The 270,634-nt window shown below is 38.3% G+C and overlaps 1 long non-coding RNA gene, 2 other non-coding genes and 1 pseudogene across 7 annotated transcripts; 1 reads left to right on the top strand and 3 right to left on the bottom strand.

Annotated features, from left to right (window-relative positions):
- The first annotated feature begins 56,699 nt into the window (after positions 1-56,699).
- On the top strand, positions 56,700-263,286 carry LOC131273428 (uncharacterized). 5 transcript variants are annotated; one of them, XR_011645823.1, is made up of 4 exons: positions 56,700-56,726; positions 57,829-57,906; positions 170,157-170,269; positions 224,293-225,799. It is a non-coding gene; the product is annotated as an uncharacterized lncRNA (long non-coding RNA). The 5 variants fall into 5 exon arrangements; XR_011645824.1 differs by lacking the exons at positions 56,700-56,726; positions 224,293-225,799 and adding exons at positions 182,239-182,313; positions 262,812-263,286 and having other exon boundaries at positions 57,466-57,906; XR_011645822.1 differs by lacking the exon at positions 56,700-56,726 and adding an exon at positions 72,106-72,369 and having other exon boundaries at positions 57,466-57,906.
- On the bottom strand, positions 122,867-122,973 carry LOC111767221 (U6 spliceosomal RNA). Its single transcript, XR_002799100.1, has one exon. It is a non-coding gene; the product is annotated as a U6 spliceosomal RNA (small nuclear RNA).
- On the bottom strand, positions 149,700-149,803 carry LOC111767225 (U6 spliceosomal RNA). Its single transcript, XR_002799103.1, has one exon. It is a non-coding gene; the product is annotated as a U6 spliceosomal RNA (small nuclear RNA).
- LOC111767218 (U2 spliceosomal RNA) lies at positions 187,661-187,807 on the bottom strand (annotated as a pseudogene).
- Positions 263,287-270,634: the final 7,348 nt, after the last annotated feature.

Genomic DNA, 270,634 nt, shown 5'->3' with positions numbered 1-270,634 from the left:
AACTAATGATTAAAGAGCATTGTCAAAATGTTACTACTAACCAAAGTATTTTTCCCCAACCAACCCTATTAAACCCTATTATTATTGTCTTTATATAATTTATATATGAACATACATAAACACTTAAGTGTATAGTAAAAGGTGTGAACTTACAAAGCAAACAAGCATAGCATCATACAGGGGTCCCATACATGAACCCTCCACCAAAACCTTGCATTGTCTTTTACATTTGGTGTGTTTTTCACTCAAGCCACATTATTTTTTAAATATATTTTTTATGACAGAAGTTATAAACTTACAAAACAATTACGCACATGTGCAGAATTCGCAAATAACACCCCTCCATCAACACCCCACACTGTGGTGGAATATTTGTTACAGATAAGATAATATCATCTGATTATTATCATGTCCATAGTGTACATTTGACTCACATTTTCCATACTGCCTCATTATCAACAGGACATATTTTGCATAGATGCAAGAATATTATATTATTACTACTAACCACAGTTCATAGGTCACTCCAGATGTCTTTTTCCATGCTGCTTCACATTCCCAACATCCTGCAGTTGTGATAATACATTTGCTGTAGCTCACAAAGGACACTCTTGCCTCTGTACCATCAACCATAATTCTCATCCACCTCTTGGTTTACTGTGCTATTCAGTTCCTAGATTATTCTCTCGCATTCTGTGAATTGGCATTTAAATACCTAGACTACCATTTTCAGTCACATCCCCATTTATAAACTAGCTGTTACTCACTGTGTGTTATCCACTCTATACATTTCTACATTTTTACATTAAAGCTAAATAAAACTTCTACATACATTAAACATCAGTGATCCACTCAGTCCTCCTCTTAATCCCTTTAAGAATCCACCACCTACCACCAGGTCTTGAAGATATTTTCCCACAATTTCTTCTAGAAGTTTTAAGGTTCTTTTATTTTTAGGTTTTTGGTCCATTTTGAGTTAATTTTCAGATAAGGTGTGAGATAGGGGTCCTCTTCCCTTTTTTCAGCTATGGATATCCAGTTCTTTCAGCACCATTTGTTGAATGTATTGTTCTGCCCAAGTTGTGTGAGTTTGACAGGATAGTCAAAAATCACTTGACCATACATGTGAGGGTCTGTTTCTGAACCATAAATTTGCTTCCATTGGCCTAGTGTGTCTGTCTTTAGCTTAGTACGATGCTGCTTTTATCACTATAGCTAGGTAATATGATTTAAGGTCTGGAGATAAGGGTTTGCTTTTCCTTTTTATGATGTTTCTGGCTATTCAGGACCCCTTACCCTTCCAAATAAATTTGGGGATCATGTTTTCATTTTTTTCTTTAATGCTGGTGGAATTTTTATTGGGATTGCATTGAGTCTGTATATCAATTTGAGTAGAATTGACATCTTAATGATATTTAGTCTTCCAGTCCATCAGCATGGAATGTACTTGCAGTTTTTTAGGCTTTTTTAAAATTTCTTTTATTATTGAGTTGCAGTTTTCTGAGTACGAGTGCTTTACATTGTTGGTTAAGTTTCTTCCTATTTGAGTTTTATCTGTCAAATTTTATTTTCACTAGTCTTTTGACAGTTTGTTACTTTTATTGATATACTCTTCATTTCTAGACTCTCTTCCAGGCCTCTCTCTCCTGTCTTTTTTTTTTTTAATGGTCTTTTTTTTTTTTTTACAATATTTATTTATTTCTCTCCCCTTCCCCCCCACCCCGGTTGTTTGTTCTCTGTGTCTATTTGCTGCGTCGTCTTCTTTGTCCGCTTCTGTTGTTGTCAGCGGCACAGGAATCTGTGTTTCTTTTTGTTGTGTCATCTTGTTGTGTCAGCTCTCCGTGTGTGTGGCACCATTCCTGGGCAGGCTGCACTTTCCTTCCCACTGGGTGGTTCTCCTTATGGGGAGCACTCCTTGCGCGTGGGGCTCCCCTGCGTGGGGGACACCTCGCGTGGCACTTCACTCCTTGCGTGCATCAGCACCGCGCATGGGCCAGCTCCACACGGGTCAAGGAGGCCCGGCATTTGAACTCCGGGCCTCCCATGTAGTAGACGGACGCCCTAACCACTGGGCCAAGTCTGCTGCCTCTCCTGTCTTTTCTTTTCAGGCTCTAGCACACCTTTTAGTATCTCCTAAAAATCTGGCCTCTTACTTAGAAATTCTCTCAGTTTCTGTTTATCTGTGAATATTCTAATCTTGCCCTCATTTTTGAAAGACAGTCTTGCTGGAAATAAGATTCTTAGCTGAAAAATTTTCTCTTGTAGTATCTTAAATATATCAGACCACTGTTGTCTTGCCTCCATGGTTTCTGGTTAGAAATCAGCACTTAATCTTACTGGATGTCCCTTATATGTTAGGCATTGCTTTTCTCTTGCTGTTCTCAGAATGATCTCTTTGTCTTTGGCATGTGACACTCTGATGAGTATGTGTTTCAGAGTTGGTCTATTCAGATTTTTTTGGATGGGAGTACATTGTGCTTCTTGGACATGGATATCTATGTCTTTCAATAGGGTTGGGAAATTTTCTACCATTATTTCTTCAAATATTCTTTCTGCCCCTTTTCCCTTCTCTTCTCCTTCTGGGACACCCATAACGTGTGTTTGCATGCTTTTGCTGTTCATTTAGTTCCCTGAGACCTTGTTCATTTTTTTCCATTCTTTTCTTCATCTGTTCTTTTATATGTTCACTTTCAGAGGCCATTCCTTCAAGCTCACCAACTCTTTCTTCTGCCTTCTCAAATCTGCTATTACATGATTCCAGTGTTTTTAAAATTTCATTTATTGCAGTTTTCATTCCTTAAGATCTGCTATTTTCCTTTGTATGCTTTTGAATTCTTCTTTGTGCTCATCCAGTGTCTTCTTAATATTCTTAATTCCTTTAGCCATCTCATTGAATTTATTAAGGACATTTGTTTGAACATCTATGATTAGTTGTCTCAATTCCTTTATGTCATCTGGAGGCTTATCTTGTTCCTTTAACTGGTCCATAGCTTCCTGTTTCTTGGTGTGGATTGTACTTTTTTGTTGGTGTCTTTGCATCTGGCTTTTTAGAGTATTTATTCTGGGTGCAGTTTTTCTCTTTAGTTTAGGGCTTCCTGCCTTTTCTCCCTTGCTGGTTGTGCAGTAGGAGACAAGCATGGAGTTGGTGTTATAAGCTGTGGAGGCTCAAGCTGCCTTCATTGCGCCAGGGACCAATGAAGCTTCTTCCAACTTTCTCCTTTGCTGGGGGTAGGGACAGAGTCACAACTGTGTGGAATAATCCAAGTCATGTAGGCCTAGACTGTGGTTGCTCAGAGAGACTAATGAAGCTTTATGCCCCTTTTTACCATGCCTGGGGTAGGGATGGAGCTGCAGGTGTGGGCAGCAATCTGTGAGGTGCCGTCCAAGATGACTGCATTTCTACTGGTAGACTTCCGATTTTCAATCTGTGCCAGCCAAAGTTACCTGCAGTTACCTGGGTAGGCTAGTGCAGTACCCACCAATCTCTTCCCTGCCAGAAGCAGGGCTGAAGCCTAGGTTAGGGCTGCAGGGTGGTCTGGGTGAAAGACACTGATTCCTCCCTTCACTGTGATTTATGGTCAACCCGGCTTCCCCTCAGCTGTGGGTGGAACAAAAATGGCAGCCACTGGCCTCTTTCCAACTTGGACAGATTCACACCCCAGCTGTTCCCAGGTTATGTCTTAGGCAGCCAAGTCCACCAATCAGTAGCTGATATTGGCAGCCAACTGTCTCCCCCCCACCCCCCAATTTGTGGGAAATGGAGCTTCCAATTCCAGCCACAGAATAGCTCCTGGGAGCTGCCAGAGTAGGATAATCACCGGCCTCTGTGGCTTGGCCGGTAATTTCCCAGAGAGGCTGGCACAGGTCCCGGTAGCTTCCTCCCCCTGCTGGAGGTGGGGGTGGGGCCTAGGCTAGAGCTGCAATCTGATCTGGATGATAAGAAGCTAGTCCCCACCAGCACTGTGATTTTCAGTCAGCCCCACTTCCCCTCGTGCAGGTGCGGAGTTAAGATGGCAGCTACTGGCCTCTTTCTGACTTGGACAGGCCCAAACTTTAGCTGTTCTCAAGATTATACTTTAGGGAAGTGGACTTGGCCCAATGGGTAGGGCATCCGCCTACCACGTGGGAGGTCTGCGGTTCAAACCCCAGGCTTCCTTGACCCATGTGGAGCTGGCCCATGCACAGTGCTGATGCGCACAACGACTGCCCTGCCACTCGGGTGTCCCCCGCATAGGGGAGCCCCATGTGCAAGGAGTGCGCCCCTTAAGGAGAGCTGCCCAGTGGGAAAGAAAGTGCAGCCTACCCAGGAATGGTGCTGCACACATGGAGAGCTGATGCAGCAAGATGATACAACAAAAAGAAACACAGATTCCTGGTGCCACTGATAAGGATCGAAGGTATCACAGAAGAACATACAGCGAATGGACACAGGGAGCAGACAACTCGGGGGGTGGAGGGGCAGGGGAGAGAAATTTTTAAAAAATGTTTTAAAAAAAAGGATTTTCCTTTAGCCTACTGAATTTACTCATCAGTAACTGAAATTGGTGTCCAATTATCTCTTCCTCTCCCATTTTTGGGAAGTGGAGCTTTCAATTCCAGTCTCCAGTGGAGGATGGGCACTGGCCTTCGCAGTGTGGAGTGTTCTACTTATGAGTCTTTTCTGCAGATGGGCAGTCTCCTCCTTCCATTTCTTCTAGGATGTTGCAGGATGCTCTTCTGGCCTCCCGGAGACCCCAAACAGGTGCTTCAGCTAGCTCCAGAGAGCTCTAGGTGTTTACTAACTGCCCCGTAGCAGGAGCTGACTCTAGGAGCTCCTAACTCCACCGCCATCTTGCTGGTTCTCTCATTTCCCCTTAAAGCATTCAACTGATTGGATAAAGCATCACTCATTGCTGATGGCATTCTCCCTGACTGATGTAATTGTAATCAGCTATCTATGATTTACCACTGCAGTAAAGTCAGTGGTGACTGAAGTCCATAAATGCCTTTGTGTAATAGCCAAAGGGGTGCTGATGCAAAATACCAGAAATTGGTTGGTTTTTATAAAGGGTATTTATTTGGGGTAGGAGCTTACAGATACCAGTCCATAAAGCATAAATTACTTCCCTCACCAAAGTCTACTTTCACGTGTTGGAGCAAGGTGGCTGCTGACGTCTGTGAGGGATTAGGCTTTCTGGATTCCTCTGGGCTCAGTTCCTCTGTTTTCTCCACAAGGTCAGCTGTAGATTATCAGGTAAATCTCTCTGTCTCTCTTCCTGGGGTTTCTGCTGTGTCTAAGGAGCCATCTCTATTCCTCTGTGTTCTTCTCCTGACTTAGGTCCTCTCTTCCCAGGGCTTGCTTCTCTTTCCTCTGCATACTGACTTCCTGGGGCTCCAGCTTAAGACTTTAGCATCAAACCCCAACATCAAAACTCCAACATCAGAAACCCTCAACTTTGTTCTTTGCCATGCCTTTTATCTGTAAGTCCCCACCCACCAAGGAAGGGGTGGGAACTCAATGCCCTAATGAGGTGGCCCAGTCAAAGCCCTAATCATAAATTAATCCTGCCCAGGTACAGACCAGATTACAAACATAATCCAATATCTATTTTTGGAAATTCATAACCTTATCAAACTGCTATACCTTGTATTACAGTTAGCCCAGTGCTTGCTTGACCAAACAACTGGGCACAATTACCTGGTTGAGTTGACATATTAGCCTAACCATCACACTAATATATTGCCAAATTCAATTAGTAGGAAAATGAAATAGTAATGATAGGTTTAAAGATTAGAAATAGAATACATAATAATTTAGAATAACTAAAAGAATAAATTGAGGTATTTTTTTTTTCAAGTGATGGAATTTTTTTTTTATATTGACTTTGTAATAATATTACATGAAAAATATATATGTGAGGTCCCATTCAGCCCCACCCCCCACCCCCCCCCTCCCCCCCCCCCAACAACACTCGTTCCCATCATCATGACACATCCATTGGATTTGGTAAGTACATCTTTGGGTACCTCTGCACCTCATAGTCAATGGTCCACATCATGGCCCATACTCTCCTCCATTCCATCCAGTGGGCCCTGTGAGGATTTACAATGTCCGGTGATTACCTCTGAAGCACCATCCAGGGCAGCTCCATGTCCCAAAGACGCCTCCACCTCTCATCTCTTCCTGCCTTTCCCCATACCCATCGTCCACCATGTCCACTTTTCCCAATCCAATGCCACCTCTTCTGTGTGGACATTGGATTGGTTGTGTCCATTGCACCTCTATGTCAAGAGGAGGCTCAGATTCCACATGGATGCTGGATGCAATCCTCCCATTTTCAGTTGTAATCACTCTAGGCTCCATGGTGTGGTGGTTGTCCTTCTTCAACTCCATCTTAGCTGAGTGTGGTAAGTCCAATAGATCAGATTGTAGGTGCTGGAGTCTGTTGAGGCTCAGGACCTGGCTATCACATTGTCAGTCCAGAGATTCAAATCTAAATTGGGGTATTAATGAAAAATATAAACCTTTTTTTTTTGACATTTTGCCTTTCATCAGTGTAATAGGTGTTGTGCCATATATATGGTGGCAAGGCAATCTCTTCCATTTTTTCCTCAGTGAATACATAGTTTTTTAAAGAAATTTTTTTATTACGTCTTTAAAAAAGTTTTAGGTCACAGTAAAGTCACGTATAGAATATAGGGGACTCCCATATACCCAACATCAAACCCTTTTCCCCCTTCCCTCAGCAATGATCTTTTTACATGTGGATGTTACCTTTGCTACATCTGATGTACAGATATTGAAACATAGCTACTAACCATGGTTCCATTATAGTTTATATTTTAGACTGTACACTTTTATAAATTTTTGGTTACATTACAGTTTACATTATGATTTACATTTTAGACTATACACTTATCAATTTTTGGTGGAATTTAACATGGCCTGTATTCATCATTGCATGATCTTGCGGAACAATTCTTTTGCCTGCCAGTTACCTGCTCTTGCATCTATTTTATTTCTCTCACCCCCTCCCCTCAGGGCCCACAGTGACAACCAAGCTTCACTGCTTGAAGGACAAGATTCATAGATACTTGCAACAGTGCTGAGGACTTGACACAGTAGTCTGTCCTCCCCCATTGGGAGCCATCCATGCTCTCAAGAGGCACCCTCCCCTCTGTTTAAGAACATCAGGCCTCCCCAGGATGGGAACATAACACCTTCCTGCTCATTGTGTGGTTCTCCACCCACTGATATAACACACTATGACAAGATGAGCACTCACACATTCCCTAGAAGAGTACCCCAGATGCACCCTGTGCCAGATGCCCCCTGTCAAACACTGTAAACCAGTAAACCCTTCCTTATTATTTTTTTTCTAAAGAGTTAAACCTCTTCTTGGAGTCCTTTACAAAAGGGCTAAATACACAGAAGCAGAGAGAAACCCCCAGAAGCTGAGAAAGTGTGTCCCAGAAGTGAGAAGCCGAAAACAATGAGACTCAGAGGAGAAGGGAAAGACACGGTTGTGCTGTGCCACAGGACAGGAGTCCAGGAATGCCGGCATCAGGTCTTTGGGTAGAGAGCTTCACTTGATGCCTTGATTGGGACATTTTTCTCAGCCTTGGAAGAGTAAACCTGTAAATTAATAAATCCCCAGTGTAAAAGCCAACCCATTTCTGGTATATTGCTTTTGGTAGCTTTTAGCAAATTAAAACAATGATATATAATACTTTAAGAATTACTAGAAAGTTCAGCTATCAAACGTATTTTTTAAAATTTCATTTTAGTTTTTGTGTTAATTACACTTGATTTCTGAATATGGACATGCCGCTTTTGGTCCAATGTTAAAACTTCAGTTCCCTGCCCCCCCCACCCCCGAATCTATACAGTTCAAGTGTGCATGTTACTTAATCCCCTATACTTGTTATAATTCAATGGTATCCTTAACTCTTATCATCCAAGCAGGGGAATCAGGATATTATTTTCAAAACCTTAACATTCCTTTCCGGATTTATCAAATCCTGCATACTTCCCTTTGTTTCTTGCGAGCTTGACTAGAACAGTTGCTGCTGTGTTTTAAGGATAATTGGCCACCCTTGCACTCCACCTTAAAGACTGAAAATCAAAACTCTTGTTAGGGTGCCTAAACATTGTTTGAGTGAATAGCTTGGAAATAAAAGTAAAATTTTCTTTAACTGTTTCCATTGTATTTGAATATACTAGTTATGGTCAAGATGATCCATTTATATATATATATAAGTATACATAATACATACGTATGCTATTTTGAGGAGAGAATACATATTTCTATATTGTGTGGTCTGGAGAGATTTTCAGAAATGAAAAATTTTTTTTTTTTTTTTAAAGATTTATTTTTTTATTTATTTAATTCCCCTCCCCTCCCCCGGTTGTCTGTTTTCTGTGTCTTTTTGCTGCGTCTTGTTTCTTTGTCCGCTTCTGTTGTCGTCAGCGGCACGGGAAGTGTGGGCGGCGCCATTCCTCGGCAGGCTGCTCCCTCCTTCACGCTGGGCGGCTCTCCTTATGGGTACACTCCTTGCGCGTGGGGCTCCCCTACGCAGGGGACACCCCTGTGTAGCACGGCACTCCTTGCGCGCATCAGCACTGCGCATGGGCCAGCTCCACACGGGTCAAGGAGGCCCGGGGCTTGAACCGCGGACCTCCCATGTGGTAGACGGACGCCCTAACCACTGGGCCAAAGTCTGTTTCCCAGAAATGAAAAATTAAAAGACAAATTCCATTACACTCATTTAAAATGAAAATCTGTCTAATAGAGAAGAAATTCTAAACTCTAGCCTTTTATGTTGAGTCTATAAGATAGGTCCCATTTGGGGCATACCCTTCAAATTGCTCATAAGTTTTAACCTGTTAAAACAGTAATCACTAATATTTTCAGCAAAATCCTCATAACAAGAAAAGTAGGGTTCAAAAAATTCAATTGGAGAAAAATTCAGGATTCCTAAATTTAACATAATTTTTTTTCTATTGGTCTGTACTCTCACGTAAAGCACAAAAGTAATGGCAGAAGCTGAGGCTGTACTTAACTAGGGTGATGTTTGTTCTAAGTTTGCTTAGAAGAGTCCTGATTTATGCCTGTTTTCTGAGCCTAATTATTGTCTCCTCTTATTCTCAAAATTTTCCTACTTTGGAGGATAAATTGTATTTTCATCCTATACATAACTGCACACTGTACTGAGAAAGGACTGCTTTCACTTGCCATTTGAGAGAAGGAACCTTGGGCAAGAAGAGGGGCAAATTATTGTATTCTGATTGATAAAACTGAGATATATCCATTGGCCTATCAGACATAGTCTTTGATGTCCATGCCAAAGCTTAATTTATCACACAGATGCCAATTTAAGGAGAGTTACCCTGGTATCATGTTCAGGTTTTACACTGAAATTAATTCAGACACTTTGTTTTTCAAAAATTTACTTGCTTTCCCATTTTTAGGAAATTTCTTCATTTTCCTTGTGATTGGGAATAAAACTCCTAAAAACATATGTGGGAAGATGGCACCTAGAAAGACTTGGGACTCTTCTCTCCCAGAAAAATAACTATAGGACAGGCAGAAACAGTCTGGAAAAAAATCTTCTAGGGTTTAGGACACCAAGAGAAAGCTGAACACCTCCTACAGGAGAGAGGGGCAAAGGAAAAGCATTGCAACTGCAAAATAGTTAAAAGCTGGAGTTGCAAATGCTGCACCCTCTGCCAACTATATACTCTTTTTGAATTCTCAGGCATTGGGCTGGCAGTTACAGACAAAGGAGGTCCCAAGGATACCTCCCAGGGAAAGGGGAGAGGGGGACACAGCCTAAGGCTGACTCAGCTTTTGACCCACACATATGGTCTGCTGTGTCCCGTGAGCCCTTCCAGGCAGGGTGGGCTGCACCATTGTTAGCCTTGGGAGCCAGCAAGGGACTAAAGAGATCTGACCCTCTCAATCTCCCTCTGTACTGACCTGGACTGATTGTTGAGGATGCAGAAGGAAGTGGAATTACTTCCTATCTGGGAAAAGGGCGTGGGCTGCCAGCAAAGGTTGGAGAACTGCCTCCAGGAAGGAACCTCAGTCACACTGACCCAGTCTGTTTTTCAGCAAACACACTCTGACCAGAGGGCTGCCAAAGCATGTCTTCTGCTGGCAGGTCAAAGAAGGGCACATGAGGAAATTAAAACTAAATAAGTAAGAAAGGCTTTTTCCAAGCCTTACATCATCTCTCCATAAATCCCTAGGAAGTGGGTCTGCAACCTATTACTGGGTCCAGGGTTCAGATTTGAGCACCTAAGAGGGACAATCCTAAAGACCCAGAACAGGTTAAACCAAGAATCAAAGAACAGCAGTAACACAGCCTCCCAACACTAAAACCCTTCAAAGGAGAGAGAAATCGAGCATCTGAGTAAACTCACCACCCTAACCAGTTGTCTAGACATCAGCAAAAAATTAAAAACCTTACTAAGTATATGGAAGAAATGGCTCAAGAATAGGAACATATTAAAGCTGTAAAAGAGACATAGGATTTGAGACAACTAATCAATGAGATGCACAAAAATTTCCAAAAATCAAATTAATAAGTTGAAAGACAATGTGGCTAAAGAGATAAAAGACATCAAAAAGACACTGAAGGGAAATGGACTTTGGCCCAGTGGTTAGGGCGTCCGTCTACCATATGGGAGGTCCGCGGTTCAAACCCCGGACCTCCTTCACCCGTGTGGAGCTGGCCATGCACAGTGCTGATGCGCGCAAGGAGTGCCGTGCCACGCAAGGGTGTCCCCCGCGTGGGGGAGCCCCACGCGCAAGGAGTGCGCCCATGAGGAAAGCCGCCCAGCTTGAAAAGAAAGAGCAGCCTGCCCGGGAATGGCGCCGCCCACACTTCCCGTGCCGCTGACGACAACAGAAGCGGACAAAGAAACAAGACGCAGCAAATAGACACCAAGAACAGACAACCAGGGGAGGGGGGGGGGAATTAAATAAATAAATAAATCTTAAAAAAAAAAAAGACACTGAATGAGCACAAAGAAGAATTTGAAAACCTGAATCAAGTAACAGAGGTCATGGGAATGAAAGACATGATAGGTGAGATCAAAAACACAATAGAGGCATGTAACAGCAGACTTGAAATAAGAGAAGAAAAAGTGATACAGAAGATAGAATAGCTGAAACTGAAGAAAGAACAGAGAAAAGAGTGGAAATAATAGAGTAGGGGCTTAGGGAGTTGAATGATAACACAAAACACAGCAACATGTGTGTCATGGGAGTCCCAGAAGAAGAAGAAAAGGGGAGCGGGGCAGAAAGAGTATTTGAGGAAGTAACAGCTGAAAATTGCCCAACTCTCACAAAAGTAATGAACTTACATGTCCAAGAAGCGCAGTGTACCCCAATCATAATAAATCTAAAATGCCCTAACCAAGATATATACTTCTCAGAATGTCAGATATTAAAGATAAAGAGAAAATTCTGAGAGCAGCAAGGAAGGAGCAAACCATCACATACAAGGGACACCTAGTAAGACTTAGTGTGGATTTCTCATCAGAAACCATGGATGCAAGAAGACAGTGCTATGATACAATTAGGGTACTGAAAGGGAAAAACTGCCAGTCAATAATTCTTTATGCAGCAATACTGTCCTTAAAAAGGTGAGTTTAAAACTTTCACAAACAGTTTAAAAAAAAAAAAAATCAAATTTTGCAGGAAATATTAAAATGTCTTACAGCCTGAAAGAAGAAGACAGGAAAGAGAGGAGAGAGGCTTAGAGGAGAGGATAGAAGAAAGAATAGCAGAAAGGGTAACCAAAAGAGCAAAAAGACATGAAAATAAGATATGGCATATGAAAACCAAAGGATAAAATGGTGGAAGTAAATAAGGCATTTATAGTATATTATTGAATGTGAACCTATTAAACTCCCCAATCAAAAAATATAGGCTGACAGATTGACTAGAACCCCTGAACTGTCAATATGCTGCCTACAAGAGACTCACTTTAGACCCAGGGATACGAACTGGGTGAAAGTGAAAGGTTGGAAAACGATACTCCATGCAAATAGTAGCCAAAAAAGAGCAGGGGTAACTGTATTAATATCAGACAAAATACAAAAAGTTATGAGATACAGGCGGCCATTAGACATTAATATAAAGGACAATCCACTGGAAAGAAATAATCATAAATATTTATGCACCTAACCAGGGTATCCCAAAATACATGAGACAAACTCTGGCAAAAGGGAAGGGAGAACTAGACATCTTCACAATAATAATTGGAGACTTCAACACACCACTCACATAATTAGAACAACTAGACAGAAGATCAACAAGGAAACAGAACTTGAAAAATAAAATGTATAGCTCTTATAGAACCAACATATACCAATTGTTGCATTGAAAATCAATGGGTTATCTATTCTTCTCAAGTGCCCATGGATCTTTCTCCAGGATAGACCACATGTTAGGTCACAATGCAGTGCTCAATAAATATTTTAAAAATTAAAATTATACCAAGTATTTTTGGGGGAAGTGGACTTGGCCCAGTAGTTAGGGCGTCCGTCTACCACATGGGAGGTCTGCGGTTCAAACCCCGGGCCTCCTTGACCTGTGTGGAGCTGGCCCATGCACAGTACAGTGTTGATGTGTGCAAGGAGTGCCATGCCACGCAGGGGTGTCCTCTGCATAGGGGAGCCCCACACACAACGAGTGCGCCCTGTAAGGAGAGCTGTCCAGCGTGAAAGAAAGTGAAGCTTGCCCAGGAATGGTGACACACACACACAGAGCTGACACAACAAGATGATGCAACAAAAAGAAACACAGATTCCCATACTGCTGACAACAACAGAAGCAGACAAAGAAGACGACGCAGCAAATAGACACAGAGAACAGAAAACTGGGGTGTGGGGGGGAAGGGGAGAGAAATAAATAAATAAATCCTTTGAAAAAAAACCAAAAAAACAACAACAAAGTACCTTATAGGTCATAATGGAATGCAACTGAAAATCAATAATAGACAGAAAAGAGGTAAATTGACATTTGTGTGGAGGCTAAACAACACACTCCTAAATTATCAGTGGGTCAAAGACGAATTTGCAAGTGAAATCATTAAGTGAGATGAATGAAAATGAGAGCACAATTTACCAAAACCTATAGGATACAATGAAGGCATTATAGAGAGGGAAAATTACAGTCCTAAATGACTATATTAAAAAGGAAGAAAGAGCTAAAACCAAAGACCTAATTGAACAACTGGAGAAACTAGAAAAAGAACACAAACCAACCCTAAAACAAGCATAAGGAAAAGAAATAATAAAGGTTAGAGCAGAAATAAATGAAATTGAGAAAGAAAAGTAGAGAAAATCAACAAAACCAAAAACTGGTTCTTTGAGATTAGTAAAATTGATAAACCCCTAGGTAGATTAATAAAGAATAAAAGAGAGAAGATGTAAATATATAAAATCAGAAATGAATGGGTGAAGTTATGATTGACATCACAGAACAAAAAAGGCTCATAAGAGGATATTATGAAAAACTACATGCCAACAAACTAGACAACCTAGATGAAATGGACAAATTTCTAGAAAGGCACAGCCTACACTGATACTACAAGAAATACAAGAACTTAATAAACATTTAAAGAGATTGAATCCATCATCAAAACCTCCCAACAAAGAAAAGTCCAGGACCAGATGGCTTCACAGGTGAATTCTACTAAGCATTTTGAGAAGAATTAACACGAATCCTGCTTAAACTCTTCAAAAAAAATTGAAGAGGAGAGAAAATTACCCAACACATTTTATGAAGCCAACATTACCCTAAAACCAAAGCCAGATAAAGATTCTACAAGAAAAAGAAAATTACAGACCAATCTCTCTAATGAACTTAGATGCAAGAATTCTCAACAATATTTGCAAATAGAATCCAACAGCATATCAAAAACCTTAGACATCGCAACCAGGAGGGATTTATTCCTGGTATGCAAGGATGGTTCAACATAGGAAAATCGATCAATGTAATACACCGCATTAACAAATTGAAGGGAAAAAGCCACATGATCTCAATTGATGCAGAAAAGGCATTTGTCAAAATCCAGCATCTTTTCTTGATAAAAACACTTTTAAAGATATGAATGGAAGGAAAATTTCTCAATATGATAAAAGGCACAAGAAAAACCCACAGCCAATGTTGTACTCAATGGGGAAAGGTTATAAGCTTACTCTCTAAGATCAGGAACCCTTGGCAAGGATGCCCACTCTCACCACTGTTATTCAACATTGTACTAGAAGTTCTAGCTAGAGCAATTAGGCAAGAAAAAAGGCATCCAAAAAGGAAAATAGGAAGTTAAACTCTCACTATTTGGGGGTGATATGATCCTATATTTAGAAAATTCTGAAGTGTCTATGACAAAGCTACTTGAACTAATAAATGTGTTCAGCAAGGTGACAGGATACAAGATCACCATGCAAAAATCAGTAATGTTTCTGTACAGTAGGACTGAATAATCTGAGGATGAAATCAGAGGGAAAATTTCCATTTACAATAGCAACAAAAAGACTCAAATACCTAGCAATCAATTTAACCAAAGAAGTACAGGATCTATATGCAGAAAATTATAAAACAATGCTGAAAGAAATCGATGAAGACCTAAACAAGTGGAAAGGCACTCCATGTTAGATTGGAAGACTAAATATCATAAATATGTCTATCCTACCAAAACTGATTTATAGATTCAATGCAATACCAATCAAATTCAAACAGCCAACTTTACAGTAATAGAAAAGGCAATTACCGAAATCATTTGGAAGGGAAGGTGCACCCAAATAGGCAAGAGCTTTCTGAAAAAGAAGAGCAACATGAGAGGAATTTCACTGGCTGACCTTGAAACATATTACAAAGCTACAGTGGTCAAAACAGCATAGTATTGGCATAAAGATAGATACACTGATCAGTGGAATAGAATTGAGAGTCCAGCAATAAACCCTCCCCTCTATGGCCATCTAGTTTTTTACAAACCTACCAAGCCCATGTTGATGGAAAAAAAGAGTCTCTTCAACAAATGGTGCTGGGAGAACTGGATATCCATAACCAAAAGAATGAGTTGATTCTATACAAAAATTAACTCAAAATGGATCAAAGATCTAAATATAAAAGCCAGGACCATAAAACTACAAGAAGAAAATGTAGGAAAAACATCTTTAAGATCTTGTAGTAGGTGTGGTTTCTTGGACCTTCCACCTAAAGCACATGCAACAAAAGAAAAACTAAATAGAACTTCCTCAGAATTCAACACTTTTGCACCTCATCAGACTTTGTCAAAAGGGTGAAAATGCATTGATTCAATGGGAGTAAATATTTGACAATTACACATCCCATAAGTGTTTAATACAAAGGACCCAATTAAAAAATGGTCAAAAGAATAGACACCTACTAGAATGGCCACTATTAAAAGGTCAAAAACTACGCTTGTTGGAGAGGATATGGAGAAATAAGAATGCTTATTCATTGTTGATGGGGATGTAGAATGGTACAGCCACTGTGGAGGACTGTTTGGCCGTTCCTAAGGAAGTCAAATGTAGATTTGCCACATGACCCAGCAATACCACTACTGGGTATCTACCCACAATAAATGAGAGCAGAGACATGAAGAGACTATTGCACACTTATATTTATAGTGGCATTATTCATGATTGCCAAAAGTTGGAAACAACCTAGGTGTCCATCAACCAATGAATGGATAAACAAACTGGTGTATTCACACAATAGAATATTATTGTATCCTACTGTAAAAATAAATGAAGATGTGAAGAATATGACAGCATGGATGGACCTGGAGGTCTTTACATTGAGTGAAGCAAACCAGATACCAAAGGACAAATACTATATAATTGTAGTACTATGAACTAAATATATATTTTGCAATCTCATAAAGTACTAACTTGAATATGGAATACCAGAAAAATAGAATAAGTTTAGAGAATGGAAAGGTGAGGATTAACCTGTGCAGAACTGGTAAAAAGTATGTTTGTTAATCTGGAAATGCATAGTAAAGGTGAAAGCCCAACATAATGTTTGAAACTAGCAGTACTATTATGGAAGTATGAAAGTGGTTTAAAGGGAAGGTCTAATGTCATGTATATTATTAAAAGGAAAGCTAAAAAAATGGAACATGAAACTGTATAGCATAGTAAAACCACATATGAAATATGAATATGGGTAAAATTGCATATATAAAACCATTTTTCTTTGAAGCAGAACAAATGTATGTTAATCCTATAAGATGTTAATATCATACAAAAAACCACATTCTGCTATGTGAAAGAAACCATAAAGTACTACATATTATATGATTACATTTATATAATGTAAATATAAATCAATTTATAAAGATGAAATTAGATTAGTGGTTTTTTAGCACTGGAGAAGGAAAGCTAAGGTTTGCAGAGCTTTATGAAGCAATTAAAATGTTTTAAACTTTTACGTAGTGAGGAATTTACAACATTGTGACTATACTAAAAGCTATTGATTATACACTTTAGATAGATCATATGGTATATGAATATATCTCGATAAAACTGCTTAATAAATAAATGTGTAAAAATAGCCAGAAATAGCAGCCATATATTGCATATATTGTTTATAGTGTATTGAAATCATGAAAATGCTCTAATAATGATTGAAATGATGAATGCACACCTATGTGACTATACCAAATACCACTGATTGTACACTTTGTATGAATTGTATGCTTTATTAATATGAATCAATAAAATTGATTTCTGTGGGGGAAAAATTGTACAACTTTAGGGCTTCATATCTCTATCCTTATTTCAACTGGAAAAAAGTTAGCTACTTTCTAATAGACTGTAAAATCAGACCTTGAATACTGAAGTCATGAAACATGATTGATAGGCTCATTTTATCCTTAGATTTTAAGATTTTTTTTAAAGATAGGAAACAGAAAGTAAAAGAGGTTCTTGATACCTAGTGATAATTATTTCCAGAAAAAGCCTATTCAGAGAGAATCCATTTCAAATGGGCACCATAATTTTTTTTTTTTTACATAAATTAGCCCATTTATTACAGGCTAGAGATGGTCCAAATTGTGGTGCTCCTACTGGTCTTTCAATTCCTTCAGTCTCCTGATGCCAGACTTTACTGTGACTGCAGAGGTAGAGTTGTAGGTCCAGGCACGACCAGCTACGGTTTTCATGCAGGGACCACAATGCATATCCCCACAGCTTTTCTCTTAATTTTGTTCTTGCCACAGAAAGAGCAAGCATTCTTGGCGTGCTGGCTGATTTCAATTTTCTTCACCATTTTCTGAAGGAAGTGCCATAATGGATTCCGTGTTTACCAACGATTTCGACCTTCTTGGTGCAGTTGGCCATGTTGCCGAGAACCAACTCCGAGCCCAGAGAGTGGGCACTGTAATTTTAAAAGAAATTGGTGAAAAATAAAATGAGTAACTTTGGGGGTTATTTTACCTTAGAATTAACAAAATTTACATTGTAATTGAAATTGGGCAATTTTTAGAAGAATAGATAAAATTTGTTGGTTTTTTAAAAGCCAATTTTCTATAGCATCTTTCAGTTCATATTTGACTTTGCAGCATGATCATGAAGATAGCTATTTTTAGAAAAAATTTTGAGCATTTCGTTTTTTTTCTTAAAGAATTTTCAATGCTGTGATATATCATTCTCTTGAAGAAAGTATAATGCTATCTTCCTGGTCAGTTATCTTGTAAGATACATGACTTTACTTTTGAGTCAGTTTGCTTTGTTTGTTAGATGTGGATAATCCGTCTAGAAAGATATTAATATGACATGGATGTTAGATAGGTTAGTGTTAAATCAGAAGTCCTTTAAGTGGAGACTAATTTCATAATTAGTTGGTTCATTAGTGAATAACTTCCCTCAACGCCCCTATCCCTGCCCTCAAATTATAAAACTAGTACTATGTTCATGACAAAGAATATAATATAGAAGTATGGAAGATACAATATAAAGGCTTCCCTCATTCCTCATTTCCACTCCATCAGAGTAAACACTTAAGTTTTCTAGTATATCTTTTCACAAATTGTCCATGTATGTATAAGCATTTTCTTCCCTCCTGGCCAGGGGAAGACTTGTATTTCCAGATTTCCCAGAGTCATGCATTTTACTGACTGCATAATTTTCTTTAGTTGACAATGTAGTGCTTAATATAGAGCATTTTGGTCTTGAACTATTGTAACAACTAGGGATTTTCTTGTAATTATGTTTTGTCCAACTAAATGGTGTAGCTATTTAATTTACAGAGTTTTTAGACCTAATATTTTATTTTTCAAAACTTCTAGTAGGCTGTTAATATCTTTCCTAACAGAAAAAACTTGTCAAAACTATTACTTAATTTGTGTGGTTTAAGGAACAATGGTCCTAAGTGTTGGACTAAGGACAAAATCATCTGTAATACATATTATTTTAGTTTGTCAAGCTGCTATGACAGATACCACACTAAGGATTGATTTAAACAATGGGAATAATCATCTCAAGGAGGCTAGAAGTCCAAAATCAGGGTGTTGGCATGACCTTGCTTTTGCCTCCTGCAGGTTAGCATTCTAGTGCTGGCTTGCTGCTTTCCTTAGGGTACCATGGCTTGCATCTATCCCTCCAGTCGTATGGTGATCTCTCTCGTTGTGTCTGCTCTTACTGTTTCTGCTGACAATTGGCTTCCTCCTGTGGCCTTCTCTGAATATGTATGAATTTCTTCTGCTTATTATAAAGGACTTAAGTAATACAAAATCAAGACCCGCCGGATTCAGCTGGGCCATACTTTACCTAAAACTCTCTTCAAAAGGTCCTATTTAGATGTTTTGTCAGGTGCATGCCTGGGAGCAGAACTGCTGGTGATGCCCTTTCCCACACTTGTGCCACCCCAGATATTCTTGACCTTTTTGCTTTGCTGTGTTGGTATGAAACAGACATCATTAATTGTGCATGAATTGAGTACCTGTATGTGTGAGTTTGTTTTTGGACTCTCAGTCCCATTGGTCCTCCTGGCCAGGGGAAGACTTGTATTTCCAGATTTCCCAGAGTCACGCATTTTACTGACTGCATATTTTCTTTAGTTGACAATGTAGTGCTTAATATAGAGCATTTTGGTTTTGAACTATTGTAAAAACTAGGAGTTTTCTTATGTTTTGTCCAACTAAATGGTGTAGCTATTTAATTTACAGAGTTTTTTTGGACTCTCAGTCCCATTGGTCCATTTTCTTTTAAGCCCCACATTGTGCTATTTGCTATGGCTTTAAAGGAAGTCATGATATCCAGTAGTGATGGTTCCCTGCTTCATTCTACCTCAATATTGTCTTGTCTATTGCTGGTGCTTTGCATTTGAATGCAAATTTTAGAATAGTTTCTCAATATCAACATACACAAAATTTGATGAGGTTTTGATTCAGATTACGTCGATACTATAAATCACTTTGGAGAGAAGTAACAACTTTAAATATAAGGCATCAAATCCATAAACAGGGTATATCTATCTATTTAGGGCTTTTAAACTTTTCTGAATAATGTGTTGATTTTTGAGAAAGATTATGAACATCATTGATAAGATCTTTATCTTGATTACTTGATTTTTAATGTTATTGTAAGTATCATTTAAAAACTGTTTTCTAATTATTGCTGGTATATAGAAATACAATTGTTTCTTTAACTTTGTATACAGTAAATTGCTAAATGTTTTGGGATTTTCTTCTTATATATTTAAATCATTCATTAGTTAAAAAAAAGAAAGATCACATTTGTAAAACGATCATAAGCACAGGAATGAGGATTAAGATTAGGAACATGTCTTGTTGGGGTACATAATTCAATCTACCTCAGTATCAATATGTACAGTAACTTGGTTCCACTGCTCTAAACCAGTTATTTATTTATTTATTGCCCCCCCCCCACAGCTTGCTTGCTGTCTGTTCTCTGTGTCCATTCACTGCACATTCTTCTGCATTTTTGCTTATCTCCCTCTTTGTTGTGTCACCTTGCTGAGTTGGTTCTCCATGGTGCTTGTGGATTGGCAGCACTCCATGGTGCTTGTGGGCCGATGACCCTCCTCAGTGTGTGGGTGAAACTGCCTTCACAGGGAGGTCCTGGGACACGAACCCAGGGCCTCCCATATAGTAGACGGGAGCCCAAATGATTGAGCCACAGCTGCTTCCCTCTAAACAAGTTTTAAAAGAAATTAGGCTTTGGACAAGACCTTGATTGAAAAGTTTTTAGTTGTGACTCATAACAGTATATATTTATTATGTAAATTAATATAAATTTAATATATGAGCTAACCATTACATTATTTTATTATATAAATATATTCTTTATACATATAATATGCAATTTTAATGTATTGATGCACAATATCACCAGGCATTTCTCTGCTGTTATAATAATAATATATGTAAGATGAACTAATAGAAATTTTGTTTGTGCATGTAGATTTTTAAAATTTCACATCATTTAATGAAAATCTAATGCTGATCATGCTCAAACGCTTACAAAAAATTGAACAGGAGAGAATGTTACCAAACTAGTCTATGAAACCAACATTACATCAAAGCCAAATAAAGATATTACTAAAAAAGATTACAGACCAATTTCTCTGATGAGTATTGATGTGAAAATTCTCAACAATGGGAAGCGGACTTGGCGCAATGAATAGGGCACCCACCTACCATATGGGAGGTCTGAGGTTCAAACCCTGGGCCTCCGTGACCCGTGTAGAGCTGGCCCATGTGCAGTGTTGATGAGCACAAGGAGTGCTGTGCCATGCAGGGGTGCCCCTGCGTAGGGGAGCCCCATGCGCAAGGAGTGCACCCTGTAAGGAGAGCTGCTCAGCACGAAAGAAAGTGCAGCCAGCCCAAGAATGGCGCCGCACAGACGAAGAGCTGACACAATTAGATGATGCAACAAAAAGAAATACAGATTCCTGGTGCCACTGATAAGGATAGACGTGGTCACAGAAGAACACACAACGAATGGACACAGAGAGCAGACAACTGGGCGGGGGGGAAGGAGAGAGAAGCAAATAAACAAATAAATCTTTTTAAAAAATTCTCAAGAAAACACTTGCTAACTGAATCCAAAAGCATATTAAAAGATTTATTCAGGGGAGTGGATTTAGCTCATGTAGTTGAGCACCTGCTTCCCACATGGGAGGTCCCAGATTCAGTTCCTGGTGCCTCCTAAAAAAAACAAAAACAAACAACAAGCAAAACAAACAAAGAAAAAAAAACAATTCAGGGGAGCTGATGTGGCTCAGTGGTTGAGTGCTGGTTTCCCACATATGAGACACCTGGTTCAATCCCAGGCCCCAATTGCCTAAAAATAAAAAATTATTATTCACCATGATCAAGTGGGTTTTATATCAGGTATGCAAGGGTGGTTCAATACAAGAAAATAAATCAATACATCACATTAATTGAAGAAGAAAATTCATATGATCATCATGATGCAGAAAAGGAACTTGACAAAACACAGCACCCTTTCTTTATAAAACACTCTGAAAGATAGGACTAGAAGGAAACTTTCTCAATATGTTAAAGTGCATATATGAAAAATCCACAGCTACTATTGTGCTCAGTGGTAGAAGACTGAAAGCTTTCTTGCTGAGATCAGGAACAAGACAAGGATGCTCACTGAGTGAGCATCACTTGAGTGTCCACTGTTGCTCAAAATGGTATTAGAAGTTTTATCTAGAACAACTAGACAAGATAAAGAAATAAAAGGCACCCAAATAGGAAAGGAAGAAGTAATGCTTGTTATTCACTGATGATATGATCTTATACCTAGAAAATCCCAAAAAATCCACAACGAAGCTATTAGAACTAATAGATGACTTCAGCAAAGTGACAGGAAGCAAATTTAATACACAAAAATCAAGAGTGTTTCTATATATTACTATTGAGCAAACTGAGAAAAACAGGAAAAAAAATCCATTTACAGTAACCACTAAAATAAATATTTGGGAATAAACTTAACCAAGGACATAAAACTACAAAACATTGCTAAAAGAAATGAAGGAAGACCTAAATAAATGTAAGGATCTTCTGTATTCATGGATTGGAAGACTAAATATCATTAAGACATCAATTCTACTTAAACTGATTGATAGATTCAATGAATCCCAATAGAAATCCTAACAGCCTTTTTTGCAGAATTGGAAAAGCCAATTATCAAATTTGTTTGGAAGGGTAAGGACCTCAGAATAATAAAAAATATTTTTAAAAAGAACAAAGTTGGAGGTCTCTCGCTTCAGACTTTAACGCATATTATTTAACTACAGTGGTAAAAACAACATGGTACTGCATGAAGATAGATTGACCAATTGGAACCAAATAGAGAGCTCAGAGGTAGACCCTCACATCTATGGCCAAGTGGTTTTTTGGCAAGGCTGTCAAACACATCCAGCTGGATTAGAACAGCCTATTCAAAAAATGGTGATGAGAAAACTTTCTATAGACAAAAGAAAGAAAAAGGACCACTATTTCATACCATATACAAAAATTAACTCAAAGTGGATAAAAAAACTAAATATAAAAGCTAGAACCATAAAACTCCTAGAAGAAAATGTAGGGAAACATCTTGTGGTAGGTGGTGGTTTCTTAAACCTTATACCCCAAGCACAAGCAATGAAAGAAAATAGATAAATGGGACATCCTCAAAATTAAACACCTTTGTGGTTCAAAGGACTTTGTCAAGAAGGTGAAATGGCAGCCTACTCAAAGGGAGAAAAACCTTTAGAAATTACATATCTGAGAAGGGTTTGATTTCCATGATATATAAAAAGATCACAAAACTCAGTGATAAAAAGACAAGCAACCCAATTGAAAAATAGCCAAAAGCCTTAAAGAGATATTTTTCCAAAGAGGAATTATAAATGGCCACAAAGTACATGAAAAGATGCTCAACATTATTAACTACTAGGGAAATGCAGATCAAAACTACGAGAGACCATTTCATGTCATACAGAATAGCCTTAACAAAACAGGAAACTACCAGTGCTGGAGAGGATGTACAGAAATAGGAACACTCCTTCACTGTTGGTGGGAGTGTAGAATGGTGCAGCCTCTGTGGAGGATAGTTTGGTGTTTTACCAGGAAGCTAAATATAGAACTGCCTTATGATCCAGCATCCTCACCGCTAGGAATATATTCAGAAGAACTGAAAGCAGTGGCATGAACAGATAATTGCACACCGATGTTTATTGTGGCATTATTCACAATTGCTGAAGGGTGAAAACAACCTAAATGTTTCCATCTAAAGAATGAATAAACAAACTATAGCATATAAATATGATGGAAAACTATTCAGCTGTAAGGAGAAATGAACTTGGAAGCATATGAAAGCATGGATGAACCTTAAGGATATGTTGAGTAAAATAAGACAGACACAAGAAGACAAATATTGTATGGTCCCACTGAGATGGACTTATATGATGAGTGAATTTATAGAGTTGAAATATAGAGTGTGGGTTGGTAGGAGACAGAATGTAGGTTGAGAAGACAACTGATGCTGAATATATTAGAATATTTAATAAGGTTGATTGTAAATATGTGGAAATGAATAGAGCTGATGGTAACATTATAATGAATATCACCAACACTACTGATTTATAAATGTGATTGCAGCTGAAAGGAGTAGTCTAGGAAGCTAGAGGATCATTTATAGACTGTATAATATAGTGATTTCAGTGGTAGATGAGGATTGTGGTTAACATAAATACAAGAATGTTCCTCTAGTGTTAAGAATATGGCGATTCATGGGGAAAATACAACTAAAGTAACTTTTTTTTTAAGATTTATTTTTTATTTATTTCTCTCCCCTCCCCCCCAGTTGTCTGTTCTCTGTGTCCATTTGCTGCGTGTTCTTGTCTGCTTCTGTTGTTGTCAGTGACACGGAAATCTGTATTTCTTTTTGTTGCGTCATCTTGCTGTGTCAGCTCTCCGTGTGTGCGGCACCATTCTTAGGCAAGCTGCACTTTCTTTCGCGCTGGGTGGCTCTCCTTACAGGGTGCACTCCTTGTGCGTGGGGCTTCCCTATGCAGGGGACACCTCTAAAGTGGCAGAGCACTCCTTGCGTGCATCAGCACTGTGCATGGGCCAGTTCCACATGGGTCAAGGAGGCCCGGGGTTTGAACCGTGTACCTCCCATGTGGTAGACAGACACCCTATCCTTTGGGCCAAGTCCGCTTCCCTAAAGTAACTTATAGACTATAGTTAAAAAAAAAAAAATCATGGGCTAAATTTATCTCTTGGTGGCTCCTGATAGAAATTTCAGTTGGTAGTTTCACAGGTTTGCCATATGCTTGTGCAGTTAGTTTAAGTTAAATAATGTGAACTTTATAAGGACATATGGTGGGTCTGCTCAAAGCTTACTCCCCTTTTCACATGCAAACTAAGGAAACCAAACCAGTTCCATTGTCACAGCCTTTTATGGCCAACTATTTGTTTGGTCTGCAGAACATAAACAGTAACTTTTTTTTAAAGTGTGATTTTTTCCCCTTTATTTTTAAATGCAAGTCATTGTATAAGCTTATGAAAGTCCACCTTATAGCAAATAATAAACAATGAGCTTTTATATGTTTAACCCTGTGCTTTCTAATTTGCAGATAGTACCAATTTATGCATGTAATCATGGCATAAGTAAAAATGGTATATATATCCTATGTGTCATCATGATGATGATTAGGTATATCAGTCATTTATAGCTGCAAAACTAAGTACTCCAAAACTTCATGTCATAAAACAAGAAACATTTATTTTTTTGTGATTTTGTTTCTTGACCAGGCAGTTCTGGTCTGGGCTGACTCACAGTGGCTGGGTGGTCTTGAAAGTCCTCACTCATATATGTGGCAGATAACAGTCTGGTTGGTCTCATGGGTTCTCTCATGGGACAGCTTTTCTCTGCTCCATATGGTTTTATCCTTTAACAGACTAGCCCAGGTCTCTTCATAAAGTAGTCATAAAAGAGCAAACCCTAATGCCCAAGTGTCTTTCAAGGCAGCTTGCATCACATTTTCCTAATGTCTCATTGGCCAAAATAAGTCAAGCCCTAATTGAGGGACTGGAGAAGTAGATCTCACCTCTTGATGATGGGAGGAGCTGCAATCACATCACAGAGGGTCATAGATACAGGAATGGGAAGAATTTAGAGTCACTTTTGCAATCTATCACACAAAGATATATCTTGACTTACAATATTCCAAAATAACCTCTTTCCAAATGGAGTACATTTGTGGAGTGTTAACTGTGGAGTATTACAGATTGGAAGGAATTAGAAGGATTTGTAGTAGACAATTCAATGACATCACTAACTCACTGTGTTTGGAATCAGTGTACAAAGATTGAAAATAAATTTTCTTCCCAAAGACATTTTTCCTTTCCAAATACTTCAGATATTGGTATAACAATTCTGCAATCCCTCACTCTCCACTGGTAACCCTAATAGCTTTTCATTGTGGTTGATGGAGACGAGAAGCAAGCCATATTTGGTTTTGTCATTAAGTAAAATTAATTAAATGAGATTATTGAAAACATTTTGTAATTGTGAAGCTCAGTAATTCAATACTACTCTGTATGCCAAGCATTAGGCTAGGTTCTGGAAATTAAATGTTAAGTTTTCTTGTTTTGTTTTTCAAGTATTGGGTACACATCAGGCTCTTGAAGGTATTTCACATGCTTTATCTCATTTAATTTTCACCTTGACTTCGAGAAGTTTATTTTTGAACCTTATTATTGCCTTCCTTTTACAGAGCATTTGGGAAATTGAAATCCAAGTTTTAAATTTTTGTTTTTTGAGAGATTGAATTATCCACTTCTAAAAAACCTAGAGTTTTCATGAAAATAATTTTTTAAAAGTCCAGTAGGTAAAAGTGGAGCAGAGATGCTATATTACTCCTTTAACAGCAGAGGTTATATTGAGTCAAAATCACACTTCCAGTTGTCCCAACTCTCCCTTTTGCAAAATACTACTTTATTACTATGCCACTCCTTTTTTTGTTTACTTATCTTAATTAAATCAACACTTTAATAGGACACAAGAAGAAGGGACCTAGGCTGTCCTTCCTTAGATCATAGTTTCTTTTTTCCCCCTTAGCTTCATTACAAGCTGAACAAGATCAGCAAGTGAAACACAAATTTGTCCACTGCTCAGAAGAAATTAAAGGACAGCCAAAGGGGTGCTGATGCAAAGTACCAGAACTCTGTTGACTAAAGAGTATTTATTTGGGGTAGATGCTTACAGTTATGAGACCCTAAAGAGTCCAAATCAAGGTACCATAAGAGGTATTTTTCACCCAAAGTCTATTACCATGTGTTGATGGAAGATGGCAGGTGATGTCTGCAAGGGTTCAGCCTTCCTCCTTCATCTTAAGACTCCATGGTCCCAATTTCTTCCAATCTCAGCTGTAGGCTGGTATAAGGCTCATCTCTCTCCCCAGGGCTCATTTTTTTCTGGGCTCAGATGCTCTGTTTCTTTACAAGATCAACTGTAGACTATCAGGTTCATCTCTCTTCCTGGGGCTGTGTTTATGGAGCACTCTTTCTTCCTGCATATCTGCTTCTGTGTGTTTACTTCCATGAGACAGTGTTTCATCAGCCCAAGGGAGCTGGGACAGAACAGACTCAAACCTGAATCACACTCTGATGATGTGGTTGAATCAAAGCCCTAATCTTAACATAATTTAATTAGACATCACAGTTGAATCTAATACAATCAAAGGGTATCACACCCAGAGGAAGAGACCAGTTTACAAACAATCAATATCTCCTTTTTGGAATTCATAAATAATATCAAACTGCCACAGTAGCTTCTGGCCTTAGAATATGAAAAGTAGCAAATAGCTTTGCTGGAAAATATGAAGTCTTCAGAGATGCATGAACAGTATTTGTGCATAAATTACTTGTGGGGAATATATCAGTTATCCCCATCCCATCAACTTTAATCTTCAGTCATTTGAATTCCTGCATAGTGATTTGGTTTGGCCATACAATATATGTGATATGGACTGCAAAAATTTCCCATCTTATTCATTCAAAGATATGATTTAAAGACTAATTACTAGCAAGCATTAGTCACCACTCATTCTAATATAATAGGTGGTAATGGAAGGAAGTGTGAAGTATCACCTCTTAAACCCAAATTTTAAATGTGATGAGCAGATCATGGAAAACATCCATGAAATATCAGTTTATTGAGAGTTAAGAACCTTAAGAGTCCTTCATTTACCTAACCCTATGGGCTCTCCAGAGATGAATTCTTGATTAAATGATTCTTAAGACCTCTCTCTAAAGCAGTGATTGTTATTCAATATGGTACATCATAATCGACGGGAAGCTTTCTGGAAATTTACATTCCAGCTCCAATTTCCAGAGGTTCCAATGCAGTAAATTTGTCCTCATGGCAGCACATTTCCTTCCCATAGTTTGAAGTTCTGGGATTTGGGTCTAGTGAATTTCTTTCATTGTTACATCTTCTCTATATTTAGATTCTTTTACACATGTGATAGAAGGTTAAGAAATGGTAGGAACAGTGAATCAGACTTCTTACAGGGAAAGAAAATGGCACATATAACCAGATCTTAAAGGGTTATTGAGCATTTCTCGAGTTCCTGCTTTAAGGCCCTCATGGAATGAGGTAGTAATGACCTTACACACATAGAATGGCTCTGCAGGTCTGTGTTACCAGGGCAATAGGAATGCTGTGACAGAAGGAACTGTTTGGTCTAAGAAGACAGTTCTTTTCTCTATAATCCCGTAAAGCAAGCAGAATTGAATCAATTACTCTATCATATTATTCATTTTTCTTACTTAAATATACGTCATTTCTTTCCACCGACATCTTCCTTTCTCCAACCTTGAGGAGCCTATGGATTATGGAGAGAGACAGATCAGTGTAACAAATGGACTTTGGAATCAGATTAACCCTGCACTCAAATACCAGCTCATAAAACCTCAGGCAACTTGCTTAATTGAAGTCTCAGTTTCCTCATCTGTTTATTGGTACTCACAATTTTTACTTGAGAATTAGATGAGATTTGTGCAGAAGTTGAAGGAAGCCATTATCATTACATTTTTGCTAAATGCATTTCCTGATTCAGGCTGTCTGATAGCCTTGGAAGATGCCTCCAGGATTTGAAACAGGCCCTTGCTGGATGTAGGCATTTTATTTGCCAGTCCCTTTAAAAAGGTTGATTATAATAGAATCATGTTGACCTAGTGTTTGTTCCTTATATCTTCTCTGGAGCAGTTGGAATTAAAGCAAAAGTCTTCTAGGTGTCATGTGACTTTAAGGAATCCATAATCTTAAGAAAAGGAGGGGAGGGAGTTGCCTGTTAATGAAGCAATAAAGCATGCCAGCTGGTAGGGTGAGAGAAGCTTACACAGATCTTCCCAGGCCAGAGCCAGAGGGGCTCCTCAGAGTTTCACTGTGAGTTAATTAGCTGACATTGCACTGAAATCCTGGTGGGGTAGTGGTCAGGAGCTGGTGACAAGGTGTTCCTGATTTTAGGATAAGTGACTTTACAAGCGTTCTCCTATAGCCATGCATTCTTAATCTTGAATTTATTTTCAACAATGTCTGTTACTTCAAAAGGGAAATCCTTAGATGGGACTTAAGCCCCCTAAACTCTCCTTGATCATAATTTGGGTCAATTAAATATTTTTCAGTGCCTGTTTATGATTCCTGAAGGGATAATGTCATTACCGCCACATGATATTCATCTCCCACTCTATTCTTTCTACCAGTAGCTTATACACAATCTCTATTGGGAAGCTTTTCTCTCTCATCCTCTTACTCTGACTTTGACCCTCTTGGTTCCCATAGCCCTCTGCATTATTTCTGTCAAGGCACTTATGACAGTGCACTATCATTATTGATTTCTGTGCCAGTACCCTCATAGGTAAATATATATCTTATTCAACTTTTTATTCCTTCCCAACACCTAGCACAGAACTCAATAAATGGGAAGAATAGATGGACTCATGCAGGCATGCATGCCAGCATCAGGCTATGTGTGTGTGTGCTGGGATAAATAAAAAGGTTTCTGAACTTTAACTCAATCTAACAAGGAAAAACTTATAACCAAGAAAATGTGCTAATACTAAAATAGAAACAAAAATCATGGGTCGGCACAGCAATTGAACTCTGGGAGAACCAAGCTACCCTCCAGTACAGAGATGCCATTGAACTAGATCTTAAAGAATAAATAGAAGTTTGCAAATATGTTTAAACACCCCATAAATATTTACATATTTTGCTGCCTCTTGATTGATGCTTTGTCTTCCTTGATCCTCCTCAGAGGAAAGTGATTGTCTTTCCAATTCTTATAAAACTTCTCCCGGTCTTCTTTATTGAATCACTTTGTACTGTGTCACAATAATTTGCATTCATGCCTCATCACTTCCCTTGAGGGCAGGATCAATATCTGTTGAATCTTCATGGCCTCCAATGTGCTAGCACGTAGAAAGCATCTTTAAAAATCAAATTAAAGATTTTCCACATCATCGTGAGCCACTCATTTGCCACTGCAATCATTACTAACTTCAGAAATAAAATATGACATAGTTTTATCTCCACAGTAAGGCCTGAAAAGGGCCCCATTTTTTTTTTTAATTACAAAAGTAATCTATACTCATAATAATTCTAACAAATTCAGTGGTATTAAAAGAATACAGAATAAAGGGTGAACATTCTTTTCATATAGTTTCCAACTCCATCTTCCTCTCTGGAGGTAATCACTGTTAACAATAATATACTGTTACAGACATTCTCCCATAAAATTTTTACTAGGATGATCCTGTACTCCTTGTTACTATAACTTGTAGTTTCATATAAAGGCGAGAGGATCCCAGGTACAGTGTCTGAGAAATCTTGCTCTATTTTCACTGTTCCCTGGGAAATAGTTCTCTCAGGGGAGAGTGTTATTTCTTTTTACAAACACATTTTATTTCTACTAGCTGAGGGGTGACTTATAGCTTCAAGTCTTTGGGAGTTGGGCTCCTCCAGGATCTGATATTTGGAATATTTAAATGTCTTGCTTTTTTTTTATATCTTCATATAGCTCCATTTGGTGAGAAGTTTTCAGGAACCAGGTTATTCACAGGAATGGGGTCAGTGTGCCAGGAAAATACAAACTGGGTAGATTTAGAGAAGACCAGAATTATTCCCAGATGTGAGTTTAGAATGAATTTCCCTTATTCTAGGACTGAAAGGTATAACCCAAGATATAGCAGTAACTGTTTTATGTATAAACCAATAGACATTTATAACTTCTCTTTTCCTCTTCCCAATTTTTTGCCTTGAACTCAAGTGTGACACCTGGAGCTGAAGCAGCTATTTTTGCCACTGAGGCAACTGGTGATACACCAAGACTGAAGACTGGAAAGATGGGAGGAAACTTGAGCTTTGCTGTTGTCATGGAGTCACTGGACCAGCCCTGGACCAACCCACACTCCAAATTTTTTTGCCTGATGAGAAAAAGAAATTCCTCTATGCTTATTGTTAGTCAGTTTTTGTTGTTGTTGTTGTTATTGTTATTTATAGTTAAGAGCAACTCAAACTGATACTATAAGAGTAACTGCGCCTTTCCCCAGAATTGAAAGCAGAGCTGCTCAGACCATCAGAAGCCACCAACATAAGAAAGGTCACAGTCTTGCCTCCAGCAGGGTTTACTGATCATCCAGATTGCTAACACCTGGTTTATTGGCCATCAATGCACTACAGCAGCAGTGTGTCAACAATGGGTAAGCCTCTACTTCAATTGAATGCCTTCATTCTCTTCCTCTTTAAATTGAATCCCTCAGAGTCACTAGCTTCTCAACAATTGCCTCTAGAGATGGGCTTAGGAAAAATATTAGCAGCCACTTTTAAACAACTATCAAGATCATTCAGTGCTACCCACATTGACCACAACCAAACTTACCAAGGGAAGAAGGTGCCATTTTCAAATCTGCTGGTAAAACAAACCAATGAGAAAGGTCTGCTGAAATTAGGCCCTCCTTTTTACAGTTACCCACCTCCCAAGTGCATTCTATGTTTATTCTCAGAAATGAAACTGTCTGATTCTTCTTTTGAAACAAGTGCCATTCTAGATAAACTCACATAGGCCTAAGAATCCCCCTAGTCCCCACTTGCCACAGTCTGCCCTCTTTTTGAAAGGGTTTAATGTACTGTTGGGGGGTGGGGGCGAGGAAGAGCAAGCACCTTCCCCACTTTAGATCTTTTTTCCATGGGAAGGAAATATCATTAGAGTAAATCCTGACGTCCCTCCGCCTCTTCATTAGGTCTTCCCTTGGCGGGTGGGGGGGGGGGAGTCAGATAATTTATTTGATGGGCAAATTTGAAATGTAAATACCTGGGAATACTCTGCTCAGCTCCTCTTTTTCCTCCTGGGATCTGGCAGCTCACAAGGAGTTCTAGTTGGGGTCTGGTCTCCAGAGCAGGCTTTGCTCTGCCCCTGCCCAAGGAAGCTGGCCATAGTCTAACACTGCCTGAGTAGGGTAAGTCTGCCATTTCTGGAGTTTATTTAGCTATGTCCTCCAATCTAGTTTTATCATCAATAATGTTGATATCTTGGTTCTCCATCTATCACTTCTTTGTTTTGTTTCTTATTTGTACATAACCCAGGTAGAAGAGAGGTGCCTTTTTGGATCCTCAGAGACTCTGAATATATACCACATTAGATCCTGTTGTTGACTAGCTGTTCCATTAGCCATCTTCAATCTAAACAATTTAAATGCAAGACTACCTGAGCTTTTACATTTGAAGCCTTTTAGGGGAAGATTTTAGTCTTTATAAGGTCATCAAACAAACCCTACCTGGTTTATGTGTAGAAGGCCCCCCAAAATTCAAGGATGTACATGCTCAAAAATAAACTGTTGTCCCTCCCTTCCAATAATTTAGCCAATGTAATCAGTACAACCAGTTTCTTGGTTTTATAATTTCTGCACAGTCATTTGGATTTAAGCTGCCTAATAGTCAGTATATTCCAAAATGTCCATTCCAATCTGTTGTATTTATGCCAGACCATGGACTAAAGAGACCTTGGTGCTGGTTTAATAAAGTGACTTCCAGCTTAGGGAAGCAGGAAGAGATTTGAGCTAGTATCCCTCTTCTCTGAACTTCTAGAGCTATCTCTTGTACCTTCTTTTATAAGATGATTTGCTTTCTACATTGTTGTGGTTATTTATGTTTTGGGTTTATCTCATGTGATGGCCTGTTAGCAATTTTGGTACAAGTCATGTGTCCTTTCAATCCTTGTCTTCTCTTAAACTATAACAGAGGCTTTCTCAAAATCAATAATTTTGTTGAAGAACAGAAGAAGAGAAAGTGAGTGAAGGAAGGTATAAGGAAAACTGGGAGGGAGATCGGGAGGAAAGATGACAGATGCATAGGAAGGAAGGCATCTTGTGCCAATAATACAGGCTTTAGCATGGCTCAGTGATAGTTATCGTGAGAATCATGCCCCAGATGGAGAGTTGCAGCAGTGGGGCCAACAGTCCACACTCATCCACCATCCTATGGAGAGAACCTCTGGTTGCAAAGATCAGAAATCTCCTCAGGCAAGTTTATTGGAAGGAGATAGGGGTATCTGACTCATGAAACCCAAGATTAAGACATGTAGCCTGTATGCACAAGGACCTAAAACTAGGGACTCAGTAGTGGCCAGGAGCCAAGTCAGAAATCCATTTGCATAAGCTCTCTCTCTGGAAACCTGTGGCTTCTTCTTTCTTCTTCTCGCTGTGTGTCTGCTTTATTCTTTTCCTTCTACAGATTGGTTTTGTCAGTTTATCTCTCCTGTGGCTGGCCCATCAGAGCCATGTCCAAATGCCTAGCTTAGCCTTTTACTTGACCTGACCTCATGAACTTGAAGTTAACTTACAGAATTTTTGTGTTCCAATCTCAAATTCCCAGGAGATGGAATCTTACATGTTTCTTCCCCAGGCAACCCCCACTCCATGGGTCATTTGTACTTACCCAGAATGCTGTCTGGCATTGAGAAAGGACAAGGTCAGATACATATCTGCTTTCATCTGGAGCCATGGTAAGGACAGATTTTTGTATAGAAATGAACAGAAAGTTATTTGTATTTTTAGTACACTAGTCATAATAGTAGGAACCACTTTCACTAAGTGCCAGGCACTCTGCTAAAGGCTCGTTCTCTTTTGGACAGTTTACTATCTGTCCTAATTTAATTTAAATGTAATTTTCTCAACCATTCCTAAGTGGTTAGGTATTTTAATCTTATTTTACATATGAGGAAGTCAAAGCTTGGAGAAACTATGTGGTGACCAAGGTCTAGTAAGTTGTAGAATAAGGATATGAACTAAGGTTTATCTGTCTGCAAATTGTGCTTTCACCCCCCATATTTCTTCTTATCTGAGAACCAGAGAGAATCCATATCCTTCAGTCTCATCTAACTTGTGAGGTGGGCAAGGAGAAATGTGCAGAAATCAGTCTTTAATATAGAATTTCAATATTCTCTGATTAAAGGCCCTAATTTATGACTTTGTAAATTATTGTCATGTCCCAGGATTACCACCTCCTCCTGGAGAGAGGGAGATGTCACTGTAGGCTTCCTTCTCTGCTTCATTATCTCTTCCTATGCTCTGCCTTGCATGTTTTCTTTGTTTTACTTTGTAGACTGGGAGTTTAGCTGCATTCTTCTGAAAGGGGGATTGAAATCTTGTAGGAGAGGAGGGAAGAAGATGGTGAAGGGGTAATGGTTAAAACTGCAGCTTCCTCATTCCCTGCCTCAGTGCAGCCTCAGTGATGGTGCAGAGACGGGGAGCCTGGATGGGCAGTGCAGCACGTTCTCTTGCTTCTCCTTAACATTTAAAAAGAATTGATGTTTTTTTAAAAAACAACAACAACAACAGGAAAACATTAAGATCGGTTCATACATTAAATTGACTTATGCAATAGAGATATGTGCTCCAGAGTCCCTAGTTAGACCTCTATTTCTTATAATAAAATTGTCTTTCTTATGTTAAACAGAATTATCTTCATACTATAGGTAGACTAGCTTATTCAAAGAGCTGTTAGAATTCCTGTAAAGATGAGGGTCTGCAGGTGATGAATTCAATAAATGGCCTAAATTTTTTCTCCTACCTAAGTGGGACTTTCTATAACCAGTTCATAGTTGTGAACCATTCCACAATTCTTAGATGAAAGATGATAATAACACTCAAGTATCAATTAACACCTTTCAAAAACGACAACCACCAATTGTGCTTGACAAAGTTCAGTGCTGAACTTTAAAGCTTGCCTCTCCAAGCAGGAGGTCATGGCCGCATTCAGCATCAAGTGGCGCTCCATGTTGATGCTGTGTAAGCTCACACTGCTGGGTGCTGACACCCCTACACAGTGGCTGGAAGAGCCACCCTACACAGGATGGTTTTTACATACTTTGTCATAACTGATCTGAACGCAAAACACTCGGGCTTGAAATTAAATAGGGTTTGAGAATAAACTGTGGTCCCCTCATAAGGGTACAGTTCCTTCAGATTTTGACCTAGTTAAAGGAAGAGTGGTTAAAAGACTGGAACTGAATACTTCCATATCCAGGAAGATGGAGAAGAGTTTCTTTATCCCATTCCTCCTGCTAACTACAGCTAGAACCCCTGGATATTATTTACAAAATGAGCATAAGAAGACACTGAAAGGTGAAGAGAAGATAGCAGACTGACTAGGGAGCTCAGGACCCAAGGAACAATATAGAGATGAGTTCCCTGGGTTTTCTTTTTGCCTCATATTTACCAAATTTGGAACTAAGAAGCCAGCAATAGGTACAGACAAAGTCCAACAAAATCCCACTTTCTCTACCCAAAGGACAGACTGATAAGACAGTGAACTTTCAGATGATAACCACTCTACTCCAGGAAAACAGCCCTGAGAAACTGGCTCCACCCTACTCCTGCGATTATCCTCGTCAGGCTAAAGAGGAGCCTCCACTCACCTGGGGGGTGATGTCAGGGCAGGCCAAGTAGGGAGGTGGCACTTTGGTGTCAAAAGAGGCTGAGTGGAGTGTCAGAACTTTGACCATCACCCAGAAGTAACGAGGCCACCCATGCCTGTGTCAGTGGAGACCATGGGAGCTGGAACTCAACCTCAACCAGCAGTACAGAGGAGAGCCCCTCCTCAGGTGTCAATCCCTAGTGGGAACTGGACTTCTACATCCACCTGGCAGAACCCTCGCGTTTCCTCTGCCAGGTCAGTGTCAGAGAAACGCTGCTAAAACAGAAGGTTCAAACAAGATTCAGAGTCTCAAAACATCACAGCAACTGTCCAAGTTTCAATTAAAAAATCACTTGTCACACAAAGGATTTCAACTGTATAGTTGTTAAGCATCTAAACAGGAAAAAATGTCAAGAAATACTTACATAGACTGTTCAAGTAAGTATTTAATCCTATAAGTGACTTAGACTGGAGGAAATTGCAAGTGATTAGAGCCATTGGTTTTTTAACAATGTTTTCCAAGAATGCTGGTAAGGAAGCAGGGAGAGCCTTATCATTATTAGTTCCTGAGCCTGGTGCTGTACTGAACATAAAACAGAAAAATATCTTGAAACAAGATCTTGGAAGGAGAATTAAATTAATGGAACAAGGTTATAAGGAGAACCATGAAGTAGTGATCTTTAATTATGAGACAAAATCTTCCAGATGTATGATGGGATCTGTTTACTTGGTGATTTTTCTAGAAATATCTGGAAAATAAAGCAGTTAAGATTTTTGGAGGTTAGAATACCCTTTAATTTTTACTGGAGACGTATTTTAGGTTTTCCTAAGTAAATATATGATCTATTAGTTTTCCATGTAAAAATTCAGTAAAAATTATAAATGATTTTTAAAAAATTAAAATTTTCTTCTCTGGTGTGTATTGTTGATGATTGTCCTACAGATGTTTGGCTGAAACTTGAAAAAATTTAAAACTAAAAAAGATGATATTTGCAAGTAAAGAAAAGTACTGCTAATTCCTTAAATACTTTATATTACCCACTTCTCCCACTTCTGGCATTCTTTAGCATTCACATAACTGTAAAAGGGGTATGAGGAATGAATGACTTGTTAATTGTGTAACCAAGTTTTACTTCTTTTGATTCCTGAGAAAAAGAAAAACAAATGATTAGATGTGTTTACTTAAGGGTAAAGAATAACTGAATACTTATTGAGTGGCTAGATGGGTATCTGAAAGGTAATGGTTTATGTAAGCTTTGGAGTTTGCCTGATGGTTATGCCCACCCAGAATGTTCCATAAAACATTCACTGTTGTTCTCCTCAGGATCAGCCTTCCTGAATTTAGCCATATAAACTTTTAATGAGTGACCTATTTGCAAAACTCCCTTCCAGATTGGCAAGTACATGTTGATAGGGAACTCTATCTTCTCTGCCTTTTTTCTTGTAACCTCCCTTTCCTGTATTTCCCCCTGCTGATACTTACCAAAGCACGAAACACATACATGCGCATACACAAAGAGTTTAAACTCATCTGCAAAAACTGTACAGTGTTGAAAACAGTAGTCTACAGCTTTTGTGTACTGAGATTTCAGAATGAAATGGATCAAGGCCCACTGATTTTTACATTATCTGCTTTAACCTATATAGAAGCTTTTAGGCATAGAGCAGAAACTTCTTGTTAAGTGCTAGAGCCTGCCAAATTTTGGAAGCAGTGGTAAAGTGACATACAATGACTCTTGAAAATAAAAGGAAGAAAGGATTGGAGATTGCTATATTTTATTTTAAAGTAAGCAACTAGAGTGCATTAATAGTTATTGGCAATCTCTTAAGACTATTATATAAATTGAGGAAATATTTTATTCACTTGTCCACACAAAGTCAAGGCACTTAACCCTAAGTGTTACTTCTTTCTTCGTATCAATTTTGTCTTACCTCTGGAATATACATACAAGATGTAAATTAAATTCATATCTGAATGAATGAAGACTATAAAAGAAAAAATTATTATTCAATTATGTTTAATTAGTAGATCAGCCATTATTACAAACTCTCCAAAAGTGCATATTTATGAGAAAGACATAGTACAATAAAAACAGGTACTCTGGAATTCTTTTTGTTGTTATCGTTGCTCTTTAGACACTTTTCGAATATTGAAATCTCTAGCAAACAATACAAACAGTAAAATATAGTTTGATTATGTAATTTTTCTCTGATGAAAAGGCATTTTCCACATACACTTTAAAAACTATGAGTAAATTATTTTTCAATGAGAAACACATATACTTCTATAGTTAAAAAACTTTTGTGGTCTTTTAAAAAATTACAGCAAAATTTGACATTTTATGTTTTTAAAAAACAAATTCGCTCATAATCCCATTATTCTGATACAATTTTCATTTTGGCCTTTCCTTCCTGGTCTTGACCACATACAGTTATTACTCATTTTCAGGCAAACTTACACTTGCACTCCCTCTTTTCTTTACATGTTTTATCCTAAATTTTATTTTCATACAATTATTATAATTACCAGTTGTAATAGTTCTAATAATTTCATTCATGGGAATTGATCACATGGGGAGAAGTTCAACAGAAGAAAAAATATTCCATAACAACATCCATGGCAACCGTATACAAAATAATAGAATAGTGACTACAGTCATGGTCCAGCAGTGGTAAAACATGGCCTATGAACTGGATGGAATGTGATGTCAGTGCTTTCAACAGTTGCCAAACGAATGAAGATTCTAATAATGGTTCTTTGGTGAGGATGAGGGTCTTAAAGGTTTCATAGTAGATCAATTTTTTTCAGTGCTGCCTCTTGTGCAATGTCTTTTAGTGGGCTGAATTATTTCTCCTAAAAAAAGTTATGCTCAAGTCCTGACTCCCACTTCTTGTGAATGTGATCGTATTTGGAAATAAGGTCTTTGTAGATGTAATCAAGTTAAGATGAGGTCACACTGGATTAGGAGGGGCCCTAAATCCAATGACTTGTGTCTTTATAAAAGATTTGGACACAGAGGAAACACAGGGAAGAAGGCCATGTGACTTTGAAGGCAGAAATTGGAGAGATGCAAGTCACAAGCCAAGGAAAACCAAGGAACAGAAAGGATTCCTATCAAACACCAGAAGCTAGGAAGAGGTAAGGAAGGATTCTCCCCTAGAGCCTTCTGAGGCAACGTGACCCTACCAGCACCTTGATTTTGGATTTCTAGCCTTCAGTCCTGTTAGAGAATAAATTTCTGTGGTTTTAAGCCACCCTGTTTGTGGCAATTTGTTATAGGAGCTCTAGAAAACTAATACATACCTTGGGAAAAACAATAACTCACTTGACAGTTTAAATGTAAATCTTTGGGGGACAATTTTTCACTATATAGATGGTGATTTAATACATTGGGAAGGGGTTCCCATTCTAATTTCAACAAAGAGAATGTAAGGAGAAGACTAACAAGGAAGGGAGGCAATGGGATGGTCCAACCATTCGTTGACATTTAGAACAAAATGAAACTGACACATCCCCAAATTTGGCAGTGCTACAAGCAGAGATAAGTGGATGAGTTTTAAAGGTTATTCTTTCCCAACAGATTTTTATGTAAGGAAGAACCGATATGCTGAGCTGACTTTGGTCATGTGGCTCTGGAAACCAGAACAGGAGAAAGTAATAGGTAGGTGCAGAAATACTGTAGAGGGACTGGATTAAATCTTGCTGAAATGCTGCATGCAGCCTGTGTGGGGCTAGTGGAATACAGATAAGAATTTTTGGCTCCCTGTGAATGAAAGAGTGAAATTTCCATTGCAACAGAAAGAGATAAGGCTGTGATTGGCCACCGGGGTCTGCTTGCAGTTCTGATCTATGTCCATTTAGGCAAGGCTAATAGAGCAGGTCAAATAGGGACCTTGGATTTTCATTGAATTCAGTCATTTCACTGAAGGTATATTCAAGAACTGTTTTAATTAACATCATCACCTTTAATTAAGGATCTCAATATAAGCCAAAATTAATTCTCCAGATTACGATGGATCAAAGTTTTCTTGAATAGGTTTGCTGTTCATTGATGCATCATTAATAAATGTTCTATTCATTTATTTATGGTAGGGTAAAGGAAATGTCTTACAATTAAATTTCATATTTATTTTGAAATGATGTATTATCAAAGAATAATTGTAAACTCTTTTTTGTTGCAATGAGATAGCCTAAAATATTAATCTGTTTCTTTCCTTGGTCTTTCTTGTGATCCCTTCCATGTGCTTCCTATTCAGGCAGTAGAGAAGGTTGTACCAGCAGTTCTTAATGTGTGACTATTATAACAGCAATGCAGAGAGGAGAGAGGGCCAGAGTTCAGTTTCAAGTTTTCAAATACACATTTGAGACTCATGGCAGGAGTAGTAGTTGAAGAGAAAGAATTTCTGAGTTATAAGGACTTGGGCTTTTAGTATCGAAGCAAATCAGAACACTAAATGAAGAAATGAGGCATGAGACTATGCCATCAACAAGAGGTATGGAAGAATATTGGAGAGATCCAGGCAGCCCATTCACCTAGTCTAGGTATAGTTACCACAGTCTGGGGGAAGAAGAGAGTAGAGAAGAGCCAGGCTAGAGGCTGATGGGGCAAATGACTATACACAGGCCTGAGGCTATGGGAGCTGGCTGCAAATCTGCTTTGTTTCCTGGGTGAGTCCTGGGAGAGGGCAAGGTTGTAGATTTCTCTCAAATCATAGTGTGGGTCTTGATGTCTAGACAGAGAGGCAGGGGAGAGCATCTAATACCTCACCCTGTACCTAAAATGGGCACCAAAACAGGTAGAGAGGGCTGATGGATCAGTGAGCTCCAAGATTGGGACAAAGGTGACACAGAGTAGCTGTTGAGGAATTTAGACTGTAAACAAGACAGGACAGCTATGACCAACAGATGTCTGTGGTGGTTTGGAGATTTGTACTCCAGTAAAATATGCTCTTAAACGTAATCCATTCCTGTGGGTGTGGACCCACTGTAAATAAGACCTCTTCAAGATGTTACTTCAGTTAAGGTGTGGCCCAACTGCATCAGGGTGGGCTTTAGTCCAGAGTACTGGAATCCTTTATAAGCAGAGTGAAAGTCAGGCAGCAAGCCAGAGGGAGCAGCCAGAAGCTGAAAGTCAGTGGAACCCAGAAGAGAAGGGAGAGGCCAGGAGTAGCTGCTGTGTGACAGAGGAGCCAAGGACCAAGGATCACCAGCAGCCAGTCCCAGAATGCCAGTCTTTGGGCAGAAAGCATTGCCTCAATGATGCCTTAATTTGGACTTCTAGCCCCAGCACTATGAGCCAATGAATTCTTATAGTTTTTTGTTTTTTTAAAAGATTTCTTTCTTTCTTTCTCCCCCCCACCCCCGTTGTCTGTTCTCTGTGTCCATTTGCTGCATCTTCTTCTTTGTCTGCTTCTGTTGTTGTCAGCAGCATGGGAATCTGTGTCTCTTTTCGTTGCGTCATCTTGTTGAGTCAGCTCTCCGTGTGGGCGGTGCCATTCCTGGGCAGGCTGCACTTCCTTTCGTGCTGGGTGGCTGTCCTTATGGGCCGCACTTCTTGTGTGTGGGGCTCCCTTACGCGGGGGACAACCCTGCGTGGGGGACACCCCTGCGTGGCAAAGCACTGCTCGCGCTCATCAGCACTGCGCATGGGCCAGCTGCACACAGGTCAAGGAGGCCTGGAGTTTGAACCATAGACCTCCCATGTGGTAGACGGACGCCCTAACCACTGGGCCAGGTCTATCTCCCTTATTGTTTAAGTAAACCCATTGCATAGTATTTGTTTTTGGAACAAGGAAACCAAAACAATATCCCACAATGGAGACCAGTGAGAATGAGGAACAGCAAGAAGTGCCAGTGAGGACAGATAACAACAGGGCCCTCCTGTGCCACTCTCAATGTCTGGAGGTTATAGACCCTTCTGAATCTTAGATGCAATCTCAGAGAAGGGGAAAGAGGAGGGGGTAAGCTTCCTGAACTAGCTGAGGAAATACTGCTTGACTAGCATTCATTTTATATTATCTGTGGAGTGAGGGCTCAAGAAAGAGATCAAGTTTAGTAATAGAAAAATAATTATACTTTGCACACCTGAATTTGCAGCCTATGAAATTCAAGTCTTTGCATAGTATTTGGCTTAAGGACATAGCCAGGAATTTATATCAAAACCTTACATATTCAAATAAAATGAAATATCTTAAAATACTCACATATAAAAGTTTAAAATCAACCTTTGGGGGAAGGTTTCTCACTTTATAGATTGGTTCCATCAAGATTTAATACATTTGGAAGGGGCTCCCACTCTAGTTTCAACAGAGTTCTTGTGAAATAAATGTCAGTGCTGTTACAGTAGTTTCCTTTGTGGAGAAAAATATAGTAATATAAAAGTAAGCTTAAATGGGAACCTTGATTCAGAGGAACCAAAAGGTTAGACCTGTGCTTTTCCCCCCATAGTGGGAAAATGTGTATCCCAAATACTGGGGCCCTATTGAGCTGACTCTTTTTCTTTGAGAACCGTCCACCTTGACCATAAAGGTGCTGTTTCAGTTGTCATGCTTCTATGGTCCCCTGGTCATAGCTAATTGACCCAAAGGTGGACAACTGACCCAGGGTAGGCCAATCAGATTCCATCTGCTGGAAATTCAGTTCTTGGAATACAGAGATTTGGAGTTGTTGTTGTTGTTGTTTTTTTTTTAAAGATTTATTTTTATTTAATTTCCCCCCCTCCCCTGGTTGTCTGTTCTTGGTGTCTATTTGTTGCGTCTTGTTTCTTTTTTTCTTTTTTTTTTTTTTTAATTATTTATTACATTATTACATTAAAAAAAAATATGAGGTCCCATTCAACCCCACCGCCCCCACCCCCCACTCCCCCCACAGCAACACTCTCTCCCATCATCATGACACATCCATTGCACCTGGTAAGTTCATCTCTGAGCATCACTGCACCCCATAGTCAATGGTCCACATCATAGCCCAGACTCTCTCACGTTCCATCCAGTGGGCCCTGGGGGGATCTACAGTGTCCCGTAATTGTCCGTGAAGCACTATCCAGGACAACTCCACGTCCCGAAAACGCCTCCACATCTCATCTCTTCCTCCCGTTCCCCACACCCAGCAGCCCCCATGGCTACCGTTCCCACACCCATTCCACATTTTCTCTGTGGACATTGGTTGATAGCTAAGACACAATGGGTAGGAGAAGGTGGGCTATAAACTTACCTGGTGAAGTTCCCAGAGGTACCCTGAGTGGAGTCTTGAAAGCTTGATTTTCAAGTCTTCTTTGGATTTCATGAGCTACTCTAAAATCTTTCCATGACTTTTGTTTTAGTTATCTAGATATGGTTTTGTGGTACTTAAAACTGAAAGAGCCTTAATTAATTTTTACAATAATACTTCCACTTAATGAAAATAAATAAAGGTACTTTAGACAACAAGGTTCTACTATAATGTTCTGGGTGAAATTTTAAAAAATCTTTCAGGGGTGCTGACCTCTATAGTCCTGACTGTATATACAGGGCTTCTAACACGTACAACACACACACACAAAGCAATCAAAATATTCTTTCTGAAATCAGCTCACAAAGGTTGTTGAACCAGCCATATACAATCTAGGGAAAAGGGACCCTGTTTTTCAGTGAAACCGTTCTTGAAACTGTTTTATACTTGCTTTATGGAATATCCATGTATTTCCTTATAAGAGAATGTTAGGGTGGCTTGAAAGTGAAATTAAGATTCCAGATGCTCTTTTATGACTTATTCCTTCCAGTTGTGTAAAATGCTATTAAAGAAAATAAAGACAAGGTCTTGGAGAAGGACTTATTTCATAGCACATCCTCCTGCACAGATTTACTGTTTTGGTTCTCTACTTTGGGGGGACCCATTTGGAATCAGTGGTTTAGAACCTTGCCCATTGGAAGAAACACCTTAACCAAGCTGCTCTGATTACTTTTTATTTTTACTTTTTATTTTTTTAAAACAGGTACTGGGGATTGAACGTAGGACCTTGTACATGTGAAGCAGGTGCTTAACCATTGAGCTACACTCACTCCCCTGTAGTCTGATTACTTTTTATTTTGCATCCCTTTCCTTTTCCCTTGGAGACTTTAAGTATACTTTTGGGGTGATGGGAATATAACTTAAACATCTTTTTTATAAAGTTTTGTTCAAGTTTTATATATAACACTTAAGAGTTTGCAGAATGAATTGTGAATTGCTTTGGTCCCAGATATGATCACCCAACCTTGGGTTAATGGAAATGGCTGACCCTTTTCACAGAGTCAAAGTAACTTTGCTCCGTAACTAAGAATACTCCAATATTTTTGTGTCCCACAGACCTAATTGGTCACTTCACATTGTTCCTTGTCTTTGACTATTGTTTTTATTAAATACTTAATACATATGCAAAAATACTTATATCTAGTAATGCCTCAAGAACAATACCAACATGAATAAATGGACACCCATCACCCAGCGTGAGCACATGGTGGTCTCAGGGTCTTGAAGACCCTGTGGACCCGTCTCCTCTACCCACATCACAAGGAAACTTCTGAACCTTGCATTTATCATCTTCTGGTGTTTCTTTTAGATTTTCTTCATTTCTATACCTAACATATGTGTATATACGTATATTTAGTTTTTCAGGGTTTTGAACTTTAATCAAATGCAACTATCTTATCTGAATTCCTCTGCAAATGGCTTTTTCCACTCAATTCTGTGATTCAGCCATGCTGATGCATGTGGCTGAAGTTCATTCATTGATGGTTTTTTTGTTTTTGTGGGTTTTGGTGGGGTTTTTTTTTTGGCAGCAGTTTCTCCTCTATTGAAGTATGTTATTCCGTTATGGTTTTGGTTGAAGCCTAGGGATGTATGCAAGTATGATATTCTATACTTTTATATAGTAGGTCTCCAAAGTTTGTGAAGTATTTCTGCTGTCTATTCTCTCCTTCCAATTTACCTCATTAATGTAACGTTCTTGGGCTTAACATTTAACTTCTCATGGACTCACTTTCTTCCTCTGTGACTACAACATCCAGAGGCAGGAAAAGAAAGGGGTTCCTATTGGGCAGATTTTAAAACCTTTCCCAGAGGCACCCCAGAGTCTTCCTCTCATATCACATTGCCATTCCTAAACCAGTCACTGGCAAGACGTATGTAATTATGGAGGCTTAGGCTTATTGGGATGGAGGAATTGGGCAGCTTCCCCTGAAGGATATGGCCTCCCCAAACATGGACCATGGTGAGTCTCCCTCAGAGGGCATTGGAACAAAGTAGAAGAGGGCACCTGCCATACAGCCTTATCTACCTCATAGGTTTATGGTAGATGTTAAAGGATGTAAGAGATGTGAAAGAACAAAACCTCTAAGACATTATTAGGTTGAGCATCTTGAAGCATAAAAGTAGGATATTTCCTAACCACTAGGTTGCCAGTTTTCAAGAATAACTGTGAACAGTATTAAATTTTTAAATATTTTAATAAATATGTAAAAAAATCCACAATTTCAAAATGGTGCCTTATTCAATAACCATTGTTCAGAATCCAGGAATCTAAAATCTTTGGGAAGTTCATGAGAAGAAAGAAAATCCCTTCATTTTTGCTGCTTTAACATTGCGAAAGAAAGATGTTTGGAATATACTAGTCTTGGAAACTGAGGTAGTAGACTGAATTTTCTGTTCCCTTGTGGAAAAAGAAAACTTAGGAAGATATTTCTTAAGATATTTAAGTAACTATTTCTATAAAGGGAATATCTTTCTTATAAACATCTGATTATTTTTTTAGCTTTGAATTTAGATTTTAACTTTTTTGCAAATATTGCCATGAAAAAACCTTGATGACAAGATTCACATGTATGAAGTCTTCTAGGGAAGATTTACATTTGTCAAGTAGTTTGAACAAAATCAAAAGCATTTCTTTGGCACTTTATACTAATAATTATAAACTTCTTAAGAATTTATATTACGTGATAGCTATTGGTGAAATTAGAGGGGAACTTTTATTTTAGTAGCCAGATTTGGTTTAAAGATCTAATTTATATTACATATAAATATGTTATATCAAATGAAAATGACATCATATTGTGGCAAGAGAAATTTTTGAAACATTTCTTTTACCTTGTACTCAGAACTGAACTTTTGGGCTTGAAAATGCCATTTCAGTATTATAAAACCAGAAGGCATTTTGATGCAAAACTAAAGAATAGAAGAAATTTCATAGGGTAGGAAGAACAAAAAAAAGAGTGGTGACTGGGAATGAGGGATCGTGATGGATAAAATTGAGCAAATTTATATAACTTATCCCAAGCTGTAATCAGAGATCACAATAAAAATAAAACAAAAGTTTATCCTCTGATAGCTCCATACCTCCTTATTAATAAAAAAGAAAGGAAGAAGAGGCAGAGGAGATAAGTTACAGATAGAAGAAACAACCTGAACCAATATAGGAAGGTGAGAAAGAACATTACACATCAAAAGCTCAGGCTGAGCCAAAAGTCAGTCATAGAATATAATGAGAAGAAACTTAAGCAGGGACGAGATGATGAAGTTCTTATGGGAGAGATGGGAGCCAGTAGAGGGGAAGAGTTCAAGATGTGGGAAGAGAGAGCAGACTTCTGGTAGATCGAGTTTCCTGGGGTGGGCGAGAAGAGTCAGAGCTCAGGTGTCAGGATTCCGGTTGAACTGGGAGAGGAACACCTCATTCCCTGGCTATGGAATGAAGGAAAGAAAGATGGATATGGATGTAGGAAAACTTGTAGAAGTTGAGCAGGCACTTGCTTCATGCTTTCAATCTTCTAACTTATGAAGACAGTTTTCCAAATTGCAGTGTATTTATGGATGGTGATAATTTTAGGCAGTATGTGGATGAACGTTTTTAATAGCTGCGTTTTGGGAAAATGTTAGCATAGCATGATTGATACTTTATGGATATTGTTGCTAATGAATTAGTTAAAAAAAGAAATGATTTCAAGAAAAATACTGTGAATCCTTGTGAGAAACTCTGTTTGGCCCTTCTGCTTGTCCAAACTTTGCACTACGGATTGCCCAAATGTTGTTATGGACTTCCCTAAGGCTAGGTCATGTGTCTGGGTGGCTCCGAAAGACTTCACCACTGCCTGACCCCTTCCATAAGTCCATTGCCAGACCCTGATCCTTTACCAGGCCCCTCTCAACAATTATCCAGTACATTTTCCCCTTCCAGACCACTGTCAGACTCTCTCAGTAATTTTTCAGGTCACCATTTCCCTTCCCTTGTGACCTTTAAAACACCTAGCTCCCTCTGTGCTAATTGAAGTTGAGGCCCTCTGGCTGCTACTAGCTTCCTTCTTCCCTGCCATGGAAGTTTGAATAAAGTCTGTTCTGCCACTATAACTATTGCCTGATGCTTTTCTTTGACAATATTAAGTAAACGATAGTCTCAGAGGAAATGACTGTAACAAAAACCATGATGGTGCTGTGTGAATGGAGGAAATTGGAGAACCTTGATATGAGAGGTGAAATGAGGTATTGAGAGAAGAGATATCGAGGGGGTATAGGGAAGATTTTGGAGTAGTCTCTGAAGGGGTCTCTAGTGCAGTGGAAGAATTGTTGAGTAGTGCTATGGTCCCAGTTGATGTTGAGATGAGACTTTTGTATTTCAGCCAAAAGGTGGCATGAATCCTAGAATAGGGTTTGCTTGTTTGTGTGTTTGGAGTTTGCACAATATATTTAGTTTGTAATACTGCAACGAAACAGTGTTTGTCCTTTTGTGTCTGGCTTGCTTCACTCAATGTAATGTCCTCCAGGTTCATCCATGTTGTCATATGCTTCATGACTTAATTTCTTCTTACAACAGCGTCATGTGTATATACCACAATTTGTTTATCCATTCATTGGATTACCATTTTTCTATTCAGGTTTTCAAATTCTTCTGTGCTCACCCAATGTCTTCTTTATCCATATTGTCTTTTATCCATATTTTCTCTTTATCTCTTTAGCCATATTGTCTTTCAACTCATTACTTTGATTTTGGAGATTTATTTGAACCTCATAAATTAGTTGTTGCAAATCCTGTGTCTCATTGAGGGCTGTGATATGTTCCTTTGCTTGGGCCATTTCTTCCTTTTTTGTGTGTGTGTACCTTGTAATGTTTTGCTGATGTCTAGGCATCTGATTATGATGGTGAGTTTACTCTGATGCTCAATTTCTCTCTCTTTTGTAGGGGTTTAGTGGTGGGAGGCTGTGTTACCACCATTCTTTGAGTCTTGATTCAACCTGTTCTAGGTCTTTAGGATTGGCCCTGTTAGTTGCTCAAATCTGGTCCCTGGACCCAGTAATGAGTTGCAGACAAGCTTTCAAAGGCCTTGGAGAGGGAAACTGTAAAGGCCAGAAAAAGCTCTCTTGTTTACTTTTAATACTCTTACATGCCCTTCCTTGGTTGGCAAGAAGATGGTGCTCTTTGACAGTCCACTCAGTTCAAAGCCTGGAGTTCACTGCAACAGGAACCAGTCCGTGTGACAGAGGATCTTGCCTGGATGCTAAGAGTCTCACAATCCAAACTTTCTCAGAGGCTGTTCTCCAATCTTTGCTGGCAGCCCCCTCCCTTTTCCTGGCTGGGAAATAATCCCACACCCTTCTGCATCCTCAACAACCAGTCCTTGTCAGTAAGGAGCGTGAATGAGAGGGTCAGTTCTCTTTAGTCCCTTGCTGACTCCCAATATAAACAATGGCATGATCCCACCTGGCCTGGAGGTGATGGTGGGACATAGCAGACCAAATTTGTTGGCCAAAAGCCAAGTCAACCTAAGGCTTTCCAGCCTCTCCTCCTTTCCAGGGAGGTGGGACTTTGTGGTCCCCTCTGCCCTTAGCTGCTTGCCAGAGGCCAGAGAATTCTACGTTGTCTGCTCAGAGGGTGAGGTAGAAGGGCACCAGCAGCTGCAGCTTCTTCCCACAGTCCTTCTGTTGTAATTCTTTTCCTGTGTTCCTCTCTCTCCTGGGTCATGTCCAGCCTTCCCTGAAGTCCTAATACCTAGAACATTTTTTTTCCAGGCCTTTTCTGCCTATCCTCTAGCTATTTTTCTGAGAGAGAAGAACATCTTGTGTCTCTCTTATCCACCATCTTGCAATCACCTTTAAGAACTAATATTTCCCTTTCTTAACATAGATCTGAAGATTTTAATCACTGCCAAACTTCCTACTAACATGGTAAGTATGCAGGGCTTTTGTTCTGAAGAGAATGATATAATAGGGTTTTGCTGGGAGGGTTTGAGGAAAGATTGGAGATGTAGGGGAATTGAGGGAAGCTCTGACAAAGCAATGCAAGTGACTGACCATACAGTTCAAGCTGTGTAGGGAAAGAGAAAGCTAGGAAAGGGTTGATTTGGAGAAAATATAAAGGTGAAGCAGGTCATAAGGCAGGTATCATCCATTCAATTACTCATTCAGTCAGTCAACATTTATTGAGTTCCTGTGAGGTGTAATGAGACTAACAGACTGAGAAAGCAGGAAGAAGAGTCTGTGGATATAATAATGCCATAACTAGATTAAAAAGACCAGAGCTTTCTCCAGGGCACCCAAATTCAGAGTAGGCAGAGATTTGAACGATAATTTAAAAATGTTAAATTTGTATGCTTCCCGCACTCATCTCAGATGCTGTGTTTGTCATTTTGCTCCTGACCATTATCAGGCAATCCCCTTCAGAGTCTATAGAGATGAATGGATCCAGAGAGCAGGGAAGCTTTCATTGGTGGGGATGGGCAGAGTGAGTAGGGTGGATGTTGGTGGAAGGCTGGTGTGGGGAGCTCTTTTCTCTCCTCTCACTCCCAAACACACTCTTTACCATCTCAGTGACCATTTCAATTTGTGTCGGATAACAAAGTAAGATTAATTTGACTCTGGTTTCACTCACTCCTCACTAGTATTGAGAATTATAACTCTTCAAATTTTATGCTAGTTTGGATGGGCGTTATTTGACTTTAGATTTATTTAACTATGTCTAAGTCACTTCTCCATTTATCTACTGAGGATTAGTATTTTGAAAATTATTTATGTGAATTATTTAAATATCAACAGATATCAATTACATGCTTGCTGCAAATATTCTAGATTATTTAGTTTTTTGATATAGTATAGAAAGTTGTGAATTATTATGTAGTCAAGTCTATTAACCCTTTCCTTGGCAATTTCTTCCACTGCTTTTAAGTATAAAAAATGTCTCCGTCCTTTCAGAGATTTATAAGATATTTATTCCTTTTTTAAAAAATACTTTTTAATTTGTAATTTTACATTCAATTAATTCTTTAATCCAATTTGAATGTATTTTGGTATATAGTTTGAATGAAGAGGTAATTTGATTTTTTTCCCCCTCTCATTAATGATTGTCCCAGTGTAATTTAGTGAACAAATGATTTTTCAGATTGTTAATTTATTTGATTGACTTTTAGTTTTTATGCTAGTACCACACTGTTTTTATTATTATAGCCTTATAATAGATTTTATTGACTCTTAGTGTTGCGCTTCCAGATATCAAAATGATCAATTAGGACAATGAGCCATACAGAAGGTAACAATTGAGCCTTTATTCCCTTACTATAACAGTGTAGGCAAGAGGCTAAAACAAAAAAACACACAAAAGGATCCAGTGTTCCATTTTTCCCCACAGAAAGGCACCAGACAAGAGCCAGGTGACATTCAGTACAGATGGGAATAATCATCTGACTGCTGAGGAGCCCCAAATAAAAGGCTCCTGCCTTTTTGTGGACCCAGGGAACCAAGGAGAGGGAGCGTGGAGCGTGGCTGTGAAGGGAAAAGCACAAACAGTAAAATGCCTCAGCCAAGGTTCCCTTCCCGCCCTCCCTGGGAAGCACCCGAGAAATGCTTCAGCTGGCCAGATGTGGAAGTCTCCAAATGGCGAGGTCAGGGCAGTAATGCAGATAAGCCTGTGAGTATGCTGTGGGGGTCAGGGGAAAGGAGGCCTGCAGTGAGGCTAGAGGAAAATGAGATCAGTGCTCAGCATGCAGTAACGACACAGTTTAAGATCCTGTGTTCTTTGTCAAACAAATCTCAGACCAAATCCAGACTAGGTGATTTGCTGTGTGACTCTGGGCAAGTGACTTCAGCTCTCCCGACTTGATAAAAGTGCCCACCTCATGGTATTGTTTTGAGGGCTTGCTGAGAAATTAAAGCTTATTATGTGAAAAAAAAAAAAAATACAATGCACAGACTGTGCATGAAGTTGTGTACATGGAAAGCAGCTTCCGCCCATGAGGCCGGCCAGGCAGAGCCTTGTAATTGCTTATAGTCAGGCCTGAAAGATCACACAAAGAATTTTGGCCTGGAGCCTGACTCCTCAGCTAGTTTCTGATTTCCAAATTTTTTTTATAGGCCTTATTTTTACAGAAGAGCTATGTTATAACTTTCTTGATAAAATAAATTTTTTCATGTAATAAATACTTTAACGTTTTAATTAAATTAGCTTTAAATCTACATGCTGATTTAAGGACAATTAGCCTCTTTTCAATATTTATCTTCCCATCAAGGAATATTATATAACTATCCATTTATTCAAGAATTTTTTTTAGTTTCTTCTTTTATTATCATATTTTAAAAAGATACATAGATCACACAAAATGTTACTTTAAAAAATAAGAGGTTTTCATATACCCCGCTCCCCAGATCCCCCACGCCTCATATATCAACAACTTCTTGCATTAGTGTGGTACATTCATTGCATTGGATAAGTACATTTTGGAGCACTGCTACACAGCATGGATTATAGTTTATGTTGTAGTTTACACTCTCTCCCAGTACATTCAGTGAGTTATGGCAGGATATAGAATGTCCTGCATCTGTCCCTGCAATATATTTCAGGACAACTCCAAGTTCCAAAAATGCCCCCATCACACCTTTTTTTCCCTCTCCCTGCCTTCTGCCACTCCCGTGGCCACTGTCTCCACACCAATGATAAAATTTTTTCCATTGCTAGAGTCACAATAATTCTATACTAGAATACCAGTAAGTCCACTTTAACCCACATTTTATTCCTCCATCCTGAAGACCCTGGGATGGCAATGTCCACTCCACCTCTAAATTGAGAGGGGGCTTAGATCCCACGTGACTGATGGATGGATTTCTCCTGCTTGCAGCTGCAGACTTACTTGGTTCCCTGGTGTGGTGGTTGACCATCCTCACCTCTGCGGTCTTGACAGATGGCTCTAGAGTTCAGTGCCTTGTCAGTGGGCTCTAGTTTGGAATTTGTGCTCCTGAGTGGGATGGAGTTGGACTCAGATGTGATCTCTTTATGCATGCCTCTTCTGTCACTTTTACTGAAGCTGTGGTTGGTGCTGGGGTTGGTGTATGCTCAGGAGACTTGAATCTCTGGATTGTCCATGTGCCAGCTGGGCGCTGAGCCTCAGCAGAGTCACAGTACCTACTCTCTGGTTCTTTGGACTTATTTAAGAATTTTTAAACTCTCCTTTGGAAGGTCAATATAGGAAACAAAACAAAACAAGAGGAGGCCTTTTGCTTAACCATGTAAAGATTTTGGACTATGTATATATGGAAAGGTTCATATGCAATCTTCCAGGAGGCTTCTTAGAGTCAAAAGTTATCTTGGAGAATTTACAGAATTTATCAGTCCAGAGTCTGGCCTAAACTAATAGACTTAAAGATCTATTTTTGCCAGATGTCAGTCATAATTCCAACTTTCAATGATGGCCTCATATTAGTTGAACTCATAAAACTAATGTATAATGATAGACTCTAAATGTGTTAATTCAATGAGAAATAACCAATATAGTAACCATAATACTTGAAAACTCATGCATGTATTGTTCATGGGGCACACTCCTTGCACGTGGGGCTCCCCTACATGGGGAACACCCCTACATGGGGGACACCCCTGCGTGGCATGGCACTTTTTGGGCACATCAGCATTGCACGTGGGCCAGCTCCACACGGGTCAAGGAAGGCCTGGGGTTTGAACCACGAACCTCCCATGTGGTAGGCGGATGCCTTATCCTTTGGTCCAAGCCCACTTCCCCTTATGTTCACTTTTTGTAGATATGCCAAAATATTTCCCAAAATTGTACCAGTTTATTCTCCCCCCTGCAGTGTACAAGAATTCTGGATGCTCCATATACTCTCCAATATTTGATATTGTCAGTTTTAAAAAATATACTATTCTGGTAGTGTGCAGTGATATCTCATTGAGGTTTTAATCTGCATTTCCCCACTGACTAAAAATATTGAGCATCTTTTCACATGTTTATACTTTACATGAAAGGCATGCTCAAGTCTTTTGCATTTTTTTTGTTTGTCTTTTTGTTATTGCATTTTTGGAGCTCTTTATATATTTAAATAAGAGTCCTTTGCCCAGTGTATGTACTGCCAATATTTTCCTGCAGGGTTCAGCTTGCTTATCACTTTCCTGATGGTATCTGTTGTACATTACTTTCCTAATGGTGTCCCCTGTTGTGCTGAAAAATCTTAATTTTTTAATGTGGTTTACCTTAACACTCTTTCCTTTATGTGCTCTTTGTGACATTGCTATCTTTTTCATAAATTGTGTCCAAGTGTATGTGAGTTTGTTTCTGGATTCTCTGTTCTGTTCTATTGGTCAGTTTTTCTGTTCTTGCCAATACTACATTGTCTTAATTACTGTATTTTTATGCTAATTTTCTATATTTGGTAGAAATCTTCCAATTTTGTTGTTTTTTAAAAACTCTTTCAGCTGTATATGACCCTTACATTTCCATATCTATTTTAAAATAAAGTTGTCATTTTCCTCAAATAATCCATTCAAGATTTTCATTGGAATTCCATTGAAACTAAGAAAAATTTACAAAGACTTGACATCTTTACAATATTGAAAAAAAAAGAGTCTTCTGATTCATGGGCATGGTAATAATATATATATTCCTCCATTTGTTTAGGTCTTATAATAAAATTTCTATATTTTGAAGTTTTCTTTAAAAAGTTATAGTTGAATTATCCCAAAAGATTTCATTTTTTGACTTGCTCATAAATGATAAAGCTTTAAAAATTTCAATGTCTAATTGGTTTTTGCTGGTAAATAGAAATAAAATTGTTGTTGTTTTCTTAAAAGATTTATTTATTTATTTCTCTCCCCTTCCCCCCTACCCCAGTTTTCTGTTCTGTGTGTCTATTTACTGCGTCATCTTTGTCTGCTTCTGTTGTTGTCAGTGGCACGGGAATCTGTGTTTCTTTTTGCTGCATCATCTTGTTGTGTCATTTCTCCATGTGTGCGGCACCATTCTTAGGCAGGATGCACTTTCTTTGGCGCTGGGCGGCTCTCCTTACGGGGCACACTCCTTGCGTGTGGGGCTCCCCTACACGGGGGACACCCCTGTGTGGCATGGCACTCCTTGAGTGCATCAGCACTGCGCGTGGGTCAGCTCCACATGGGTCAAGGAGGCCCGGGGCAGTGCCAGCTCCACATGGGTCCAGGAGGCCCGAGGTTTGAACTGCGGACCTCCCATGTGGTAGATGGATGCCCTAACCACTGGGCCAAGTCCACCACCTAAAATTGGTTTTTGCATGTTGACTTTTTATCCAGACAACTTGCTGAAATCACTTATTACTTCTCATAGTGCTACACTCCCCTCATTTAGTTTGCCTCATCCTTACTTTTTTGGGTTTCTCCTCCTGCTTCACACACTGTGCTTTTTCTCTCCTTAGGTGGCTTCTCCACTCTGCTAGACTTCTTAATTCTAGCGCACTCTAGGGCTGTATTCTCAGCCATTCATTTACATTCTCTTCCTAGGTGTCTCATTTAGAACCAAGGTTTAGATGACATCAATATGCTGATGATTCCAAAATTTAAACTCTTGCCTTGCCCAGACCTTTCCACTGAGCTCCAACTGCCAGTTTGTAGTTTCTCCTTGGGTATCCTATAGGTATCTCATTTCTAAATATGACTGAAACAAAACATTTAAGTTTTCCAAGTCTCCTGTTTCTCCACTCTTCCCTATCTCAGGAATAAATATCAAATCCACTCAGTTGCTTGCATTAACACTTTGATTCCTATCTTTCTCTAGTCCATGTCCCCATCCCTTCTACTCTTCAGCAAGTTCTTTGAACCCCACCTCTAAATATATCAATAATCTACTTTTCTCCATCTCCATGGCTACTGCTGTGTCCACCCTCATTTCTTGCCTGGAGAATTACAGTAGCCTTCTCACTGGCCACACTTTTCCTCCTCTTGCCTAACTACCATCCATTTTTCACACAGCAGAGTTAATTAAAAATAAACACATATACATATCAGGTTGCATCACTCCTTTGCTTAAAACCATTCAATAGCTTCTCAGAGCCCGGTGAATAAAATCCAAGTTTTCCTCCATGGCCCTGCATGATCAAGGCCCTGCTCACCTCTCCAACTCACCTCCTCCCACTAGGCACTGCATTTTCTTCTGACCCCTCAGCACACCAAAGTCATCTTGCAAAATATATCTTTACCACCTGGGCCCCTGAAACAGCTCTACCTGTGCTGAGTGTCTCACAAGATATTTCAGGAACTTCATTCTCTCTATTCCTCCTTCAAAGAGGTTAAGACTTAAACCTGGAAGGGTGACAGAGAGCCTCCCTCATTCTATATCTCTCCCCCTTTCCTCAGGAGCTTCAGGGCACCAAAACCTCGGTCTACTTTAGCTGTGTTTCTCACCTTACCTTCACAAGAAAAGCCAGGAGCCCACATGCCAATCAATTCAAGTAAATAGCTATCTACTGCAAGTAACCAGCCCCCAATTCACGATTCAAGTTTGAGCAAGGGGAACTCTACTGATAATAATAATATGCTTAAATTATATGCTTAAATTAACTTTTTACTTTGTATCTACTTCTTTTGATAGGAAGCTAGTGAAAAGGAGTGGCCATGCTTTTTTTTTTTAACATACTTTAAAAATTTTTGTTAAAGATACTTTAGATTACATAAAAATGTAGGGGATTCCTATATGCCTCACTTTCTACCCCCCCCACACTTTCCCACATTAATAACATCCTTCATTAGTGCGGTACATTTGTTACAACTGATGAATGCATATTGGAGCAGTGCCACTAAGCGTGGCCATGTCTTTCTTAGTTATGTGCATTCCTAATACCTAGTACTGTTCCAGACACATAGGAATAGGTGCTGGCACTTTGTCCAGCTAATCTAGGACTGTTCAAGCCAATTAAGCTAAGATTAAGTAAGTACTGTGTTAGTTACCTATGACTGTGTGACAGATTGCCCCCAACTAGTGGTTTAAAACAATAATTAGCATATATTATCTTTTACAATTTCTGTGGGTCAGGAATCCAGGTGAACACAGGAGAGACAATGTGTCTCTGCTTCATGATGTCTGGAGCTTCAGCTGGAAGACTTGAAGGCTGGGGACTGAAATCATCTGAAGACTCCTTCACTCGCATTCTAGCATTTGATATTGATGTCACCCACTTGTCGCCCACTTGTGGCCAGGGCTTCCTCCCAACATGGTGGCTGGGCTCCAAGGATAGGTGTCTTAAGATTGAGGCACAGGCAGAAGCCACATTACCATTTACGACCTACCCTCAGAAATCAGGCAGCACCATTTTAACCACATTCTATTGTTTGGGACAGTTACACAGTCTCTCTAGGTTCAAGGAATAGTAACATTTTTTGGTCATATGGGTTCCAGCTCATGTTTTTAACCTTGCTCTAGTACAGGGGTTCTTAACCTTTTTTGTTCCCCGGATCCTTTTGCCAGTCAGGTGAAATGAATACTACTGTAATTTACTTATTACATACATTCTTAAATGAAGGAAATGCTATATTTCAGTTAGAGGTCAGAGAAAATAAAGATAAAAAGTTGATTTTTTTTTCTGTTCAAACTCATGGAGCCCCTGAAATCCATGGATCCCTGCTCTAGTGTGTGCTTTGCTCTTAAAAATTCATATTGAGAGACACCATCAGAATTCACACTTTAACTATTAGAATTGGCTCTGGGAATTGATTTTCTTATTTTTCCATTTTAAAATTTTACCATTTTTTCTAACCTATGATTTAATTTTTGAATTTAATGTATTTACACAAGCCGTTCTAAATACCCCTAGGGAAACAGGTCTAGTTTTACTCAATTCAGCAAATATTTATTGAGGACCTACTGTGTGCCAGGAACTTTGCAAGATGTGAGGAACCTAATGCTCAGCAAAAATAGGCTTGATCCCTGCCCTCTCAGAGTTTAGAGTCATATGGGGGAGATAGGCGTTAACTGAAGACATTCCAGGAAAATGCTTGCTTCATGAGAGGCAGAACTGTGTGCTCTTAGGGAAAGGTTTGAGGCTTAGGGTCAGTAAAACTGATTTTCTTCTATTAAATACATTTTTAAATTTTAGAACAATTTTAGATTTGAAGAAAAATTGAGAAGATAGTACAGAAAGTCCACATACATCCAGCACCAGTTTTCTCTTTTACTAATATCTTACATTGGTATGGTACATTCATCATAATTTAAAGCACCAATACTGATATATTATTAAAGCACGAAGTTCATTATTAACTAAAGTCTATGCTTTATTCAGATTTCCTTAGTTTTCACCCAGTGCCTCCCCCTCTTGTTTTGTCCCAGGATCCCATGCAGAATACCACATTACATATAATTGTCATATTTCCTTAGGCTCCCCTTGGCTGTTTTTATGATCTTGACAGTTTTGAGGAGTACTGGTCAGGTATTTTGTAGAATGTTCCTCACTTAGGATCTGGCTGCTGTTTTTCTCATGATCAGACTGGGTTTACGGATTTTTGGGAGGAAGACCACAGAGGTAAAGTGCCATTTTCTTCAGTTCATATCAAGTATACATACTATCAACATAATTTATGACTGTTGATGTTGACCTTGATCACCTGGTTGAGATAAAGTTTGTCAGATCTCTCCACTGGGAGGTTACTCTTCTTTCATCCCTACCAGGCAGTACTCTTTGGAAGGAAGTTGCTTTGTGGAGCCCACTCTTAAGGAGTGGGGAATTAGGCACCACCTTTTTGAGGGCAGAGTATATACAACAATTATTTGGAATATTTCTGCACGGAGACTTGTCTCTTTTTCCTTGGACACCTGATGTTAGTAACTAACTTTATCATTTGCTAGCTATGTGACCTTGTTTTCCCTTGATGAGCTTTTTTCCTTATCTTTAAAATCTGTTTACTTCACATAAGTTTTGAGACATGGTAGGTCAAATACTTTGTACTTTGTTAACTGCAACTGTACAAATGTCTTCGTAATTGTTTCTCTCAGTTCACATACTTGTCTAGCAGGAGCCTCTGGTTGAGGACAAGCAGGTGAAGCTTTTCGCCCCGGGCTCCCAGGGACAAGGGAGCTGCCTCTGAGGAACTATGGCTTAAGGAATCTCTTGCTGCCTTCGGGACAGAACCTCAGGCCCAAATAGGGGTTCTGCATTGCTGTTGCTTTAAGTTCCTTCACTTCCTGCCAGGAAAGCTCATCCTGTGGGGTGATTGCTGCAGTTAAATTTCCCAAGATAGCTGTTTTAAGGCTGTTATCCAGGTCAGAGGTATGAGGAAAAGAAGGGCTTTTTCTAATCAGGTAACAGGAAGAGAGTCTGAGGTCAGGGGCTTTTTGGCCCAGGGATTTCGGTAGCAACCTCCTCCCCCTACCCTTTGGGGCTTCCTCCCTGCCCTGGCTTCTCCCTCACACTCTTGAGTGTTTTTGGTTTCAGTTTTGTGAAAGTTCCTAATGCCGTTGCAGGTTGTGATTAGGATGATTGTCTTCATAAAAGACACTTGAAAGTCAGGTTCAAACAAGGCACACGCACGTTCTTTGCAGAGGATGTTAAGCTTGTTGACTGGAAGCCTGCCTGCCAGAACAAGATCCTTCTGCGCACATCAGAAACAATCTGCTATTGTCTCCAGGGATAAAACGGTGCCAATAAAAAATGAAAACTCCTAGCCAAGAGGAGGAACACCACATTAACTGCTTCACCGCTAAAGGTAATTACGGGAAGGGATAGAGAGGGTAAAAATCCTCTCCTTTGTTTTTAGCCTGGCAATACACACAGGCATAAATGTGACCAACAAAGCCTTTCATCTGTCTGTTCCGATGAAGCCAATGGTTCGCTCCGCGTGTGTGCACATTTCAGGGTTGGAGTCTACTCTTTTTTCTAAGACTGCTTAAGGCTGCCAGTGGACAAAACTGGGTGCTGCCTCACTTTCCTTTCTGCTTGGCTTGGTCTCAGGGGCTATTGCCTCAGGGACTGTCCCCATGCTAGGACTTAGAGGAAGGTAGGGAGGGTGCATAGCTTTTAAGTTACCTTGAGGGAAGAGGAGGTGTCCATAGAGCCAGATGGGGAAGCAGCAAGAGAGAAAAGATCAAAGAAAACAAACTGAATTAGGTAATGGGGAAGCTTGTCTTAATTTTATCAATTCTTTAATTTGTGATTTAGTAAGGGTAGGGATGGAGAAAGATTGGAGGGAGAACAGAAATTCTGAAAGCTCCTTGTTCCACTTTCTGCCCCAAACGTGATTAATAAAAATAAAGGAATATTAAAAATTAAATCTATATGGGAATTCCATTGGCTTCTTCACACAGTCTGTGTCTGGTCTGGCCCGACCCCTACTGTATCCCGTCTGGTGATAAACTCTGCTCCCTCTTCTTTACAACCTCTGAAGTCTACCTTACATTTCCCATCCTCACACCCAATCTGGTTTTACTATTTAAAAATCAAGTACTGTGCTACAAATTCAAAACTCTAGGAGTTTGGGGAGGTTCTAGCTACATGTGAGTAATCAGGAAAGGGTCAAGAAATGAGTCTCAAAGTCAACGGTCAGAATTCCCTCATTCTGTTACACAAGGTTCCCCAAACAGAACGACAACTTGCAGAGAAGCCCATTTCTGATTCCTCGCCAGGTCCCTAGAATGCAAAATGGTAATAATAGGGAAAACTGTGTGCATGGAGGGGGTGGGGTGGTGGGTAACACTAGAACTCTGTACTTTCTGCATCATTTTTCTAAAAACCTGTAATTACTCAAATTTAAATTAAAATATAGGAAAATACATGAGCCAGATGATCTCAACATTCCATCTAACTCTAATATTCTCTGCATATGTTAGTGCACCCACCCTCATACTTGGTCCCTTTATGGATTGGCTTTAGACACTCCATTCTCGTCTCCTACTTCATGTCACCTTTTTTTCTGTATCTCTTTGTCCTTTTCTCTTCTTATAAGGGCACTAGTCATCAGATTTAGGGAACACCCTAAATCCAGGATGATTTCATTTGATATTCTTTATTATATCTGCAAAGATCTGGGTAAGGTCACTTTCTGAGGTTTTGGGTGGTCATGAGTTTTTGAGGGATGCTATACAGCTTGCTACAACACCAAAATCACGCTTACGACAACAGGCTTTATGAGGGAGGAATCATTTTAGTTTTGTTCACTGCAGTACCTCAATGCCTAACATATTCAAGACAATGATTTTTGTTTAATAAATGAATAAATGAGGTTGAAATAGGGCCTAAGTGATAGAAAGTCAGTACAAGTTGCCAGTTGCATTCAAATTAAGACACACTGATGGGCCAATAGAATTCCAGGGTGCTTGCTTTTTATAATTTTTCTGCATATTTATAAAAGGCTCATTGAACTGATGAAAATGCAATCTATAACAGAGTCTTAGTTTATAGTCTACTTTTAAAAAGCTAATCTTTTTCTATTATTCCCTTCTTTCATGTTCTCTCTCATTTCACTTTGCTTTGTTTTCTTCCTTCCTTCTGCTGGATTAGTCTACTATTTACCTGTCCTCTGTTTTCTTCTCAGTTCTCCCTTTTTGTCTTTTCCTGTGATTTCCCCTGTTTTCAATTCCTCATAATTTTGTTTTTGAAGGTATGGGTCTAGAATATAAACATATATGTTTTAATTACATTTGGATCAAAAGGGTTCCAAACATTTAGATTTGAATCTGAAAAAAGAGAATCATACTTAGTAATTTTATTCTGCGTTTCCCTGAAGTAAGGAAAAACAACTAATTTTGTATTTTAAATTAGTTATAAGTGGAAAAGAATTCCCTGCTTTCCAGCATACAGTGTTGTAATGTATTACTGTCTGCATCTTTTCAAACAATTAAACTAGGACATAATGAGGGAGGCAACATTATACATAATAAGCGGCTAGCCATCCAACTAAGAAATCCTTTCTCACGCTACTTCCTGCCGAGTGAGAGTGTATGGATGCCTGCAAATATCTAAACTCAGTGCACTGCTTGAACATCCCTATTACCTTTCTGAGCCTCAGATCTAGTTCTTTGATTTGTTCTCTCAAGCTCCTTAAAGCTCTTCTGTGCCACTTTGGATGGTATTTAGGAATCCTTGATGAATATGCTCATTATCTAATACAAAGTGACATAAAACACTCCTGCCACGAACTCTGCCATATAACCATACCCTGCTGAACTTCTGTGATTCATGCGGTACTAGATTAATAGCATTTATGTTATTCAGATATCTCAGTTGACCTTGATCTGCTAGGAACTCCCTCCTTTTTATCTTCGTTCCATACTGGGGAGGTTTTGTCCCCCATTAACAATGGTTCTTTTGTACATCAAAGCATAATGACCCCCCCCTCAACATCCCAAGTTTTAATTTTCCTTGCATGTGTAATATGTATCTCTCTTCTGTTCACTGTCAGTCACTTCTTACCTACATTTAATTAACGGATAATATAATTTTTTATTCCTTTTTCCAAAGAAAATTTCTCAACAATTAACCTTCTGCTACCTGAATCATAAAAAAAAAGATTGCAGCTTTGTGAATGAAAAACATTCACAGAAATTATTTTTCCTGCTCTTTTTCAAATTTAAAAAATATGGGTTTATATGCTGAAGCAGAGATCTAGTCTCATTTAATACTTTAGCTTCTTTCAGTTAACAGTATTTATTTGTCTTGGGAAATGGGAGTTTTAACAACACTGCTATATCCCTATTTGGGTTGAGCGTTATATATATATAACATTTATTATATGTGTGTATAATGTATACAATCTTTCTATGAGTGATAGTACAGGCATTGAATAAATGTTTTTGAGCAATAAATGAGAGTTTAATTTCATGACGCAATCCTGCCATTCCTCTTAGGAAACTTCTTTGAAAAGTACTTACCAAAAGTCAAACAAATCAACAAAACAAAAACAAAATATAAAAACAAAAAACTCATAGCCTTGTACTTACTTTTTTTTTTGCTATTTTTTTTTATTATTTATTTATTTTTTTAAAAATTACATTAAAAAAAATATGAGGTCCCATTCAACCCCACCACCCCCACCCCCTACTCCCCCCACAGCAACACTCTCTCCCATCATCATGACACATCCATTGCACCTGGTAAGTTCATCTCTGAGCATCACTGCACCCCATAGTCAATGGTCCACATCATAGCCCAGACTCTCTCACGTTCCATCCAGTGGGCCCTGGGGGGATCTACAGTGTCCCGTAATTGTCCGTGAAGCACTATCCAGGACAACTCCACGTCCCGAAAACGCCTCCACATCTCATCTCTTCCTCCCGTTCCCCACACCCAGCAGCCCCCATGGCTACCGTTCCCACACCCATTCCACATTTTCTCTGTGGACATTGGATTGGTTGTGTCCATTGCACACCTATGTCAAGTGAGGGCTTAGATTCCACATGGGTACTGGATGCACTCCTCCCACTTCCAGTTGTAGACACTCTAGGCTCCATGTTCTGGTGGTTGACCTTCTTCAACTCCATGTTAGCTGAGTGGAGTAAGTCCAATAAATCAAAGTGTAGGAGCTGAAGTCTGTTGAGGCTCTGGGCCTGGGTGTCATATTATCAGTCCAGAGATTCAAATCCCCTACATATATCTTAAATCCAGCACCAACTACAATTCCAATAAAGTAGCATGCAAGTCTTGTGAGAAGAGATCCCCTCTGAGTCCAATTCCATCACGCAGAAACACCAGCTCCAAAGAAGGGCCATCTGTCATGGCAGTGAACCCCTTCTGCCATGACCATAGAACCCGTGGGTCTCTTTATCCCTCAAAAGAACCAATACCTGGGGTTGTATCTACCTTATCTGTCTCTTAGACTCTGTTCAGTTGTACATAGGGGTATTCCTTCTGACAACCTCCAGACTCTTTTTTAGAGACTCACAGCCTTATAATCTCATTTCTCCTTTCCATTTCCCCCTTACATTAGGTCAAACAGCTTCCCGAAGTCATGTTATTATATGTAGACAGGTATATTCTGCTGTTCCACATTGAATCTTTAATTCAAGGTCATTTTCTAGTTGCTTCTTCAGCTGGTATGTGGTAGTGATCCCTCGGTGCCAGGGAGGCTCATCCCCGGGTGTCGTGTCCCACGCTGGGGGGAATGCATCGCATCTACACGCTGAGTTTGGCTGTGAGAGTGGCCACATTTGAGTAACATGAAGGCTGTCAGGAGGAAACCCCCAGGCACAATACTACTCTAGGCCTTGTTCTTATTGCAGGTGTATAGGCTCAAAAGTGTAGCCATTAGTATCAAGAGCCCACTGTTCGGCCCTCCTTCCTTCCTGGTTCTTGCCGTTGCACCTGGAGGATTGCCGCTGCTCTCCCAGGACCCACAACAGTGACCCCCCGGCCAGGAGCCCAGTACCCCCCCAGCTGTTGTTTTTAATTGTTTCCACTATGAGTATATATAGACATTACCATATACCCTGGGCATATGCCCTGTATAACTCCCTGTCAACCATATATATCCTGTCAATAACATCCCATATCAGTATTCCTCCGCTGCCATTGTTGAACCACTCTGTGATCCAAAACTTCCCATAAAGTGAATCCCAACATAATATCAGCTTCAGAAGAGTCTTAGATCACCGAAATTCATATATACAATATACAGTATTTCCCCAGATCCACCATAAAACCTTTTCCCTTCCACAGCAATAATCTTTTAACTTATTCATATCATATTTCCTGAAACTGATGTACAGATTCCAAAACTATAGTTTTCAAACAAGGTGACATTTGTGCTTACTATGTGGTCCATACTTTAGGTTGTACAGTTTTCTAAATTTTTTAGTTATCCTATGTTTTGTCTTATGGTTTTCATTATTAGTCTGTCGTCCCCTATATGTTTTTGGTGTAATATTAGCTGTTTTATATTCATCCTCGTGTACTCTCACATAACTCCTCTTTTGCCCCCTTATTTACCTTTGTTCCATCCATTCCACATCCATTTTCCCCTCCCCTTAGGGCCCACAACGCCTGCCAATCTAATGCCCTGGGAGCCGTCCTTTCTCACGAGAGATACAGTTCTCTCTATTCGACCGCATTAGTCTTCCCCAGGATATGGGTCCACCCCACCCAATGGTAGAACCCACCTTGGCAAAATGAGCCTTCAGCTATTCCCTCTGGAGTCCGTCCCGCATCAGACCATAACCCCTGAGCGTCCTAACCAGGTAACCCTCCTACTTATACTTTGATACGTTTTACTCAACATTTAGTTCTCAACGAACTTCTGACACTCTCCCATGTTCGTATGTTGCCCCTCCCTCCCACCTCTTTCTTGGACAATATTACCCCTCTTCCCATCCCCAGCCCCCCTCAAACCCAGAAAACCCCACCCGAAGGTAACCCCTTGCCCCCATTTTGTCCCTTCTTTGTGCTCATACTTACCGCCAGCTCATCACAGATTCCACCCCTGCAGACATTAACTCACATCCTTCCTCCACCCCCCGATTTCCTGTAAGCCACTTTTCCAGACTCTAGCTCTCTGAGGCAGTTAACTTATTTCATATCATTGAGGTCATATAGTATTTGTCCTTCAATGCCTGGGTTGCTTCACTCAACATAAGATTCTCAAGGTTCATCCATGTTATCACGTGCGATTGTAGTGTATTGGTTCTTACAGCTGAGTAGTATTCCATTGTGTGTATATACCACATTTTATTGATCCACTCATCTGTTGATGGACACTTGGATTGATTCCAACTTTTGGCAATAGTGAACAATGCTGCTATGAACATTGGTGTACATATATCGGTTTGTGTCCTTGTTTTCAGATCTGATGGGTATATACCCAGCAGTGGTATTGCTGGGTCATATGGCAAATCTATGGATAATTTTTTGAGAAACCGCCAAGTCCTCCAGAATGGTTGGATCCTTCTGCATTCCCACCAGCAATGGATGAGTGTTCCCCTTTCTTCACATCCTCTCCAGCATTTGTATTCTACTGTTTTTTTCATGGCTGCCAATCTTATGGGAGTAAGATGGTATCTCATTGTAGTTTTGATTTGCATTTCCCTGATAGCTAGAGATTTGGAGCATTTTTTCATGTGTTTTTTAGCCATTTGTATTTCTTCTTTGGAGAAGTGTCTGTTTAAATCTTTTTCCCATTTTTTAAATGGGTTGTTTATCTTTTTGTTTTCAAGATATATGAGTTCTTTATATATGCAAGTTATAAGTCTCTTATCAGATATATGGTTGCCAAATATTTTCTCCCATTGTGTGGGTTCCCTTTTTACTTTGACAAACTCCTTTGAGGTGCAAAAGGCTTTAATTTTGAGGCAGTCCCATTTATCTATTTGTTCTTTTGCTGCTCGTGCTTTTGGTGTGATATTCATGAAGCCATTTCCTATTACAAGGTCCTGTAGATGTTTCCCTACACTGCTTTCTAAGGTCTTTATGGTCTTGGCTCTTATATTTAGGTCTTTGATCCATCTTGAGTTGATCTTTGTATAAGGTGTGAGATGGTAATCCTCTTTCATTCTTCTACATATGGCTATCCAGTTCTCCAGGCACCATTTGTTGAATAGGTCATTCTCTCCCAGTTGAGAGGGTTTGGTGGCTTTATCGAATATTATATGGCTATATACATGAGGTTCTATATCTGAACTTTCAATTCGATTCCATTGGTCTGTGTGTCTCTCCTTATGCCAGTACCATGCTGTTTCACTAATGTAGCTTTGTAGTACTGGCATAAGGAGAGACACACAGACCAATGTACTTACTTTATAATGTGAACCTTCCCTGATTAAAAAAAAAATCTTACTTTTAAAGCATCCTCTTTGCTCTTTTTAAAACCTCCAGTTAGTTTATTTCTTTTTAATCAGTGAATATTTACCTGATATTTAATAGTTCCATGTAAAATACTTGTAAAAAATTCTTCAGAAACAACTCTAATGACAGCGACAAGTGGTTAAAATCTTTTTAAAACTTCTTCCATGGAGCCCGATTTAGAGTGTTCAAACTGCATCTGGTTTTGTTTTTACTTGGAGAGTTAAATCTTTATTTAATGTATTTATTTAAATTTTTTAGGAGGTACTGGAGAATAAACCCAACACCTTGTACATGGGAAGCAAGCACTCAATGACTTGAGTTACACCCGTGCTCCAAATTAATGTATTTATTATTCTGGTATATTAATCCTATTAATCCTCTGTGAGAAGATATTTCATAACAAATTCTTAGAGATAGCAGGATGTTCAATGGGAATTATCAGCCTTTTAAAAAACTATCCAAATTCTTACATTGCAATGTACATAAATATCACCTGGGTAGTATTTGGAAAATGCAGATTCCTGGGCCTCATCTGGAAAGTGTTGACCCAGTCATACTGGGGTCTTCAGCAATGAAGTTATTCAAATCAGTTTTGTTTTGTTTTTTTTTCCAAATCAGTTTTTAACTCCCGGCTAAATCGCTCATTTTACTAGATGAATACTTGTGAGACTATTCATAGTCTGGATTAAAGTCATTAGTGTAAAGTCTAGTTTAAAATTAGGTCAGACTGAAGAAAAGGGAAATGGAAAGGACAAATGAGTTTATATGGCTATGAGTCTCCAAAAAGACGGGAAATTATCAGAGGGGGTGCCCTAATGCACATCTGAGCAGAGTCCCAGAGACAGATAAAGTAAATACGACCCCAGGTATTGGTTCTTCTGAGGGCTACAGAGACCCACAGGTTCTATGATCATGGCAGATGGAGTTCAGTGCCATGTCAATTGGCCCTGCTTTGGAGTTTGTGTTTCTGTGTGATGGAGCTGGACTCAGATGTGTTCTTTGTCTATAAGCCTCTCCTGTTACTTTTACCGGAACTATAGTTGGTGCTGGGGTTTAGTGTATACCCAGGGGACCTGAATCTCTGGACTGACCATGTGATAGCCAGGCCCTGAGCCTCAACAGACTTGCAACTCCTACACTCTGGTTTATTGAACTCACCCTACTCAGCGAACATGGAGGTGAAGAAGGTCAACCACCACACCAGGGAGCCAAGAGCGCCTACAACTGAAAGCAGGAGAACTGCATCCAGCATCCATGTGGAATCTAAACCCCCTCTTGATAGAGATGTGGAGTGGACACAACCATTCTAAGGTCCACAGGATGGAGGAATAGAGTATGGATTAAAGTAGACCTGCTGATATTCTATTCATGAACTATTGTAATTAGTAATCAAAGAAAATGTGGCATTGGTGTGGAGAAAGTGGTCACGGTGGCTGCTAGGGAAGGGAGTGGGAGAAAGAGATGTGATGTGGGGGCATTTTCCGGGGTTGGAGTTGTCCTGGGTGGTGCTGCAGGGACAATTACCAGACATTGTATGTCCTCCCACGGCCCACTGGGTGGACTATGGGAGAGTGTGGGCTATGGTGTGGACCACTGACCATGAGGTGCAGCGGTGCTCAGAGATGTATTCACCAAATTGCAATGAGTGTCTCATGATGATGGAGGAGGTTGTTGTTATGGGGGAGGAATGGGGGGAGGGGGTGGGGGATATATGGGGACCTCATTTTTTGAATGTAACATTAAAAAAACAAAGACAAAAATAAAAATAAAAAAAAATAAAATTAGGTTGGATAAATAATTGTTTCTATCTACAGTGGCTTTAATTACTTACATGAGATAATATGTGAAAGTGCCTGGCACAGAATCTGGTATACGTTAAGTACTTACATCTGATTGCCAGTTTAGCATCTTATCTTGGATAATGTGCAACCACTTCAAACCAGACATAAGCCAAATTGATCTCATCTACTCTGTCTCCTTCCCAAATTGTTCCCAAACCACCCATTTACTCAAGCCAGAAAACTTTGTTTCATCCTTGACATCTCCTAATCCTTCTCCCTTCCAAATCTTATTGGTTTTACCTCCCAAATATATCTTAAATCACTCAATTCATTCGTTTACTGCCCTTGGAATGTAGCAATGAACCACAGAGTTAAGTTCTGTGCCAAGTTTGTAGGCAGGTTATGGGTGATGGTTCAAAGAGGCTGACACATACAAGGGGGTGAAAGGGAAGGATGGGGGCCAGCACATGAAGAGCTCTTTAAGCCATGTTAAGACTTTTGACATTTTATGCTAAAAACAATGGAGCAAGTTTGAAGTGTTTTGAACATGTTGTGCTCATGACTGACAAGATCAGATGTGTGTGTTTACAAGGTTTGCTGCCTTCTGTGTCTCTCTGACCCATTTGTTAACACAAGGCCAGGTCACCATTTTCTCACCTCTCAGCTATTGCATCTGCTCTCTTGGACTTGTTGCTCCTCCCCTCAAATGCATGCTCCACATCTCAATCAAACAGAACAGAAACAAACAAAATCCTAGAAATCTGATTAGATCACTCTCCTGTTTCAAATCTTTTTAATGGCTTCCCAATGCCCTCGGGATAAAATCAAATGCTCTGGGCAATCTTTCCAAGGCTAGTGTTTGTTTTCCAGTGTCCCCTCTCCCCACTTGCCTCTCATACTGTCTGGGCACCCCGACCTTTCAGTGTTTCTACCAACCATACTTTTTCTCATCCAGATCTTCCTGTTCTCTCTTCCTGGATACCGATCCCGCCCTGCCTTGTCTGCGCTGGCTAATTCTTGAAGCTTCACTTTGCCCCAGTGGTCTTTTCACCCTTAACTATGTAAGCTCCTCTGCTAATTCCAATGTTCCCTCTTGTATCATTTACCATTTTCCTGCTATACTTAAACTCTACCAGTGTCCGTCCTAGACATTACAGTACTTCAACCACAGACATTCTCATAGTATCTGCCTCCTGGCAGGCTCTCAATACTGGAAGAATGAGTGAATGAGCAGAAACTATTAGTTTCATCACTTTGCCTTTTATATCATGCCTTTCTTCTAAAGAGTTCAGTGGGAAAAGGAATAGCTCAATAATGACATACCTGCTTTGAGTTTAGATGACAAATCTGAGTCCTAATAATAGTGTTGGGAATGAAGGTAACCAAGATAACCTTTAAACAGGGATCTGATAGATGAGGAAGAAAAGAAAGAGAAAATTTAAGGGAAATTATTACTCTCCTAAATGAGCAATGCTAAGTGAATATTATATAGACTTAATGAGTTATATAATGTTTTCATTTATTCCTTTCGCAATCATCATAATGAATACCTGAAAACTGCTTTACATTTTAAAGTGTTTTCACACACATGATCTCATTATCCTAGCAACCCTATGTTATTAGCCCTAACTTTAAGAGTTAGGAGATGGAGGCATAGCAATGATGCTAAGTGACTGCCTAATACTAAGTGGCAGACCAGGACTTGAACCTATGTGCTAGTCTCAAATCCTGGGCTTTTCTAGTATATCCTATCTCTCCTCTAAGTGTCTGAAAAAGAAAAAAATCAAAACTGAAATAGTTGACTGCTCTGGGCACTGTTTCATGTGCATCATGACTTAATCCATTAAAAGTTGAAAACAAATGGGATGAGAAGAAAACAACAGAGAAGACTACTACTGCCACTGGGAGTGGAAGCTGATTCTGAAATATTTGTGTGTAGGAGTAATTGCCGTGTGGTAGATGTGCCGCCTGTGCTGGGGCTTCTCATCAGCCAGTCTTACACTCTCAGGAGGAACACCTTATGGAGGGAGGCTTCCGGCTGCTGTGTAAGTTTGCAATTTAAATAGCAGTTAATCAACTGCGATGCCTGAGATGCTACTAGGTACCAGGCACCATAGGAATACTAAAGAGAAGAAAGAAATCAGAGATTAAAAAATAAAGAAATAATAATTCTTGTCTTGATGAAATTTCTAATCTACGGGGGAAATGGATAAGCCCTCAAAACCTATACCAACATATTATGAATAACTGACACTCTATTTTGAGCAGATGATTTAATGGAGAGACCAAGCCAGTGGTTCTCAACCTTGGCTACACATTAGAATCTCCTTGGGGAACTCTAAAAAACCCATGCCCAGGCTACTGCCCAAACTAAGTAAATCAGAATCCTTGAAGGTGGAACTCTGGTGACTCCAATATTCAAACAAGGTTGAGAAAACAATCCTCGCTGTTCAAAGCATGCCCTGCACACCAGCAGCAGCAGCTTCGCCTCAAAGCTTATTAGAAAAGCACTCCAGTCCCTCGCCACCTACAGCATCAGAATCCCTGGGTAATTTCTGGGTAATTTCTATGTGTGTTAAAGTGTGAGAAGCACTGCCTGGAATACTCTTTTGCTCATTCAACAAGACTTATCCCAATCTTGGTTTTATGATTCCTAACAGTATTTCTTTCTGATTATTTCAAGAAGTGCTACAAAATTCCTTAAATATTGAGCCAAAATGAAATCTACTTAATTAAATGAGCAGAATACAACAACTAGCATCTACTAAAGTCTCATTAGAGCTACCTCGGGGCCAAGGGCTTTGTCCACATTACCTTCCTTAAACTGGTCGAATTTTCATAACCTTGATGTTTCACTGTTATCCTGGTTGACAATTAATAAACTGAGGCTCAGATAAGTTACTTGCCTAAAGTCATACGGCTGGTAAGGGGTGGTGGAGACAGAATTTGTACCTGTGCTTGCCTGATTTTATAGTCACCAGACTATGACTTATGGAATTTGCATCAATATTGAAAAGATCTTTCCTGCCCAAAGATTATTTTAAAAGTTTTTTCAATATACTTGCTCTTAATGTTTAATTTTTACTTTAAAACATTTGATCTATGGGATTTCTTTTAGTGTACATCCCTTCCCAAACTTTTAAGACTAGTTGTGCCAATACCCTTTATTGAATAATCTATCTTTTCTGCACTGATTTGAAGTGTCACTTTTATCAAATATTAAATACCTTTACATTTATTTCTGTAATTTCTATTCTGTTCCATTGGCCTATCTACTTGTTTGTACTGTTTTTAATAACAGCCATACTATTCATAATAATTGTTTTAATAGCTGGCAGGGTTAGGCTTCCCAACCTCCACTTTTATTTCAGGGATTATATAGTTATTTTTGCTGTTTAATTTTTATACTTAATTCAATATTTCATTTGTCTAATAAAATTCCCATTTGTCTTATTATTAAGTTAAATTTGTAAACTAACTTAAGGAACTTGAGCTCTAATGCTATTTTTGTTGTTGTTTATTTTATTTTTTTTCTTACTAATATTTTGCCTTTCTATCAAAGGGCATAGTATAGCTTCCCCTGCTTCTGCCACACTTTTTGCTTTTAAATTAAGGAATGTTTGATTTGCTTTGTCAGAAAATTTAATCTTTAGAAAAATAGGAAAAAGTATAATTTGAATTTTCCTTATTTTGTGTTTGGTCTTTGTGTTTGGTCAAAATGTTCTTTTGAGTTCAGCCACCAATTTTATGACTGACATTATAATGGAGAAAAAAGTAAATTTGCTCTCATAAAGTCCCTCAAGTGCTTTGTCCTGAAAATTTGAGTGGGTGGATGAACCATAGCAATGCCAAGTCTGCATTTTGTCCTAAGAGACTTGGCTGGGAAACAAAAACTGTAGATATTAATTAAAATAGCCCCTGTTTCGCAGCGGCGTTTTGCAAGTCCTGCTAGAATATCCTGTGGCTGTATGTTTTCCAAGGATTAATATACCTTGCTGTGGGCTTAGGACTCCAATAACAATGGTGAGGTCATCCAGTTCAATATACTCAGGGCAAACAGCATATTGACAGTTCATAACCAGCCTCACTCTCATGTCAATGTTCAAAAAGGACAACCGAAACAAATAATTATTTACTTGTTTAAATCTTGTCACAAATTCTGCAAATGAAACATGAACCTTTTTGAAGTGGAGTTCCTGGGTAAAAAGAAAAAAAAATCCTTATCAATGTTGGGTATGTATTGTAATCACACTGTCATTGTTTGGGTATGTACATAGATTATGTTCAAATACTTCTTTCAGTTTGTTAGGAGCTGCTGTACAAATCTTTATATGTAATAGTTTTGACTTCTCTGCATGCTTTGACTTGCCATGAAGTAAAGATCTTTCTCTCATAGCTAACCAAGCTTTTTTGATTCCTCTCTTTTCTAAATATTGAATGCTTGTTTTGCAGAGATGTACTTGTTTTAATTGAAATTATTCCTGACTTGCAGCACATATGCTACCACCTTTACACTAACAATCAGGCTTTGGCAATTTTTTATATGTTTAATTGTACTTTAGGGGCAAATGGAAAATTAAAGTTTAAAAAATTAACCTTTTTTTAGTGTAGACATTTAGTTTGGAAAAAAACATACTGAAACATATTTGCTACATTCTTATTTCTTTCTGCATAGCTGCATTGGGTTCAAGTCCAAGGTAGCACTGGAAATCAGCATGGATTTCATGATCAGGTAGAAGGGGAACACTGGCTGCTCTTAATTTATTTGAAGCTTTACAAAAGCTTTACAAAATTGGGGGAGCTCGTTCTCTCTGACCTTTTACCTGGCCAGCTCTCTCTGTCATTTGTGTTTGTTTTGTTTTGTTTTGTTTTGTGGTCCTTCAGGAAGAATCAGAAAGAATGAATGATTGTTATTTTGGTCACTTGGTCCCAAGTCCAAACTAAAATAGAATGCTTAGAATAGAGAGGAGTGGGGGGTTGATCATAACTTTAGCTATTGTGTTCAGGGAAAAGTTGAGATAACTTAGCAGAGACAAGGACAGGATGAGGGCCAATGTGTCTAAGCCTGGAGAACAAAGGTGAGAGGAACTGGAGGTGAGGTCCAAGAGGTGGTGGGGTGGGCAGCTTCTGACATGATTCCCAATAATTTCCACCTCCTGGTCTTCATGCCCTTGTGTAGTAATACCTTCTCCCTGTGGTGGCCAGACTTAGAGATTCAGTTCCAGTAAAGAATGTGGCAAAACAGAATATGGAGGATGGTTAATTCTGAGATGAGGTTGTAAAAAACTGTATCTTCCTTCTTATTCTTACTTTCTCACCCTCTCTCTCTTCTTCTTGGCTCACTCACCCTGGTGAAGCAAGCTGCCATTTTTGACCTTCCCTATGGATAGACCCATGTGGTAAGGGACTGGGAGTGAAGCCAGTGAAGAGCTGAGGCCCTCAGACCAATATAGCCCAGGAAGAATGGAATCCTGCCATCAGCCATGTGAGTGAGTTTGGAAGCAGATCCTCCTCAGCTGACCATTGGCATGACCGCAGCCCCATCCAACACTATGAATGTAGCTAGTAAGAGACCCTGAAGTAGAGGGTCCATTGGATTTCTCACCTACAGACACTACAAGGTAATAAATGTTGGTGTTTCAAGTCACTAAGTTTTGGAGTAATTTATTATACAGCAATGAATAACTAATATGGGTGGATAGGACCAAATCATGTAGAGGTTTATAGGTTATGGTGTGTCTGGATTTCTCTCTCATTACAATGCAGGGAGGGATGTTATCACTTTTAAAAAGATCATTCTGGATATTGTTTGGGGAAGGATAGTGCAGAGACAAGAGTGGAAGCAGGAAAACCACCTAGGAGACTCCTGAAGTATGAATGTAAAATGGTCAGATTTAAGACATATTTTGAACACGATGCTGATAGGACTTGCTGGTGACTGGATATAGGAGATCCAATGAAAACACAGGAATTATGGATGACTTCCAAAGTTTTGGCTTGATGAACTGTGTAGATGCAGGTGCCTTATGCTAAAATGAGGAAGATTAAGGGAAGATATCTCTAATCCAAGTGGGGATGTGAAGGAGGAGAGGTCAGGCGTTCGGATGTGCTGGTGTAGGTCTGAAGGATGAGTGGGGAGGTCTGTTGGGGGAATTTATTTATATAAGTGTCTCAGAAGCCTCTTGAGATAGAACTATTTTAAGGAAGTCAAGATGCTCTCATTTAGTTGAAAGAAAATGGGTCAGAGTTAGAAGAGTTGGTGATCCTTTATTTATGAACTTATCCTCTAACTTAGTCCACATATTTAGGGTGAGGGGGATGCAATAACAGCTTCTATAAAAATAAACTCTTTCAATAAAATCTCCTTGAGGCACAGAGAACCAGGTTTTAGCACCTCTGTTGTCAGTAGTTCTGCAAAAATGAGAGAAGCTGGTCTCAGCACAGGCAGCAACACTTCTGCTATGAGGCAGCCTTAACTTGGGTATTGATGAATCTCAGCAGTAATATTTGTGTTTTTGTCCGCCATTGGTGATAACCTCTTCATGAGCAACAGTGATGTAACTGCCTTTTCCCCACCCCCTCATAGTAATAAGAACCATCACTAAAGAAATAGGAAAGGAAGAAAATGTGGGATGCCAAATTGTAGCTAAGAAGACCCTTCTTGGGGTCTTTTTTTAAAAAAGAGTTTGAAATAGGTTTAATTTTCTCAGTTGGAATGGAATTAGAGAGCACAGTTTTCATGACTCTCTATTTTTACCTATCAAATATGCTCTCTGGAAAATAAGGGTTAAACAAGAGTTATTTAGAAATGATACCTACACTTATTGGAAAACTGTCATCAAGAACATTATCTATTGAGCCACAACATGTACACATATAAAATTCTAAATTGTACTAATATATTATTTTAGCTAAGAAATTCATGTGTTTCCATATTTAAAGAACCAACATAAGCAACTGTGTTTCCTTTTCAGCCCTGCTTCTGTGAGGGATCGCAGATAAACTTTACTCTCAATTATGTTTAGTTATGTTGACAGTTGGTATACTTGCTTTCTCCTCAATTCTTAGTTTTTATTTTATAATTTTATTTCTTGATCTTGCTATTATATCTTTTACTATGAATCCCTTCAAGCTTTTTGTTTTCCCAGAAAGATGAGGGGCTTAAATAAAAATTTTAAGGTAGCTCCATATTATATTATGAATGTCCTTAGTATTTCTCTATATTGTGCAATACAGTGTAAGCTTTTATGATGTCACTAACTCTTTTAAATACTTCTCACTTGTAAGTAGGAAAAGGAGAGGTTCAAGCTACTAGATTGAACTCTTCTTTGTCTTTATCCTTTTTTAAAATGTGTTGACTGGGGACATTGAGTTTTTTGCAAACTGGCAGTTTTTAGAAAAATTAGAGCCTAAAAGAGGTTCGAGATTTATTGGAATAAGAAAGTTGCTGACTGAGTAGGAAGAGTTGAAAGGAAGTTCTGCACTAGAAATGTTAGCACATGTGCTGTAAATATTTGCTTAGAAAAAACAATTTCCTTTAATGTGTTTTCCACACCATTCTTTTGTTTTTAAAATTTCCTAGCCTATTATGTGACATTGTTTCTCCTGAATGCAGTATTTATTATTTTGATATGGTTCATGAATTAATAACTATTAAACTTGATGATATAGAAAAATTATTATTTATTGAAATATAAGATGTGGTAAAATGAACTTCCTAAATAATAGGTCAGAAACATGTTGTATCATATCACATTTTTTTCAACTTTCCATATCCTTACCTATTATTTTTGTTTGAAAATTAACTAATATTATATGTAAATTTAATATTTATAACAACTGCTGGGAATTGAAAAACCTGGAAGGAGCGGCTCTTGTTGAAATTAGGTGGTGCTCAGGGAGATCTTTCTGTTTGGTACCACCAAACAGACCAGAACCTAAGGTTTAAACAAGGCAAATTAGTTACAACCTAAAAATCCTGAAAGTGATTTTAAAAATTTCCATTGCCTTAAAATTAAGAGCTGACCATATAATCAACAGTCTCTAGAATTGTGTTGGCCTAAAATATTTTCTATCTTCTTCAGACAAGGGATGACCTGTTGCTTGTTGATTTTGCAGTTTTAGACTTGGAGGGCAATTTGTTTTCCCTGAGAGTCTCTGAGCGCAATCTCATTATGGCTTTTAACTAGTTTCAACAATTTCTATAGTATGGCTGATTAGCTGAGAAACTCTTTTTCTTCTTCTAAGTTAATTTTCAGATTGATGAACTAGTACATTTTCTTTTTCTAGTTTGGGGAATCTGAAAAATGCAAGGCTACACAATATAACTATTAGTTTGATGCTTATCGATGGAAAGTTCTAGTTCCAAGTTCTCACTTTGTATCCCCTGTCCCTTGTTGTTTGTGTTTGCTGCTGTCTTCTCTATGTCCATTCATTGTGTGCTTGTCTTTTTTTTTTTTTTTTTTGAGTCACTGGGAACCTAACCCAAGACCTCCCATGTGGGAGGGTTGTGTGAGGTGCCATGGCTTGAGCCACTTCTACTCTCCGCTTTTTGGGTCTCTCATTGTGTTTCCTCATTGTGTTAGCTCTGTCTTGCTTGTCTTCTTTAGGAAGCACCCGGAACCAAACCTGGGACCTCCCATGTGGTAGGTGGTGTGCCCAACTGCTTGAGCTACATCCGCTTCCCCCATTTTGTGTTTTTTAATATTACTCAGTAATTGACATGCCTGACACATCATGTGCTTAATATAAGATTGTTGAATTAATGGGTGAAAGAAAAAATCATCCTCTAAACTCAATCTTCTCAGACATGCTTTTACCTGTCCCTCCTTTACAAATTAAAAGTCCACTTACCTGGTTAGGAGTATTTTCCCTGTAGTGTGAAGCACAGTTGACCAATGACATGCTACCTAAATATGATGTGCAGGTTTTTTTTAACCAAGCTACAGTCTTGCAGACTTGGAATAGAAGATTCCTTGTGAGCATTTTGTGTCTGACCAGCATCATTTGTACACTAAAAATGTCTGAAGTGATGTGAGCTTTATTTCATACTGAAACTTGCCTTCTATATATTGAGTCTAAACTTGACAGGCTTCTTTGGGGTGTTCCTATATAAAATAGTGAGAAATCATGAAGTGCTTAGTGCCATAAGTGTCCTAAATTAGACAAGACACAATTAAATGTCCTCAATTTAACATTTGAAATATAACATTTAAAAACTAGTGTTTTATTGTGAATTTATTCTTGATCTTACAAAAACTGTATACAAATGAATTAATGCATGCATGTGTTACAAAGAATATCATGTCAGTTTTACTTGAGATGGAATTCTATTGAAAACCAATAATTAGTCTTCTTTTTGAATATTATGATTGCTATGATTAGAAAGTCTTGCTTAGATTCAAAAATCAACCTTATGAAGGCTTGAATGCTTCTTGAACGTGATCCTGAGTTACAAATCTATATCATAATCCACCATGTTTTAGAATATGCTCCAGTTTAGACCATAACACAATAATCTGTCAAGATTTTCAAAGTTGGTTTCTATAATCCTTCCTTGTTTTTCAAATGATAGTTTTTATAAAAATGATGAGGTCAATTGACCCTTTGAACAAATGGAAAGAAGTCGTGGTTGCCAAACAAGAGGTTTATACAGGTGGAATCAGCACCTTATTTATTGACCCAGAGTTACGATGAACTCTAAGGATCAGCCTCAGTATTTTTGGAGGGTTTTAGTGATTTGTGCACTCACTGAAGCACAGTTAGCAAATTTTATATTAAAATATACATGTCAGAGTTCATTTGCCATCTGAATAAAATCCATTAATGTGTTAACATCATTGCACTGTTTCCTCTTCTGTAAAATTAGACAGACTGAATGAGCTTCAAAATCTATTTGAATTCTAAAAATCTATGATTTTAAATACAATTTAACTATAATCATAATCTTAAACAAAATTTATAAGATACAGTAGACTCTTTGGCATTCAGGAGAGTTACGTTCTGAGATCTTCATAAATTCCAAGTTCTGGGATTTGGAATTAATATTACATGTTTCCTAAGTATATCTTCATGGCACAAGTTAGCCATATCTTCTACACTAGCTGAACATTAACAGAATTTTTTATTTTTTTAACTTTTTATTTCTTCAGGAGAGTTCCGAAATGCTTGATGACTGGTGGAGAAAAACATAGATTTATTCAGATAGGAGTACTGGGCTGTTTTCTAAATCAGTGAATCTCAAATCTGGCTTTACATCACTGTGATCTTAGGAATTTAAAAAAATATCAATTTTTTGGTCCTTATCCCAGACCCACTGATTCAGAATCTGCCTCGCTGGTATTCAGATAACTGTATTTTTTAAAAAGGTCACCAGGTGATTCTGATATTTGGTTAGATTTGGGAAGCACACAGGACTAGTCTAAATAGGTAATTAAGTGATTTGTATGAGACTACCTACCAGCTCCATTATTTGATGCCCTTGGAAAAGTCAATGTAATGTTTTTGGGTTTTACTAGAAGAGTTTCCAGCTCAGTCATTTAATTCTTCATTGCTGAAGTTCCGCTGTATAGGATTCACACTTAGGGCAGTGGTCATTATCCTAAACTCTGTTCAGGCTAGATCACACCTTAGAGGTGTCCAGTTTTGGGCTGCGTGCTTTTAAAGAAGAATCTTGGCCACCTAAATTCACAATTGGGCACCTCTAACTGCATGCTAATCTACCTTGAGGATGACTTGTCAATCAGTTTAGAGAGCAGAATTAGAGGGACCCTTTAAAAGCAATGACTCATATTCTTCTTCTTGTGTCAAGAATAATATTTTTTATTTTAATTTTTTTATTTTTTATTGACTTTGTAATAATATTACATTAAAAATATATATGTGAGGTCCCATTCAACCCCACCCCCCCACCCCTCCTCTCCCCCCCCCCCAACAACACTCGTTCCCATCATCATGACACATCCATTGGATTTGGTAAGTACATCTTTGGGCACCTCTGCACCTCATATACATTGGTTCACATCATGGCCCATACTCTCCTCTATTCCATCAAGTGGGCCCTGTGAGGATTTACAATGTCCGGTGATTACCTCTGAAGCACCATCCAGGGCAGCTCCATGTCCCGAAGACGCCTCCACCTCTCATCTCTTCCTGCCTTTCCCCATACCCTTTGTCCATTATGTCCACTTTTCCCAATCCAATGCCACCTCTTCTATGTGGACATTGGAATGGTTGTGTCCATTGCACCTCTATGTCAAGAGGAGGCTCAGATTCCACCTGGATGCTGGATGCAATCCTCCCATTTTCAGTTGTAATCACTCTAGGCTCCATGGTGTGGTGGTTGTCCTTCTTCAACTCCATCTTAGCTGAGTGTGGTAAGTCCAATAGATCAGATTGTAGGTGCTGGAGTCTGTTGAGGCTCAGGATCTGGCTATCACATTGTCAGTCCAGAGATTCAAATCCCCTAAATATATCTTAAACCCCAACATTAACTGCACCTCCAGCACATTAGCATGAAAGTCTTATGAAGGGAGATCCCATCTGAGTCCAGATTCATCACACATAAACACCATTTCCAAAGAGGGGCCCTCTGCCCTGGTAGTTAACCCCATCGGCCATGACCATAACTCCCATGGGTCTCTTTAGCCCTCAAAGGAACCAATATCTGGGGGTTGTATCTGCTTTATCTGTCTCTCTGACTCTGCTCAGTTGTGCATGAGGGCAAACCTTCTGCCAGCCTCCAGACTCTTTTTTAGAAACTCGTAGCCATATAAACTCATTTCTCCTTTCCATTTCCCCCTTACTTTAGGTCAGACAGCATTTTAAAGTCATGGTATTTTATGTAGACATGGATATTCTGCTGATCCGCATTGAACCTTCCGTATAAGGTCATTTTCCAGTTGCATCATCAGTTCAAGAATAATATTAATCTCAATTTTTAGTGGGTAAATATGTACAGCATATCTCATTATTCTTGATCTCTTTGATATATTATGTTTACTATGTCCTATGTCAGCTGACTTTTACAGATCCAAAATCTAGGACATTGTTGTTTTCTTGTTGTTGTTGTTTATGTTTTTGGTGTCAGCTACTTTCCTATCAAATAATGTAAGAATAGAAATTACCCACTAGCCAAAAGTATAAGTACAATAAAAGAAAGCCAGGTTTATCACTCTAAATTACAAATATTTTAATAAAATTGTAAGGGCTTATTTGCCTTTTTGTGATATAAGTACTGATTTTGAATAGCATTATAAAATGGTATTATATTATTAAAAGAGTAAGGTGTTTGCTTGTGTCATTTCAGCATTTAAAGTACTATCTAGCACATAACAGATACTCATACTAAAAGTGGAATGATTAAATATGTTTGAATTGAGTTTGAAAATGAACAGTGTGTTTTTTAAAATTTCATTTATGTTTATTAAAAAAATTCTTGATAGATTTACTTGAAAGACTAGGGGTGCATCTGACCTCAGATTGAAACAATGTTAGGCTTGTCTTCCCGCCTTCCCTTTTCTGCTTTTCTCTGCTGGTTGGCTACTTTCTCCCTATTACAGATGGACTTCCCATACGTAGTGAGAGCAGAGGGGTCATGGTCACAGGTAGCTTTCAGCTACTGGCCCCATAGGAAAGAGGGAGTTCCTCCCTTCATATGGTCCATGTATAATATATCAGAGAAGGACTCTTCTTGGTCTGGTTTGGGTCATCTGGCATCCTCAGCCAATCACAATGTCCAAGGAGATGGATCAGAGTTGGGTCATAGGCCTTCCTCTGTGACTATGGGGATGCATTACTATGATTAGCAGTTGGAACTACATAGGGTGTGTGTAAGTGTGTGTGTGTGAGAGAGAGAGAGAGAGAGAGAAAGAGGTTCATCGAAGAAAGTAGATGAGTTGTTACAAGAAGAATGGTGGAAGTGAAACGAGGCAGACAAAAGAAATAAGGATCTTTCCCTATATCACACAATTATGCTGCTATAACCCAAAATCTTCCTTGACCAACTCTGTGTTCTACCTGCATTGATCCCGTAGTCTCAGAATCCAGTCCCATACGAACTCTCCCAGTGTCTGCTGGTGAATATCAGCTTGATCCTGCAGCAATATTGAGATATAATCTCATTTTTTTCTTAGAAGATTCAACACTTCTTGAGTCTGGTTATGTATTGACTTAACTCTAGTTATTGATCTGGTGGCCAGGAGCTGGTAGATCCTGAGGGGTGGATGTGTATGTGATTTTGCAAGGCATAAATCTCTTAATTATTTGTAGGAAAAAATTGTCCCGAGCCTTTAACAGGGGAAAGTAGGCTACTTCTGCAGGATCAGAGCACTCAGGAAAATCTGGGGATTCAAGATAATGCAGTCTATCAATCCAAACATCCCATCCAATTTGGTAGGCACCTTCAAATTCCCAATGAGTGCTGTATTAGTTAGACAAAAGGGGTGCTGATACAAAGTACCAGAACTCTGTTGGCTTTTATAAAGGGTATTTATTTGGGGTAAAAGCTTACAGTTACAAGGCCCTAAAGAGTCTAACTCAAGGTACCGTAAGAAGTATTTTCTCGCCAAAGTCTGTTGCCACATTTTGAAGTAAGAAGGTTGCTAATCTCTGCAAGTGTTCAGCCTCCCTCTTCCTCTGAAGGCTCCATGAGATCTCAGCTGTAGTCTGGAGGGCTTGTTTTCTTTCTGGGCCTTCTCTGCTGCTCAGGGCTCTGATCTCATCAGCTGCAAATGCTTGGGCAAATGGCTCAGCTCTCCTAGGGGCTTTAGCTGTTTGAGTCTTCTCCTTTTTGTCACATGGTGGGACAGAAATGACCAAATTCTCTCCTCTTCTTGCTTCTTCTGTGAGTGTCCATTTATATAGCCTACCAAGGGGGTGGGAAATCAACCTTGAGTTATACCCTACTGATGTGGTCAAAGCCCTAATCTTAACCTAATTTAATCAAAGACATCACAGCTGAATCGAATACAATCAAAGGGTAGCACACTAAGAGGAACAGAACAGTTGACAAATATAATCTCTCTTTTTTGGAATTTATAAATAATCTCAAACTGCCACAAGGGCCTTGACTTTGGAGCACAAATCTGTGAAGGTTGACAACTCAATCTCCCCAGGAACTTTGCTACTCTTAAATTAAGTCCTGGGCATGATCTTCATTTGGTTTTTGTTTTTGTTTTTTTCCTTTGCTCTCTGGTTGTAAGAGATAAGAGTATCTTTACATGCTACTTCAGGAGGCTTGAGCACTTATACTTGAATTGGTGATTAATCGTTCTCAGCTATGTCCTGTCTTTTCTCAAACCACCCATTGATTCCAGCAACTCCTTCAAATTGCCTGATACATTGTACCAACCACTGCATTCCCTTCCACTGGTGTACAGGCCCAGGGTACCACTGGTTAAAGTTTGAACAATTGCACTGCTACATTGCACCAGGGACTCTCAGTGTTCCTACCTCAGTGAGGGAGTCCTCATGCCCAGCAGTCCAGCTCTTGATTCTGACACAAAATCCCACTTCAGAGTCTGCTTTAAATCATACTGCCTTCTTTGGAAAGTATAATCTGAGAAAGTGATTCAGGTGCAGGAAGTTAATTGGAGGAAGCAGGATTGAGTTGCAGGAGAAGTTGAACCACACGGCACTTGCACAAAGACCTCTGTCAATCCTGAAGAGTTTAAAATCCAATATTGACCAATATTGGATGCAGGTTGCTCCCTGGAGTGAATCTCTGGTGCGGAGGGTCTCTTCAACATTGGACAATTCCTGGATATGGACTCTGCTGACAGCTATGGGCATCAATATATCCAGCAAATGGAGAAGAGCATGTCAGTCCTTGAGGAGGACATCTGTCCATTTGTGTTCAGGGGGAGTGGAGAGAAGGACCAGTCTTGCCTTCCTAATGAGTTTAGTTTTGGACTTGTGGAAGGTTGTAAAGGAATTGGAAGTAGGCTGATAATCCTAACAATAAAAGTGTGTTAAAGGCGGTGATGAATGTCAGAAAACATGTTGAAAAGACATGCTTTTACCCTTAAGCAAAGGCTGTGGGTACTCAACATTGAATATGTTCAATGAAATTGTCCGATTTTTAAAAGCTAGCTATAATAAACACATTTATTTTAAAATATTTGGCAGAAAAAATAACTTTTTTTGATGAGTCTGATGCTCTATGTATTCTAAGTTTTTTTCCCTTTAGATTCTGACTGAAAGGAGCAGCTTTTGTAATGTGATTTTTTTTTTTTAAATGGGAGAGCAGGGCAGAGTTTATTGAGAAATGGGAGAAAAGAACAGAATTATGCACCCAAGATGTAGATGCAGGCTCCTCTATGCAAGAAAGAGCCAGTAATGTGATTTTTAAAAACATGAAGTCTCATAGGTACACAAAGGCTGCTTCTTAGGAATAATAGAAGACGATATAAACAAATTCTAAGGAGTAAGCTATTTATTCTTCCCTGATAGGAAAAGTGCTGACTCAGCACATATTTAAACATCAGTTTGTTCATGATGCTTGCTGATTTTGAGGACTTTTGAAGGAGAAAGCAAGAATTTCAGATTGTCAGTAGTATTTCTTCCATATGTAGTGTTAACGTTGCTAAGTCATTTTTTAATAATTTTTTTCTAACAAGCTCTGAATTATTATAATAAAGCAACAAAAACTTACTTTATATAATTTCTCTTAGAGGTTATAATTAACTGTTTATACTTTTTCTTATTTTAATATACATTTTCCTATTTTTGCTATTATTGCCCACTTTGAAGATGAGGACACTGAGGCTGTTAGAAATTAAACGAATTGCCAGATTCCACACTTCTGCCTCCCAGAACTTATGACCTTTCCAAATATACAAGACTTTGCTTTTTTTTTTTAATAGTCTCCTGCAGTCAGTAGGTTATTAGCGTAGTAACTCAAAAGTAAATAGGAGGAGTTTGAGTGGAGGACAGAGTGTAAGTCCTTTTGGAATGAATCCAATTACTTAGCATAAAAGAAAGAAGTCTTCTCATTATTGCCTTGGGCAGTGAAATACCTTGGACCCACCCTGGATATGGTAAAGGAAAAAAAGACCAAAGGGATGTGAAGAATTCAAGACATTTACCCCAGGGTAAGGAAGTGTTTCTGATGAAATGGCACTTGAAAACCACTTTTGTTCTGGGACCCCTGAGACCAGGAAAGATGTAGACATTTTCTTGGAAAAAGTTCAGACAAGAAGTCAGAAAGATGATTGAGGGATTGAAGGGACTGACTTAGGGGGGCAGGTTAAAAGAATTAAATAGATTCACTTTGGCTTAGAGACAGCAAGGATAGGCCTTGATAACCATCTGCAATTATTTGGCTGTATAAATACCAATGAAAGTAAAGTGCTACTTCGGGTTGAACAAAGGAATATAAGGAACATATCTGAAAGTTAAGGCAATGGAAAGAAAACTGAATATGAAACAGTTCATGTTTACAAAAATGTTTATGGCATTTCTAATATAAACTTCATGGCTTTAGGGAACCAATTTACAATAGACAAAATGGCAGAACATAGTTTATTACCTCAAAGAATAATCTTATTTTAATGCTGTAAATTGTATTGAACTTGAATTCAGTTATTTAAGCAAAATGCTACAGATTTTTCTCTGGCTTGAATGCCAGAGAAATGCCTTACCAATACTGACCTGTGGAGTGACCCAAGGTGACTGGGAAGATACTGGATGTTCTCTCCTACAGAGAGGTTCAGGGACCTAAGGAGAGGTCAGCTCTGGGGTCACTGGGCGGGGTTGGGATTAGTGATTGATCCGTGTTCCACAGGAGAAGGTACTGTGATTTGCAAACTCACCCTGTCCCTTTGACAGTAGTCTTTACCTCTTTGTGCTTTTTATCCTGCTTTTATTAGCTGGCTAGACAATTCTCATATTTTGTGAATATTTGATCTCCTTAACTATTACTTATAAAGTATTTTGAGATAATATGTAGAAGTCCTTATATACACTTATTTTTCATCCATACCCTGTAGCCTAGGGGTTGATTTGCTTTTGAGAGTTATTTTAGAGTGCAACAGTGCTTCTCAAATGCTCCATGGTGAAAGGTCAGTTTCTTTTTCTTTACTTTGAAAATTCTTGTGGACAGATACTTTTTAGAATACAGAAAAATTAATCAAAAAAAGAAATAAAACCCCCCTAAGGCATACAAATACAAACCCTGATTTTTTTCTTTATGTTTAACAGATAAAATTTACTTTGTAAATTATTATAACAATTTTTACATACTTACAATCAATTTCTATACTCCTCTTGTCACAGATTTGTAATGAACAGGCCATGCCTTGAGCCACTCTTTGAATTGGGTGCTGATGTAGAAGGATGCAGAACTCACAGAACTTGATGTGTTCCATGGAAAAGTCCAGGGTTCTACTTTTGACTCTGCCATTTCCTAACCATGTTGTCTCAGGCAATACGTTTACCCACCCAGAGTATGAGTTTTCTTATCCCTGAAATGGATGTAACGATTCCTGTCTCATCCCTCTGGGTATGGTGAAGATAAAAAAAAAACTGCCTTAAATTCTGAACTACTTCATTTTGAATGTGTTTCTTTTGGGAATATTTATTTTTACATTTAACTGGTCAATGAAATCTAAAAGCTGGGGATCCATTGGTGAAGTTATCAAGAATAACTCGTGGCTTTCAAGCCCTATGCATCGGGTCCCTTACTCTAGATTCTGACATACACCCTTTGCTCAGAGCTGCACATAAGTTTTCAAGTTCATATTTTATACCTCTTCCCCAAGATTTTTCAGGAGTCTCTATATAGGCACATATCAAAACATCAGGGGAGTGAAAAGATGAGGAAGAGAATGAAGTTGGGTAGCTTCAAAAAATTCTGATGCCCCACCCACCCAAATCTAGGTTGAGAATAATTAATTACTCTCTCTAGTGTTAGTGGACTCACAAGTAGATTTCAGAGACTAAAAGGTTCAAAACTTGGGAAATAAAGGTGCTGGTAGTTTAAATATCTGCAGATTAATTGGGGAAATAATAAAAGTGGGGACAACTCAAGTAATGGGGTGCCATCTGCTCAGCCTGAAATGTCATGGTGGGTTAAAGGGCACAAAAACTCACCATCAAGAAGATTTAGGCTGGGGAAGGCATGTTTAGCTTTTAATGGGCAGGAGGTTGTATGCTTTTTCATTGTTTATTTTTTCATCTATTCGTATTCATGCATTCATTCAATCACTCATTTATTCTGCAAATCTTATAAATCATTAAATGTAGAAAATCTTAGCAAAATGAGATGATCGACACTTCCTTTCATACAACGTTATTTATTTTGTGACTATTCTATGTGACAAGTGGTGCATACCTACAATAGAAAATTTCAAACCACAAATTAGAATAATCAACGACTTAGAATCAGGAGGCTGACTAGAAAATATTACCTATATAGTTTAATCTCATAGCTCTTCTTTAGCACACAGTTATTAGATTCTCATGGTTCTGCTGGTTCTAACTTTGTAAAGTATTAGGAAAGATAGGTATAGCTAAAATTAATAAAGATGCTTGAAACAGAACCATCTAGCACAGTGGTACAGAAATATATGATTGGGAAATGTGATATATTTTTCTCCTTTGCTGTGTGAGTCCTTATATTCAAAGGGAAAATTTCTAATCTATCTACTTATTCTCAGTTAATCTAAGGATATAATGGTAACTCTTGTGATACGTTTGTTTTCTTTTATAAAAAGAAGTTACCTCCTCCTTTCAGTACCATGAACTCATGTACAGACAAGACTAACCAACAGGTATTGAGCTTGAGTTAGTTAGCTTAACAAAATGTTTTTGAAGGAAACGAAGCTTTCATTAACATGAACAACATTAGCAACAAAAAGCACACAAAAAAGAAAAATTTCTGGGCATAGAATGTACTGTTTGGAGACTCTACTTTCTTTAATGTAATATTTTAACAATAAGACAAACTATTTTTGTGGCTAGTCTTTTCATGTTACCCAATATTCCCATTCAGCCAGAATGTGCATGACTTGATTTCACAGTTTATTCATAAATGTGGGCCTGAGGTACAATTAAACATAGAATTAAAAGAAAGACTAAAAAAAAAATTTTTTTCCCACTGTATTCCCCATATCTTTTTTCTCTATTTTGTGACCTTCCATTTCCACTGTGCAACTTTTAAACTGTAATAACCCCGATACTAGGACATCAGGAATACAATTTGTACAATTAGAAAATGTTATCTCTCCATATGACCCCCATTGCCTGTAATCATGATTGTGTAAACAGGCTGTGGAAAGGTTAAGAAAGGGTGCTGGAACTTACTGGTTTGCTGAAACATAAAAGGCGTTTATTGGTTTTCTCTGATCTTGGCCATTGTAGACTACTGACCTCTTTAACTTTTTCACTATCTTTTCTTTAGTGTGTTTTCTTCATCAGTTTTCATTTCTGTCAGTCAATGTCACATGGCAGTTCCGGTTTTATCCCTGCTTGACAAGGTTAAGCCAGGTGATGATCTGCAGTTCTGTTCAGTTTTATTTTCTAAAGATTTCTTCTGATAACCATAGTGTGAACTCTAGAGTATGTGTTAGCAGCTGAAAAGAGGCCAAAAGATTTTTATTAGTGTTTGTTTTCTCACATTCACTAATTTTCCAAGGAAAAAAATGTGTCAGTGTCCTCCTTGAAAAAATATAATTTGAAGAAAAGTAATTTTTTTCTTTTTCCCTAAATTAAATAGCATTCAAAATACAATTCTTAATGATAGCTTCTGTATTTTATGTTGTCTTCAAAGACAACCCATTCTTTTTTCCTCTTTTTCAATTTTTTTTTAGAATATAATTGTTTATTTTCTAGTTTTTTGTTTTGACCAATTCTGAACTAATATGGGAAAATGCTATGGTTATTTTGATCTTTAAGCTTTGGTCAATATTTTAGGGATATTTACATTCTGAATTAGGTGTTAAAATAAGGATAAATAATGCTTTATTTTTCTCTTAACAATTGTTTTGTGTTAGATAGATAGAAGTATAGCCCATGTATATTTCGATAATCTCAGATTATAATAACAGAAATAAATGTAAAATTTTGTTATTTGCTTTCACATTCTCTGTACTAATCCTGGCTCCTCTTTTCCTATTGCACATAGAGTGAGTGTTAACATCTGCTGGTTAAGTGCTATTTCCTTTCAGAACACTGTTAACCTGCTCATTTATCCACCTTGGCTGATAGATTATATTCTCAGTATTTAGAGATAGATATACTAAAAGACCATGGAGATCTTTATTTTGCTACTATCAATGACTAGACCAGATTATGAATAATTTGCAAAAACAAAGTCCAAAGCTTTCTAACAGTCTGTAGGACCATACCTTATCCTGAGTAAGAGACTGTGAAGGAAAGTAAACTTTCAGAGCTCACATTTGGGACCATTTGTCAGGATAAAGGCATATCACCTGTGTGTCATAAACAGCTCTGGCCATGAAAAAGCTGACAACTCCTGTCAAACTCTGGAGATGGAGTGAAGACAGATCTATTACTGACATGGAGGGGATGGAGAAGAGAAAGTGAAAAGTTAGGAAGGGATTGTGTAAGGCAAAATTCTTTCCCACAAATACACAGTTTAAGGAACAGCTTCAGGTCCAATCCAGGGAAGAGTCAATATGTAAATTCTTATTATTTGCCAGGGGAGATCGTGGTTTATCCTTGGTACTCAGTGATTGTAATCCTCTGTATCAAAAGGGAATCAGTATGAATTTGGATTTTGTATTGGTGCAAGGACCACCAGATACTAGAGCTAACAGGGGCCCAGATTGAATTCTGGGACCAGTTGGTACTAAGAACCAGAGTCCTTTCTCAAAAGTGAACTTTGAGTGAAAACTAGGATCTTGATACCTAAAGAAAAGATGGTTTACAGAGTTCACTTGATAGTTCAGCAGGATGTCCAATTCTCACTGATCCAGGAGAGAAGTTGCAGATGGGAAGCAACATAATAAGCAGCTAGAATGGGGTTAGGACAGATGGGGATTTTCATGACGGTATGTGAGGTAAAGTTGAGGGAAGGAGTGGGCTTCACTTTCTTCTTTCTCCCCTGTAGTTAAGTGATCTGACTCCTACCTCCAGGTAAACCTCGATTGAATTCCAAGGCCCATTTCTAACTTTCAGTAGTGGGTGTCTCTAGGACAGGGTTTCCTGACTCAGCAAAAAGTCATTCCTGCTGATTTAGGTGGAAACTGATCTTTTAGTTCTGATAACTGAGCTGCTTCCATCTCAGTGACTTTCTAGGACCCTGTTGTCCTTTCCTTAGCGCCCCCACATTTACTTAACAATTCTTTATTGAATGCCTACTATATGCCAGGCATAGGGAATGCAGCAATGAATCAAACAGGTAAAAATCCCTCCTGTGCATAAGCTCTAACCTAAAGTAGAGGTCCCACTACTTGCTGTTGGTTTCCTTGTGTTGAGGCTTCAAGCCTTGTCACCTCTCTCTGGGTTCCTTATGGATCCAAATAACTCTACTCCCTCCATTTAGACATTCTGTATTTATCCATCTGACTGCATCATGCCTACTGTTGCCCACCTAGGCTCTGGCTCCCACCATGACTGGCCTTCCAGCCTTGACTTTGTTCCCTGCTACTTCCCACCCCTGCCTCAGCGAGCGTGGCTGCTACCAGGTCTCAGTTTGCCTTGTTCAGTCTGGTCACATAATCCAGGACATGATAATGCCAAAAGGGTGATAGTTTTTCAAGTGGAATGTCAAAGAAAATGTGTGGGCTGGAGAATATCTAGGTTCAAATCTGGCTTTACCATTTATGGAGTGACCTGGAACAAGTTACGTAAACTTTCTGAATCTCAGTTTTATTATGAGTAAGAGGCTCAAATTGATACTTCTCTCTCAGGATTTTTGAGAGGTCTAAATAGGATAAACTACAGAAAGTACTAGCACACAGTGGATACTCAGTGATGGTATCTTCTTTTTTGCCAGCCTTATTTTCTCATTTGATAATGATGATAACCATGGAGAGAGGAAGGAGAGGAATAAAATGCTTATTCTGCAGATATTGAAAGGTTCATGATCATTGCAACTTATTCCTATCTGCTATTGGACAGAGAGGAGCCAAGATGAAATGTCAAGTCTATTAACTTCTGTTCAATTTTTTTTCATTAAATAATGCTGCTTTTACTCAAAAGCAAAATGTAACCAAATAAAACAATGAAATTTGCAAGAATTTTATTTTATTTATTTATTATCTTTAAAATGTTGGTCAAAATGGTTAAATAGCATGTCGTTCTTTTCTCTTTGCTTACTTATTGTCACTGATCTTTTCCTTTAATGTATGTCCATGCTGAACATAGATGCCATGTGAGGAGAATAACTATTTGGCAATAACCATGAAAGTATTTTAGATGTGTACTATTTAAATCCTCACAGGACTCTTATCCCCACTTTAGTATGATAAAAGTAAAATAAGAGAACTTATATGAGCTCATGTTTGCAGAATTAGAATTAGTAAGAGGCAGATTGTGTGACTAGCATGAGGGCCTAAAACTGCTTATTTTGTTAATTACCTCTTTACATAAGTGTCTCACATACTTTATATTTATTGTGCCATCTGTCTTAACATTGTGTAATGGTAAGTTAAATATCTGTTTATACTAGTTTGGAATGAAAGAGACAGAGACAGCACAAAATGAAGAGGAATTTGGACTCACCAACAGGAACAAGCTTAGAAAACTACTCAGCTGGAAACCATGGGCTATTTCTAATGGAAAAGAAAGGATGACTCAGAGGGTAGAACCAAGAGCCCAGAAGGTAGAGCCAAAAATTATAGAGGATTATTTATAGGGAGCAGGATTGGACTGGGCTGTAATCAAGAAAGTGGTTTTAGCCGGTGCAGTAAAACAGGCTGATAGGAGGAGAGAAAGGAAGAAAGGAAGGGAGGCAACTGGGAAGGAAGCAATATATTATCATTTCTATCAGGGGTTATGATTGTCTACACTTAAAACCCAGAGTAAGAACAATACGTTATTAGATTTCGAAGATTAAGATAGTCTTCCAGGCCTTCAGGTAAAATGATCAAATAACATTTTAAGGCAAAAGGATTATACTGGCACCAGACTTTTCAAAACCAATGTACTAAGCAAAGCAACAATAGAATGCCCTTTTAACAAAATCAGTGAAAGAAAGTGAAAGCCAAGGATTTTACTTCTAGCCAAGAAATCAGTCAAATATTCAGGCTAAAGAGAAACAATTTTCAACACACAAAAATTTAGGGAATTCTGTACTTGTTACCCCTTGTGACAGTTTGAAGGGCTTTTATGATTCCCAAAAAGAAAAAGATTATGTTCTTGAACAAATCCATTACTGTGGGTGTGAAACTCTTTGGATTGGACAACATGAGTGAGGTATAGCTCAGATTGGGTCTCCGCCCTCTTGCTAGAGCTTTAATAAACAGAGACACAGAGAAAGGAAGCTGTTGTTTTTGACCCTACCCTGTGAGAGAGGACTAGAAGATGGCTAGCAGTCTTAGTTTAAGCACGAAGTCTCCAAGAGGCTGGGACCAGTTCAAGGCTGAAGAGACAGCCGTATGCCTGATAGCTCACAGGGGAGCTCAAGAAAAAACTGGAGCAACTGAGACTGAGAGAGGAGGCTCAGAAACACAAGGCCTGTGCCTGGTTGCCTACAGCAGAGCTCTCAGAGACAGTAGGGGGAATGGCTGCTATCTTGTTTCACCACTAGCAGGACATCAGTGAAAGCATCTGATAATGCTTTGATATGGACATTTGATGGCCCTGGAGCTATAAGCTTTTACCCTAAATAAATCCCCATTATAAAAGCCAACCCATTTCTGGCACTTTGCATCGGCAGCCCTGTGGCAAACTAGGACACCCCTTCTTAAGGAATCTGCTAGAGGATGATCTTCATCCAGCAGAGTGCTGGTGGGGAACAATCAGCAAAAGGACTAATGGTGAGCATTAAAAAATATATAAATGTATATCTAAGGCTAAAATAAGTGGGAATGAAGGTGGGAAATGAATGTTATATACTGTGACAAAGCAGAAATAATGCAGCTGAAAAAATGGGAAGAGAAGGGAAAAGAAAAGACGCAAATGGCAAAAGCTCATTGGTATAAAGGCAGTAGGTAGAAATTAAAGGATACTGGAGAGAAAAATTCCTGATAACCAGATAGTAAAAAGTTAAATTAGAAAAATAGAGAGGTCATTAAACAAGGTATATATATGTATACACACACACAAAGATCACAACTAAGGAAAAAAAAATCTTACATATTAAACCACAAAAAATATAAAAGAGCACACATAATCCACAGAGAAAAAAGAACAAATATTACAAAACATGCATAATTATAAAATATTATGGGAGTCGTTAGCAGTCATTTCCGTAATGTGAAAAGGTTTAATTCACCTGCTGAAAGAAAAAGATTTACACTTTGCTCACAAAACAAGGAAATAGGATCATTCATTCATTGCTGGTGAGAATATAAAATCATGCAGCCACTTTGGAAGACAGTTTGGCAGTTCCTCCAAGTATAGAACTACCATGTGACCTGGCAGTCTGACTATTAAGTATATGCCCAAAAGAAGTGAAAAAATTCAAACATATATTTGTACACTGATTGGTTCCCTACAGCAGGTATTAGAAAATGGGTGAAAAAAAGGGAGAAATGGGTTTGGGGTAGAAGGGATGAGGATGGAACATTTCTTTTCTGAGTATACCTTTTCTACAACTTTAAGAATCATGGTAATATTTTATATACTCAGAAAATAAAGAATTAATTAAAACTATCCAGGATGTAGAGAGAATCCAAAATTGAATATGAACAGTAATAGATGAACCTAACTGTATTACAAATAAATCATAAACACTCACTAAAGGGGATGGGTAAGATAAGAATTAATATAATTAATTTTGGAAAATTATATTTTGACAAAATACTCTAAAGCTAAAGATAACAAAACTACATAAAACTGTACTCTAATTAGTAATTCTGTTTCTCATAGGAGTTTGGGTTAAGAATTCTGTAACCATTTTATTGGATTATAACCCATAGAATAAAATAGTTATCTCTGAGTCCATACTGATATAAATAAATAAATAACTGATAAATAAAATAGAAAGGACAATACTTCTTTATGAAGTAATTTAAATTAATAAATATAGAAGGAATAATGGCAATTTAAGCACTGTATTAGGAAAACAATTCATTAATAATTATTGCAGGCAAAATCTGCTGATGGATGCTAAAATCAGTGGTTAAAAGTTTGCAGAAAAATAGGGTAAATAGTAGAGTCTCGAAGTACAAAGGGAAAACCATTAACATTATAGTGGAGATACCTGACAGATACCACCTAACCAATTGGTCAAGGTTAACATACTGACATCAAGAGCCTCCTGATATGAAGTAATAAGAAGGGCACATCATATCTGTAATATTCTTGAAAAAGTTGCAAAACTTCAATCAAATCATTAGAAAAGATCAGAAAGACCCAAGGTTCATCAAATGTGTCAAAGTTATGAAAGACAAGAAAAACAAGGAACTGTCACTGATAACAGGAGATTAAGTGCTGACAACAATTAAATTTGGGAAGCTGGATTAGAATCTGGAACATAAAAGGGTCATTAACAGGAAAGCTGGTGAAAATTTAATAAGGTTTGTGGTTTAGTTAACAGCATTGTACTAATGTTAATTTCCTTGTTTTGATAACTATACTCTGTAAGTTGTAAACAGGGAAAGCTGGGTGAAGGGTTTACATCAATGTTTGGTACTATTTTGGAACATTTTTATTAGTCTAAAATTATTACAAAATAAAATATTAAAACAAAAATAAGTATAGACTTTTCTAGATCACAGCAAAAAGTATAGACTTTTTCTAGAAAAAAAATTTTAAGAAACACTAAAATTGCACAAAATATTAAGTACCGAAAGGAAAAATATAATAAATGTGTGCAATTCCTTTATGAAAATAACTGTAATTTGGTTGAAAATCATTAAAGAACTAAATTAATGTGATTTATACATGTTCTTGCCATAGTAAGACTTAATATTGTAAAGACATCAATATTCCTCAAACTGGTTCTTAAATCGAATGCAATTCCAAAACAACTAACAAACTTTTTCATGAAATTTGACAAGTAAATTTTAAAATTGATACTGAGAAACAAAGAGCTAAGAGTAGTTAAGAAAATTCACATGTGGATAGAGGTGAGGAGACTTCCCCTATTAGATATAAATATTTATTATAAAATAATGCAATTAATACAATATGGTATTGGGACAGGATAGAAAATAGATAAATGAACCTGATGTTCAGACACAGAATCACACATGTATGGAAACAATTTATGTCAGAGTGGTTATTTAGATTGGTGGGAAAATATAACTTATTATCTAGACTGGAAAAATATGAACTGAGATTTCTGCTTCATAGTATATGCAAAAATTAATTTCAGTGGATGAAAGATTTTAGAAGACAATATTGAAATATAACTGCTTTGGGCAGGAAAGAATTTCTTAAGCTAGACACTAAAGTTTTAAACTATAAATGGAATAACTGATGAATTACCACTTTAAAATTAATAAATTTTGGCACCACAAGAGAAAGAAGAAGAACCAAAACTTAGGAGGAAATATTAAAGCACAAACAGGGAGTGGATGTAACTCAAGGGGTTGAGTGCCTACTTCCCATGCACTTGGTCCTGGGTTCAATCCCTGGTACCTTTTAAAAAAACAAAACAAAACACATACAACTAACAAAGAAATTGGTACTGTAAATTTATAAAGACCTACTAATCTAGAAGTGAAATACAAATTGACTCAATAGTAAAGTAGGTAAAAGACATGAATAGGCACTTCGTAGAACAGGATGCATGAATAGTTCATAAGCATGTGAAAAGATGTTTAATTTCATTATTAATCAGTAAAATAATAGTTAAAACACGAATGAAATTCCATGAACACTTATGAGACTGGCAAAAATTAAAGGCTCAACACTACCAACTGTTAGACGGACTCACAGCAATGCAAACCTCATCCACTGCAGGTAGGAGTATTAATTGGTGGAGACTCTTTGGGAAACAGTTCAGGCTTAGTCCAGGAAAGGTGGAATATATGCTTAGAATGTGATGAGCTATTCCACTCCTAGATACAACTCATGGAAGAATTCTTTCACAGGAACATCATGAGACATGTACAAGAATGTTCATAGTAGCATTATTATTAGTAATCAAGAACCAGAAAAAAAATCTAAATATTCACCAACTATAAAATATATATATAAATTTTGGTATATTACAATTGAGTACTGTAGAGTGGTATAAGTAAGTGAATGAAAGCTTAAAGTAACAGTAAGGAGACATCATAAAAATATTGCATGAAAGAAGCAAATAATTTATGAATGCATACTGTATGATTTTATTTTTATAGAGCTAAAAAAATTGGCAAAACTAAACTGTAAATTCTTCAGGGACGTCCACATACAAAGTAAACTATAAAAAGAAAGGAATAGTTAATAAATTTGGAATGGTGATTGCCTTCCCAGGAAAGGCAGAGATGATCAGGAAGGATTGTCCAAGGGTTCTCTAATACCTTGATAGCATTCTCTTTCTCAGGTTGCATGTGGCATACATGTTATACTCGTTTTGTATGTTTGATCTATTATACAATAAAATATTTTTAAAGAAAGAAAAATATTTCTTGGAAAATATCTATCTCATAATTTTTAAAAAACTTTCCTCCTATAAAATGGTCTTTATAGCTTAGAGATAAATATATAAAATACAGTGTCTTTCTGGTTTGTTTTTTAAAAAGATTTATTATTTATTTATTTCTCTCCCCTAACCACCCCCCCCCCAGTTGTCTGTTCTCTGTGTCTATTTGCTGCGTCTTCTTCTTTGTCACCTTCTGTTGTTGTCAGCGGCACAGGAATCTATGTTTCTTTTTGTTGCGTCATCTTGTTGTGCCAGCTCTCTGTGTGGGTGGCGCCATTCCTGGGCAGGCTGCACTTTCTTTCACGCTGGGCGGCTCTCCTTATGGGGCACACTCCTTGCGCGTGGGGCTCCCCTATGTGGGGGACACCCCTGCATGGCAGGGCACTCCTTGCGCGCATCAGCACTGCACATGGGCCAGCTCCACACGGGTCAAGGAGTCCCGGGGTTTGAACCATGGACCTCCCGTGTGGTAGACGGATGGCCTAACCACTGGTCCAAGTCTGCTTCCCTGGTTTGTTTTTAAAATGACCCAGGATTTGCTTTTTTTTTTCTTAAGACACTCCACTATTTAAGAATGGGGTCACGAGTTTCATGGCCATTTCTCTGCTCAAGAAAAAAAAAAAATGAAGATAATAACTTGGCTTCAGGTCCCTCCCACACTTAAGCTACTAAAGAGCATCAGTCCTCACTCGGCCATCTGCCATGCAATGTGCAACCAGGCAGGAAAAGTAAATCGTGTGAATTCCGAGATTTCTCTCTCTGACATTTCTGGCCCAGAAAAGAATAACAAAAATATAGTACTATCCATTGAGCAAACATTTTCCCACAGTCTGTCTCAAGTTTCATAGCCCTTGTTAAATAAGTTGGTGATATCGATCCTATTCCCAGTGGGCAAATGCTAATGTCAGTAAGAAGAATCTGAGGAGGGGATTTGATGAACCAAAAAACTCACTGAAGGTATTAGATCAAGGGTGGATAGTGCATGAAGAAAGTAAAAACTATACCCCACCAGTTTGCAAATTATTTAACCCTGTACTTGAGGGAGGAAAAGCAAAGATGGCCAACTTTTAATTTTTCTTCTTCTCTGTAAGCAGAGGCAGACCTCTCTAGCATACCTATTTCATGTTTATTCTTCCCCTTCTTACCTCCTCATTGTTTTCTTTATTTCTTTTTTACTCCAATTTTTTATTTTTATTTTAAACACCTCTTAAATTGTTACATATCCATTGGGTAGGGACAAATCAAGGTTAAAGATAAGTTGGGTGATTTGTTTTTTCCTTTTACTTCAAATACTGATTACTACTGGCTGGGTGTGAGAATAAATAAGGTAAATTTTCACTGCCACTTGCACTGAAACCTAGAAACTGAGCAAATATGTGATCTGAATTGTGTCTCTTTGATGAAAAGCATTTCCTTTGAATATCTTTCATAAATAGTAAGTAAATGTTAAATAATTGCAGAACTTGAAGAATCAGTGAAATAGGAACGCAGTATGGTCCATTTTAATGTATAAGGACATACAGCTGAGGCCGTTTCTTCTAATTCATGCTTGTGTGTGTGAAGCAGTATTTAACACATATCTAGAAAAGTTTAGGCACTAAACTGAAAGGTGGGCTTATGGCTTTCCTTTTGTTATGTAAGGGGATAAAAACATCCACATTCCAATTTCTAAAATTCATCTTATTCAGTGATTTGGAAATCAGACTTTTGATGTTTCAGTTGTAGATAGTAAAATGAATAATTTAGCATAGATGCTACGAGGAACAGTAAATCAATAATTATATTTTGAAAGTGCTTACTCATCCTAAATAAGAAATACACTTACTTCACTTTTTATTCTTGTAGAAATAGTTGTTATAGATTGAAATTTCCTAGGAATTTTTGGCCAACATACACGTGAAACTTGATTGATTCTCTAAAACAAATACTAATCTGAAGAAGTGGAATTCAGGAGACTGAAAATGAGTAATTATCAGGTTGGGAACCCGTGTGCAAAAATACTTTTTACTATTGTCTTGAAAATTTTACCAATCAAAATATATTTCCAGATGACTAACTGTTAAAATACAAAGTACTCTGTACAAGTAAGACATTAAGGAAAAAAGCGTATGTTGGTATTTCAGCATGGATTTTTTTCTCAAATTAAGGAGCCAAAGAGAAAAATATGGATATGTGAGCATTCTGCAGTGGGATAAGAGAGAATTAGTATAAATTGCAGTTTGAGGGATCTAGGTTGGTAATACTTTGCTTTTAGATCCTTGCTACTTCTCATGCATGTCTTTTCTATTTTAACACTGGATCAAACTTTTAAATTAAAGTGATTAATCCCTTATTGGGGGGATTTCAGGCTTCAACCAGTAGGTAAGTTATCTGGAGGGACATGGAGGCATATTTTTCATTTCTCTAAATTCATACTGAGAATGCAGCTGCTTATTGCCATTATGAAGGGTGATTATAAGCTTGTGGGGGGATTATAAGCTTGAGACTAATTATCTTTTGTAACTTGTAAACAGGCTCTGAAGACAGTTCCCAAAAACGAGTTCACAGTTGAAATACGTGGTTAGCCCACTGAAGTAAATCCTTGGAAGCACAACATCCATTTTGTATATATGCTGGTATATCTGAGGGAGAAAAAGTCCCATTATTATAATTTTCCTCTGAGGAACTTCTACATGAAAACCCTAAGTTAGGAAGTACATGGGCTTTGAAGAGGAAGACAAAATTCTGAGAATGACTTGACACTTATTAGTTAGGTGACTGATTTAGTTTCAGTGCCTCTCAAAAACTCAGTTTTCATACCAGTAAGATGGGAATAATAATATCAATTGTGTGGGGTTGTTTTAAGATTTATTAAAAACCACTTCATGAGACAACATAGTGGATTGTAACAGAGATGGAATAATAATATTTTAGGGATCCATGCATGTCATTTACAGTGCCATACTTGGAAGGGACAAGCAGTGAATACACATTGGTACATGACCGATTGCTTGGTCCCTTTAAATATTTATAACTCAGAAAGATATATTAAAGAAATTATTTTTCATTCGTGTTGTCCTCGAATAAAATTCATGTTAAGCAAGAATAGATCCTTTCTCAATGGCAGGGGTTCTTAATCATTTTTGTTCCATGGACCCCTTTGCCAGTCAGGTGAAATGAATACTACTGTAATTTATTTATTGCATACATTCATAAATGAAGGAAATGCTAGATTTCAGTTAAAGGTCAGAGAAAATAAAGATAATAAGTTGATTTTTTTCAATTCAAGTTCACAGACCCCCTGAAATCTTTGGTCCATGGACCCCTGGTTAAGAACTCCTGCTCACAGGGAAGCTTCCTCAATCTGGATATTCAATGCTCACTGGTACTTTTCATTAATGTTGTAACATTAATGCCATTTTTATTTGCTGAATTTGGGGTTTTGTCCTATTTTTCTTATAGAGAGGCACACATATAATTCCATGCTGCCATGATTAAGAACCATAGGATATGTCCAAAAACATTGTGTGTGAGATGGTCATTAATATTCTAATATTCAATCAAACCCCTTTAGCTATCTTTGTTTGATGATAAGGGTCTCTTGTTTAATTACCCACCTAAGGTATATCATAGGTGATTAAGTAACATTGATGGAAAAGATGTTTTTTTTTAAGGGTTTTGTTTTTATAAAAAAAAACTGGTTGCTTTGCTGAACTAAGCCATCCCCCCACCCTCACCCACCCCATCTGCCCCCAATGCTGCTCAGACCCCTACTGAATAGCATTCCATTTCCAGGTTTCCTCAGTTGTTTGAAATAGGAGATAGAGATGCTTATCCTTTTCTTACTGAGAAGGATCATCTGGATAAATTCTAGAGCAAGTGTCCTCTGCCCTGAGCCGTCTTGTGCACTGTATTCCTGGGGGAACTGGAATGCAAGAACACCTGTTCTTTCTGCCAGGTGGTGCTGCTGCAAGCACGGCCATCTCCACCTGAGGCCATGTGGTGCCCTCTGCAGTAAGGTCTCCTGCCCTAGCTGCCGGCACAACTTAGCATGGCTTGTGTTGGTCGGTTGTTACCTAAGTGCTGTGTTTCTTGGTGCTAGGACTTGACTCTTCAGCCCAGAGTCATTGTACCCAAATGGGTTGCCCCTTTAGTCCTGGATATTCACCCTAGAGATGCTTTCAACCCCTGAAAATCAAAGAGTTGGTTCTCTTTTTCCATGATGGTTAAGCTTGCCTAGATTTTAGAAACCCCAGTCTCCCTTGGTACTGGAAGGTAGTGGGGTAGGGGCGCTTGCTGTCACCTCATAAGGGAGTCAAGATGCTTTTTTTTCCCTGGCTAAAGCAGAGAAGATCAGAGTACAAATGAAATCTCCAGCATATCATCCTATTACAATTAATTGAATTTCATCTCACTCGAGTTTCTATGGCTTCTTTGAAAGTCAGCTAAATAGTTTAGGCAGATAGATGTTCAATGCCTGAGAGGCTCAAGTTAACCTTTTCTGGCTTTGAAAATTGGATGATGAAATCTTAAGGACTGAGCAATTTTTTTGTCTTTATTCCATTACCTGGTTTATAAAAGGCAATACATTTTATATATCTCAATGACAGCTCTTTAGCTACTCTCCCCATCTCTACCCTTAAACTTCCATTCCACCACCAGCTTTACCTTCTTGTGGCTATCTTTACTTTTCAGATCCTGGAATGCACTAGTTCATTGCTTTATGGTAAAATGGTTTTCCAGAGGCAAATATGGGCTTCATTTGTGGTAAATTTGTGTCCTCTAGCCCTTTCTTCTTCTTTCCTCCCGCCCTCCCTCCCTCCCTTCCTTATTCATTCATTTAATTTCTTGTTCTTCTGCACACACAACTTATTGTTTCAAGGTTGCTTTATAGTACAAGATCTATGCAAACCTGTTAAGCTTCACCGTGTATTATGTATTTAGAGAAAATAACCAATTGAGTGGACAATCTGATGGATAAATGTCTTCTACCCCCAAGGCTAAGTTGACATTTTACAAACAATGATGATGTTGTCCCAGCTTACTTCTCTGGAGTTTTCCTTTAATATCCTCATAAGACATATGCTGATTTTAGAAACATTAAAATATGGAAAATGCATTTTATAATTGAGAAATATAGTCAGTATCAAATGGGTAAAGTCTCATCCCTCCCCAGTTTTAAAGCTTCCTAGGGTTTTACCACCAGGGTGTGTGAAAGAGGCTCTACATTTAGAGGCCAGTTGCAAAAGCCAGAAGCCTAAAAGACAGATTTAGTTCCTCCCTTTCTCTTGCTTCTCAAAGCTAGTCTGTCAGCAAGTTCCATCATTTCTACCTCAAAAATACATTTGAATTCTGTTCACTTAGCTCCATCTCTCTGTCACTGCCATATTCCAAGTCACCATTATCTCTTCACTGGGTCAATGCCATGTCTCTCTGTCTCCCTGCCTTCATCTGTTCCTTCTTCCTCTCTATTCTCCATAGCGTAGGGAGAATAATCTTTTAATAAATGAAATAACATCACTTTCTTGCTAAAATCCTGTTAGTGAATCCCAGCTGCAAATCAGATAAAATCTAAACTCTTTACATGCCTTCCCAGCCCTCCTTGACTGGGCCTGCTGACTTCTCCAGACTCACCTTGACTCCTCTCCCCACCCACTTCTTCCTATTTTAGGCACGTTGGCCTGTTTTCCATTCCTTGTACCTACAAACTCCTCCTGCCTCAGGGACAGCCCCCATCTCCCAGCCCCAATACCACCAGTGTCTTCTCTTTGCTGACATTGTTGCAGCAAAGCTAGGAGTTCTGAATGGCAGAAAAACCCAAATGGTACTTGGCGAGGTGGAGGAACAGATTTTTCATGTGAGGGCCCAGAGGAGAGTCAGTCTCCAAATTCTGAGCACGATTTTTCAGTTTTCATAGTTTTATATAGGATTTTATGTGGGGTCAGCATGACTTTTGCTCATTGGCTAATGTGTTGCTAGGCGAAATTTTGCAAGTGGGGTTGCAGAAGCAGAAGGCAGGTGCAAGATCATGGTTTTGTGGGCTGATTTGCAGAAGTGGGGGCAAGAGTGGTTGTTAGATTTCAGAAGTGGGGGGCAGGAGTTATTTGTTTGATAGTCTCCTGTAAGGCCATGTTCTCACAGGTTGATTTACCGAAGCAGGACAGGAGTGGCTCATTAGATATTTTTGCAAGGTTATGCTTTTTATTTCTCAACAATTCCCCCCACTTTGATGCCCTAAAATTTTTGGGTGTCAGTCATGCTAAGTAGCTTATATTCTCTTAGAACCAGAACTCTTGCTGTTGCTCTCTGGGTTACTGATAAGGGCATTGACTATGTAGGCACAAGTGTGACTAACATGAGTAAAGTGATCACAGGACCTGTTAGGTGTAGAGCCAAGAGGACCATTGTCCCAGATTCCAGCTCCATGACTCCTCTAGTTCCCTCTTTCTTTTCTGAATCCGGTCTCTCAGCTTTTATTTTGGTATAAACTATTTCTGGTTGGTTGATGTAGTAACAGCGTTTTTCCCCCAGGAAGATGCATGTTCCTCCTTTTTCTGCTGTCAGTAGGTCTAGGACTCTCCTGTTTGGCAGGGCTACTGTGGCTAGTGAGTTGACTTGGCTCTGGAAGGAACTTGGGTGTCAGCAACTCATGAGAGTTTGTAATAAAGGTCAAAGGAAGAACTCAATCCTCCCAGTGTAATTCCTACTCCCATGACTATACCTGCTCCTGTAAGGGCAGTGGTGAGCAGAGCTTGTTTCACCCACTCTTGGTGCAGGTTTAGGGCTTGCTGTAGCTCATTTTCAGTGTATAACACTTCTATTGTTAAGAACACCATGATCAACTTCCTGTCCAATTGGCTTCTAAGCATCTACACACAGTGCTTCCGCATAGGAAGAACAATCCTGGGAGGCTACACTGGGTCAAGTTGTTTGCTAGGGTTTAATGGGCAGCACATAGGTTTGCAGGGATGGTCCCAACTAAATCTGATGTTAGATCAGTTTTTACCCAGATAGCAGGTTATATTGTTTTTATTGCCTTCTGAGAGAACTAGCTGGACGTGGAGGGCCATGGGATCAATAGGGGCAATTTCATTTTTAATTTTAGTTAAGGTTTGGTTGGGGGTCCACCGCAGAGAAGATGGGGTGCCTATAAAGGTTTCCTTGAGAGGGGCAGGCACAACCAACAGATGTTGGTGTCTGGATGAGCATTAAGGAGGAGGGTATAAGTGGTGTTGACTAGCTGCTCTACCTGCCGAATGGGGACTGAGTTAGTTGGTGGAGTCCTATGAAGTTTATCCACTGATATTTGGAGACTTCAGGTAGTCAGATGAGTTTGGTGTGGACCTGTTCTAAGACTTTCTCCTGGGATTGGTCCTGTACCCCTTCCCCATTGGACATGCCTACTCATGGGAGATAGGTCCATCATACAGTCTCCCTTGGGTTACCCAGGTTTTACAGTTGCCGCAGTGTTTCATTGTGCCCATCTAGAACTTTTGCCCCTTTTCTGAACATAGGGTAACACTTTGGATATCATAACATCTTGCTGGCACATAGGTGTAATAATTAAAGGCAGGGACAGAAAACTATTGTCCCTTGAGCTCCTTTAGCCTCTGTATAGCGGTGGATACGATGGACTTGTAGCACCCCGTACAGTGGGGAAGGGTTGGCGGTGACCCCAAGCCAAGTAAAGAAAAACAACTTAAGGTAACAAAGCATCCTACAAGGTACAAGTACATTATTAAGATTAGTATCCCTTCAACTACACTCCAGTCTCTGGGAGCTGTAGCTGCTAGTCCAGTCCCAAACCGTAAGCTGCGCAGTCCGAAGATGATCAGGAACCACAGGGAACCAGAGTCCATCTAGTCAGGTGATGGTGACTCTTGGTGGCTCCGGGCAATTCAGATTTTCAAGGGACAGTCAGGTACAGTGTGAGTTATCCAGTCATCTTGTTTTTTGTTAGAGTGTGCTCTTTTAACTCTAGTATGATGAATCTAAGGGGCCATACCTGAAACTTTGAGAGCAGTGGGGGTTACAAGGATAAAAATATGTGGGCCTGTCCAGGTGGGCTGGAGGGGCTCCTTCTTCCAGTCTTTTACCCAGATTAGGTCTCCAGGTAAGTGTGGATGTACTGGGTGGCCTAATGGGATGGGATCCAGAGACAGGACAGGTTTGTGTATTTGGCCCAGGGTTTTTCCCAATTGCTGGAGGGTAGAATCCTGGCCAGTCTCTCCTAGGAGCCTGAAATTTCCCTTGAAGGTTTGAATAATTGGGGGTTGTCATCCAAACAGAATTTCAAAAGGTGACTAGCCCGAGGGCCCGGGGGTGCATCTGACTCTAAGGAGGCTAATGGGAGCAGATCTACTCATGGGAGGCCAGTTTCCTGACAGAACTTTGCTAGGGTGCTTTTGCCGGTTTGATTCATGCGTTCTACTTTCCCTGAGCTCTGGGGCCTATATGCTGTGTGAAGCTTCCACTTAATTCCTAACATTTTTTTCTAGCTCTTGGACAATGGCTGCCATGAAAGCTGGACCATTGTTGCTGCCTATAGATAAGGGTATCCCGTGCTGGGGAATTATTTCTCAGAGCAAAGCTTTAGTTATTTCTCCTACTTTTTCAGTGCAGGCAGGGAAGGCTTCAACCCAGCCTGTGAAGGTGCACATTATTATTAGTAAGTATATATACCCTTGACTTGGTTTTATTTCTGTGAAGTCCATTGTTCAGTCTTCAAAAGGGGCAGTTCCTATATGTTGGATGCCAGCCCTGGCCTGGGGACCTTGGGAGGGGTTGTTTTTAGCACAGGTTTGGCACTGGCTCTAACGGTGGTGCAGAGTGAGATCATCCAGGCAATGTAGAAATATTTCCCAAGCAGGGCTCCTAAAGCAGTCTTTCCCAGGTGGGTGAGCTGGTGGTATTATTGAACAAGGGTGTAGGCGGCCCCCTTTGGGTTAAAGACTCGGCCATGTGGGAGTAGCCAGTTTCCCTCTGGGGTCTGGTACCCTCCTTCTCTCTTTGCCCACTCCTGTTCCTCCTGGGTACAGTTTTTCAATGTGTTGCCCTAAAAGGGACAGGTAAGGCACCGGTGACAGGGCTTGCTGTTTGAGGGCTTTCTTGGCTTCCTGTCGAGTTGGTACACCACCTACTGTAATTCCTTTAGTAACTACATCCATTCCTTCTGCCAAGAGAGGATGACAGCGACCCAGCTTGGCTTCCAGACTGCCTCCAGTAGTTGAAGGAAATCTTTATTTTTGATTTCTTTCTCCCTGCATTTAGGAGTCCCCTCTCCTTATAAATTGCTCCATGGATATGTACAGTAGCAAATGCATACTTAGAGTCAGTGTAAATGTTTACTTTTTGCCCGGTGGCTAGTTGTAGGACTCGAATTAGCACCCAGAGTTCTGCTTGCTGTGCAGACCAACTTTTAGGTGCTTCTACTACTTGTTCAGCCATGGTGACTGCATATCCAGCAGGGCTCTCTCCATCTCTGATAAAACTGCTGCTGTCTGTGAATAGGGTTTGATCTGGGCAAGGAAGTGGCCTGTCTTGGAGGTTGGGATGACTGGCATACACTTCTTCTGTTATTTCTGCAGAGTCGTGTTTAGGAGTTCCTCTTTCGGTCAGCAGGATTCAGGGTACATACGGTTTCTACTGTTATCCTGGGATTTTCACAAAGCAGGCCTTGGTAATGAGTAAGCCTGTGGTTGGATAGTCAACAGTGACCGTATGAGTTCATTAAAGTGGTGACTGCCATGCGGTACCATGACATGAATGGCTTGCCCAAGAGGGAGCTTGTCAGCTTCTTTGACAAGGGCTACTGATCCTGCTAAGGCCCTCTGGCAGGGAGGCCACCCGGCACCTACAGGATCTAATTGTTTTGATAGATAGGCAATAGGTCTCTGCCAGGGGCTGACTGTTTGAGTGAGGACTTCTAGGGACACCTTGTGTTTCTCACACACAAACAGGTTAAAATCCCGAGATACATCCAGAAGTCCTAGGACAGGGGCCCAGCTGAGCTGTTTTTTAATTTCTTCAAAGGCTTTCTGTTGGGTTATACTCCAGACAAGGAGTTCTATTTCTGGGTACTTGTGGGCTTTGTAAAGGGTTTAGCCACAGCCACAAAACCGGGGATCAAGATGCGACAGAATCTTGATCTGGGGACAGATGCTGCCCCCAGAAATTCACAGAAATTCACAGAGCTTTCTTTTAGTGGTAGGTGGTAGGTGTTGGGAGAGTGCAAATTACCTTCTGTTGTTCTGGTCCTAGTGTTCAGTGCACTTTTGAGATGATGAACTCTAGATACCTACCCAACTTGTTGCTGGCAAATCTGAGCCTTTTCCAAGACACTTTATAGCCAGTTTGCATTAGAAGTTGTGGAAGGGCCCGAGTTCCCTCCCAGCAATTTTCTTCTGTCTCGGTAGCCAGCAAGAGGTCATCTATGTACTGAAGGAGAGTACAATTTAAGTTTTCATTGGGTGGGAAGCCAGATCTGCTGCCAGGGCTTCTCTAAAAAGGGTGGGGGAGTTTTTTTTGAAGCCCTGGGGGAGTCAAGTACAAGTTAATTGAGTCTTTTGTTGAGTCCTGGGCTTCTCCCATTCAAAAGCAAACAGAGGGAAGTGGACTTGGCTCAATGCATATAGTGTCCCCCTACCACATGGGAGGTCCAGGGTTCAAACCCAGGGCCTCCTGACCCATGTGATGAGCTGGCCAGAGTGCCGTGCCACACAGGGGTGTCCCCCAGATGGGGGGGCCCCACACGCAAGGAGTGCGCCCCGTAAGGAGAATTGCCCAGCGCAAAAAAAGTGCAGTCTGCCCAGGAATGGCGTACATGGAGAGTTGATGTAGCAAGATGGTGCAGCAAAAAGAGACAGATTCCAGGTGCCACTGACCAGAATACAAGAGGACACAAAAGAACATACAGCGAATGGACACAGAGCAGACAACTGGGGGAGGGGGGAGGTGGGGAAGGAGAGAGAAATTTTTTTAAAAATTATTAAAAAAAAAAAAGCAAATAGAGACTGGCTCTGGGTAGCCACCCACAGGCAGAAAAAAGTGTCCTTTAAATCCAGACAAATAAACTAGGTCCCCCCAAGTGGTAATTGCCCCATTAAGGTGTATGGATTAGGAACTACTGGGTGCAGGGTGATTGTAGTATTGTTGATGGCCCGTGAGTCTTGGACGGGTTGATATCCCCACCCATCAGATTTTTTTACTGGCACTAGTGGAGTGTTTTAGGGTGAGTGGCATTCGATTAAGATCCCTTCTTTTCTTAGGCGGTTTATGTGTTCGACCATGTCCAATTGTGCCTCACGGGGGATTGGGTATTGCCTTTGTTGGACTGGGGTGGCCCCAGATTTTAGGTCCATGATGAAGGGGCATGGTTCCGGGCCATTCCCAGTGAATTTCTTTCAGTCCAAACCTCAGGTACAGTTCTAATAGTCTCTCTGGAATTTGACTTGAAGTTTACTTCATGCAGTCTCCAGTCCTCCCTCTAGGGAATAGTGACAAGGAGGGTGAGGCTGGTCCTGAGAGTTAAACGTGTTGACCCCTCAGGTCTAAAGGTGATTTGGGCTCCCAGATTAGTTAGAAGGTCCCTGCCCAGTGGGGGAACTGGGTATTCAGGTAGATTCAGAAATTCCTAGGTTACTTTGTGGCCACCCAACTGGCAGGTTGTGGACTGGCAGAAAGGCTGCTGGCTGCACTCATTTCCATTGCCCCTACAATGTCAGTCACTTTCCACTAAAGGGGGCAACTGGTGTGGTTACTACTGAATATTTGGCTCCAGTGTCTACCATGAAAGTCATTGGTTGGCCCCCGATGTTTACTTTGACCATGGGCCCATGGGGGCCAAGTTCCAGTAAGCTCAGTTGCCCCTATTTGGAGTTGAGTCCCACTAGCCCAATCAGGTGGTTTTGGGGCTCAGGCTGCTCTTGTCCTCTGGGAGCATTTCCCTTGTTAGTCTGGCCTTTTTGAGGACATCCATTCTTCCAGTGTCCAGTTTCTTTACAATAGGCACATTGATTTCTTGCCAGGGGTGCTCTTGTAGGCATTCCCCCCTTTTTGGGGTAGCCCTTCTTGATTGGTCTGGTCTGGATTCCCTAAGGCTGCTGCGAACAGGGAGACCTGCTGTTTCATTCACTTTTCTGCTTCCCTTTCAGCAGTTTCATCCCGATTGACAAATACATTTTTTGTGACTTCAAGGAGCTGGGAGAGTTTCATCCCTGTGAACCCATCTAGCTTCTGAAGATTCCACCTGATGTCTGGCCCAGCCTGGGTTACAAAAGCTGTGGTGACCATCCTCTGGCTTTCTGGGGCCTCTGGGACGAAGAGGGTGTAGATCCTGAAGGCCTCGCAGAGTCGCTTATGGAAATCTCCTGGAGGTTCTTCAGGCTTTTGAGGGACGGAGGCCATTTTGGACATATTTGTGAGCCGCCTCGCTCCTTCCTATACGTCTCTGAGGAGGGCTTCTCGACGCTGCTGAAGAGCAGCCCGTCCTTGATCTGTGCTAAAGTCCCAGGCCAGTTGAGCTTCTGGTGCTGCTGCCTCTTGGGCCCATTCCTTTGTCTCCAAGACACCTGCGGGGGCCTGTTCTCGCAGCCACTTTCTGGCCTCTGTGAGGATCCCGCATCTCTCCTCCGTATTGAACAGGGTCAGGAGGAGTTGGGGTAATCATCCCAAGCGGGGCGGTGGGTTTGGAAAATGGACTCCCTGAGGTCGATAAGAGCCTGAGGCTTTTCTGAATATGAAGGGGTGTGGTGCTTCCAGTTAAAAAGATCTGTACTTTTGAAAGGTTGATAAAACAGGATTGGCCTCTCCGATTGGGCCGTGCTGTCTGCACCGATCTGGGCTGGATTCTGTGTCTCATGGAGGGGCATCTGAAGTGCAGGCTGTGCGGACCAAAGTCTTCTCACCAAAGAGGTCTCAGGATCCCCCCTCAGGGGAGGCTGATGGGCCCAGGGAGACTGAAGGTGGAGGAGTCTCTGGGAGATCTGCCTGTGGAGGCTCCAGGGCAGGGAGATGCCCTGGAATGGCTGGAACATATGGTGGGGTAAAGTGCCTTCCTCCAGAGGTCCTTGTAGAATAACAGGCTTTCAAGATATGGCCATCTGAGCTACTAAGACCCTGCTTTGACCCTTCCTTCTGACACAGAATCAGATTTAAGGGGGCAGGGTTGGGCAATTTTTAACCAAGAATCGATGTAGAGAAATTGATCAGGGTGGCCGGGGGCTCCAGTGACTACATGCCAAACTGCATGAACCTTGGTTACATCTAGGGTTCCTTCTGAGGGCCAGTCAACACCAAACATGGGCCACTCCAACTCGCACCAGGTCCGGAGAGTTCCGGGGGATATAGGGACACCATAATCCCTGGAAAAGCCTTTCTTAAGTTTTTTAACATATAATCTAAGACTGTGAGTTTGGATTGTAATGATCCCATCCCTGAACCGGTGTTGCAGGACAAACAAAGGCGGGGTGCCTCTCATGACATAACTCAGATGCCTGCCTGTCTGCATCTCTCCAGAGATCTTAGGCTCGTTTTAGCTAAGACGTCTGTGTAGAGTCCAGATTAGCTGTTATGCTGTATGACACAGCCACGGAGTGGAGGTTGGGGCCCACTTGGTCTCTGTAGCACATGCCATGAAGCCACAAACTGGATCAGCAGAGGAAAGCCTCTGCAGTCCCCATTCATTCACTCAATCACTCAGAGGTTACACAGTCCCACCCAAGGGACTACCCTATCCCCTAATCTCTACTCTTGAGATTTTGAGAGGTGATCAGTCTCCCCTTCCATCTGGAGATGGGCCTGACTGGGACTTAGAACCCCGGGGTCTTACCTTTCCAGTGTCTTCTTCTGTTGTTCAATCTACCTCTCCACTGAGTCAGGCCAGGTTGGAGGACGTGGCCCACAGGGATCCTTTCCCCGAAGGAGGCCCCATCAAGGGGACAGGTGGCACTGCCTCATTCTTGTTTGGGGATCTCCACTGGCTGCACCCACAATCCCAAACTGGAGGCTCAAAGAACCTGCTTGGTTGGGTTTCCCAGTCAGGGAACCAAATGTTGCAGCAAGGCCAGGAGTTCTGAACAGCAGAAAAACCCAAACAGCAGTCAGAGAGGTGGAGGAAGAGATTTATTACTCACAGGCCCAGAGAAGAGTCAGTCTCCAAATTCTGAGCCCCATTTTTCAGTTTTCATGGGTTTATATAGGATTTTATGTGGAATCAGCATGACTTTTGCTCTTTGGCTAAAGCATTGCTAGGCAAAATTTTGCAAGCGGGGTTACAGAAGCAGAATGCAGGTGCAAGTTCATGCTTTTGCAGGCCGATTTACAGAAGTGGGGGCAGGAGTTGTTCATTTGATATTCTCCTGCAGGGCCATGTTCTCACAGGCTGTTTTACAGAAGCAGGGGCAGGGGTGGCTCGTTAGATATTTTTGCAAAGTTATACTTTTTATTTCTCAACATCACTTTTCAGGTCTGGCTTAAATGTCATTTCCTCAGGGAATTTTTTCTGCTAGTCCTACCCAAAGAGATTTCCTCTCTCCTTTCCTCACCTCTGCCACCTGAATTTCTTATATTGTACCATTTCCTTTGTAGCACTTCTATGTGAAATTACGCATATATTTGTTGATGAGTAGATTAATCTCTGTAAGGGGAAGCAGGATGTTTATTTTCTCACCAACAAAACTAAGTGTTTTGGGGCATAGTAATGACCCATAATTTTCTGCGTGATGAAGCAATCAAAGGAACAGAACCTTAGGCACAGAGAGGACTGTGTCAGTGAACATGGCCCTAGGACTTGGCCTAAGGGAAGAAGGCTATGGAGTAGGACTATATTTCATAGTGGAATGAATACTAGACAGGGAGTGAGAAGTCTGACTTCAGGTTTTGTCTCTGCTACTTAAGAGCTGCAGTAACTTGAGTGAGTACTTAACCATCCCCATGATTCTGTCACTGTATTTTATAAAGGGAGTAATAATGTCTACTCTTGTCATTGAATTGAGAAGATCTTATGAGACTGATGAAACTGCCATGCAAAGCTAATGTATTATTCAGATATTGAGGCAGGGAACCAGTTATAGGAAATGTTTATCACAGGAACCAACAACAAAGGCCACGTACTAGTCCTGGGCAAAGTACCAGAGTTGAACTGGCCACTGGGCATGACTGACATGAGTTTCCAGAGCTACTGGATTAGGGATCCTTAGTTTTCCACTGTCAGGATTTGTCCTGCAGTTTTGTTTGGGGATGAGACTATCCATGGAGAACCTGGGGGCTCCGGGCTATAAATTCTAGAAAACCTCAAAGGCAGAGATTCCATAGACTTTCTCTTAGTCCTTCCCCATATCCATTCATGCCTCTTTCATGCTGTCAACCTCTACTCTGAAGGAAAGAGCAGCAACTCATTCACAATGTAAATAACGAAACAAGTTAGAGGAATTTTTGCCTAAACTCAGGCCATGACAGTCTTAAGCCAAATAAATGAGATTTTGCAAAATTTCAGTCATTTCCCAGTGAATTGAGGAAGCATTTAGGAACACTTTTCTGTGCATGTGTGTCTCATCCATATAGGTTTGTACTTGTGGCAAAAGTGGTTGGTTCACTGTCCTGCAGAATTTATGCTCCCTGTTCCAAGGTGTAGAGTATATGGGATGTGCTGCCCGGTCAGGACTGCTTTGTCTCTAGGTAGGGCTCATGTGTCATGAGTATCACTTCCAGGCTAAGACGTCTGATCAGTGGTGTGCCTTGTCCACATCTCCTTTCCCCTCTGTGGTCACCCCTCGGGCTGAAGCGTGGTTTGCTGGCCTGGCGGGGGAGCAGCCGCGGCAGGCCAAGCCGCTGCCCCCATAATAGGGTGGCTGGTCGGACTCACCGCCACCCTTGAAGGGAGCTCGGCATGGGCACAGAGTGCCCTCGGGTCTCCCCTTCTCGGCAGCCATGCTTCCGCGGCCGCCCCTCCCGGATGGCACCACACGATGCCTGTGGGGCAGCACCCTTCTTCTTCTTTCTCCCTGCGCAGGCGCAGGGTGGAAAATTCCAGTCTGCCCTTTTCCCCTCCCCCGACAGCAGCAACAGCCAGGCGTGGGCAGAAAAATCCAGTCTGCCCTTTTCCCTCCCCCCCCCCCACAGCAGCAACAGCCAGGCGTGGGCGGGAAACTCCAGTCTGCCCCCCACCCCAGCAACAGCAGCCACCAATCACTAAGCCCTGCCACTTCCCCCAGCAACAGCAACAGCCAATCCTTAATCACCACCCCTCCCCCGTCCAGTACCTCCCACTGACCTTTCTCCGGCAACCAATCAGAACAGGGCGTGGCTTCGACCAATCAGCCTTCCCCAGCCCCTATAAAACTGTTGCCTCTCCCTCAATAAAGTGGACTTGCGTGTTTACCTTGTCTCCGCGGTAGTTCTTCTGCCGTGCACCCTCCAGTCCTGAGAGCCCCCGACAAGGGCCTGGCCTCCCTTGTCCCCAGTTTGTCGCCTGCTTCTCCGGGCGACCCCTTCGTCGCCAGCTTTGCCGGGCGACCCTGTCAGCCGAACCGCGCAACCCCTTGTGAGACCCATCCCTCGTCTGCTGCCGGACCGACCCCTCGTCCCAAGTGGGACCGACCCCTCGTCCCAAGCGGGACCGACCCCTCGTCCAGAGCTGGACCAACCCCTCGTCCAGAGCTGGACCGACCCCTCGTCCGCAGCCAGACCCCACCTCTACCGACCGAGCAAGCCGCCGCACCCCTCTCACTCTGAATGCAGACGACAAGGCCCTCAGGGATGGCAGAGCCATAGAATGGGAGGAACCTGGGTCCTGGACTCCCCATGTGGAGCAAAGATGTCTGCTTTCCTGGGCTACGTGGTCTGGACTGTTACATGAATGCGAAATCGGTTTAATCCACTGAATTTTAGGGTTTATTTGTTATAACCTCCAGTCTTGTGGTTGACACAGGAAGCACTTTGTGGGATTAAAACTGAACACAGAAATCAATTCTGCTTAAACTTCAAGTCAGAAACTCTCTCCTTATATCATATCTCAATGCATTATGACCTTTGACCTATGTATTATTTACTGCCCTATAAGTGTATTATTTACAGGGGTCAGCACAGATTATATAATCTACATATCAGAGCACCAATGTCTTAATACCATCAGTATTAGCAGAATAAATTTTCCTAATAAGTAAATCAGTTTGGAGACTTTTAATTTTCTCTGTCTTCTAAGATGACCAAACTGCCAACATGGAATTACGAAAACCTGTAAAGCAAGTAGGAGGCTGTAATCTTTGGAGCCATCACACAATGATGATTTATTTATTTATTTTTGACATTGTATCTTCCTGTTCTTTTTAATCTTTGTCTGCCTTATTGTTTCTAATATTACTTTGAGAGTAAGCCAGAAGTCAGTAAAAGCCTATGTTTCTCCAAGTCACGGAAACAGCTGACATCCTGTCTCTCTCTATTAATGAGTAATAGGCAGGTGGCTATTTACTGGGGGCTCCAGCTGAATTATGACAAGACTCATCATGAGCCAGCCCAGGAGGCTTGTCTACTGTGTGAGGAAGAGTGGCTCACCAAAACAACTCCTGTGTTTCTCAGCAAGTGGGGACAAGTTCATTTGTTGCTGGATCTCTCTAACTAGTGCTAACAGTTGTTTTTATAAAGGGCATTACAATTATTCACTCCGCTGATGTTTGTTCTGTAGAAAAGCTCAGTTCGCCCTTTCTGAGAAAGCATGCTGTTTCAAAAAATTGCTGAGGATTAGCCACAGCATTAGAATTCAGTGTTCCTGAGGACTCTGTGTTATTGAGGCCCCTGGCAAGATGTGGGCTTTCTCACTTAGAGCCGATATTAATGATTTCAGAGCAAAAGAAAGTGTCTTCTTGGTGGCTCACAGAAGTAATGCAGCTTCTTAAAGTGTAGCCTGTCTCAAATCTGTGTATGGGTAACCTTAGTTCAGAAAGCTAGGATTTAGAGGTATTATGTTATTTATTCTTTCACCAAGTGCTTCACTGAGCAGGTGGAAAGTATTATCATCCCATTAGAAAGGTGTCAGGGACAAAAGAGTTGGCTGAAGGTGTTACTCAATGTTTTCTTTAATTTTTTGGGACTATGTCTCATCTACCCAAGTAAACTTTGTAAACTGGAGCCAGGCATTGTATTTGTGAATTACTCCCTTAGCCGCTCTCAGAGTGTTATCATGCCTCATACATGCCCCATATGTATGCCTCACAAATATCTGTGAATAAATGAATGATGGATTGCAAGAAGGAAGGAGGTGAAGTTCAAAACAACTGAGTGAATTTAGAGCATGATTTTTTATTGTCACAGCACTTTTGTCCTTTGCATTAAGCAAGAACAGATTTTATGACTCCTGTATGATTTTTATTCCAGGAGATTTCCTGCAATGGTGTCAACATTGCTTTCAAATGCTTATTTTGCACGTCATCAATCTATTACACTTAATAAATAATAGCAAAAATCCCTTGTGTTATAAGACGGAGCTCAATTAGCCACATAAGCCCCCAAAACTATGCCAAACACAAATCTTAGTTTGCCAAAAGGCTGTTGATACGAAGTACCAGTAATGGGTTGGCTTTTATAATGGGAAATTTGTTAGGGTAAAAGCTTACAGTAAAGAGGCCATGAAATGTCTAAATCAGGGCACCACCAGAGATGCTTTCTCACCAAAGTCAGCTACAGGTGATCCCGGGGGTTCTGTCATAGGGTGAAGCAAGATGGCTGCCAACCTCTGCTGAGGCCCCTGCCTTCCTCTCCAAATTCTCCCATCTCCTGGAGCTCAGCTGTGGGTGGCTGAAGGCACAGGGCTTCTCTCTTTCTAGGCCGCCTCTCTCAGTCTTGGCTGCTTCACTTTCTTCTGAGTTCATCTGCGGGCTATCAGGCATATGGTTCATCTCTTCAGCCTTGAGCTGCTCTGTGGGCCCGCTTCTTCGGGGCTTTGTGCATAAACTTTGGCTGCTAGTGATCCTTGAGTCCTCTCTCACACGGCAGGATCAGAAATGGTAGTTTCCTTTCTCTGTCTCTCTCTCTGTCTATATAAAGCTCCATTAAGACATAGTTCCATCAAAAGGGTCTCACACCCATAGGAATGGATTAGTTCAAGAACATAATCTTTTTCTTTTTTGGGATTCATAAAATAGCTTCAAACTGTGACACACACTGTGAAAATAGTTGTGAATCAAATAATATAGCAATAAGAACTATTGTAATATCTTGATAAATATAAATAAAAATGAGTTGCACAGGGGACTTGTAGGAAAACAAGACTAAAATCTAGGCTCTATATACAATTGCTTCTAATTTGGTGGCATAATTGTCAGAAAACTAATTTTGAACCCACTGGTTTTTATCCTGGAGAAGAGACGGGTCTGACTATAGGGAAATGGAGTAATTTAGAGTTTTTAGTTTGGGTCTTTGGATAGAATACTTTAGAAGAGGGGCAGAAGAAAGTATAGTCTTTAACTTCTCTCAGACTTGTGTTTATATATTTGGCACACTTGTTCTGTGAGTTTTAGATTTTAGCTCTCATTACTGCAATTTAGTATAAAGATACATACTTCTACCATTTTTGTAAGGTACTATTATATTTATTATTATTTTATTGAATAATTAGTTTGACTAGCCATCTGAAAGTAAAATGTCTTAGAAAATGAATTATGTTAAAGTAAATAATATTTTTCCTTGTTTCATGATTGTTTTCAAGAGTCATAATATAACAAATACCATTATGTGACTTGCATCATGTGTAAACAATTTCAACATATCAGATAAAATGTAGATGTATTTTTTTAAGCAAAAATTTTAATCATATATCCATTTAATAAATCATGTGAAATATTACCAGTTGGGGATATTGTGGTGATTATTGAATCATAAACACCTACTCATCATCACAGCCTTGATCCAAAGCCTAGGGGAAGGAATTTTTTTTTTTTAAGATTTATTTTTTTAAATTTATTTCTCTCCCCTTCCCCTGCCCACCCCCCAAGTTGTCTGCTCTGTGTCCATTCGCTGCCTGTACTTCTGTGACCGCTTCTATCCTTATCAGCTGCACCAGGAATCTGCATTTCTTTTTGTTGTGTCATCTTGTTGTGTCAGGTCTCTGTGTGTGCAGCGCCATTCTTGGGCTGGCTGTACTTTCTTTCGCACTGGGCGGCTCTCCTTACAGGGTGCACTCCTTGTGCATGGGGCTCCTCTACGCGGGGTCACCCCTGCGTGGCACGGCACTCCTTGCACACATCAGCACTGCGTATGGGCTAGCTCCACACAGGTCAAGGAGGTCCGGGGTTTGAACCACAGACCTCCCATGTGGTAGGCGGATGCCCTATCCATTGGGCCAAGTCCGCTTCCCTGGGGAAGGAATTTTTATAGCAAAGTAATATCAAGCAGTAATCTTAAATTATAGAGTAGATCTATTCAGGATTATTAATATGGGCAATTTAATTTGTGTGACTTCTATAAAGTTAGAAATAGATGCATATCATCTGTAAATTTATACATTCCTACAAATCTATTTGCAATAGAGATCACAGTTCTCTGCTGTCTACAGTAGTTGTAAATATCTCATGAGATTTTGTTTAATAACAAATGGTGCTTTATATTAAATTGGTATGACAAAACAAAATTTCTTACTCCTAAAGCTTCTTAGTAGTTGGTAATTTTACTAATGTTGAAGTAGAACTTTGGGGGAAATGAGATATAACTTAATATTTCTTTTTTTTTTTTTTTTTTTTTTTTTTTAAAAGATTTATTTATTTATTTAATTTCCCCCCCTCCCCTGGTTGTCTGTTCTTGGTGTCTGTTTGCTGTGTCTTGTTTCTTTGTACGCTTCTGTTGTCGTCAGCGGCACGGGAAGTGTGGGCGGCGCCATTCCTGGGCAGGCTGCTCTTTCTTTTCACGCTGGGCGGCTTTCCTCACGGGCGCACTCCTTGCGCGTGGGGATCCCCCACGCGGGGGACACCCTTGCGTGGCACGGCACTCCTTGCGCGCATCAGCACTGCGCATGGCCAGCTCCACACGGGTCAAGGAGGCCCGGGGTTTGAACCGCGGACCTCCCATATGGTAGACGGACGCCCTAACCACTGGGCCAAAGTCCGTTTCCCACTTAATATTTCTTAACCTTATTTATTTCTTAACTTTCTTCAATGGAAAATTTCCAACATATTTAGAAGTAGAACAGTGAATGAACCTCCACATACACATCATCAAGCTCCAATTATTATTAATTCTGAGCCAAATCTCATTTCATCTATTACTTCATCAATATTCTCCCTGGTCTTATTATTTTCTTAAGAACAGTTTTGGATTCACATGAAAATTGAGAAGATAATACAGAGAGTTCCCATATACCCAGCACCCAGAGTGTTCTATTTTTAACAACTTACCTTAGTATGATACATTTGTTACAAATAATGAACCCTTATAGATACATTATTATTAGCTAAAGTCCATATTTATTTTGATTTTCTTAGTTTTCTCCCACTGTCCTTTTTGTTCCAGGATCCCGCATTATATTGGGTTGTCACGTCTCTTTAGGCTCCTCTTAGCAGTGGCAGTGTCTTAGATTTTCCTTGTTTTTGATGATCTGACAGTTTTGAGAAGTACTGATAGGTATTTTTGTAGGATGCTCCACTATTGGAATTTGTCTGATGTTTTTCTCATATTAATAAATCACTTATTGGTTATTAGGAGAAAGACTGCCAAGATATGCCCAGTCCACACCTAAGGGGTGGGGATTTATGATTCAACTCCTTGAGAGTAAAGTATGCACATAAATTATTTGAAATTCTTCTCTATGGGAGACTTGCTTCTTCTCCTGAATTTATTAATTTATTCAATTATTTATTTATAACAATATTATTTTGAAACAAATTCCAGAGAGCATGTCTTTTTCTTCATAAATATTTCAATTTGTATCTTTAAACAATTAGGATTCTTTGTTTTAACATAAGCGCAACACATTATCACACTAAAAAGTAATTCTTTTATAGGTCAGCAAATACCCATTCTGATTTCCAGTTATTTCATAAATAATATTTTTTTACAGTTTGAATAAAAATCAATAAGATTTACACATTGTGTTGTTTGATGTCTGTTAAATCCCTTTTTTTTTTTTACTTTTACATAAAAGCTCATAGCAGTTTTATTTGAAATAGCCAAAACTGGAAACCAAAATGTCCATCAACATCGGACAAATGAAGAAAAAACAATGAAGTTTATCCATACAATGGAATATCACTCGCAAAGAGAAAGACAAACTATTGAAACGTGTAACAACTTGGGTACATCTCAAAAACATGCAAAGTGAACGAAGTTAGACCTAAGAGTACAGACTGTATGACTCCATTTACATGAAGCGCTAACACGCAGAACTAACCTACAGTGACAAGCAGGTGGGCGGTTACCCGGGACTAGGGATGGTGGGACTGACTGGGAATGGACACAAGGGAACTTTTTTGGGTGGAAATATTATTTATCATGATTGTGATGGTGGTTACACAGGTGTAGGTATTTACTAAAGCCATTTAAAATGGGTGATGTTAAATCCCTTTTAATCTACAGGGTTTTCCTCAATCTCTCAATTTACTGGAAGATGGCATATATTAGTAAAAACTTTTAGTTTCACAAAGTTCCAATCATTTGTCTATCCAACAGGTATATTTTTAATTTGGAATGTAAATTTATTGAAAAAATCAAATGAAAGTATATTCCAAAATCAGAGTCTAATACCTATTAATGCACTAACTACTTCTGAGCATCTAATCTGTACCAAGTATTAATACTATGCCTGGTGCTGAGAATATAAAATGATGAATAAGAAAGGAAGATAAATAAGAAAATCATGTTTAAATCATTCTCATTTATCTCCCTTCCTTTGCTTCAACATAAAGCAAATACTTAATTGGGACATTTTTGTTCCAGGCACAGGTCAAGGTTATCCCATTGTAAAGATATTCAAATAACTTATCAAACTTCATTAACTGGTATGATGTGACTTGACCTCAGGTAATGCAGCACAGAGTCTATGCTCTTAACCAGGGCTCCATAAATATGTCTGTAAAGGGCCAGATAGTAAATCTTTTAGGCTCTTTAGAGCACATATGATCTGTCTCATATTCTTCTTTATTTATTTTGCTTTTTTTTTTTTACAACCTTTAAAAATGCAAAATCCAGTCGTAGCTTGTGAATCATATAAACATATGCCACAAACTGGATTTAGCCTATCTAGCCACTGCAGTGGGCCATTTACAGCCCCTGCTAACCACTGAACTCTGCTGCCTCTTGTCAAGGTCATAGCAGTGGCCACGGAGAGATCAGAATGGCCTCAGATCCATACCATCATATAGGGCTCATTTTTTCTTTTGGGACCCATGGGATCCATTTCTTCTTTTCATCATCCACAAAAACATGCAACTATGGGCTTCAGTTCTTAGGTGATTTCTCTACCAGATACTCCCTCTTCAGACCTAGATAAAGGAGTATAAATAGGGAAATCTGGATTTGGGGGTAGTTGGTTTGGGTAACAACCTAGAGCACAAAATAGTAAGAGGCCTCACTAAGCAAGGAAAGAAAGAATACAAATAGATCCTCTTCACAAATGAAGAGGACAACTTTGATCTTTGTGGTCACAGCTCTGCTGTAGGGTCTTCCTTGCTGTTTAGGCAACAAGGCTGTGTATGTAAGAGGCTGTGGTTGTTTAAGACAGAGATGTCTCCTAATGGAGAAAGATACCAAGACAACTTAATACCTTAATTTAAAGAACGACCTCCTCTTTTAGATTGTGAATAAGGATGACTAGACACAATTCAAGCTGCCTATGGTCTTAGCTACATACTAAAAGGCGATCAGCACATGGTTCTTTCTGGTCTATATATCTGAAAATGTCATGGACTAAGACAGGCTAAGATATCATGGAGAAAATCAGAGGCATAATGTGATCTCACTGGAAAGTTGGTATCGCTAGTTGCAAATAATGAACACTTGTAGATTCACTTACACTGTGGGCTCTTACATTGTGCCATGGGCTGTGCTAAGCAATTCACAGGCATTATCTCATTTGGCACTCTCATGTTAATGGGTTAAATAATTGATTTAAAGTCATAGACTAGTAGGACTGGTACTCAAAATCAGATATGTCTAATTGTAAATTTCCACCAGGTAAACTTTGAGAATCTAGTAGCTAAGCACATAGTATTTATCAAATACACACTAAGTGCAAGACACTGGGGATATTGTGATGAACAAAGTTTCAGGCCTTAAGAGAAAAGTACTTCTTGTAAGTTCTCTTTGTTCCTTGCCCCCACCTTTCAAGTATCTTTCCGCCTACACATTCACCTTCACTTGTGATACACATATTCCACACCCACGTAAATACATACACACATCTGCTTTCTTCTTTCTTTACATATTCCACCAACAGAAGAGAGACAATGTAGGGAGTCATGATTAACATGGACATCTTAACAGTGTGTTCATATATCATCTCAAAAGGCCCATGATTTGTGTTGATCTTTTGGAGCCTTAGTTTCTTCAGCTGTAGAGAGGATCAGTTACACTTAATTATTGCCTAGGGAAACAGAGAAAGTTTATACCTAGAAACATTCCCAGGACTGAATGTTTATTGAGTAAGCTCTAGTTAGGACCCTGTAATATGTTAGCTTACCTGCCGCTTCCTATTAACCAGTTCATTACCCTTTTTCATTTCTCCATTGATATCAGAATATGATTTTCAAATTTGTAGGTGCAAGTCTGTGATTTTACAGTCACAAAAATGTAAGCATATTAAAACTATAAAATGTGAGCTACATTCAGTTATCAGATTTGATCAGATTCAATCACTTGAACCATTGTGAACTTTCCAAGCTTTTAGTGTCAGTATGTTGTCATGGAATTTATATCATTCAAAAATTCAGGTGCCGGAAGCTCTCATTAGACAACTGTGGCTATTGACAGGTTTTTCATATTCAGGCAGCCTGCGTTTAAATTATTGCTGTACCACTTTCAAGTGGGTAACTAGGACAATTTGTTTAATCTATTTCTTCATTTATAAAATGGGTATAATACTATTTCATAGAGTTGTGAAGACGATAATAAAAAATGCTTGATAGTACCTGCCACAAATAAGGGATAACAATGTTATTCATTATTAATATTATTTAAAATAATATCAAATTATTAAAATATATAATCTGTATTATAATTTAAAATGTATGAATTGATTTTTGACCTCTTGATCTAATTTTTTCCTTTTATGATTATTCATTAATTTTTTTTTACGATTTATTTTTTATTTATTTCTCTTCCCTTCCTCCCCCACTCCCATTGTATGCTCTCTTTGTCCATTCGCTGTGTGTTCTTCTGTGTTCACTTGTATTCTTATGAGCAGCACCAGGAATCTGTCTCTTTTTGTTGTGTCATCTTGCTGCATCAGCTCTCCATGTGTGTGGCACCACTCCTGGGCAGGCTGTGCTCTTTTCACGTGGAGTGGCTCTCCTTACAGGGTGCACTCCTTGCATGTGGGACTCCCGTATGCAGAGGACACGCCTGTGTGGCACGGCACTCCTTGCACGCATTAGCACTGTGTGTGGGCCAGCTCACCACACCTGTCAGGAGTCCCTGGGTTTGAACCCTGGACCTCCCATGTCGTAGGCGGACACTCTATCAGTTGAGCCAAATCCAATTCCCTATTCATTAATTTTTAAATAATTTACTCATACTTTTATTCAACCTTTACAATGTTCTTTCCATTGTGCATGGTGCTGTGGGGGGAGGGGCAGAATATGCTAGTTTCTGCCTTTAAGCAAATGATAGTTTTGTTGGAAAATTAGTACTATGGATTGAATTGTGCCCTCCAAAAAGATATGCTTTTAAGTCGTAATCCCCCAGTAACTCAGAATGTGGCCTTATTTGGAAATAGGTTTGTTGCAAATGTAATTAGTTAGGAGGAGGTCACAGTGTTGTAGGGAGGGCTCTTAATCCAAGGTGACTGCTGTCCTCATAAAAAGGGAAGAGGAGATAAAGACAGAATGCCATGGAAAATGGAGGCAGAGACTTGAGTTATGTGGCTATAAGCCATGGAACCCCAAGAACTACTGGCTACCACCAGAAGCTAGGAGGAGGCAAGGAAAGGCTCCTCCTCTAGAGCAAGATCCTGTGGACACCTTGATTTTGAACTTCTAGGCTCCAGAACTGTGTGAGAATAAATTTCTGCTGTTTTACACCAGTTCGCGATACTTTGCTATGCAGCCATAGGAAAGGATACAGCTAAGCACGTACAAAACATTTACGTAGAACCAAGACAGCATGTGCTCTGATGTTGTTTCATAAGCTTTAAAGTGCTCTGGAATCACCTGAGGATCCTGTTAAAATGTAACTTCTGAGTCAGCAGGTCTGGGATGTGGCCTGAGGGTCTGCATTTCTACAAGTTCCCGGGTGATGACCCTACAGTTGTCCCACAGAACACCCTTCCAATAGCACAACAAGCACTGGAGCATTTCAGAGGAAGAGGAGACTAAAGTTCACTCTCCCTTTCCTTAATATTAACAAAAGAAAGAAAGCAAATAATATGTGATTTTTTTTACATCATTTTGTGAGTAGAGGTTTAATTTTTTTTTATGATAATGAGAACAGTTTACTGGGAAAAACAGGACAATGCTTACAACTTTTTCACAACAATCTTATAAAGCCTGAGGCATACAGTAGTCCTGTTTGCTATTTCCTTTTTCTAGGGTTCTACTTTTACTTTAAATTTCTATTCTGTTAATTCTATTATACATGTTTTTTGTGGTGCCACTTCACATCTTAACTTGAAAGAGGTGGAATGTAAATTAATGCATTCAATTCAGTTGTTTTCATCAGACAACACTGGTTTAAAAAACTAATCTGAAGGCTTTTAAAATGAAAGTTAAAATCAAGTGAAATAGGCTTATATAAAAGAATTCTAATGATGTAGCATCTTTTATCAGTTAAGCCAGGAGCTTTTTGTATCTTTTTATGAAAAAGAAAAGCTGTGTTTTGGAACCATAATCAAATCTTAAACACAATCTCCATATGTTTTCATTTAGGTATCATGGAGGTCAACCATTAAGCTATGATAATGCTCTTTAGAAATGGCAAGTAACAATAAGAACTAGGATCTTGGATGGCAGATTCTGCGAAGACATTTCTTCAGACTCAAGTGTTGTATCATCAGTGAGGTTTGTCAAGATGTTGTTGGGTTCAAAGGAGAAAGAATTTGGCAGATCTCATTTATTGTGTACATATCTCAGTTCTATTCACTTTTATCTAAAGAGTTGCTACTATTTCTGCTTTTGTCATACTTTCATCTCAGAGACTGAAACCCTTGTTGCTCTAGCCGAGTCTGACATAAAGCTGTCAATCTTATCTCCAAGGCCTTTATTGAAATGTTCCAGATGTGTGAGCTGAGTCTAGGATTGATTTTTAAATGGTCAGTGCACCTTCTCTTTCCCCAGATTCTAGGACTGTCCACCAAAATCATGCCTGTAATGGTATTTCAAAGTACTTTTTAAATTTTGTCACTAAGCTTTTTATTCTCCCCCTTTAGAAATAGTGTGGCATTTTCTTTTATCAGCAGTTTGTATGTCTACAGTTCTGAAGGGAGCTAAAAGAGCAACCTCTCTCAAAGAGGTTTACTTCAACTCACCAATCCAGGCTTTTGCGAATTGGATTTTTGAATACAATCGCAAATCTCATTTCCATCTTCACATAGGTAAAAAAAAATCAAATATAAGTATATTGGAAGAGTCAGTATCATAAAAACCTTGATTATGTGCCCATTCTTTCATTGTTTATAAATGACCTTTTAAAGTTTGCACTTGCCAGAAAGTTCCCTTCAAAGCATACGCATTTCTTTACATTTGTTTCTCTGCTTTTGTTCTGTTACAGTTTACACTATGGGCAAATTTGTAGGTTAAATCACTCATTTCCAGAACATTTCACTCCACTTAAATTGTATTCATTTTAGAGTCTTGGACCAATTGGGCTTGTCTAAAATCTGCCTGTCCCCATTGTTTTTGTTTTGTTTTGTTTTTAATATACATCATAAGCTCAAGACGACATGGCTACTTTCCTATCCCAATGCCTTTTTAGTTTTATACCACCACTTTATTTTTCCTTATAAGGGCCAATTAGATCCAGAGTTTGTTGCTTCAATATTCCTCCTCTACTTTTTTTTTTAATTGACTTTGTAATAATATTACATTAAAAATATATATATGAGGTCCCATTCAACCCCACCCCCCACCCCACCTCTCCCCTCCTCCCCCCCCCCCCCCCACCAGCAACACTCGTTCCCATCATCATGACACATCCATTGCATTTGGTAAGTACATCTCTGGGCACCTCTGCACCTCATGGTCAACGGTCCACATCATGGCCCACACTCTCCTCCATTCCATCCAGTGGGCCCTGTGAGGATTTACAAAAATATGGAACGCTTCACGAATTTGCGTGTCATCCTTGCGCAGGGGCCATGCTAATCTTCTCTGTATCGTTCCAATTTTAGTATATGTGCTGCCGAAGCGAGCACCCTCCTCTACTTTTGAGTGAAAAAGTCTTCAAGGTGTGCAAAGACTTTATAGAATATTCTTTACTGGATCAAATGAGAAAACCAATAAATGTTTGATTAGTTGTGATCATTTACCACTTTTTCACCTTGTATTTAGAGCAGTTTTACATATACTATTCTTTTACTTGACTGTGCATCTTGAGGTCAGGGACTCAGTATTATTTATTTACTATCTCCGTATATGGTACAGTGACTGGCACACCATTGCAGCTTAATCCATTGCTATTAAATAGCAATGGATTTTTGTTCTTACGAAAACCTTTTTATTTTTAGTTCAAGTTAAAAAAAATAAACTGTGGATATTTTTCTATGTTTTTTTAAAATCTATTTTTATTTTTTATTTAAAAAAGAAATTATATGCATTAGGTAAGGGATGTCATAGGTAACACAGGCAGTCTATACTCCTAGGCATAGGGTAGGACCGAAGAGTCTGCATTACTAACAAGCATCCAGGCGGTGCTGCTGCTGCTGTTCTGGGGAACACATTTGAGGACTGAAGTTCTAGAGGGCTTAGGTTTTCTCTGTTTTAAAATCACAGTTATTATTGGCTTTACCTGGTAATTCTGTTTAACTTAAATTTTTTTTTTCAACTACCAAGATCTGTTAAAAAAAAATTCACATTACAGAAATATAGAATATAAAAGGTAAAAGTACCTCAAAATCTTGCCCCCTAGAAACAGCTGCTACTGTGAACAGTTTAATGCATATTCTTCCCAGATTTTTCTATATTCACATTACTGTTTTTCTGGAAGTGAACTTGTACAGAACATTCTGCACTTGTTTTTTTTTCCCCTTCCCTATATGTTTTGGGCTTTCTTCTCCTGTCAGAAAAGATAGGTCTTTCACTCTAGTTAAAGGATAGTTAATATATGCCTTAGGTGTTATTAAGAAGCTCTTGATGTAAACAAAGCTTTCAAATTAAAACAACAACAGCATTTTTGAAAAGAGACAATGTTACATAAATGAATAGTTTAAATCAAGTCATTCTTTTAAAAACGACACTTTTAAAAGAATGACCAGGCAGAGAGTTAAAGTAGCCACTCTGGTGGAGTTAAAATGGGAAATGACAACCTCCTGGGTCTTCCCTGGAGGCTGAGTTTGGCTATATAAGGGTGTAAAGATAGCTGGGTTTGCCCACTTGGCCCCCTCACTCAGGCGTCCTGAGATCACTGAGAGGCGCGGGGCAGTTTCCCACCGCCCCTCCTCCCAGCGCAGGGGACAGAGTCACTGCGGAAGCCCTGAGCCTCAGACGAGGTTGAGGCTCACGAAGCTGCCGGGCAGCAGTTGCTTTTGCAGAGCCAGGCGGGGCTGTTCACCAGCCCCAGGCGGTGTGGCTCTGAGAGGCGCGGGTGTTGGGGAGCCGAGGCCCCAAGGCCAGGCCTACTGGCCGTGGGGCAGCAAGTCCTGGCTGTACCCCTTGCCTGAGCGAGAGGTTGCTCGGTGTGGCGGGAGCATTTTTATACAAACATTAGGCAGTGTAAATTTAAAAGTTGCTGTTCAAGTGGCTGTTCAGGCAACAGGGACATCTGTCTTGAATTGAGCTGTATATCTTTAATGCCACAACTTGGAATTCATAAAGGGAAAGATCTAGGTCCTTTCTGTCTCCTACTTAGGAATAATGATTTCTGGTCAGAAGATTCTCTAAATTCCAGTCAGAATTGGAATGACCACCTCGAGAACTTTGCAATTATTTTGACGGAGAATCCTTCTGCAATAAAAAGACACTCTTCCCTCCCCCCTGTCCCGCCTTGGCCCCATAGGACCAGAAATGTGATAGATTCGGTTAATCTTCAACAGGCAATTTCAGACGTTTTAGATCCACTTATACCGTGTGATTAATTGCTTCAGTGTTTGGCAAGTATTAAGCAGGAGCGTTTTGTGGGTGAGGAAGTGGGAGTGCAGGCTGCAGCTGGCCTAGCCCGCCCGCCTCTGTTCCCCCTGGACAAAGCACAGCTGGTTTATGTCTGTCACTATCAATGGGAGGACATTTCCGAGCTGGTAATTACCCAAGGGATTCCTGTTGGTGCCTTTTGGAACTGCCAATCTTAAAAGTAGCTTTTGACTCTTGCTGAGTACAGTATATCTGCAGTTTGGCTTTTTATTGCAATTTTCTTACATGAAATGAAAGAAAAGTTTGTGTGAAGTCTTGCAGCTCATTGCCTCACACGTCTCTTCCTTGCCCTCACCCTTCTCTGTGTTGCAATATATCACAGAGACTCTAAAATCTTTTGTATCCACTGAATAATGTTTTCCTTTGAGTAAATAAGGAAAAAGGGTGTAAGAAACACCAGTGACAGAACTAATAAATGTTGTAAATGAAGGTACACATTTTAATGTTCTGTGGGTAAAAGGATAAAGGTCCTTACTTTCTGGGGACTTAAATGAGGGCCTTCTGAATAATTTAGTGTTCCAGAGAGAATTCAAAGAATGCCCTGGATTCAGGAATCTAGAAAAACATTCCAAATTGACGTATATCTCCTTGCACTATACAGTCTTTCAGGGGCAGGATGCTATTTAAAAGACAGATTTTAGAGGAACTTAAAGAATGTGCTAGCACAGTGGCTCTACCAGTGGGATATATCGGTATACATTTCCTACAGGAGTACATTTATTCCTATTTTCATTCGACAGTGACTTATTGCAGAGACTCTATAAGCTAGGCATCATTTTAGATGCTGAGAAACGGGACCGTACCAGACAGAGTCTGGAATGGAGATGGGAATAACACTATTCAGACAGTTTTCTAAATTGCAGCTATGATACACTCTGATTACATCTGTACTTTCCTGACAATCCCAGACTCTTAAACATTTGCTAGTTATCCTCACTTGTCATATTTTGATGATGAAATAGCCATTGCCTCTGAGTGTTGGAGTTATAAGAATTAAGACATATTGCATGTAGACAGGTTAGAGAGGCTGGGCACATGAGTGTCAACTAAGAAGGACAGGCATTGAGAAATTCAGGGCATAGAACAAGTTTAAAATGCTGAAAAAATGAAAAAAAAGAAAAAGAAGTGGAAGGAAGAGTATTTGGTATAGAAGTATTTGAAAAATTAGGATGCTGTTTAAGTTTCCAGGGCTGCTGTAACAAATTACAACAAACTGTGTGACTTAAAACAATAGAAATTTATTCTCTCACAGTTCTGGGTACAAGAAGTCCAAAATCAAGTGGTGGCAGGGCAACACTCCCCCTGAAGGATCTAGGGCAGAATTCTGCCTTTCCTCTTACTGATTCCTGTAGTTCCAGGTATACCTGGCTTGTGGCTGCATAACTCTGTTCTCTGCCTCCATCTTCACATGACCTTCTCCTCTTCTCTCTGTGTCTTCTCATCTGTCTCTTATAACCCACCCAGATAATCCAGGAAGATCTCATGTCAAGATCCTTAATTTAATTACATCTGCAAAGACCCTTTTTCCAAATAGGATCATATTCACAGGTTCGAGGTAGACATATCTTTTGGGGTGCCACCATTCAACCCATTACAGGTGCCAAAATAGAAAGTTGAGAATTGAGAAGTAATTGCTAATGGATAAGGGATATCCTTTGGGAGTGATGGAAATGTCTTAGTATTAGATAATGATGATATTTGCACAACTCCCAATATACTGAAAAACACAGAATTGTATACTTTAAAAGGGAAAATTTTATGTTATGTGAATAATATCTCAATAAAGCTATTAAAAAATGTGGTACTATTTCATGCTTGACTAAGGTGAAGTCTCATCTTCCTGTGATGTGGGAACCTAAGTGTTCCTTGAACAGAATCTTACTTCTGAAATCCTAATACAATGAGTGTCTGTACAGTATGACTTTGGAGAAGCTTACCCAAGTATATGTGTTAAGGACTCGACTTCTTTGACTTAGAAAATTTGGGGCGGGGGGAGAACATCAATTATTAGGAAGTATTAATAAAGTGGAATTGATACTAAATTATTTATATGTGTATCTAAAATAAATAGGAGATATAGGCTTATAACTGATAACATATGGAAAGGCTCTACATCCAATATCCTACCTGGTATGCTGTCCAATGTGGTAGCCTCTTTATAGGCACATGTGCTACCATGTTGGACAGTGCAGATACAGAAAGTTCTGTTGAACATACTGCACTAGATGCTAGGAGGTGTGCTCCTATACTTTATAATACCTCATAATTTGCCTTCATAGAAAAAAACTATGAAAGAGTCTCTTCTTCAAGAACTTTCATTAATAGTCCACCAAAACCTAGGAATGTCGTGGTGAGAATATGACACTTCAATGTATCACTTGGGACTTCAATCGATGGTAAGCTGGGAATCCCTCAAGATCATTAGTGTAGCACTCACAAAGCCTGAGTTTTATTTTGAATTCTGCATTAGGTCTCCTTATGGTATGCCAGCTATTTATTTTACATTTAATGCCTTTTCTTTGTAGGTACTTAATTTTAAAATCTGGTAAAGTTTCGACAAACACTAGTGGTCATATCTCAAATATTTATCCATCAGGGCATTATGTACTGTTGAGTAAATCATTTATGTCTTTATTTGTCCCAATTCCCTGACTTATGAAATACTGTTGGAATGAAGATTTTCTCTATAATGAAAATTATAAAATTGAGTGGAGGATTATTGTAGAATGCCACAAATAAAAGAACTGAGTAAGACAAAAGAAACATAATAATTATATAGTTTTTAAAATGACATCTAATGTCAATTATTCTTGTCTACAGAAATGTTGGATAATATCCAAGAAAAAGATGTAAAGAACAATCTAAATGCCACCTGTAAGACTCCTCTCAGAGGTGAATGTTGTAAACATTTAGCCGATTTTTTTCCCCTTTGGCTTTATATACAATTTCACAAAATTGGGAGTGTATAAACCCAATTTAGTATAGTATGTACCCCTAACTTTCAGTCTCAAGCTTCACCAGGTTCATTGAGCCAAGAGGCTGTTTTGCACAATGGTTGAGAATATTGACCCTGGAGTCCTCAATGCCTGCACATAAAATAAATTCGATAACTTACTAGCTATGCGCCCTTGGGTCAAGGCCCTTAACTTTCTGAGTTTTGGTTCCTTGATTTGTATGATGGGGATAATAATTGCATCTGTCTCCCAAGGTGGTTATGCAGGTTACATGAGTGGATGTGTGTAAAGCACTTTTAAGAGTGCCGGCAGATAGCAGCAGGTATTATTATACATGTGGGTTGTTCCAGCACCACTTGCATTGCAGAACTGTGAAGCACTTCCTGAAAGACTCCTCTGTGCTCAACTATTCTTGAAGTCCCCTAGGGGATTTTCACGAGCCTATCTGTTGGCTGAGGTGTGTGAGTAATACTTACCATATTCTTTCTCTCCTGCTCTGCCTTCCCTTTGCTTATGTCCTCTGTTCTTGAAATGGCTAGAAGTAACTTTATTGTTAGTACTGCCTGGAATCTATCAAGGGAACCCAGAGTCCATGACAAAGGTGCTGCTTTCCAATTCTTCCATGCTAGTATCTTGGAGGGTGCCAGAATGTTGCTGGTTTTCATGTCAAAATAGAAAGACTCCCTTCTGATTCTGTGTGTTGGATCCTAACTGTACTCATAAGCAGCCAGCTTCTTTTTTTTTTTTTTTTAATTTCAGTTTCTGCTGAGTGGGAAATTATAAATCAAAACTCTTTCTTGGTAATATTTATATTCTTTTAAATAACACTGCTATGAATTATTATTATGAATGTTCCTTTTTCTACCAAGGATGTGAAGAGGCTGGAACAAATTGGAGATGAGAAAAATCCCTACTTTACTTCATGAAAGTCCTTGCTTAACCAGAAGTGCAAGATCCTTGAAGACAGATGCTTTCTTTAGTCCACTGTCTTCTATATTTTCAGTAAAATCTTGGTCTCGTAAAACCCCATTAAATAGGACCAGATGGCTTCACTGGTGAATTTTACCAAACAGTCCAAGAAAAATTAACACCAATCTTGCCCATACTTTTCCAGGCTATACCCTTATGAATAGAGATGCAAAAATCTTCAACAAAATACTAACATACTGAATCCAACAGTATATTAAAAGAATTATATACCACAATTAAGTGAATTTCATCCCTAGTATACAAGAACAATTCAACACAAGGTAATCTGTTAATGTAATACATCATATTAACAGAACGAAGGAAAAAAAAACATATATAATCATCTCAATTGATGCAAAAAAAGCAATTGGTAAAAGCCAACCCCCCCTTGATAAAAACACTTATATACCTAGGAATAGAAGAAATGTCTTCAACATAACAAAGGACATTCATGAAAAACCCACAGAAAACATGATATTCACAGGTGAGAGATTGAAGGCTTTCCCTCTAAGATCAGGAACATGACAAGGATGCCCACTGTCACCACTGTTATTCAAAATTGTAGTGGAAGTTCTAGCCTGAGCAATTAGGTAAGAAAAATAAACAAGAGTCATCCAAATTGAAAAGGAAGAAGTAAAACCTTCCCTATTTGCAGATGACATGATCCTATATATAGAAAATCCTGAAAACCCCACAACAAAGCTACAGGAACTAATAAACAATTTCAACATTGTTGTAGGGTATGAGATCAACAGGCAAAAATCAGTAGTGTTTCCGTAAACTAGTAATGAAAAATCTGAAGAGGAACTCGAGAAAAAATTCCATTTGTAATAGCAACTAAAAGAATCAAATGTCTGGGAATAAATTTAACCAAGGATGTAAGGGACTTATACATGGAAAATTACAGAACATTGCTGAAAGAAATCAAAGAAGAAGTAAATAAATGGAAGTACATTCAGTGTTCATGGATTGGAAGACAAAATATCTTTAAGGTATTCTACCCAAAGCAATTTTCAGGTTCAGTGCAATCCAAATAAAAATTTCAGCAGCCTACTTTTCAGAAATGAAAAAGTCAACCATCAAATTTATCTGGAAGGGTAAGTGGCCCCAAATAGCTAAAACCATGTAGAAAAAAGAACAATTTTGGAGTATTCACACTTCCTGACTTTAAGGTTTATTACAAAGTTAAAGTGACCCAACAACTTGATACTATCACAAGGACAGACATATAGACTAAAGAAACTAGTTTGAGAGTTCAGAAATATACCCTACATCTATGGCCAATTGGTTTGCAACAGTGCTTCCAAGTTCATTCAATTGGAATAGAATAATCTCTTAACAAATGGTGTTGGGGGTAAACTGTATATCCATATGCAAAAGAATGAAGGAGGACCCTTATCTCACACCATATACAAAAATCAACTCAAAATGGACCAAACACCAAATATAAGAACCTAAACTATAAAACCCCTAGAAAAAAATATAGGGAAGCATCTTCAAGATCTTGTGTTAGGCAATAGTTTCTTAAACTTTACACCTAAAGCACAAGCAAAGAAAGAATAAATAGATAAATAGGAACCACATCAAAATTTAAAACTTTTGTGCATCAAAGGACATTATCAACCTATTTCATGGAAGAAAATATTTGAAAACCACATATCTAATAATATTAAAGTTTAATATCCAGAACATATAAAGAAATTCTACAACTCAACAATAAAAAGAAAAACAATCCAATTAAAAAGAAAAGGACAAATATTGTATGATTTCACTGATATGAAATAATTAGAATAAGCAAATTCATAGACTCAGAAGCTAGAAGACAGGTTACCAGAGGCTGGGGTGAGTGTAGGGAAAGGAGAATTAATACTTAATCAGTACAGAACTAGTTTGGGATGATGGAAATATTTTGGAAATGGATGGTGATGATGGTAGCACAACACTGTGAGTGTAATTAACACCACTGAACTATGTATTTGAATGTGGTTGAAAGGGGAAATTTTAAGTTGCATATATGTTACCTGAATAAAAACTGAAAAAAACCCAGAACTGTACAACACAAACAGTGAAACCTAATGTAAACTCTGGAATATAATATAATATAATGGAATAGAAATAATATAATATAATATAATATAATATAATAGTATTGTTTTATCATTTGTAACAAAGGTACCACACCAACGCAAAGTGTTAATAATGGGAAAACTGTATGTGTGTGGAGCGGTATATGAAAACTCAACATATTTTTGCATTATTTTTCTCTAAATCTACAACTTCTCTAATAAAAAATTAGATCTATAAAAATGTGTTCTTTCCAATGTTACCAGAAGAAAGAAGCAAAGTGATCTTTTTATGATCTATTGCGTGTCAGATACTCATCTAAATATGTTACTTCAGGGGGAGCAGATGTGGCTCAAGCAGTTGAATGCTCACCTCCTACATGGAAGGTCCTGTGTTTGGTTCCCAGTGCCTCCTAAAGAGACAATGAGTAAGACAATGAGCAAACAACAAGCAAAAACATAACAAAAGCAGGGAGTGGATGTGGCTCAAGCACTTGAGCACCCACCTTTCATACGGGAAGTTCCAGGTTTGTTTCCCAGTGCCTCCTAAAGAAAAAACAGACAATGAGCAAACAATGAACAAAAAACAGTAAGCAAAAACAACAAGCAAAACCAAACAACAATGAGGAAAATAATGAGCAAACAGACAAGGTAGCTACCTGGTGGGCAGGGGGGATATGTTACTTCATTTAATCTTCACTGTGACCTTTTGGGAGCAGTTATTACCCACTTTTTGCAGATGAGGTAACTGAGTCTAAGAAAGGTTAGGCAGTTTGTCCCATGAGTAGGTGACAAAAATCTGAGGTCCACTCCAGATATGTCTAATAGACACCATGCTCATTCATCATGCAGCAATGCTGAATTTTAGGATAGATCATGTGAAGTTTATTCTAAAGGAATAGCACATTGGTCAAGGGGAAACCTAGCAATTTACAATATCATAGTAATTTTAGAGAATTAAAATAAATCATCTGAAGGGATGAGGAAGTAGTTTTCCATGAGCAGAATTCAATTTAGATGAATTAGTTCTGACTTTAGAATAAAACTTGGGTTTATCTATACTAGAAAAAACACTTCTCACATACTACATCTTAGGGAAAAAAGGGTTAGGTAAGAAATTTCTCACACTCCTCTGACATTAAATAATTCTTTAAAAACTACATTTAGGAAAAGAAGCATATAAATCACATATAGCTTACAATATGGATTAAAAAATGAAGAAGTCATTTAATAAAAACTCCTTAGGTTATATTCAACCAACAAACATAATTTTATTTTAGAGGGTTTAAGGAGTCTCTTAAATGCTGTGGATTTTCCCAGTTTTGTTCCTTAGACCCCTAACGAGTGAGTAGAGTTGGTGACTTTTACTTTGGTTCTTTTTTGGTAACTAGAAATAACACATTTCAATTTAATATATATATTTTTTTATTAGAGAAGTTACAGGTTTTCAGAAAAATCATGCAAAAAATACTGGGTTTCAATATACCAATCCCCCCCACCACCATGCACACAGTTTTACCTATTATTAACACTTTGTTGTTGTTTTTAAAAAATATACGTATATATATATATATTTTAAGATTTATTTATTTATTTATTTCTCTCCCTTTTCCCCCCACCCTGGTTGTCTGTTCTCTGTGTCTATTTGCTGGGTCTTCTTTGTCTGCTTCTGTTGTTGTCAGTGGTACCGGGAATCTGTGTTTCTTTTTGTTGCATCATCTTGTTGTGTCAGCTCTCCGTGTGTGCAGCACCATTCCTGGGCAGGCTGCACTTTCTTTCACGCTGGGCAGCTCTCCTTACAGGGCGCACTCCTTGTGCATGGAGCTCCCCTAAGCGGGGGACTCCCCTGCGTGGCAGGGCACTCCTTGTGCGCATCAGCACTGCGCATGGGCCAGTCCACATGGGTCAAGGAGGCCCGGGGTTTGAACCGCAGACCTCCCATGTGGTAGACGGACGCCCTAACCACTGGGCCAAGTCCACTGCCTTATTAACACTTTGTGTTGGTGTGGTACCTTTGTTACAGTTGATAAAATAGTATTATTGTATTTTATTATTAAATATAGTTAAGAAGTTTTTCAAGTGTTCTTTCAAGTCCCTCTCTTGTACTCTTTACCAAAGTTACTTTAATTTTAGCCAACTTATTACTTTCCAAACGATATCATTTTCTCTCCTGCTGCCCCTGTGGATCACTTAGGAAGGGTATGTTTGAGCAAGGATTGATGCTATTTTCCTACCTGGGTATTTAAGCTTCCCTGTTACTTAAGAGCCATTCATATCCTTCTAGGCTTCAGACCCAATGGAGTCTTAATGAAAAACTGAAATGAAAAAATCATAAAAGGTCTGTTTACTTTAGGTCAGATATTGAGGAACTTCTGATATGTATTCATTAAGGTGAGTGGATGTAAGCATCCCCTAACTATCCAGGATAAAGAAAGGTCACGGTGATTTTTCTTGTTCCTTATCTCTGTTTTTCAAGGAGGTGTCACCAAATGGCAGGCACTGGAATGCAGCCATTTCCCCTTCTGAGTCCGTGGGCAGATCAATGTCAACTGACATTAAGTCTAGCCTTCCTGTTGTTTAACCTGGATGGAATAGCTAACAATAACTTATCTAATCAATATGTTATCTTTTCTCAATATATTTCAAATTTAATAGAAGCTAGTTCCATAAAAGTATTGGGCACTGATCTGGGTCCATTCGCCTTCCTTTTCCTCTTTTACTTGTGACCCTTTCATCAGCAGAGTTTAGCTCTCCCATAAAAATTACGATTTTGAATTAAAAGAGTTATACAGAGTAAGAGATGGTTTCACAGGCTCATGTTACATATTGGATTTATTAGACTTTTTCTAAAAACACATTGTATCTAACTATAAAGTATTCGTCATATCTAAATATTTTGTAATATTGGTAAGGAATCTTCAACCTTTAAAGAAAACTATTATATAACTTCAAACATTGACATCACCATAGCAGGTTGATGGGTTTGCAAGACAAGTGACAATTGGAGAGAAAATCAGGGTCCAAAAAATTAAAAACATGTGTACAAAAAATTAAAAACATGTGTACAGCAACTCATATATATTTAGACCTGATATTATAAGAGACAGGGAGAAATTTTGCATAAGCATTGCTAAGGCATGCCTGAAAGTTTCTTTGACATGATATTAATTAGAGAGCCTCCTAGTGATAACATGACTTTTTGGTGCTAAAGGCATGTAGTATGCTGCACATTAACATTTATAGAAATAAACACATGGATGTTGGGTATAAAACTTGATGAACAGTCTTCACATGAGAACATTATTTCCCTAGATGTGTTGTTAACCAAGGTATTTGTTGCAATATAATTTTTTGGCTGTATAATCACTTCTATTTATAAAAATATTCTATGGTAGCCTTTCTTCAGTTTTATTAGATACATTCATCCTGAATCTACTGAAACATAACTTATGTATAAGGCAGTATGTCAGGAACTGTGGACAGAACAACAGTACATTGTGATAAATGCTAAATAGACTTTCATAGTGTAATGGGAGTATAAGATGGAGTATCTAACTCTTTTAGGCAAGCTAATGTGGGAGATTTTTCAAAGGATACATGCTACTTTTCACCCTTACTCTTAATCCCTATATAAACGCCCTTCTGAGGGATGTATCAGAATCGTCTGAAGACAGTATTTTCCATTGCCAATATATTTTAACATTCCTCCCCGCTGCACTCATCAGAATCTTGGTGGTAATGGTGGAGGATTCCAGGCATATTTAAAGTTTAAAAGAAACTTCCAGATCTTTCCTGTGTCCTGACAGAACAGCAGAATTTAATCTTGTTTTTATTTTTAAAAATAATATGGTCTTTGTACTTTGCCGTGCGCACCTAGTGGTGTGGTGTGGCACGGTGGTAGTGGTGAGATGCGGAGAGTACAGAGGGATTCCTGGGGAAACAGCTTCAGACATTTTTCTTTTTTAATGCATTTTATTACAGCTATTCTTATCAAAGCATTTGGGAAAGTCAGAACAAAAGCCTAGGAAACTCTGCTAGGAAACTTTGCTAAGTGGCTCCTCAACTCTCTTTGCCCAGACTTTCTATACAATTCTCTGCATTGTTTTCATTTAGTTCCGTGGTTAGTTCCGAAGAAAGCCGAATAAAAATGCACCATAAGCCAACAAAACAAGCTTAAGCCTTAAAATTCAAACTAATGGCATAATGATGATGGTTCTACTTAAGCAAATACTTACGAAGGACAAAAAATTATTTATGCTGAGCCAAACCACTCCAATCATCCAAGGGAGTGTAGCACAATAGAATGATCCTCAGTGAATATCTGCTGAGAGTATCAGTATCACACAGTCAAACATTCCCTCCTCACCACGGGAAATCACTCTAAAGATTTCCAGGGTAGTTAATGGAAGATAATTGTTAGACTAAGTCTCCTTTACAAATACAACAAATAAGTCCACTGTGTTATTATAATAGGATTCCTTGACAAGAACCAATGGAATTATTCATAACTTGAAATTTAATAAGCTTTGGTTCAGAAGGATTTTAATGAAAGCAAATTCCAAATATCATAAAAACAGTGCATTTAAATATCAATGCTCCATTTCTAAATCCTGGAGAGCTGGTTTACTTTCTGAGACATCAGTTTTTTTTTAACAATTTAATATACGTATAATTTACATACCTTAAATTGCACCCATTGTAAGTATATAATTCAATGAATTTTAGTAAATTTATACAGTAGTGCACCCATCACCACAATCCAGTTTTAGGACATTTTTATCACCTCAAAAAGTTCCCTCATGTCTGTTTGTAGTAAATCCCCACTCCCAACCCCATGTCTAGGCAAACAGTGATCTGCTTTCTCTCTGTATGAATTTGCCTTTTCTGGACATTTTGTATAAATGGAATTATACATTACATATAGTCCTTTGTATGTACTTTCTTTCATGTATATTTGATGTAGCATAATGTTTTTGAGATCTATCCATATGTCGGTAGTTTATTTTTATTACTAAATGATATTCCATGTTATGGATATACTGCATTTTGTTTATGTATTTCCCAATTCTCAGTGAACATGCGTAAGATAAAAATGAGGCAGATGTTCACGAGACCTGGGGCTTCTGGGAAATTTTTGCCATTGATGATCACAAAGAATAAACCATGAAATGTTGTGCTTAACATCATTGTCAACATCTCCACAGAAACTGCAATTGAGTTTCAAAAGGGAGAGTCAATTGCTTTTGAGAAATATGAATGTTTTCACTGAGTTGGAGATTTTATTGCTTTCTTTGGATAGGTCCCATATTATCTATCTAAGACATGTATATTTGTTTAACCCATCAATATCCCAATTATAGTTTTCTGGAAAACTGTAGATGAATTTTAAGAAATTCAGAAATTAAAAAAAGGCCTGGAGCATATGTTCTAACTGGACTTTTGGGGACCTAGACATTTTCAGTTTTCAGAAGACCCCTGATGTCTTTGGGGAAGGGAATGATCAAGAGAATTGTGGTGGAGCAGGAAAGACCAGCCCCGTATTTCTCACCATGTCTTTTTGCTTGGGAATGTAGATCCAGGCTCTGGCCAACAGCAAGCAACAACTCCCTAGAGTGGCAGGGGCTGCGATGTAAATAAATTAAATTTAAAAAAAAACCCCATGAAACTATGAAGGAAAATGCTTGAGAGCATATTGTTTGGTAAGGAAAAAAATGTGAATTTATATTTTGAGTGGAGGGGATCATGGCAAAAAATGTCATTTTCCTGAATATTTTTTCCATGTTTCTGTTTTGCCATATTGATGACTGGTGTTTTTGTTATAATGTTTACATAATTTAAAAGAACTAGTTGAATATAGAAAAATAGTCGACTGAGGTAATTTACTTCAATTTAAAAAGGGTTAGAACCTCAAAGTCGGGAAACACAGATTTGACTCTTGGTTTTGCAACTTACCATCAAGATTTCTTATTTTTAACACTTATCTATGTGTGAAATGATAATGATAAAACCTATCTTACAGTTTGGGGTTCAATTTTGGATAGAATAAAATAAGGTAACCCACAAGGGACTCACATTTTAACCTAGAATATAGCTGGCATTTATTGTACTTATTAATTCAACAAACATTTATTGAGGCCATGCTGTGTACTGATAATTGTGGAGACAGAGTCAATAAGGGGGACATTATTTCTCGTAAACACTACTGTGTTATGGGGGAGAAAAATGTTAAACCAGTAACTGCACAAATAACAATGTAATTACCATTGTACACAGGTATTATAAAGGAAAAGTATAAAGTAATATATAACGAGAGATTCATTTTGACCGGGTTTTTTTTCTGCGCTGCATCATTCAGTCCCTTCAAGAACACTCTGAGGTTCATATTCTAATATTTCCATTTTATAGATTAAGAAATTGAGACTTAGAGGCTGTGTTGGCTTAATTTCCTTTTTCCCATAGTAGTATTTTTCATATATCCCCTGTACAGTGATGAATTAAGACTAGGGAATACTGCGGACTCAAGAATACTGCGGACTCAAGAAATAATGATTGGTTGAGTTAGTGGTTATAGTATTTCTACTTCTCAGCAGCAGAAAAATCACAGGACTGATAGCTGCTCTCTCTTGCAATCTGAGAAAGAGACCTGGAGTTACAAATGAAAGTATTTCTTTCCCAGTTTGACTAATAAAAATCCCTAAACAGACCTGTCTAAACATCACATCATAAAACCATTTCCTAAAATCCCTGGGGAAAAATATCAATACGGTTTGTTCAATTGAGGGAAGTAAAATAGAGCTCTAGGTGGATCCAGGAGAATGTACCAATTAATGTGTGGGATGTAAGTGGGGATTCATTTCTCCATTCAAACATCAAACAACGCATTTAAAATTGATGTCATTGACTGTATATGTAACAGGTGAAATGTTGGGGAAGGGGTAGTGGTTTCCAGCCTTAGTTGGCCAGATGAAAATAAAAAAAACAGGTGGAGCCTGGAGAGAAAATAGCAAGACAAATTTCCAGCTTGTCTGTCCCTTCGAGGTGGTAAAGCTTAGGGTTTCAGCTAGGGCAATATAGATAAGAAGGGACATGAAGCTCTGCACTCTCAGTTTATGTTTGGAAAAGGATAGCTTCCTTATAATTCAAAATATATTTAAAGTTTTCATATGGTCTATAATTTAGATGAGAAAAAACTTTCTGTCTGGGCTCCTCCCAGTTATCTAGACACTGCTGAGTTCTGTGGAAGGTGGGGATTTTCCCTCAAGAGAACTGAAATTTAGAGACACTGGGACCAAGAGCTCTAGACACTTTGAGGCTCAGAAGTGGGGAGAGATCCGTGTTCTTCCTCTGTTCAGAAGGTTAAGGCCAAGTTATAGAGGGAGAAAAGGACTAGGACCAGGAATAAGGTAGGTCAAGAGAAGGGGCAGAGTCAAAATAGAATTATTCTTTGATCATTGAAGGTCAGTTAGGGCTCAAGCCCTGGCTTCTTCACACTGGGGGCTGATAGCCCATCTGGTTTATGACAGTCACCTCTGAGGGTCAATGCCAATACTTCCTTTATGCTGGAATTTTAAAAATATTATTTGAAATGGACAGCCTATCAGATCATCTAGAATCCCAGACAAACGTGTCCAGATAGCTTCCTTCTGGCAGGAAAGAACAAAACCAAAATGAAACAAAGAAACAAAAAAATCCTGAAGTTCTCATATGCTGACTTAGTGTTCTTGGAAAGTTTATAATAGCAACATGGATAAACTGATATTGGGTATTTGTGTCCTCCTTCTCCCCCCTGACTTGGGATCCTTGGACCATGGAGTCAATGAATCCCTTTCAATTATAAGCCAAAACTTGTTTGTAGGAACATTTTTTTCTGGGGGAGATCATCTATAGCTATGATCAGGTTCTCAAATGGTATGTAACCAAAAACAGTTTGAGATTATCATAGTGTTCTATTTGGTTCCATCCTTGGTCTTCTTTTCTTCTTTAAATATTTTCTTTGGAAAACATTCACTTTCCTAGCTTCATGACTTCAGTTATCATCTACATGCAAATATTTCCCAAACTTCACACATCTATGAGGTGGTTACCTCATAAATATTTCTATCCATGTGTCCGTTAAACACATAATACACTACAAGTCATGAATTGAACACCTTATCTTGTCTCTTCCAACTGCTCTTCCTTCTTCATCCCACACTCCAGTGAGTGGGATCATTCAAATAGTCTTCCAGCTCCTTCCCCCCTCTTTCCACCCATATTGATTTGTCAGCAAGGTCATTCCATTAAATCTCAGGAATACCCCTGATCTACTGTCCTGCAATCCATCCCCACTCCACTCCCTTATTTTGAATTCTTCTTTTTTGCTTAGAGTCTTGGAGAAATATTCTATCTGATCTTGCCACTGCTAGACTTGCCCTTGAAGGCCACCCCCTTTTGCTGTCAAGGTGAGCCCCTGCTTCAAAAAATCGGCTGTTTCCCATTACCTGAGATGAAGCCTAAATCCTCATGCACAGTACAGGAGTCCTATACAATGTGGCCCCAGCTTCTCTCTGGCTATCTTCTGCCATTCCTACTATGTACCAAGTTCCAGTCAATCCAAACTTATCCTCAGGTCCCTAACATGATATTCCTTTTCATATGTTTGTGCTTCTGGAATGCCAAGGAACTAACAATATATTTTCTTGTTACATGTTCTTTTCTGTGTTTAGAATTCTCTCCGTCCTCAGGTCCTCATCCTACCCTTACTACGTACCCCACAAGTCCCCATCTAACTGTTCCTCTTTTGAGAAGCCTGCATCATTCACTCCCCTAAGAAAAGTTAGGATTTCCCTTATATGTAATGCTTAATTTTTGCTTCCTCTTTGGATACTTATTTATATGCCAAACTCATCAACTATATGTGGGTTTCTGAAGGGCTTGACACACATATTATTAAATTTTTTATATGCAGTGCCTGGAATATAGTAAGTTTTCAGTAAATGGTCAATGAATTAAAATAAAGTTTGCAGAGAGTGTTGTAATCATATGGATTGCCTTGCTAATTTTACTAATGAGGAATTGAGACCCAGCATTGTTGCCTAATTAAGGGCAGATTCAGGACTAGAACCAAGGTGTTTTGATCCTCGTTGAATGCTCCTTCTAGTAGTACACAAAATAGCATCATTAATTTGATGGATTTGATAAAAAGAATCTTTAGTTTTAGGAACAAAATATAACTTCGTAAGACAAGGAGATTTATTGTGGGGAAAAAAGGAGAGCATTAAAACTTTTTTTTGCATAAGTTATTTTATTAATCTTTGCATCAAACATAAAAGGATGATAAGAGAAAAGCCGTAACTCCAGTTCCAGAGAATGATTCTAATGAAGAAATGATAGCACTTTACCTAAATTTCTCAGTTAGTACCGGGAAATTTAGAAGGCTTCTGTTCCTTAAGCTCTAAAGTAAGTAATTGAGGTTTAGAAACTTCATGGATCCCCTGGGATCAATGCTTGGCTTGAGGAACTGGCAGTGAGAGGAACAAGATGTATTTCTTTTGACAGGGAGCCCAAACCAGATTTCATTATTCTGGGTTCCTTGTTTGAGGTGAATTGGTTGAAAATATTCAGGTCTGGAAAGAAGCTATAGGTTTTCTCTTATCTTTTTATGAAAATTTTTGCTGAATATAACTAAAAAGAAGCCTGGAGAAAAGAACAAGGTTAATATTTTGTTTTCGATGGAAGAGGCTAAGAGTTAGGACCTAGGTGGCAGAGTGGAATGGATTCTGGATATTTTTTTTAGTTAGAGTAAAACAATTATAAATGAGAGTAATTTGGTTGGGGAAGAATAATCACTCTAAATAGCACATCCCTTTGAATAGAATGTGCCTACCTCACCCTACTAAATTGTGAGAAATACAACTAACACATACGAGATAGATTTTAGGAATTAAAAATTACTTTTAAAACACAAGCATTTGGCAGAACGATGAATTTCAGCACTGTCAGCTCAGTTGCTGGTGGAGGGGAGGAGAGGCACGGTGAATTGTCATCAGTGAACTAGCTGCTGCTCACGAGGAGAGCAGCGGGAGGAAGGCAGCCAGGGATACCACGCTGGGGCGGAGGGACTGACCAAGCTGAGTCTGCTCAGCTTGAGGGTAGAGACGGGTTTGTGTTGTTAAAAGGTAAGAGGAAAGAAAACAGTCAGCTTCAGGCGGGAAGGAGGAGGGGTTTGGAGATAGTGGCACCGGCATGCTTATATGAACTATGCTTAACTTCAGAATGGATATCTGCTGTATGCTCCACTGTATATATAGCAGCTTTGATGAGATGATAAAGAATCAGAGTTAATTTTTCTCTCAGTCTTGTTTTAGAGCTGAAATTCTTATTGCGTGTTTCCTAAATTCATCTCTAAGAAAGATGAGTTCTGAGGCAGCTTCCAGCTCCAGGGCTTCTTGCACGCTGCTCACCTGCACACGTATCCAATGAGCTCAGCTTGGATTTGGGGCCACCTCCTTCTCTTTGGTTCCTCATCCTCATCCTAAGGTTTCCACGGGCTTCATTTAACTATCATGCTAGCCAGTAATAGTCTCACACCTGCCCTTTATCATGGTGTCGAACTTTCATCCCCTTTCCACTTACAATCTAAATTTTTTCATTGCTCTCTTACTTCTTCAGGGGCTTCCTCTACTTTTTAAGAGACCAGACTGTATTTGGTAAAGTTTTCTTTCAGTTTGTGATGTGTTACACATCCCAGAAAATGTATTGGCATTTGAAACTTGGCTTGTTGGAGATACACTATTTTAGTAAAAAGAGTGACTCTAACGGCGGTAGGTTTAGGTACCATGGTACTACAGAGGTAGGTACTTTGGGAACAGAATTGAAGAAATGACAGAAGGACTGTGAGGCCTTCCTGAAGCATTTTTAAAGTGCAGAATTAAAATAAGAATTATACTAAGGTATTATGTGTGAAGAATTTTTGGGTGCCTTCAATGGAAAGTCCAGTGCGAATGCCAGATGTTAGTATTCCTGTCTTTCTACAGTCCCAGAGCAGAGAAGCACTGAGGAATTTGCAATTGAATAGCCTCCTCCAGGTCATTTAGCACCTTCTAAAGCTTGCATAAGTCAGGGAATATGCCACGGTTTGCTAAAGGGATAAGTGTTTGAGAGGTGATGAAGTTTACTCTGAAAATTTAGTGTTCAGTTTTATTTGAACTGAAGCAGTGAATGGACCCATAGTGCTGAGGATCCTCCTGGACCTGTTGAAAGAGTGACTCCAATTCCCTTCTTGAGCAGTTTTGCAGGTTGGCCAGTGAGTGCTACAAATGCTGATCTGTAATGTGCACGGTCCTGTCCCGAGACAGGGCACATGGTGAACTCCTTGCAACCTAACTCTTCCAGCACCAGTCAAATCACACGCCTGCCACGAAGTTTTTCTCAACAACTTCAGGGCCCACTGATATTTCCTTTCTTTGAACTCTGATGCTGGGCTATTAATTTAGCCTTTCAAGTATGCAACCAGATGGAGTTTTGTTCACAGACATTCTGGGGATTGCTGCTGCTGCTGCTTTTAGAAAAGCAGTTAGCGAGGAAGAAGATTTCCAGGGCCTGGCTAGGGAGGAAGGTCATGAGTGGAGAGCAGAGTGGATGAAGGCAGGTTGTGATGTGGCTCTGGAAGGACAAAGGAGGAAGTGAACAGAATTGCACGGCGGGAAGAAGGGAACTACCTCATTGAGAGAGAGTGGGAAAGAATTTTAGTAGTTCCTCTAGGTAAGGACTTTTAAGGAAAGGAATAAATGGATATCTAGAAATTATGAGTGGGAAGTTTGTGTGTGTGGTACTGCATGTGAAGTCCATAGCCAATATCTAAATTAGTCTGGGAGTTGTTCCAGTCTTTATTTATTCATTTATACACACTTCACATATGTATTGAGTTCCTACTCTGAACCAAGCACCGTTTTAGGTCTGAAGATAGAGTAGTGAATAAGACACACTTTCTGGTGGAGAGAAAGACAAGACATAATGGACAACAAGTTAAGTGCAAACAGATGAGATAATGTCAAATATTATAAGTGCTATGAAGAAAACAGAATAAGGTCATATGGTAGAGAGTGACTTGTCCGGCTTTTAGGTGGCCTACATGGGCTTGCTCTTCCAAAATAGATTGTGACCTGCCTCAGGACCATGTCTTACTCATCTTGATGTTCTCCATTCCTCCTACAAACTATCCTATGCCTTTCTAGGTACTCAATTAATATTTCAAATGTATTAATGAATCTGAGAAAATAATTTGCCATGAGGCAATTTGTATTCTAGGGCTTTGTAATCTTTTTTTGTGCCATGGATACTTTTGGCAGGTTGGTGAAGTTTGCAGGTCCCTTCTCAGAATGATAGTTTTAAATATGCATGAACAAAAATTCTTAGGATTACCATGGAAGATAATAATCATAAACATAGTCTACAGCTCCCCAGTTCCAGACTGATAACTGCTGAGGGACAATACAAGTAATCTCCATAGGAAGTACTGTGAAGGGGCAACTAAGCTTCAGGGATTATAGATCTTTTAATTCCTACAGCACAGATTAAACTGAGTACACCTGACTAAAGCAAACTACATTCTGACATTTAGGGGAAAGGGCTGCCAATGATTCTTCTGGATTCACTTATCAACTGAAGTTGGATACAAGTTTAATTTAGCTGGTCAAACAGAGGTCGAGAGAGTCAATGCCAATTCACTGCTTTGGCATTCCCCTAGCAGAGCTGTAGGTGTGGTTCATGAGGTTAGAACATGAGGTACACACCTGGGAGAGTAGTAAGCTTACTGGAAATAATAACTATTACACAGTTTAGGAGGAAGTGAGCGGTGAGGCCTAGACAGGATGGAGCTTGCCTGGAGCTAGTCTACAAAGAACCCAGTCAGTGATGCCAAGACAAAGCTGCACAACTGCGTCAGGTGAGCAGGAAATGCACGCCAGGGCCCAGAGCAGAGGAGTGTCAAGCAGATCACTGCAAGGCTCCAGAGGCTATGACAAAGGATGCAGGTCAGAAGTCTCTACCTTTCCTGGAAGTCCGATTTTATGGGGAATCCCTGATGAATTACAGGTTTTTCAGAAACAAGCCTAGTTTTCCCATTGATTTGTGCTATTGAAGAGTGTTTCCTGCTGGGGTTTCACTTGAGTGATTCAGTAACTTATAGGATAGCAACAAAACCACATGACTTGGGGTTTCTGATCTGCAGAAAGCAGTAAAAGCAGGTGATGCAGTTGCTGCCATCAACTACTTTTTTCTTTCCCTCCCTTTCTAGGCTCATGTAGTCAATCTTCCACTGGACAGGTCTCTCAGTGACCTCACTCAGCATCTCCAAAGTTGATCTTATCATCTTCTGCCTTTCCTTGTTGGTTAATGATAATGTTCTTTTCCAAGTTATATTGATTAAAACAACAATGAAACTTTTAAATTCTTTTTCTTTGCAGCTTGCCATATTTAAGCAGTTCTGCAAGCCCTATGTTTATACATTTAAAATAGCTGTCATATCTTCCTTATTCAAGAACAGTAATTCTTGAGCAGGATATTATTACATCATTTCTAGATTTCTACCTAGGACATGGGCTGATGTTCCATCTTCTTGTATTTTTCATGTTTCTCTCATTAAAGTCCTTTTCTCCCCACCCCCAAGGGGTAGATTCTCCCTACAGGGAGTTAAAAAAAAAAAAAAAAAAAAAAAGCAAACTATTGCAAATGATGCTCAAGGCTCTTTATAGTAATTGATTTTTCTCCTGGTTATGGCATGCCTAGTAATTTTTTGTTAAATGCAAATATTGTGGATTTTACAGTGTTCGGTGCTAGATTAAGAAAAATATCTATTTTCTTGGACTTTGTTCTGGGAGGCAATTAAGTTGGTTGCCATCAGTTTGAGCCTTTTTTTAAAAAAAAGATTTATTATTTATTTATTTCTCTCTCCTTCCCCCCCTCCCCCCCAGTTGTCTGCTCTCTGTGTCCATTCGCTGTGTGTTCTTCTGTGTCCACTTGTATTCTTTCAGCGGCACCTGGAATCTGTGTCTCTTTTTGCTGTGTCATCTTGCTGTATCAGTTCTCTGTGTATACAGCACCACTCCTGGGCAAGCTGCACTTTTTTCATGCTGGGCAGCTCTCCTTATGGGGTGCACTCCTTGCGTGTGAGGCTTCCCTATGCGGGGGACTCCCCTGCATGGCATGGCACTCCTTGCACACATCAGCACTGTGCATGGGCCAGCTCCACACGGGTCAAGGAGGGTCCTGGGTTTGAACTGTGGACCTCCCATGTGGTAGGTGGATGCTCCATCTGTTGAGCCAAATTTGCTTCTCAGTTTGAGCCTTTTTGAGACTTCCTTTTAAGCATTCTTAGGCAGGTCCAAGGTAACCTTTAGTTGATGACTAATTTGGTACCACTACTAAGGTAATATACCCTATCAGGACTCTCCTCGATACCCCTTATATTATGGTCTTCCCACTATAATTGGTGGGAACAGGACTCTTCCTAGTCCCGTGTGAGCCTCAGAGATTGTTTTTTGTACTCCACTGGGGTGCCTCTTTCCCTGGCTAGTAGGTTTTGTACACTCTAATCAGTACTAAGTGCAAGAAGCAAGACTGTAGAGTTCCGAACTTTCTTTCTCTGGGCACCTCTCTGCTCTAGAGTACTTTGTTCTACTAATTCTAGCTGTCCTGGTCTCCTCAGTTTTCAACTTTGTTTCCTCTACTCAAGGAGACTATAAGGCCCATTTTGGGTACCCGTTCCCTGTGTCACATCATAAAATGCTTTCTAGGCCTGAGTGTAGGTGTGAGCTGGTGGAAAACCTTGTTTGTTTCTTCTCTCAAGGAATACTGTCTTGCACTACCTATTGTCCAAAGTCTGAAAAGTGTTTTCACGTATTTTGCCTGTTTATTATTTTTTTTAAAGACAGGTGGGTAAATCCAGTCACTGTTACTCTATCATGATTAGATGACTAGAAGTAGAATTCATTACTTTTTAAATTAGGTCACATTTATACTGTCTATCCACATCTCCTAATTTTTTTTTTTTTGGTGTGAATTATTTTTTAGGTGGATTGTTTACTCACTCCTGTACTCAAGCCCAGGTTGACCAACACTCCCCATATCTTTGGATGATTAAAAAGAGTGCCAGACACTGTCCATTACAGATCTTATAGTCTAGTAGATAAGAATTACTATACAAATTCAAGATATAGTGATATTCACATTTGAAAGAATATTTATCTTTTAGAATATGTGGAGATTGAAACCAATTTTATCTTTTCACTTGTTAAGATGAACGACCATTGATAAGTGAAAACCAACTATTACACATAGCTCTCTTTAATACTTACCATCCCATTTCAACATAGTCCACCTATTCCTATCTGTCCCCATTCCCCTGACCAAGTTCAGTAGACACTTGGTAAACATTATACCACCTTCCAGGGCAAGGGAGTGATCACCCTTGTGGCTTTCTATGTTTCAGCCATGTGTGCACTTCATGACCTTAATTGTGACTGAGATTTCTTACAGTTGGTATACAGAGCTCTTGACTTGCTCTAACTCATATTAAGCATATCACAAGGCTATTAAGACAATATCCATTCAATGGTTAACTGAGGGTTTAAGGTGGCGATGACCCATCTCTGAGGTTTATATTTCTAGGTCCAGGCAGAACTTTTTTAAGTACAGATAAACTAAATAGATTTTGTTCTTGCATGTTCAGACACATGCAGGAAAATGTGCTATTCAAAATCAATGAAAAATAACTTTTTATAAACATTTAAATCTTGAACTTCATGTCTTTCATAATCTAACTTTGAACTGAGATATGCTGAAATGATTTTTAAATTTGGGTACAAAATGAAAACTATTCAAGGTCTTTACTAATATTAATGAACTTCTAAGCCAATTTTTAATTTTATTCCTTGTTTTATAAGGGATAGACAAAGAGGCATCTTTCCCATTTGGGTTGATTTTATATGTGGGAAAAGAAATGAATCATGGATTAGCAAAAGAGGCTCTGTGATTCATATTTTAGAATGTGAGCAATGTGTCTGGATTAACGCTGAAAGGGGGCCTTGGGAAGTGGACTTGGCCCAATGGTTAGGGCATCCGCCTACCAATGGAAGGTTCGCGGTTCAAACCCAGGACCTCCTTGACCTGTGTGGAGCTGGCCCACGCGCAGTGCTCTGATGTGCGCAGGGAGTGCCCTGCCATGCAGGGGTGTCCTCTGCATAGGGGAGCCCCATGTGCAAGGAGCGCGCCTTGTAGGGAGAGCAGTCCAGCACAGAAGAAAGTTCAGCCAGCCCAGGAGTGGTGCCACACACATGAAGAGCTGATGCAGCAAGATGATGCAACAAAAAGAGACACAGATTCCTGGTGCCGCTGACAACAGAAGTGGACACAGAAGGACACGCAGTGAATGGACACAGAGAAGAGACAACTGGGCGGGGGGGAAGGGAGAGAAATAAATAAAAAATTAACTTATGTGTAAGCATTGCTCAATAATTTTTGGTTTAGTAACTAAAATTTGGCTAAAGCAATCTATATGTGTTTATTCAATATAAATTAAAAATAGATGCCATCTCCTATAAGCAAAGTTAAATTGCAGAATTTTATGTAGGTTAAGAAGAGGTATAACATATGGGCCATACACTCAACAAGTTACATGTTCATCAAGTGGGAAGATAGCACATGCTGTCATATTGACTGAATCAAAATAAAAAAGAACTTCACAACTAAATCAATGTGTTGCCAGAAAAGCCAAAGCAAAGGTGAAGGCACCTTGCAATCATGTCATATAATGACTAGTTGAAGAAAATGGAGATGATTAGCTGAATGAGGATTTAGCTCATATTCGAACACATGAGTATTTGGAAACCTGTTATGGAGAAGAAAGATCAAACTTTCATCAAGTTTTTAAAAAAAATATTTTTTATTGAAGTTATATCATTCATACATGAACATACATAAACAATAATTGTTGGTAAAAGTTTGTGAACTTACAAAGTAAAGCCACATAACATCATCCAGGGGTCTCATATGTTACCCCTCCACCAACACCTTCCATTTTTGTGAAATATTTATTACAAACTATGCAAAAGCATCATCAAAGTATTACTACTAACTATACTCCATATCTTACATTTGGTGTATTTTCCCCCAAACCCACCCTATTATTTTTTAAAATATATTTTTATTACAGAGGTTGTGAACTTACAAAACTGTATTAGTAAGCCAAAGAAGTGCTGATGCAAAATACCAGAAATCTGTTGGCTTTTATAAAGGGTATTTATTTGGGGTAGGAGCTTACAGATACCAGGCCATAAAGCATAAGTTACTTCCTTTACCAAAGTCTTATTTTTATTTTGGAGCAAGATGCTGCCAACATCAGCGAGGGTTCAGGCTTCCTGGGTTCTTCTGGGCTCAGCTCCTCTATTTTCTCCTCAAGGTCAGCTGTAGACTATGAGGCTCTCTAGGCTTTGCCTCCCTCCAGAAGGACAGCTGTAGACCATCAGGCGAATGGCTCTGTCTCTCTCCTCTGGGTTTCTGCCTTGTCTAAGGAGCTGTCTCTATTCCTCTGTGTTCTACTCCTGGCTAGGTCCCCTCTTCCCTTGGCTTGCTTCTCTTTCCTCTGTGTGCGTACTTTCTGTCACTCCAGCTTAAGACTTCAGCATCAAACTCTAGCAGCAAAACTCCAACATCAAAAGCCTTCCAGCATCAAAAACCTCCAACTCCATCCTCTGCCATGCCTTTTATCTGTGAGTCCCCACCCGCAAAGCGTGGGGTCTCAACACCCCACTGATGTGGCCCAATCAAAGCCCTAATCATAACTTAATCATGCCCAGGTACAGACCAGTTTATTAAACATAATCCAGTATCTATTTTTGGAATTCATAAGTATATCAAACTGCTGCAAAAACAATCATGTACATGTATAGAATTCCCATACAACGCCCTTTCACCAACACACCATGCCATGGCAGATTATTTGTTACAGATTATGAGATAATATCATCAGACTATTATCACCCATGGTCCATAGTGTACATTCAGCACACTTTTTCTATACATTGCATCTTTGGCATTGATGCAAGAATATTACATTATTGTTGTTAGCCATAGTCCATAGGTCAAATAAATTTTATTTTTACCATGCTTTGCCACATTACCAGCATCCTGCAATAGTGATGTACATCTGCTCTAGCTCACAGACAGACACTCTTGCATCTGTACCATCAGCAACAATTCTCATCTACCTCTGAGTTCACTGTATTATTCAGACCCAAGATTATTCTCTAGCTTTCTATAAATTAACATTTACATTCCTATACTACTCTTTTCAGCCACAATCCAATTTATAAACCAGCTGCTGCTCACTATAATGTGTTACCATCAACTCAATCCCTTTTCAAACTTTTATAGTCAAGTTAATGAAAATTTCTACATACATTAAGCATCATAGTTATTCTCAACCCTCCTCTTATCTCCTAATAGCCTATACTCTAGGTTTTAATTTCATGCATTTATTCTTTGTATTTAGTTCATATTTATGAAATCATGCAATATTTGCACTGGCTTACTTCACTTAGCATAATGTCTTCAAAGATTCATCCATGTTATCTTCTGTGACCCAATTCCATTTCTTCTTACTGCAGCATAGTATTCCATCATATGAATATACCCCATTTTGTTTATTCATTCATTGGTTGATGGACACTTGGGTTGTTCCCATCTTTTGGCAATTGTGAATAATGCCTCTATGAACATTGGTGTGCAGATGTTTGTTCACGTCACAGTCTTTAGTTCTTTTGGATATATTCCTAATAGAGGAACTGGTGGAATTTGCATGTCATCCTTGCACAGGGGCCATGCCAATCTTTGTTGTATCATTCCAATTTTAGTATATGTGCTGCCAAAGCAAGCACTTTAATTTTTTGAAAGGAAAAGAGGGATTAAACTTTCATTAAGTTTTGAAAGAATTTACGCAGCAATTTTTAGACTGGGGAGGGGGTGGTGGAAACTACAGGAAATGGATTATTACTCAGTTTGATGAATAATTTCCTAGTCAAGTAGTAAATAAATGGTATGGGCTGCTCCAGTATCAAGTGATTTACCCCATGCTGGCAGTGTTCTTTGTGTGCTGGATAGCCTTTGCTGTTATGACAGGGTCCTGTATGGAACTTCTTCCTCTTCTGTTGGAATGGTAGCTTATACCCAAAATTGAGGAAAAGAGGTACTTAGTACTCCTCATACTATAGAGTGCTACCAATTCTGGAACAAATATCTCCTCTCAGCATTACCAGGAAGATGCGGAACTAATCCTATTAACAATCTCACTTCTGCTGCTTCAGGAAGGGTGATAGGATTACATACAATGACCTGATAGGCTTTGGGAGGAGTGCACAGTTGTAGTGAGAGGCTATTTCTCACTCCCCAAAGGGCAGAGAAGGGGGTTCCTTTCTATCCCTGTAGCCACAAGAGGATGGCGGCTCCAAGAAAACATATCACATGTGAATTTAATCCTCTGACATTTGATTAAGCAAGGCTTTTTGATAATTCCATTCCTACTCCACCATTAGCTTATTATTTATAATATTTTGTTCTTTTTCACATGTGGATTCTCTACAAATTATTATAGATATTCTTGACTAATGAAAATCTGGTATAAATGAGTACTTTTATCACTACCTGGATAGAATGCATGGGCATAGAACTTTGTTAACTGCACTTCTCCCTCTTCATTTTTTGTTTATTTATTGCTTATTTTAATTCTATATAAATTTAAAACCCTATAAGACATTATTATTATTATTTTGAGGTTCTGGGAGCCTTGGATCAAAAGTGGGATCCCATATGTGGGAAGGCAGCACTTCAGCACTGAGCCACATTGGCTCCCCTGAGTTTTTTTCATTTGTTTTGCTTATTGTTGTTGTATTTAGGAGGCATCAGGAACCAAACCCGGGACCTCCCACGTGGGAAGAAGGTGCGTATAGTCAGTATTCATTTATATTTACCTACACAGTACTCTTCTTTTGCTTTTCTTTCATTTTGGTATCTCTGTGTTACTATTTGTAGTTGTTTTCTTTTTGCCTAAAATGTTTCTTTTAGTATTTCTTTTGTTACTATTTTGTTGAACTATCTGTTATTTATTTATTTATTTGTTTGTTTTTGTATGAAAACGTTTTTTTAAATCTTGTCTTCATTTTTGAAGGATATTTTCACTGGATTTGAAATTTTAGCACTTTGAAGAAATAGTAGGTTTTTGGATTCCATAGCAATTCCATAGGTTTTTGGATTCCAGAATTTAGCACAGTCTTAAAGCTGCTTATTTCCAAAGTAATGTGTCTCTTTTCCTCTGGCTGTTTTAAGATATTATTTTTTCCCAAGATTTTTATTATGATGTGCATAGGTGGAGATGAGTTATTTATCTGCTTGGGTATGTGTGAATATCCTCTTAAGATATTCTTAAAAAGTATCTGTGGTCTAATATTTTTCATGGTTTTGAGTGGTCATTATTTCCTCAAATATTAATTCAGTATTTCTCTCCTTTTTTTAATCAGATTTCAATTACTCTATGTTCAATCTTTTTACCAGATACCACATATTTCTTATTTTCTTTTACATATATATATATTTCCTTCTCTTTTGCTTCTCCATGCTTCAGTCTTTATATTTTCCACTAGCCTAATTTTCTAGTTTACTAATTCTCTCTTCATTGGTGACCAGTCTTCTGTAAGGTCCATCTATTGACTTCTAAAGTGTAAACACTTTTAGCTCTGGAATTTTTATTTGATTAGTTTTATAGCTTCTAGTTCTCTGATTAGACTTTCCACATTGTCATGTATTTTCTTGAAAAATATTAATCACAGTTACTCTAAAATACATCTAATATTTCCAATATTTTCATGCCTGTTGTTTTTCTCTTGGTTTTTGGTAATTTTGTCTCCACTTCTGGAATGCCTGACAACTTTTTAAATTAAATTTTAGCCTTTGAGTGTGAAAAGTTCGAAAGATATTTTGATATTCTGATTGAGGTTATCTTTCTCTAGAGAAGACTGAATTTTGCTTCTGGAAGGGAGACAGGCTAGAGCCAAACCACCCTAATCAATCTGGGATGTTTATTGCTAGTGTTTGTGAGAACTAATATATTTCTACTTAGTTCTTACTCTTACTATAACTCTTCAAGGGTCCCACCTGAAAGTTTGGGATGTTTTGCCAGGGTTCCTCCTCTTTGGGAGTTCTTTAGCTGTAATTTTTTTTTCTCTTTAGACCTGTGAGAATGCTGAAATCTCTGCTTAGCTTTTCAAACTTTTGGTCACCATATACAGAGACTTCAAAAGAAACCTGTTACATTTGAAGACACTGTAGAGGGGATTCTGGACTCAAATTGATGATCAGATAGATATGTTTTAGTGGTTCATCACAACTTTGATATGCTGTGATTTTATGCTATGAGTTTATTCCATTCTGGAATAATTAAGAGAGGTTTAAGGAAATGAATATGGATTTGACTTTGAATGATGGAAAAGGTAAGATACAGTGGAAATAGAGAGGATGGCTTTGTAGATGAAGGGAGTGGCATACACATGGCTTAGACATGCAATATGCTTGAAGTGTTGGGAAGACAATGGGTAAATCTCTTGGCCTGAAGATGAAAGTCAGTGTAAGAGATATTTTGTGTAGATTATGGAGGAGGAATTCCAGGTATAGCATAGTGGAAGACTTCTTATCAAATGTGATTGACACAAGTTGTCAGCTGATTAATTTAAAAAGTGAGTTAATATGAGAAATCATAAAAACGATACCTATAGACTGAAAACATTTCTTTACTTAAAATATATAAAATGCTCATTTATTTGCCATCTTCTGATATAGGGCTAAAGTATGGCTCCCCTGATTGAAGTTCATTATTGTCTTATTTGCATAAACCCATCCATATTATCTCACTTATGATTTCAGGTTTTAATTTTTTTAAATTAGTGCACATAAAGAAAATTACAAAGCAAGCTGAGTGCATATGCTTGGATTTTTACAGTATTTTCCTCCATCTTTTGCATTTATCTTATATTTACTTCAGACCAATTGTAATTTGTGATTAGTTTTATGAGTTTCCCCAAAATATTCAAATTAGCGATAGAATCAGTGGTTCTCTTTTATCATCATTTATATTTAATTTGTTAAAATAATATTTGTATTAGCCAAAGGGTGCTGATGCAAAATACCAGAAATTGGTTGGTTTTTATAAAGGATATTTATTTGGGGTAGGATCTTACAGATACCAGGCCATAAGCATAAGTTACTTCCCTCACCAAAGTTATTTTCACATGTTGGAGCAAGATGGCTGCCGATGTCTGCAAGAGTTCAGGCTTCCTGGGTTCCTCTCTTCTAGGGTCTTGCTTCTTCCTGGGCTCAGGGTTCCTCCCTTCCTGGGGCTTGCTTCTGTTTCCTCTGTGAGCTTACCTCTCAGAGCTCCAGTTTAAGGTTTCAGCATCAAACTCCAACATTAAAACTCTAACATCGAAAACCCTTCAACTCTGTCCTTTGTCATGCCTTTTATCTGTGAGTCCCTACCGACCAAGGGGTGGAGACTCAATGCCCTAATGATGTGGCCCAATCAAAGCCCTAATCATAACCTAATCACACCCAGGTACAGACGAGATTACAAACATAATTCAATATCTATTTTTGGAATTCATAACCATATCAAACTGGTACAATATTTTATTAAATTACATAATTACAATAACAAGTACAACTAGCACACAGTGGCTTAAGAATAAATATATCTGACTCATGCCAAACATAAAGCCTAGCTGGTAGTTGTGTAAGTCCATGGGAATTCTAAAGAATGACTTTTTGGTCTCAAACTTTTCATGTACTTTTGGATGGGATTTGCCAAACTGTAGATTTGATTAAGAGGAATTAATGCTTTACTGTATTAAACTTGTAAAAAGAGCTGAAATAAACAAGTGTAAGTGATCTCAACTGAAGAGGTCTTATTTTGTTAGCTTTCTCTCCCCTTATCCATGTAACATTACAAACTTTATTATTAAAAAAATTCCCCATTTCTGACTTAAACTCATATTTATGGCCACCAAATAATTAAAAATGAGGCATAAACTGACAAGAATTGGGGGTGCCTTATTCAGACACGGTTGAATTTTTAGAATATTTATGTCTATATATCTGTATATTTTTCCTATGCATAGTTCAACATAGACATAAGACAACTAATTTCAGAACAGTGGAGGGAGGAAAATTTAATCAGACTATAATTAAAATGATTTTTTGCTTTTCCTTTCCTTTACCTTTGGCAATAGAACCATAGTAGACAAAAAATATCTTGTCTACATATAACACATATTTTGAGGTTATGTATGTATATGTATGTATGTTTTGTGTTTTTACACATGATACAAAAATCCTTAGGTTGTAGAATTTTAGGAATTATAACATAACAAGAAGCCACAAAGTGTTTACTCTTGAAATTAATCATTGAAATTAATAGTTCTTACTCAAATGGAAGAAACAGAAATTTTTTTTTTTAATTCAAGAAGTTGTTGATTTACAGAAAAATCTTGCAACAGATAATACAGGGTCCCCATAAACCCTATTATTAACACTTTGCCTTGGTGTGGTACGTTTGTTAAAATTGATGAGAGCACATTTTTATGATTGCACTATTAACTATAATCCATAGTTTAACTTAGAATGTATGATTTATTAAAAGAAGAGATTTTTGAGGTGGAAACATTTGATCAAATTACATGATCAAATTGTCCTACTACTGACATTTACCATTCATGTACATTGACAATGAAAATTCCAAGGCAATGGCCTAATTTTTAATTCAATTGGGTAGGCTCATGCCTTTTTGGTCACTTTTAGTAATACAAACTCTCTAGTTACTTCTAGTCACAAAGAACCTCAATTCAGAAACATGTCTAATTAAATGCAGTGGGATTAAGAGGCATGGTTGTCTTTTCCATTTCCATGCCTAGTTCCTCTACACCTCACCCTGTTCACTGTCTGCATTCTCTAGTTAACTGAGGGATGGAGGAAGAAGTAGAAAGGGCAGAAGAATTTTGACATGATAGAAGTTTACTTTGACCATAGGAGCTGGGGTTATTTGAAGACAATCTCTTCACCCCCTACCATCATGTTAGATCTTAAGGTAGTTTTGTTGGTGTGGGTGAAAACATCTTTTGTGGCTGACCACTTAGGATCAGTCCTCATTTCCTGAGTTTTCCAACTGTTTCTCCAGTTTCTTTCTGTTGATGTTTCTTTGTCCCCTCCAGGAAGCTCTCTTTCATAGGATCTAAGGTGACTTAACCTTCCACTTGCTTGTTCATGACTCACATTTAGTATATAAGCAATGTACAATTGAAATTCTGGCCACAGGAATGATATTCTTTTTTCAACTACAGTTCACACTCTATTGCCTCAACCACCCTTTTGTCCTTTAGATAACTCAGGCATGAATCAAATGCTCTAGACCACTATATCCCTCAGACTTCAGGGAACGCATTTCAAGCTCTTTGAATGGCCTCCCAAAGTTTTTAGAATAGGCTACAATGGGGAAAGATGTGAACTCAGCAAAGCTACAGTTGTCTGTAAAGACAACTCGAGTTATCTCTAATCACCAACTATTTTCAGCTATCTAACTTGAACCTTTTTATGCCTTATATATAGTGAGCTTGAGGGTTCAGTGTTGCAAGCATTTTTCAGTCATTTCCTTTGCTAATACTGCATAAGTGATATGGGTTATAGTTTTAAATGTTGGAGTATTTGATATTAAGACTGCTGTTGAAACTGAAACCAGAATAGTTCCATGTTAAAATCCTTTTACACTTACATTTTCAGATGCTTTAGCTAGTCCGGACCACAGAAAGAAAAATACTCCCACAGGAACATTTAAGAAATTACGTTAAATATTTGGTTTTACATTCTTAATGTTTGAAAAAGCAAATTTTATGTGATTTTTGAAGACTACTTTCTGATTAATTTTGATATTTTTATGTTATGTTCCATTCCAAGAATGAAATCTTAATTTACAACATTGTGCACTTAGGAAATAAGGTCAGGGTACCAATTATATTGTAAACCAGGGAATGGTTATTCTCACTTTGTAGGGGAAATTTACATTGTTGTAGTACTCAAGGTGGAAGCAATGGAGAAGTAACACTTAACTGCTACTAAAAGTTATCTGTGGGAAGACTAGTGTATTCTTGAGAACAAAAGATTATTCCTCTCTGGTACTCTTTTCCATAGCTGTGAAAATAATGGATTCTACCTTCTTAATTCACTACCTTCTGCCCCCTTTAGAATATAAAATGTTGTTGTGTCATAAATGAAAAATTGTTATTCTCCATGGCCAGTCATGTCTGTAATCTAGCATAGTGAGTCAGTAGGTGGCCACCAGGGGTCAGCTCTGTAAAACTTTTGGTCTTAATCTATAGGTACTGGGGGATTATGGAAGGTTACAGAGCAGGGGAGTGACCTAGTGTAGGTGTTCTTTTAGAAAGATTACTTTGGCAGCCTGGGTGAGGGGAAAGAATGGAAACTGAAAATCCAGATCTGGGACTATTGCTGTGATTTTGTAATAAATTGGGGGAGTAGCAGTTTCAGGATGGAGATTTAGATGTGGAAAAGGAATTCCAGAGGCACCGACAGGACTGCATGACTGAGAGGATATTGAGTAAGGATAAAAAAGTGGAGAACAAGTTTTCTGCTTGGAGAAAGTTATTTCTGAAGATGGAAATAAAGCCACTTAGCCACTTCCCCCACTTTATGTGTAATCCTTTACATTTAGGTGAAACTGAGCAATATTTTAAGGATATTCTTGAAATTTTCATTCATCCAAAGAGACTTTTTGTAATATTTAAAATTCTAATCTCTGACAGTTTCTGGAGATTTAGGAGAAATGTGCAAATTGTCTCTTTTCCTTGGGTAAGAATTAAAGAATTAGAGAGTTCAACATGGTTTCTATCCCCCTTTGCCAGCTCCCCCTGCCCCTTTTTTTTTTCTCCTTTATAAAGTGGTAAATCTTTGGAGAAACAAGGTCCTGACTCTGGTTGGATGAAGGGCAAGCAAATGAAAAATCGTGTCGTAAGGAAGAACATTGCCTCAGGAGATTTCTGTATTAATGCACATGTCCACATTATTTCATGCAGCTTACTTACAATCTCACCTTATTAATAAGATAGGTATTAAGTGAAAAGATTTCCCCAAACATAAATAACTGCCAAATATATCTTAGGGAAGATCCCAGTATATTTATAACCTTAGCCAGCAATGCTGCTAAATCACTTAAAAGTTAAAGAAAGAAACCCAAAGAATGGAAGCCAGACAGACAACAAGCACCCTTAATGGGGCTGGCATATATTCTGGTTTTCAGTGTTTCCATTTACCCCCACTCCCAATCCCACTATTAATACTTTGCATTAGTTTGGTGTCTTTGTTACAATTGATGAAAGAATGTTATAATTGTACTATTAACTATAGACTCTTGTACAATAGGTTTCACTGTGGTATACAGCCCTATGTTTTTCCTTTTAATTTTTATTCTAGTAACATATAAACTACTTTCACATATACAATTCAGTTATTTTAATTACACTCACAGTGTTGTCCTACCATCACCACCATCTATTTCCAAAACTTTACAATCAACTCAAATAGAAATTCTGTACAATTTAAGCATTAAATCTTAAATTCATTCCCTACCCTCAATCCAGACCCTGGTAACCTATGTTCTAGATTCTGACTTTATGAGTTTGCTTATTCTAATGATTTCAAATCAGTGAGATCATATAATATTTGCTCTTTCATGTCTGGTTTGTTTCACTTAATATGATGTCTTCAAGATTCTTCCATGTTGTTGGGTGAATCAGAACTTCATTCCTTTTTAATGCTAAATAATATCCCATTGTATATATACACCACACTTTGTTTATTCATTCATAATTTGATGGACACTTGGATTGCTTCCATCTTTTGGCAGTTGTGAATAATGCCGCTATGAATATTGGTGTGCAAATATCCGTTCAAGCCCCTTCTTTCAATTCCTTTGGATATATACCTAGTAGTGGGGTTGACGGATCATATGATTATGCTGTACATAGCTTTCTGAGGAAATGCCCAACTATCTTCCACAGTGGTTGCACCAGCAACTGCACCACTGTATATTCCCACTGGCAGTGAATGAGTGTTTCTATTTCTCCACAAATTCTCCAACACTTAATAATTTTCTAGGTTTTTTCCCCTTCCAATTCATTCTAGGGACTGTGAAATGGTATCTTGTGGTTTAAGTCACATTTCCCTAATGGTAATTGACATGGTATTGGACATTTGCATATCTTTGGAGAAATGTCTTTTTGAGTCTTTTGCTCATTTGTTAATGGGGTTGTTTTTTATTGTTGAGTTGTAGGATTTCTTTAAATATTCTGGTGGTTTCCAAATATTTTATCCTATTTTGTAGGTCATCTTTTTACTTTTTTGATGCATGAAAGTTTTTGTTTTGATAAAGTCTCATTATCTATTTTTTCTTTTGTTGCTCATGCTTTAGGTGTAAAGTCTAAGAAACTATCGGCTAACAGAAGGTCCTGAAGATTCTTCCTTACATTTTCTTCTAGGGGTTTTATAGTTAAGGTTCTTATATTTAGGTGTCTGAGCCATTTTGAGTTAATTTTTTGTATATAGTGGGAGCTAAGGGTCCTCCTTCATTCTTTTGCATATGGATATTCAGTTCTCCCAACACCATTTATTGATGAGACTATTCTTTCTCAATTGAGTGGACTTAGCAGCATTGTCAAAATCAATTGGCCATAGATGTAAGGGTCTATTTCTGAACTCTCAATTTGATTTCATTGGTCTATATATTTGTCTTACTGCCAGTTCCATGCTCTTTTTTAAAAAAAATGTTACATACTTTTTATTATTTTTTTAAAAGAAAATTTTACTGAAGTATATCTTTCATACATGACTACCATGCTTTTTTGACCATGGTAGGTTTGTAATAAACTTTAAGTTCAGGAAATTTGAGTCCTACAACTTTGTTCTTCTTTTTCAAGATGGTTTTGCCTCTTTGGGGTCACTTCATCCTCCAAATAAATTTGGTAATAGGTTTCCTTTTCTGGAAAGCAGGCTGTTGGAATTTTTAATGTGATTGCATTGAATCTGTAAATTATTTTGGGTAGAACTGACATCTTAACAAAACTTTGTCTTCCAGTCCATGAGCATGAATATTCTTTTATTTATTTACTTCATCTAATTCCTTTTAGCAAGATTTTTTAGTTTCCTGTTATGTCTTTTACATCTTCTGTTAGATTTATACCTGGGTATATGATTCTGTTAGCTGCTGTTGTAAATGGATTTTTTCCTTCAGATTGCTCATCAGATTCATCAGATTGCTCATTACTAGTGTATAAAAACACTACTGATTTTTTTTTATGTGTTTGTATGTTGATCTTGTATCTTCCACTTTGCTGAATGTGTTTTTTTAGTTCTAGTAGCTTTGCTGTGGATTTGTAAGGACTTTCTATTATCAGATCATGTCACCTTTTCAATTTGTATGACTTGCATTAATTTTTCTTGCCTAATTGCTCTGACTAGAACTTCCAGTACAATTTTGAATACAGTCGTGACATTGGGCATCCTTGTCTTGTTTTAGATCTTGGAGGGAAAGCTTTCAGTTTTCCCTCTAAGATCTGAAATATAACATCACTGAGTATGATGTTAGCAGTAGGTTTTTCATATATGCTCTTTATCATGTTGAGTAAGTACCCTTCTATTCCTATTTTTCTAGGTGTTTTTATCGAGACAGGAAGCTGGATTTTGTTGACTACCTATTCTGCATAAATTGTGATAATAATGTGTTTTTTGGGAACTGTATCTCTCGAGAGAAAGGGTGGCTTCCAGGGCATTGGGGCAGCTGAGCAAGTTAGGCCCTGAACACTGTTGCAAGTATCTCTGGACGAGGCTCCTCAGGAAACGGAGGTTGGATGTCACTGTGGGCACCAAGGGGATGGGAAAATGGATGTTAAATGTGTGGAACCAAAGTAAATGTGGGATGAGAGGACTTTCACAAGAGTACACAAGGATGGATATAAAACATGTACTATTACACCATAAACATATAGGGGACGACAGACTAATAATGTAAACCATAATGTAAAACATAGGACAACTAAAAATTTAGAAAACTGTATATCCTAAAGTATGGACCACAATGTAAGCACAGATGTCATCTTGTTTGAAAGCTATTGTCACAGAGTCTCTACATCACTGTAAGTAAATATGATATGAATAAGGTATAAGAATATCGCTGTGGAAGGGAAAAGGTTTTACGGTGGATGTGTGAGAGTACTGCATATTGTATATATGAATTACTGTGGTCTATGGTTCTTGTGAAGAGAAGTTCAATAATTAGGGGAAAAAAAAAAAAAGAAAAGAAAAAGATAGGATGTAGAATTTTTCCAAGTCAACACGTATTCTATATCTAACCTTTAAACCCATCGCTATATGCCATCTTACTAGTAAGGGAACCTGACATTATATTGGGCTTCAATTTTCAGGAAGTTTTGGATCACAGAGTGGTTCAACAATGGCAGCGGAGGAATACTGGTATAGGATACTATTGACAGGTGATATATGGCTGACAGGGAGCTATACAGGGCATATGTCCAGGGTGCATGGTAATGTTTGGATATACTCATAGTGGCAACAATTAAAAACTACAGCTGGGGGGGGTACTGGGTTCCTGGCTGGGGGTGCTCTGTCGTGGTCACTAGGGGAGCAGTGGCAGTCCCCCAGTTGCAATGGTAAGGACCAGGAAGGAATGAGGGTCCAACAGTGAGAGCATGATACTAATGACTATGTTTGTGAGCCTATATGCCTGAAATAAGAACAAGGCCTAGAGCAGCACTGTGCCTGGGAATTTCCTCCTGACAGCCTTTATGTTACTCAAATGTGGCCAGTCTCGAAGCCAAACTCAACATGTAAATGCAATGCCTTCCCCCAGCGTGGGACATGACACCCGGGGATGAGCCTCCCTGGCACCAAGGGATCACTATCAAGTACCAACTGATGATGCAACTGGAAAATGACCTTGAATTGAAGGTTCAATGCAGATCTAGCAGAATATCCCTGTCTACATATAATAACATGACTTTAAAATGCTGTTTGACCTAATGTAAGGGGGAAATGGAAAGGAGAAATGAGTTTATATGGCTACGAGTCTCTAAAAAAGAGTCTGGAGGCTGTCAGAAGGATTGCCCTTATGCACAACTGAGCAGAATCTAAGAGACAGATGAAGTAGATACAACCCCAGGTATTGGTTCCTTTGAGGGCTAAAGAGACCCACGGGCTATATGGTCATGGCAGATGGGGTTCACTGCCATGTCAGATGGCCCTTCTTTGGAGCTGGTGTTTCTGCGTGATGAAACTGGATTCAGATGGAATCTCTTTTCATTAGACTTTCATGCTACTTTACTGGAATTGTAGTTGGTGTTGGGGTTTAAGATATATTTAGGGGATTTGAATCTCTGGACTGACAATATGATAGCCAGGCCCTGAGCCTCAACAGACTTCAGCTCCTACAATCTGATTTATTGGACTCACCTCACTCAGCTAAGATGGAGTTGAAGAAGGACAACCACCACACCATGGAGCCTAGAGTGCCTACAACTAAAAGCAGGAGGATTGCATCCAGTATCCATGTGGAATCTGAGCCTCCTCTTGACATAGAGATGCCACGGACATAACCAATCCAAGGTCCACAGAGAAAAGGTGGCATTGGAGTAGAGTGGGAAAAGTGGACATGGTGGCTGATATGGGTATGGGGAATAGCAGGAAGAGATGAGATGTGGAGGCACCTTTGGGACTTAGAGTTGCCCTGGATGGTGCTGCAGGGGCAATCACCGGACATTGTAAATCCTCCCAGGGCCCACTGGATGGAATGTGGGAGAGTATGGGCCATGATGTGGACCATTGACCATGAGATGCAGAGATGCCCAGAGATGTACTTACCAAATGCAATGGATGTATCATGATGATGGGAGTGAGTGTTGCTGGGGGGGGAGTGGTGGGATGGGGGTGGTGGGGTTGAATGAGACCTCATATTGTTTTTTTAATGTAATATTTTTACAAAATCAATTAAAAAAATGTAGAAAAAAATAATGTGTTTTTTCTCTTTTGTTTGTTAATGTTGTATAGTACATTAATTGATTTTCTTATGTTGAACCATCCTTGCACACCTGGGATAAAACCCAGGCTTTGGTATGAGGGTGATGTTCGCTGTGTAGATTCAGGTAGTGAGTGTTCATTCTGCTTCCATTTTTCTGGAAGCATTTGAGCTGGATTGGTATTAATTCTCTTGAAATGTTTGGCAGAATTCCCCTGTGAAGCCATCTGGTTCTGGAATTTTCCTCATTAGGAGGTTATTGATGACTAATTTAATTTCTTTACTTGTAATTGGTCTGTTGAGATCTTCTATTTCTTTTAGAGATATTTAACTCTATTGCAACCATTTGTTTATTTCTAACCATGTTTTCCTTCATCTCCTTGAATTGATTTAGGAGATTTGTTTGAACTTCTTTGATCAGTTCTAAATTCTGTGTTTCCTCTGAAGTTTTAATTTGTTCCTTTGACTGAGCCATATCTTGTTGTTGTTGTTTTAGTACGGTTTGTAATTATTTGCTGATATCTGGGCATCTGATTATTTTGATGTGTTAACTGGGAAGGTGAGTTTTTCCCTCTTCCCTAGGATATTATTGTTGTTTGGCTTTCTGTTAATGCTCTTCTTTAATGCTTGGCCCAACTTAATTTGGACCTTTAGAGTAGCCTACATTTAATGATTCTGATTTTCTCAGCTCTTCTTCATGTGATTCTCGTATAATTTTTAAGATTTCTCTTTTGTATGCAATTGTTTCACCTCCAGGAGAAACACCCTTTCCTCTGTTCCTTCTCTGGGAATTTTTATCTCTTTTGTTTGTTTTTGCTGAATTTTCACCCCAATTCCTATGACTTGCTTAAATTTTCTTCCTCATTCAGTGTTATCTTTTCATTATACTTTTTATTTCTGGACCTATCCTGTTTTACAGCAGTTCAGTGACTCTTCCCCTCCCTTCCTACCCTTTTTCCATGAGATTTTTTTGTCTTGAGTTTCTTTCCTGTTTGGGTATCTCATCCTAGAGAGCCATATAGGATCAATCCAGAAAGGTCCATTTTGAGTTTAGGTCATCCAGCACACAGACTAGATTGAATGTGTGAACTTCTTGCCGTTAGTTCTGCTGCAGTCTCTTTTTCCCCTGGGGGCAATTTTTTTTGGTATAGCACTCTCCAGCCCCTTGTGTTCTGCTCTGGGTCTCTGCAGACTTCTGGACTCTGTGCCTGGATAACGCATGGGCATCAAACTTGCTGCTGTGAGTGGCTCTGTATTCTGCATCCACAGCAGGAAGGACATGAGCTATGCTACATCTGTGTGGCTTTCTTTTTTTAAGATATAAAAAAAATTATAATTGATATATTTTATTTATTTATTTTTAAAATATTTTTATTTTTAAAAAGATACTTAGATGACATAAATATTACATAAAAAAATAGGGATTCCCATATGCCCCACTCCCCATATCTCCCACATTTTCCCACATAAACAACATCCTTCATTAATGTGATACATTCATTGCAGTTGATTAATACATTTTGGGGCATTGCCACTGAGCCTGGATTATAGTTTTCATTGTAGTTTACACTCTCTTCCACACAGTTATGTAGGTGATGGGAAGATATATAATGGCCTATATTTGTCATTGGAATGTCATTTAGGATGATTCCCAAGTCCTGAAAATGCCCCCATATTACACCTGTTTTTCCCTCTCCTTGCCCTCAAAGCTTCCAGTGGCCACTGCCTCCCCATCAATGTTGTAATTTCTTCCATTGCTAGAATTACAATAAGTCTATAGTAAAATACCGGTAAGTCTACTCCAGTTCATAGTTCATTCACCAGTCCTGAGGATTCTTGGGTGGTGATGTCCACTCCACCTCTAATTGAAAGGGGGCTTTGATCCCATACAGCTAATGGATAGGACTCTCTTGCTTGCAGTTGTAGGCTCTCTTGTTCACTCTTAAGCTCTGTGAGACTGAGTAAGGGATAGGAGTTTGGGATGGTATATTTGAGTTGTAAATCTTCTACCTGATTGGTGTTTTTTTTCCCTCTTCAATTCAGTGTTTGTGGGGCCTTTTCCAGTTTCTATTGTATGGCAGAATTCCAAATAAGTAGAATTTTTCCTTTTATTAGTTGTTTCTGAAGGAAGGCTTTTCCAGGAGATGTCTTAGTTCACCAGGTTGATAACTTCACTCCTCCTACTTTTCAATTTTTGCCCCCATGCTTTGTTCTGGCCTTTAATTTTTCTTTTTCTCTATTATTCTACTGCTTTCATTAGAGTGAAAGTGAAAATATAAAAGAAACTAAAATAAATACAATAGATTTTTTACATTAAGAAGACAATGTGTAAGCATAAAGAAGAATTTGAAAGCTTAAAAAGAAAGAAAACAGAAGTGATGGGAATGAAAGGAACAATCATGGAGATGAAAAATACATGAACAGGAAGAAGAAAGAATCAACAAACTAGAAAACACAAGAATGGAAATCGTAGACAGAAGAACAGATAGAGAAAAGAATAGGAAAAAATGAACAGCATTTCAGGAATTTGAGTGGCAGCATGAAGCATACAAATGTATATATACATCATGGCTGTCCCAAAAGGAGAAGCAAAGGGGAAAAGGGCAGAATGAATATTTGAGGAAATAATGGCCAAAAATTTCCCAACTCTTATGAAAAACATATTTAAACATGTTTAAGCACAATGTACTCCACTTAGAATAAACTCTAATAGACCTACTCTGAGACACATACTAATCAGAATATCAAATGTCAAAGGCAAGCCAAGAAATCTGAAAAATTTGCTCCTGATTTCACTCTGAATAAAAGAACCTAGAGGGTATTTACTACTCTGACCTCATGTCTTCTGGTTTACCCCTCATTCACTGCATTCTATGACAGAATACTTTCCTAGAACACTCCATATATAATGAAATGCCTTACTTCCTTCAAGTCTTACTTTAATGCCATCTTCTACTGGTAGACTATCCTACTGGGATAACCTGGCTGACCTGGTTTAACTTGCAAACCAATTACCCCATCACCCTTGTTTCCCTTAATCTGTTCCACTTTTCCCCATAACATTTATCTGTCATTCTAATGTACTCTGCAACTTACTTGTTTTGTTTGTTTTTATTATCAGTTCCTTTCCTTCCACTCTACTGGAATGCAGTCTCCTTGAAGGCAGGGATCTTCATCTGTTTCATTCACTGATGTATTTCAAATGCTCAGAATGGAGCCACAAACATTGCCTAGAAAAGAATATTAGGCACTCAATATTGAAAAAAAAACATGTGTTTCCTTCAGGAATTGTATTTATTATTTGGTGAAACTTCAATGGGGTCTGAGAACTGGATGTTGATATGTGTTGCAGTTTGATATTATTGATGAATTTAAAAAATAAATATTGGATTATATTTGTAAACTGATCTTTTCCTCTGGGCATATTAGATTATATTGGATTCAGAGGTTTGCTTGACTAAGTAATCAGGTAAACCTTTTGTGCCAGTAGGGCAATGAATCCCCACCCTTCAGTGGATGGGAACTCACAGATAAAAGGCAATGGACAGAGTTGGGGGCTTTTATTGTTGGAGTTTTGATGTTGGAGTTTGATGCTGAAGCTGGAGCCCCAGGGAGAGAAACAGAGCCGTTTGCCTCATAGTTTACAGCTGACCTTGTGGAGAGAGGCAAAGTCTAGAGAGGCTCATAGTTTACAGCTGACCTTGTGGAGAAAACAGTGGAATTGAGCCCAGAGGAACCCAGGAAGCCTGAACCCTTGTAGACGTTGGCAGCCATCTTTCTCCAACACGTGAAAATAGACTTTGGTGAGGGAAGTAACTTATGCTTATGGCCTGGGATCTGTAAGCTCCTACCTCAAATAAATATAACCAATTTCTGGTATTTTGCATCAGCACCCCTTTGGCTGACTAATACAATATGTTTATGTTTATTTTCATGATTTTGATGGTTATATTGAAATTATATAGAAGAATGTCCTTGTCTGTAGGAAATGAACACTAATGTATTTGGTGGTGATGAGACATCAGTTAACTTACTCTCATATTGTTTAGGAAAAACATTACTTGCATTCTTCTTGCAACTTTTCTGTAAGTTTGTAATTTTTTCAAAATAAAAAAGGATTTTAAAAATTGTATTTATTATGCTGTGGGTGAGGTGGGAATGGAGGAAATAATGTGGTTTATAAAGAAGGAAAGAAGAAGTTACATAGAATTTCTTAGATTCCTGGCAATTCAGTTAGTTCTGCTTTATCACCCAGTTGCCTGGGTTAGAGAGTTTTTCATAGAGCTACTGGGATTGAGGTCTTTTAGTTTTACTGCAAAAGTGTCAGCTTCCCAGAGTACATAGAACTCCAGGGAGCCAATATAGACTCAAGTACAACCTCTCCTGTGGGACGGAACCAGTGCTTTTACTCTTCTTTCCACCACAATGTTGTGTCTAAGCCACTATGAGAGACCCTTAATTATGACTATTTTAGTTTCCCAATTACCTTCTACCTTATCCTAAGGTTCTCCAACTATCTCTCTGTCTACTATATATGCTAGAAAACACCAGCCACACTTATTCCTCCTGGTCTTTGCCCTTGAATAATCTCCCCCATTTATCAACACAACCCATTCCCATACCTCCGTCACACCTCCATTGACATGTCACTTCCTATATTTAACATTACCCCTGCACACTCCTATCCCCTTCCTTGTTCTATTTTCTTCACAGCATTATCACCTCTAATACATTCTATCATTTACCTGTTTATTTTGTCTACTCTGACTAGAATGTAAACTTTAGAAAGGCAGGGGATTTTTTTCTTCTTTTTTTGGTTTATTACTCATTGTTTCAGTTTTCTAGGCTGCTCTGATAAATATCTTGAAATAGCTTGGTCTTAAACAATGGGAATTTATTCACTTACAGTTAGAGTCCAGGAAAATGTCCAAATCATGGCATCATCAAGGTGATACTTTCTTTTTCAAGACTGGCTGTCAGAGATCTTTGTCCCCTTTGTCACATGCCAAGGCAAATGGCAGCATCTGTTAGTTTCTCCCTTCTCTTTTCAGTTTCCTTACTTTCAGTTTCTTTCTCCTGTGGCTTTCTCTCTCTCTCTCTCTATTCATTCTGTTTATAAAGCACTCCAGAAATAGGATTAAGTCCCATTCTGAATGAGGTGGGTCATACCTTAACTGAAGTATCCTCTTCAAAAGATCCTACTTATAATGGGTTTACACCCACATGTTTTTCTGGAGTATATACAGCTTCAAACCACCACACTTAGGTATGCTTAGCATGTAGATCAGTACTTTGCACACCCTAAGTGCTCAGTAAATAATCTGTGAATAAATCAAATGACTAGATTTGCAATTGTGGATAGTATTTAAGGAATTATAGTATGTGTATTGGGGAGTGAGGTAAGACTACCATCCCATTGTGGCATTTTGGGCCTCAGGTGTAACCAGCCAGAAACCCTATTACTTTTAATATTAAACAGATCACATTGTGTCTTCAAAAATATCAATATTCTTTTCTGGCAAAGATTGGAGGATTGTCTGGGGTTGGTGATCCTCACAGAAAATTTTAATTTTTCATCATCCAAGTATGCAGTAGTTCCTATATACATTGGTTGAAACAGGGATATTTGTGTTTCTGATATGGGAGGAGGAAAAATTGTTTTCCTGACAGGCCCCAAGTCAGTTATTTCCCAACATTTAATCATTGGAAGCAATGACATTACTTTTGCTCATGAATCCATAATTTGAACAAAACTTGATGAAGATAGTTAGTCTCTTTTTCATTTGCTATCAGCTGTGACAGTTTAAAGTCTGGGGCCTAGAATTATCCAAAGACTTGCTACCTCATATGTCCGATGTTTCATGACGGCTGTTGGCTGAGAACTTACTGTGACTATTACTGAACAGCTATACATGTGCTTCTTTATGTGACCAGTATGGTGGCTGGGTTCCAAGGATAAGCAGAGAAAGAAAGAGATACTGAAACCACAATTCCTTCATGACAACCTCAGAAGCCACACAAGCTCCACTGCTGTCACTTTCTATTCATTCATTCAGTCACAAATCACATAAACCTTCCCAGTTTCAAGGGGAAAAGAGAGACCTCTTTTCTTGATGAGAAAATGGCAATTTCTGGAAAAACATATGTGACTAAAAATCTTGCTGTGGTCATTTTTAGAAAATATAATGCCTATAATCAGTTCTCTAACTGTAATAATTTAAATCCCTTCTACATGCAAAATACTCTCAGACTTCTTCCAAGACCTCTAAAATCTCATCTATTTCAGCATCAGACTCGGGCTTGAGGTCCTGGATCTTACTATCAAAATAGTTACAGCAGCTGATGAGTCTCGCTGGTTATATATAGATCCTCTGGTACCTCAACTTGAGTCCCATTCTTCTAGATCATAAGATTTGTCAACTAAAAGACAAATGACTTTCCCCTACATAATAAGCATGAGATGGTAGGATGAGCACAGGATGCCTGCTGTATATATTCTCCTTCATAAAGGGGAAAAATGAGAAGCTTGTAGCAGTCATAGGTCCATTGGCAATTTTGAAATTCAGCTGGATATATGTTTTTAATGCCTTGGTTAATTCACAGTCCTACTATAATGATTCACCATGATTCTTGGTCTTGCCCTCTGGACACTTAACTTCTATCAAATTGTTCTTCCTTTTCCATAAAATGTCACCCATGCTTTTAGATGAGTAATTTTTAGTCTGCTTTCTGCCTGTAAATGTTCAAGGTCTTGTGGCCAGTTTTCATTTTCACTTTCTCTATTTCTTTCCATTCAAAGCTATACAATTCTTTAAAAACTTTGTGGGTTTGTTATGAAACCATTTGTAATCCACTCCATTAGACTAATGGTTATCAATGGAGGTGGGGTGCAAGTTTATCTCCAGGGGATAATTGTCAATGTCTGGAGACATATTTGGTTGTCACAACTTGAGAGTTGTTACTGGACAGGGATTCTGCTAAGCATCCTACAGTCTGTCCCAAAATGCTAATGGAGTGAGCTTGAGAAACCCTGCTTAGACAAAAGCCATACCCAGAAATCTCATTAAGATAATCCCTTTTTTGCCTTGGGCTTTCAGTGAGGCAGTCAAGGGGCAACACATTTAAGATTCTTGAAGGCCCTGTTTTGTAACTGAGAGGATCTGTGAGACAATCTTTGTGATTCTTCAAGAGTTTTTTTCTCTGAATAGGTGGTTTTCTGAGGCACTGCCTCAGGTTTTTCTTAAATCTTATAGCCTCACCATGGGTTTTATCTTTACTCTGAGGCTCCTAGTTTGAGAATCTTAGAGAGTCTAGTAGAGAAATTCTTGTTGTTTTTTTTTCTCCCCAAGTGTAGCCCATTCTGGATGCTTTATATTTAATAGTATTTTCTAAAATTTATCCCTCTCTTCTTTTTTTTTTTTTTTTGTGTGTTGTGAATCTTTTTTATCCCTCTCTTCTTTCAGACTATACCAGGCATCTGGAAGAAACTAAGCAATACTTAAGGCACTCTGCCTGGAAATGTCCTTATCTAGACCATCCATGGAATTAGGTATATTTATATTTTCCATATTATCATAGACAACAGAGTTGCTAAACTTCTCACCACTATGTGTCAAGGTCCCAGATTCCAATAATGTTTTTCTTGCTTTCCTTTATGCCCTCGCTAACAGCCTCCAAGAGGGCCACCAGACTTTCACTAACCCTTTCCTTGATGTCCTTCAGCTTTTACTGACTGCCTGTTTGCAAAACTACTCTCAAATGTTAGTTTTTGTTTGTTTGTTTTTTTTATAGCTATACCCACTTCAGGTACCAAAAATTTGTTCCAATTATGAAGGCACATTACAGGTAATTTCATAACTCAGAAGCTTAAAACAGTGATAATATTTATTTTAGTCACAACTCCTATGACTTACACATCATTCACTGTACTCTATTCACATTTGCTGAAAACATACCAGACATGGTGAAATGCCTTGATCCTTCACACTGTGCTTTAATGAAAGAATTTTCAATGATGCCAGTCCTACCTGCCCTGCTTCAAATGCAACCCACTCTTCCTCTCACTCCTGATCTACCTTATCCTGTTCTACTTTTAGGAATTAGCAAGAATGGCTTATCACTGCTTCACCCTGTACTCACTGAAGTGGCTAAAAGTATGAAGAGTGGCCCATTCACACTTCTGGAAATTGAAGCTGAAGCTGGCTGTTAGGTGAGTATTAGATAGAGCTCTAGGCTGGAAAATCCTCCCAGCACCTCTTCATGTAACTTGGGCTTCCTTACAACATGGAGACTGGATGCCAAGGCAGTCAGAGGCTCACCCAGTTCCAAGGTGGAGAAGAAATACAGTTAACCTTTTGATAGGGCTATGGCAAGTTTTTGGAAGAGTATGTAGGATCAGAAGTATTGCTGTGACCATTTTTGGGAAATGCAATTTACTACACCATAATACATCAGAATCTGGATTGGTTGACATTGTTAAGAAAAACCTGGCTATGGTGCTTGATCTTTCAATCATATTTTCTTGTGTGGAGTGATTTTTTCATGGATCATTGCAAAGTCAAATGGAATTCCAAAAGGGGAGCAAGGTGTGCTAAATAAGACAGAAAAAGTTGATTGGAAGGAGTCTTAGTTTGCTAGGGCTTCTGTAACAAAGCACCAAAACTGGGAGGCTTGAAACAGCAGAAATTTATTGTCTCAGTTCTGGAGACTAGAAGTCTGAAAGCTGTTGGGGAGAATCCTTCCTTGCCTCTTCCTAGCTTCTGGTGGTTGCTGGCAATACTCGGGCTTCAATCTTCCCATCTGTCTCTCCTTTCTCTCTTTTTCCTTTCTTATAAGAACACAAGTCATATTGGATTAGGGCCCACCCTAATCCGGTTTGGCCTTATTTTAATTAATAAATATCTTCAAAAACCTTATTTCCAAATAAGGTCACATTTGCAGGACCAGGGGGTAGGACTTGAACATGTCTTTTTGGGGGACACAATTCAACCCATAACAGAAAGGTTCCCCTAATTAGATAGGCAGATTTTAATTTGTCCTTGTCAGAGGAAGTTGGAATGCTTTAAACACATCTGAATCTAGTCTTTATAAATCATGTTTTGAGTCTGTCTATCTTGAAATTAAATCTTGTTGCTAAATTTCAGTTGCAACAGGCAGAGTGAAGAGAAAACATGTAGTTTTTACAATCAAATGAAAAAAAATGATCTTGACCAAGACAATTAGATAGTCTACTGAAATTTTATTTGCTTTTATCGAAAAGGATAGTGGGCTTTGCCAAGTAATGGGAAACACACAACATATGCTGTGGTTAAAACCTAGAGCATTGTGTGGAATTATAAGTTAAGTTTGCAGCATGTTTTGAAAGAATAAAATAACTAGGAACATTCATGTTTGTGGTAAAATGTTCTATAAACAATTATCTAATATGAAAGGAAAAACTGTTTATAAAATGAGTTCTACAATTAGGGTAGTTCTAGAAGCACATGTCTTAATATCATATGTAGCCTAAAGGCTTAGACTCATGGGAAAGAATAAAAAAATAGAAAGATTTCAACTTGGGAGAGAATATGGTGAGCAAGCAAGCGAGGAGAACGTTCTGGTTACTTATTGGTATATAACTATCAAAACATTATTGCCTAAAAATGGCTCCTCCCTCCCTCCCACCTTCCTTCCCTCCCTTTCTTCTTTCCTCTCCCCCCTTCCCTCTCTTTCTTTCTTCCTCTTGATCATGTAGATCAGAATTTGAGAATGGTTCCCCATGGTAATCCAGGGCAGCTCAGACTGAAGCATCTTCGTCCACTTCCAAAAATGTTTTTTTCTCCTTGGCCTTTCTTTTTCTCTCTCCACATGGTGTCTCACTCTCCAGGGCTTCTTCAAGGGACTTACGGATCTCACAGCAAGGTCGTTTCATGATGGTCAGATATTTGATATGTGATTTACTGCTCCTAGAGAATGTTTCAGCATATTTGGGCAGAAACTGTAAGACTTCTTATAATCCAGCTTTAGAAGTCCCAGTTCATCACTTACACCATATTCTATAGGTCAGGTAAGTACTAAGACCAGTCAAGATTCAATGGACATCACAAGTAAAGAGATAGATTCAGTCATTGAAAACCTCCCAACTAAGAAGAGCCCTGGACCAGACAGCTTCACAGGTGAATTCTACAAAACGCTCTGGAAAGAACTAACACCAATCTTGCTAAAACTCTTCCAAAAAATCGAAACAGAAGGAATATTGCCCAACTCATTCTATGATGCCAACATTACCCTACTACCAGAGCCAAAAAAAGACACCACAAGAAAGGAAAACTACAGACCAATCTCTCTAATGAACCTAGACGTGAAAATCCTCAACAAAATACTTGCTAATTGTATTCAACAACACATTAAATGAATTATACACCATGACCAAGTGGGATTCATTCCTGGTATGCCAGGATGGTTCAACATAAGAAAATCAATTAATGTAATACACCATATAAACAGATTGAAGGGGAAAATCACATGATCATATCTATAGATGCAGAAAAAGCATTTGACAAAATACAGCACCCTTTCTTGATAAAAACACTGCAAAAGATCAGAATAGAAGGAAATTTTCTGGACATGATAAAGGGTATACATGAAAAACCCACAGCTAACATCATTTACAATGGTGAAATCCTAAAATCTTTCCCTCTAAGATCAAGAACAAGACAAGGATGCCCACTGTCTCCCCTTCTATTTAACATTGTCTTAGAAGTACTTGCTCGAGCACTGAGGCAAGAACCAGATATAAAAGGCATCCAAATTGGAAAGGAAGAAGTCAAAATTTCATTATTTGCATGACATGATCCTATACATAGAAAACCCTGAGAAGTCTACAAGAAAGCTTCTAGAACTCATAAATGAGTTCAATAAAGCAGCAGGTTATAAGATCAATGCGCAAAAACCAGTAGCATTTCTGTACACCAATAATGAGCAAGATCAGGAGGAAATCAAGAAACAAATTCCATTTACAATAGTAAATAAAAAAAATTAAATACCTAGGAATAGATGTAACTAAAGATGTAAAAAACTTATACACAGAAAACTACACAACACTGTTCAAGGAAATCAAAGAAGACTTAAATAAATGGAAGAATATTCCCTGTTCATGGATAGGAAGATTAAATATTATTAAGATGTCTATCCTACCAAAACTGATCTACACATTTAATGCAATCCCAATAAAAATCAACACAGCATTCTTTAAGGAACTAGAAAAACTAGCTATGAAATTTATTTGGAAAGGAGAGGCAATAGCCAAAGACATATTGAAAAAGAAAAACGAAATTGGAGGGATCACACTACCTGACTTCAAAACATACTACAAAGCTACAGTAGTGAAAACAGCATGGTATTGGCACAAGGATAGACACACTGACCAATGGAACTGAATTGAGAGTTCTGATATAGATCCTCATATATATAGTCATATAATATTCGACAAGGCCACCAAACCCACTCAACTGGAAGAGAATGGCCTCTTCAACAAATGGTGCCTGGAGAACTGGATATCCATATGTAAAAGAAGGATTTCCAACTCACACCTTATGCAAAAATCAACTCAAGATGGATCAAAGACCTAAATATAAGAGCCAAGACCATAAAGACTTTGTTTTTTGTTTTTTTTTTAAAGATTTATTTATTTATTTAATTTCCCCCCCTCCCCTGGTTGTCTGTTCTTGGTGTCTATTTGCTGCGTCTTGTTTCTTTGTCCACTTCTGTTGTCATCAGCGGCACGGGAAGTGTGGGCGGCGCCATTCCTGGGCAGGCTGCTCTTTCTTTTCACGCTGGGCGGCTTTCCTCACAGGCGCACTCCTGGCGCGTGGGGCTCCACCACGCGGGGGACACCCTTGCGTGGCACGGCACTCCTTGCGCGCATCAGCGCTGCGCATGGCCAGCTCCACACGGGTCAAGGAGGCCCGGGGTTTGAACCGCGGACCTCCCATATGGTAGACGGACGCCCTAACCACTGGGCCAAAGTCCGTTTCCCATAAAGACTTTGGAAAGCAATGTAGGGAAGCATCCACAGGACCTTGTAATAGGAAACAGCTTCATGAAATTCACACCCAAAGCATGAGCAGCAAAAGAACAAATAGATAAATGGGACTTCTTCAAAATGAAAGCCTTTTGCACCTCAAAGCAGTTTGTCAAGAAAGTGGAATGAGGGAAACGGACTTTGGCCCAGTGGTTAGGGCGTCCGTCTACCATATGGGAGGTCCGCGGTTCAAACCCCGGGCCTCCTTGACCCGTGTGGAGCTGGCCATGCGCAGCGCTGATGCGCGCAAGGAGTGCCGTGCCACGCAAGGGTGTCCCCCGCGTGGTGGAGCCCCACGCGCCAGGAGTGCGCCTGTGAGGAAAGCCGCCCAGCGTGAAAAGAAAGAGCAGCCTGCCCAGGAATGGCGCCGCCCACACTTCCCGTGCCGCTGACGACAACAGAAGCGGACAAAGAAACAAGACGCAGCAAATAGACACCAAGAACAGACAACCAGGGAAGGGGGGGAAATTAAATAAATAAATAAATCTTTAAAAAAAAAAAAAAAAAAAAGAAAGTGGAAAGAGAGCCTATATAATGGGAGAAAATATTTGGTAACCATATATCTAATAGGAGACTTATATCCTGCATATATAAACAACTCCTATATCTTGAAAGTAAAGAGACAAACAACCCATTTAAAAAATGGGAAGAAGGTCTGAACAGACACTTCTCCAAAGAAGAAATACAACGGCTAAAAAGCACATGAAAAAAAAAAATGCTCAAAATCACTAGCTGTTAGGGAAATGCAAATTAAAACTACAATGAGGGAAGTGGACTTGGCCCAGTGGTTAGGGCGTCCATCTACCACATGGGAGGTCCACGGTTCAAACCTGGGCCTCCTTGACCCATGTGGAGCTAACCCATATGCAGTGCTGATGCGCGCGAGGAGTGCCGTGCCACGCAGGGGTGTCCCACGCGTAGGGGAGCCCCACGTGCAAGGAAGTGCACCCCATAAGGAGAACTGCCCAGTGCGAAAGAAAGTGCAGCCTGCCCAAGAATGGTGCCACACACATGGAGAGCTGACACAACAAGATGATGCAACAAAAAGAAACACAGATTCCTGTGGGGCTGACAACAACAGAAGTGGATGAAGAAGAAGGTGCTTCCAATAGACACAGAGAACAGACACCTGGGGTGGTAGGGAAGGGGAGAGAAATAAATAAATAAATAAATCTTAAAAAAAAAAAACTACAATGAGATACCATCTTACTCCCATAAGATTGGCAGCTATGAAAAAAACAGAAGGCTACAAGTGCTGGAGAGGATGTGGAGGAATGGGAACACTCATCCACTGCTGGTGGGAATGCAGAAGGACACAGCCATTCTGGAGGACAGTTTGGCAGTTTCTCAAAAAACTAGCTGTAGATTTGCCATATGACCCAGCAATTCCACTGCTGGGCATATACCCAGTAGAACTGAAAACAAGGACAAAACTGATATATATGCACACCAATGTTCATAGCAGCACTATTCACTATTGCCAAAAGTTGGAATCAACCCAAATGCCTAACAACAGATGAATGGATAAGTAAAATGTGGTATATACATACAATGGAATACCATTCAGCTATAAGAATGAATACAGTAAAAACACAAGTGATAACATGGATGAATCTTGAGAACTTTATGTTGAGTGAAGCAACCCAGGCATTGAAGGACAAATACTACACGACCTCACTGATCTGAAATAAGAAAACCAAGCTGTCTCAGAGACCTAGAGACTGGATGATAGGCTTAAAGGAATTTGGGGGGTAGAGGAAGGTTGCAAGCTGATACCTACCTGGGTGAAATCTATGATAAGTTGGAGGTAAGTATTTATACAGGGAAGGGATCAAATGGGGGCATAGGGATATCTTTGGGTGGGGCTTTGAGGGCTTGAGGGGGGCCAGGGATGGGAGGATGGGTAAGATGGCCCAAGAAATAAGGGGGAGGTGGGGAGAACATTTGAACATAGGAGATTTCAGGTATGTGGTTGAAAGTATAATGTTGAGAAAACTTTCTTTTGAAAATATAATAAGAAAGGTTACCTGTTTAAGATACTTAGAGGGGAGAATATGACACAGGGCAGGATTCTAGGGAGTGTGTGAGTGCTCATTTTGTCATAGTGGGTTATATCATTGGATGGAGACCCATACAATGAGACTGAAGGTATACCCACATTCTGAGGAGGACTGATCTTCTCAAATAGAGAGAATTATATCTCTTGAAAGAATTGGTGGCTCCTAATGGATTAGGGCAGTCAAGCATGTCAAGTCCTCAACATTGTTGCAAGTATCTCTGAATATGGTCCTTCAAGTAATGAAGATTGATTGTCACTGTGGGCCCTGAGGGGAGGGGAAGAGAGGTATTGAATAGATGGAATCAGTGTAACTGTGGGGAAATGGAAGTGTTCCACAAGATTATGCAAATATGGATATAGGACACGTTCAATTACAGCAAAAATGTATAAAAGCCTATAGGCTAAAATGTAAACCATAATGTAAACCTAAGTGTAACCATGTTTGAAAGCTATTGCCTCAATATCTTTACATCAGTTGGAGCAAATATAATATGAACATGTAAAAAGATCATTGCTGGGGAAGGGACAAAGCGTTTGATGCTGGGTATGTGGGAGTACTGTATATTGTATATATGAATTACTGTGATCTAAAACTTTTGTGAAGACAAACTTAATAATTAGAAAAAAAAAAAGAAAAGAAAAGGATGTAGACACTGAGGAAGAAATGGAAGAAATTGCCTTGCCACCGTACATACAGGGCAACATTTATAGCAGTGAAAAAAGGCAAAACGTCAAAAACAAAACTTTTTCATTTTTAAAATTTTTGATACTCCAATTTATTTTTACTTTAATTTTTCTAATTTAGTATGTATTCTATATCTAACCTTTAAACCCATCACTATATTCCATTTTACTATTAATGGAACCTGCACTATATTAGGTTTCATTTTTGAAGAAGTTTTGGATCACAGAGAGGTGCAACTATGGCAGGGGAGGAATACGGTGTGGGATGTTATTGATAGGGGGCACATGACTGGAAGGGAGTTCTCCAGGGCATGTATACAGTATACATAAAAATGTTTGGATATTTTCATAGTGGTTACAGTTAAAAATGACAACTGAGGGAGTGCAGAGTTCCTAGCCAGGGAAGCTCTATCACATTCCCCAATGGAACAGCAACAATCCCCCAAGTGCAATGACTAAGACCAATAAAGAAGGATGGTCCAACAATGGGCCCTTGATACTAATGACTATGCTTGTGAGCCTGTGTGCCTGAAATAAGAACTAGGCCTAGAGCTGCAGGGTGCCTAAGAGTTACCTCTTGAGAGCCTTCATGTTGCTCAAATGTGGCCAGTCTCAAAGCCAAACTCAATATGTAAAAGCATTACCTTCCCCCCAGCATGGGACATGACTCCCGGGGATGAGCCTCCCTGGCATCGAGGGATTACTACAGCTAATGATGCAAGTAGAAAATGACCTTGAATAGAAGGGTCACTTCAGACCAGCAGAATAAGTCAGCCTACATGTAATATCGGGTGTCAAAATTGCTTTTTGACCTTGAATATAAGGGGGAAATGGAAAGGACAAATGAGTTTATATGGCTATGAGTCTCCAAAAAAGAGTCGGGAGGTCATCAGTGGGGTCGCTTTTACGCACACCTCAGCAGGGCCCCCAGAGACAGCCGAAGTAGATATAAGCCCAGGTATTGGTTCTTCTGAGGGCTACAGAGACCCACAGTTTCTATGGTCATGGCAGATGGAGTTCAGTGCCATGTCAGTTGGCCCTACTTTGGAGTTTGTGTTCCTGAGTGTGATGGAGTTGAACTCAGATGTGATTTTTGTTCACAAGCCTCTCCTGTTACTTTTACTGGGGTTTGGTATATGCTCAGGGAACCTGACTCTCTGGACTGTCCATGTGATATCCAGGCCCTGAGCCTTAACAGACCTGCAACTCCTACCCTCTGGTTTATTGGACTTACTCCAGCCAACTAACAGGGAGGTGAAGAAGGTCAACCACCACACCAGGGAGCCAAGAGTGCCTACAACTGCAAGCAGGAAAATTGCAGCCATCATCCATGTGGAATCTAAGCCCTCTCTCGATATAGAGGTGGAGTGGACATAACCATTCCATGACCCACAGGATGGAGGAATAGAGTATGGATTAGAGTGGACTTAACTGATATTCTATTCTGGATCTATTGTGATTAGTAATGGAAGAAACTATAGCATTGATGTAGACAAAGTGGTCATGGTAGCTGCTGAAGGTGGGGAGAAGGAAGAAGAGATATGATGTGGGGCATTTTCAGGACTTGGAGTTGTCCTGGGTGGTACTGCAGGGACAGTTGCTGGACATTGTATGTCCTGCCATGGCCCACTGGGTGGACTGGGGGAGAGTATAAACTACAATGTAAACCACTATCCATGTGGTGCAGTAGTGCTCCAAAATGTATTCACCAAATGCAATGAATGTGCCACAATAATGAAAGAGGTTGTTGATGTGGGAGGAGTGGGGTGAGGGGGGTGAAGATTATATGGCAACCTCATATTTTTTGAATGTAACATTAAAAATAATAAATAAAGACAAAAAATAAAAAATAAAAAAGATTCAATGGGAGAAGCAGCAAAGAATTTGTGGCTAATTTTAATCTACTATAGTCTATTTTTTGGCCACTAATTATTCATGTTCCTCCCAAATGCACAATACATTCACATATTCCACTGCCCCTAAATCTTATCCTTCGCATCAGCATTGGCTTAAAGCCATAATCTAATAATCTAATCAGGTCCAGATGTGGCTAAGCATCTCAGGTAAAGTTCTATGAGTACAATTCCTTTCAATCCATAGACCTGTGAATAAACAGATGATTTGCAACACCCCTCCCCTTTGCCACCCAATGTAAAATGGTAAAATAAACATAGGATAGCCTCAATAGACACTCTAGTTCAAAAAGGGGGAAATCAGAAGTCACATAAACTGACATTGGTACTTAGAAATTTTAATATTGAACTGGGCACACATTGTTGCCAGTTCCTTAACTAGAGTCCAGTCCTCTTCCCTGAAAATGATTCTCTGTGGCTCTTTGCTCTGCCTCTGGACTCATCCTTCCTTTCTCATAAGCAATGGTCCATGTTTGAAGCTAAGTTGTTTTCTTACTCTGCTTTCTCCCCAAAGAAATTCAAGAGTTCAGTCTTCATTTCATAATTTCTCTGTTACTTTCAGTTCAAGCCAGTATAATTCCTTTTAAAAATTCGTGAATTCACGTGTATCTAATTATAATCTACTCCATTAGTTGAAAGCCACATATGTTTCTTTCCAAGATAGGCCCTTTTTAAAATTAAGGATTAAGAATAGAGAACTTGGGAAGCAGATGTGGCTCAACTGAGGGAGCATTCACCTACCATATGGAGGGCCCAGGGTTCAATACCCAGGGCCTCCTGACCCGTGCAGTAAGCTGGCCCATGTGCGGAGCTGCCGTGTGCAAGGAGTGCCATGCCATGCAGAGGCGCCCCATGTAGGGGTGCCCCCCACACAAGGAGTATGCCCCACAAGGAGAGCCCCACGTGAGAAGAGCACAGCCTGCCCAAGAGTGGCACCACACACACAGAGTGCTGACGCGACAAGATGATGAAACGAGAGATGCAGTTTCCCAGCGCTGCCTGACAAGGCAAGCAGACACAGAAGAACACACAGCGAATGGACACAGAGAGCAGACAACAGGAGGGAAGGGCAGAGAAATAAATAAGTCTTTTAAAAAATAAATAAAAACTAAAAATTGTTTTTTTTTTCCTTTTGTTGCGAAGTTGAAGGATGTCTTTATATGTACTGCTATTAATCCTTTATTGAATATGTAGTTTCCAAATATTTTCTCCCATTGTATAGGCAGTCCTTTTACTTTCATGATAAAGTCCTTTGAGGAACAGAAGTGTTTTTTAAAAATTTTATTTTTTATTTATCTATTTTTTCTTTTATTAGTTATGCCTTGGGTGTAAAGTCAGAGAAGCCATTGCCTAATTGAAAGTCCTGAAGATGCTTCCATTCATTTTATTCTAGGAGTTTGATAGTTCTAGCTCTTATATTTAGGTATTTGGTCCTTTGATCCATTTTTAGTTGATTTTTGAGTTCTCTTTCTTTTTTTTTGCAAATGGAGATCCAATGTTCCAAGCACCATTTGCTGAAGGGACTCTTCTTTACCAACTGAGTAGTCTTTGCCACCTTGTCAAAAGATCAGTTGGCCATAAATGTGAAGGTTGATTTCTGAGATCTTAATTCTACTCCATTGTCTATATGTCTGTTCTTGTGCCAGTACCATGTTGTTTTGATTACTGTAGCTTTGTTATAAGTTTTAAGATCAGGAAGTCCGAGCCTCCAAACTTCATTCTAATTGTGACTCCCTTGTGTGTAATGTGGTGCTTTTCTCTTGCAGCTTTCAGAACTCTCTCCTTCTCCTTTGCATTTAATAATGTAATCAATATAAGATGGGATATATCTTTCTTCATGTTTATCCTGTTAGCTGTTATCTGAGCCTCTTGGATATATATATTTACATCTTTTGCTAAGTTTGGGAAGTTCTTTGTCATTATTTCTTTATACCTTCTGCCTCTTTCTCTTTTTCTTCTTCTTCTGGGAGTTCTATTAGTCCTGTTGGGTGCTTAAAGGGTCCCAACACTGTCTTAGGCTATTTTCACTTTTAATATTTCTTTTTCTTTCTGCTATTTAGCCTGACTCATTTCAAGCATCTTATCTTCAAATTCAATGATTCTTTCTTCTGTCAACTCCATTCTCCTCTTGAAATCCTCTTGGACATTTTTTATTTCAGTTATTGTGGTCTTTAACTCCAGAAGTACTGCTTATCTCCTTTTTAAAATTTCTACCTCTTTACTTAGACTCTCATATTGTTCATTCACCATTTTTCTGATATCCTTTAATTCTTCCTCTGCACTTTCTTTCATCTCCTTGAGCATTTTTTAAAATCATTTTTTAAAAACCTTTGTTCGGTATATCCAACATTCTCATCTTCTTCGTTGGTGTTTCCTGTATTTTTATCTCTTTCATTGGATAGGCCATCATTTTCTCTTTCTTTGTTTTTTGTTTTTTTTTGTAATCTTTTGTTGCACACTGTACTTTTTAATATTTTAAAATGTTAACTCTAGGATTTACTCCCTGGGATGTCCATTCCCTGGTTTTGTAATCAGCTGATGATAAGACAGAGATTTTCTTGAGCTTCAACCCTCCAATCAAGGAGGTCTGTCCAAGGCAAATGCACTGTGCAAGACTCTCCCTGTCTTACTGGGCCTCTGTCTTGTCCTGGGCTTTTGCTTGTTAGTTGTTTTGGAGTTTCCCTATTTACAGGAGTTTATCCCCTCTGTTTCCGAGGGTACAAACCTCCTTCTCCTGGGCATCTGAAGCTGGCAGGTCTTTGTCCCAGACTGTTTGCCTCTATAGTTTTTACACTCCTTTCATTATCTATATTACTTTTACCTGGATGATAAATTCTGGGGGGAGAGTCACCCTAGGGAAATACTTTCCCAAGTCAGTCTCTCCCAGTCAAAACAGAGCCAGGAACCCATGAAGACTCCAAAGTGCCCAGTGGAGGGGGACAGGAAGGGCACCAAAAGTTTCTCCAATGACTCCGCAAAGCTGAACTTTCTTGGTCTTCCAGCAAATGCAGACTTTAAAGTAACTGTCCCTCACATCCTTGAGAAGCACTACATCTTTAAATCTCCATTGTCTCTGACCTTGTCCAGGGAGGTTGAAACAATGGCTGCTGTAGCCTTTGTCAGGTGCAGGTTGAAACAATAGCTGCCCTCAGAGCTGGGACCCAGTAATGCAAATTTGCTAATCAAAAGCCATGATTGGTGACAGGCCATGCCCATCATTGTTCTTGGGGGAGAGGATTTTTATGTGCCTCTGTCACCAGCAGTTAGCCAGGGACCAGACCTTCTAGCAACTTGCCACAAAGAATACGGAATGGGTGCCAGAAGCCCAAGAGCAATTTACTGTTTTTTTTTACTGTAATTTATTAGCCTTTCACTCCCACTCTTCCCTTTATGCTGTAGTGTTCTTCTTGTCTCTGGAGTTTCAAAATAGTTATTTGAGAGAGTTCCTGCATATTTTACAGTTAATGGAAGTTGGTAGAAGAATTGATTTCTGGAACTCCCTACTCTACCATCTTCTCCAGAAGTTTCTCCATAAGGTAATTTTTAAAGATATCAAAATTTATAAATGATCACATTAAAGTTTCTGGATATTCCTAGGCGCTTAGATACTGGGTATTTGCTTAACTAACTGACTAATGAATTTTGTGGGAATTTTGACTTTTCTCGAATTTCAGAGAAATAGTGGGTTTAAATCTTAAACCCCGGGGTGTGGGGTGTGGTGGGAAATATATATATATATATGAGAATGTGGCCAAAAGGAATAGAAATTTCTACAGTTTTGTAAGACTGTCTTAATGGAAAAAATTTCATGGAAAACTCACACTTTGGTCTCTGTTCCCACAGTGTAGTTTGTGTAATTTCTGCAAATATTGGTATAGGAAGAAATAGAATCTAGGGTTCCCCAATAATTAAAACTGTAAAGAAAGAAATATATTCAAAATCCACATATTACATATTCCTGACATAGTTTTGATTTTTAAAAATCTCCTAAAATAAAAAAGTAGTTTTTTTCTCAGGGAGGAAGGGAACTTATTTCTAACTATATCAATGGTCGCCATAAACTTTATTAAAAAAACCTTTTCTAATAGTCTTGTGACATGTCAGACCTTTCTGAAAAACTTATGTGTGTATAATAAACTTCTAAATATGTGAAAGGAGAATAAACTCAAACATGTTCACCAGGCGAATTTTTTTCAAGCTTTCTAAGCTTGCTTGTATAGACAGTTGAATCTTAATCTTACCACAGTCTAGCTTTTGCCATTTTCCCAGCAGCCTGATAACTATTGGCATTAAGGTTTCATTCTCAGGCTTAGAGTAAATAGACATGTTGTTGTCCAGCACACACATAGAGCTGACTGTAATAATGCAATAATGACTTGATCAAATGCATATGTTCTTCATCCTTTGAGCCTGATCTTGGACAAGTATCAGTTATGACAGATTTGGACCCTTATCCAAGTTGGGCAAAACCAGGGCACATATCACTGGCAATTTCCCCCTGTGAATAAGGTATTTCTCATGAAGCAGCTAACTTCTGATTATGAAATAATCATTTATAAAATCAATGTACTTCTGTTTACATATTCATAGGTAACTATGAATGAAATGGCAAACATTTTCAGAAGTTCTTGCTAATTTGGAAGTTGGACAATGATCAGACAGACAAAATAAAAAATGCATGTTAATGAAACAGACAGGGTTTAGGGAAGGCAACCAAGAAGTTTTTATTTTAAGAGAGTATGGAAATTGACAACTCATACTGATCAACAAAGTACTGCTACTACTACTATGTGAGATAGTAAATTGGTCATGTTTAGATCACACCAGACTCCAAAAACATTCTGTGCATGGTCTGGTGTTCTCCATAATTAACTGTTTCATGTATCCCCACTCCCTACACCCCATTTTTGGTATGAGATGAATATATCTGGCAATCCCTAGAAGCTGGAGTTGGAAGAATCCTTAGAGATGACCTAGAGAGTCCATGATCTTGGGAGTTTAGATGCTTTGCTCATTGCTCCTGGAGTGAGTTACAGCATCAGAGCTTTTGACCCTACTTAATGTGGCTTCACTGACTCATGATGCCACTCTGAATCCCGCCATTTTTAAAATTTCCTCAACTACATTTTGGCTGTCAGTGATCTTATGAGTTTATATATTCAAGAAATACTTCTGCCTTTTGCTATAAACCAGGGATAAAAATGAAGAAAAAAATGTTCTAACTTCAGAGGTATTACTCTCTAGAGAGAGATAAACAGTAAAGAAAATATTAAAATAAAATTAGATCAGTGATAAAATATGAGTATTGAAAACCAATAAGGGTTTATTTTTTTCTCATGTCACAGTCCAATACATATTGTGAGTGATGCATGGAGGTATTTCTGTACCAGATAGTCATTCAGGGAATCAAAGTCCTTCTGTTTAGTGACTTCACAATCCCATGGAGTCTCAGAGTCCTCTTCTGAATCTTCTACTTCAAGCTGGGTGACAAAGCAAGAGAAAGAATGTTGAGGATTGTGAGACCTCTCACAATTTTAGAGTCCAGGGATGGAAATTGTGTGTATTTACTTCTGTCCACATTCTGTTGACCTGAACTGATCCATTAGCCACACCTAATTTCAAAGGAGTTTTTTTGGGTGTCCAGGAGTAAAAGAATGAACATTGCTGAAGACACAACATTGTCTCTTTCTTTATAACCATCAAGTATTTTTCACGATTCCTCCCTCAAATAGAAGGTGTCTAAGGGAGACACCTTAAGTCCCATGCAGTCCCTTATCCAGCTCCAAGTGCAGTGTCTCTAGGTGATACATAGTGAGATGTTACTCATAGTTTTGTGATTTAGGACTAAAATGACAAATTTTCTAACCCCTTCTACCCATGCAAAATGGTGTAAAACAGACTGAATAAGAACAGACAAACATTCCTCTTCAGAAAAAGAAAGAGTGAGAAACACACAGTCACTGGTCTGTAGCAAGCCTGAAATCTACTGGATAGACATGGTGGAAGCCTCCCTCTCCCAGAAATAGGTGAAGTGTCATGATTAGTCCCAAGTTCTGCTCTCTGGTTATGACCCATAGTTCTGCCTTCTGTTTTTCTTCCTTGACAATATCTGAAGGAGACATAGCTTTCACATGCCATTTTTGCTTAAGAGATATTTGAAAGCTCACTGAACACGTATTTTCAAACCTGGCTTATAATTCCTTGACTAGTTCAATTCCCTCAAAAAAGTAATAGGTGTGTGATCTTATTGCTTCCTGTTGTTTCCATGTGTCAATAACTAAACTCAAATTTCTTTCTAGACTTGTTCTCAGATTTGCTTCAGATTTCACTTTTTGTTTTTAAATCATTTTCTTACTTTAATGTGTCTCTTTCTGTATAATGGAGGCAACCTGAGGCTATCTGTAATATTAATGTTTACTGTGAGGACTGTCATATTTGCCAAATGTTGAGTTACTTTGTTTAATTGAGAAGTTTTAATGGGAAGATTTTGATTAATACTTCTCTCTGTAATAGCTCTTTTTTAAAAAAGATTTATTTTTTTTATTTCTCTCCCCTTCCCCCCTGTGAATGCTCTCTGTGTCCATTTGCTGTGTGTTCTTCTGTATCTGCTTGGATTATCAGGTGGCACCAGGAAACTGCATCTCTTTTTTATTGTTGTTGTGTCATCTTGCTGCAACAGCTCTGTGTGTGTGTGGTGCCTCTCCTGGGTGGGTTGCGCTTTTTTTATGTGGCATGGCTCTCCTTGTGGGGCACACTCCTTGTGCTTGGGGCACCCCTATGTGGGAGCACCTCTGCGTGGCATAGCACTCCTTGCATGCGGCAGCCCTGCGTGTGGACCAGCTTACCACACGGGTCAAGAGGCCCTGGGTATCGAACCCTGGACCTTCCATATGGTAGGCAGATGCTCTATCAGTTGAGCCATGTCCGCTTCCCTGTAATAGCTCTTACCTTTGGAGGTCTAGCAGCAATGGAGCTTTTCCAACCACTGTACTCTCTTTTCTTTCATTTCTGCTTGTAAACCAGCCAATTCTTTTTAAAGTGCATCTCTTTCTTTCAGGCAACACATGACATTCTGATTCTTTCTAGATACTTTCCTTAGACCTTGAGATTTTATTGTCATGTGCTCTACCTCTAAATTATCACAGAGGGCAGTTTCATAATTATTTTATCATTATCATAATGTTATCACTGTATTTTCAAAGCCAATGACAGCTATTTCTCTACTGCTTGATTTCTGACTGTTAAGCCAATGTCATGTATTTTGCATGTTAGTGTATTCTTTCACTTCAAAATATCAGTTTCTGTATTAATTAGGGAACACTAACCTTTACTATTAGAATTTCCCAAATCTCAGTCTCTCAATACCAAAAAGGTTTATTTCTTGCTCATGTCTCAGTCTAATAAGACTCTACAATAGGGAGGGAAACTTTGCACTGAGCAGTCATTAAGGGTCTTAGGTTTATTCCTTTTAGTGCCCCTGCTGTAACATAGAACTTCAGAATTCTATATATTCTCTGCATCTGGATGGCAGACTAAGGAAGAGAGTAAGCACTATTAAAATCTGGAAGTGGTATACATCATTTTTGCCCATACTCTATTTGGTTGAATCAGTTACACGGTCATAACTGCAACAGAGGCTGCAACAGAGGCTGAGAATATATCCTATCTGTATGTAAGGAGAAAAAGAAAGTAGGACTAGTCACAACTGACTAGGTAGATGACTAGTTTGATAAGAAATACTGGGTACAGTAGGTTTACATGTCTATGTTTGGGAGAAGAGGGTGAGTTAGGAGTAAATGGTGGTTTAATTTTAGACCTTGTGTTAGATGGAATCATGTACCCTAATAAAAGATATGTTGTTAATATGAATCTGTATTCCTGTGGGTGTGAACCCCTTTTGTAAACAGGATCTTGGAATATGTTAATATTTTTTAAAATATGGCTAAATGAAATCAAAGTGGGTCTTAATCCATATTACTGAAAGAGAAATTTGGACACAGTCAGGAGAAATTAAAAACCAAAAGAAGTTGGAGAAAAGCCACAGGAGAAAACCAAGGACATTGCTATGTGACAGAGGCAGAGATGCAAGCTGAGAAACCCTGACAACCATGGCATTCCATTACCAGAATACTACAGTTTCTGAGAGAAAGCATGGCCTTGCTGGGACATGGATCTGGGACTTCTGACCTCTAAAGTCATGAGCCAATGCATTCTTGTTGTTTAAGCAACCCAGTGTATGGTATTTGTCATAGCAACCTGGCAAATTAGGGGAAACGTTGTTTTAGCGATGTCTCTGTGTGATCCAATGGAGGAGTTCAGAAAGTAATTTATTTTATATAAATCAGTCTGGAGCTCAGATGAGAGGTCTTATTTTTAGAAATAGTTTTGATCATTATTTACATACATATAAGTTACTATATTAGTCAGCCAAAGGGGTGCTGAAATACCAGAAGTCTGTTGGTTTTTACAGTGTATTTATTTGGGGTAGAAGCTTACAGTTCCCAGGCCATACAGTGTAAGTTACTTCCCTCAGCAAAGTCTATTGCCATGTGTTGGAGCAAGATGGCTGCCAGGGTTTAGCTTTCTGGGTTCCTCTCTTCCCAGAGTTCATTTCTCTTTGGGCTTAGCTACTCTGCTCTCTCCACAAGGCCAGCTGTAGAATATCAGATGAACTGCTCTCTCTCTCTCCCTGAGGCCTCTGCCTGTATTTAATGGAGATTTCTTTAACATATCTGCTTCTCTGTGTTTTTACTTCCCAGGCACCAGGATTAAAACTCCTACTCTATTCTCTGCCATGTGGTTTTCTCTGTGAGTGGTGGGCGGGGAATCAACATCCTATGACGTGGCACAATCAAAGTCTTAATCATTATTTAATCAACTAAAAGTGAAACCTCTGAGTCCAATATAATCTAATATGCCCAGAGGAAAAGACCAGTTCACAAACATAGCCTCTCTATTTTTGGAATTCATAAGCAATATCCAACTGTTACAGTTACTATACTTGATCTTAGCCAAAGGCAGAGAAGCGATACATATAGGTTACTAATTTACCTTCCCAATACAATTTTACTATCTGTTGCCTCTCAACTTCAAACTTTTTCCTTCTCTCAGACTGCTTCTTTGCCCTCAGTCCTTTTATCCAATTCTTGCTTTCTTTTGTTCTTTACTGCTCTTTCACCTTTTATTCTTCCTCTTTTTTTTCTTACCTCCTTTTCCTTTACTCTTTTCACATTGTTAGCATTTTTCTTTATTTAAAGTATCTAAAATAACATAAGTTTAAACAATTACATACAGAATTGAGATTTTATATTAAGAAGGTAATCATTAAAATAAATGCATTCAATTTAGAATGGGTGTTTAATAGTAATCTAGAAAAGCCATAGCCTTTGATTATTTGCACATGCATTTATATTTGCATTGGCAAAACATTATTTACTCATGGAAGCTGGGTAGCAAGTCTGCATTTCATTTTTCTAAACATGTTAGTGATATTTTTTCCAAGTTAATGTCCAATTTAGTTAATCTTGAGTTGTTTTTTTTTCTTTTAGGGGTTTCTATAACTATAACAGATGTTTTTCTATTCTATTCATTTTTATCTCATTGCAGCAGACACAAAAGAATGATAAACTTTGTATTTGGTTTCATCAACTTAATAAGCAATTGCAGAAGCTGTACTCGCTAGAGTTTTTGTTATGGATTTTAGGTGTGATTTAAGGAAATACCTGTTAGTACACTGTATATAGTTGAGTTGAATACTGGCTCCATAAAAGAAACAAAAAGGACAAGGTCAAGAATTTATACCTAAAGGAACTATGACATGGGCATATAATTAGTTTCATGTGGAGTCCATAATAGTGAGGAAAGTATAGTTTGGCTAGCAAATGGAAAGAGAAATTCTGTTTGTGAGAAACATGAAGAAAGAATGAATAATCTGTATGTGTGATGCTCCAACATCTGTGAAGAACCTGAGATAGGAGCTCTACAAATTCTGAAAGTAGTCTGTTCTGGAGGTGTTGTAGGAAGACTCTGAATGTCTTTACATGAAAATCTTTTAGGGTACTTTTTTGCTCCCCTTTCCTTTATGTCAATTTAATTTAAAAACTTTTCCCATAGAAACCTCCAGATCCAAATTGTTTCACTGCAAGAGCTACTAAACATATAAAGAAGAATCAAAACCAAATTTACCCAATCTCTTCCAGAAAATAAGAAGGAGGAAAATTATGGATCAAAATCTCTTATGAAGTTAGACACAAAAATTCTCAACAAAATATTAGCAAACAGAATTCAACAATGTACAAACTCTGTCCATGTTGGATTTATTCCTGGTATGCAATGCTGAATCACCATTTGCAATTAATGTAATCCACCAAGCTAAATCAATGTAATCAACAATATAAAGAAGAAAAACCATATGATCATATAAATTATGTAAATAAAACATTTGACAAAATCCAATAACCATTCATGATAAAAATTCTCAAGTTAAGAATAAATTACCTCAATTTGACAAAGATCATCAACAGAAAAAATTACAGCTGACATAATTCTTAATGGTAAAAAATGGCATACTTTGCCCCTAAGATTGGAAAGAAGGCAATAATGTTTTCACACCTTTCTTATTTTAATATAGCATTAGAAGATTTAGCCACTGCAACAAGGCAAGAAAAAGAAATAAAGGACATAGAGATTAGAAAGGAAAAAATTAAACTATCTCTCTTTACAGATGCATTGTTTATGTAGTAAATATCTAGAGATCTACAAAAACTCCAAGAATAAAAAGTGAATTCAGCAAGGTCATAGGACACAAAATCAATATCCCCAAATCAATCTCATTTGTCTACACTAACAATTAGCATGCAGAAACTAAATAAAAAATACAATTTAAAATTGCTCCAAATGCAATACATAGATATACACTTAACAAAAAAGTGCATTATCTGCTAGAAATTACAAAATTCTGATGAAAAATTAAAGAAAATTTTAATAAATGGAGAGACTTGTCTTGGCCATGGATTGGAAGACTCAATGTAGTAATAATGTCATTTCTTCCCCTGTCAATCTATAAGTTTAAAGAAATTTCTCTCAAAAACCTATAAAGGTTTTTGGTAGACATCAACAAGCTTATTGTAAAATTTATGTGGAAAGTCACAGGCCCTAAAGTAGGTAAAACTATCTTGACAAATAAGAATAAAGTGGTAGAAATTACTCTACCCAATATTAAAGCTTATTATAATAGCAGCAGTAATCAAGACAGAGTGATACTGGTGGAGGTTCAATTCAGAGATCAATGGAACAGAATAGAAAACCCAGAAATAGATCCACACAGATATGCTTGACTGAGTTTTAATAAGGGGTGAAACTAATTAATGTAGAAAGGATGACCTTTTCCATAAAAGGTTTCTCCTGGAGCAAATGGATATTCATAGACCAAAACAAAACAAGGAATCTTAACCTAAACCTTGAGCAATATACAAAAATTAACTCAAAATAGATCATAGACTTATTTAAAAACTTTTACTCTACAAAAGACGATGTGAATCAGATGAAAAGACAAACTACAGAATAGGAGAAAATATATTTAAAACATGTATCTAGATACTTCAAAGGACTAGTAACTAGAATATATGAAGAATTTTCAAGACTCAATGGTAAAAACAACAAAAATACATTTAGAAAATAGACAAAAGACATAAACACATTTTATTGATTGTGGTATACAACTGGCACATACTCATGTGAAAAGATGTTTAACATCTTTAGCAACCAGGCAAATGCTATATTAAAATCACAAAACAAAACAAACCACAATCAGATATTGCCACATACCCATTAGAATGGTGAAAAATTAAATTTTTAAAAAAGGGACAATACTAAATGCTGTTGAGGATGCAGAGAAACTGGATCTCTCATACTTTCCTCCTGAGAATGTAAAATGGTACAGCCATTCTGGAAAAAGGTTGGGCAGTTTCTTGTAAAAACTAAGCATGCACCTACCACATAACCCAGGAATTGCAGGCTTTGGCATTTATCTCAGAGAAATGAAAACTTGTCTTCATACAAAAACCTGTACACAAATGTTCATAGCAGCTTTATTTTTCATAACCAAAATGGAAAATGGTATCAGCCCAGATAGCTTTGAACAGATGAATGACTAAACAAACTGTGGTACATACATACCATGAAATACTATTTAGTAACAAAAAGGAATGAACAAATATACTTGTGACAACTTGGATGAATCTCTAGGGAATTGTGTCACACCAAAAAAATCCAATTCTGAAAGGTTATGTGATTCTACTTCTATGTAATATTTAAAAAATAAAAAATAAATTAGAAATGGAGGATATTATTGGTTGCCAGGAGTCAAGGATGGGTGGGAGTGGGAGGGTAGGGGTGAGGAAATGATGAATCTTTATTGTGTTGGAGCTGTTTAGTATCTTGACTGTAGTGGTCAATACAAAAACCTGCATAAGTGATAATATTATATAGAACTTGATACACACACACAAACACAAATGAGTACAAGTAAAATGGGGAAATTTGAATAAGATTAGTGGATTGTATCAATGTCACTATCTTGGTTATATTATTATATTATATTGTATTTATGTTATATTATAGCAAAATGTTACCTTTAGCAGAAACTGGGCAAAGCTTACAAGAGATCTCTCTGTATTATTTCTTGCAACTGTATGTAAACTCTGAATATCTCAATAAAAAATTTTAATGAAATAAATCTACCCAAAGAGGGAACAACGTAAAGCAACGGCAACATAGAAGATACAGAGCTAATAAAAAACTTAAAAATGTAGGTTTAACTTTAAATAAATTAGTGTTTTAACATTAGCTAGACTGGTATTTAATACATTAGTTAAAACTAAATTTAAAAAGAGTAAATATAAAAAATACTTCAATTAAAGGGGGAAGATTGCCAAGAAGATATACAAATGGCTAACAAGCATGTGCTCAATGTCACTGATCATAAGGGTAATGCAAATTAAAACCACAATGAGTTACAACTTCAGTCCCACTAGGATGGTTTATTATTAAAAAAAGAAAAAAAGAGATGTTGGTGAAGATGCAGACAAATTGGAACCCTCATACATTGTTGGTGGAATTGTAAAATGGTGGCATCACTGTACCAGTTTCTCAGAAATTTGAACATGGAGTCACCATATGAACTGACAATCCCATCTCTTGGTATGTACCCAAAAGAATTGAAAGCAGGGACTTGAACAGATGTTTGTACACCAGTGTTCATAGTAGCATTGTTCACAGTAGCCAAAAGGTAGAAACAACCCAAGTATTCATCAGTAGATGAATGTCTAAACAAAATGTGGTATATTAACACAAAGGAATATTATTCAGCCATACAAATAAATGAAGTTCTGATACATGCCATCACATGGGTGATTTTAAAAACATCATGTTGAGTGAAATAAGCCAGACATGAAGGACAAATACTGTATAATATCACTTATACAAAATATCTAGAATAAGCAAATTCATAGAGACAGAAAGTAAATTACAGATTTCCCAGGGTTATGGACTGAGGGAAATGGGAAGTTATCTCTTAATGAGTGCAGACTTTCTATTTGAATTTTGGCATAATGGATGTTGGCAAAGGTAGTACACCATTGTGAATAGAATTAATATCACTGAATAAAATATGAAATTCTGAATTTTATATATATTACTACAATAAAAAGTTGGTGAAAAAGACAAAGATTACTGGTTTTAAAAATTCAGCATAAAGGAGATACATTTTAGATATAAGAATAAAGAAAATTTGAAAGTGAAAAGAAAGAAAAAGGTTTATCACACAAAGACTAACAACAACAAAAAGCTATTATGCTATTATCAAATAATAGGGGAAAAAGCACCCCCAGGGCTAAAAAGGGGTATTTTGTAAAAGTTGCACCAAGAAGTTATAAATTTCTACATTAGTATTTATCTATTAACACATTGCCTTAAAAATGTAAAACTAAAAAATAGACAAATCCATAATTATTGGGGAAGATTTTTCCATACTTTTTTAAGAAGATCATATATTTCTTTTTTAAAAGATTTTATTTATTTATTTATTTATTTATCTATTTATTTATTTATTATTTATTCCTTCCCCCAGTTGTCTGCTCTATGTGTCCATTCGCTGTGTGTTCTTCTGTGACCGCTTCTATCCTTATCAGCGGCACCGGGATTCTGTGTTTCTTTTTGTTGTGTCATTTTGTTCTGTCAGTTCTCCATGTGTGCCGCGCCATTCTTGGGCAGGTTGCACTTTATTTTGCACTGGGCAGCTCTCCTTATGGGGTGCACTCCTTGCATGTGGGGCTCTCCTACGCGGGGGACACCCCTTGCATGGCACGGCACTCCTTGCGCACATCAGCACTGCGCGTGGGTCAGCTCCACATGGGTTTTGAACCACAGACCTCCCATGTGGTAGGCAGATGCCCTAACCATTGGGCCAAGTCCACTTCCCTTCCATACTTTTTAAAGTATTGAATGAGACAAACAAGAAAACGTTAGTAAGGATAGAGATTAGTTGAACAATATGATTAATAAATATAACTCAACATCCATAGAACGTTACACCAAACTACTAAAAAGACACATTATTTCCAAGTGTACATGAAACATTTAAGTGACCATATGATGGACCATAAAACAATATTAAAAGAATATATTACTAAGAACTTAATAAATTTTAGAAATCTTACAATATTTTCCCTGACCACAGTGGTTTTACGCTAAAATCTATAATACAAATGATAGCTAAAAAAAGTATCCAAATATATATGGAAATTAAGAAATAAACTTCTAAATAGCTTTAAGTCAAAGAAGAATTCATAATTCATTTTGAAATTATTTAGAATGAAATGAGAATGAAAATATAATAATGTATCAGAACTTTTGGGATGCTCAAGGTAAGTCAAATATCTAAGTTTTCATTGCAGGATACCAGGAAAGCAAATTAAACATAGATAATAGGAGAAATTGATGAACTAGAAAAAACGGAGTAGAGAGCATTAACAAAAGCAAAATTTATCTGAAAAGATAAACCACTGGTGAAATTTATGAAGAAAAAAATAAGAGGCATTAGTAACTAATATCGAGGATGAAAAGGGAAATCTGGCTCCAGTCTGTGTGGATGTTAAAAAGATAACAAGAGAATATTATGAACATCTTTAGGCCAATTAAATTGAGGATTCAGATGAAATGGAGAAATTCCTAGAAAAACATATAAACAAAATTGACCCATGAAGAAATAGAAAATCTGAACAGAACTATATGTGTTACAGAAAATGTATCTGATATTAAAATCCTCCTCCCAAAGAAATTTTGAGCTGAGATAGCTTCACAGGTGAGTTCTACAAAATATTTAAGGAAACAATAATAAGAATTATATATAAGTTGTTCCAGAGAATAGAATAAGAAGGAACATCTTTTAAGTTATTTTTTTGAGGCCAATGTAATCTTGGTATCAGAACCTGATGAGGACATTACAAGAAAGAAAATTAAGTCCAGTATCTCTCATGATCATAGGATTGCAAATCCTACAAAAAATATTTTTAATAAAACTGTTTTTTGAAATAGTTTTAGACTTTTTGAAACGCTGCAGATAGTACAGAGTTCTTACGTACCCAACACCCAGTTTCCCCTACTGTTAACATCATTTATTCTGATAGTACATTTATCACAATTAAGGAATCAATTTTGACACTTTTAAAAAATGAAATAAAGTCCATTATTTAGTTAGATTTCCTTAGTTCTCTCTATTGTCCTTTTTCTGTTCCAGGATCCCATCCAAAATACGATACTACATTTAGTTATCATGCTTCCTTAGGCTCTTCTATACTTTGATGGTTTCTCAGACTTTCCTTGTTTTGAGGCTGCTGATAATTTTGTAGTATATCCTTCTATTTTAGTTTGTCTGATGTTTTTCTCAGGGTTATGGATTTTTTTAGGAAGAGCTAAAAATATTTCAACAAATAAAATCAAGCAGTATTTTAAGTGAACAATAAATCATGACTAAACTGGGTTTATTCTGTGAATTTTGTAATATAATTTCCAAAATTAGGGAAACAAAGGAGAAAAAACATACATTCATTCAACATATGCAGAAAACACATTTAATAAAATTCAGCATCTGTTCATAATTAAATAACTCTTAGTACATTAGGGATAGAAAGAAATTCCTTAATCTAATAAAGGTTATATATATATGTATATACATATATACATACATATATAAAGCATATATATTTATAAACTTAGACTAAACAGAATTCTTACTGGTAAAATGTAGAATGCTTTTCCTTTGAGATCAGGAATGAGACAAAGATGACAGCTAAAAACATTTCTATTCAATGTTTTATTGCAGGTCCCAGACAGAGCAATATACATGGAAAAAATAAATAAAAGTTATTAGGATTGAAATTTAAGAAATTAAACTTTCATATTTGAGATTACATAATTTTTTGCATAGAAAATTCAAAAGAATATATTGAAAAATTATTAGAATCGATCAATTTGTTTCAAAAGGTTGATGAATATTAATTCTTCTCAAATTAATTTTTGGAATAAATGTAATCCTTATCAATGTAGCAGCAGTTTTACTTTGGTAGAAATTAGTAAGCCCTTTCAATTTTATTTGGAAGTTTAAAAAGCTAGAAATAAAGAAAACAATCTCAAAGAACAAAGTTACAAAGTTTACTTTATTGAGACTCCAATAATTAAGACAATGTGACATTAGCAAAAAATATATACAAATAGATGAATGGAATGGATAGAGAGCACAGAAATAAACCCAAACATATGTGGCCAGCTTGCTTTATGGAAAGGATGCCATTTTAGAGAAATAAAGGATAGACTTTTTAATAAGTGGTGTTGCCCATATAAAAAAATAACATGTACTTCATGGCATTTACAAATATCAGTCTTGTATGTACTAGAAATTTACATGTAGCATGTAAAACTGTACAACTTCTAGATGCTAACATAGGAGAATATCTTCATGATGTTGGGTAAATAATTAGTTTATAAACAGAACAAAAGTATGTACTAACCATAGAAGGAAAGATAGATGAATTAGATTCCGTTCAAATAAAAATTTTTGTTCATCAAAAGCCAACATGAGGAGAGTAAAATGGTAAGGCCCTGGAATGAGAAAAGATTTTTGTTACACATATATCTGACAAATTAGTCATATCAAAATTATATAAAACATTCCTATTAATCAATTTAGAAAATCTGGTAAAAATAGGCAAGAGATTTGAATAGGTCCTTCACAAATGGCATGGCCAAATGGTCAATACATGTATTACAAGATGTCCAATTCCTAGTGTAGGGTCCAGAAAAGTACAACAGTTGCCCTATCCTAACAAACAGTCCTACCTAGATGACCTCATAAGACAAAGCTACCTAATTTATAGGAGAAACAAACTGTAGTCTGTCTTGTGAAAGCTATTCTATTGTTGGGTCTCTGTGTTGCCACATCTTAACCCATATCCTATGCAATAAATAGCAAAATTTACCATGTGTACCATAAATAAAACCAATACATAAGAATTAATTACATTTCTGTGCTCTAACATCAAATAGAAGGTATAATTTTTGAAAAGTCAGTTTTCTCCAAATTAATCTGTAGAATAAAAAAAAATCCATTAACCAGTAGATTTATCACAGAACTAGACAAATTATTCTAAAATATACATTAAAGAGCAGAAGACCAAGAATAGCCAAGACTCATCCGAAGAACAAGGTTAGAAGATTTACTTAAAAAATATCCAGAATTACTATAAAGCTGTAGAAATAAAAAAATTTGGTATTAGTTCAGGGATGAATAAATAGATCAATGAAAGAAATGGAGATGTCAGAAGATAACTTATTCATATCTGGAAATTTGATATATAACGAGTGAAGAATTATAGGCCAATGTAGAAAGATTTTACTTTCCGAGCTGCTAAAACAAATACCATGCAATGGTGTTGTTTAACAGGAATTTATTGGCTCACAAATCAGAATCTAGAAAGCTTTCTTCCTCCTGGGTCAGTATCTTCTGGCTCCTGGCAATCTTCAAGTTTCCTTGTTTTTTCCACTATATGGTAATGTACATGGCAATGTCTTCTCCTTTCTCCTCCAATTTCCATTGAGTTCTGGCTTCTGGCTGCTCCCGTGGCTTCCTCCATGTCCAATTTCCTTTGAATATAAGGACTTCAACCATATTGGATTAAGGCCCACCCTCATTCGGTTTGGGCACACCTTAATGAATAACACCTTCAAAGGTCCTCTTTACAAATGGGTTCATACCCTCAGGACCAGGGGTTGGGACCTGAAAATGCCTTTTGTGGGGGATGTGATTCAATCCCCAACAGATGAACTCTTTGGTAAATTGTGCTGGCATAATTAGTTATCATATGGGAAAAAATGAAATCAAATCCCTATTTCACATTACGCTAAAAACTTAATTCCAGATATTTTAAATACATTAATGTAAAAAAAACTATAAACATTTTTAGAAGAATATACAATAGAATACTTTTCTGACCTTACAATGGAGAAATATTTTAAAACAAGATGCAGAAAGGAAAAACCATAAAGGAAAAGATCAGTAATTCACTTCTGCTTAAATTAAGAACATCTGTCCATCAAAGAACATCATTAAAAAGTCACAAGACACAAAAATCTGGGAAAAAATATTTTCAATGTATAAAGCCAACAAAGGATTTTGGTCCAGAAAAGGTAAAGGTATAGAAGACAATAAGACAAACACAAACAACCATATAAAACATGGGCAAAAGACACAGACAAGCTTGTCCTAAGAGAAAAGCACAAAAGGCAATATGAATGTATGCCTAGTATCATTGGTATTATGAAATGCAAATTTAAAATCACAAAGAAGTAGCATTTTACATCTACTTGATTAGAAAACATTAAAACATTGGAATCTCTTGGCAAAATCTCTCTGAAATAAATGTAAATTGGTGCAGCCACTGTGGAAAACAATTTACTATTGTCTTGCAGAATTGAGTATGTATTACCCCATGGTCCAAGAATTCGGCTCCTTAAAAGCATTTTTTTAAAAACTCTTGCACACGTGCACTGTATATGGCCACATTAATTGTAGTAGTTATAAACTGGTAACAGCATGAATACCTACTTTAAGAAAAATGGATAAACTCCGGTAGAATGGAGGTAACAGTCTACTTTCATTCTCATGCATGTGGATGTCTAGTTTTTCCAGCATCATTTGTGGATATTGAACTATCTTCCCTAATTGAGTGGACTGAGCACCCTTGCCAAAAATCACTTGGCTGTAGATGTATGGGTTTATTTCTAAACTCTCAATTCTATTCCAATGTTCTTGTGCCAGTACCATACTGTTTTGATTACTGTAGCTTCATAATAACATTTTTGCTTTCAGATACATTATTTTTATTTCATATATTTATTTATTGTTTTTGGAGGGTTTTATCTTTAATTCAGTGTAAACTTTGTTTTGTTTTTTTCTTTATTTTTAAAGATGCTTTAGCTTACATAAAAGCTACATTGAAATAAAAGGGATTCCCATCTACCTTACCCTTGCCCCCTCCCACACTTTCCCCCATTAAAACATCTTTCATTAATGTGGTACATTTGTTACAATTGATGAACACATATTAAGAACACATATTAAAGCATTGCTACTAAGCATGGTCTATAGTTTACTTTATGATTTACACTTTGAACCTCACAATTTTATAAATTTCAACAAAATCTACAATAGCATATATCTATCACTGCAATGTCATGCAGAACAACTCCAATGTCTCCAAAACACCACATTATTATTATTTTTTTTTAGGAAATGTTCAATAATTTTTTTAAAAATTTTTATGAAGGGATATTACTGAATGCCTTTCTCAAGTAATGTCATTTATACCTAACTCCATTGGCTGTTTATCTGTATTTCAAGTTAGTTATCTATTTTTCTTTTGCCAAATAATCTTTGTATTTGGCTCATTTTGGAGACTTGCCTTATTAACATCTACTTCCAATCCTCACTGCTCTCATAAAACTTTAAAAAATATATATTTTTATTGATGTATATATTCATACATGAACATGAATAAACAATAAATGTATAGTAAAGATTGTGAACTTACAAAATAAAAACACATTGCATTTTTGTGAAACATTTGTTATAAACTATGCAAGAGCATTGCCAAAATATTACTATTAACTATAGTCCTTATCTTACATTTGGTGTATTTTTCCCCCAACCAACCCAATTTAAAAAAAATATATTTTTATTACAAAGGTTGTGAACTTACAAAACAATCATACAAATGTGTGGAATTCCCATACAATACCCCTTCACCAACATACCACACCACACCCCTGGTGGAATATTTGTTACAGATCATGAGATAATATCATCAGATTATTACCATCAACCATGGTCCATAGCTTACATTTTCCATACACCTCCACTATCAACTCAGTACATCTTTGACATTAATGCAAGAATATTATAGTATTGCTGTTAACCAGTCTATAGGTCATACCAACTGTAGTTTTTCCATGCTTCTCCACACTCCCACCACCCTGCCATAGTGATGTACATCTGCTCTAGCTCACAGAAGGACATTCTTGCATTTGTACCCTCAACCACAATTCTCATCCACTTCTGGGCTCACTGTGTTATTCAGTCCCTAGATTATTCTTTAGCTTGCTTTCAGTTGACCTTTACTTCCCCAGACTATACTTTTCAGCCACAATCCCATTTATAAACCAACTGCTACTCACTATAATATGTTACCATCAACTCTATCCATTTCCACATTTTTACAGTCAAGTTAATGAAAACTTCTACATACATTAAGCACCAGTAGTTCTTCTCAACCCTCCTCTTATCTCCTAATAACCTATACTCTAGGTTTTAACTCCATGTGGTTATTATTCTTCATATTTAGTTCATATAATTGAGACCATGCAATATTTGTCCTTTTGTGTCTGGCTTACTTCACTTAGTATAATGTCTTCAAGATTCGCCCATGTTGTCATTTGTGTCCCGATTTCATTTCTTATTACTGCGGCATAGTATTCTATTGTATGTATATACCCCATTTTGTTTATCCATTTATTGGTTGGTGGACACTTAGATTGTTTCCATCTTTTGGCAATTGTGAATAATGCTGCTATAAATATTTGTGTGCAGATGTCTGTTCATGTCATACTTTTTAGTTCTTCTGGATATATTCCTAGTAAAGGAATTGCTGGATCATATGGCAGTTCTATATTTAGTTCTATGATTGCCAAACTCTCTTCCACAGAGGCTGCACCATTTTACAATCCCACCAGTAGTGAAGTAGTGTTCCTATTTCTCCACATCCTCTCCAGCACTTATTGTCTTTTTTTTTTTTTTTGATATGACCATTCTATGCAGTGTTAGATGATATACCATTGTTGTTTTGATTTGCATTTCCCTAATAGCTAGTGATATGGAACATTTTTTCATGTGCTTTTTGGCCATTTGTATTTCCTCTTTGGAGAAATGTCTATTTAAATCTTTTGCCCATTTTTAAATTGGATTGCTTGTTCTTTTATTGTTGAGTTGTTTGATCTCTTCATATAGAATGAAAATCAACCCTTATTGAATGTATGGTTTCCAAATATTTTCTGCCATTGAGTGGGCTGCCTTTTCACCTTCTTGATGAGGTCCTTTGAATCACAGAAGTGTTTAAGTTTAAGGAAGTTATATTTATCCATGTTTTCTTTAGCTGCTCATGCTTTCAGTGTAAGGTTTAAGAATCCCCACCTACCATCAAGTCTTGAAGATGTTTCCCGACATTTTCTTCTAGGAGCTTTATGATACTTGCTTTTATATTTAGGTCTTTGATCCATTTTGAGTTAATTTTTGTATAAGGTGTGAGATGGGGATCTTTTTTCTTTGGCTATGGACATCTTTTTTCTTTCTTTTGGCTATGAATATCCAGTTCTTCCAGCACCATTTGTTGAATAGACTGTTCTGCCCCAGCTGGGTGGGTTTGACAGGCTTGTCAAAAATCACTTGGCCATAGATGTGAGGGTCTGTTTCTGAACCATCAGTTCAGTTCCATTGGTCTTCGTGTCTATATTTATGCCATTTCCATGCTGTTTTTACCACTGTAGCTAGGAAATATGATTTAAAATCTGGAAGTGGGAGTCCTCCAACTTCACTTTTCCTTTTCAAGATGTTCCTGGCTATTTAGGGTCTCTTACCCTTCCAGATAAATTTGATAATTGTGTTTTCAATTTGTTTAAAAAATGCTGTTGGAATTTTAATTGGGATTGCATTGAAACTGTATATCAATTTGGGTAGAACTGACATCTTAATGATAATCTTCCAGTCCATGAGCATGGAATGTTCTTCCAATTATTAGGTCTTTTAAAATTTTTTTAAGAAATGCATTGTAGTTCTAGGAATACATCCTTCATTAAGTTTATTCCTAAATATTTGAATCTTTTAGTTGTTATTTAAATGAAAATTTTTTCTGACCTCCTCCTCAGATTGTACATTAAAATTGTATAGAAACACCATTGATTTTGGCTTATTGATCTTGTATCCTTACACTCTACCAAAATCATTTATTGGCTCTAGCAGCTTTGTTGTAGATTTTTCAGGACTTTGATCATATCATCTGTGAATAATGAACTTTTACATCTTCCTTTCTGATTTGGATGCTTTTTATTTCTTTTTCTTGTGTGATTGTTATAGTTAGAACCTCTAGAACTATATTGAACAACAGCAGTGATAACGAAAATCCCAGTCTTAACCCTGATCTCAATAGGAAAGCTTTCAGTTTTTTGCCATAGAGTACAATGTTAGCTGTGGGTTTTTCATATATGATCTTTATCATGTTGAGACTATTTCCTTCAATTCCTTTCTTTTGTAGTATTTTTATCAAGAAAGGATGCTGTAAAATCATGTAATTTTTCTTCTTTGATTTATTAATGTGGTGTATTATGCTGATTGATTTTCTTGTGTTCAGTCACCCTTGCATCATTGGTATAAAATCCACTGGATCATGACAAATAAATCTTTTAATATGTTTTTGGATTCAATTAGCAAGTATTTTTACTGAGGATTTTTGTATCTGTATTCATTAAAGAAATGGGTCTGTAATTTTCTTTTTTCATAATATCTTTATCTGGCTTTGATATTAGGGCAATATTGGCTTTATAGAATGAGTTTGGTAGCAATCCTTCTTGTTCAATTTTTTGGAAGAGCTTGAGTAAGATTGGTATTAAATCTTCTTGAATGTTTGGTAGACCTCACCTGTGAAACATTCTCGTTGTGGGCTATTCATTTGGGGGAACTATTTGATGACTGTTTCAATCTCTTTACTTGTGATTTGTTTGTTGAGGTCTTCTCTTTCTTCTAGAGTCAGTGTAGGTTGTTTGTACATACCTAGGAATTTTTCCATTTCATCTACATTGTCTAGTTTTTGTCATATATTTGTTCATAGTATCCTCTTATGATCTCTTATTTCTGTGGGGTCAGTAGTAATGTTCCCATTTTTATTTTTTATTTCATTTATTTGCATCTTCTCTTTTTTTCTTAGTCAGTCTAGCTAATAGTTTGTCAATTTTGTTATTCTTCTCAAAGAACCAGCTTTTGGTTTTGTTAATTCTTTCCATTGTTTTTTATTCTTAAATTTATTTATTTCTGCTCTGATCTTTATTTTATTTCTTCTATTTGCTTTGGGATTAATTTGTGTTCTTTTTCTTGTTCCTCCAGCTGTGTAGTTAGGTCATTGATTTTAGTTCTTTCTTCTTCTTTAATGTTAGCATTGAAGGCTATAAATTTTCCTCTCAGCACTGCCTTTGCTGCATCCCATAGTTCTTATAAGTTGTGTTCTCATTGTCATTTTTGTCAAGATATTTATTGATTTCTCTTGAAATTTCTTCTTTGACCCACAGATTATTTAAGAGAATGTTATTTAATCTCCATATATATGTGAATTTTCCCTTTTTCTGCTGCTTGTTGATTTCCAATTTTATTCCATTATGATAAGAGAATGTGCTTTGTATAATTTTGATTTTGTTGAATTTATTGAGATCTGTTTTGTGACCCAACATATGATCTATCCTGGAGAGGTCCATAAGCACTTGAAAGAATGTATATCCTGCTGTTTGGGGGTGCAGTATTCTGTATATATCTATTAGGTTTAGTTCATTTTTCATATTACTCAAGCTCTCTGTTTTTTTATTGATCCTCTGACCAGATGTTCTATCCAATGCTGAGAATGGTGTGTTGAAATCTCCAACTATTATTGTAGAGATGCCTATTTCTTCCTTCAGTTTTGCCAGTGTTTGCCTCATGTGTCTTGGGACATCCTGGTTAGATGCATATACATTTATGATTGTTATTTCTTACTGGTGAATTATCCCTTTTATTAATATGTAATATCCTTCTTTGTGTCTAATAACAGTTTTGCTTTTAAAGTCTATATCATCTAATGTAAGTATAACTACCCCAGATTTTTTTTTTTTTTTTTTGGTTACTGCATGCATGGTATATCTTTTTCCAACCTTTCACTTTCAATCTATTGGTCTCCTTATGTCTAAGGTGAGTTTCTTGCAAACAGCATGCAGATGGCTTTCTTCTCTGTTCTTCCAGTCTGTGTCTTTTGATTGGGGAGTTTAATCCATTAAAATTCAATGTTATTACTATAAAGGCAGTTCTTATTTCATCAATTTTGGTCTTTAGGTTTTATCTGTCATTTTATTTTCACCACTCTTTCAACACTTTTAGTTACTGTTACTGATACAGTCATCATTTCTAGACTCTCTTTCAAGCCTCTCTCTCCTATCTTTTCTTTTCAGGTTGTAACACTCCCTTTAGTATATACTGCAAAGCTGGTCTTTTTGTTATAAACTCTTTCAGTTTCTGTTTATCTGAGAATATTCTAATCTCACCCTCATTTTTGAAAGATAATCTTGCTGGATATAAAATTCTTGGCTGGCAGGTTTTTTTGCAGTGTCTTAAATATAACATATCATTGCCTTCTTGCCTCCATGGTTTCTGATGAGAAATTGGCACTTAATCTTATTGGACATCCCTTACATGTTAAGCATTGCTTTTCTTGCTGCTTTCAGAATTCTTTCTTTGTCTTTGACATTTGACATTCTGATTAGTATGTGTCTCAGAGTTGGTCTATTCAGATTTATTCAGATGGGAGTATGATGTGCTTCTTGGACGTGGATATCTATGTCCTTCAATAGGTTAGGAAAATTTTCACCATTAGTTCTTCAAATATTCCTTCTGCCCTTTTTTCCCTTCTCTCCTCTTTCTGGGACACCCATGACACATGTTTTCACATTTGCCATCATTTAGTTCCCTGAGACCTTGTTCAACTTTTTGCATTCTTTTCTTCATCAGTTCTTTTGTATGTTCACTTTCAGAGGCCATGTCTTCAAGCTCTCCAATCCTTTCTTATGCTTCCTCAAATCTGCTGATATGTCTCCAGTGTATTTTTTATTACTTTTTTCTCTCCCACCTTGTTGTTTGCATTGTCTGCTCTCTGTATCCATTCACTGTGTGTTCTTTCTTTGTCTGCTTGCCTTTTCTTTTTGTCTTTCTCTTTTTTTTTTTTTTTTTTTTTTTGAGGAGGCACTGGGAACCAATCCCACAACCTCTGGTGTGAAAGAGAGGCACTCAATTGCTTGAGCCACCTCATCTCCCTGGTCTGCTACATCTCTCACTGTTTCTCCTCTGTCTCCCTTTGTTGTGTCATCTTGCTGCACTAGCTCTCCATAGCTTTCAGCTTTCCACATAGTGGGCCATCAGTTCTCTACAGCATGGGTCATCAGCTCACTACAGTGTGGGCCATCAACTCTCAACTCCTGGCCAGCTTGCTTTCACTAGGAGGCTCTGGGAATCAAACTAAGGGCCTTCCATATGGTAAATGGGAGCCCAATCACTTGAGCCACATCCCCTTTGCCATCCTCCAGTATTTTTAAAATTTCATTTATTGCAACTTTCATTCCTATAAGGTTTGCTATTTTTTTAAGTGTGCTTTCAAATTCTTCTTTGTGCTCCCCTGGTGTCTTTTTAATTTCTTTAGCCATCTCTTTGAATTTTTAAGGAGATTTATTTGAACATCTATGATTAGTTATCTCAACTCATTTATGTCATATTCAGGCTTATCTTATTCCTTTAACTGGGCCATATCATCCTGTTTCTTGGTTTGGATTATAATTTTTTGTTGGTGTTTTCATATCTGGCTTACTAAATGTATTTATTCTGGGTGCAGTTTCTCTCTTTAATTTAGGGATTTTTTGTCTTTTCTCACTTGCTCATTGTGTGTAGTAGGAGTCGAGGATGTAGTTGGTGTTGTAAGACAAGGAGGCTGAAGCTGCTCACGTTGCCCCAAGAATTGATGAAGCTTCTACCACCTTTCTCTTCTGTCAGGGGTAGGGACAGGGCTGCATCCCTGTGTAATGATCCAAGCTGGGCAGGACAAGACTGTCTGTCATTGCCTGTAAAGACTGATGAAGCTTCCCACCCCCTTTCTCCCTACCTTAGGTGGGGATGGAGCTGAAGTTGTGGGCAACAGTCTATGCCTTGTGGGTCCAAAATGACAACAGTTGCCCAGGTAAACTGACATAGCACCAGATCCTCTTCCTGCCATGGGTGGGAACGGACCTTCTGGAGTACCCAACAATCCAGTCCATGTGGGCTTAATATGCCTGCAGTTGCCCTGAGAGGCTGAGGGAGTACTGTACCTTCTGCCCTTAGGGGGTGGGAACAGAATCACCAATGCCTAACAGTTCAGTCCCTGTAGGTTGAAAGTACCCACTGTTACCCAGAAAGGCTGAGGAAACATGCCCCCCCCATCCTATTGGGTGGTGGGGGTGAATCCACATGAGCCCAACAGTTTAGTTCCTTTAGGCTGAGAATACCTGCCATATCCTTGAGAGGCTGAGAAAAAACCCAGCCCTGTCTTATCCTATTGGGTGGTTGGGTTGGACCCACAGGCACCCAGCAGTTCAGTCCCTATAGGCTGAAAGTACCTGCCATTGCCTGTAGAGGGTGTGGAGATGCCAGACCTCTCCTATCCTATTGCATGTGAGGGTAGGTCCATAGGCATCCAACAGTCCAGTCCATGTAGGCCAAAAGTGTCTATCATTGCCCAGAAAGGCTGTGGAAATACCAGCCCCTCCTTTCCTATTGGGGGGTAAGTGTGGATCCACAAGTACCCACCAATCCAGGCTGTGGGGGCCAAAAGCACCTGCAGTTACCCAGAAAGGCTGGGCAAACACCCCCATTTCCTATTGGGGATGGGGGTGGATCCACAGGCACCCAAAGGTTGGGTTTGTGTAGGCCAAAAGTGCCTGCAGTTGCCCTTAGAGGCTGAGGGAATGTCAACCTCCTCCTATCCTATGTGTGTGGGGGGAGGCAGGGCAGAGGTGGAAACAGACTCAAAGGCACTCAACAAACCAGTTTGTGTGGGCTGAAAATGCCTGCATTTGCTTGGAGAGGCCAAGGACACCCAGATCCTCTCCTATCCTATTGGGATGCAGGGATGCAGCCCCATGTTCCAGCTATTTAGTCTGTGCTGGCCGAAAGTACCTGCAGTTACCTGGAGAGCCTGACGCAGGTCCTGCCAGTTTCCTCTCTGCTGGAGTTGGGGCTGAGGCCTCGGCTAGCACTGTAGTCTGATCTTGGTGGAAAGAAGCTAGGCTCTAGATTCACTGGATTTTCAGCCAGCCAGGCTTCCCCTCATGAATGGGGCAGAGTCAAAATGCTGGCCATTGACTCTTTCCAACTTGGACAGGTTCAAACCTTAGCTGTTTCCAGGATTATGCTTTAGCTCACTAATCAGTAGCTGAAGTCAGTGGACAACCATTTCTTCCTCCTGGCTTATAGGAAATGGAGCTTTTAACTTTAGTTACAGAAGGCATCAGCCTCTAGCATGGCTTGCAGTTTCCCAGAGAGGTGGTGCAGGTCCCCCCAGCTTCCTCCCTGCTGAAGGTGGAGCTAGGTTTCAGGCTAGAGCTGCAATCCTATCTTGGTGGAAAGAAGCCAGTTCCTACCAGCACTGTAATTTTCAATCAGCCCTGCTTCCCCTCATGCTGGGGATGGAGTCAAAATGCAGCTACTGGCCTCTTTCTGACTTGGACAGGTTCAAAGTTTAGCTGTTCTTATGATTATACTCCAGCCTGCCGAATTTACTAATCAGTAGCTGAAGTTGGTGCCACACTGTGTCTTCCTCCCCTGTTTTTTTGGGAAATGGAGTTTCCAGCTCCAGCCATGGAATAGCTCCCAAGGTAGCTTGCACCACAGGCACTGACCTCTGTGCTATGGAGGCATCTACTCACAAATCTTCTCTGCAGATGGGAAGTCTCCTCCTTCTATACTTTCAAGGATGTTGCAGGATAGTCTTCTTGTCTCCTGGGACCCCCAAACAGGTGTTTTAGATAGCTCTAGATGATTATTAACTGTCCTGTAGCACAAGCTGACTCCTTACTCTCCTTTCATGTCTTGCTTTGTAAATACTTTTTAAAATGGGAAGTAAGAGTTCTTCAAATTTATTTTCTTTTTCAGTACGTTTTTGTGGACTCTTAGGGACCCCTAGTCCTTCCATATGAATTTCTGTCCTTCTATTTCTGCATAGGAGGCTATTGAGATTTTGATTGGGATTGCATTGAATATGTAAATAACTTTGGATTGTATTGACATCCTAACCATAGTAAGTCATCCAGTCCCTAGGCCTGGGATATCTTCCCATTTATTTAGGTTTTCTTTAATTTCTTTTAGAAATAATTTGTAGTTTTGCAAGTACAAATTCTTTATATACTTGGTTGAATTTATTCCTAGACATTTGATTCTTTGATCATGTGTTTGTTTTCCTTCATTCTATTACTGTCATTTATTGCATTGATTAATATTCTTATATTGAACCACTCTTGCATTCCTGGGATAAATCCCACTTAATTAAAATATATAATTCTTTTAATATGCTACTGGATTTGGTTTGCTATTAATAGTATTTTGTTGAGGATTTTTGGATCTATAGTGATAAAGAATATTGGTCTGGAATTTTCTTTTCTTTATTTGGCTTTGGTATTAGGGGAATGTCAGCATCATTGAATAAGTTATGAAGAATCCTTTACTCTTTATTGTTTTGGAAGAGTTTGAGAAAGAATAGTGTCAATTATTCTTATTTGCACAATTCACCAGTGAAGCCATCCAGCCCTGGACTTTTCTTTGTTGGAAGGTTTTTGATTATTGATTCAATCTCTTTACTAGTTATTGGTCTGTTAAGTTTTCTATTTCTTCTTGAATCAGTTTAGATGCACTTGAGTAGAAAGTATACTGTTGTTTGCTGAAGTGTTCTATGTCTTTTAGGTCTAGTTGTTTTGTAGCACTGTTCAAGATCTTATTTCTCTATATTTTCTATCCATTATTGAAAGAACTCAATAATTTATATATAATAATAATTGAAGTTTCCTACTATTAATTTAGAATTGTCTGTCTTTCCCTTCAAATCTGTCAATGTTTGCTTCATATTTAGGGTTCCATTGCTTAGTAGATATATGCTTAGAATTGTTATGTCTTCTTGATCAATTGACCCATTTGTCAACATATAGTGTCCTTCTTTTTCCCTTTTAACAGTTTTTGACCTAAAGTAAAGCATGTCTGATATTAGTATAGCCACCTCAGTTCTCTTTTTGTCTCTATACATGGAATATTGCTTTCTATTCTTTCACTTTCCATCTACCTGTGTCTTTGAATTTAAGATGACTTCTTTGTAAAGCATATAGTTGGTTATGCTTTTTTATCCATTCTGCCAATACAGGCTTTTTGACTGGGGGTGTGTGGGGGGGGTAGCACTTTTGCATTTATAAATATACTGACAATGCAGGACTTATGCCTTTTTGCTGTTTGATTTTTGTAAGACATACACTTTTGTCCCTTAATACTTCCCTTACTGACTTTTTTTGTATTTAGTTGATTATTTGTAATGAACCCTTTAGAATAGCTTCTAATTTTCTCCTGTTTATAGTTTTCAGGCATTTTCTTTGTGGGTACCATGGAGCTTAAGTTTGACATCCTAACTCTATAACTCTCTAATTGACTTGATAACAACTTAACTTCAGTAGCACACACAAATTATTCTCCTATGCCTCACTCCTCCCTGTAAGATTTTATTGTCATAAATTATTTCTCTATATACTATGTGTCCAAAACTATAGATATATTTTTATTACTTTAGAGCTTGCAAGAAGTAAGTGGGGTTACAAACCAAAAATAAAATGTCCACACATTTATATTTAGCCATGTAGTAACCTTTACCAGAGATTTTTATTTCTTCATAAGCCTTTAATCTACCGCCTATTGTTCTTTCCTTTCAACATGATGAACTAACTGCCTTTACCATTTTTTGTAAGGCCAGTTAAGTGGTGATGAAATTCTTCTGCTTTTGTTCATCTGGGAATGTCTTAATCCTTCCCTAATTTTTGAAAGACAATTTGGCCAGATATAGAAGTCTTAGTTGGCATTATTTTTTTCTTTCAGCACTTTAAACATGTCATTCCATTGCCTTCTTGACTCTATAGTTCTGATGAGAAATTGGCACTTAATCTTTTAAAGGCTCACTTGTTCATGTCATGGTGCTTCTCTCTCTGGCATCTTTCAGGATTCCTCTTTGTCCTTGACATTTGGCAGTTTGATTATAATGTGCCTCAGTGTGGGTATCTTTGAGTTTATCCTGTTTGGATTAGTTGCACTTACTAGATGTGTATTTTCATATCTTTCATTACATTTGGAAAGTTTTCGGCCATTATTTCTTCAAATATTCTTTTTGCTCCTTTCTGTCCTTCTTTTCCTGAGACTACTGTAAAGTATATATTTGTATATTTGATGTTTCCCACAGGTCTCTTGGGATCTGTTCACTTTTCCTCATATTTTTTTCTTTCTAGTCCTCAGACTGAATATTTTCAATGATATTATCTTTAGATTCACTGATTTTTTTCTTCTGCCATTTCCAATCTGCTGTTGATCCTTTTGGGAAATTTTCTTATTTCAGTTACAGTGGTCTTCAGCTTCAGTATTTCTATTTCATTCCATTTTATTGAAGTTCTCTTTATTTTCATCTTCCTGATTTCCAGGAAAATGGTAGATTTCCTGATTTTTTTTTTTTCCTTTAGCTCTTTGAGCATATTTAAGACAATTTAAAAAAAAATCTTTGGTGTGTTCAAAGTTTGATCTTCCTCTTAGATGGTTTGTAATGTTCTTTCTTGCTCCTTTGTGTTGGCCACTATTTTCTGTTTCTTTGCATGCCTTGTAATATTTTTTCACCTCTGGACATTTTAATATTTTAATGCATCATCTCTGAAATCTAGTTCGTGAAGTGTCTGTTCATTAAGTTTTTATCCAGCTAGTGTTATGACTGATATTTCCTTTAAATGCTAGGAGCTAATGAAAGAAAAGGAAAGGAAAGAAGAGAAGAGAAAGGAAAAGACACCTTTCACCTTTCTCAGTCTCCACAGATTGGCCTGTCTCAGTGCCCTCCCTAAGAGCGTAGCCATACCTGTTTTAAAGAACAGTCTGAGGCAAAAATATAGGGTCCTTTTGGCCTTCTGAACTTGCATCTTATCTTGGGCTTATGTGCATGGTCTTTGCAATTCCCATGTTTACACCAATCCAAATGTTCCCTTCTCCCTTAAGAAATTTCACCCCTATCGGGAGCTACATTTTTTCTCTTAAAGCCTGTAATCCTTATCCCTAGACATCTGTGATTTAATTTCTTTCTTTCTGTGTATTATTTGTCCTGCAGGCTGCTTCTACATGCTGGGCAAGTTCTTGGAAAGAGAGCCTGGGGCAAGTATCTTGGTTCAGTTCTTTAGACTGCCACCAGACATATTTATATAGACACACAGGCACCCTAGTATGAGCATGAGGTTATCCTACTCTCTTCAGAACTTGACCAAGTGAACTGCTTTGGCAACATGGGCTGACTCCAAGCAGCGGCGGGATTGGGAGAAGGTTCAGCAATGATTCCATGAAATTTCCTATCATGTTTAAGTTGGCTTTTTCTTGATTTGGCACTTACTCAGTAACTACAACCCTTTAACTGTTTACCAAAGCTCTGAGAACAGAGCCTGTTTTGCCTGTTTTGCTTGTTGTTTTAAACTTCTGTGTGGGGACAGAATCCTGCATCATCTTAGTCTATTACCTTGGTGATGTCACCCTAATTATTCATTTTCTTAATGGTGAATTTGCTAAGTAGTTTTTAACTTAAAGTTTAGTACTGTTTCAGTTACCTAGATGTTAAAACAAATAACATGCAATGGGTTGGCTTAACAACACATCTATTGGCTCACCGTTTCAGCATCTAGAAGGCTTGCTTCTTCACAGGGTTGGCATTTTCTGGTGGGCCAGCAATCTTTGCAGTTTCTGGCTTTTTTATCACATGACGGTGTACATGGCAATGTCTTTGTATTTCTCCTGCAGTTTCTGTTGACTTCTGGCTTCTGGCTACTCCCCATGGCTTCTCTTTTCATCTGACTTTCATTCTGTTTATAAAAGATTCCAGTAATCTGGATTAAGCTCAGCCTGATTCAGTTAGGCCACACCTTAACTGAGGTAATGTATTGAAGAAATCTTATTTACAATAGGTCCACACACACCAGAATGTGGACCAAGACCAAGAACATGTCTAAACTGTTACATAAATGTTAATCCATGACAAATACCAATATTTGCATTTATTTTTATTTATTCTTTTTCTCCTAAAAAATGTTGGCCTATGTCAAAGTCATGAAGATTCAAATATTTCATTTTAGAGCTTTAGTGTTTGTCTTTAGGCTTATGATTTATCTAACTTTTTGTTGTTCGTTGTGAGGTGCTGATGAGGATTCATTTGTTCTCCCTCAGATAGATAGCCAGGTGAAACAAATTGTCCTTTCCCCATTGAAATACCTTGGAATCTTAGTTGAAATCAATGACTATGAATCACTATGAATCTATATCCAAACTCTTTAATCTGATTCGTTGATCTATTTATTTATCCATATGCCCAAACTATTCAGTATGTATTATTGTAGCTTTATAATAAATCTTGAAGGCAGATAGTATTTTCCTTTACCTTTATTTTTCTTTTTGAAAAGGGGTGAAAGGACCTACTCTAGGTCCTTTGCATTCCTACTTAAATGTTGTATTATCTTGTCAGTTTCTATGTGGAAAAAACTGCCAAATTTTTTATTTGAATTACAGTAAGATCAAACTGAGTAAAACTGACATCTTAACAATATTGAAGTTTCCAATCCAAGAACATGGTTTATTTTTCCTTTTTTTAGCTCTTCTCTAACTTCTTTCAGAAATGTTTTGTAGTTTTTCTGTGTAGAAATCTTGCAGTTTTTAAATTAAATTTAAGTCTAAGTGTTTTATGTTTAAAAAAAAATGCTTTTACAAATGGGAGAGCTTTTAAATTTATATTTTCCAATGGTTTCATTTAATATATAAAACCATAGTTGATTTTCCCAATTCACCTTATATCCTGTGACCTAGCTAAATTTACTTAACAGGTTCTGATAGATGCTTTGTAGATTTCTTAGGCTTTTCTAGATAGAAAAATTTTGTCAATAAACAATTACTTTTTCTTCCTTTCTTTTTTCTTTTTTTCCTTTATTGCATTGACTAGGATCACCAATCTAAGGTTGAAAAGAAGTAGTGAAAGCAGACATCTTTTCCATTTTCCCAATCTTAGCAGGAAAGCATTCAACATTTCACCACTAACTATAATGTTAGCTATAGGTTTTTCTTGTAAAGGGCATTTACCATATTGAGAACATTTCCTTCTATTCCTAGAATGCTGGGAACTTTTATAAAAAAAAATGGAATTTGAGTTTTGTTAAATACTTTTCCTGGATATACTGCAGAAGATATTTTTTTCTTGCTTGTTGATATATTGAAACAAACCTTGTGTTACTGGCATGAATCCACTTGGTAATAATGTATTATCTATTTTATATATTCATGGATTTCATTTGCAAATATTTTGTTAAGAAATAGGTATTAATATTTCTTCATTTATGAAGGAAAATTGGCCTGTAATTTTTCTTTTCTTTCAATCTCTTTTTCAGGTTTTGATATCAGATTTTAGACTGGCATCAATAAAATAAGTCATAAAGTGCTCTCATCTCCTCTATTTTCTGAAAGAGTTTGGTTTAGATTAGATATTATATTTTTATATTAGATATTATATTTTTCTTAAATGTTTGATAGAATTTATCAATGAAACCATGCAGATTTTGGATTTCCTACTTTCTTGTCCCCACCTTTCTGATATATTCTCCCTACTTTCCAACCTCTCTAACAGCAATCTCCTGAAGCTAATGAGACTGTGGTTTTTCTACTTAAGTTCTAGACTCTCCCTGTCAAATGTTCCCAAGTAGATATAAGTGTGCCCATATAAATGTAAATTTTACCCTTATAGTTCCCTTTTTTAAAACTTCCCAATCCCCCTATCACTTTTTGCCTGCTTTTGGTTACTTTCTAGTAACTTCAAATAATGCTTTTTATATTTATATTTTGTTAGAGTTTACTATTGTTATCTGGGGAAAGTTTAGTCCAATATAAGTTATTTCTCTGTCATTTGAAAGCCAGTCTGGTTTGTATCAGAAAAATCTTTTTAACTCCTTAAAACTTACCTATCATTACAAGTAGCTTGTTTCATGAAGTAGTGAGCTAACTAAACCTGGAATAGTCAAGCCAGACCTGGTATTAGAAATCAATTTATCAATACAGTTTTGTTCAGCATATATAACATACATCATATGGTGCTAATAGAAATGTATTTTGAGGAAGCAGGCTTGGCTCAATGGATAGAGCATCCACCTACCACATGGGAGGTCCACGGTTCAAACCCAGGGCCTCCTTGACCCATGTGGACTTGGCCCATATGCAGTGCTGATGCATGCAAGGAGTGCTGTGCCATGAAGGAATGTTCCCTGTGTAGTGAGCCCCAAACTCAAGGAGTGTGCCCCATAAGGAGAGCCACCTGGTGCATAAGAAAGTTCAGCCTGCCCAGGAGTGGCGCCACATACTTGGAGAGCAAGGTGATGCAACCAAAAGAGACACAGATTTCCGGTACTGCTGACAAGAATAGAAGTGGACACAGAAGAACACACAGCAAATGGACACAGAGAGCAGACAACTGGGGTAGTGGGGGAAGGTGAGAGAAATAAATAAATAAAAACAATCTTTAAAAAAATAAAAAAGAAATAAAAAAAGAATTTTGGACTAGATATCAGCTGGATTGGATCTACTATATACTTATCACTTCAACTTGTGTCTGTATTCAAATATTCAAACACATGACTATTTCTTTCATGTAATCAACAAAATGTAATATTTTAGGTACTTGTTAGAGAATTTAACCTTGACCTCACTGTCACTCAGACTTAGGGAAAGTTTTACTGAGAGAAATTATTTTTATGTATGTTTTTATGAAGTACATACAGTTAACACATCCTCTTAAGGTCATCCTGAAATTAAGCCAGCTCATGAGAGGAGGTATAATTTCATGCTTATGAGGACAGGCTCTGGGGTTATACAACGGGGTTTGCTCATGAGCTCTGCTGTCTACCTATGTGAAATTGGGCAAAGTACTGTACCTCAGTTCCCTTATCTATAAAATGAGGATCAGAGTAATAATCCTAGGTTGTTAATAATTTAATATACAATGCATAAATAAGTGCTGAGAAAGTCTCTGTCTCACAGAAAGCATGAAAAATGTTAGCTATTATAATCAGAGACCTCGATTCCTGAACCCAGTTATGTTCTTTTTATGTCTTGCTCTTGAATTATGCCATCACTTTACAGTAAGAATCACCAAAAGAAACAGTCCTATAAAATTCTTATTATAAATAGCATTATATTAAACTATCATAGGAAGTAGATTTGGCCCAACAGATAGGGCGTCCATCTACCACATTGGAGGTCCAAGGTTCAAACCCAGGGCCTCCTTGACCCATGTGATGAGCTGGCCCACGCACAGTGCTGATGGGTGCAAAGAGTGCTGTGCCACGCAGAGGTGTCCCTTGAGTAGGGGAGTCCCATGTGCAAGGAGTGCATCCCATGTGCAAGGAGTGCGCCCCATAAAGAGAACATCCCAGTGAGAAAAAAATGCATCCTGCCCAGGAATGGTGCCACATGCATAGAGAGGTGATGCAGCAAGATGATGCAACAAAAAGAGACACAGATTCCAGGTGCCGCTGACAAGAATCTGAGCGGACACAGAAGAACACACAGTGAATGGACACAGAAAGCAGACAACTCGGCAGAGGGGGGAAGGAGGAAGGGGAGAGAAATAAATAAAAAATAAATCTTAAAAAAAAAAAATGTCATTATCTCCATTTTATAGATGAGGAAACTGATGCTTAGAGGGTTTTGTAACTTGTCCAAGGCCATGAGTTAGTGAGTGACAGAACAAGCACTCATACCCATCCTGCATAATCCAAGTTTCTACTGTTAACCAGTAGGCCATGTATTAGTTGGCCTAACCCAACTCAAGCAAGACAGAGCATAGATTGGTTAGCTGTGTATCTCCTATTAATCCTTACTCTTCATTTTTGTGGTTCAAGTGTATTTCCTTATGACTGGCAGAATGTTGCTTAGCTCTTCTGCTCAGGGTTAAAACACAGATTTAATGGGATTTTGATGAGCTAACATTAGCACAAACCCACTTTAACAGGCAGAAAATAAAATTATTACCATTTTTATCAATATAATTATTGCCTCTCATAATTAATAATTATGGTAATGATACTAGTAGAGCCAGATGGCCCTATAAGAGGACACTTTTTCCTCTGCATTCAAGTAGGATTCATTTAACTTTTACAGATCAGATAAGACTGAGTTGGCCACTCTATAAATGGACCCTAAGCTTTTCTGCTTATTTTTGCCTCCAATTATTTCTCCAAAACTGGGTGGAGGTAGACACAGCTGGCTACTTAAAAAAAATTAAAACAACAACAACAAACCCTTCATGTATCTGATGACTGTGACCATGTCATTCCTCGTGCTTTCTTCCCTAGGCCAACCCACAGGCTTTTACCAAGGACCTCTTCATCAGGTGTATTTCCTTACTCCTCTCAGGGGAAGCAAAAGAGACTGGAGGCAAAATCCTTGCCCTGGGGTAACTAAATGAAGTGGCTCCAGTTCCTTCCACCTTTGTCCATAGGCCTTGTTTCCTGACCCTTTAATTATCTGTATTGCTTTGCTTTGACCATTATCCAAACTCACCTTGTCCATTGTAATTGGTGGAGACCAGAAATGTGCACAATACTCAACTGTTAGCGAATGTCCCAAGTTTCATAATCAGAAGATCCCAAAGGGATTCTAGGGCCTTACTTCTACTGAAGCACATTCCAGCTCACTTTTAAGCCCTTTCTGCCATTGGCAGTGAAGCCCATCAGTATCCATGATATAGATCATCAGTATCCATCCATCAGTATCTAGATCCATCAGTATCTAGGATTTAGATCTGAAAGAGCAGTTCTGTCTGCAAGCTACTTTGCTTTTTATTCATCTCAGTGGCTTGAAATGTAAAAATTATACTTTATCTGGTATTTGCAAATAATGTTCACAGCGAATGAACTGCAATCTTCCATCAACCTAACACCCTCCCTCTTCAATTTGCCATCTGCTTTTCATTAAATTGCCTTTGGATTGCCTTGTCCAGAAAAAAATTCTACCCTTACCAATTGCCCTCTATATCCATTAGTTTAGGAGCTCAAGCCCATGTCACAGTGACCTTGTTCCTTGATTTGAATCTTTTTACCACTTAAACATAGAAGATATTTCCTTGAAGCAGGTGTTTAGAAATATCTGGGGAATTCCAACAGATATATAAAGCTTATAAAGAGATTAGTTCACTTTGTGTTTCTCCCTTAGACTCTGGAAATACTTAACCATTTAACATTTTGTTTTAGAAAGACAGTGTCATTTATGGTCCAGACACTCAAGACAGCTGTTCAAATTCAATTCACATGGTCCCTATTTCTGGTGTATTTATTTAGAGTGCCTAGTTAAATCTTTGAGTACTGTTGGCTAGAGTCCTTAAACAGGAATTAGAAAATACCAATTGTTGATTTTCTTTTCTTTCAAGGTATGTATTAATATTAACTTTTCTACAAAAGTTTGGCTATTAGCTTTAAAGCAAATAACTTTCTGTTGTTTTTATTTGTGCTTCTTGATATGGCAGTCACTCGGCATTGCCAAAAACTTAGGGAAAAACTTAGGGAAACTACAGCTGCTTTCATGTGTGAGGAAACTTGGCCATTTGAGATAGAAACATATATAAAAATGTATTTTTCTGCTCTCCTCATTGATACATATTTGTGTAAATTTCATTAGATCTGAAAATATCATTAAAGTCTAAAACTTTTCTCTTAGCTATGGGTGTCTAATTCACTAAAAATAAAATTTTTTCTTGCTATTTTGGCATATAATGATGAAAATAAATTTCTGAGTGGTATCATATTTAAGAACTATTTTAAATTAATTCACATTTTTGTAAAGCATTGGAAATGGCAAAAATGGTACTATATCAATGCTAAGGGTCAAAAATAGGAGAATATAAGGGTGTATGGGATTTTTCCTTTTAGAGTAATGAAAATGTTCTAATATTGACTGAGGTGATGACAGCACAACTCTATGATGAAATTAAGAACCACTGAGTGAACACTTCAAATGGATTGTAGAAGACAGGGACTATATAACACAGTGAGCCCCGTGGTGGATGATGGACTGTGGTTAATAGTAGAAATATGAGAACATTCTCTCATGAACTATAACAAATATGCAATACTAATACATGGTGCTAAAAATAGGGTGGTTTATGGGAAAAATATAACAAATGTAAGCTATGGACTATAGTTAGCAGTATTATTTTGGTGATGTTCTTTCATCATTTGTAACAAATGTTCCATAACAATGCAAGATGGTGGTGGTGGGGTGGTATATGGGAATCCTGTATGTTTTGTATATTGTTTTGTAAAGTTAAAACTTCTCTAATTAAAAAAAAAGGATGAAATTAAGACAGTCCCAGACAGCAAAGGCTGAGGAAATTTGTCACCATTAGAAAAAAATACATGAATTTAATAAGGCTATTTAATATATTTAACTATATTTAGATAAAAGATTGCAATTACCAATCTTCCCTTAGCACCTTAAGAGAGAGACAAGAAAGGGGCATGCTGGTGCATAATTTTTTTCTTTTTCTTTTGCTTTGTGTTGTGATTTTGTAATAATAGTTTTGACCTGGAAGCAGGCAAGCATAATTATTTTATGTCTTTTATGTACTAAGGGGGAAAATCGCAATCTCCGATGTCATTACATTTTTCTTTGTGGTTTTTGCTCCTCATTGCAGGGAAACAACTAATTAATTCTGACAACTATGATTAGTTCCACATATTTGCAGTAATGCTCCCACTTACTATTTTTAAATAAGGCATAACTTGTATGCAGTAAAAGTCACCCTATATATTAGCTAGTTCTGTGAATTTAGGCAAACGCATACAATCATGTAACCACCGCCACCATGATCAAGATATGTAACAGCAATTCCATTACCTTCCTATTTATTATCTACCTATATCTGTCTATCTATCTATTATCTATCTATCATCTGTTTATTTATTTTTAGGAGGTACTGGGAATTGAACCCTGGACCTTGCATGTGTGGAGCAGGTGTTCAACCACTGAGCTACACCCGCTCAGCCCTCTTATTTATTTATTTTTAGTTAGACCCGTAAAAATAATTTATTGGGAAATGGGGGAAAAGAACAGAGCTTGCTGAGAAATGGGAGAGAAGGATGGTAATATGCACCAAAATTTGGTGCAGGTTCCTCCAGGCAGAGAGAGACTATTTATTTTTAAAGTGTAAATTAAAAGAAGTTCAGTGCCTTAGATAAATTTGGTCTGAGTGGTTCAGGTGTATAAGTAAGGACAAAGAAGCCCAAAGGATTAATCTATCCATTCTCTTACTATACATATCATGGGGTAGTGATGACAGTGGTGATGATGGTAATGATGATGATTACAAGTCGCTGAGACTTATGTGCCATACTATGTTAAGTACGTTTTATGTATATTACCTTAGACCCTATTGATAACCCAAGCGCTACCACTTTTTATAGAAGAAAAATCTCAGGCACAGAGAGATGAAATAACTTCCTCTATATCATGTGACTGGAGGGGAGAAGAGCTGGAGTTTGCACTCCTTTCGATGGCTCAGTTTAATCTTTTAAAAAATTTTATTAATTTATATTTTATTAGGGAAGTTGTGAGCCTACAAAACAATAAAGCATAATGTGCAGAATTCTCATACATCACCCTTCCCCCAGTATCTTACATTGTTGTGGAACTTTTGTTACAGATTATGAAAAAATGTGATGAGATTATTCCCACTACCTATAGTCCTTAGCATACACTTGGTTATTTTTTCCGTACACCCCCTTTTATTAACACTACGTATAAGTATTGTACGTTTGTTATAGTTCATGAGCGAGCACTCTCATATTTGTACTGTTATCCATAGTCCATCTTCCGCCATGTGGTTCCCTGTGTTATACAGTCCCATGCTTGTACATTCTATCCATAGTGTACACTCAGTGGCTCTCACTTTCATCACAGAGTTGTACAGGCATTGCCCCAGTAAACCTTTGAACATTTTCCTTGGTCCAAAAGAAAATATTCCATATCTCCTATTATTGACCCTTAGTGTTGATATAGTACCTTATTTGACATTGATGCAAGAATATTACAATATTACTGTTAACTATAGCCTATAAGTTGCATTCATAATACTTTTCCCATTCATCACTATATTCTTACCACTTCGTAATAGTGATGTACATTTGATCTAGTTCATAGAAAAACATTCTTATATTTGTATTATTAACCACAATCCTCATCTAACTCTGGTTTCACTGTTATTCAATCCCTAGATTATTCTCTATCTTTCTCTCAATTGACACTTAATCCCTTGACTACCCCTGTCAGCCACAATCCCATTTATAAACCAGCCATGTTAGTTTTATTCACTAAAATGTGTTACCATCAACTCTACCCATTTCCATACTTTGACAGTCAAGCTAACTGAAAATTCTACGTACATTAGGCATCAGTATCCCTTCTCAGTCCTTATCCTAACCCTTAGTAACCTACAGTCTAGGTTTTAACTCCATGCATTTGTTCTTCATATTTAGTTCATATTAGTGAGACCATACAATATTTGTCCTTTTGTGTCTGGCTTACTTCACTTAGCATAAAGTCCTCAAGATTCATCCATGTTATCATATGAATTCCAATTTCATTTTTTCTTACAGCTGCATAGTATTCCATTGTATGTATATACCACATTTTGCTGATGATGGACACTTGTGTTATTTGCAATTGTGAATAATGCTGCTATGAGTATCAGGGTGCAAAGGTCTGTTTGCATTGCTGTTTTCAGTTCTTCTGGATATATTTCTAGTGGAGGGATTGCCAGATCATATGGCAGTTCTATATTTAGCTTACTGAGGAACTGCCAAACTGTCTTCCACAGAGGCTGCACTGTTCTGCATCCCTACCAACAGTGAAGGAGTATAACTGTTTCTCCACATCCTCTCCTACACTTGTGGTTTTCTGCTTTTTCTTTCTTTTTTTAAAAAAATAATGTGTATTCTAGGGGAGCGGGTATGGCTCAGTGGTTGAGCATCTACTTTGTGTGTATCAAGTCCTGGGTTCAATCCCTGGTACCTCCTAAAAAACAAACAACAACAACAACAAAAAACAGATATTGGCCATTCTATGAGGTGTGACTTTTGATTTGCATTTCCCTAAGAGCTAGTGACATTGATTGAACATTTTTCTCATGTACTTTTTCACCATTTGTCTTTCCTCTTGGGAGAAATGTCTGTTAAGTCTTTTGCCCAATTTTTAATTCGATTGCTTGCTCTTTTATTGTTGAGTTGTATGATCTCTTTATATAGCATGGAAATCAAACCCTTATCAGATACGTGGTTTTCAAATATTTTCTCCCACTGAGTGGGCTGCCTTTTCACCTTCTTGACAAAGTACTTTGAAGCACAGAAGTGTTTAAGTGTGAGGAGGTCCTTTTTATCCATTTTTTCTTTTGTTGCTTGTGCTTTTGGTATAAGGTTTAAGAAACCACCAACTACCACCATGTCTTGAAGATGTTTTCCTACATTTTCTTCTAGGAGTTTTATGGTTCTTGCTTTTATATTTAAGTCTTTGATCTATTTTGAGTTAATTTTGTATAAGGTGTGAAGTAGGGGTCCTCTTTCTTTCTTTTGGGAATGTTTATCCAGTTCTCCCTGCTCTTTTGTTGAATAGAGTGTTCTGCCCCAACTGGGCTTTTATTTGTGTGTGTGTATGGTACCAGGGGCTGGGGATTGAACCCAGGACCTTGTATGTGGGAAACCAGCACTCAACCACTGAGCCCCATTGGCTTCCCTGAGTTGGTTTTACTGTTTGCTTTGCTTGTATTTTTTTTTTTTTTTTTTTTTGAGGCACCAAGAACTGAACCCAGGAAGGACCTCCTGTGTAGGAGGTGGGTGCTCAACTGCTTGAGCCACATCTGCTCCAGAACTGGATATTTTTGACAGCCTTGTCAAAAATGACTTGACCATAGAAGAGAGGGTCTGTTTCTGAACCATCAGTTTGGTTCCATTGGTCTACATGTCTATCTTTATGCCAGACCATGCTGTTTTTAGCACTGTTGCTATGTTATATGATTTAAAGTCTGGAAGTATGTGTCTGCCACATTGGTCTTCCTTTTTAAGATGTTTCTCGCTATTTGGGGCCCCTTACTCTTCAAAGAAATTTGATAGTTGTGTTTTCCATTTCTCTAAAGAAGACTTGGAATTTTTATTGGGATGGCATTGACTTGTATATAAATTTGGGCAGAATTGACATTTTAACAATATTTAGTCTTTCTATCCATGAACACAGAATGTTCTTCCATTTATTTAGGTCTTTTATTTCTTTTAGCAATGCTTTATAGTTTTCTGAATACAAGTGCTTTATGTCCTTGTTTAAGTTTATTCCTAAATATTTAATTCTTTTTGTCACTATTGTAAGTGGATTTTTCCCCTAACTTCCTCCTCAGATTGCTCATTACTAGTGTATAGAAGCACCACTGATTTTTGTGTATTAATCTTGTATCCTGCCACTCTACTGAATTTCTTCATTTGTTCTAGCAGCTTTGTTGTAGATTTTTCAGGGTTTTCTAGGTATAGGATCATATCATCTGTGAATAATGAAAGTTTTACTTCTTCCTTTCCAATTTGGATGCTTTTTTTTTTTCTTTTTCTTGCCTAATTGATCTAGCTAGAACCACAACAGTGGTGACAGTGGGCTTCCTTGTCTTGTTCCCAGTCTCAACAGGAAAGAATTCTATCTTTCACCATTGATTACAATATATGATATTGTTTTTCATATATGCCCTTTATCATGTTAAGGACATTTCCTTCAATTCCCATCTCTTGGAGTGTTTTTATCAAAAAAGAATGCTGGATTTTGTCAAATGCTTTTTCTGCACCAATCAAGATGATCATGTGATTTTTCTTCTTTGATTTCTTAATGATGTATTATACTGATTTTCTTATGTTGAACTACCTTTGCATGCCTGCTATCAAGCCCGACTTGATCATGAATAATTCTTTAATGTGTTGGATTTGACTAGCGAGTATTTTGTTAAGGATTTTAACATTCATAGTCATTAATGAAATGGGTCTCTAATTTTCTTTTTTTAAAAATAATTTATTTGGATGGTATTGGCTGCATATTATGAGCTTGGTTACATTTCTTCGTGTTCAAGTTTTTGGAAGAGTTTGAGTATGATTGGTATTAAATCTTCTTTGAATGCTTGGTAGAGTTCACCTCTGAAGCCCTCTGGTCCTGGACTTTTCATTTTGTGGAGTTGTTTGATGGCTGTTTCAATCTCTTTCCTTGTGATTGGTTGGTATGTTGAGGTATTCTATTTCTTCTGGGGTAGTGTAGGTTTTTGGATGTTCCTAGGAATTTTTCCATTTCATCTACATTGTCTAGTTTGTTGGTGTACAGTTGTTCATGTTATCTGCTTATCTCTTTTATTCTTTTGGGGTCAGTTGTATTGTCCCCATTTTAATTTCTGATTTTATTTATTTGCATATTCACTTTTTTTTTGTCAATCTAGTTAAAGGTTTTTCAATTTTGTTGATCTTCTCAAGGAAACAACTTTTGGTTTTGTTAACCCTATTTTTTTTGTTGCTCTCAGTTTATTTTCTGCTCTGATTTTTTGTTATTTCATTCCTTCTGCTTGGTTTTGGCACAGCTTTGCTGTTCTTTTTCTAGTTCTTCCAACTGTTTAGTTAGGTCATTGATTTTAGTTCTTTCTTCTTTATCAATGTAAGCATTGAGGGTTACAAATTTCTCTCTCATCCCTGCCTTTACTGCATCCCATAGGTTCTTATATATAGTGTTCTCGTTTTCATTCATCTTGAGGCATTTTTTATTTCCCTTGCAATTTCTTCTTTGACCCACTGATTCTTTAATAGTGTGTTGTTTAAGTATAATCTTTTAAACCAGGAATGTTATTCTACCTGGCTTTCAGTGGTGCCAGTGGTACATAAAGAACCTGGTCTATCCATGTTATTATTGACCCAATCCATATGAACAATTGATAAACGCTGAAATGTGTTGAAATGAATATCCTCGCCTGAATAGTTAAATGATTCAACAAATATTTATTGAATGCTTAAATCATATCAGGCACAGAGGATATAACAGTAAATAAAAGAGGAAAAAATCTCAGACAACCTAGAACCTTACTCTAGACAATAAACAAAATAAATGGTACAGTATACAGTATGGGTGTGGAATATTTAGCACTATGGAAAAAGAAAAGCAAGAAAGAGGATAGGAATATTGAGGGGATGTGTCCACTTTTATCATGTTGGTCACTGAAAAGTTGACCTAAGTAAATACTTGAAGAAGGAGGAGAAATAAATGCTTTGAACATTTGAGAAAGTGCTTCAGGCAGGGGAATGGCAAGTGCAAAGGCCTGAGCCATGTTCGTGAATGGCTTGTCCCAGTAGAAGGAGACCAGTGACCTGAAATTGTGAGGGAGAAAGTAGCAGAAATGTGATCAGAGAGTCAATAGGGGATGAGATCGTATTAGACAGGAGTCAGCAAACACTTGTTCACTCTCCAGATCTGGCCCAATACTTGTTTTTGTAAGTAAATTTTTATTTGAACATAGCCTTGATCATTTTCTTCTTTATTGTCTATGGACTGCTCTCATGCTACAAGCAACTGCAGAATTGAGTAGGTATAATGGAGACTGTGTGGCCTGCAAAGTCTGAAACATTTACTCTCTGGCTCTTTTCAGTAAAAAAATTGCTGACTTTGTATGCAACTGTAGGACGTTGTGTGAACTTGAATTTTTACTAGATTTTAATGTAATCATTCTTGCTGTTCTTCTTAAAAGGGGCAGTATGGAAGCAAGAAGGTCAAGGAGAAGGCTTGTGCAATAATACAAGTGAAAGAGGATGATGGCTCAAATCAGATGTTAGCAGAGAAAGTGGTGAGAAGTGGCAGAATTTTGAATATATTCTGCTGATGGTTTGGATGTGCGTTGTGAAATAAATTGAAAAATTAGTGATGACTCCATTATTTTTGGACTAAACCAGGAATTAGCAAACAAAAGCTTAAAGGTCAAATCTGGTTCATGGCCTGCTTTTGTATGGTTCTGGAGCTAAGAATGGTTTTCACATTTTTAAAGAGTCAAAAAACCCTTCAATAACAACAGCAAAGAAGAAAATGCATCAGAGACCATATATGTTGCACAAAGCCTAAAATATTTGCCATCTGAACCTTTACAGAAAATTTGTTGACTCCTGGAATAAACAAAGGAAAAAATTAGAAGCACTGTCAGCTGAAATGAGAAAGACTGTGGCAAGAGTAGTACTTAGAGGGAATATCAGGAATTGCCCTTTGGACATGTTGAATTTGAAATGCACAGTAGACATGTAAGTGGTATCGAATCTCTGAGTCTGTGTTCAGAGAGAGGTCTATGATAGAAATAACATTCAGGGGTCACCAGTATATAGATAGTACTTAAAGCCATGATTTGGATGAATTACCAAAGGAGTAAGGGAGATAGAAAAGAAAGGAAGTCCGAGAGATGGACCATGGGACATGTCAAATGAAGAAGTAAGGTTGATGAGAGAGTCCAACAAAGGAGAATGAGAAGTAGTGGCTACTGAGTTTGGAGGAAATCAGAAGAGTGTAGTGTCCAGGAGTGAAGGGAAAATACAAAAGATTGTGTGAATTTAAATTCTAGGAAAGGCAAGTGCAGCTCATATGCAAAGAAAGCCATCTTTAGAAGCATCTAAATGGAATGGAAAATTTGAAATTATTTTTATTGGCATGGTATAAAATTATTTAAAACTTGAAACGATGCTAATGGCTGACATTTAGTGTAATATTAATCTACAATAAATAAATGCATCATTTAACATCTCTTTTCTGGGTCGTTAATTATAGATAAACACTATATAAAAAGAAAATTTCCTCTTTGCATTTAAGTAATTTAGATTGCAAGCTGCACAAAAACAAACATACATAAACAAATAAGCTTTCTGTGCTTGACAACTTTCATTTCTAGATACAACATACAACACATTTGTCTTGATCAAAACTGGCTATGTATTCAATGGGTTAATTTCTCAAATATAAGGAGTCTCTCCTTGTTTTAGATACAGAAAGCTGACTCTGTGAGCACAGTCATAGGAAGAGCCAGTTTAGTAGTAAATATTATCATGTGGACTTACAGCAAGACAGAAATGGAGTCTAATTTCAATATGTAATATGAGGAAGGGATTTAAATCTGAAAATATTGAATATAAATGTTTATGTCTTGAGAAGTAAAACTTTGTCTAAAAAGAGCTTACCATGTAATAGCACCAAAAGAATTATTACAGAGAGATGTAAAAATTAACTGTAACATCAAAAATATGTTTCATTTGTTATTACTGAAAAAACATAGTTTCTGATATAAATAAAAACACAGTAAAAAAAACATTCTTTTTACTCATGACTTTCTGAAATTGTCATATCAAGTTGAACTGTTTTCCCTACATGCCACATAGTAGAGTCGGAATGGCTGACCTCTAAGATTCCTTAAACTCTAATACGTTTCCCCTCTAAGAAGTGTGATACAGGGAAACGGACTTTGGCCCAGTGGTTAGGGCGTCCGTCTACCATATGGGAGGTCCGCGGTTCAAACCCCGGGCCTCCTTGACCCGTGTGGAGCTGGCCATGCGCAGCGCTCATGCGCGCAAGGAGTGCCGCGCCACGCAAGGGTGTCCCCCGCGTGGGGGAGCCCCACGCGCAAGGAGTGCGCCCATGAGGAAAGCCGCCCAGCGTGAAAAGAAAGAGCAGCCTGCCCGGGAATGGCGCCGCCCACACTTCCCGTGCCGCTGACGACAACAGAAGCGGACAAAGAAACAAGACGCAGCAAATAGACACCAAGAACAGACAACCAGGGGAGGGGGGGAAATTAAATAAATAAATAAATCTTAAAAAAAAAAAAAAAAAAACAAGAAGTGTGATACACACCTCCAGTCAAATGTCCAGTTTAGTTAAGACATCTTTGCTATTCCATCAGAACAGAGCATGTCTCATTCAAATTATAAGTGCTTGAAAATAATACATATGGCATGGATTTGAAAATTAATGAAATTAATGAAATTATGGAAATTGAATTATCACTCATTTAAAGTTTGATGTAATAAGGACTTTTATATCTGGACTTTATTTCAACTTATCAATATCCTTATCACATAAGAGAATCACTTCAGTAGCATCCTCACGAACTTGTCTCTTACTAAGTAAGGTCTTACCAAGGATTCCATTTTCTTCTTAAAACGTCACTCTCATTACGCCATCTCTTTCCCTTAAGAATCAAGGTTCAAGTTTAAATTCATTAGCTTGGCATTCACAATTATACGTTAAATTTGATCCATTGATTTTCTCTTTCCCCTCTATTCCTGTTTCCCAATACTCACTAACTACTCAAGTTAAGACAATCTTACACAATCTGCTTCATTTTTACATATATACACAATATATTCTCAGCGCTCTTTCTATTCTTTATGCACTAACTAACCAATAAACCCACACCCGTTTATTCAGTCAACATCTACTAGGTTCAGGGGACTGGGTGAGCTTCTATAATACATGTGTGTCTCTTTGCAGCTTTTGTTTCCTCTTTTATTGTCCCCCTGCCATATAGTGATTCCTTTAGTAATACCGCCTGCCCTTCAGGTTAATGATTCTTTAGTAATAGAACTGCACCTGTTGCAGCTACTATATTTCTTTTGGTCTTTTGAAGTCATGTACACATATGAGTGTAAGGCTCAGTCTTTTTTTTTAGCTAGGTCTGGTGAAGTGAGGAGGATGAGGATGAGGATGATAGAGTAATTAATATTTATTGAACATTTTAAATTTCCTAGCTAATATACAAATACCATACAGTGAGTTGTTAAACAACAGGGATTTATGGGCTCACAGTTTCAGACACCAGAAGGTTTACTTCCTCCCAGGGTTGGTATCTTTGCTGGCTGGCAATCTTTGGGGTTCCTGGTTTCTGCCCACATGGCAATGCACATTGCGATGTCTTTTTTGGGGTACTCCCTGTGTCTTCTCTCTGTGTGACTTTCTCTATAAGACCTCCAGTAAAAGGATGAAGACCCATCCTGATTTAGTTGGGCCACCTCTTAACTGAAGTAGCCTCATCAAAAGATCTTATTTATAATAGGTTCACACCCACAGGGATGAGTTAAGATTAATAACATGTTTTTCTGGAGTATGTAACTCTAAGCCACCATATTGACTATGTGCCAAAAACTATCCTAAGCACTTTACATATATCAACTCATTGAAGTATCTCATGGCATGGCAAATATATTAGTCCACATATAGTAATGAGGGTTTGAAAAGACTATTACAAAGTTACAGACTCTGAACTCTGTTAGTATAACTAATTAAGGCAAGCTGCTTGCTTAACCCAATCCATAGCTGGATGCCACAGAGACTGAATGGTTCATAGGCAAAGAAGGCTATATATATAGGTATAAAAACATATCGAAGCAACATTCAGCCCAGCACAGTCGTAGCTGTCAGGTCAAGTTGACATCAGGTTTTAGGGTGGTGGAGAGAATTTATGGTCTGCTGCAATATTCGTATTTTTCAAACCACAATGTTTGATATAATATATTAGTGAAGTCTACCCTGGAGCTTTCAGAGCTATCTAGAATTATTCTATTGCATATGGATCATATGAGCCTCCCTTATTCCCTGCAAATATATAATGTTATACTGAGTCTCATGCACATTAATTTGTTTTGCTCATAATCCTTGGCCTAACAGCTCTGGAATGGAATCCAGTTTGTCTATGCCCAGTGGCCACACTGAGATGATTTCAACTCTCCTTATTAGGTGGATATGAAGACACAGGAGGTATAAAAAAAAACTAGAAAATCCAGTCATCTCCCTAGGCAGAACATCTAATATAACTACTCACATATCAGAACATATTCATCTTAGAATCATAGTATCTGATGCTGACAGGGATAAAGAGGCATCAAGGCTGTATGTGACAAATATACAGCACATATCCCTGCATTCCCGTCTCCATGCCCATGGTTGACTTCACTAATGGATCCCAGTGCTCTCTGTTTAAGAGCGTATATGTATTAATTTTATTTGAAAAGATAAACAGTATACCTAAATGAGGTCATATAATTTATCTTTTCTTTTAGTCATTCATGCAACAAAAATTTATTGAGGAACTATTATGTGTCAAGGATTACGCTAGTCTCTGGAAACAAACAAAAGTAAACTGCTATATTGACTTTTGCTCCTTGCTTTGTGTCATCCAGAAAATTTCACCAGCAGACCTTTAATACTTTCTCCTACATCATTGATAAAACTCTTAATTAGGACAAGCATTGGGTTAAAGCCTAGTGGTAAGCCTCCAGAAATTTCATTTTAGTTACTATGAATCCATTAATTTATCCCTTATTGAATAATCTTTTAGCCAATTGCAGATTTCCTAAGTGCACCATCATACAAGCTACGTATCTCTATCTTGTTTATAGGCTGCTCAGAAAGAACTTCATCCACTGGCTTGTTGAAATCCATCTACACTGTATCTATTGTGTTCCCATAATCTACTAACTTAATTTACTTAGGTAAAATAATAAAAATAAAAAGTAAATGGGATCCATTTAGTATACAGCTCAAGGCTAAATTTCCAGGTATAACACCCAAAATCAAACCATAAAACTGGTTGTGAGTAAATGGCTGCTCTTACCTACTCTGAGCACCAGATCTGCCATTTTGCACTGCTGCTACTAATGCTTCAGGAATTTGAGTTTATAGTCACTGTCATTGTAGTCACTGCCAGGGAGAGACAATGTGAACTCCCCATATTCTTTTCTCTTTGTCCCAGCTATCAAATCAAAGTCTAATGATCGGATTGGTGGAGTCAAGGTAACATACCTCACCCTAGGTACAAGGAAGCCTGGGAAATAGGAATATTCTGCTCCTTAGAAGGAGATGGTCTTGGATTTCTGCTGATATTCATAAAGTGCGTAGAAGAAAAAAGCAATTCCAGTTACAATGTTTCACTTCCTGGGATAATCTTATATAGGTAAAAGTAGCCCAAATACCTTACTATACTCCGATGATAGTTTTGAACTAGATTACTAGTCCCAAAGTTCAAATGTGAGATTATAGATTTGAAAAGGCTAAACTCCATGTCCTAAGTCACACACAAGATTTCAGAGACAGATTGTGTGCTGAGGTCTTTGTTAAAAAAAAAAAAATCTGCAATTTCTCCATTCTTAGAGTGTCTTCTTATATATAGCCAGGTATTTATTATGCAGATGTTGACACTAATAAACTAGCAACTTTGAGTATCTAGCAAGGGCTATGCAATTTAAGTTATCTCATTTAATCATCCCAACAACCCTGGAAGATGTTATTAGACTTATTTTATCGGATTTTGAGAAAATTGAGATTCAGAGGTAAATAACACATTTAGGAGTATACAGATAGTAAGTGAAGAAGGCAGACTTCTGGTTTTCAAAAAATTAATGTAATACCTTAAATTTAAAAAACCTTATTAACTATAGATTGTCTTGAAAAGCCATTTTATCTTAAAACAAATATGTGCTATAATTTCTTTGAAAATGTTTCTATCATTAATATATTTAAATATTTTAACATTTGGTTGTAAATGAAATTTTAAAATATTAGCTCAAGGTTGTAATCCTCTCTAGGAGTATACATTTATTACCAATACTATTTTGATTTAATTGGGAAAGCAATTCCCTTTATGAAAGAGGAATAAATTAGCTGATTATAGTTACTCTTACCTTTCTCCTACCCTTACCATATTTTTTGCTATTTTTTCTGTGCTATTTAATTTATTCTATTAGATTCCCTTATAGTTTTACCATCATAATTTCTTAAGCTTCTGTCTCTTGATCTATCAACTTCAGACCATTTACTCTTTCTCTTCTTTTATACCTCATCCTGCCATTCCTAAATCCTTGCATCTCTCAGTTGTATCTTTACATTTACATTGCTAACATTTAGGAATTTTACATTTCTGCTCTGTATTATCTAGTCTTCTGTGCTTTGACTACAGGTTTATGTTTAAAACTGAAAAACAATAACTATTTGATAGTGTTATTAATAACTAGATTTTAAGAAAAAAGGAATCAAATTATTCATCACAAAAGTTGTGCCATTCAAAGGAGACTATTTAGAGTCAATGTCAAATGAAATCTTTTCTCTTACACTTCATCAGTTGTTCAAAACCATTCCACAGCTGTTTGCCTTATATATGGACCATGATTTACTTGTTAGCTGTTTTTTATTTTCCTTCTTTGGAGTCTTTAATTCTCTTTTTCTTTTTCCTTATCAAGAGAAGAAACATATACTTTCACTTTAATAATAAGATAATTCACTTTCTCTTCATATTAACTATTTAAATGAATTGGCTTTCCTTGTTATTGACTGCTGTTCAATTTGAAAAGATTGTTTTCTAGGTCTAACTAGAGGCTGCCATCCATGAATTTGTGGTCATTCCTCTCCTGGGTTAAGCCCACTAAAATCTAAATTTTAGATTTCATGTCTTCTGATTTTTGGATTCCTATTCAATTAGGTCTCCATACCCCCCTCCAGAAAGGTTGTGTGATGGATAAATGTTCCAAGTACTTGTGTATATGAACTTGTCTTTATTGATAGTTTGTCTAGGTATAGAATTATAGGTTGAAACTTTTGTGAATACCAGAAAAGCTCATGTGCTCAGCTAATCCATTCCTGTGGGATGGGACCCTTTGATTGTATTAGATTCAGTTAAGAGAGGTTTTTATTAGATCACTTTAAGAAGAAAAAATTTTTAGGAAGTACCAGGGATTGAACCTGGGATCTCTACATGGAAAGCAGGCACTCAACCACTGAACTAGATCCACTCCTCTATTAGATCACTTTTGATTAGATAGTTTCAGGGCCTTTGATTGGACTATGTCAGTGAAGCATGACCCTGGTTTGGTCTCTGCCCTTTGCAAAAACACACACAGAGAAAGACAGCTCTGTTTTACCCTGCCATGTGTGAGAGAAGACTCCAGGATTGCCTAGAGTGGTAGAAAGACAGATACATCCTAAAAAACAGAGAGAGAGACGGGACGCTGGAACATGACGAGGAGCCTGAGCCCAGGAGAAGGAAGAGACTATGTACCTGATTGTCCACAGTTGAGCTGGGGGAGAAAGTGAACCTGGGGGGAAGGCAGAGACCTTGGCAGAGATCAGCCTCCATTTTGTCTTGCCACATGGCAGGACTCCATGACTGACAGCAGCTGACCTCGGTGAAACAGCATCTCTGATGATGCCTTGATTTGGATATTTTCACAACCTGGGAAGTAGTAGCTTTTACCCTAATACATTCCTATTGTAAAGCCAACCCATATCTGGTATTTTGCAATGGCAGGCTTTGGCAAACTAAAACACAGGTTTAAATCTTTTCTTTCTGAAAATATTTTTGGTATTGTTTCACTATCTTCCAGCATTGTCGTCATTGCTGATGGGCTGTTTAGTACTTGTTTTATTCTGACTCCTTTGTGGGTAACCTGTTCTCTCTCTCTTGCATGTGTTAGGCTCTTCTTACTACTACAGTGTTCTGAAATTTGTATGGGTCATTTGCACTCATCTTGTTTGGTGATCTCTCTGGGGATAACAATAACACCTTTTATGAATTCCCTTGTGGTTTGTGAATTATCTGTGCTTCCTCCATACTTCATGAGTCTGCATGTCTATCTATATCCTGCATGCTTATGATATTGGCTTGACTCAGATATCTGGTGATCCTTTGTAGTTCATTTATATTTACACATGAAGTACTTGAATGTTTGTGATGGGTAGCTGGTGTGGACTTTCTCAACGATTACATTATACATTATAGCTTTTGCTGTACCAGAGGACCAATGATGGATTCTGTGTTTACAGGTGTGGCACACTACCTTTACATTGTGAGCATGGGTGGTGAGAAGGCAACAATACAGAACCCCCCATACCAAATGTCAACATGAGGGGAACCTTACTCCTAGGGGATGACCTCCATACTAGCACTCCCCCTGAAGATGATTTAATTTCTTTAGTAAGTTGGTCTGATGCCAACCCTTTTGCTGCCGTGTTTCTGTATGTGTACAGGAAAGTTAAGATCTGGCCCAGCTGTTTTATGTAGACTTTTTATTAATACTCTGGTCACTTTACTGCTTTTCCTTCTTAAATTCTAAACCTGTTACCTCTGTAGGAATAAATGTTTCCACATCTGCTTTGTCTTTTCCTGGACTGAGCATTCTGGACTTCCTCCCCTCTGGCTAGCTGGAAATAAGATACCCATATGTTTTCTCTCTTCTGGTAATTTGTCATGTCTATGGTATGCTGATGGGGTCTCCTCCCTCTCTCAGCACTGCTATGAATTTATTTCCTTTTTTATATCTTTACTGACATATCCTGGGGATTTGGTGAAAATAGTTAACTTTTGTAATTGGTTTATTACCCTGAAGTAAAACCTTCCCTACCAGTGTTTTGTAAATTACAATTATGGCACACTCCTTGAGTTTTCAAGAAAAAGTTACTATGCTATGGATATTAAGCCAGGAGTTTATATGTAATATATAATTTATATATATATATATATATATACAGTTTATGTAATTTAGCCACAATTTAAAACTCTGTTGTATTTAAAGGAATATTTCACTTTTCTGAAATGTTTATTCACCTAGACTATCTCATTTCTTAAAATGCCAGCTATAATGCAGCATCATCAAATTCTATTATTTTGTGATTTATTTTGCCATAGCATTAAAAATTTTTTTAATATTATGAACTTTATTTATAAAACTATCTGATTTCAAAGAAACATTTAATGTAAAAACAAATGTTCTTCTAAACTGAACTTTTTTTACACTTCTGTAGCATTCAAATGCTTTTATCATCTTCATGATTTCTTCAAAATCTCTTATCAAGGGTACGTATAGAAAAGCATTAAAAAATAAATAGAAACAAAGGGACTTTTTCAGTTTTTATTTTGAGATGGTGTAACAAATTAACTCAAAACAAGTAATTTCATTACTATTTGGGAGAGAGAATCACCAACTTTTTGTGCAAACAATGCTAGCCTTCTAAGCATTAAGAACTTAATTCCTTAAGAAATTACATAAGCAATAATTCTGCATCTATAACTCACCCAAAATAATCTGTGGTTATTTTTTTTTAACATATGTGTGCAGCTTTAGCAAATTAAAGCCCAAGAGAAATGCTTCAGATCCACTATCAAGAGGCATAATCAGAGTTTATTACAGCATCACTTGGAGAGCTTACCAATCAAGGAAACTATAATGAAATCTGCAGTTTCCCTCTTTCCTATTTTTTAACACAAGATTCAATGACTAAGAACTTAATACTGGATGATAAATCACATCCACATTATTAGTTAAATAGTCTCACAGTTAAACACATCTTAAAGATCAATCAAATCAGTATTTGTTGTCTTGCTTCTAAATATCTTATCTATGTTGATAATCTCTTTCTTTCTGATTGCTTCTAAGTCTCTTTCTCTTTGGTATTGAGCAATTTTACTGCAGAATATCTGGGTTGGACTAATTATATTTATCCTACTTGGGATTAAACATGTTTTTGGAATCTGATGATCATGTCTTTCATTACTATGGGAAATTCCATTTCTACCTATTCAGGTTTTGCTTCTCTGACATGCTTTCTATTCTTTTTTACTGAAAATACCATTAGGTATATGTTGAACTTTCTCATTCTACCCTCTGTCTCTTTCTCTCTCATACTTTCCTTAATTTCTTCAGATGTATCTTCTATTTCAATACTTTTCTCTTCAGCTGTGTTAAATCTACACTTAACCCATTCGTTTGGCTTTAAATTTCAATAAATATATATATATTTTATTTCCAGAAGTATCATTTGATTCCTAAATTTGATTTTCTTTCCTTTTGCTTTTTCTTAATAATATATTGTTGTATTAAATATTTTTTTCCTTCTATTATATCTTTAATCAACTTTAATATATCCATTTCATAATTTACATCACAGAGTTCTACTATTTGGCTTTCATGATGGTGGATGACCAAAGAATACTAATGTGTTTGCTGTCTCTTGTTCATATGGACTGTTTCTTTGTGTATTCTGTGACTCTGGATTGTGAATTTATCTCAAGCAGATTTATCTCTGAAAATCCCTATCTAAAGGTCTGTCCTTCCAGAGGAGTTTGCTTCTGCCAGTCACCCCAAAATTATCACTGACTTTCTATCAATTTTTAATGTTAATTTTTCAGCGTGGGCTTCCCAAATCACATGATTATTAAAATTTCAAATCCTCAACCCATGGAAGACATTACCCCATAAGCATGGAATCTTAGAAGATCGTCAAAGGTGCCACCTTAATGCTCAGTTCTCTTATTATTTTTGATATGTAAAAGCTTCCCCTTATTTACTTCTAAGCCCATCTTGCATCTTAAAGGATGCCGGTGGTAATTTAGCCAGAGTTTCTAGGTGTTCGGTAACGGGAGTTTTGTGATTTCTGTCTTTTTTCAGATTTTCTGTCACTTTGCAGAAAAAGGAAGTGTATAATATATTTTGTAAAAATTACATGAAGAACTATCATTTCCAGAGAATAGTTTCCATACTCAAAAAAACTATAATCTTGTCACATTTTAGTCTATCCTCTTTTCTTTGAGATAAAACCATACTTCCTGAAGAAGAACACTGCAAAATAACAAAACTGAAATCATGACAATTTTAGTCATTTTAATGTTTTCATTCTTTGAAAAATTTCAATAGTTACTCCAATTTCTAATCACTTTAAAAAATAACTTCCCATGTGCCAAAAGGTAACCTCAAAATTTAAAAAGAAGACATTCTCTTAATAGTGAAAAATAAGTTTTTAACAGAAATATTGAGTTATAACTGACAATAAATTGCACATACTTAAAAGTGCAGAATATGATATAATTTGCACCTGTGAAACCATCATTTTGGTCAAGATGGTGAACATATCTATAAGCCCAAAAAGTTTCCTTTTGGCCCTTTGTAGTCCTTCCCTCTTTTGTCTATCTACCACCTCAATTCCCATATGTAGGCAGCTACTGATAAGTTTTCTGTCCTATATATTAGTTTGAATTTTCTAAAATTTTAATAAATAGACATAGTTTATGCTTTTTCATACCTGCCTTCTTTCACTTAGCGTAATCGTTTTGAGCTTCAGCCATGTTGTTATGTGCATCAATAATTTATTCCTTTTTATTTATGAGTAGTATTCCATTGTACTGATAAACCACCATTTATTTATCCATTCAGCTGTTGATAGACATTTGGGGTATTTCTAAGTCGGGGTATTACCAGTAAAGCTACTATGAACATTTGTGTGAAAGGATGTTTGTAAGGTCATACAGAGATAGTGAGCATGTCTATCAAATATAGAATGTGAGATAAAAAGAGAAGTCAAGGATGGCTTCAAGATTTTGGCCTGAGCAAGAGAAATAATGTATATGCTATGGATTGAGAAGTGAAAAGCTACAGGAAGGACAGGATTTTCTGGAGGTAGGGAGCTAAGTAGAACTCAGCAGTTTGACTTTGGATGTGTTGAATTTAAGATGCCAATTAGAAATCCAGATTCTGGAGTTCAGGTGTGTGGTCCAAGCTTAAGATACACATTTGACAGGTGTCAGAACATATGGTATTTAAAACTGTGGTAGGGAGAATAATGGACCTCCAAAGATGTCCACATCTTAATCCCAGAATCCTGACAATATGTTACATTGTGTAGCAAAAAGGATTTTGCAGATCTAAGTGAAGGATCTTGAAATGGGGAGATTATTCTGGACTATTGCAGTGGACCCGAATTAATCACGTGAATCCTTATAAGGGGGAACACATGAGAGCCAGAGTCAGAGAGATGCTTCGCTGCTGACTTTGAATATGGGAGAAGGGGCCATGTGCCAGGAATGTGGGTGGCATCTAGAAGCTGGAAAAGGTAAGCAAACAGATTTCCCCCTGGAGCCCCCAGAAGGAACACAGCCCTACCAACACCTTGACTTTAGTCCAGTGAGACTTCTGACCTAAAGAACTGTAAGAGAATAAATTTGTGTTGATTTATGTGGCTAAATTTGTGGTAATTTGTTACAGGTGCAGTAAGAAACTAATATAAATCCATGAGACTAGATGACATTGCTTAGAGACTGAGTGACTGAGCTGATACCTTTTTGTAATATCTATTACACAGAATATATCTAAACTGCAAGTTTTGAAAATAATTGCTATATACTCAGAAGTTTCTACATTTTCTCTTCTAGGCCCCTTCTGAGCAAGTGGTTGCATAGGTATTAGTCCTTTCAATGGCATGTATCACTCAAATCATGCACCCATGGTGGTTCACTTATCTTTGGAATATCATTTTCTATTTTCAGCTGAAGCTTTATTATTCACCTAAGTTGATTTCACGATCAATATGTTCCACAATGTCCTGCCCCTGCTATTTGCACTTTATCTAGACTACTTTTTTCTTTTTTGTCTTACTTCACTGGGAAGTTGCATAGGTCCAATTCAATTCCCACCTCAAATCACTTTCTGCCCTGTTGGGATGGAGCTGATGCATATAGGTTTGTTCACTGTGACATACTGGCCTCTGGTCTGATGTTGTGGGTCCCCCTCCCTTTACTTTTCTTAATCTCCTGTATTTGAATTGACTATTTTTCTGGCATCTGGCAACTTAGCTCTTCTACTTATTCACTACAATCTACTTCTTGGTTCTTAGGTTGTTGACCTGTTTTTGTACATGAATATGTTTGTCCTTGCTTCACCTTTCTGAATCTGAGACTCTTTCTTATACCCAACAACAGGGAATACCTTTCAGGTATCCACTGTTTTATTTAATCAGCACAAGACCAGAGATACACAGTTTAAAGTGAAAGAAATAAGATCTAGAGAGTTTAGACAATGTGCTCAGGGTTCCTAGGGCAGAGCCAGGATTCAATGGAGATCTGAGAGAAAAGCCCATGCTTCCATGCTCTTCATTACCATGCTATGGACTCTTTTGATCTCTCATCCTTCTAAAAGCTGACTTGCTTACAATAACTCCTCTCCCCCAGCTAAAGTAAGGAAAGTTTAATGCCTCATTTGCCACTTCCAACCCAGACCTCTAGCTGCTGCTGTTTTCTGGCAGAGGAACAAGATACTGCTGCTACCTAGTTCTATCTATATCTGCGAGTGCTTTATCATCATTCTAATTAAACACATTCAGAACATCTGAATGTGCATTAATTATCTTTTTGACAGTTTCATTCAATAGTGAAATTTCAGTTCTTTCTTTTGCCTATGGAATTTTGGGGGAGGGGAGATTTCTGCATTTATTTTAATCTAAATCTAAATCCTAAATCCTAAATCCTAGCACCTGGGTCTGTTGGTGCTAAGTGTGCCCAGGTGGCTTGGATGAAGCAGGGCTTTCCCTACCAGTGGATTGTGGAAAACACTGCCAGTCTCTTGTCTTCCATTCACCAGGGCTGCTTCTGATATCCACGTGAAAGAACTGGAGGAGCGTACCTCAGGCCAGGCCTTTGAGCTGATAATCAACCCTAGGTCAAAAGAATCTATCCCAGAATAGCCCCTTTTCCCTACAAAGAAGAATCTTTCCCTGGAGGAAATTCAAAAGAAGTTAGAAGTTGCAGGAGAAAGATGCAAACCCCATGAAGCTGAGGTCTTGAAGCAGCTTGCAGAGAAACAAGAGCATGAGAACGAAGTGCTTCAGAAAGCAATAGAAGAAAACAACAACTTCAGTAAAATAGTGGAAGAGAAATTGACCCACCAAATGGAAACCGAGAACTGAGAGGCACAAATGCTGCTAAACTGGAGTGCTTGCGAGAAAAGAATAACTATATTGAAGAAGTACGGAAAAACAAAGAATCCAAAGATCCTGCTCATGAGACTGAAACTGACTAATTTATTCTGAGAACTGACTTTCTTCCTTTCCTCTTCTTAAATATCCAAAGACTGTACTGGCCAGTGCCATTTTATTTTTTCACTCCTGGCAAATATTCTAGAAGCTGCTGTAGGACTATGTAGGTAGATCCGGACTGTATGATGTTGTTTTAGGGACTAAAGGGGAGAAATTAAAAGTGTTTTATTCTTTTTCTAAAGTGTTGAGGTCTTTCTAATATAGCTATTTTTCTTGTTGAATCTTTTCTACTTGGGTTATTGGTTAGTACTGTATTGGCTCTGTGAAAAGTTGATGAATATGTAGTGGCTTCTTTCAAACTGTTAGATGATGAATATCTCTTCACTTTTTTTTTTAATGTTTAAAATTTTTTTTATTGGTATAACTTTTTTTTCTTCTTTATTTTCTTTTAAGTGTTACATTCAAAAAATATGAGGTCTCCATATACCCCCCACCCACATGCCCCACCCCTCCCACATCAACAACCTCTTCCATCATTGCGGCACATCCACTGCACCTGGCGAATACATTCTGGAGCACCACTGCACCACATGGACAGTGGTCCACATTGTAGTCTACACTCTCCCCCAATCCACCCAGTGGGCCATGGCAGGACACACAACATCCAGCATCCATCCCTGCAGTACCACCTAGGACAACCCCAAATCCTGAAAATGCCCCCACACCATATCTCTTCTTCCCTCTCCCAATCATCAGCAGCCACTGTGGCCACCCTCTCCATATCACTAGTGCAATCCCAATTCCATCCCGATTTTACCAGATTCTACTGTACTAGAATGGTTAAGAAAACTTCACAGTGCTGTTGTGGTGGAAAAAAAAAATCCAAATCCTTTAAGGCCTTATTTGAAATTTTCACAACTTTGCTTAACAAAAAATTTATGACATTAAAAATGTTTGAAAATGTTGTCCTTATCCTTAACAAACATTTTAAAAAGGAACTGCTACATTCACTTGTTAGCTCTCATTTAACCCAGATCAAAGACCTGGCTCTCGGCTGAAAACAGAAACCCAGGGTTGCGCACGCTTGTGAGTCAGCGATATCATCACTCACATCCCTGGGATTTTAGTCACAAGAGACCAAATGTAAAACTTCTATAGTAAAAAGTAGCAGCAGCATTATTATTTTTGTTCAACATTTACATAAGTTGGTTTTCTGGGTCTGCAAATTTTGACTGTTTCTAACCGGGGCAGGCCTCTAAGGAGAGCTTTCAGAAGTCAGTAGTTCTGGTGGGTCTGGATAATACCTCTTGAATGTTGTTGCTGTTTTCCTCAATGGGCCGCCGTTGACCTCAGTGTGATCTTGGGGCAAGTCAGGCTCTGTCAGAGGCGAGCAAATGCTCAGAGCTCTTGGGGATTGACTGGCATTATCGCCGACTAGATAGCAGATTCTAAGCCATCTTCTGACCCTCTCCTCCGACAGCCATGCCGCCAACACCGCTGGTGTTGGAAATCGTGCAGACCCCAGAAGCAGCTCTCATGGTTGAGGGCGAGTACAGGCCTCCTCTACCTCGGCCACAGGGACACACAAAGATGAATGGCCAGCCTGAATGACAGGGCTGCTTCTCTCCGCACGCTGCATACAGAGCACCTTGTGTTCATGGCAATTGCAATACTTCCCTTCTGGCAGAGGGAAGCTGGGTTCTCTAGGGCTGCGGAAAGTAACGCTTGTTTCTGAATTGGTTGGAGTTCAATCTCAATTATGTCTGGAAACAACACACATTCCTTTCCCCCTTCTGTATGACTGCAGTGTTAATTTTCAAGTAAACTTTTGCAAGCTACTTTAAAGTTGAAATAGCTACACAACATTGACATTTACTGGACCACTCCCTTTTGAGCCTTCCTGGCAGGATGGCCACAGAAGACGTTGCCCATACGGCGGGGCCTTGGAGCACTAGCTCACTCTTTCCAGTCCTCATGTACCACCCTAGAGTGAGGCCGGAAGACATTATTTGAACAGGATCATATTCAAACCTGCCTCTCCTCCACCCACACAAAACCTAATTTCAACTCTTCCTCAAGTGGTATAAAACTAGAACCCCAGACTGAGTCCCCAAAAGAGAATATGGTATACTTTAATTTGCTTGCCCTTTAAGAGTAATTTGAATTTGCAGAAAGCTGGCTCCATGAATTTTCATAAGGTAGTATACCCACCAGCAATAAAATAAAACTAATCTCTCTGTTGCAATTTTATGTTCTACCTTTATTGCTTTTTTAAAGCCTTGGTATTTCAGCTGACCATGTTTCTGAATTTCTTTATGCTCCTCCAACACATACTTTACATGAAGCTTGATCTGAGGAAGAAATGGGCATCATGCTTTTTTTTTTTTTTAAGACACAACATAACAGTTTCAGCCATGGAGTGCACCTGTTTTTAGTATCTGCACATACTCAGCCAGGGTGTGTGGCAGTGTCTGTTCCTGCAGCTGTTGTTTTGCCATAAAAAGTACTACTGTATTCGTGTAGGGTTAGTTGTGCAAACTCTGTAACTTGGACCTGTTATAAAGAGGCTAGAAGACTGTCTGGACTGCTGATAATAGGTTAGATAAAGATCCAGCAGTGACCCTCACACAGCAGCATTTTTACTAATGTGAGGAAGTCTCTCAACAATATACAGTACAGCAGACAGCAGATGTGGACCATGCAAAATTAATGATTAACTGCATGCCAGTGTGTTTCTCAGGGAACAGTGCTGCTCTTTAAGGGGCTTAGATAGTCTATGAAAGAAATTAGCTCATGAGAGAGACTCGTAAGGATAAAAGAAAAAACTTAAGTAGAGGCTTGACATATCCTGCTTTTCTCACAGGGCAAAAAGTTAAACATAATGCTCTCCTTTTTATAGTGTGAAGTTCTGACTCTGAAGTTGGGGCAGATCATCCACTTGTTAAAACAAGACATGAACATTCTTGTTATTCCTTAAAGGGAGGAGGGGTGCACTTAAATTGAACTCTAAATGTACCAGAGGGGAGGGGGAGCTTATTGAACAATGATCCTAGATATTGAGGACTGTGAAATCAAATATAATTATGAAAGTTACAGCAAAGTAGTAAATAAGACTTGATGTTCATAATTCATTACGCCTTTCAATTATATGGGCTTTAAAATGCCTGGGAAGTCTCATGAGTTCACAGGTAAAACTGAAGATGGGTATTAGTGACCTTGTACATTTTTTGGAAAAGTCTCCCAAAATATCTAGTCAAAATGACTTTTATAATGATAATTCCTTCGTATGACTGAAATTCCCTTTATGAATTCCAATTATGGCTGATCAGATTAAAGAGGTAAGAATCCAGGAATTGCAAAGACCATTATAAATCCTATAATGTTCATTTGACTAAAGAGCTGGGAAGATCCTGCCAGCCATGCAGCCCTTTTCAGAGTGCATCTCCTTTACTTGCATCAGAACACTTTGTAAAGGTAAGATTCAATCCACGAGCATTGAATGAGAACTCATGGAACTTAAGACTCTGGAACATTTTACTTCTTTTTAAAGTAAGGAGTAAGGAAAGAGGAATTAGGGACAAGAGAGACTGGAATTGGGAATAGGGAAATGTGCTAAAAGGAATTAGTAAAGAGGAGGAGACTCTTTACTTTTTCCTCTTAATCTTCATCTTTCTGTGAACTGGCTTAGATTTCCCTATCCAGCCTCATTTCCATCCACTCCCATCCTGACTCTCCACTACAGAAAGGCTTGCTGTTTCTCTACTTTTGTTATATTTGTGGAGGCCTGTTTGTGTCACTTCCCATCTCTCGAGGAGCCACCTAATTATCTGCTCCTTCATGAAGTCCCTAAAATTATTCATTGCAACATTATTCTTTTTATTTTTTTCTTTAATTTGTTTTAGTCTATTGCATGGTTTACTACATTGTAACATTAAACATGATAAGAGTACAGTGTTTATTTTTCATTTTGTATTTATTTTTTATTTTTTAATAAACTACCCCATTGTAAATTCCTTGAGGACAGCAGCCTTGTTTTATGCATTTATAATGTATATATGTATATATATCCTATATATATATTTATGTATCTATGTATATATCTCATCCCCTGAGATATCTGGCATAGAGCTAGACATGATGAAAGAGGGGATTGATTAAACCTGAAGAACAAGTTCTGAAAAATAGTGTTTTATTACATTTAATTCAGGCTGTGCTATTTCCTCCTTGAAGTTTAGGTTCAGTATTCCCTATATATCAAATGAAATACTCATGTTGTAGCTTCTGAGACCACTGCCATTCCTACCAAAATCTCCTTTCCCCTGGCTTTCCCTTTTGGTATTGAGACTGATTTTCCTCCCAGGGTTGCATCAAGCCTCCACCACTCCTGTCAGTGCAGGAAGACATGGAACTGGCCACAATTTTTAAATATCATGCACATCTGATCTCCTTTCTTTGTGTTTGTAATTGAAATCTGACCCCACACTACTTGAATGTTGAGAGTGATGTAACATGTGAAATTAAGTTCTCAGACATATTAAAACTTTTATTTGGCGTATTTTATTTATTTATTTTAGAGATTTATTTATTTATTTCTCTCTCCTTCCCCCCCACCCCGGTTGTCTGTTCTCTGTGTCTGTTTGCTGTGTCTTCTTTGTCCGCTTCTATTGTTGTCAGTGGCATGGGAATCTATGTTTCTTTTCGTTGCATCATCTTGTTGTGTCAGCTCTCTGTGTGTGTGGTGCCATTCCTGGGCAGGCTGCACTTTCTTTCGCACTGGGTGGCTCTCCTTATGGGACACACTCCTTGCACATGGGGCTCCCCTACGCAGGGGGCACCCCTGCCCCTGCATGGCACGGCACTCCTTGCGCGCATCAGCACTATGCATGGGCCAGCTGCACACGGGTCAAGGAGGCCTGGGGTTTGAACCGTGGACCTCCCATGTGGTAGTCGGACGCCCTAACCGCTGGGCCAAGTCTGCTTCCTCAGATATAGTTAGTCTAAACCCCTAATTCCAGAGTTTAAAGAAGTTTTTAGGCCTCCCTAAGATTTTCATGATTTTGTAATCTCATGGACCTCTATAGTTTCTAAGGCTCTGAATTCTCAATCTTTGTGCTGTACACATTGACCCAGCTGCGAAACTCAAAAACTCCAAAAATCTGCTCATAAAAAGCATCAGCTTGCTGTTGAATTATATCAATGGGAGGCCCCACTGGAAAGAGAAGGGTATGTGGTCAGAATACTAATCTGACAGCTTCATCTCTACAAGTCCCCATGGGATGGCTGTGTCCCTGACCAAAAGTCACAGCTCCTGAAAGACAGTCCTCTCCACACACATTGCTGATAACCATCTCCTCCTTTGTTCCTTTGGGCTACGAATATTAATGGCTCCCAGAAACTAGCCAGGAGTAGTTAATGGGTGTCTTATACCGTCCTCCCACATTTATCAAACTTTCCAATTTCGCCAATTTGAATATTCCATATATTTATTACTGCAGCCATAATTAGTATACCCAGGTGCAAATTCTCTTCTGTCATTTCAGGTTTAAGCCTAGGCAAGTTACTTAACTAGCTTCCATCACATCATCTATAAAATGGCGGTAGCACCAGCTAGGGTCACTGTGAATAGTGGATGGGATTAGATAGATAGAACAAACCAAGCACAGTGCCAAAAGGCGAACAAACAATAAGTGAATGAAAGCTATTTTTATTGTGGTGGTTGTGATTATTGTTTTTATTATTGCTCCTTCCTCATGGCTTTACATTTGGTCTGAGTAACATGTGACCTTGTTAGAGCAAAAATAACAAGGATGATCTTGAGATGAGATGGTTAAAATATAAATTTCTGTTAGACTTAAATAGTTTCACAGAGCTTACTTGCAGTTACCATCTTATTAATAAAGATGCACTGAAGTAGAATTACATAGAGCACCCAGTGCTGAGAGATTGGCCTGTGGCCCACCTCTGCTGAAGGTGTCAGGCTAGTTCATTTCTTCTTTCCTTTTTTTTTAAAATATATTTTTATTAGAGAAGTTGTGATCTTATGAAACAATCATGAACATTTGTGGAATTCCTATACAATACCCTTCCACCAACACACCACATTGTTGTAGAATATTTGTTACAGATAATAACATAGTATCATCAAATTATTACCATTAACTATGGTCTATAGCATATATTTGGTATATTTTCCCCATAACCCCCTATTATTAACATAGTACATCTTTGGCTTTGATGCAAGAATATTACAGTATTGCTGTTAATTATAGTCCATAGGTTATATTAATTGTATTTTACCCATGCGTTTCCACATTCTTACCACTTTGCAATAGTGACATATATTTGTTCTAGTTCACAGAAGGGCATTCTTGTATTTGTACTCCTAACCACAATTCTCACCAACCTAGATTATTCTCTAGCTACTTTTCAGGTGACATTTACATCCCTAGACTACCCTTTTCATCCACAATCCCATTTATAGACCATCTGTATCAAGCTAGTTCTTTTCTTGCAACAAGAAAGGATTTTGCTATTTAGGAGGGCAGATGTAACTAAAATTTCATAGGGGCAAAGTTGGAAGGAATATTTACATTGAGCACCTCTGGAACCAACTTTTACATTTGTCTGAGACATTGGACAGTCTCATTGTCTCAATGAGACAATGTCTCATTGTCAGAGACATTGGACAGTTGGAGTGTTTTCTGGGCTACTTCACTCTTGGATTTTGGTTGGTTGTTTTCTCTCTCTGGAACTTTCCTCCCAGAGTCTAGCCTTGTAATTTTTTTCTCTTCTCAATTCATATTCTACTTACTACCCTGATCCCCACCCCTCATTTCTATTGTTTCCCTTTTACATTTCTGTATTCTATAGCCTAAACTTATAAACAGAAACCCATCAACACAAAACACAGACAGTTTACCTCCCTTAGATAGCAGACAAAGTTTCCGGTGGCAAAACCACTTTTTTTTTCTTCTGATATAAATTCCTCTCCCTACCATCCATAGGACTTAATCACTTTTCTCTGCAGCCCCTTGCCTATAACGGATCATTGCACATAGCAGGTAGCAGAGCTGGTACAGCTGGGAACATGCTTTCTCCGTTATTTAGCATTTGAGATAATCTCAGGCAGCTATAGTAGCTGGTGAAGATCAAAGGTGTTCTGCAAGCTGGAGGTCAAGATCCCTCTAAGATCCCTCTAGCTTTGCAAGCCTGTGAGTCCTAAATTTATGTCAGCAGGCACAAGGCCACAGCTTTCTCTCCCCAAAGTTATTGCAAAAGACATTTACTAAGTGAAAATAAAATCCTTCTGAGACAGTTCTTAAGTAACACATATGCTGTTCTCTGTGCTCTTTCCTAAAATAATTTGTATGTTATAAGCTGGAGATAATGGTACATCTTGGCATGTCCTGACTGTTTGCATGTGAAGCACCGTTTAAAAAAATACCTGGATAGAGGAAATAAAAGAGGAACCTTCCAACCAACCCTATACCTGAGACCTCACATTAATCCACACAGACTTTACCCACAGGTGGAATGAATTAGCCTGCACAATATTATTTAAGAATTTAAAATTTAAATTTAAAGATGCTCAGTTAAATTTTTGAAAATTTCACTGCAGAAAAACATGAAGTAAAAAGCACATGTTGTAGCTGTGTTGCCTTTCAACTGTACAGAAAATAGAGGGGGAAATAGTAGAAGGTTTCCAAGTAATTCAGCTCCACATTTTGTTTGAGAAAGAAAAAAGAGGGGACCAAAATGATTCAGATGGTCTTAATTGAACATTTTTGGGGTATGAGTAAAAAATTCTGAACTGGTTTAAGTATGAAAGGAGACTGTATTACAGGGATACACACAGACACCATGGAGTTTAAAGGACAGAAATTGTTTTACCAGAGACTAGAACAAGTATCTAGAAAACAGAGGCAGCTAATCTCTCACATTTCTTTGTCTCTTGGTTCTTTTACTCTCTGTACATCTACTTCCTTCCCTCTCTCTGCACACTGGCTTTTCTGCTTCTCCCAGCACATGCTAGATCAGTGCTGTCTAATATAAATTTCTGCAGTGATGGAAAAGTTTTATATCTGCACCTTTCACTATGGTGGCCACTAGCCACATATGGCTTTTGAGCACTTCAGATGTGGCAAGGGCAACTAAGGAACTGAATTTTTTATTTTAATTAATTTAAACTTAAATGTAAATGGTCACATGTAGCTAGTGGCTACCACATTAGACAACAGAATGGTAAAAGATGATTCTCCAATAGTGCCTGTGTTTGCATATCAATCGGAGCAACTAGCAGAGACATCTGACTAGCATCCACAAATCCCCCCAATTCCAAATTCTCAAGAGGAATGTTGACTGGCTCAGGTGTCAAGTTTTACCCCTGATTCACCGGGCTTTGCCAGAGTGGTAGGAATAGAGATTAAAAACACATTACAGCCAGGACCAATGCTTACGTGTGGAGATGGGGATGCAATTCCAGAGAAAAAATGGTCGTGTTTTGGATAGTCACTCTAGAAGTTATCTTTTCCTCACATTATGCTCCTACACTGATTAATTTCACTGATTAATTTTCAAATCATCTATGCAAAAGAGGCTTAGATTTTTGTTTTTGCAAAGCAAGGTGTATACTTTCACTATCAGGGAGATAGTCAATAAGATCAAATAATAAATAAAACTTGCAAATAATTTATTAATAAGAAATCCATTTCTGGAGGCGTGTAGCCCCATTTGAGTTTTCTTTGCTACAGGAAATTTAGTTGGGGAGGATGGTAAGCCAATGGACTAAGATCTAGGAAGACGGGGATGTTGTTCCTCTATGCCTTGATTTTTCTGCTGTTAAATTTCATCTCTAGTTTCTAAGCAGTGGAGTAGGTGGGAGAGTTCCTTCAGCTGGGCAACCCTTGGCCTTGGGATAGAGCCCTCTGCCGTGGTGTTAAGCAACCTTTCTGGTGTTGGTAGAGGAGGAGTGTCAAGTACAGTCTGAGGTCAAGGCTCACATTTCTACATCCAGTCAATGAATACTTTGGCTCTGTGTATCTGACTACCTCATCTGTCCTGACCTTTGAGGCCTCTTGGCTCATTAACTTCTTGGCTATTGACATCTGATTTATTCCTAGCCTCAAGCTTTGCTTTCTGACTTTGCTGCCCTGCATGCTCCTTGATCCTGATTTTTAAACCAGTTTCCCAACCTTTAGTTTGCTGTGATCCCTATCAGGCCGGGTTCCTGACCATTCAGCTTTTCAGTCTTAGTGATCTTCCCTGAGGACTCCTGTCTGGTGAACCCCACTGCCAGGCATGACAGACGTGTCCTTTGGCAAATATTTTCAGATGAATGTGTTTCCTTCTTCTATTCTGTTAAAAAGTACATATGGTGTACTGATACCTCAACTAATGAAAAACATGTGTCCTAATGACACTTCTTAAATATTGTCAGAGATTTTATAAACTGGGAGTGCAATAATCACAGAGTGATAGGAATTTATTCCATTAAGAAAAATTATTCAAAACCTGCAAATAAAACCCATAGGATAGCGGCATTATCTTTAAATGTCATTCTTTAGGCCCACTCCCAAATTATTTAATTTTGTAGGACAATGTGCCCTTGTTTGACTTTACCATCAATTGGTGCCGAGACACTGTGGAGTTAAATGTTTGCAGTTTTTTTCCCAGTAGAAATGCAAGTTATTTCTCTCTGGTGGAAAAGATAAGCAATGGTTTATTGTCTTATTGGACATTATCCAGTTTCATATTTAAACTAACAATCTTATTCTAATATTCCTTTTTTTCTCTTTATTTCAAAATACCTATAAAAAGTCAGTTTATAAAAAAACCCCAGTCAGTTCCTCAAAATGTCATATTGAAACAACTATATTATCTACTAGTTCTCTTATTAATTAATGAATTGAATAAAGTTTTTGATTCATGTTTTTTCAACATTTGTGTGAGTCTTGTTTTTAAGTTATGGCAATTATAGTTCAACATTGTTCGTGAGATAAGAATTTAGTAAGACTAAAATATCCTTAGAAACAAAATCAAATAGCCACATATAAAAACATATGTGTTATGGGTTGTGTTGTGTCCCCAAAAAGATATTCAAGTTCTAACCAGTCTCATAAATGTGACCTTATATGGAAATGGGATTTTCGAGGATGTGATTATTTAGGATGAGGTCAAACTGGATTAGAGTGGGCTCTAGTCCAATATGACAGATGTCCTTATAAGAAGGGAAACTTTTGTGTACAGGCACAGAAAGACACGGGGGGAGGGGGGAGGGGAGACAACGTGAAGATGGAGGAGGCTGAGATGGGGTTTTGCCGCCACAAGTCAAGGCATGGGAACAGGATCTTTCCCATAGGTGGCAGAGGGAGCATGCTCTCTGACATCTTGCTTTCAGACTTCTACCCTCTGGAACTGTGAGATAATAAATTTTTGTTGTTGTAAGTCACCCTGTTTGTGGTACTTTGTTATGCAGCCCTAGAAAAAAAAGACAATATGTGTCTCCAAGTCTTATAGAGGTGGGAGGAAAGAAGCTGCATAGGAGGTAACTAGATTGAAAGAACGCTGGCACTCAGGGAAGAACAGCCCAAAAGCAAACATTTGCCAGAATATGGGGCTCCAACAGGTACAGGAGGAGTTAGCTTGGGCTAATTCTGCCCCCCATCCCACAACTAAGATGTCATGGAGAGTGGCATCATGGTTTTAAAAAAATTACATATACATTGATTACCACCATCTCTTGGCTTATGTCTGGAGTTTCCTTTACAGGAGACAAAATCTTAGTCTGATACAATGATAAAAAAGTATTTCTTTTGGTTTTGTTTTTGCCATTGCTGTTTTAGAATGATATTCTGGAACTCTGTTACACTAAGGTTTTCTCAAGTGTGATAGCCTAATATTAAATTGTTCATTTCAATAGAGAGGAAAGTGATAGAGAACTTCAGAGGGAACTGGTTTATGGCTGTAGGTGGGAGAAAGATTGACATCAAAAAGGGGAAAAGAGATGAAACGCAGATGGAAGAACAGATCACGGTCCTCACACCATGCTTTATATTCATATCTTTGTTCTTTTCAAGAGTATTTTAAGTTCTTTTTAAAATAGAGACTTTATTATTAAAGGAGTTTATTCCCAAATAATTTATTAAATGAGAGAGTGCTGTAACTCTTTCCTTTTTGTCAATGGAAATTGATACATAATAACTGATAACTAGAAAACTGAAGTTCTAGTCAGGATACCACCTTTCATTATCTGTGTTTTGGAGCAGAGTCAGATTCCTTATTTTATATCCTCATCAGGCCATTTTAAAGAATGAGGCAAACTATTTTAACTTCTGAGACAGTTTTTATTTAAATATAACACTTTTTATTCTGGTTTTTTATCTAACTTGTAAAAGGAGAACACTACATTAATAAAACAAAATAATGTATAATAGGTGATTGTTCTCATTTCAAAAGGATTTTCACTTTTTAAATCAATTCCTGACATGGATCCTTAAAATGGGGAAATTCTCCAATATATCCGAAATATGAATTTATGTAAATTAAAGGAAGGAAAAAGATTTCTAGGGACACAACTGCTGTGTAAGTTGAGGTACTACTGAAATCCTTCTACCTCTATGAAGATAACTAGATGTAGAGCCCCAATTTCACATTAGCTGGTATCTTCATTTTCTGGGGCGACACAAAGAGAACAGAGGTAAATTCCTTGCCTTCCCTCTTCCCTCTCATGACTCCTCCTGTCCTGTCTTCTCTACCCCTCTCCTTTTCTTTCCTCTTTCTTTTTTCCTTCCAGGATGTGTTCATGCAAACACAGGCCCTATGCACTGTGCAGTTGCTGAAATGGCTCTCCTGCCTGAGGCAGAGTTTGTCAACAATGTCCTTCCTGCCTAAGTCGAAGGGTGCTTAGAGGATGGCAGCCTGTCACTTTTGGTATTGTACAGATATACGCTCCTTAGAGCTCTGGACAGGTACTCTGGAAGGTTAGTCTGTGAACTTTGAATAAAGTTACTTCTAGAGGGTTCCTGGGGGGGGGGGGGGGGGAGGGGTTCCTCTGGAACACTCATGAAAAGCCCACTCTGCCCCTCAGAACTTTGGAAGTCAGGAGCCACAGGTACCTGGAAAGACGGGTTGGAAACACAAAGAGCGCACCCAAGGAGCTGCAGAAAGTGCCAGCTTGAAGAGGACTCACTCCCTGGAGGCGTCCACTTCCAGCCTCCCCTCTGGTTAAATTAGAACACTGATAAATGGGGCCGCATCCACCCACAGGGAGTCTAGAAGTTATTGACCTGTTGTTATAGCCCTCATTGAGAAGGAATGAATTTCCCAGCAGGAAATCTAGTTGGGTGGGGTCTCCAGCAAATTATAAAAAGATTTGTCCCACTCCCGATCTCAGTGGAAGCTCAGCCATAAGATTCTTGGCAGGGAAGAAATGGAGTTAAATGCAACTGTGGACTGAGAAGCTTCAAGCTCTTCTGCTAAAGCAAGCAGGGGGGAAAGGCAAGAAAAAACACCTCTTCAACCTCCACCCAGATTTTATTTTTGTGTCTTTTAAATAGGTTGTTCAAGATTTTGGTAAAATGACAAAATGAGACTTGCAAATCTTCCTTTCACATTTCACAGATGTGAATGGTACCAGATTTACCATGAAAAAAAAAAAATCATAGTTGAGCTTCCAGCTTGTACTTTTTCTTTCTTTTCTTTCTTTTTTTTTTTTTTTTTCCCTTTCATTAATGGTTTCTTTCCAAGGCAGGAAATCAACAAGAGAGAAAATTTATAGCTAGTCTAAGTTAAAGAATGCTGTTCTGAGCACTGGATTTTCTTTTCTGCTTTTTAAATATCCCATTTGTCTTCACATTTTCTTTTCCAAACCCCTCCCCATCCTCTTCCATGCGGCTAGATGCTTAATATGTTAACACTTATGAGAACAGAAGGCTTTCTCCAGAGAGAGTCACAGAGCTGTTCTGTGTAACTGCCAGAACCGCCAACCTGAGCCCTCCCAGTGCAGACAAGCCCCAGCACTGCCAGGATGCAATCTGTCTCCACTCCCACAGCACAAGAGAGGTCCAGGGGCACCTTGGACTGGCTTTCGACTTCCAGAATTGGAAGATGGCTTCAAAGACGGAGCGAAGTCTCCAGAAAGATTTTTTTTAAAAAAATAAGGTCATCTATTGAGTTTCCTCAATTAAAAAAAAAGAAAACACTGGCTAGGGATATGCAATGTGTTTTGCTCAGTCGTTTCTCTGTTCACTCCAGGCCCGTGATCATCCTGTTAAAATCAAAGAAGGATTTAAAAAAAAAAATGTTGATTGCAATGTTCCTTTTAATAGTATGTGCTGAGATTATTATAATAAGGTTCTGATCTTATAATTATACAAGTCATTGTGCATACTTATATAAGGCAAACTTTAAAAAAAGAAAAGGAAAGAAATAATACACACACAGTTTAGGAGGGACCAGGGATTGAACTGGGGATCTTGTATCTGGGAAGCAGGCACTCAACCACTGAGCTACATCTGTTCTCTAAAACATATTTTAAAATGTTTTTATCTACTTGTGTCTTGGAATTGTGAGGAAGTCACAGAAAGAAAGAGACATTATCACTGACCTCAAGAGCTCTCTTTTTTACTCAGTTCTTTTTTTTTCCATTCAAAAATGACCAAATTGAGAAAATTTTTCACCAATATAATTGGCAAAGATTATTTTTGTGTGGCCATTATCTACCAGTGTGAATAAGGAATGGAGAAATGGGAATTTTAAACACTGATCTTTGTGAGTATAAATCAAATAAATTTCTGGAGGACTATTAAAGATACTCATATAATTTACAGATGAAATTGCATGGTATCTGGAATTTGCATTAAAACTTTTCTAGTTAGGGAAGTAGATATTTGGCCCAATGGATAGGATAGGGTTTCTGCCTACCACATGGAAGGTCCAAGGTTCAAATCCAGGGCCTCCTGACCCTTGTGATGAGCTGGCCCACGCGCAGTGCTGATGGGTGCAAGGAGTGCTGTTTCATGCAAGGGTGTCCCCTGCTTAGGGGAATCCCACGTGCAAGGAGTGTGCCCTGTAAGGAGAGTCACCCAGCGCGAAAAAAGTACAGCCTGCCCAGGAATGGCGCCACACACATGGAGAGCTGACGCAGCAAGATGATGCAACAAAATGAGACACAGATTCCAGGTGCCACTGACAAGAATCCAGGTGGACACAGAAGAACACACAGCGAATGAACACAGAGAACAGACAACCGGTGGGGAGGGGTGGCAGAGAAGGGGAGAGAAATTTAAAAAAAAAACTTTCTGGTTGGGCATGTGGGGTGGGGAATCGAGTGGGAAAGATGAAACAAGATTGGCTATGCATTAATAATTGTTCAACTTCACTTATGGATAAATGCAAATGTATTAAAACTATTTTCCATAATTTGTTTATGTTTGTAAATTTCCACAAAAAAATTTTAAGAAGAAAAAAATGTACATATAATTTCATTCATTATTTATTCATTAGATACACTTCTCAGGTGCCTACTACTTGCCAGTGCTGTGGATACTATAAGGAACAAACATACCTGCTCTCATTTAGCTTAATTCTATTGGTGACAAATAGGCTATATGGACATAGAAAATGTGATTGATGCTAGAGAAAAATAGAGCAGGTTAAGGGACTGTTGCCTGTGGGGTTAGTTGTGAGCTTTTCATGATGAAGTAACTACAGATATATAGCCTCTTTAATTGCATGGTGTTGAAGACCTAAAGGAAGTTGGGAAGCAATCTACCAGATCAGTCCAGGAAAAGGGAAGTGTAAATGCAAAGGCCGGAGGCGAGAGAATGCTTGGTTTAAGGAGTAGGAAGGACAACCTGTTTGGCTGGTGGGGAATCTGGGAGAGGAAAGTGGAATGAAGTAAGAATAGAAAGATACCCAGGAACAAGATCACTTAAGTCCTTTCAGGTCATTGGAAAGTTCATTGGCATTATCCTGAATAAGATGGGAAACCTTTGGAGGAATTTGACAATGGAATGACATAATCTGATTGTTTTAAGAAGAATCTGTTGGGCTTGAGAGTGAATAGAGAATGGGGAGATCAGTTCAGAGACTGTTGCTAAAATCTAGTTGAGAAATTACCATGGAGAGAGGAGTTGTTGAGATTTGATTTGAGTACCTTTTGATGGCACAGTCAACAGGCTTTCCTGATTGATTGCATATGTAGTATGGGAGAAAGAAAGATGACTAAGTATTTTGTTCTGAGAAACCAGAAAAATGGAGTTGCCATTTACAAGCTTGCAGGTAAACAACTAGAGGTAATATAGCCTGTGCATAAAATCAAACTTATTTTATATCCAAATATGCCTAGAAAGCCAATTGAGAAGTATAAACTCTATAGGCTTTGGCTATTCAGGGAGGATACAAGCCAAATGTGCCAAGCTTACCTGGAATTTGAGGAGGGTTCTTGCTAAAAGCTTACCTGGAATGTAGGGGATATATGTTAACTCAAGCTTACCTGGAATGTGGGGGATATGTATTAAATCAAGCTTACCTGGAGGAAATAACCTATCTAATGCTCAGATAAAACGCTTGAAGAAACTAACAAAAAGTTCTTTTGCATACAAGCACCATTTGACTCCCCACTCTTATATCCTCTGTATAAAAGAGACCCAAAAATTCTATTCGGGGCTTGGTTTTTATCAGGACAAGAGTCTGCTGAGTCTGGCCAGTCGAAATAAAACTTCTTTCTCAGAATTCTCACATCCTGGCCTTCGATACTGCATACACCCGACTTCTCTCTGCTACTACAGAGACTTTATATATGTGAAAGTTGAGGTGTTGAGTAAACTGTGGGATAAATGAGTCTGGGGTTCAGGGAAGAGGACCAAGCTAGATATATACATTTGGGAGTAGTTTACATGGAGATGATAGTGAAGCTGGCTGGTAAGATAAGGAATCAACAGATGGATCTGGAACCTGGTAAGAAGTCCACATGGACTTTGATACCCCCAAGATGGCTGCTGGAACCCCCCCCCCCCACAAGATTCTACCGTTCAGAACAAGGTTTCATCCAGAAGCCAGGTATAGTCACAGATATTCCCCAAAGACTTTATCGTTGGACCATCCCAAGGGATTGATGGGTGGGGTAATCAATCAAAACAGCAAAGAGCTGGACTTCTCCTCTGTCATTAGCAAAGGGGTGGAATAATTAATGGTTTAAAAAGTAAGTGCAAATCCTAAATCACTCTCTCAGCTTTGGACCCCGATTCTGGCCGCCTTCTCCCTCTGTATGGATCAACATGCAAGTAAAACCTGGGCACTTATAATCTATAATGGAAAATTGTAGCCTGTAAATCATCCTGCTTTATAACTTTTCAACCCCTTCTTCTCTACTTGGTATCCATGATCTGTTATTTTCTCCCACTTCTCTTCCCTCCCTACCTTAAAAAATTACTGGCCTAACTCACCTGGCCTGCTCTTGAAATTCATTTCGGCTGCATGGTCAAGAACCTAGACAAAGTCTAGTTACAATAGTTTCCATGGAACTAAAGGAAATCACCCAAATTAAGTGTAAATAGAGAAGAGATGAGCTCCAAATACTGAGGCACATCTATAGGTTAGGAAGATAAGGGAGAATCAGTGAAGGAGGGCAGAGAACTGCAAAGGATGTCCCTGAAGTGAAGGGACAAGATGTTTCGAGAAGGAAAGATCAATCCACTGGGACCAAGAAAGATTAGGACTGAAGCCTATGATCTGTATTTGGCATTGTGGGGCACTTTGTATTTTATAATAGTGGTGGGATACAAGTGTGATTGGAGTTTTTCAAGATAAAAAAGGAAGAGACAAAGTACTAACAGTGAGTAATGACAACTCACATAAAGAGATTTGTTGTGAAGAGGATGATAGCTAAGCCAGAGGCATGGAAGCAAACAGATGGCACACTTGAATTAAGCAATTTGAGGAGATTGTAATGAATGGACTCTTCAGGTTTGGACAGGGTGTAGAGTTACCACAAAGGATAGAGCACTGTCCTGCGGCACCTTAGGAGAGGGCTTTCTAACTGTCGTAGGCATGGCATGAACAGGAGGAAAGAGGAAGCTATTCCTAGAACCTGAAGAGAGAAAAGGGGAGGGAGCTTCAGAGAGGGCACTGTCTTACAGGAGTTGGATGCTTAGTGGAGAATGCAACTAGCCCAGGGCAAACCTTCCAGTGGGGGGAGGGGGGGTGAGTCAAGGGAACATTACCAGGACATCACTCTTCTCTCTTCATTCCTCCAATCTCTTACTCAAGCAACTGCAAGAGAGTCAGGGATCTGATTAATAAACATCTTTATGGATCAATCTCTTGAGGCACAGTTTAGCTGTAGGAGGGCAGGAGTGGATCTGGAGAGTGAAATGGAAGATGCCCAGCACAAGGAAGTTGAGAAATGGTACAGTGACTGGAATAGAGTCAGGAAAGTGATAATTGGTGGTGCCAGAAATTCTCTTCTTAAGAATTTCTCCAAAGGAAATAATAACTGATGCCCCCAATTTTTAGCTATAAGTTTATGTCACAAGATTGCTTATAATAGCACAAAGGGGACAGAAGTGTAAATTATTAATCCATACAATCGAATACTATAAAGCAATTAGAAGTACAAAAAGTAAAATTATAGGATACATAATGATATAAAAGTAATCATAAGTCATTAATTGAAACAAGCATGAGATAGTTACAATAAATATCATGATCCCAATTTTTGCAGAATGGAAAATATATCTGTTGACCTAGATACAAAGTTGGAAGTATTTATACAAAATATTAACTGTCATTATCTCTCAATAATGAAATTTTAGATAATTCTCATTTGGATTTTAGCTCATGCTCTTCACCACCTAGAATGCATGATAGTGCATCTTCCTTCAACATTAATGTGCTCCCTTCCCATGTTTGGTTTGTGTTCTGGGTTGGACCACTTATGCTTCTTATTTCTCAGAATTCTGCAGATGCATTACATAGTTTCAAACTGAGTTACAAGACATCTGTGTGAGCTCTTAGTCACATGTTGTCCTTTGTCTCTTTCTATTTTATTTTTTAAATGATAAAAACCACATGCTAGAGTCAGCTCCTGCTACAGGGCAGTTAGTAAACACCAAGAACTATCTGGAGCTAGCCGAAGCACCTGTTTGGGGCTCCAGAAGACCAGAGAGTATCCTGCAACATCCTTGAAGGAATGGAAGGAGACTGCCCATCTGCAGAGAAGATTCATAAGTATCTGGCTCCCTGCCCCAGAGGCCAGTGCCCATCCTCCACTGGAGGCACAAGCCTCCTTGGAAGCTGTTCCTAGGCTGGAATTGAAAGCTCCACTTCCCAAAAATAGGGGAAGAAGTGACAGTTGGACACCAATTTCAGCTACTGATGAGTAAATTCAGTAGACTAAAGTATAATCCTAAGAACTGCTAAAGTTTGAACCAGTCCAAGTCAGAAAGAGGCCAGGAGCTGCCATCTTAACTCTGCACCTGGCACGTGGGGAAGTGGGGCAGACTGAAAATCACAGTGACAATAGGGACCAGCTTCTTTCCATGCAAGTCAGAGTGCATCTCTAGCATAAGCCCCAGTCCCACCTCCAGTACGAAGGAAGCTGGGGGGACCTGTACCAGCCTCTCTGGGAAATTACCAGCCAAGCCATGGAGGCCAGTGATTATCCTACTGTGGCAGTACAAGTTGCCCCAGGAGCTGTTCTGTGGCTGGAATTTGAAGCTCCATTTCCTAAAAACAAGGGAGGAGGAGCTGGTTGGCCACAGACCTCAGCTATTGATTAGTAGACTTGGCTGGCTAAGGTATAACCCTAGGAACAGCTAAGGTATGAATCTGTCCAAGTCAGAAAGAGGCTGGGGGCTGCCATTTTGACTCTGCCCTAGCATAATGGGATGCCAGGCTGACCGAAAATCACAGTGACAGTAGGAAATGGTTTCTTTCACCCAGATCAGCCTATAGCCCTAGGCTGGGCTTCATCCCCACCTCTGGCAGAGAGGAGGCTGGCAGGCCCTGCACTAGTGTATCCAGGTAACTACAGGCACCTTTGGCTGGCACAGATTGAATAATCAGAAGTCGACTGGGGCAACTGCAGTCAACCTACACTGCATAGATTGCTGCACAGTCCTGCAGCTTCATACTGCCCCAGGTAGGGGAGAAAGGAGCATGAAGCTTCATCAGTCTCTCTGCGCAACTACAGGCTAGGCCTGCACAACTTAGGTTATTCCACACAGTTGTGATTCTGTTCCTACCCCTGGCAAAGGAGAAAGTTGGGAGAAATTTCATCGGTCCCTGGAGTGATGAGGGCAGCTTATAGCACCAACCACATCCTTGGCTCCTACTGCACAACCAGCAAGAGAGAAAGGGCAGGAAGCCCAAAACTAAAGAGAAAAAGTACACAGAATAAATGCTCTAGTAAACAAGATGCCAAGGCACCAACAAAAAATTACAATCCACACCAAGAAACAGGAAGCTATGGCCCAGTTAAAGAAACAAGATAAGCCTGTAGATGACATAAAGGAGTTGAGACAACTAATCATATATGATCAAACCACTCTCTTTAATGAATTCAATAGGATGGCTAAAGAGATTAAGAATATTAAGAAGACATTGGTTGAGCACAAAGAAGAATTTGAAAGCATACATAGAAAAATAGCAGATCTTATGAGAATGAAAGGTGCAATGAATAAAATTTAAAAATACATTGGAATCATTTAATAGCAGATTTGAGGAGGCAGGAGAAAGGATTGGTGAGCTTGAAGAAATGGCCTCTGAAAGTGAAAATACAACAGAACAGATGAAGGAAAGAATGGAAAATATTGAACAAGGTCTCAGGGAACTAAAAGACAGCAAAAGGCATGCAAACATATGTGTCATGGGTGACCCAGAAAGAGAAGAGAAGGGAAAAGTGGCAGAAGGAATATCTGAAGAAATAATGGTAGAAAATTTAACAACCCTATTGAATGAATAGATATCCATGTCCAAGAAGCACAGTGTACTCCCATCCAAAAAAATCTGAATAGACCAACTCCATGACACATACTAATCAGAATGTCAAATTTCAAAGACAAAGAGAGAATTCTGTGAGCAGCAAGAGAAAAACGATGCATAACATATAAGCCATGTCCAATAAGATTAAGTGCTGATTTCTCATCAGAAACCATGGAGGCAAGAAGACAGTGGTATGATATATTTAAGATACTGTAAGAGAAAAACTTCCAGCCAAGAATCTTATATCCAGCAAGACTGTCTTTCAAAAATGAGGGCGAGATTAGAATATTCACAGATAAACAGAAACTGAGAGAATTTCTAACCAAGAGACCAGAGTTTCAGGAAATACGGAAGGGTGTGCTAGAGCCTGAAAATCAAAGACAGGAGAAAGAGGCCTGGAAGAGGGTTTAGAGTGAAGATTATATCAATAAATGTAACTAAAAGCATCAAAGAGTGGTGAAAATAAAAGACAGATAAAACTCAAATAGTCAGGAATAAACTTAACCAATGATATAAAGACTTGTATTCAGAAAACTGCAACTCAATGTTAAAAGAAATAAAAAAAGGCCTAAATAACTGGAAGAACATTCCACACTCACTGATTGGAAGACTAAATATCATTAAGATGTCAATTCTACTCAAGTTGATGTACAGATTCAATGCAATCCTGATAAAAATTCCACCAGCATTTTTTTTTTAAAAATTGAAAATACAATTTTCAAATTTATTTGGAAGGGTAAGGGATACTGAACAGCCAGAAATATCTTAAAAAGGAAAAGTGAACCCTCATCTCCAGACTTTAAGTCATATTACCTAGCTATAGTGGTAAAAATAGTATGATACTGGCATAAAGACAGACACATAGACCAATGGAACCAAACTGATGATTCAGAAACAGACCCTCACATTTATGGTGAAGTAATTTTGGACTAGCCTGTCAAACTCACACAGCTCGGACAAAACAGTCCATTCAACAAATGGTGTTGAAAGAACTGGATATTCATAGCCAAAAGAAGGAAAGAGGACCTCTACCTCACACCTTATCCAAAAATTAACTCAAAATGGATCAAAAACCTAAAAATAAAAGCAAGAACCATAAAGCTTCTAGAAGAAATTGTGGGAAAATGTCTTCAAGACCTGGTGGTAGGTGGTGGATTCTTAAAGGAAATAAGAGGAGAACTGAGATGGACTACTGAGGTTTAATGTATGTAGAAGTTTTAATTAGCTTTACTGTAAAAGTGTGGAAATGTATAGAGTGGATGGTAACACACAGTGAGTAACAGCTAGTTTATCAATGGGGATGTGGCTGAAAATGGTAATCTAGGGATGTAAATGCCAATTGACAGAATGCTGGAGAATAATCTTGGAACTGAACAGTACAGTAAACCAAGAGATGGATGAAAATTGTGGTTGATGGTACAGATGCAAGAGTGTCTTTTGTGAGGCAGAACAAATGTACATCACTACTGCAGGGTGATAGGAATGTGGAGAAGCATGGGAAAAATACAACTGGAATGACCTATGGATTATGGTTAGCAGTAATAATATGATATTCTTGCATCTATGCCAGAGATGTACTGTGTTGATAATGGGGCAGTATGGAAAATGTGTGCCAAATGTACACTATGGACATGGTAACAATCAGGTGATATTATCTTATCTGTAACAAATGTTCCACCACTGTGTGGTGTGTTGATACAGGGGTGTTGTTTGGAAATTCTGCATATGTGTATAATTGGTTTATAAGTTTACATCTTCTGTCATAAAAAACATATTTAAAAAATAATAATAGGATGAGTTGGGGGAAAAATACACCAAATGTAAGATAAGAACTGTAATTAGTAGTAAGATTTTGACACTATTCTTTCATAATTTGTAACAAACGTCTCACCACATTGTAAGGTGTTGGTAGAGGGTTGATGTATGGGACCCTTGTGTGATATTATGCATGTTTGCTTTGTAAGTTCACAACTTTTACTATACACTTATTGTTTATGTATGCTCATACATAAATGATATAAAGGTAATAATAATAGCGTGGGTTGGGGGAAAATACTTTGGTTCATAGTATTATTTTGGCAGTGCTCTTTAATCATTAGTTAAAAATGTCTAACAACAATGCAAGGTATTGGTGGTAGGGTAAGTTATGAGAGTCCTGTATGATGTTATATATGTTTATTTTGTAAGTTCACAACTACTACTGTACACTTTTTGTTTATGTGTGTTTATGTATGAGTGATATACTTCAATAAATTTTTAAAAAACCACTTGCTAAAGTGTCTGGTTGTCACTTGCCCTTCCCGTGAGGGCTGAACTGAAGGAAGCATCAGTTCAGTGTTCGAGAACTGGAAACATACTTGTGCTCCATTGTTTGTGATGCTGAGATGGCAATAGATATGAACTATAGACCAAAGGCTGAGCTCAGAAAAATAGGCACCAGGCAAAATTTTGCCAGGACTGAAGCCCCATTTTTGGAAACTGTTTTAGTAACTGAAATAAAACTAAATGTTGACTGTGATGAAATTGAATCAATTAATTATCAGTTAATAATTATCAATTCAATAAAAAGAAATCTTTATTGAACATTTGGCTAGGGAATTTGGGGGTGGGGAATTGAGGAAATGGTCTTTGTGCTTAAAGGACTTATTTAGCAGGAGAAATGATGAGTAATGAATCAATAAGAAAAAGATAAAATACCATTAATTGTAACATTGTTGTTTACAGACTGTAAATTCTATGTTTCAGAGGGAAGAGTGGACAAGGAGGATCTTCCTAATCAAAGGTGTACTATATGATCTTCATCTAGGCTTTGAAGGACAAGCAGGGCTTGAAGAAGAGTAGGACAGAATTCTGTGGGGGAACTAAACAGCCAACAACAGCCTTTTAGGACTGGACTGAAGTGCTCAAGGTGCAGAGACAGGACAGGGATGCTGGCAGATAAAAACTTTTTTTGAAAAATGGAAATAAACTTGATCTTTCCCAAGTTAACATATATGAATCAGAATACAGCCTCCTGACTGTAACATGACATGAGATTTAACCTCTTTACAAATCTTTAGAGAAAGAGGGCCAGTTGGTAGTGAAGTGATTTAGTTTAACAGGTCATTGAACAAGTTAGGAAGCATGAATTTCAGTTCCCATAAGACTCTCTTTTGATATCAAGTCCTTTAACCACTTGACCTTTCATCAGAGGAGTCTATTATTTATTGACTGCTTCTTCTATACTAGGCCTCTTATATACACTACATCATTTAATTCTCATAACAACCCGAGGAATAGTTTGTTTTGTTTTGTTTTGACTCTCCATTGTACAAATGAGGAAACTGAAACTCAGAAAAGTTAGGAAACTTACCCAGGCTTGTGCAGCCAGAAGTGGTAGGGCTGTGATTTAAAACTGAGCCATCTGACTCCACATCACCACAATGTCTGAAATAGTCCCATTTCAGAATGTCAAAGCTTTCCATAGCCATGCAATGAAAGCACATGTGGGGAGGTTTGTAAAAATTCCACCGTTTCTAACCCTTGTAGAGTTCTATCTTTCCATCCTGTGATAGAGCATAACTTAAATCATAACATAGCTGTATGTTTCACGAGAGAACTCCTTAAAAACTGAAGTATCTGTTTTCAAATAGCATTGAAATTCTAGAGGCCAATATGTTTTCTAAGAGTGAAAAGTTCTTGGCCCAGTACCCAGGCACAAGATTCTCCTGCTATGTGCCTTCATGGAAACGGGCCAGGGATGTCCATAGCTGCACAGCAGAGGAATGTGGCCCTTGCAGAGATAGCCAGGGAGGGTGCTCAGCAAGAGGTGGAAATGGCTACATTTCAGTAACCTGCAAGACTTGGAATTCACAGGAAATGATTTCTTCCCTTGTGGGAGCTGAGGCATTCCAGTAAATCTCAGAGCCTGTCAGAGAAGCAGCTGCCACTAGGCTTGCTGATTGCATTTGCAGTTAAACCCCCCAAATCCCAGTCATAATAGTTCTTAGTTGGAAAATTATATCTTACAGGAATCTTTGCTCATGTCTCCCCTATGCAAGAGATTTAATCTTCACCAAAAATCCTTGTACCCCACAGGGAGGAGTTGCTCATATGGATGCAGAGTAGCATGTTTTCCCAAAATGTAGGTGGAATTGGACTTTGGTGTTTTAATCAATGTCTGTATACTCAGATCTGCCTGGAAGTCTGGGTAATTCCTAACAACACCCCCCTTTACCTCATTCACAGAAGGCCATTCATGTCACTTTTTCGGTTTCAAGCCTGGTGTCTGAATGATTTTCCCAGTAGGGCCATGGTTGGTTAAGGGGACGGTATTCTTAAGTCAACCTAAAAGCAAACTATTCAGCAACCCAGAAGATGTCAGCGTAGATTGTCGAAAGCGCCTTGTGAAATAACGCTGGCTCTTCAGAAAGCACATACAATCAGGTGGGAAGCTTCTACCTTCAGCCTTGTCTCTTTTTCCCTCTGCAGAACATGGAATTTTAGAAGCCTGAAGTGCAGAGAAGAAAAAAAAAAAGCACCTGGTAGGAAAAAAATACCTTCTAAAATAACATGTTTGTTGTACACATACTCTCTTTAGAACTGTAAAGAAGCTCCTGCAAAAAAAAAAAAAAAAAAAAATGAAGCTAGAAGTAATGATGTAAAGCAGTTCACTAAGTCTGAGAACCCATCATCTTCTATTCCATAATAGAAAGCGCCATCGAATAAGATTAGTAATCTAAATACATAATTATTCAACTCTCAGCTTCAGAGTGAAACCCTCTTTGAAATTACTCCGGTGCCTCTCTTTAACATTTTTGAGTCCAAGTAGGCCAACTGCTCCTTTAGATTTGGAGATGATACTTTTCTTTACAGCACTGGCACCACAGCAGGTTTTCTCCCTGTATCTCTCCAGTCTTTCCTCAGAAGTCCCTCCCTTTCACCCTATCCCTTTTGGTTCACCTTCTCCTCCACTTTCCTTTTCTCCATGTTCCCCTTTCTGCTTTCTTCTGCTCTCCTTTCCTTTTTTCTTCCTTTATATGTCTTTCCTCTTCCCATTCTTCCTCCATCCCTGCCTTCATTCCTCTCTTGAAAACAAACAAAATGAGCAAACACAAATGTACAAGTGAATCATAGCCACTGGAATGTTCATTACACAGAGGAACACAATGGCTTCCAAGCAGGCTGACTTCAACTTCAGTTCAGCTCAGCCTTTATTGACTACCTCAGCACAGGGCCCACTGCCAAGCCACTCTTCCCTTGGGCAGCTCTTATAAAATTATTTATATAAGACTGGAATTGTGAACAATTCAGGATATTGTCCTGGATCATTTTCTTCATATGTTTTTAAGAGTTGAATTGGCATAAGTCATATCTTCATTGGTAGAAAACTAGGTACAGAATGGCTAATGGCTTCAACTCAGACGTTGAAAAGCTGTAACAATCGAGCAATCGGCAAAATAATGTTGAATTCCTATAATTTTTGAGACATCATCTTATGCAGGATGGTGCATATAAACAAATGTATCATGCATTCTCAACCTTAAGTAGTTTATTGTCATGTTTGGGAATGCAGGGAACTTACACATGAAAGAATACCTAGAAGACACTCTAATTAATATTTATTGAGGACTTACTAATTGTTGATCACTGTGGTAAGCTCTTTATATGAGTTCTCTCATGTAATCTTTGAGTCAATTCGATAATGTATACCTCATACTATTATGATAGACATTTTATAGAAGAGGGAACTGAGGTTTAGATATTAAGTGATTTGCTCAAAGTCCCCCAGCTAACATGTGGCAAAGCTGGGACTTGAACTAGTATCACTCAACAAATGAATGGGACAGAAGAATCTTTCTGCAGTTCAGGGCTGGAAAATCACTGTGCACTTGGGAGTTTTCAAAGGGACAGCATCTCAGAAGCAGGGGACACTCTGAGACCTGAACTACCACTATTAATGTCACACTTCAGGAATCTGGGCCCCAAGGGCAAGGACAAACTACCAGAAGAGATGGCATAAAAACGGGTTTTGTAGGATGAGCAGGGATTTGACAGACAGAGGGGGCCAGGAGGGCATTCCAGCAAGGGGAATAGGAATTTCGGTCTCCTGCATCATATTCCAGTTTGGTGTTATTTTATTTTCACTGAGAACCTGTTCTCAACATCTGGTATGTCTAAAAATGATTCAAGGGAGCAGAGTTTGGGGAAGAGAGGAAGAAGAGAAACATTTGTAACTGTTATCACCTCCTGCGGTCTGACAATTCTCACCCCCAAGGGGCACCAGGTCAGTCAGCACTACCAGTTGTTCCTGGCTATCTGCCGGGGACCCAGAGACCTGAAAAGGGTATAACCAAGGTCAGGCAATAGTGGGCCTGAAAGAAGTCTATGGCAGAAACAGCAATGCAATAATGTGGAGAGAGTTATCAGAACACAACGGAGAGTTTTGAAGCTAAAAAAATTCAAGCTTGCAGAAAAGCCTGCCATATTTTCTTCTGTTACCCTCAAACAGAGCACAGTTTTATATAGAATGTTTGCTAAAAAACTAGACACAAATAGTTCTGAGGATTAACTTTGAATTTCCTGGATTTGGTGGGCATAAATCAGGGCCTTCATGCTATTTTAACACTTTTTGAAAACAAAGTTCTTATGAATAAATGGCAAAACTGGGTCAAGTAATGCTTTATTCATTAATAAGTAAAATCTAGAACTTGGAGTAATGCTACCTAATTATGAAATGGGCAGCACTCTGTACTATTTTCTGATTGGCTGACATCAGTTTGAATGCAAAGCTTTATTTCACTGCAGAGTCCTGGCATACTTCACACATTAAAATTCTAAGCTGTCTAAGTAGGTGTGAATCTAATTTTGTGTTTATTTTTTTAAACCCACCTATGATCATTTAGGACCATCCACTTCACTTTGGGAGGGCAGCACCCAGTTGTTGGTAGGCCCTGGGAGACAATAAAGGAGAGAATAATTTCTAAAATATCTTAAACCAGAATATTTATAACTTCCTGGAATAGTTGTAACTACTTATCCTTTTTCCCAGCCACAACTTTTCTTAATAAGAAGGGCTTTGAAAAACCTGCTAAATCTGGGCATAAAAGGAAACAGACATTTTCCTAGAGCAGTGGAATTTTTTAAAGTCACATAGTAACCTTATTGATGAAATCAGGAAGAGAGCACTTTCAGATAGACTTTTGGGAGGTTATTTACAAAACATAGGACTTTCTCAGCACACAAGACACACTCTGCAAGGATTTCTACAATATGAGGACACATACCATGACTGCCTTTTAATCAAGACAGATTATCCTGCAGACTCTTCAATGGAGAATGTTAAAGGGCATTACCAGAAACCAGATTCATTCAGAAACACCAGGAGGACCATTTGCTGTGGTTGTCTGGCACTTTAAAAAAGAAAATAAAAAAATAAGACGTCAGATTCATTAGCAGTTATATTGAAAAAAAAAATCTTTTTTTGGCTTTTGGCTTAGATAGAATGTGACTCCCTTGAATTAGTCCTCTCATAAAAGCACTTTCTTTTTCATTGATGTCTACTGTAATAAAATTTTATTTTAAAATTTTGTGCCTATTGGGTAATGGACAATCTGATCAAAAATACGTTTTGGAAAAACCATATTCACACCGACCATCATAAAAACAGCTTGGCTTGTGTATCTTCACATATTGAGATTTTAACTGTGTTTTGTTGCAACAGAAGGGCCTCTTACTCCACATAATCTCCTTGAAGGATATATAACCAGGAGTAGTTGTTTATTTCTCCCTTTCTTTGTCCTGCTCCTCCTTTCTCTTTTGAAAACTAACCACTGAGTAAAAATATTCATAATGTTATAAAATATTGTAGAATAAGCTTTCCTTCAGACCATTGTCCTTCTACTCCAGAGACAACGTCAGTTGATTTCTTTGAAGAGAACATTGATAAGGAAGATTCTGTGTGGATTATGCCATTCGGCTGTGTTCTCCTCACACACTGCCGAGGCTGACCAGGGTTCCATAGATGTGTTTAATTAGTTCTAAAACACCACGAAGAAGCTGGTAGGACATCACTGCAGCACAATTTATGCAGAACATACCACCTATTACAGACAGATCATTAGAGAGGCACCTACTTCAAATGCAACGATGTCTGTCACAGCTAAGTGATGACCAGTCATACAGTGAGGGCATGGTATTAAATATACAGTCCTTTTATCTTTCAACAAATGTTATGGGGCAATCACTTTAGGCAAGTTACTGCAGGACATTAAAGAAAGTGCATAGATGTATAAGATGCAAGACCCTTACTTCAAGAAGTTTTAAGAACAGTAGGTGAGATAATGCATGTACACCAATAACTGAAATAAATGCCATGAGAGTTGCATAAGTAAAAAGCTGTAAGATTTAGGAGGGTTTACTTCTGACTAAAGAAGTCAACCCAATCTTCATAAAATAATAGTAAAAATGATATTTGCATTTATTCAACAGCTACTATCAGATATTGTAGAAGCAACTCACATATATTATTTTATTTAATCTGTTAGCAGCTATAGGATGTAGGCATTATTATTCTTGTGTTGGCAAATGAGGAAACTGATGCTAGTCAGTTTAAGACATACACTTAAAATATAAGGTGACAGTGGTAAGATTTAAGTATTTGAACATCTTTATATCTGTTTTCAAAGTCTATGCTCTTAATCACAAATTAACCCCTTGCTTCATGTCCCAATTATTTACCAATGCTTTCGTCCTTGATGACCATCTTATCTCTCTTATCTCTCAGTGTAATCTTTCAAGAAACAGTGCAGGGTTCTTTAAGAGATTTCTCCTAAAAGGCCAGTCACTCAGAGCCCAACAGGAGACAAGAGGTAAGGAGGGGGCATCTGTTTATTTGAGATGTTATAGGAGAGAAGCAGGGGAAACTCTGGAAGAAGTGGCCTGAGCAGGGATGCCTGATAAGATGTAAGGAAGCTGAATGTCAAAATAGCTAAGTGGAAATTTAGGCAAATGCATGTGCAACAAAAGGAATATTGAAGGATGGCTGTGTTATTGTGAGGCCTGACCTCTCTGTTATTCTCAGAGACCCTTTGAACATATGCCCTGCTTCTCATAACCAAAGAAGAAATGTTAATGATAGTTTTCATTTCATTAGTGAGAAATAAGTTGACTTAGTTTCTTTCTCTGATGCTTACATGTACAAATTAAGGCATTGGTCCCATATTTACCCCTTCTCGCTTTCTCTACTCCATATAGTTTTGTGATTTAAATCTCCATTTACTGTCCACCAGCTAGTGGTCACAGAAGTGATGGGGATGGATAGAAGGAAGGCAATGCTGTTTATCTCAGTGTTAGTGGAAGAGGGACTCCCTACAGGGCTCCCAAAAAACATTTTTGGAAGGATGTCAGGTTCTCTTCAGAGCCTGATATCTAAATATAGGTACACATGCTATTCTCAAAGGAAGGTCCCTTGGATCTGTATGTTTTGGGCTGAGGTGTTGTCATATCATCTGCATGCGAATCTCAGCCCTACAACTTAGCAGCTCTCTACACTTGAACAATCTTCATATGTGAAATAACAATGAAATAATACTTTAAATTTCAGGGCTATGGCAAAGAATAAAGGGGCTAGTGGATTTTTAAAACTTTGTAAAGTGCAAAGGCTATTATTAGATGACTGGATTCCCAGGTACTCACTCATTGATCCTCTGGGTTCTAAAGAGTAAGAGAAAAACACTGGAAGCCAAACAGAAATCAATAGTGTTAATGGAAGTCCAATTATTCTCAAAGTGTGACTCTCAGGAAAGTTGCATGAAAGAATATGGGTGGTTAAGACCTAGGGCCAAGTCAGGGAGCCTCTAACAGCTGCCCTCAAAACTCATCCTTGGAACTCATCTGAAGGGGCTAGTTGGAGGTCTACCAGTCAGACTCTGAGGCCACCTTCACAGTCAACAGCATGAAGGGTCTTATTTCCCCAACCCTGTGGAAGGTAAACCCAGGGCCATGACCCAAATGTGCTTTGCGAGGGAGGAGGACATGAAGAAGGTACTCTAACCGTCTCATGTTGCATGTGGCCAAGCACTATGAGAGAGAAGGGAGGAGTGTCTTCTAGCTTCTGAGACAAAGTAGTCCCACCCACTGGGGAAAGTTCAGCCCACCAGTAGGAATGGCTTCTTCACTTTTACAGATGATGAGCAGGGAAAGCCTCCAGTGTAGTGGCAGTGGCCCCTTCTGAGGAAATTTGAGGACAGGGATTTTAGTTCCTGGATTTTAACTGTTTTGGGGACAATGGATTCCTTTGAGAATCTGATAAAAACGTATGAATATTCTACCCAGGGGCAAAAAATGCATTTAAGGCTAATATTTTCATATGGCTTCAGGAAGTTCATGGATGCCATCCATTGGCTTTCCTTGGAGGCTAGATTTAGAATTCTGAGGCTGTATGAATGTTAGTTGTTATGATTTTTCCTTACTTTAAAGGAAGCCCAAGGCCGACTATTAAAAAATACCATCTGTTTCTCAGAAAGGGAAGGAAGGTACAATAAAAGGTTGTCTTTAAACTAAATTGATTCCTGATGCATCAGTTAATTTGAGTTTTTCTTTAACTATTAAAGGGTTTTGTTTTGTATATTCTAGCAAACTTTGGCTTACATCAAAGGACCCTAAGTTTATTCATTTTTAAAATTGCTTATTATTATCTTATTTAAATCATGAACTATAACCTTCTGTAGGGAGTAAATAGTTGTCCAAGCTAGATAATTGAACATTCCAACAGAAATGTATTTTGAAGACAGGTTGTAATCTGAACTGTCATTTTCTTCTCCAAACTAAGGGATACATGGTAACTAACTTTATGGCACTTTGAAAGATAACAGCCACCTTTTACCCCTCTGACCCCCTTCCTTCTTTTCTACTCTAACTTGTAGCTGTCTGAATCCAGAATGAAACCTCAATCAATGACTACAGGTGTGGCCCTTAATAAAAACTTTAAGCAAAGTTAGCCTTACCAAACCCAGAGCCAACTCTCCATCTGCAAATTCTTCCACACAAGATGCTGCTCCGCTCTCATTCACCAGCATGTCAGTGCTCTTACCCACTCTAGCCTCCCTCTCAGAACCCGTTCACCTGAACTTTGGAAAGCACTGTGGCCTAGCAGAGATCAAGCATTGTCCTTTCAGCAGTGTTTGGTAGTTTTGAGTGTTCAAATCTTTTACATCCTTGGTACTAACATCTTTTTTGAGGAACTGATATTGTGAAAGATCTGTGAGAGAACAAGACAAACACAGTTCTTGCCCACATGGAATGTAAAGTCCAAACAAAGAATTACATTAGTAATTATCTTATGGTAGTTGTGATAGGTCTTATCAAGGAAAAGCACATGTTGATAGGGGGGAATTTGATCTGGTCCTAAAGGGCTGTGAACCCAGCTGAGGAAGCCTTTCCCAAGGACCTGGCACCTCAGCTATCTCAGTTAGGCAGCTGAAAAAGGAGTGATGGTGATAGGGAAGAATGGTAGAGCAAGTATATGAGTGGATGTATGCTGTAAGGCCTACTTGGCAATTGGTAAATGTACCAATTCATTGGTAAATGAAAAGAAAAATTGAGGTCGCAGTGAAAACAGGAGTTCAGTTTTGAGGTTTTGATATATCCATATGACATAGTCTAGTAGGCAGCTGGATATGTAGATTGGTTGTTAGGAGATGGGTATGGATTAAAACTTTATGCATGGGGTGAATATCCTATAAATGATTAAATCACAGAAGTAAATGAGGTTATTTGGTGAGCGACATTACAGATTAAGAACAAGGGCTGGAAAACATAAACATTTAAGGGGTAAACTGAGCAATAACTCAGAGAAAGAGATGGAAGAGGAATTATCTGAGGACTTTCTATGAGACAGGGGACTTCCCTGAGGGGAAGTTTCCAGATTTTGAAAGACAGTGGGAAGGGCAGATAGTTGGATTTTTGAAACCTGATGCAATCTGAGAATTTATTTCAAAAATGGAAAAAGATTAATTTTCAAGAGGATTTCTACCGGGCAAAAGGTGAATGTTCCTTAAATATCAATTGTGAGTTGAGGATGGGAGAGGAAAATAAGTGCGCAAGTCTATAACTGGGAGAGTAAAAAATATGAGGGGCAAAATGTTGGGTAGGTCCTGCAGCCTGAGACTCCAGCATCACCTGAGAACATGAGCCAAGAGAGGTGGCCAAAACATTTAAAAGAACCATGAAGGGTTGAAAACGTGGAAGGAGATAAGAAGAAAGAGGAAGCTAAACAAGAAGCCATGTCAAGGAAAGCCAACAGTAAACAAGAC

This window comes from Dasypus novemcinctus, chromosome 15, assembly GCF_030445035.2.
Source record: "Dasypus novemcinctus isolate mDasNov1 chromosome 15, mDasNov1.1.hap2, whole genome shotgun sequence".
NCBI lineage: Eukaryota > Metazoa > Chordata > Mammalia > Cingulata > Dasypodidae > Dasypus > Dasypus novemcinctus.
This window is presented reverse-complemented; position numbering and strand designations above follow the sequence as displayed.